This window comes from Saccostrea echinata, unplaced genomic scaffold (assembly GCF_033153115.1).
Source record: "Saccostrea echinata isolate AGI-Se365-2 ecotype Australia unplaced genomic scaffold, CSIRO_AGI_Sech_v1 ptg000012l, whole genome shotgun sequence".
Lineage (NCBI taxonomy): Eukaryota > Metazoa > Mollusca > Bivalvia > Ostreida > Ostreidae > Saccostrea > Saccostrea echinata.
The window spans coordinates 12,330,078-12,618,435 of NW_026889761.1; the positions used below are offsets into that span (position 1 = coordinate 12,330,078).

General features: G+C 32.8%; 19 protein-coding genes, 1 long non-coding RNA gene and 1 other non-coding gene across 24 annotated transcripts; 9 read left to right on the forward strand and 12 right to left on the reverse strand.

The window, feature by feature from the left end:
* Positions 1 to 5,358: 5,358 nt before the first annotated feature.
* LOC133185948 (uncharacterized) lies at positions 5,359 to 9,212 on the reverse strand. Its single transcript, XM_061321235.1, has 6 exons — positions 8,764 to 9,212; positions 8,570 to 8,602; positions 7,604 to 7,924; positions 7,012 to 7,353; positions 6,789 to 6,867; positions 5,359 to 6,123 (listed from the first exon to the last, which is right to left on the reverse strand). Exons 1-6 carry the CDS (start codon positions 8,825 to 8,827, stop codon positions 5,523 to 5,525), a joined length of 1,440 nt encoding a protein of 479 aa, XP_061177219.1. The 5' UTR covers positions 8,828 to 9,212; the 3' UTR covers positions 5,359 to 5,522.
* Positions 9,213 to 10,395: 1,183 nt separating this feature from the next.
* LOC133185949 (uncharacterized) lies at positions 10,396 to 11,484 on the reverse strand. The gene is made up of 3 exons (XM_061321236.1): positions 11,238 to 11,484; positions 10,962 to 11,072; positions 10,396 to 10,589 (listed from the first exon to the last, which is right to left on the reverse strand). Exons 1-3 carry the CDS (start codon positions 11,355 to 11,357, stop codon positions 10,458 to 10,460), a joined length of 363 nt encoding a protein of 120 aa, XP_061177220.1. The 5' UTR covers positions 11,358 to 11,484; the 3' UTR covers positions 10,396 to 10,457.
* Positions 11,485 to 16,547: 5,063 nt separating this feature from the next.
* Positions 16,548 to 18,101, reverse strand: LOC133185950 (cystatin-A-like). Its single transcript, XM_061321237.1, has 3 exons — positions 17,925 to 18,101; positions 17,261 to 17,365; positions 16,548 to 16,933 (listed from the first exon to the last, which is right to left on the reverse strand). The coding sequence occupies exons 1-3, from the start codon at positions 18,054 to 18,056 to the stop codon at positions 16,811 to 16,813; spliced, it is 360 nt and encodes a 119-aa protein (XP_061177221.1). The 5' UTR covers positions 18,057 to 18,101; the 3' UTR covers positions 16,548 to 16,810.
* A 33,030-nt stretch (positions 18,102 to 51,131) lies between these two features.
* On the reverse strand, positions 51,132 to 59,754 carry LOC133185010 (serine/threonine-protein phosphatase 6 regulatory ankyrin repeat subunit A-like). Its single transcript, XM_061320075.1, has 3 exons — positions 59,524 to 59,754; positions 57,614 to 57,724; positions 51,132 to 55,884 (listed from the first exon to the last, which is right to left on the reverse strand). Exons 1-3 carry the CDS (start codon positions 59,717 to 59,719, stop codon positions 52,505 to 52,507), a joined length of 3,687 nt encoding a protein of 1,228 aa, XP_061176059.1. The 5' UTR covers positions 59,720 to 59,754; the 3' UTR covers positions 51,132 to 52,504.
* An 8,275-nt stretch (positions 59,755 to 68,029) lies between these two features.
* On the forward strand, positions 68,030 to 72,675 carry LOC133185953 (uncharacterized). Its single transcript, XM_061321238.1, has 2 exons — positions 68,030 to 68,122; positions 71,632 to 72,675. Exons 1-2 carry the CDS (start codon positions 68,038 to 68,040, stop codon positions 72,387 to 72,389), a joined length of 843 nt encoding a protein of 280 aa, XP_061177222.1. The 5' UTR covers positions 68,030 to 68,037; the 3' UTR covers positions 72,390 to 72,675.
* Positions 72,676 to 76,929: 4,254 nt separating this feature from the next.
* LOC133185376 (uncharacterized) lies at positions 76,930 to 87,813 on the reverse strand. The gene is made up of 8 exons (XM_061320538.1): positions 87,487 to 87,813; positions 85,595 to 86,503; positions 82,545 to 82,648; positions 82,149 to 82,248; positions 81,948 to 82,051; positions 81,662 to 81,761; positions 81,317 to 81,419; positions 76,930 to 81,176 (listed from the first exon to the last, which is right to left on the reverse strand). The coding sequence occupies exons 2-8, from the start codon at positions 86,493 to 86,495 to the stop codon at positions 80,081 to 80,083; spliced, it is 2,508 nt and encodes an 835-aa protein (XP_061176522.1). The 5' UTR covers positions 86,496 to 86,503; positions 87,487 to 87,813; the 3' UTR covers positions 76,930 to 80,080.
* Positions 87,814 to 120,293: 32,480 nt separating this feature from the next.
* LOC133185954 (adrenodoxin-like) lies at positions 120,294 to 124,515 on the forward strand. Its single transcript, XM_061321239.1, has 4 exons — positions 120,294 to 120,457; positions 123,141 to 123,253; positions 123,776 to 123,908; positions 124,304 to 124,515. The coding sequence occupies exons 1-4, from the start codon at positions 120,294 to 120,296 to the stop codon at positions 124,398 to 124,400; spliced, it is 507 nt and encodes a 168-aa protein (XP_061177223.1). The 3' UTR covers positions 124,401 to 124,515.
* A 4,543-nt stretch (positions 124,516 to 129,058) lies between these two features.
* Positions 129,059 to 129,538, forward strand: LOC133185011 (P2X purinoceptor 7-like). The gene has a single exon (XM_061320076.1). The coding sequence runs from the start codon at positions 129,059 to 129,061 to the stop codon at positions 129,536 to 129,538; it is 480 nt and encodes a 159-aa protein (XP_061176060.1).
* A 410-nt stretch (positions 129,539 to 129,948) lies between these two features.
* Positions 129,949 to 132,973, reverse strand: LOC133185012 (uncharacterized). The gene is made up of 8 exons (XM_061320077.1): positions 132,969 to 132,973; positions 132,668 to 132,851; positions 131,946 to 132,131; positions 131,754 to 131,856; positions 130,906 to 131,121; positions 130,555 to 130,801; positions 130,384 to 130,461; positions 129,949 to 130,264 (listed from the first exon to the last, which is right to left on the reverse strand). The coding sequence occupies exons 1-8, from the start codon at positions 132,971 to 132,973 to the stop codon at positions 129,949 to 129,951; spliced, it is 1,335 nt and encodes a 444-aa protein (XP_061176061.1).
* A 4,129-nt stretch (positions 132,974 to 137,102) lies between these two features.
* LOC133185013 (uncharacterized) lies at positions 137,103 to 138,050 on the reverse strand. The gene has a single exon (XM_061320078.1). It carries the CDS (start codon positions 138,048 to 138,050, stop codon positions 137,103 to 137,105), a length of 948 nt encoding a protein of 315 aa, XP_061176062.1.
* Positions 138,051 to 138,063: 13 nt separating this feature from the next.
* Positions 138,064 to 142,674, reverse strand: LOC133185014 (uncharacterized). The gene has a single exon (XM_061320079.1). It carries the CDS (start codon positions 142,672 to 142,674, stop codon positions 138,064 to 138,066), a length of 4,611 nt encoding a protein of 1,536 aa, XP_061176063.1.
* Positions 142,675 to 145,617: 2,943 nt separating this feature from the next.
* LOC133185955 (betaine--homocysteine S-methyltransferase 1-like) lies at positions 145,618 to 152,988 on the forward strand. Its single transcript, XM_061321240.1, has 7 exons — positions 145,618 to 145,703; positions 148,591 to 148,781; positions 149,096 to 149,290; positions 149,937 to 150,048; positions 150,318 to 150,496; positions 151,211 to 151,292; positions 152,481 to 152,988. The coding sequence occupies exons 1-7, from the start codon at positions 145,691 to 145,693 to the stop codon at positions 152,768 to 152,770; spliced, it is 1,062 nt and encodes a 353-aa protein (XP_061177224.1). The 5' UTR covers positions 145,618 to 145,690; the 3' UTR covers positions 152,771 to 152,988.
* On the forward strand, positions 151,531 to 151,603 carry Trnai-gau (transfer RNA isoleucine (anticodon GAU)). Its single transcript has one exon. It is a non-coding gene; the product is annotated as a tRNA-Ile (tRNA).
* A 3,716-nt stretch (positions 152,989 to 156,704) lies between the features above and the next one.
* On the reverse strand, positions 156,705 to 168,350 carry LOC133185016 (uncharacterized). Its single transcript, XM_061320080.1, has 7 exons — positions 168,302 to 168,350; positions 163,289 to 163,309; positions 162,907 to 163,023; positions 162,552 to 162,800; positions 158,103 to 158,213; positions 157,522 to 157,728; positions 156,705 to 157,045 (listed from the first exon to the last, which is right to left on the reverse strand). Exons 1-7 carry the CDS (start codon positions 168,348 to 168,350, stop codon positions 156,852 to 156,854), a joined length of 948 nt encoding a protein of 315 aa, XP_061176064.1. The 3' UTR covers positions 156,705 to 156,851.
* Positions 168,351 to 174,217: 5,867 nt separating this feature from the next.
* LOC133185956 (betaine--homocysteine S-methyltransferase 1-like) lies at positions 174,218 to 185,557 on the reverse strand. Its single transcript, XM_061321242.1, has 7 exons — positions 185,497 to 185,557; positions 180,202 to 180,392; positions 179,664 to 179,858; positions 179,009 to 179,120; positions 177,337 to 177,515; positions 174,785 to 174,866; positions 174,218 to 174,675 (listed from the first exon to the last, which is right to left on the reverse strand). Exons 1-7 carry the CDS (start codon positions 185,507 to 185,509, stop codon positions 174,383 to 174,385), a joined length of 1,065 nt encoding a protein of 354 aa, XP_061177226.1. The 5' UTR covers positions 185,510 to 185,557; the 3' UTR covers positions 174,218 to 174,382.
* Positions 185,558 to 191,156: 5,599 nt separating this feature from the next.
* On the forward strand, positions 191,157 to 192,240 carry LOC133185017 (uncharacterized). Its single transcript, XM_061320081.1, has one exon. It carries the CDS (start codon positions 191,157 to 191,159, stop codon positions 192,141 to 192,143), a length of 987 nt encoding a protein of 328 aa, XP_061176065.1. The 3' UTR covers positions 192,144 to 192,240.
* Positions 192,241 to 195,749: 3,509 nt separating this feature from the next.
* LOC133185957 (15-hydroxyprostaglandin dehydrogenase [NAD(+)]-like) lies at positions 195,750 to 200,584 on the reverse strand. The gene is made up of 7 exons (XM_061321243.1): positions 200,472 to 200,584; positions 199,471 to 199,594; positions 199,213 to 199,319; positions 198,081 to 198,177; positions 196,904 to 196,980; positions 196,042 to 196,187; positions 195,750 to 195,949 (listed from the first exon to the last, which is right to left on the reverse strand). The coding sequence occupies exons 1-7, from the start codon at positions 200,565 to 200,567 to the stop codon at positions 195,841 to 195,843; spliced, it is 756 nt and encodes a 251-aa protein (XP_061177227.1). The 5' UTR covers positions 200,568 to 200,584; the 3' UTR covers positions 195,750 to 195,840.
* A 3,272-nt stretch (positions 200,585 to 203,856) lies between these two features.
* On the forward strand, positions 203,857 to 240,631 carry LOC133185377 (NAD-capped RNA hydrolase NUDT12-like). Of its 3 annotated transcripts, none has more exons than XM_061320540.1 (7): positions 203,857 to 203,975; positions 206,449 to 206,576; positions 206,786 to 206,888; positions 207,111 to 207,751; positions 208,995 to 209,138; positions 239,891 to 240,042; positions 240,437 to 240,631. In XM_061320540.1, exons 1-7 carry the CDS (start codon positions 203,914 to 203,916, stop codon positions 240,599 to 240,601), a joined length of 1,395 nt encoding a protein of 464 aa, XP_061176524.1. In that variant the 5' UTR covers positions 203,857 to 203,913; the 3' UTR covers positions 240,602 to 240,631. The 3 variants fall into 3 exon arrangements, with proteins under 3 accessions (XP_061176524.1, XP_061176523.1, XP_061176525.1); XM_061320539.1 differs by lacking the exons at positions 239,891 to 240,042; positions 240,437 to 240,631 and adding exons at positions 214,868 to 215,019; positions 215,427 to 215,691; XM_061320541.1 differs by lacking the exons at positions 239,891 to 240,042; positions 240,437 to 240,631 and adding exons at positions 214,868 to 215,019; positions 215,427 to 215,692 and having other exon boundaries at positions 203,863 to 203,975; positions 206,452 to 206,576.
* On the reverse strand, positions 221,537 to 222,996 carry LOC133185958 (RING finger protein 207-like). Its single transcript, XM_061321244.1, has one exon. It carries the CDS (start codon positions 222,973 to 222,975, stop codon positions 221,722 to 221,724), a length of 1,254 nt encoding a protein of 417 aa, XP_061177228.1. The 5' UTR covers positions 222,976 to 222,996; the 3' UTR covers positions 221,537 to 221,721.
* A 15,096-nt stretch (positions 240,632 to 255,727) lies between the features above and the next one.
* On the forward strand, positions 255,728 to 266,491 carry LOC133185018 (uncharacterized). Its single transcript, XM_061320082.1, has 6 exons — positions 255,728 to 255,765; positions 255,899 to 255,949; positions 260,993 to 261,136; positions 261,275 to 261,423; positions 261,517 to 261,652; positions 266,394 to 266,491. The coding sequence occupies exons 3-6, from the start codon at positions 261,061 to 261,063 to the stop codon at positions 266,489 to 266,491; spliced, it is 459 nt and encodes a 152-aa protein (XP_061176066.1). The 5' UTR covers positions 255,728 to 255,765; positions 255,899 to 255,949; positions 260,993 to 261,060.
* An 8,991-nt stretch (positions 266,492 to 275,482) lies between these two features.
* LOC133185959 (uncharacterized) lies at positions 275,483 to 278,466 on the forward strand. Of its 2 annotated transcripts, XR_009720982.1 has the most exons (4): positions 275,483 to 275,576; positions 277,241 to 277,427; positions 277,608 to 277,794; positions 278,091 to 278,466. It is a non-coding gene; the product is annotated as an uncharacterized LOC133185959 (long non-coding RNA). The 2 variants fall into 2 exon arrangements; XR_009720981.1 differs by lacking the exon at positions 275,483 to 275,576 and having other exon boundaries at positions 277,173 to 277,427.
* Positions 278,467 to 288,358: the final 9,892 nt, after the last annotated feature.

Below are 288,358 nucleotides of genomic sequence, written 5' to 3' on the forward strand. Positions count from 1 at the left end.
AGACTTTTCACCGAGGCTATTGTAATGAAGCGGGTTAACACTTTATGAAAAATATGCCAAATCTGACATCAGATCTTTTATCCTTTGAACCTTTTTAAATCGAAATAAAAGCTTGTAAGAATATTACAAACTGTCTAGTGAAGTCATCATTGCTTAAAGTTAAAGTAATGCAGATTGATTGCCATATTACATCTCCATGATGATGTACATACCTAGAATTTCAAAGAAATCTTAAAGTCTGTTAATGTTCAGGTATAATAACTCGTTTTACGACTATGAAGATTCCCAAAGAGCTAACACAAGATCGTGCAAAGATTGTTCAATGTAAATGTAGTGAACTTAAACATTACATTTAGAAATTATGTTATGACATAAAACAAAGTTTAAGAAGTCTGGGCATTGACACTTTATAGCTAATTTTCACATTGGATGAATATGCACAATAAAAGTGGACATTTGATATTATCGCAATGACACAGAGCTTTTATTATTTGTATTGTTTATTTAAAAAGAACAACATATTTTAGATCTTATTTAAAACTACATCAAATGTGTAAAATTCGTTTATCTTGTAAACTATTTACATAATAAATTTAATCTTTATATAGATATTTTATAAACTTTATTTAAATCAAGAAAATAATGAAAGACACTTACTTGTATATACATCCAGCATGTAATTCTAGGCACACACTCACTGATCGACTCTTTGTAAAGTGTCATTGAAATTAAAAATAAAACGATTGCATAAAATTACGACTGGTCATTTATCCGCCATTCAAGATAAAGAATAGTAAGGGGGTAAATTAAAAGACGTTCTATGAAAAAATCAGCTGACGTTAAATACCCGTAAAACAGATTATCCAATAATGATAAATAAAGTAGAAAACTTTTAAGCACATGGTCCTGACAACTTTCAATAATCGTTATGTCACAGTGAATTTTACATCGACCGTTTAATTAATTTCTACGGTAAAAATTATGATGGCTTAATGGATTTTCTATTTACACCGTATAGTCTCGACGCATATTTTGCATTGCATTAAGCACTTCTCATTGAAAGAAGTGCGAGTCCATTTAAGTTGAACGTCTGTGACCAACCATTGATCTTTTGTAATAGCGCCACGGGAATAATGTATCCATTAATACCTCAATCTGATATACTCGGCAGGTATTCTATATATATCCATCGTGTCTAAAGACTTATATATTGAGGGATCTTAAAAAGCATTTTATTTTCGACGGAATTCATTATTGGAAACATTGAGCGAGATTTGATTAGATGCGGGGGCTTATAAATAATTCAATGTAATGAAAAATGGTCGTTGATAAATTCTTTATAAACCTCATGTGCTCAGGAAAAAGGCAGAAAGTGAAATTGATTAGATATATGCTTACAGGTTAAAAAAAAAGACTTCATCTATACGTTTATCGGAAATATTCTCAATGTTATTCTAAGCAATGCAATCACCGGGCTGAATACACGCTAATGTGATAAATCATCTATAAATTCATAGTGCATTGTATAGTTTTTGCTCGGAGATAAATCCAGTAAACTTAATTTTTAACTGATATTAGAAGGTCTAGTTCAATTTCCTTAATATTAAAAGCTATAGTTATATACTTCTTTGAATATTTTTGGTATAATGTAATGTCTACATAAATCGTATATAAATCACCTTGTATTGTTACAGAAAAGAGAAGCTCGGGAGATTGCATGATTTTGTAGGCGAATGTTTAAGTGTATGTTTTTAATTAATTTACTATATTAATGCAACTACCACTGAAAAGAACTAGTTCGTTTTCCCATACAGAATCTCCAGAAACACTCGAATGGGGAATCTTGTAAAAAATTACGATAGCCATACGACATTTCTATGGCAACCTGATCGAGTTACCCTGCAACTTAAATCAAGTCTCCACACATGCACATGAATGCTACGGATAAGATAGTACGTATATAGAACAATGAAAATATGCACCAGTACATGACAAAACGAATGCTAATACAGGATTCTATGTCTCACAACATCATCTCTAACCAAACATATATATATATATATATATATATATATATATATATATATATATATATATATATATATATATATATATATATATATATATATATATATGACCATTAAAGTAAGTTTTCCTCTGTGAATGAGAAAATGGTCGCAGAATATTTGCAAAACCTTACCTGAGTCCCGACACTTCCGATGTTGTGTTACCTGAAGGAGATCACATATGACCTCGCCGTCCTCTAGTTGATAATATACCTATAGGTATTTAAACCATTTATCTCTCATTGTATGTGTCCGTACTTATTTTGTCCGCGCAAATAAAGTGTAAACAAAAATTCATGTTGTACAACAAAGATTAAGATCTCTGATACGATATAAAATGTAACGCGGATATGTTGAAAAACATGTTTGTTTTAGAAATGAAAATCGTGAGAATATACTTCAAAGACTTGGACATAAAAAGATTACAATGGTTTATGATGTTTGCATTCTACTCTATGATCTTCCAGAATTCTCAAACGACACCGCACACTTGTCGTTATACGTTAGGTCAACAGGTGACATCTACCTAACATAAATACGAGTAAAGAGGGGTAAAAATCTTTAATGATCCCTAGACGATTTCCCGTTTGTTGTTACAGCTCGTGAGTAAGCGACAAAGGAAAGCCCCTTGATAATAGAGGTGACGCTGAAAAGATTATGTTAAGGCAAATGAAAAGTAATGTTTTTAAAATTCTCGCACATTCAAACTGAATTTAATCATATCGCACAAAATTGCTTGATATAAATACGCTTCAATTTCAAAGCTTTTAATTTGCACAATTATGCATAAAATATGGAGATAACAAATAGTATTGAAACTCAAAAGTCCATTCAAACAATAGAGATCAGGAGCAGAGTAAACACGGACCTATAAAAACTTCAGAGGTGTGATCAGGTGGCATGGAGGAGTGAGCATCCCCAGCCGACCGATCATACCTGCCCTGTGCTCCTTGAGTTGTCATGCTCTGGGGGGAAAACCGGAAAATCCATAGACAATTCAATGTGTAAATAATGGCCTAACAATTAGTATGAAAAACGTCAGTCAGCATTTGACTTAATGATAGTTCGATACAATGACCTTGTTTGCTCAAACAATCTTACGTTAGTTCGAATGTTGATTGACGTGGTTAAGCCATTATTTTCATTATGAATTGTCTACGAATTTCTCCGTTTACCCAGTCATGATAAGGGGCACACAGCGGTCGACAGAGAATGCTTCCTCCTCTATGGCGCGCGATCCCATCTCTGATATTTTCAGAGATCTGTGTTTGCTCTGCTCACAATTTGTCTTGTTAAATTGGACCTTTGAGCATGATTACTGCTTGTTATCTTCACATTTCATTGAGAGCTTCTTGTTCTTATTTTCCGTTCTTTCTGTGGAGATGGATACTTGTGAAAAAAGTGGAAGAAGTTTGCTGCAAAGCGGTACAGAGCAATAAGCCGCGGAGCTCGTTTTCGTTTGGCCATCCATTTTCAGCATCTGCTCGCATATGCGCTTTTTGTCAGGTCAGCCTCGTTTTGATAACGAAATTTGGCACGTGCCTGAGTAAAGCCTATTTCAAAGCAATAATTATAGTCAAAAAAGTAAAAAAAAAAAAAAAAAAAAGCTATCAATTGCGGTAAAAGACTGTTATAAAATAACTTGACAAAACAATTGTAATCTAGTATATCAAAACTCAAAAGCTATTTAAATCGTTTATACATACATGTATGTACATGAACTTTGTTAATTATACCACTACCTGAAATCTTAACAGTTAAGTATCAAAAGCAGTTCCGAATTAGCCAATCTTCTTTTAGAAGAAATATGAATTACTATTTTCTCACGAAGATGATACACTGTATATTCATGCGCAATAGAAATATCTTTTTACAATTACTGACCAACTTTCTTAGCCACAATACCCATAAACATAAAATATACCAATCGATTGTAAAATAACAATAAATTGACCCTTTCGTCAGGCTCTGAGCCATTTAATGTTGATCAAGTGAATTAAAAGCAGTTCCATATTTTGGTTCCTGTACTGGCATATGAAAAAAAACCCTTATATACAAATCATTTTAAAAGTTCTTTTTAAATAATCGAAAGGAAATTCGAAGTGTTAAAATGCATTCAACATAATAATGCTATTTTACCATACAAAATTGATCATTGTTAAATTTTCAGTTGAAGAAACGTTCGTATAATGTGTCCAGCTGGCTTGCTTTTTATCCTACATTAAATAGATTTGCACTATATGCCTAATAATTAACGTATAGTGCATGTAATTTCGTCAGAATTGATGGGGCTATAGAGGTAAGTCGGCGAGTGACAGTTATTTTGCTAATAAAGGAATCGTCATATCATGTTTATCGAAACTCCATAGAATAAAACCGGTATGAAAATAACTAGAGAGGAAATGAAAATATCTATAATCAAATATGTGCAAATAATCATCATAGGAATTCGAATATTACATTTATGTAACACATATGAAATATGAAGATACCGATTAATAATCAAGCTCAAAAGTCCATTGAAACAATACAGATTGGAAGCAGAGCAAACAAGGACCTCTGAAAACATCAGAGGTAGGATCAGGTGCCATAGAGGATTAAGCATCCGCTGTCGACCGGTCAAAGCCGTCGTATGCCCCTTATCATGATTGGGTAGACAGAAAAATTTGTAGACAATTCAGTGTGAAAATAATTGCCTAGCAATTTGTATGAAAACATTTGACTTAACGGCAGATTGTATCTGTTAACAAGGTAATTGTGTCGACCATACGATTTGCAAAATATTTACTTTAAACGAGACTTTCATAAACTTATTCGACAATAGCTCTCCTCGTACTAGACATTGTTCGTAGAAGTTGCTCTTGCATATCGAATCAACTGGAATACATAAAATCCATACATATGCAATGATAATGGTACGTTGCTACATAAACAAGGGAAGCTGACGAAAGAAAAATTGTTGCAACAAACTAAGAGGGATTATGCTATCATGCTATTAGTCCAGTTCCATCCTCTGCTTTTTCTCCCTGTGTCTAATGTCTACCTTTCCCTCTTCCTTTCCCTCTACCCCCCCCCCCCCTTCCCACAATTACATGTTAATATATAATCATTACTATTTTGCTTAGGATATGTTTGTTTTAATAACATCATGATAAGTATTTCATTAACTTATTTTTACTAATAGATGCAAGATTGTGTTCTATTATTGCGTAGGCGAGATAAAAAATTAGCATATCACCATTTAGCATTGACTGTGTAAAATTAGTATAATAGTGAAAATTGTAAATGCGTATTTCATTGTTAAGGTTTAATTCACAAATTGATTTTAATTTACATGAGCAACATTCAACAAGCTACATTACACCAGTCTCTCTCTAGGTGGGCATGGTATACTTAGGTAATCAACATCACAAAGGCAAGCGTGCAGTGTTTCTTTTGGCATAAAGATTGGTGACACTAGATGCTAGCCAGAACATCAATGATAACATATCCAGTGTCGATAGGAAGTTGGGGATGTTCCTCTTGCAATTGCTTTTCGGAAGTCTGTGGAACCTGTTCAGACACTACACTATTTGCATGTGAATCATTTCCCTCTTTGGAATTACATGTAGTTTTGTCCTTATATTCAAGAAAATAATTTTGGTTTTCAGTATCCGTGACATACATTTTACTAATAAAATTCGAAATGTCACTTTCAGAAGATCCTCCCGAAGGTATATCCTTTGACCTTTCCACATTGCAATCTACTTCTCCCTCAACGAATCCAGCGTTATCTAATCCTTCTTTTCTCTGTTCTCGTTGTGTTTTTGCCTCATTTTCAACAATGGCTTGATCAATGCTGACTTCTCGGTAGTATTTCTCTGCCGCTTTGTGAACTGATTCAGTTGAACGTTTGTCGTTTTCCCCAAGTGTGGAGTAGACGCCACTGTCAGTCTTCTCGACATTGGTTTTCAAACTTGAGGGTTTTTTCGGAGAGGATACGTTTAGAGAAGGCTGATTAAAGGCCCAGCTTGTCGCCCTGGACTCGGCCGGTATATATGTGGATTTAAGGTACCGACTAAAATAGAAATATAAACCGTAAAAAAAAAACCGTAAAAATAAAAGTTAAGATTATATGCTTTAGAATGAGGTTAACTTCGCATTAATCGATCCTACAAATTAAGCAGCAATAAATATTTCACTGTACAATATTTAGTTGTAAGGATGACTCTGTAAAAAGCATAACAGAATTTGTTAATGAACGTTGCTAACATGAGTGTAATTAGGTACGATGTCTTAATTGAGCTGCGAGCAGAATTTTAACGTGTGACTTCTATAAAGTAATGCATTCAAAGAAAAAGATCTTTGCAGATCAAGTGCGATATAATGTTACAATTAAAAATAAAAGTGTCCCCAGAAAGCGATTATGTTTAGATATTGCTTGTAAACAATAATAAAAAGCTTGGATCAAGATTCAAAGCTCATCAGCTTCACCATTTTGACTTGTAAACATGTTTTCTTGAAACAGAAAACCTAAAGATGTATAATACACTCATCATTTTTGTTTGATGAGAAATAATTGTAGAAATGTACGTTTTTATTTTCCAAGCAAGTTGAACCGGTCATAAATTATGATATTATAGACAGCATGTCTGTTACAAGCTGTTACAAGCTTTTCAAATCTTGAAACAATTTCTTGCATATTTCCCCCTAAATATTTGACGAACAGGTATTTAGACTGACCTTCGTCTGACCTTAAGGATGATGACGGCGACGACAATGAGGACGAATATTATAATACTGAGAGGTGTGATTATCTCCCCTGCAAAAGAAGAAGAAAATCTATACATTTGCAGTAATATGCATCATTTTAAAAACAATATAACTCTTGAACTATAAAGATTGATAAATGTAATTATGCTGATGATTGAAATAAATATCCAATAGTTAGCTGTTACCCACATACACGGAAAGTGGGCCAGTTGCCTGTTTTCAATGTGCTGTGTTTCTGTTACGGTCGTCCCTGTATAATTGTACGATGTGGAAACCTCTTTGTCTTCCGATTTCGTAATTAAAGCTGTTCCGGTGAAGTTTATCGTATTTATTGTAAATCCATTGTGAATTCCAGTAGATGATAAATCATCTTCTGTTTGAGATGAAACTATATTGGTGGTGGTGGTTGTGGTGGTGGTGACTGCAGGGGGGTGTTCTGTTACTATTGTGGTTTGCACCGTGGTAGAAGGTAATGATGGATGATTGCAAACAACAATAATAGATCCGGGAATTCTCTCAAGTCCACTGACTTGATCTGTCAAATAAAAGAAAATGTAAACCATCGATTTACAATAATACAAAATACTTAGTAATTATATAATATATGACCTTTAATTAGTATTTCGCGTGTTCTCAATTTGTACCAAAATAAAATGCAATATGACCAAAACATTCATTTAAATTTCATTCATATTTATCTCAAAACGGAAGTTAATACACTGACATCTCATATCAAATCATCACTAACAATTAAGTACAATTTTATTTTCAATGTAACAACTTACAAGAGCGTAACAAGTAGCAATATTTTGAATCAAATGTTTCCCTTTCCCGAAATATCTGAACCGTGACGGAATCCCCCGGCGTTACAGTCAATGATTCCGCACCCTGCAGGCATCGGATTGTGGACGTAGTCCGATGATTTATCGTTATAACAGAACCACATCCGTAGTAACCCGGCGAAAAGACGTAATTAAATTCCAGACGATTTCCGGATGTAACGTATACGCTGCAGTCGCAAGAGGGCGCTCCAGAGGTTTCAAATGGAGAAAAGTCAAGCATTACCATTTCGCCAGAAGTATGTCCAGGTACACATATTTGCGAGACTGAAATATAAGAAAAAGAAGATAATTTTTTTTTATATAAATAACTTCACAGACACCCCTATCCAAATATTACGCTAGATTCTTTATGCATAGACCAACAATCACTATTTAATAAAAGAAGTTAGTATTATGTTTAATAGCATTGGTACGACTCGTCCCTCGTATAAGAATACTTAGTTTATATATAATTGGTTCAAATTAAAAAAAAAAAAAACACCGACGGAGGCAGACATGTGAAACTGCGCAACCACGACAAAATTCCTGCCATGAAATAATTGTGGTTTAGTTTCATTAGGAATGAAACGGAATTACTGAATTTTTTGTTGAATATTATACGAGCAATTTATTTTTAAGCACTATCAAGGTTTCTTTTTTCATATATATGTTGGAACACGATCCGCTTTCCTAAAAAATATTAATATTAAATTGGTAATCACTATGATCACAAGGAAAGGAAAAACTTTCCAGTTGACCTATACAAAATACGATTTTTTTCTCTAAATATTAATCTTAAGTCAGTCAAATGATCAGAAAAATGATTTCAAGGGTTTTTCTGTGTAAAGGTCAACAGATCTTTAATCGAATCCGATTTTTAAAAAAAATATAAAAGGAATAATTAACATTATGCATTAAAAATGTACTTACTATTCATGTAATTCGACGAACAGGATTTTTGTGCTAAAAAGAAGACGACAGTTATAAATGAACATTGCAGTGGAAAATAACTTGATTGTTCGATAATGGAATAAATGCATGAACGTTTAAAGAAAAAACTTCTTATATTCAAATACAAATGTTTTCGAAAAAAAAGTTATTTTACCTACGTAGATAAAACTTACCGGATCCTATATAAAATGATACAAATATATACAAAAATCCTACCACAGCAAAAACTTCCATCATTATCCGTGTTCAAGTAAATTCAGAGCCATGCAGGTAAGTGCGCGATACCTGCACGATCTCCGGAAAAGAAACATGTAATTAACAAAACAATCAAGGGACCACGACACGGACATTCTGTGAAGACAGAACGAGATCATCACTTTAACTATGTATTAACACGTCTCGTTATGGCTTCACGGGACAGTGCGATCTTCTATGATGGTCGTTTAATGTTCTTTATTGTTCAGGAAACACCCTTCCACATTACTCGTGGCGTGAGGCATGTCATTACAAAAAGAAAACAACATTATTGCGTATTGTTTGCGGTGCACATTATATAACGTAACATAGCAATATAAGGAATTGTTTGGAGTAACATGATTGTTCTAATGCACTTCAAATACCTATTTTTCTGAACGAATTAAAGTATGTTATGCAATTTGTCAAAATTACGTCTGGACGTTCACCGACAACTTGCTGCCAAATTAAAATTCTTCTGAAAAGGTACATCAATTAACATCAATGAACTTAAGCAAAAATGAAGTAAAATATCATACAATATCAATCCCCCTATAAAGCTCTCTGAATGAGTTAAATTAAGCTATTTTTTTCATAGATTCATATGAAACTGGGTTCATTGCTTACATCCTTTGAATATTATCTCCTTTATTTCTTATGAAATTCACGTCGTTTAAATCACAAGTTTACGTTGACGCCGATAAGCAAGACACCTGTGTAAATTTCTTGAGCAGTGGCTCTTCCATCAATGAAGCATACAATGAAGCATACAATGAAATGCATATCAATAATACAATATTTAACATACATAATCCTACTTTATATTATTATTTATACAGACAAAAATGTAAAAAAAAAAAAAAATAAAAAAAAAAAATAAAATGTCTTTCTTTGTTTGTTAGTAGGGAAATTAACGTTGCAGCTATTGCAGAAAAAATTACATTATCCGCTAACGCTGGTTGTGTATTTTTCTGCAACATTAATTAACTCGCATTCTAACAGCCAAAGAAAGCATTTTGTATACAGGGTGTTTCAGAAAACGTGCAACCATTTTGATTGATTACATTTTACTGGTGTTTCATCCAATACTATCTGCCAACATATCAAATTAAAAGGCTTAATTTCAAAATTTATTCTCATAAAAATAAAATTAATCTGGCAAATAGATAATGAGCTACGAAAGAAAAAAGAAAACTTCACTTATTTCACTTATTTACAAAATATGTTCTAAATGGCGTCATTTATGCTGAATGAATAAATCTATCTGATGCAAGGAAGTTCTCATGCATTACTAGTACAAAGAGTCTGTTTGTAATGAGTCTGGTCTCTTTCTTAAGTCATGTGTTTTTGGGGGGTTTGTTTTATAAACTGTGATTTTTAAATGTCCCCACAGATAAAAGTCAAGAGAGGTTTAAGCTAGATGAGTGTGGAGACCAAATGTTCTTGGATTTGAAATAGTTGAATCGACCTCCAAACATTTGTTCTAACCAGTCCAAGTTGTAAGATTCAAATCATATTTCAGCATCCGATATAACATGCTTAATGTAACTGTGAATTAAATGTAGGACACATTGTTTAGAAGAAAAATTTATTCATAACACGCGCAAAACAGACTTCCTTTCAACATTTGACATTACCAAGAACGGAAACTTTCTAGGGGAGATGTCTTTGTGTGTCCTACTTGAATTGCCTCCAGACGTGTAGGTGTGCCGGAGAAATGGCGATAGATCTCGACATGTATGTACCTTCCGTATCCTATTCTTATCTGCAATAATTTTAAATATTTTTCACAAATAATCACAATAATTTCAAGGTTAAACTGACAACTTCGTACACTATGATAATGTTATTTTCTTAAATAAAGAAGGAAACTATTTAATGTGTGTTCTTATATTTACTTACCGGGTAATTATACTATCAAAATACCCAGGTGCAACATGTATAGCAGGGTAATCTGTCTTTTCCCTATTTCATTCAATCTTATTGATAATATCACGAACGAACACGGAATGTAATAAACTATATCAACACCTGTGTTCATGCACATAAGTAGCGAAAAGTTGACTTAAAAAGGTAAAGCGAATATTTGTTGCAGTCCATGTAAAGCCTCTAGTAATAATCAGTATTTTTGACCTACCTTGACAAGATGAAAGGATCCAGTAGCAGCACGGGACCTAGAAAGAAGGGGAACAAACTCGTGGACCGGGATGCCGTTTGCCGAGAGTGTCTGTAGTATATCATTCTTCACCTAAAGCATTGGGAAAAATCACTAAATAAAACAGGACGGAAAAGGAACTTAACAAAACTTGACTCTCGTTTTTTTTTTTCTTTCGAAATGTTATAGGAAATCTAGCAAATTGCATGTTTACGGTCAAATATGCTGCCATATAAATAAGTTGCCAAAATACATTACCGAAAAAACTATTTGTCTAGTATATTCGTCAATAACTTGAGTCTCTGTCCATCCACCTGGAATTTGACCAACAGCACTGGCCAGTCCCAGTAAGAAAATTCCGAATGAAATCCAGCTCATGTTTTTTCTTGTCTTTCCTGGTGCACGATGGCAACGACGTTATATAGGCCCAAGTTTTGACAAAAGATTCCTTTTTACTGATTTCATTTAGTTTTCGAAAATGATGACAAAATTAACATATGTTGTTCAATTTCAAATGGACTACGTGATTTAATTCATTTTTGTTTCTGCCCTGTGGTCGCAGTGTTAAATGCGAAGTGAACATGCATACGTGTCAAACCATAATGCACTTGAAGATTGATGTTAATCACGAATAACAATATGCACACAGAGTTTTATTTCAACAAAATGTGCCGCCATTGTGCAGAGATATTTTAGAAAAATGTATAATTTGTACACACGTTTTGGGAATATTTTCATCTTTTTTTGTATTTATACAGACGCTGAATTTTAATGAGAATGACAAAAACTGTCTTAAAACGTTTCCATCGTAACGGCCATCTCATATATGCAAGAGCATGAACGCAGATTAAATCTACAAAAATACGTCATTTCTATTGTCATTTTTACACAACGCCTTCACAATACAACATTATAGCAAGACAGTTATAGGACAGAGTATACACTATTTACATATTTTCCGCGCAAAAAAGTTGGGTTAATGTTTCCAAATCCACTTTCTTAAGGTAAAAATTCAGATTGGACACTCAATGTGATCGTAAAGAGGTGCTCAGTATCAGATAGAGAACATTATTTAGTGTATATAATATATATGTATAATGTAAAACATGTATTTGACATCCTCACAACGTCAAGGGTCCTGAGTCAGCTCGTTCGTGGGACCCCTGACAAAATTTCATTCCGTTTTATTCAGGCTTGCTTCTCTTATTGAGATGGACCAATCAAATTGAAGTAGACAGATAATGTAAACAGAAGGGAATCAGTTGACAACTAAAATGCACGTGTTACGCATTGTTTATCATGAAAGTCTTGTGTGATTTGTTGAGAGATAAGATAAAAGATCAAGATTTGGTTTTCTTTTTTCGGAAAAAAGTCGCTGCATTCAGCCCATAGATATCGAATGAAATTTATGAGGGGTCCCAACGAGTGTTCCAGGTCCAGGTGGAAACGAGCTCGAGTTGATACAGAACACCTGAATTTGTGAGGATGGGTATTTGAGTCCTGCAACACTCCTGTTCTTTTAAAATAAAGTTACAAACTCAAGCTTTATAACTACATGTATCACAGTGGGGAAGTATTTTAAAGGAACATCGACAAGGTCAAATGGAAAGATAAGTTTTACATTTATTTGAATAAGAACGTGATGATAAAGCCTCTTAAGAATGTTACAAATTGAAATAAAATGTGGGTTTTTTTTTTGTCTTTTTACTTACTGCGTCCTTCAATTAGACATTTAGCTATATCGATGAAGACCACAGCACTTCATTCTCAATAAATTATGAAATGAGGAATATTTCATATCATTTTCGCATTACCTTCGGTTCATTTAAAAAATTTTTGACGATGGACCATTCAGATACTCTTTTTACTACTAATTCCAGGTAACCCTAGCTGAGCAGATAAAAAATATGCTGCGTCAGGTTCAACAATTTTTATTTGTTGAATCAGAATCTTGAACACTTATCAAATTAAATTGTTATCAACAATCAAAATTAACGCTACGAATATACTAAATTCCGAATTATGAATTCTTATCCGGAATAAGGGGAGGGGGGGGGGGCGTTTGGACTATAGAAGGAAAAATTTCCAATATTGGGGAATGGGGGTTGACTTTCCCCAGGGGAGACTTTACTATATAGAAGTGCATCCAGGAGGAATGTTTGCTATAGTATTATTGCAATTATTCCGAGAGGGAAGCTTTAATTACTATATAGTAAACTCTCCCCTGGGAAAAGATTTGCGGAATGTTTACAATACAGTACGGGTATCCCATTGGACTCGAAATAAAAGACACCTCGCAGTTTGACACATCTGCTTCGTACTTGGATATTTTACACAGAAATACATTGATGGCAAACTAACAACTAAACTTATAATAAATTTTATGACTTCAAATTTCTATCGTCAACTTCTCTCATTTGTGTAGCAATGTTATACCATTATCACATGCATGTGGGGCTTATGTCTCCCAAATGATTCGATACACAAACGCATTTCCTTCGTACAGACAATTTCTGAAACGAGACAACTTACTGACGAATAAGTTGAAGACACAGCAATATCTACAACCTCGTTTAAAGTCAACAATACGCAAATTCTATGGTCGATACATTGACCCTGTTTGCATACACAAACTGATATTGGGTCTACCCTAACAAAAGTTTACTATAGTTAACCATAGCTTTCCATAGTTATCTATTATAGTAAATACTTTTATTTACTATGAAACTTTTCTCTAGAACTTTTTTTTGAAGATTTAGAGCCTTAATATTTCTTAAATTATAATTATATCAATGATGTAAATTTTTGAAATAATATGCAAATATACAAGTAATGTTTTCTTTTAATATGAGGAAAATTGTTTATAGGGATTTAAAAGAATAAAATATAACGATCTGAAATTCATAGAAAAATACTTTGATTAACTACAGTAAAAACTTTGATATTATAGTAGACTATAGTTAACTATAGTTTACTATAGTATATTTTTGTTAGGGTAATGTTGGTTGACGTCTTCTGTACAGATTATTAGGCCATTATTTTCATATTTAATGGACTATTTTTTACATTTATCCGATCATGACAAAATACACATGGCGGTTGTGAAACGTCGACAGGAGATGCCTTCTACTGCATGACACCTGATCCCACCTCCGATATTTTCAGGGGTCTGTATTTCATCTACTAACAATTTGTATTGTTTTATTAGATTTTATTTTGCATGATTACTGTTTGTTATTTTCACATTTCATAATGATGTTATTACCAAGATAAACAGCATGCAAAACTAGATTACTACGATATTTTTAGACAAAAACGAATGTCTTCTCATTTTCAATAATACCCTGGTCATCACTACCATCAATACACGCCTTTGTTATAACTTTGACCTTTGTGAAATCTCCTTGATTCAAGCTGGCATTCCGTTTGGTCATCACCATCAACATACTGAAGTTTTAATTCATGCAAACCAAGGATTCAGAATTAAGACCTGAACATGATTTTTCAAATTAAATTTCATTGCCTAGTACCTGTTATCTTTGAGATATGAATCTGAATCAAGCTCACTTGTCTAGTGTAGCCCCTAGTATATATGAATACATACCAAGACTTACCATAATCGAACGACCAGGAGGTCTATATACAACAAACTTAAGTACTAAACTTGAGTTCCTCTTACTGACAAACAGACATGCAGTTACACAAATAAATGGACAAACAAACGATTATGTCTAAACCAATATAACTTACCATTAGGCGACATGGTGAAGTGAAGATGTGATTTAACTTCCACGAATTTGAAAAATTTAGTTGTGTTTGCTTATGATATATGAGAGCCTTAAACAAACAATAGAATAATTCAAATTTAAACTAGGGCGATAGAGAGGTTGAACTTTGATGCAATTTTTGCATACGCGGGAATAATTTATCGGTCACATACCGTTTTACGCAAAGAAAGTCAAGAAATTAAATGTGCGACCCCTTTATTATTGGACACCATCTTAAAATTGTTATGCCCCGGATTATCTAAAATGGCGATTCCATAACCCCTTGGGATACAAGCAGAATCATTTGCACAAAAAGACATTATATTGCATAATAAAAATGAATTTTTTCCACATAAAATAGTTTTAATTAATGTTTGTATGAAACATGGTTTTAGAGAAAAAAATGATTATGAAAAAAAATCAACCAAGCTGAAAACGAAAGGAGAAACTTTTTGTTTTGGTTTTTTGGTTACTCACTTTGATGCTTTTGTAATTGGACATATATAATTCCCATCCCAGTTGATGCCATCTGGATGAGAGTAGTCAAGTAAATTACTATAAAAATGATACGAAATTGGAAAGTACTTTGGAAAATTAACTAGAGAATAATGTTAATTGTCAATGAGTTCTTTACAAGTAAGCTTTCAATTCAACACGCGAAAGCTGCAATGATCTCATTTCAGAAACGATGGGTAAAATAAACCAATCATGTTGGTAGCATTAGTACTCCCCCCACTCCTTACTATATAATGTAATAAGTTTTGTTAATATTAAAACAATATCTTGAATGAGCTTATGAAGAATCGTTTTAAAAAATTAAAAAAAGATTTAATTAATCACATCATTTAAAAAAATAGAAGCTTGGTTGTTTTTGACAGTTGAGCTTGAAATAAATTATCTCACACTGCACTAAATTCTGGTATATGTATAAATTCAAAATATGTACATGTATTATTGTAGCTGCAATTGTAAGTGCATGCAAAGTGTTAAAATACGATTTTACCTCTGTAAGTCGAATGCTGACTGACGTTTTTTATTATAATAGTTAGGCTATCATTCAAACACTGAATTTTCTACGTATTTTTACGTTTGAAAGATCATGACAATGAGCACACGCGGGTGTGAACCGTCGACAGGGGATGCTAATACTAGTATTTGTATCAGTTACTGTGTAATGATTTGGTATTAGTCTATATTGTGTTTCTATCTCTTAAGTTACATTTTTAAAATAATAACAGTCATTGAAATTTGACTTATTTTAAAAGCACACATACTGTAACATAATGCCGATTATTCATATGTAGTAATATAATGAATTTTGTATGTGATTATTTTTTGTGTTTCTGTATGATAATTTTCGTATGTGATGTAAAAATTAATGAGTATTCCATCAACCTGAATTTTGTGATCTTCTGAACTGTATTGACACTTTCACTTGTGTTTCTAACCTTCAATTCAGTATTCTATTTAAGATGGAATTCAATACAATTAATTAGATTTTCAGGAGTTTCTTTTAAAGTGAATTTTAGATACTTTATATCACTAAATTTTCGCAACACCTTATTTTCGCGAGATACTCAATTACTCTTACTTAGCGAAACAAAATTTTCACGAATCGAGGTTATTGCTTTAAATAATTATTTATTCTAATATAATAAAATTTTCGCGAACACTCTATCTCACGTAATAACGCGAAAATAAAGTTCTAGCGAATAAAAAGTGATTTACAGTATTTAATTTTAACTGTTTTATATTTGTATTTTTATACCTGAAGAATAAAGAAAAAATCAAACACTTGACCTTCTTTAAGCAAACATGATATTTATTTCATTTTTAAATGTCTTTAATATTTAGATCAATTTGAGCCATGTCAAGATTTCTATGCCAATATATACAAAATTACCTGCAACTAGTTCTTTTTTCTTTCTTGTTTTGATTTTTCACATGTATTCAAGAGAATAGAGAAATAACACACATTTTTTATCTATAATTGGCAAGTGTTTCTTAAAATATTTTGCTTTGTCAAAGAGAGATTTTGTGACTCTGAATTCAATAACATTGGGACTAGATATAATTGATTGCATCCTCCGCAGTCTTTCCCAGTTCTAGACCAGTAAGAGAAACCTCGGTTTTCATAAAGTTGCTGTAAATTTTAACGTGGATGTAACTGTTAGCACCAATCTTGATCTGAAAGAATATAAAATTAACTAAAATGTATTATTACCTTTTTTCATTGGTCAGTCTACTCTAGATCTGCAAATTGTAAGTAAAGTAAAATGGATCCGTATAATACATATGTATTAAAAATATTATAGAAACATTTAGCAGGTCATTTATTAAGTAATTCAAAAAATCTTGATACATATATAAATATATTAAGGAAAGATGCTTTAGATCTTAAGTAACTGGTTATGTGTCGAACAACTCTGAAATACACTTTCTACAATGTAATAATTAAATCAATAAAATTAACAATAAGAAGACTTAAATTCCTCTGAGAAAATGAATGCCTACCTTGACAAAATAGTTGATTCCATTTACCAGCTGAGTTTTGTAGGAAATAGGCTCAAATATCGTCCCGTCATTGAGAGGAAGCTGTGCCACTATATCCCCTTTGACCTAGAAATTTAATAACGGAATCCTCAATACCGGTACATACTCGTCAAAAAGTGTAAACAAAATCAATCCACATTTTGTATTTTATTTTGTCAAGGTTTTGTAAAGTTGTGTAACAAGGAAGTCACTTTGTCACATTCAAGGATTTTTATATAAAAGCAACTTGTGCGGTCAGTATTGTCTGGATCTCCCCTTAGCTTGTTTTTGTTATCATTATATAGAATGATAATATTTGACTTATGTCATCTAATAAATGACAATATTCACACAATACATGTGTTATGTTATGTTTGGATGGTTGATCTGTATGATATGGAACTTTGTCAGATCAACAATATTTCATAAAAAAAGTTTTAAATAATTTTCGTCAATCTAATGCACATCACTCTTCCACTCTATTCATCATGGTATTAAACACAACAGAATGATTATTGATCTACACTGACACAACCCACAGGATTTGATAAACCATAATCAAAACATATTGACTATATGTAACCGGGAGTAAAGAAAAACTTATTTTAATAAGATGGTATAACAACTGTCGTAATTGAGTACTTACTCTGTCAACTAGATCCCTGATCTCTTGATCCACGGGTTGGGCATTTTGAGAAATACCCCCTACCCTACGGCCGCCTAGTGCCTCGGTAAACCCAAGTAAACACAAACAGAGTCCGAGTGTCAAGTACGCCATATTTGTCTTAATGTCCTGGTCGAATGAGAACAGCTGACAATTTATTTATATGCGCGTGGAGTATTACAAATGCACGTGATTCTTCATAACAAACTACGTCATCCACATAAAAAGCAATGCATCGTGAATAATAAAACAGTGGATGTTTTCATTGCGGCCACAGCTGTGTGCTGTTTGATAAGATGTTTACATTTGATTTACTGTAGGGATTTTGAAATAACCATGAATTAAAATACACCACACGTAGAATTTAACGGTGAAATGATTCTTTAAATTGATGACCACAATTAAGTAGATACTAATTAACTGGTTGGGACCAATTGACCAAATGGGATATAATTAATAACCCTTTTGGGATATAATATCCCAAATGGGATATAAATTTAGTGCAAAAAATGAAAAATTATTTGTCTGTAAGTATTGTAAATCCACATAGATATAAACTGAATTCAATAACTTTTAGCGAGCAAGTTTTTTTTTTATAACCCTACAGTTTGTGAGATTGATCCCCAGGGAATTTAGGATCAATCTCCTAAATAGTTGGGATATAGACAAACTTGTGAACCAAAAGTTATTACTCATTAGGTATTTTGGTGCATTTTTTAAATATTTATAGCTAAGTCAAGAGTCATAATTTTTTACACTGTAAATTTATATCCCATCCTGGACATAATATCCAAAATGGGCTATTATATATATCCCATTTTGGCGATTGGTTGCAGCCTGCTAAAGGGGATATATTTTACGTATTTTTGCAGACATACTATAACTAGTATGTTTGTGATCTTTTATGTTTTATTACCTGAGTTGAATGTTCAAGTGAGATTGTTTATTCCTTGGTCTTCTATTAATTTTTCACAGTATCGATTTTTTAAAGTCAAAATCACTTTATTAGCATCACTTAAGAAAATCTTGCTCACTTTGACTTATTATATCAAGACTTTACAGTGACACTGTCCATGACTTTGCATATATTTCGAAATTGAGAAAAAAATACTTGACATCGAAGTGTATATTTCCTTCTAAACCAAAGTGTAAATTATTCTTAAAAAATTAATATGCAGTTTGAGAGCTTTAGTCATGTATAGAAGTAAAATAATACATCGCTTAGAGACCCCCCCCCCCATATTTTATGCATTCACCTTTTCTTCGAATTAGGTATTCGATGTCACTTGACTTTTTATATTACCACTTATACGAGCCTGGTCTCGGATAGGTGAGTTTATTTCAGTAACCCTAGTAATATTTATCTATTCCGGATAAGTTACGTACATTCGGATAAATATAAATTTTCACCCTTAGTCACAAGCTATCATTCCGGATAATTTAATAGGTCCATTTGTATATAGTCTAATAATAAGTTCTTTTCTACCTCCTTTCTAGAAGAATCGATTAAACGGTAAGGTCATGGAAAATTTTTGGGAGTTAAATTGTGGCAATGTTTTAAATTTTTTAAATCAAATAAGTTTGATTTTTAGTATAACTATTGAGGTTTGTAGATTCAAAGCAAATTAGACGTATCGATGGCGAAGTTTGACTTTGGATTTGTCCTGATTGGATTTTTTCTAGGGATGTCAAAATATTTATTTTCCTTAGTCGATTATTCGATTCCATTATTCGAACAATAGTCGATTATTCGGAACATTCGGAACATTTTCTGAAAATAAAATTTTATTTCAGACTTTACTGGTACATGACGTATTTATAACTCAAAAACCCTTTTACTTGAATATGTTTAAAAAGTAACATAAGAATTAATGCAACGTAACGTTTGATAGCATGATTATATGAAATAAATATAGAAATCTAATTCTCCAAAATTTATGATTTCCCCATCAATCGAATTCATAAATTGGTCTGTACATGCAGAGTGCATGAGCATTCAAAAATTGCTTCTTCTTTTTTTAATTTTTTTTAAAGCTTATTATGAAATAAATTGGGGGGAGGGGGGAAGGTAATTTCCAAACGCCAGGTGGTTGTTAAATTATTAAACAGTTAATAACTACTTATTCATTAATTGATTGCTTTGGCTATCAGAATGTCCTAAATTATAAACCGTTTAAAAATGCAATTAAGTGAATTGTTTTAATAATTAGCGTCAAAACATGTCACAGCTATATGGTTTGTTCCTTGCATTTGAGCAATCTTAAAATAAAAGATAATTGGTACATCGTATAAAATCCAATTAATTGTTTTACAAACAAAGCCCAGTAAATATATTGATGGTTGATTTATTACAAAAACAACACAAGCAGTAACTGATAGATAATTCTAGCGGTAGTGAAGCATTTATAATTACTGTACTTTCTATACACACACAGAAAATCAAGTTTTTTGTAGAGGAAAATTATCTTATCAACTGTCTCCGAGGAAAGACGGTTTCTCAATTTTGTAATGAGAATTCCTTATCGTTATCACTCTTTAATTGCATTTTAAAATTATAATATTCGAATGTCGTTTCATTATTCGATCGTCGGTCCATTCGACTGACAGTCGAATAGTCGACTATTCGTTGACATCCCTAATTTTTTCGTAAATTGAATTGATTTTACGCGATATTGTAATTTGTGAGACTTTACAGGTAACAGGAATATATTAAGATCAGTTTGGGGGTCAAATGATTGTTTAATTTGAGTTATTATTTTTAGGAGCGAAATGTTAAACTTCGAGTCCATCATAGCTATAACGGGGGGGGGGGGGATAATTTCATAAAACACGGAATATTCTCAGAAGCTGGGCTTACTAGAAGGATTTTAGTTTGTTTTCTACATAGATTTATCGTGCTCGAAGGAGGTATATTGATTCGCATTTTACGAAATGTAATCGTCGTTAAATCGGAGAAAGCATTCACGAGAATTTGTGCACTTTCACTTTTTAAGTAATCAAAGTACTGTGTGTACTGAGAGGAGGTTTATTAAATTGTGTAAGTGTTATGCTCTATTCGCAGACTTGTATCATTTCATTTGTTTGTTAGTCTTTTGAAAAGGTTTGGAACAGTACTGTTTGTTATCTTTTCCTATTTTTTTTTTTTTTTAAGAAAACAAAAAGGTGTAAGGTTTTATGGTTGATATTGTATGAACTGATTTTCCTATTACATAATGGGATGGGAGTTAATTTGTATATTATGTTACACAACATATGGGAGCTCATTTGGTCCACATGGTCAATTTCTGCATAAAAATCCAACTAATGAAAGCAAAATCACAGTTTATTGAAATAGGATGTAAACATTTCTTATTAATTTTGCAAGCATTTGTCCCACAGTGAGCAGTCAAACTGCAGCAAAGCTGTGGAAAAGTATTCTTCATATGCATTAGAATAGGTAGGCAAATTTGCAGGGTTCAGGCACAAGCAAGGAGCAAATTATATTGGTACAAAAGGCAGTAAGTACATAAAAAACCTTAAGTAATTGATTGATAGTGATTACAGATGTATGTTACCATGATTATTTATTTTCAGGTACATTACCAAAAACAGGTCAACATTTTTAATTTTATTTTTTTAAGACAGCTTTATCAGTGAGTCAACAGCTGCAATGGGCACAACATTCCTTTCCATCAAAGCATGACCTTATCACTTCCCCAGTAATTCATTAGAATAGTAATTAAAGATTTGCAAAAAAGAAACAAGTACGAAATGTTGCAGTTGTGCTAATACTAGATATAAAAGTGGAATTGGCAAATGATATAGATCCTAATCCAGCTTCAATTAATCGCAGCTATTAGATTACATTCTAGGGAAAAGTATAATTTGGTTAAGCGAGTCTTTGTGTGAAGGGGGGGGGGGCATATTTCAAATAAACTGGTAATTTTTTAAAAAAGATGGTCAAAATCAAATTAGTTCCTCGTCTCCGCCGGATGACTGAGTTCTGATATTTAGTTAAGCTATTAGAGCACTGTGATAGGCAGATTAATAAAAGTGATTGGTCAGGAGTCTCACTAGGATAAGCAGCACCCAGTACTTGCTTCGTATGTTGCTTATCAGGCTATCTTTGAATGGATAGTCTGCTAATGTGTTCGACGAGACGGGGAAACAAAGCTTGTCAAATAATCAGTTAAATTATATATGAATCAATTATTATTATTATTTAAAGATTTAATAGGTTGATATGAAATTGCAATATTGAATTTACTAGTACATAAGAAAAGTCAAAACCAAGGAGTTAATAATGTCTTGTCAAAACAATATTGATCCATTTATTTAAGGTACACTGACATTCAATTTTAAGCTAATCTGGTAAGGGATATCCAAGATATGTCCAGAAGTATGCCTTATAAAGTATACCAGTTTTTTTCCACCTCACATACCCATGGACAAAGAGTTGCAACGTACTCAAGAATTTGTTATCTCGGATATTTTATTGTGTTTATCTATTTTATTGCGCACCTATGTCAGTGTCTAATGGGGATTTAAGCCTTGAGACTAATTTTATCATTCTGTTTAATTATTACCAAATACATGTATAATTGTATGTAATACACAATGGTCCACGATTATACCTAAATTTCCCAGAGATAAAACTACTTCCTTACAGATATTTTTTGAATATTCAGAACACTTAGTATCGCAATTACCTCGAATTGTATAGCTTACTGCGGCTGTTTTGCAATAAAGTCAAGAAACTTATAAATCTCCATTCATTTTCGGGGCATAACATGTTGTTTACATATATTGTTTACGCTAGTGACAATTGAATGATACGAACAATAAGTATGCCGAAGGTACAATGCAATGCCGATGGTTGCACTTCAGAAAGCAAGTCAAAGTATTCGGAATATTTAGACTTCCAAAATAACGTTTATCAGAAAGAAAATGATTAAACTTATTATTAGAATAGTCTACTTAGCGGGAAATATCCACAAAAAATTAACACAAGAGAGCTAGCATTTTAATTTCATAGCGTGGTGCAACGAACATTTAGCTAGGTATTTCACCAGGGCTTCTTTCTTATATATGTCCCTTAAAAATCTGCAGTGATCGATCTCATAGTGTAGTCAATAGCTATAGCACATTGTCCTCAGCTATTAATCAACGTTTCCTACCTTCAACGCAAAAGAGTTTCATTACGTTAAGTAATAGCGATATAAAGTATTCTTCCTTTTGTTTAAAATAGGTTAAACTACCCTTATGGCATGAGGTTATATAAAACTAAAATTAGTCGTACTTTAAAACACTTAATAGGTGATGATTAAATTAATAAGCCTTGGCAGTTATTTTTAATCAAAACAGTTTAACGATTCGAATGTAGTTGCAAGTACTTCCATGACCAGTCATAAAAGGTGTTTATCCTTTTTCAGGGAAACTTCGAGCAGGTTTAGTCAGTATTGGATACGGCATATCATGCCCATATGTTTTATTATTTGTAGAATACAAAATTTAAATCTCATTCACTACAATTGGGGAGCAACCGCTAAAGCACATTTGCCACCAACATGCAGGGGGGTTATTTTAGCTTTGAAACGCTGGCTATAAAATGTACATGTTTAGGCATCCATTAAGTAGTTGTTACAAGGCTCACATATTTTTACTTTCTTTCATTTCAATGATTTATTTATTTATTTATTTTTTTTTTTTTTTGAAATTTTACTATGGATTATAGTTGTTTGATAAATTGTGAAGAGGAAATATGATTTATGCAGCTGGAGAAATGGGAAGGGGGGGAGGGGTTAAGGACACAAATATTGTTTTTAAAAGTATTCTAAGTTGAGAGGTGACGTAAATATCTCGTTTTTGTTTAATTTGGGTCTGATACACTCCACACTTTTTAGTACAGCTATAACCAATACTTGCAAAGATAGTTTAAATTTTTATAAAAGCCATAAAAATGCGTAACAGGAGTAACAACCTAGTAGATAAGTAATACGATAAAATAAACCAACGGGACAGGGAATAGAGTGCAGGTATGGATCCACAATTTTAGATTAAACGGGGAGTTATTTTATTCTCACAAGTCCATAATTGCATTTCAACACATTTCTTAAAACAATTATAACGGAATATGTGAATGACCGTTGACGATTTAAATTCATATTTTGTTTTAATGCATTGAATAGTACTTGACTAATAAGTCACTTGTTTTATAAGTTGTATTGGTGAATGAGCAGGCCCTGGTCGACGGTGACCATTTGCGTTGAGGTACTGCCGCCGTCACCATGGTTCTTGGCACCCCCATTGGTGGCGGTTGCAGTTCCATTCTTACTCGTGGTAGACACGAGTATTCATGGCCCTTGCAAGTGGCGTATTCCGTCGCACCTCAACGCAACTGGAGGAGTGCAACACATATTCTTACGCTCATTCCATTGTTTATCCTATTGCACATGTAAATTGAAATTCAGAATTTGAATTTGTGCATTGGCTTGTAATTGACAAGCAGTTGACTTGATTGATATTGAATTGATTGATTGAACTTGATTTATAATTGAATTGGTGACGTTCATGCACTTGTGACCTACCCAGTGCATGATCCGCCCGATTTGGGTCGTCACATTTGTTGTATTGATTGTTGATTGTGGGGCAGCCCTGTGGTAGCCCCAGCAAATTGATCACCGCGGCCAGAAGCGCCAAATTAAACAAGCAAAATAATATCTGTTGTTTGTTTGATTAATAGGGAATCTGCAATAATACCACTTATACGAACCTGGTCTCGGATAGGTGAGTTTATTTCAGTAACCCTAGTAATATTTATCTATTCCGGATAAGTTATGTACATTCGGATAAATATAATTTTTCACCCTTAGTCACAAGCTATCATTCCGGATAATTTAGATCCATTTGTATATAGTCTAATAATAAGTTCTTTTCTACCTCCTTTCTAGAAGAATCGATTAAACGGTAAGGTCATGGAAAATTTTTGGGAGTTAGATTGTGGCAATGTTTTAAATTTTACCCACCCACCCTCCTCTTGTTTTTAGAACAAATACTGCTGCTTTTTTTTATGTCATTGTAGCTGAAGACTGCCTGCTTCGCCCAGCTTCCACAACAGCCTATATGTCGCGGTGGTGGATTATGTGTGTTCGGATATTATATGTACGTAGGGACGGCTTGCTTGGTCCAGCACCTACATCAGCCTTTGTGCCGATGGTGAATTTTGTGTGTTTGCTCATTCCATAAATACAGCCTGATTGGTCCAGCGTCCACATCAGCCTATGTCAAGGTGGTGAATTCTGTGTGTTTACGTATTCCGTGATGACTGCTTGCTTGATACAGCGTCCACTTCAACCGATGTCGCGGTGGTAATTCTGTGTGTTTGCGTATTCCGTCGCACCTCAACGCAACTGGAGGAGTGCAACACATATTCTTACGCTCATTCCATTGTTTATCCTATTGCACATGTAAATTGAAATTCAGGATTTGAATTTGTGCATTGGCTTGTAATTGACAAGCAGTTGACTTGATTGATATTGAATTGATTGATTGAATGATGATTGATTGATTGAACTTGATTGATTATTGATTTATTGATTGAACTTGATTTATAATTGAATTGGTGACGTTCATGCACTTGTGACCTACCCAGTGCATGATCCGCCCGATTTGGGTGTCGTCACATTTGTTGTATTGATTGTTGATAGTAGTATAAGGCGTCTAGATAGCTGGGTCAACTGAGTGCACTTTTTAGCCCTGAAGGGATGGCTGGGTCAACTGAGTGCACTTTTGGGGCCCCTGAAGGGATGGCTGGGTCAACTCAGTGCACCCCCGGGGTCAAGGTCAGAGATCTGGAAAAACCCGCACGCGCTCAGCACTTTCTGAGATATGAGATGTGAGATCTGGAAAAACCTGCACGTTCTCAGCACTCACCTGGAAAAACCCTATAAAATACTATGAATACATAAACTTGGCAGCGATTCAAATCACAGCTAACTATGCATTGTGACGTCATGTGTCATTCATACAGCCAGCCAGCTTCTCTCTCTATTTTCTGAAAACCGAAAAAAAACAATAACACAGAAAGTTTTTAAGATGATTTATTTAAAGTAAAAAATGTACATAATTACTTTTTCTTCTGGAGTTTCAGTGCCTGTTTCTTCTCCGTCTGGGTAGTAGTAGTTGTACTAGTAGGAAGTTTCCTCTTGTTGTTAACCTGAATTTTATCCTGGTGACTGGTCTTATGTTCCTGATGGCTGGTCTTGTTTTCTTGAGCCTTTTTCTCCAGTTTTTTCTACTTCTTTGACTAATTCCATACTGTCATCTGTGCACTGATTAACCCAATGTCCACACTTTCCACACTTGTAGCATAAGTTCCGTTTTTTTTTTCTGGGACAGTCCGGGGGCCCAATGTCCCAGCTCTTTACATACAAAACATGGATCTGTCTGTTTAGTTTTCTTGGCAGCTCCTGTGTCTTCTTTTTTCTGGTAGGAGCTTCCTCTCATTTTCTCTTCCATTCTACCGACTTTAACTTCTAATCTGGACAATCTCCCACGTATCAAACAAAATTCACTGGTGACTTCCTGTCTAAACACATGGAGGTTGTTCTCAATTCCGTCCAAAGTTGAAGTCAAAATGCCGAAATCTTCTTTGTTCATGGGTTCTTAGATGTTATACAGCCCCATTTCTAATCCTGGCAATGTGTAAACAAATCATCACAAATATCTATTTTTAGCCTTTGTGGAAAATATCTTCAGTGTGGCCCAGCCCTGTCCGTGTCTTTTACATCCAGACAGATTCCATGTATACAAACAACCAAATTTTAAGAGCTAATCTGATATTTTAAAAATGACTAGCATAAAGATTGCGCTAAGATAAATTCATAAATAATTCAATCTATGCTAAAACAGTTTAGCATGACGTCATGTGTATACAAGTGCTCAAGCGGTATGGATTTCAATACCAAAACTGATTTTCAACAGTTCTCCTTCGTGAAAGTTTTGAATCCGGTATCTGTGGTGATGCTATTTCACTGGATTATTTAATGGTATAGACACTGATCTCTGGTAAGTTTGACTTATTTTTGTTTTATACGTGACCTGATGTTTTCATTCATTTAATCCTTAGTCATTTACCTTTGTTTTGATTCTGAATGTGAGGAATGACATATATTTACACAGAAAACCCTATAAGGTCTATTTAGAGAAGCATAAATAAATGTAATTTCTTTTTTAAGTCCAAAATTCATAATATTGTCAACCTTTTCTATTTCTGCCATTTTCAGCAATCACATCATAATTTCATTTTCACTTTCATTTCTTGGTATTAGTAATAATCATTTTTCAGAAACTGTAATGCTATTTTGTGCACACTGTACAGACAGGTTGATAACATGTACATGTATCTCTTGCTAAGAAAATGTATTGCTTAAATGGAGCTACTCTGATCATAACGTGTTTAGAATTACTTTGTGAGTTATGTATTCTCAATAATGTTGTATATATAATCCCTATTATAATACATGTACTTTTCTCATCTGGAGTAATTAATATATAAGACATTCCAATATCATTTTTTTTTTTGCATTGTATTTAAACATTATGCCTTTTTTCATGCAGAATATCTAAGTAATACCAATAAAATGGTTTTATTTCTACAGTCATCAACAAAGAAGAATTTTTTTTTGTTCTTAACCAGCTAACCAATACTGTATGAATTAAGTTGAGCCTGGGCTACTCTTCCTTTGGAAATACTTAGGTAATACTTTCAGTTGAGTGTTATACTCAATTAAGGTTCAACCAACATAAACAATCAAACTTTGAAGGTAAATTATATCAAAATAAACATTTTTTTACTGTCTACATGTTTATATAATCAAATTGAATGAATTAATAATGAAAAGATAATTGATTATGTAAATTAATATTATAGTTGGTAAAGATAGCAACTTTTATCTCCAAAAGCTGATGAATTTCTGAATTTTCCATGTAATATTGACATTAAATTATATTACAGGGAAGAATACTGTAGTGAATGCAGATAAATCTTAATGACTGTTTTAACTATGGTTGAGCTGTAACCTTAAAGCTGATGTAAGATGATCTAATTGCATGGAATTAGAAAATGGTGGTGTTTCTGCTGCCAAGGATCTTCTTATGAGTGCATGGGGACTGCGGTGAACTTTCTTATGTTTTTAAATGTGTTAAAAGAACTAAAGAGCATGACATTTTTTTTTTCATAAAAGGTACCCTTTAGTAACATTTCTATGATTTTTTTTTTTTTTTTTTTTTGGTTCTTTTTCATCAATTATCTAGTAATTTATCCCTGTATTATGTCTCCTTACATCACTTAATTTGTATGCTCCTAAGATCTAAGATCTGTCAATATATTGTTTTCATCCTGTCTCTTTGGTTATTTGAACTAGTACCTTTGCCAAATCTTTTGAAGTAAACAACAAGGAGACTTCAGACCTGACACAAAGGATGACCAGAGTGTGCATCATAATCTTGACCAAAGGTCATTTAACAAGGTCAAAGTCACAGCAAATAGACCTATGAACTTTTTGTCAGAACACATAATTTTGTAATAAAAAAAAAACATTGGAAACTCACTATGGACACAAAGGTATATTACAATCAGTTTATGTGTTATGATGTAGGCCCAAGGTTATTTTTCACAAAGTCAAAGTCAAAACAAATGGCAGTGTGAAATTTTTTTCTTAGTCCATATCTTTGTTATAAACAAATATTAGAAGTTTACAAAGTTATATATTATGATCAGAGGGTGTGTCATGACACAAGGTCATTTTGACAAGGTCAATATCAAAATTTTCTCATTACTTCTCATTAATGTGGGCCATGCTCGGGACAATTATGTTTCTCAAACACACACACACACAATGTCATATGGACAACATCCTGTCAGATAAATTAACCCATTACAATGCGGTTACACAGGCATAATTCTCAAACACATCCTTGATATACATGTAGTTCTATTATTGAAAAAGATTTTCTTTTAATATAAAATCTGAATACTTTGAAAAATACAATAAAGCATGATATTCTTTGTGCAGTCAAGTTTTTAACTTAGAAAATATGTTAAGACATCACCTGTACAGTGTATTCATACATCAATCTGCTCTCCTTCCTATGGATTGTGGTTTACTGAATGATCAAAATCTCTGTAAATTTACTCATATGTGCCCCCCCCTCCTTTTTTTTTTTTTACCTTCATGTAGTCAGTGATTTAAAAAATCTACATGTAAAATATACATTGAATGCATTATACATGTAAGTAAATGACCAAGGTTTGAACACCCTGGATATTCTGACATATTAAATGGTAACAACAGTGATATTAAGAATGTAATAAGAGAAAAGTAAGAATTTACAAAGGATTAATCCTAAGTGATTTAGTTTTGTTTTGATTCTGAATGTGTGGTTTAGCATATATCTGCACAGAAAACCCTAGTATTTTAGAAAAGTTTAAGTCATTTTTATAAGTTTAAAATTCATAACATTATCAAAGGTATTATACTTCCATCTGATAATAAGAAACTATGTCATATTCTGTAGTAATTTTGCTGTCAAAAATAATCTATAGTTTGATTCTTACTTTTGTTTCTAAGTAATTAACTTGGCTTTTCAAAAAATGTAGGACTACATGCTTGTATTTTTTTTTTTTTTTTGCACACTGTACAGACAGGTATTTATCAAAATTGAATCTGCTGTTTAAATATTCACTCTAATATTTTTATGGTGATATAAGTAAAGTAATTGTACCTTTTAATTATCTATAGATAACACGAATGCTCGTACATGTACTTTTCTCATCTGGAGTAACTGTTAAAAACAAATATTTTCATGATTTTTTTTTTTTTGGCATTATATTTAAACATGCATTTTTCATGCAGTATTTTGTCACAATAACAAAATGGTTTTATTTCTACAGTCATCAACATAGAAGATATGTTTTGTTCCTAACCATCTGTAATCAATTCTTTACAAAGTTAAGCCTGGCTATACTCTTCCTTTGGAAATACACAATTAAGCAACATAGAAACAAACAAACTTGAAGGTAAAGTTTCAATGAGATACAATTGTAATTTTGTTTTTTTTTTAATACATGTTTTTATTTAAAAATTGATTGAATTGATAATTAAAAGATATGATTATGTAAATTAATTTCATAGTTGGTAAAGATAGCAAGTTTTATCTCCAAGTACTGATGAATTCTGAATTTTCCATTTAATATTGACATTATATTACAGGGAAAGAATACTGTAATGTGGGCCAACAGGATGAACTGTGAATAAATCTTAAGGACAGTCATGACTATGCCTAAAGGCTGTAACCTTAAAGCTGATGTAAGATGATCTGATTGCATGGAATTAGAAATTCCTGGTGTTTATACTGCCCAAAATCTAATGATTGCATCGGGACTGTTGTGGACCTTCTCCTGTTTAAATATGCTTTGGAGCATGACACTTTATTCATAAAAGGTACCTTCAATATCATTTCTATGATTTTTGTTCTTTCTATTGATAATCTAATAATTACTTCCAGTGTTATGTCTCCTTGCTTCACTTTATTTGTGTGTTCCCAAGATCTTAGATCTGGCCATATATTAATAATCTAGTAATTAATTCCAGTGTTATGTCTCCTTACATCACTTTTAATTTGTATGCTCCCAAGATCTTATATCTGTCCATATATTGTTTCAGCCTATCTCTTTGTTTGTCTGAACACAAATACCCTGGCCCAATCTTTTGAAGTAAACAACAAGGAGACTTTATATCTGACACAAAGGATGATCAGAGTGTGTATCACAATCTTGACCAAAAGTCATTTTAACAAGGTCAAAGTCACAGCAAATGGAAGTGGAAACTTTTTGTCAGAATACATAATTTTGTAAACAAACACTGGAAACTCACTCTCATAATGAGCCTTAATGTCTTCAAAGAGTTCAGTTTGGACTTCCTTCATTAATCCTTGTATCTTCTCCAGTGGTCCAATGGGCTAAAAATCCTGTGTCTTTAACAATTTTTTTTTCTGACAACTGTTTTCTCTTATTATCTATAAACTTGACTTCTTCTCTTGTAATAGGTCTTTCAGGGTAATCCAGGTAATCCTTACCCTCTTCTGGTAATAAATGTCTATATTCTTCATTGGCTTCTTCTGCAGTCAAGAGTCCTTCCATGTCACATCATTAGGATCACCCTTTTCTGGGCATAATTGGTTATATTCTTCACGAGAAATGATCTCAATAGTGCCATCTCTTTTTATTTTAATTGGTATAACTCTATCCACATCTTTCTCTCTAAGTACTCTCTTTCCAAACTGAATTTTACTCACTCCTTTACTCTTACTTTTTTTTTTTTTTTTTTACTGTTACCCATGGTTATGAAAAGTCAATAACTGATGTTACACCTTGTATTTATACCTTTTTTTTTTATCTATATTTAGAATTTTATTAAGCTTATATTGCATACAAATTTTTCAACAAAGACATTATATTTTTTCCAGTCAAGGAATCTCTATGGAGAACTTATTGAAATGGTGTATATCTACTCTCAGAATGGAGGAAGTCTAACAGATTAGTTGTTTAGGACACTTTGTCAAGGTCAAAGCATGGGGTTATTGAGATAACTACCTTTGACAATAATTTGTAACCTACAAACTTTACATCATTAGTACATAAGTGAAGAATGAATAGGAGATTTCTATAGATTTTCCTCCAGGGTAAAAGTCAGTTGCTGAGATAACTGATATGAGCCTTATAATGCGATAACTTAAACATTTTGTGATAACGTATGGACTTTATATCTACTATATTAGGTGGCAAATTCTTTGGAAAGAATTGAAATTTAAATCAAATGCACAATATTCAAGGATGTTTAAATGACTATTACCATGTAATACCTTGGAATTCTGTAAAAATCTTATTATCACTACATAGATAAAGACCGGTTGGAATAATATATGTTTTGAACTAAGGTCAAGGAAAAAAGGGTCAAGACTGTGGATATGACTATTATTCAAGTGGTGCAGTACAGCAGCTCTGGTAATTTACACACTTTCATTCATAAATGGATAGGTATGAGGAAGACTCCTATAGATTTTAAAATCTTCATTCAAAAGTAAAGAAAGTTTTTTTAAGTTAGAAAGATTCAATGGCAGCATATCATTTGCTTGTAATTTTTTTTTTTAAATCCTAGCATATACATATTCAGATGATAACTGTAGAATTTTTTCAATTCCTGGACTTTCGGTCCTGATATCTTCCTTTTTTCTGAGAATTTTAATGATTGTCTTTTAAACACCGTTGTTTGTATCATCAGCCTGATGAATTAATTTCTTTTCGGCATGTGAAAATGACATCATCCAAAGAAGTTCTTCATCTGCATGTTATATGTAGGAGAGAATTTTCATCACTGTGAAAGAAAAAGATTGTCTCGTCTAACATAATGCATTGATACACAAGAATATCTTTAAATTTCTAACAGGGTTCATTTTCGTTTATATGGAATGCTAAGTTCTATTGATTTTAATTTTTCTGAACAAAGACATACTAGTATAGTATTAAAAGTATGATGTGTCAGAATAGTATATGGAGTTCTGTATGACTTTATCATTTCTGTTTTAATCAAATTATGAGAGTTACATCTGTGTTACATTGTAATAATTCCGAAATAGGCACACACCAGAAATTCTTGAAAATCTCTCTACTGTTCAGCCAATATCTGAGTATATGGGTTTAACAGTACCTAAAAATTCCAAATGATTTTTTAAAAAGACAGAACATGCATTTACTTCTGTTTGAATGTTCGTTTACAGATATTCCAAAGGAAAACAAGCACAAAGAGATGATTTGTTATGTTCTATATGTGCTTCAGGTAAACATTTTTTTTTTTTTTAAAGTTTACCCTAACATTTATTTTTGCATAAATACATTTTTGGGGGGGAAATTTTTCATAACTTTGAAAAAGTAGTTATACTGTGTAATATGGTTTGCTTAAAATCTTGTAGACTTTAAAGTTGTACATGACGTGTTATGCATCTTACATATGTAACCATTTCATTACAGGGGTGTTCAGTATATAGTGTGGTTTTGTCTAAAATGTATATGCTTATGTAATCAAGAATAAAGGTCTGCGGGTAGCATATAGAATAGCTTTTGGGTATTTCTCAGCTATACTTTGACTCAATCCATGAGCTTTTACAGTCAAACAATTACATTGATGTACAATAGCTTCTACAGGAAAGTTTAATAAATCTCCTGGTATCTCCTGTAAACCCATGATTGGGAATATTCTTTTTTTAATGTCACACCTTTTTATATATATAACCTGAACAAAATAACAACAATAACAAAACTCTTAAAATTTAATTTCTATTTTCCAGTTTCTTGATCATTTCTCTCTTTCTTTCCAGGAAATCTCTCCAGGCACCAATTTCCCATCTTATCCAATCTCTGGACTGTAATTCTTTGTTTCTCTCCTCAGGTTTCAGAATTCCATATTCTTCATAGTTGCCACCTTGCCTGTAAAACATTCTTTCTAATTCTGGTGTACTGTGAGACATACAAAAATCTGCTTCCAAGTGAACTCTAGCCACATCTAGTCCTCCTACAGGTTTTTTCATTTGAATGAATCCCCTGATTTGATGCACTTTTCTTGTCCAGGGATGAATTTCTTTTTGTATGGTCAGGTACTGAAATTCATCTTCACTGCTCATAAACATGTCTATATCTTCTTCTTCTCTCACATCATGGATGACAAATGTCCAGTTAATAGCTACTGGATAATCTCTGTATGGGTTCTTTGGGTCATGGATCTCCTCATTTGGGGCCAAGTAAACATTACAGGGTTCTGCATCCTCCAGAGTTTTTAAGTCAATTCTTCTTTTGGGATGACTGGAATCATTTACCTCCATAGGCATCATCATTCTTTTGTCTAATAATGGTATTTTCTCCTCCTCCATATCTTTTGACTTTTTACTCAAGCTCATCATCAAACTGATTTTAATACACCTTACCCCTTTGTATTTATACCTTTTTTTTTTTTGTAAGTTTATTTTTAACTCTTTGTTACTATTTTTATATAGGAGCACCAGTTCAGATTCTTAAAACACCTAGGCAGCCGCAGTCTCTTGTGCACAAAAAAAAAATAATAACAATAATAATAATAATAATAATAATAATAATAAAATAAAAGTCCCTCATACACAGTCTTTGGCAGAAATTCAAGTATACTCATTGTGATGTTATCATCCCTTCATGTATTGAAATAACAACAAGTTTTTTTTTCCTAATTTTTTTTTTATTTTTAGAATAAACAAACAATAATAACAACAATATAATACAATATGAGAATAATCATTTTTTCTCAAAGTTTTTTTTTTTCAGAAACAATAATTTTTCACAAACAAAGTTAATTCTTTTTCTGGAGTTTCATGGATTTCTTGTTTGGCTCTCTGTTTTCCTTTTCTTCTTCATCACTTTGTTTGCAATTTTCTTTTGTTCTTTTTCTCCCAGGTTTGCATCCTCTTCTCTCTTCTTTCTTTTGAGGATATCCACCAATGTGTTTCCTTTTATTAATGAGAATTTTCTTTTCATTTTCCCTTTGGTTTGTTTTCTTTCTAATCTCCATTTTCTTTTCTAAATTTCCAATTTCATTCATCATGATTGCTCTAAACACACGAATCTCAGTAATCATGTCTTGTTTAAATTCATAGATTGTCTTTTGAACTATCTCCATGATAGTGTCCATTTGGTCTAAGACATCACATATCATATTTCTTTCCTGTACTCCAATACTATTCACTGTCTGTACTTCTTTAGTATTTTGCTCTGCCATTTTTTTTTTTTTTTTTTTTGGTCAAGTGATGATTGAATCTTGTAACTCTTAGTTTATATACCTTTTTGATCCATTCTATTTTTAGTCTCAACTATTTTTAGTCTTAACTTTTTTTTACTCTCAACTATTTTTTTTTTTAGCTCTTTGTTACTATTTTTAAAGAGCACTAGATCAGATTCTTAAAACAGCTGGCAGCACAAGTCTCCTGTGCAAAAAAGTCCCCTCATACACAGTCTTTGCCAGAGATTCAACTATTTTTTTTTTTTTATATATTCACATATCACACTACACATAATAAACAATGATTATTTTATTAACACATAATGATTTGTCTTAAGCATGGGTAACACGTCCAGTAAAGAAAAGGGTAAAATTCAATTTGGAAAGAGAGTTCTGAGAGAGGAAGATGTGGATAGAGGTATACCAATTCAAATACATGAGGATGGGACTATTGAGATCATTTCTCATGAGAAATATAATCAATTATGTCCAGAAAAGGGTGTTCTTAATGATGTGAGAGATTACATTGAAAGACCCTTGACTGCAGAAGAAGAAGCCAATGAAGAACATACCCATTTATTATCCAAAAAAGATTATCCTGAAAGACCTCTGACTGCAGAAGAAGCCAAGATGTGTCAAAAAAAAAAGAAGGTATTTTGAGGAAAAAAAAGAAAGAAAAGATTGACACAAGATTCTAAACCAAGAGAAGAATCATTGTAGAATCTGAATAAATAATTTAAATATCTTGAGAGGGAGTTGTTATCTATATAAAAAGGGTCATCAAAAAAAATAAATAAATCATTTTTTCAAACATGAGTCTGACAGAAGGATTAATCATGGAAATCAGAACTCACTTGTTGAAAGACATTAGAACTCATTATGAGAAAAAACATAAAGAAGATCCAGGCAATCATTATATTGCCAAATTTAAAAAGGAGAGATTTAGAAGAGCTGCTAATTGGATATTTAATTTAACTGTGGGCCATCAGGAAGATATAGATCAAATCATTAGAAGTGATTATCAATACCTGATCTTACAAAAAGAAATGCATCCAGAAACAGGAAAACTTCATCATGTGAGAGGATTCATTCAAATGAAACACTGGACCAATGAGAGAAACATGTACAAAATCATTCATGGGTTAACCTGTTTTGATATGTCTCACAGCACACCAGAATTAGAAAGAACATTTTATATGCAAGGTAGCAACTATGAAGAATATGGGACTTTAAAACCTGAAATGAGAAACAGAGAATTAATTCCAAGAGATTGTAGATTTACCTGAATAAAAAATAAATGTTTTACCTACTTCTTTTTTTTTTAACTGAGACACTACTGTGTACGTTTTGTTTACGTTATGCTGAGTCAGTCAATACACAAACCTTATATTATGACTTCATACTTGGCAGTGATTCACAGTCTAGGTTAAAAAAAAAAAACTACACACACAAGCTCAATGTGAAAACATTTATTTTTTATTCAGGTAAATCTACAATCTCTTGGAATTAATTCTCTGTTTCTCATTTCAGGTTTTAAAGTCCCATATTCTTCATAGTTGCTACCTTGCATATAAAATGTTCTTTCTAATTCTGGTGTGCTGTGAGACATATCAAAACAGGTTAACCCATGAATGATTTTGTACATGTTTCTCTCATTGGTCCAGTGTTTCATTTGAATGAATCCTCTCACATGATGAAGTTTTCCTGTTTCTGGATGCATTTCTTTTTGTAAGATCAGGTATTGATAATCACTTCTAATGATTTGATCTATATCTTCCTGATGGCCCCCAGTTAAATTAAATATCCAATTAGCAGCTCTTCTAAATCTCTCCTTTTTAAATTTGGCAATATAATGATTGCCTGGATCTTCTTTATGTTTTTTCTCATAATGAGTTCTAATGTCTTTCAACAAGTGAGTTCTGATTTCCATGATTAATCCTTCTGTCAGACTCATGTTTGAAAAAATGATTTATTTATTTTTTTTGATGACCCTTTTTATATAGATAACAACTCCCTCTCAAGATATTTAAATTATTTATTCAGATTCTACAATGATTCTTCTCTTGGTTTAGAATCTTGTGTCAATCTTTTCTTTCTTTTTTTTCCTCAAAATACCTTTTTTTTTTTGACACATCTTGGCTTCTTCTGCAGTCAGAGGTCTTTCAGGATAATCTTTTTTGGATAATAAATGGGTAAGTTCTTCATTGGCTTCTTCTTCTGCAGTCAAGGGCCTTTCAATGTAATCTCTCACATCATTAAGAACACCCTTTTCTGGACATAATTGATTATATTTCTCATGAGAAATGATCTCAATAGTCCCATCCTCATGTATTTGAATTGGTATACCTCTATCCACATCTTCCTCTCTCAGAACTCTCTTTCCAAATTGAATTTTACCCTTTTCTTTACTGGACGTGTTACCCATGCTTAAGACAAATCATTATGTGTTAATAAAATAATCATTGTTTATTATGTGTAGTGTGATATGTGAATATATAAAAAAAAATAGTTGAATCTCTGGCAAAGACTGTGTATGAGGGGACTTTTTTGCACAGGAGACTTGTGCTGCCAGCTGTTTTAAGAATCTGATCTAGTGCTCTTTAAAAATAGTAACAAAGAGCTAAAAAAAAAAAATAGTTGAGAGTAAAAAAAAGTTAAGACTAAAAATAGTTGAGACTAAAAATAGAATGGATCAAAAAGGTATATAAACTAAGAGTTACAAGATTCAATCATCACTTGACCAAAAAAAAAAAAAAAAAAAAAAATGGCAGAGCAAAATACTAAAGAAGTACAGACAGTGAATAGTATTGGAGTACAGGAAAGAAATATGATATGTGATGTCTTAGACCAAATGGACACTATCATGGAGATAGTTCAAAAGACAATCTATGAATTTAAACAAGACATGATTACTGAGATTCGTGTGTTTAGAGCAATCATGATGAATGAAATTGGAAATTTAGAAAAGAAAATGGAGATTAGAAAGAAAACAAACCAAAGGGAAAATGAAAAGAAAATTCTCATTAATAAAAGGAAACACATTGGTGGATATCCTCAAAAGAAAGAAGAGAGAAGAGGATGCAAACCTGGGAGAAAAAGAACAAAAGAAAATTGCAAACAAAGTGATGAAGAAGAAAAGGAAAACAGAGAGCCAAACAAGAAATCCATGAAACTCCAGAAAAAGAATTAACTTTGTTTGTGAAAAATTATTGTTTCTGAAAAAAAAAACTTTGAGAAAAAATGATTATTCTCATATTGTATTATATTGTTGTTATTATTGTTTGTTTATTCTAAAAATAAAAAAAAAATTAGGAAAAAAAAACTTGTTGTTATTTCAATACATGAAGGGATGATAACATCACAATGAGTATACTTGAATTTCTGCCAAAGACTGTGTATGAGGGACTTTTATTTTATTATTATTATTATTATTATTATTATTATTATTATTATTGTTATTATTTTTTTTTGTGCACAAGAGACTGCGGCTGCCTAGGTGTTTTAAGAATCTGAACTGGTGCTCCTATATAAAAATAGTAACAAAGAGTTAAAAATAAACTTACAAAAAAAAAAGGTATAAATACAAAGGGGTAAGGTGTATTAAAATCAGTTTGATGATGAGCTTGAGTAAAAAGTCAAAAGATATGGAGGAGGAGAAAATACCATTATTAGACAAAAGAATGATGATGCCTATGGAGGTAAATGATTCCAGTCATCCCAAAAGAAGAATTGACTTAAAAACTCTGGAGGATGCAGAACCCTGTAATGTTTACTTGGCCCCAAATGAGGAGATCCATGACCCAAAGAACCCATACAGAGATTATCCAGTAGCTATTAACTGGACATTTGTCATCCATGATGTGAGAGAAGAAGAAGATATAGACATGTTTATGAGCAGTGAAGATGAATTTCAGTACCTGATCATACAAAAAGAAATTCATCCCTGGACAAGAAAAGTGCATCAAATCAGGGGATTCATTCAAATGAAAAAACCTGTAGGAGGACTAGATGTGGCTAGAGTTCACTTGGAAGCAGATTTTTGTATGTCTCACAGTACACCAGAATTAGAAAGAATGTTTTACAGGCAAGGTGGCAACTATGAAGAATATGGAATTCTGAAACCTGAGGAGAGAAACAAAGAATTACAGTCCAGAGATTGGATAAGATGGGAAATTGGTGCCTGGAGAGATTTCCTGGAAAGAAAGAGAGAAATGATCAAGAAACTGGAAAATAGAAATTAAAATTTTAAGAGTTTTGTTATTGTTGTTATTTTGTTCAGGTTATATATATAAAAAGGTGTGACATTAAAAAAAAAATATTCCCAATCATGGGTTTACAGGAGATACCAGGAGATTTATTAAACTTTCCTGTAGAAGCTATTGTACATCAATGTAATTGTTTGACTGTAAAAGCTCATGGATTGAGTCAAAGTATAGCTGAGAAATACCCAAAAGCTATTCTATATGCTACCCGCAGACCTTTATTCTTGATTACATAAGCATATACATTTTAGACAAAACCACACTATATACTGAACACCCCTGTAATGAAATGGTTACATATGTAAGATGCATAACACGTCATGTACAACTTTAAAGTCTACAAGATTTTAAGCAAACCATATTACACAGTATAACTACTTTTTCAAAGTTATGAAAAATTTCCCCCCCAAAAATGTATTTATGCAAAAATAAATGTTAGGGTAAACTTTAAAAAAAAAAAAAATGTTTACCTGAAGCACATATAGAACATAACAAATCATCTCTTTGTGCTTGTTTTCCTTTGGAATATCTGTAAACGAACATTCAAACAGAAGTAAATGCATGTTCTGTCTTTTTAAAAAATCATTTGGAATTTTTAGGTACTGTTAAACCCATATACTCAGATATTGGCTGAACAGTAGAGAGATTTTCAAGAATTTCTGGTGTGTGCCTATTTCGGAATTATTACAATGTAACACAGATGTAACTCTCATAATTTGATTAAAACAGAAATGATAAAGTCATACAGAACTCCATATACTATTCTGACACATCATACTTTTAATACTATACTAGTATGTCTTTGTTCAGAAAAATTAAAATCAATAGAACTTAGCATTCCATATAAACGAAAATGAACCCTGTTAGAAATTTAAAGATATTTTTGTGTACCAATGCATTATGTTAGACGAGACAATCTTTTTCTTTCACAGTGATGAAAATTCTCTCCTACATATAACATGCAGATGAAGAACTTCTTTGGATGATGTCATTTTCACATGCCGAAAAGAAATTAATTCATCAGGCTGATGATACAAACAACGGTGTTTAAAAGACAATCATTAAAATTCTCAGAAAAAAGGAAGATATCAGGACCGAAAGTCCAGGAATTGAAAAAATTCTACAGTTATCATCTGAATATGTATATGCTAGGATTTAAAAAAAAAAATTACAAGCAAATGATATGCTGCCATTGAATCTTTCTAACTTAAAAAAACTTTCTTTACTTTTGAATGAAGATTTTAAAATCTATAGGAGTCTTCCTCATACCTATCCATTTATGAATGAAAGTGTGTAAATTACCAGAGCTGCTGTACTGCACCACTTGAATAATAGTCATATCCACAGTCTTGACCCTTTTTTCCTTGACCTTAGTTCAAAACATATATTATTCCAACCGATCTTTATCTATGTAGTGATAATAAGATTTTTACAGAATTCCAAGGTATTACATGGTAATAGTCATTTAAACATCCTTGAATATTGTGCATTTGATTTAAATTTCAATTCTTTCCAAAGAATTTGCCACCTAATATAGTAGATATAAAGTCCATACGTTATCACAAAATGTTTAAGTTATCGCATTATAAGGCTCATATCAGTTATCTCAGCAACTGACTTTTACCCTGGAGGAAAATCTATAGAAATCTCCTATTCATTCTTCACTTATGTACTAATGATGTAAAGTTTGTAGGTTACAAATTATTGTCAAAGGTAGTTATCTCAATAACCCCATGCTTTGACCTTGACAAAGTGTCCTAAACAACTAATCTGTTAGACTTCCTCCATTCTGAGAGTAGAGATACACCATTTCAATAAGTTCTCCATAGAGATTCCTTGACTGGAAAAAATATAATGTCTTTGTTGAAAAATTTGTATGCAATATAAGCTTAATAAAATTCTAAATATAGATAAAAAAAAAAGGTATAAATACAAGGTGTAACATCAGTTATTGACTTTTCATAACCATGGGTAACAGTAAAAAAAAAAAAAGTAAGAGTAAAGGAGTGAGTAAAATTCAGTTTGGAAAGAGAGTACTTAGAGAGAAAGATGTGGATAGAGTTATACCAATTAAAATAAAAAGAGATGGCACTATTGAGATCATTTCTCGTGAAGAATATAACCAATTATGCCCAGAAAAGGGTGATCCTAATGATGTGACATGGAAGGACTCTTGACTGCAGAAGAAGCCAATGAAGAATATAGACATTTATTACCAGAAGAGGGTAAGGATTACCTGGATTACCCTGAAAGACCTATTACAAGAGAAGAAGTCAAGTTTATAGATAATAAGAGAAAACAGTTGTCAGAAAAAAAAATTGTTAAAGACACAGGATTTTTAGCCCATTGGACCACTGGAGAAGATACAAGGATTAATGAAGGAAGTCCAAACTGAACTCTTTGAAGACATTAAGGCTCATTATGAGAGTGAGTTTCCAGTGTTTGTTTACAAAATTATGTATTCTGACAAAAAGTTTCCACTTCCATTTGCTGTGACTTTGACCTTGTTAAAATGACTTTTGGTCAAGATTGTGATACACACTCTGATCATCCTTTGTGTCAGATATAAAGTCTCCTTGTTGTTTACTTCAAAAGATTGGGCCAGGGTATTTGTGTTCAGACAAACAAAGAGATAGGCTGAAACAATATATGGACAGATATAAGATCTTGGGAGCATACAAATTAAAAGTGATGTAAGGAGACATAACACTGGAATTAATTACTAGATTATTAATATATGGCCAGATCTAAGATCTTGGGAACACACAAATAAAGTGAAGCAAGGAGACATAACACTGGAAGTAATTATTAGATTATCAATAGAAAGAACAAAAATCATAGAAATGATATTGAAGGTACCTTTTATGAATAAAGTGTCATGCTCCAAAGTATATTTAAACAGGAGAAGGTCCACAACAGTCCCGATGCAATCATTAGATTTTGGGCAGTATAAACACCAGGAATTTCTAATTCCATGCAATCAGATCATCTTACATCAGCTTTAAGGTTACAGCCTTTAGGCATAGTCATGACTGTCCTTAAGATTTATTCACAGTTCATCCTGTTGGCCCACATTACAGTATTCTTTCCCTGTAATATAATGTCAATATTAAATGGAAAATTCAGAATTCATCAGTACTTGGAGATAAAACTTGCTATCTTTACCAACTATGAAATTAATTTACATAATCATATCTTTTAATTATCAATTCAATCAATTTTTAAATAAAAACATGTATTAAAAAAAAACAAAATTACAATTGTATCTCATTGAAACTTTACCTTCAAGTTTGTTTGTTTCTATGTTGCTTAATTGTGTATTTCCAAAGGAAGAGTATAGCCAGGCTTAACTTTGTAAAGAATTGATTACAGATGGTTAGGAACAAAACATATCTTCTATGTTGATGACTGTAGAAATAAAACCATTTTGTTATTGTGACAAAATACTGCATGAAAAATGCATGTTTAAATATAATGCCAAAAAAAAAAATCATGAAAATATTTGTTTTTAACAGTTACTCCAGATGAGAAAAGTACATGTACGAGCATTCGTGTTATCTATAGATAATTAAAAGGTACAATTACTTTACTTATATCACCATAAAAATATTAGAGTGAATATTTAAACAGCAGATTCAATTTTGATAAATACCTGTCTGTACAGTGTGCAAAAAAAAAAAAAAAAATACAAGCATGTAGTCCTACATTTTTTGAAAAGCCAAGTTAATTACTTAGAAACAAAAGTAAGAATCAAACTATAGATTATTTTTGACAGCAAAATTACTGCAGAATATGACATAGTTTCTTATTATCAGATGGAAGTATAATACCTTTGATAATGTTATGAATTTTAAACTTATAAAAATGACTTAAACTTTTCTAAAATACTAGGGTTTTCTGTGCAGATATATGCTAAACCACACATTCAGAATCAAAACAAAACTAAATCACTTAGGATTAATCCTTTGTAAATTCTTACTTTTCTCTTATTACATTCTTAATATCACTGTTGTTACCATTTAATATGTCAGAATATCCAGGGTGTTCAAACCTTGGTCATTTACTTACATGTATAATGCATTCAATATATATTTTACATGTAGATTTTTTAAATCACTGACTACATGAAGGTAAAAAAAAAAAGGAGGGGGGGGGGCACATATGAGTAAATTTACAGAGATTTTGATCATTCAGTAAACCACAATCCATAGGAAGGAGAGCAGATTGATGTATGAATACACTGTACAGGTGATGTCTTAACATATTTTCTAAGTTAAAAACTTGACTGCACAAAGAATATCATGCTTTATTGTATTTTTCAAAGTATTCAGATTTTATATTAAAAGAAAATCTTTTTCAATAATAGAACTACATGTATATCAAGGATGTGTTTGAGAATTATGCCTGTGTAACCGCATTGTAATGGGTTAATTTATCTGACAGGATGTTGTCCATATGACATTGTGTGTGTGTGTGTTTGAGAAACATAATTGTCCCGAGCATGGCCCACATTAATGAGAAGTAATGAGAAAATTTTGATATTGACCTTGTCAAAATGACCTTGTGTCATGACACACCCTCTGATCATAATATATAACTTTGTAAACTTCTAATATTTGTTTATAACAAAGATATGGACTAAGAAAAAAATTTCACACTGCCATTTGTTTTGACTTTGACTTTGTGAAAAATAACCTTGGGCCTACATCATAACACATAAACTGATTGTAATATACCTTTGTGTCCATAGTGAGTTTCCAATGTTTTTTTTTTTATTACAAAATTATGTGTTCTGACAAAAAGTTCATAGGTCTATTTGCTGTGACTTTGACCTTGTTAAATGACCTTTGGTCAAGATTATGATGCACACTCTGGTCATCCTTTGTGTCAGGTCTGAAGTCTCCTTGTTGTTTACTTCAAAAGATTTGGCAAAGGTACTAGTTCAAATAACCAAAGAGACAGGATGAAAACAATATATTGACAGATCTTAGATCTTAGGAGCATACAAATTAAGTGATGTAAGGAGACATAATACAGGGATAAATTACTAGATAATTGATGAAAAAGAACAAAAAAAAAAAAAAAAAATCATAGAAATGTTACTAAAGGGTACCTTTTATGAAAAAAAAAATGTCATGCTCTTTAGTTCTTTTAACACATTTAAAAACATAAGAAAGTTCACCGCAGTCCCCATGCACTCATAAGAAGATCCTTGGCAGCAGAAACACCACCATTTTCTAATTCCATGCAATTAGATCATCTTACATCAGCTTTAAGGTTACAGCTCAACCATAGTTAAAACAGTCATTAAGATTTATCTGCATTCACTACAGTATTCTTCCCTGTAATATAATTTAATGTCAATATTACATGGAAAATTCAGAAATTCATCAGCTTTTGGAGATAAAAGTTGCTATCTTTACCAACTATAATATTAATTTACATAATCAATTATCTTTTCATTATTAATTCATTCAATTTGATTATATAAACATGTAGACAGTAAAAAAATGTTTATTTTGATATAATTTACCTTCAAAGTTTGATTGTTTATGTTGGTTGAACCTTAATTGAGTATAACACTCAACTGAAAGTATTACCTAAGCATTTCCAAAGGAAGAGTAGCCCAGGCTCAACTTAATTCATACAGTATTGGTTAGCTGGTTAAGAACAAAAAAAAATTCTTCTTTGTTGATGACTGTAGAAATAAAACCATTTTATTAGTATTACTTAGATATTCTGCATGAAAAAAGGCATAATGTTTAAATACAATGCAAAAAAAAAAAAATGATATTGGAATGTCTTATATATATTAATTACTCCAGATGAGAAAAGTACATGTATTATAATAGGGATTATATATACAACATTATTTAGAATACATAACTCACAAAGTAATTCTAAACACGTTATGATCAGAGTAGCTCCATTTAAGCAATACATTTTCTTTGCAAGAGATACATGTACATGTTATCAACCTGTCTGTACAGTGTGCACAAAATAGCATTACAGTTTCTGAAAAATGATTATTACTAATACCAAGAAATGAAAGTGAAAATGAAATTATGATGTGATTGCTGAAAATGGCAGAAATAGAAAAGGTTGACAATATTATGAATTTTGGACTTAAAAAAGAAATTACATTTATTTATGCTTCTCTAAATAGACCTTATAGGGTTTTCTGTGTAAATATATGTCATTCCTCACATTCAGAATCAAAACAAAGGTAAATGACTAAGGATTAAATGAATGAAAACATCAGGTCACGTATAAAACAAAAATAAGTCAAACTTACCAGAGATCAGTGTCTATACCATTAAATAATCCAGTGATATAGCATCACCACAGATACCGGATTCAAAACTTTCACGAAGGAGAACTGTTGAAAATCAGTTTTGGTATTGAAATCCATACCGCTTGAGCACTTGTATACACATGACGTCATGCTAAACTGTTTTAGCATAGATTGAATTATTTATGAATTTATCTTAGCGCAATCTTTATGCTAGTCATTTTTAAAATATCAGATTAGCTCTTAAAATTTGGTTGTTTGTATACATGGAATCTGTCTGGATGTAAAAGACACGGACAGGGCTGGGCCACACTGAAGATATTTTCCACAAAGGCTAAAAATAGATATTTGTGATGATTTGTTTACACATTGCCAGGATTAGAAATGGGGCTGTATAACATCTAAGAACCCATGAACAAAGAAGATTTCGGCATTTTGACTTCAACTTTGGACGGAATTGAGAATAACCTCCATGTGTTTAGACAGGAAGTCACCAGTGAATTTTGTTTGATACGTGGGAGATTGTCCAGATTAGAAGTTAAAGTCGGTAGAATGGAAGAGAAAATGAGAGGAAGCTCCTACCAGAAAAAAGAAGACACAGGAGCTGCCAAGAAAACTAAACAGACAGATCCATGTTTTGTATGTAAAGAGCTGGGACATTGGGCCCCCGGACTGTCCCAGAAAAAAAAAAACGGAACTTATGCTACAAGTGTGGAAAGTGTGGACATTGGGTTAATCAGTGCACAGATGACAGTATGGAATTAGTCAAAGAAGTAGAAAAAACTGGAGAAAAAGGCTCAAGAAAACAAGACCAGCCATCAGGAACATAAGACCAGTCACCAGGATAAAATTCAGGTTAACAACAAGAGGAAACTTCCTACTAGTACAACTACTACTACTACCCAGACGGAGAAGAAACAGGCACTGAAACTCCAGAAGAAAAAGTAATTATGTACATTTTTTACTTTAAATAAATCATCTTAAAAACTTTCTGTGTTATTGTTTTTTTCGGTTTTCAGAAAATAGAGAGAGAAGCTGGCTGGCTGTATGAATGACACATGACGTCACAATGCATAGTTAGCTGTGATTTGAATCGCTGCCAAGTTTATGTATTCATAGTATCTGGGTTTTTCCAGGTGAGTGCTGAGCACGTGCAGGTTTTTCCAGATCTCACATCTCACATCTCAGGAATTTCCAGATCTCAGAAAGTGCTGAGCGCGTGTGGGTTTTTCCAGATCTCTGACCTTGACCTCGGGGGTGCACTGAGTTGACCCCCATCCCCCCAGAGGCCCAAAAGTGCACTCAGTTGACCCCCCCATCCCCCCAGGGCCCAAAAGTGCACTCAGTTGACCCCCCTATCTAGACGCCTTATACTACTGTTGATTGTGGGGCAGCCCTGTGGTAGCCCCAGCAAATTGATCACCGCGGCCAGAAGCGCCAAATTAAACAAGCAAAATAATATCTGTTGTTTGTTTGATTAATAGGGAATCTGCAATAATATTTTTTTAAAACCAATATTTCTCTGTAAGTGCTTGAAAACGTCGGCATTAATGATAATCTTTTTTTAAGGAAAATAATTATGTAATAACTCTGAACCGATTTTATTTTTCTTACATCACTCAGTCAAAATATGCAAGATTATTGGCCATTACACTTAAAGTTCATTGACCCTCAGATAAGAGAAATAACTCACTAGGATGACTTTGGTTCCCTTATAACTTTGTCAAATGAAGCTAGGTCACTTCTGTCAAAGATTTTCTCCACAAGCTAGGTATTTGTAATTTCTATTTTAATCAAAAAATTAGATTTCTTTCTGAAAATCAATAATTACCAATATTAAAACAAAAAGTAAATTTGGAAACATAGGGATTCATTTGATGAGCCTTAATTCCACCACAGAAGAAACTACAAAGCAGTACCTTGTCTCAACATTCATTTGTGAAAAGCAAATACATGAACAAGAATCAGATCATACCAAATAATATAATAATTTTGCACTTGTCAAAGCTAAAAAGTAAATATCATAGATATTTTTGAGATAGATCTTAACATAGTGCAAAATACTGATGTAACATTGAATGTTAAAAAAAAAACAACCCAAAAAATATATATTTATTTTAACAAGCAAAATCTTTTTTTTTTTTTAGGATTCTCAGACTTCTTAATAAAATACTATAGAATCATTGAAGTCCTAACCTTATATTCATCAAGTTACTATAAGAACACGAGTAATGAATTGAAAATAAAATATAAAATAAGGCCATGAAATAATGATTAATTTAAAAAACCATCAAACTTTCGTAAAAATTATGATATAAACTGTGTAATTAAACACAAAGAAGATGGTCGAACAAGGTGAGCGCAATGCCTATAGTGCGAAAAACATGCAGGTGAAAAATTAAGTCTCAATTATGAAAAAATTTTCTTCGATATTTCATCTAAAATTAAAGTGTACTATATGTAAAATCTCCACAATTTGCAAAAAATCTCACAAAGATTGAAATTATTTGCCTATGAAATATACACGCACTGAAGAAAGCGAAAAAGATAATTATCTCGTATTTTGGATTTCCAACGTTTCGGCTTGACAATCACTGAAGAGACATAATTTGTCGAAATGCGCATCTGGTTCATCAAAATTGGTACCGTATATGATTTTAAAAAAAGACTCATAACATAATACAATTTTTTGATATGAGTGGGTCTTCGCCTCATATTTTTGAAAGTTTATCCTCAAAGTCTACGTAAAATATACATTTTTGATTAACAAAAACATAGAGCAAAGATCCACTATACCTTAAAAAATACACTTTTATGACAAAACATCCGCATCTTTCCGAGAAATACTTGAAGTCCATTTAGTCAAGGGTCATACCACGAACATGATTTAAATGCCACCATTCATCAAGAGCTGTGTAGCCTAATGGTTAACGTGTTAGAAATAAAAGATAAGAAAAAGCGTATTAGTCTAAAAGGAAAATGATACTTAGGATTTTTAGTGCAAGGGTTCGAACCCCCACGAATACCACATTGTTTTTTTAAATATCAGAATAATTTTTCTCGAGAAAATTTTCCTCAGAAAAATTTTATTATTTCATAAATTTAAATAATGAGAACTTTAAAAATTGATCATGATTTTTATATGTCTGAAGCTATAGGCATTCTGCACGCCTTATTCACCCATCTCCTTAGGGTAGAGTTTTTACATTTAATGTCATTCAGTACTAGACTCATGACAATTTCTCACTCGATAATTGATCGCCAGAACAGACCGAGGGAACTTCCGATTATTATGTATGCAACTTTTTTTCTCTTATTTTAAAGAAATAGGTCGTTGACGATGTTACTGTCAAAACAATGTAATTTTCTCTTGATATGATGAGAAACCATTGAAAACGTTAAGCTGCAAAGATTTTTAAATCCTGCGACTGCTTTTATGGAACAATATGTAAGTCAATGTTTTATTTTCAGTTAATACCTGTGGTGCAGTGGTTAGTTTGCTGCAGATTTGCGGAGCAAGGAGTTGATCCTTACGTCGCGGGTTTGAATCGTACTGCGGGACGTAAAGACCGGTCCTTCGGATGGGACTGTATAAACCGAGGTCCCGTGTCGCAGCAGGTGCTGGCACGAAAAAGATCCCTCACTTGTCAAAGGCCTTAAGTTCCGAGTACAGGTCTTAATTTGCAGCTCTCCAACGGCAAGTGATAGCGCCTCAGTCTCAATATGAGTGAAAAATTCTCTAAAGGGAGTTAAACAAACACTTAACCCCTACCTTATGAGATCTCTAGAACAAAAAAAAAAAGAACGATTATTAAGCTAACATCTATACTACAATATTAAAATAATAGACTCGAATTTTTGGCCTTTAATACCGATAAATCGGAAGAGTACCGTCTTTTATTTGATATATTTTAAACATCATTGGTACTTGAAGATTACCAATTTGTTTTTATTTTTTCTCAATTAAGCTTCGCTAATTAATAATCAACGAAAATTCTTCAAAAAATTCCGGAAATCATCTGGATTTTTTGGATTTTACAATCTTGCGCGTGCGCATTACATTCACGCTAAATCACGGTGTTCAAATCAATCTCCCTTGCAGAGTTGTCGTTCGTTTCTCTCTTATACACGAATGTATGAGCCGTTAGTCGAGAGTGTGTTCAAATCAGAGAAGACAAAAGTATATACTAAGTAGATATATATTTGTTATTGTATAATTTCTCTAATAAGAAATCATTAATGTATATGAACAGAATATATAGCAAATTTCCAATGAAAATTTACACGTATTTGTCATAGGCGTCGGAACCAGGGGGGGAGGGGGCTAGGGGGGCTTAGCCCCCCCCCCCCACTTTTTTTTGCAAAGATAGGCATAATATAGGCATTGAAAACTGGGGCTTACCTTTTTTCGTTGGTTTAGCCCCCCCCCCCACACACACACACACACTTTCGAATAGCCACCCCACTTTCAATTTGCTTCTGACGTCTATATGTTTGTATTATCGTAATCGTTTCTGAGTTTATATCCATACAAATGTGATATTGTGGCCAAGTGGGTAATCATTCGCCATCTCGGAGACACATTTATTATATGTTATTTATATCTCTGGCCATCTCAGCGGAGGCAAAAAGTTCATGATCGTAGGAGCAACATTAATGTAACTACCCGATTTATTTTATCCCTCCTTTCTTTTATGCTTTTTTGAGGGGAACTGAAGGGGGGGGTGTTACAACTCCAGTTAGAATCACATCTTAGTGAAGTAGGCATTCTTTTTCCGCCAAAACTTACAATAACTACTATATAAAAATTATAGACTCGAATTTTTGGCCTTTAATACCGATAAATCGGAAGAATACTGTCTTTTGTTTTATGTATTTTAAACATCATTGGTACTTGAAGATTACCAATTTGTTTTTATTTTTTCTCAATTAAGCTTCTATTTTTATTACTTTTTCTATGTACTAATTCAAGGATATTACATTAATTTTTATCAAAACAGACAGTCTTTTACAGATTATATACCTGTCTATTACCTGTGTATATATAAAGTATATGTATTAGCAGTGCTTAACTCTTTTATTGTTGAGGTCATATTTTGAAAAAGTTGAGACCTGCAGTGTTAAAATTGTTACAAAAATTTTTACACCTTTACTTTAATAACTGATTGTGTAAAAATACCAGCTTAGCACAATTTTCCATTTTCATTACTTTGCTTGATATGTATCAGCAGTGTGCTCAACTCTTTGCTGTTGTCATATTTTCAATGAACATCGATCCATAATTTCTTTTATTAAATTTGTTTGGAAAGGTGAAATTCATGTAAGCTCCGGCGTGATTCGAACTCAAGACTTGATTTATAGCTAACTGGTGGTCAAACCCATTCTGCGCTACGCCGTTACGCAACAATTTAAAAACAAAAACAAAACAAAACAAACACACACACAAAAAAACAGAATTATATTAACATTCATTGTTTATTTCAAAAATACCTTACAATATGAATGTGTCGATGTATCTATTTTGTAAATGTCCGATATGCACATGGATGCATTCATAACAATGTCAACCCGTGCACACACGGGTCAAAATCTAGCAATAATTATACAAAAATGTAGTCTTATTCAAACAGTCAAGAAAAGGATTCATTATTGGATTAAACGTTCTTTTTTCAGAATTTATCGATGTGTAAACTCATGCCTTTGTACTCACAAACTGAATAAAAGTGCGAAGCACTTTTATGTAAAGTTTGTGAGTACAAAGGCATGAGTTTACACATCGACAAATTCTGAAAAAAAAAGAACGTTTAATTCTTATAATTCCAATAACGAAGTTTTAAAATTATTTCTCTTTGAAGCCTCCATACAATCTGTTATTTCTGTACAGCGTAGGAATACTTTATGCCGCGATGTGGAAATGAATTGCAATCGAGATGAACGTCGATAAAGTTCAACTTTAATTGTCAAAACATTTATAAAATAAGCTTATAAAAACTCTTCGAATATTGTTTAAGTCAACAAATATCGTAAATACAAGTAGACTTCAAAAGAATTCGTCCTTGACCATGTTGACAATATAACGACAGACGCTCTGAAACGAAAGTAGCAGACCGACGACAACCTTGATTTGCTCTGGTTTGTTCAAAGACGGGACAGAATATAGGATGTAGAAAAATGAATTTGATGCTAATAAGGCAAGAGTCTAAGGTACGTAACGGTTTCTCTTTCCTATCACAGCGCCATCGAAAACTGAGCTGATTTGTTTTGTAGGCCTGTTAGGAACGTCGAGAATATGACTTCAGAGATTTAAAATTCACACTCGTGATCTGACAGTGACATAAACATAATATTCCCATCTGTCAGTCCTGTATTTCGTCAGTTTTGTTTTTATTTAATTTGAAGTTTCTGTAATTGTTTAGCTAAAACACAGAACAGAAGTAACGCTTTGTTTCATTTTTTTTTACAATAAAAGCCAGGCTGGGTCAAGAAAGTAGCTCTGATTGAGAATTTATCGATGTGTAAACTCTTTCTTGAATTTGTTCTCGTCCAATCAAAACACAGGAAATCAATAAATAAAATTAAGATTGGAATTATTTACATTTACATGAAGAGAAATGGTTACTTAAAGAGGCACTCTTGACGCAAAATTGGAAAATTGAAGAAAAAAAAGAGAGAGAGAATTTGTCATGGCCCATGCAAATTCTGTTCATTTAGAATAAGAACAATTTACATTATAGGGTCTATGAAATTACAGGTTTTAGAATCTAAAATCATCCACTTTATGAACAGTAATATAATTATTGTCTGGACCAAAATGAAAACAATGGAGTCATTCCTTCCTCCTCATTGCGCAGAAAACACGAACAAGTTATCATGGTCTCAAGTCCAAGGAAATAGAATGTAGGTAGACCGAGTAGTTTTTTAGAATCTCGAAAAAGATATCAGAACATATATGCTCCAATGCAGTGTTATTTTCGAGTTTTACGCTATGAATAGTCAAGTGACGTTGACATAGACGATAACAACGGTACGATAGATACAATCTTCTCTCCGGCACTTATATTTTGCACTGTTTGCTTCCTTTGCACTGCAGTTGAGCTTCTCAAAACTTCGCTTTGCTCATATGTTTAATATCTCTTTCGATTCATGACACAAATACCATAAAATGAAAGACTATGTCTCTTCAAGGACATCAGTATTATTAAGTCCAACCCCTTTTACCATGTCTAATGCAGAGACACCATATTTATCAGGAAGCTCGGGATCAGCACCTTTACTTAATAAATACTTGTAGATTTCCATGTGGCCATTTTTCGCAGCACAATGAATTGGTGTCCATTTCTTTTTATTTGAGACGTTAATATCGCTTCCATTTTCACATAATAATTTCACTATATCAGTGTGACCATTTGCAGCTGCCCAGTGGAGGGGTGTTTCCCCATATTTATCTTGCATATTGACGTCAGCTTTCTTACGAATTAGGCATTTTGCAACGTTTACATGGTTTCTTTTAGAAGCTCGAAACAAGGCAGATTGATTCTTTATGTTCCTGGAATTTACATCGGCCCCATTCTCCACAAGAAACTTTACAATTTCAAAAAAGCCACGTTTTGCTGCACAATATAGCGGTGTTTTACCACGGTCAGCCACTTGGTTAACAAACGCACTATAACTAACTAGACTTTTAACAATATTCAAGTACCCCCCTTGAGAAGCCCAGTATAAAGCTGTCTGCTGCAGCTCACAGGATATATTAACGTCTGCTTTGGCTTCTAACAATAAGCATACAACTTCAAAATGTCCTCGTTTTGCTGCCCAGTAAAGTGGCGACTCACTTTGTTTGTTGGAAAGGTTAACATCCGCTCCTTTCGCTAAAAGTAATTGAACAACTTGCACGTGATTCCTCTTTGATGCACGAAATAATGCAGATTTGGAGTTTGTAGTGCTTGTGTTAACAACGGCACCACTACTAATAAGATATTCCACCATTTTTGTATGTCCTCGCTTTGAAGCACAATATAACGGAGATTTATTATCTTTATCCTTCAGATTTACGTCGGCTCCTCTTTCTTTCAGACAGATGGCTATATCTAATCTGCCCTTCTGTGCTGCCCAGTATAGAGCAGTTTTCCCACCGTCAGTCTGACTGTTAACAAAAGCATTGTTTTCCAATAGCAACCTCACTATAGTTTGATGGCCTTTCTTAGATGCCCAGTACAAAGAAGAATACCCTTTTCTGTCAGTTTTATTCACATTAGCCAAGTTATCTATCAAAAATTTACATATTTCATAATATCCTCTTTTTGATGCTCTGTAAAGCGCTGTTCTGTTCTTTGTGGTTGGCTTATTTACGTCAGCTTTTTTTCCGACAAGCAGCTCAACTATTTCTAGATATCCCCGCTTAGCCGCGCAATATAGTGGAGACTTTTCCTTTTTGTCACTTTGATCACATTCTGCGCCACGGTCTAGTAAGTAACGTGCTATATCTAAATAGCCCTTTTGAGCAACCCAGTACAATGGAGACTTTCCATCTTCGTCAGTTTTGTTTACTTCAGCACGGCGTTCAACTAATAGCTTCACTATGTCTAAAGAACCTTGTTTTGCTGCATAATAGAGAGCAGTTTTCTTCTTTATATTGCCTGTGTTGACTTTTACATTGTTTTGTAGAAGAAACTCAACAGTTTCGACATTTGTGCTCATTACTGCAGCGATGAGTGGGGATTTTGACGACGTACAATTCAGAGAAGCGGCTTTGTCAATTAAATATTCAACGTCAGAAGAAACCCCGAATCGGCACGCCAAAACTAACGGTGTACTTTCGTTTTCGTCTTTCTTATTGACATCAACACCCCTTTCGACAAGTTTCTTAATTGCGCTAGAAAACCCCATATAGCAAGAAGCCGTTAGTGGGGTAAACTTTTTATGCATGTTTAAGCATTCTGTACCTTCATCTTCGATTTCAGTACAGGAGAAACAAGTATTATTGATGTTTTCAATATTAATGCTTTTAAGGATGATCTCAAAACATTTGAAGTCTTTACTGAAGATTGCAAGAAGCAACAATCTTATTTGCTCGACATTGTCCCTTGAAGGCTTATGTCCTATCCAATATTTGCTGTTTTCCGCTTTATTGTCTATCTCTTCAAAAAGACCCCCTTTCCCGTATCCAATCACCCAGCTCACGGCTTTAGCATTTCCTTCGTAAAAAATTTTGTCCTCGCTAACATTTTCTGTTCGATCTTCCAAAAGTTTCTCACGAAACCATTCATAATCATTACTTTTCAAAGACACATAATACTTTGCTTTTTTGGCGGATCTTTCGATTCGATAATCACGGCGATTTATATGCCGCGGGGAAAGAAACATTGTCTCAAAATCAGACAGTACCATGTCTTGAATAGAACTGCAAAACATTTCACAGAAAGATTTATCTTCCCAACAGTTATTTGTAAATACTTCTAGATATTTCATGTTTCTAATGTCAGCGAAAATTCTTTCCTTCAGACTCTCTCTTTTCACTGAAAAGCAAAGCTTCTCCTCAAGGTATAAATTCTCCAACCCATCATTTATCAAACATTTCTCTGCTATATAATTACACCCCATACCTTTAAGCAAGTCATTTGGGTGATCTTTTCCATAATGGAAAGCAAGCATTTCGAAGACATGATTATGCTTAAAGATAAAATCTTCCCCATGTCTAAGAAACCAAAGCCTTTCCTGGACCAGTCGTTCACATTCTTTACCAACATCTTTGATAGAAAACCCTTCTTTACAATATTCTTGGCATGAGTCCGATACGATTGTTAGTTTTTCCGGATTATTTTTTGGATCGTCAAAAGGATAAAAACAGGAGCCTTGTAAAACACAATATATAAGAAACAAATAGGAAACTGGTCTTTCTTCTCGCAAAGAATCAAGGTACTTGAGGAATATTTTTTTGTGATTTTCAAAGAATTCCAATGAATGAACTCGTAGTTCCTTGAAATCAGACAAAAGTGTACAAAGAAGGGGGAAAGACTGACTTTTGCAACATGCAAGTTTGTCTACATCTGCCACCTGGCAACGGTTGCATAAATGCTGAAGGAAACCAGTTTTCTCAGGAATGTTCAGGCTCATTGAAATATCAGAGAAATCTATAATTTTTGCAACGTGCGAAAAATTGAATTTCTGCATTTTCTCGTAGACTAGTGTTCTGCAGGTCATGATAAGTTTTGAATGTTTCGATTTAAGCAATATTTTGATATCTCTATAATTTTCTAAATCATACGTAAATGAGATATCAAAGCCAAACAGTCCAAACACATTGTCCAAAAGAAATACAACTTTTGAGTCAACACCCAAATCCAATCTTATATCTTTGAAAGTGGAAATTTCCCGTGTCACATAGTCATCTTTGCCCAGGTAAAAAGCAACGTGTTTCATTGTTGCCGTTTTTCCACACCCAGAATCACCAATGATTAGAACACAGTTATTCTTTTCCACGGCCGCTTTTACGGCCTCAAATTGTCTTGTTTCTTTATAAAAGAGCGAGTATCCTTTTGCAGGACTACAAACTAAAATAAAAAAAAAAGAGTCTGTATTTTGTTTCAGTTAAACAGTCATTCAAGATTATCTTCGAAGAAGTTGAAAATCGACCCACGTCATTTTTTCATCTGAAAAACATGCAATACAAATTGTAATGATCGCAAATCTGTCCTTCGAAATGTTTGGGAGGTGCCATATGTTCACAAAAAGGTATTCAGAAATAAACTTTCCTTCTTTCACTTAAAAAATGGATTGAGCTTGAAATACTTATAGTTTTGACGATGCATCTCTGTAACTGAACATTGCCCATGTATAATTTCTTTTTGCAATTTATATTCATTTTGTAAGGCATATAAAATGGATTATCAAATTAACTTTATTACTGTAATATACGAATTCATCATCGAACTCTTACGCCAATGTATGTAGCCGTCTGAAACACATTTGCCAGTGCGCAAACAAAACATAATATTTTCTTGCCAATTCCTGTGCCCCTAATTTTCAAAATACAATGTCTCTAAATCACTTGATATATTTTGGCAAAACACACACAAAAAAAATATAGATATGTACAATATTCTTATCAAGAAAAACAGAATATAGGACACTGGCAAAGTGGAAAAAACAATGGGGTATTTTTGGGGGATACAGAATGCAGCAAGTTTCGAAGGCTATAGATTCAGAATTTGCATAGAATTGTCTGAAAAAATGAATACTTCTTTAAACTTATTAATAAGATATAATCGATTCAAAGGCATGATCCTTTTGCACACAAGATATAGAAAAGATTTGGGTTTAAAGATAGACAATAACAGATATTAAATGTGATTACCACTTGTTGTCAATGAACATGTCGTTTCTGATGCAGTGCATGTTCCAGATTCCTTAATTTCAATGCGTTCATTGTCGGATTCGTCATGACCTTTAAAAAATGAAAATGAAAATTAAATCGTTGAGATGCATTTTAAATATAAGGAAAGGTTGGGAAAGTTAAATACCAAAAAAAGTTTTTCTTTTAAGACCTGAATCAACTGATTTTTTTAATTGAGGGCAAAAGTACATACACGTATCTTCGTTTGACTCCAAAAGGGACTTTCTTAAATGTTTGGATTCTAAAAATGTATAGAAAAAGCATTGCAAGGGAATGTTCAAACATAATGTCAACCCATAAATCAAATTCACTAAGTATTTACAGTTTTTAGTTTGAAACAAACCTTTATTTTTTCTAGAATTTTTGTTCTTTCGTCGATGGAAGAAAAATAACAACAGAAGAATTATGAGGATGAAACAGGTTATTCCGATCATAACACCGCCTACCCAGGCTGCATCTTGGCTTTTATTGCTGGTTGTAGGTAGTAGAGTTAAATTTGGTTGAACAGCCGAGAAATTTGATCTATACAAAATATGCATACTCTGAATTTGTGGAAGCTAAACTGTTATTACTATCGTTAATGTACATGTTCCTCAAAATTATAGATTGTATAAAATCCATAGGGTTTTTTTATATGAAGGCCGTGAGAGTTTTCCTTTGTTTTAATATGTAGGGTGTTTTAGTGAAACAATTATAAATACGTTTTATTTGGACACTTTCGTTCGGCAAAATAACACCTATCATCAATATTGATTTGCAGACACGCTGGATCTACAATACAAACAAATCTTTATTATTAATATCACAAAGATTAACAGTAAAGCGTTACATGTTCTGAATTCTAGAAATACTCTCTTTACCTCATCATTGACATGATTTTAACTTACGTGTATATATCAGATCACTGAAATAGGGCTTCTCTGGGCAGGCTTCAGCTTTAAACATGTTGCAATTGTACTGGTTTAGTGTTCCAGACCCGGCTAGTTCTATGCAGTTTCCTTTAACATAAGATTGATGATTAACTAAGTAGGTCATGACTTTCTCGGGCTATGGCCAATCCAGCCCCACATATGGGACTAACTTTGGAAACGCGTGATATGAAGAACTGCGAACGATAGCATTGTTCTCCCGCCTACCTCCAGGTCGATTTTCAAAAGCTAACATATTTTGATGATTTTTCATATTTATATAAATATTTATGTGAATTTTCATACAACATTACTTCTTTGGGAAAACAAAGAGAGGTAACTCTATAATTTGGGTAAAACTTGTGCTTTTCACAATAGAAATCAACGGAAAACGGAAAATATTTTTAAAACATCTTTCCCCCCCCGTGAAACAAAAATTCCTTTTTACACGTAATATGGACTGTCATTTTACAAATTCATACCAAAGCTTTTTGTGTTTCATGGGGGGGAACGTATGTTTACAGACAAAAAACTACAAAAATGCTTATTTTTTCACCAATTTCAAAGGGTTTTACAACTGAAATATTGTATTTTTTAAATAATATATGTTTAATTTTATATGTGTAAAACATAAGAAAAGATTTTAGGAACATTTATTCATATCCAAGAATATTTTAAAATGTGTTTATGCTTTAAAGCCCGATTTCAATGGAAAACATCGTCTACCCCCCTTATTTTAAGAGTTGGAATTAGGAATAATTAACTGTTTAACACTGGCATTAAAATTATCAGTCAATTACCATTGAACTGTTCTTTGCATTCAACAAAGATTTTACGGTCAAATTGTCATAAGTATTGAATTATATGGGTATAAAATGTAGGCGGGAATCGAAAGTTAGCGTGCGTAGTTCTTTGCAAATTGGTGTCTATTAACATGAAGTTCACATGTTTAATGTATGACTAACTTATTCCAACCCTTTTACCTGGACTATGGACCCAGATATCATGGATTTCACACATTTAGTAGAGTGCTTTGTGTTCACTATAATCATGCAAAAGGTTTTCCTGTTTTTTTTCCCAGAGTTTTGAAGATTTTTGAATTGAGATGATTTTCACCCTTATATAAAACCTCAAAAGAGGGAGGGGCATTTCATTCACAACTTTTGTTCCCTTTTATTATATTTATGCATTTTGGGTTTTGGCATGTATACGAAGAAGCTGAAATGTTTAAAAAATTTATGGAATTTATCATGCACAAAGACGGATGGGAACGGATAGTAATAGTTTAACAAAAATATAAAAATTCCTGAGAATGAATGTAAAATATGACATGACTGTCAACTGAGTCATATGACAATGTGTCCTTTCCCTTTCGATTCTTAAACACTTAAAAATATATCGATCGGTGAAAGGCTTAAGTCGGAGTGGAATCCGATTTTAGCGAAGAGGGGCAAAACGAGTGCTGAAGGTATGGCCGCCCCCCCCCCCCCCCCCCCCCCCCCATGCATCGCTTTGATAAGCGAGCAGTTCGAGAAACATCTGAGAAACTATCATACCCATGCCAATGTTTTCGGAATATTACCTCAATATCACTGCATATAATTCTGGGTTTTATTTTCCTGAATTTTGTGTGAACTACAACTAGAGCACATTTAGGAAAAACTTGATCAATCTGACACCCTTTCTCCAAATTAATAGAAAAGGGCTTCTCCGTTTTTCCATTCAATATACACTTGAAATGCCTACATGCGTATTGTCCAAAGTTTTACGTCACAGAAGGCAAAATGTATGGGTTGTATAGCTTTGCTAAAATAAGACCCATGCCATGGTTTACCAAGATTTGAATTCTATGATTCAGCAAAATAATAAGAGATTAGTACATGATTTACCTTTCTGAACCATAGGTCTAACTTCATCGTAGCAGAATTCCAACAGCACCGACTTTTGCTGATTGGGTACACATAGATAACGATTTCTGACGTCATCAAGACTACAGTTTCTCCGTCTAGCAGAGGAATTCCAATCTGTGGTATTTAAGGGACATGACGTCACTGGGAAAACGGGGTATCTGTATCTGGAATTCATTTTATTTTGTTGCTGTAGTCGGAATACTGCTTGGATTTAAATTTATACCTGTAAACATTGAAATGATGTTTCAAAATGTGAATCTGTGGAAGATATGATACTTTTATTACATGTTTACTCCTTTATGCAATGGATATAGCTCATAGAATATCGTTTTTATATCCACAGTTGTGACGTAACAATGGTTTTTGTGTGAATTTCATTAAGTCAAATATTGAGGATTTACAAATAAAAACAGTGTAAAACATGAAATTACTTTGTGTTAAATCATGTGACAAAAAGAATCTCCATTGTTTGGGGTTAGATATGATTTTTTTTATCCAACTCGTTGTGTGTTTCTATCCCCTCGGCAAGGCTCGGGGATAAAAACACACTACTCGTTGGATAAAAAAAATCATATCCAACCACAAATTATGGGAGATCCTTTATATATATATATATATATATATATATATATATATATATATATATATATATATATATATATATATATATATATTAAATAGACAAAAATGTATGTAATGATAACAAATTCAATGAACTATATGAATTATCTGTTAAAAATTCATTTTAATTACACGCACAGTCCAGCGTGAGTAATCAAAATAACGTTTGTTTGTTTTTTGTTTGGTTGTTAGTTTGGTTGTTTTGTTTTATCTTAACACCGATTCTTGCATGATAAATAAATGCTATATGGTATGTGTAGGAATTTTCTCCTTTTCTGGCAGATAAATCTGAAGTATTTCCATTTTTGAAAATAATTTTGCTAATTCTATAAAAGAAACATTCAATAAGTAGTTTTTGTTTAACATGAACTTAATGCATCGTCTGATTCTCAACGTTGCAGCCAGTTTAACGGAAAACTTATCAGAGTTACCTTTCTTTGATTAATCAATATGTCGTTAAACGAAAACGAAAGTAAATTTTTCATATACACTGTATATACGATAACGCTTGATTAATTAGAACATTTTAAAATCATTATGCTATTTTAGAAATATATAACTGTCTTGTTGGTTTAAGCCCCCCCCCCCCCCAAATCAAGAGGAAGCTTTGTAATTAAACAGAAATAAACAACACACAGTAGTGATCTTATCAAATGATATATACATTATAATCACTAACAAATAACATATTTTAGTTTACTTACGATGAAGTATCGTATAAGGGTATACATTGATCATGTATAATAACTCCAGACAACTAGACAATCCATTCGAAACTAAATAAAATAAAAATGGTTCTATGAATTAATTAAACCTCTGTACGCAATAGAGCGTTTAGAATGTTTCATATTTATAATAGCGTACCTGGGTAGCTTCCAACTTTATTTCACAACAAAATACATTTCCTCAATTTTCATGTTTTCACTTGATCAAAAAGGGCCAAAAATGGCCAAATTCAATACATCCGTCTCCATGGCAACCGAGTGCACGTGTGGAACTTCCGACACCATATTTGCTAGTTTTGTTCCAAGACACACCTGCGGTGCAAATTTCATCAAAATCCGAGACATGTCGTTTCCAAGTCTTATAATAAATTTGTTGGTGCTTACAGAGAATGCATGTTAACATCTGAAGCAGCGTATCCATCGTTCGTGCTTTGCTGTATCATGCCCACTTGGCAATTCGAACGACGTTTGATTTTACTTGATATTTTATCCAGAAAATGTGTTAAACGCAGCATCAGAGGTACATCAATAGTCTGCACCTTGAGAAGCATTATCCATGCAAGTTTGTTCAAAATTGAAACTAGGTAGGTGGACATCTTTTAAATTTAAAAGATGAAACATGAAGATAACGAACAGTATTCAATACTGAAATCCATTGAAATGATACAAATTTGGAGCAGAGCAAACACGGACCTCAGCATTTAGAGGTGGGATCAGGTGCCATGGAGCAGTGAGCATCCCCTGCCGACCGGTCACACCCGCCATGTGCTCCTTGTCATGATCGGGAAAAACACGGGAAAATCCGTAGACAAATCAGTGTATAAATAATGCACTTTGCTGAATGTCTGTTGACAGGTAAAAGTTAACAAACGTAAGTAACGAGAACAAATTATGGAATCTTTTTCTCCCTTTACTGAAAGTCTTCAAAACTGTCAGTACGTTATTACAGCATGAAACACTCACAAAACAGTATTACATAACACCTGATGTTATAATAGACACAGTATGTTTGTTTGTTTGTTGTTTAAGTCCCTCTAGAGAATTTTTCACTCATATGGAAACGCCACAACTTGCCGCTGAAGGGCTGGAAATTTATACTTGTACCTGGCACTCAGGGCCATTGAGCAGAGGCATATTTTTTTTGTACCAACACCTACTGCGATACGGAACCACAGCTTATACGGTCCGCAGTGGATTTGAACCCGAAAAAGTTAGGCCTTTGTTAGGTTTATGAATAACATTTGATGAAAAGTTAAAGTAAGAATTTGGAATAATTAATTTTTTACGCAAAAAAATAAGTACCACGATATAATGAGATACCAGTATATATATATATATATATATATATATATATATATATATATATATATATATATATATATATATATATATATATATATATATATATATATATATATATATATATACGTGTAGCCTAATGCAAAGTGGGGAGATTCTACAATCCTCGCATGCAAAAAGATACCACGTGGCGATGCAAAAGTACTAACTATTACAATACATGAAGTGTCAATTTTTTGTATGTATTATTATTACATATATTTACATGTACTATATATTTAAAGAAAATGTTGCAATGTGACTTTATATACATAATATTTTAAATGGCTTGTCTAGCTAGTTCACATACAGCAAAAAGCACTTTTCACAGTTTAGAACCCACAACGACTTATTTTCATTATTTAGGCCTAAATGAGCAAAATTGATACAGTGTGTTTGTATCATATTCATCATATTCTCTCTTTCTGTAACATAATTCAAACAATCAAAAAGTGTGTGTTTTTCATCTTCAGTAACATTCATTGAGCATTAAGTACAAAGTCTTTGATCTCTAGGAATGCCCAAATAACGACCTCTTTCTATTTGTAAATTGTGAGAAGATGTACGCAACCTACATATTGCTTTCCTTTGTTCAAATGGTAGGCAAAGTAAATATTTTTTCAAGTCCAAAATTTGTTTTGATCTTAACATAAGTATCCAGTTTACCTTCTTGTGACAATCTTATTAAATTCCACTCATTCATGTAATATGCAAATAATTTTTTTTTTTTTTTTTTTTTTTTTTTTTTTTTGCATTTATTCTTGAAAGTTTGCAATTTGTTAGAAAAAGTATCCTTATTAAAATTTAATATTTCTGCAATTTTACTAAATGTTCCATACCAGGATGTTATACTGTTACTCCAGTAAATCTTACTTTGAGAGTATGCTGCTCTCAATAATGGAAATGACATGTCTGGACATTCTAATTTATGGACATAATTCAAAATACTTTTAATAATATCAAAATGAAGAGGCAGTCCTCCGAGCTCAGATAATGAGAAGTTTGCACTTTTTCTATGCAATCCTAATATATTCTTACAAAATTTTATGTGTAGATTCTCACACTTTAACCTATTATAAATGTCATACACCGAGAGTTTGCAGGTTTTAAGGAAAATACTAGGTCGATTGATGTTCCCCCATATTTCACATCCATAAAGCAAAATGGGTTTTATTGTATGATCAAATACATGAAGGGATGTTTTAACACTGGGTTTCAAAGACAAAAAAATCATTTTGTAGTTTATAAAATGCTTTCAAAGATTTTTTTCAAAGATGAGCATATGAGAAGGTTCCAGAGGCACTAAAGAGTACCCCCAAATATCTATAAGAAGACACAGATTCTAAAATCTGATCAAATAGCTTAAATTCTTTGTATATATATATATATATATATATATATATATATATATATATATATATATATATATATATATATATATATATATATATATATATATATATATATAAATAGACAAAAATGTATGTAATGATAACAAATTTATATGTTTTACACATAGGTACTCCTCGGCTTAATTGTTTAAAAAATAGGAAATAAATTCGTTATCCAGGGTGTACGGGTATTTACCCCAGGTTGTATTCCATACACCCTCGATTGAACCTGGATAACTAATAATATTATATCGGGGAGAAACGATTTTACAAACTACAAACAACTGAATATAATTTTATTTCGTTTGTATTCTAGCCTCTAATTGGTTAATATCCAAAAGGGAACACAAATTATATCTGTATAACCTGGTTTAGTATGGGGACACAAACCCTGACAACCAGCTGAATCATCTGTATCCATACAATCCTCTCATTTCCAGTCCTCGGGATTCATGGAAAATTCCAGATTTAATAAATGTACCTTTAACTTCAAACATGAACTTACCACATGTAAACAAACAACAAGTCTGCTGGCTTATGTATCAGTTTTTACCTCTCCTCGCTTCCCATCACTTCCGTTACTACGGTTGTATTATTGAGCGGCAAATTTGAACTAATAAAAAGCAACGAAATTTTACACCCATAGTTATTTAATGATTTTAAAATTAAATTATAAGGAATAACTCTAATTCTTGGCCAAATTATTCGAGTATAACCTGGTTTGGGTCAGTTTACGCTTTATAATCCGCCTGACCCAAACCAGGTTATACTCGAATAATTTGGCCAAGAATTAGATTTATTCCTAAAATAATGACACTGACCAGGTATGGATGATACCTGGTTAGTAAATTTCATACCTGGCTAGGCGAAGCTGAGCCAGATATGAAATTTACTAACCAGGTATCATCTTGTACCTGTTCACTACAAGTCCTTGTTACTAATAATACATGTACATGTAGCTACGATAACGTAGGTAGAAATAGTCTGTGGACTTCACCTGAATTAGTGAATATGGCTCAAGATTGATCATAATCTAGCAAGTGCTTACGTTAGATCCAATACATAAGTATTTAGAAATTGAATATTTAAGTACTAATATTTACTGTTAATAAACAAAACAAAAAAAAAAAAAAAAAAAAAAAAAAGAATTTACTTACCCTTTGAGTTTCTCTCTTGAGAAAAGCCCTCCTAGGCTTCTTTGGGGAGCTAGTAACGGGAGTTGTGAGATGGGCTCGCCGTTTCCCCAATTCCGATGAGGCTCAGTCTGCTACTTTTGTTTGAACTGTTGGAATGGCATCCTTATTGAGGTCTCTTCTGGCTACCTTAACCCCCATTGATTCCAAGATTTTGTACTTTGCGGGATACGCATCCTCAGTAAGATGTATAGAGCACAATGTCGACGTCTTCGAGGGGCCTATTCGGTTCTTTCTGTACTGCTGTACAAACTTCGTCCACTTCCGCAAAATCGCAGGACTGTCGAATGGAAAATAATGAAGACCGATTCCCTCCGTCTTGGTGTTGCTACAGCCTCCAGCAACACATCATCTACCTCTGGAAGAAGATTGAAAATCCAGTCAAAGCGCCCCCTAAGAAGCCCGTCCCGGTCAAAGCGTCCCGTGATTTTGGTGAAAGAGCCCCTTGATTTTGGTGAAAGAGCTCCCTGATTTTGGTCAAAGTGCCCCCTGATTTGGTCAAAGAGCCCCCTTATATAATTTAACAGTAAAATGATGTTACAAAACCGCCCCCAAATATTGGTCAAAGCGCCACTTGATTTTGGTCAAAGCACCCCCCTGATAATTTTTATAGAAAAATTTCATTTCGAAACCGTCCCCAAGCAATGTGCCCCCTTCTGATTTTGGTCAAAGCGCCCCTTAGATATTTTTATAGAATGTTCGTTTGCAATTTAAAAAAAACAAAATAATAAAAAAAAAAATTAAAAAAAAAAAAAACCTAAATTTTTATTTAATTTCATTTTATTTCCCTTTACTAATTTATGCTATTTATTTCATATCCCCAAAAATACATTTCATACTTTAAGTTTTAGTTGATTTTTGTTTGTTCAGCGTGTCCCAGGAAATGTTTCATAGATTAAGTTTGAATAATCTTAAAGAAAACATTAAAGAAAACATTTCCAAAGAAATGAGAATGTTCGCCGGTATCATTTAATTATCCCCCCCCCCCAAAAAAAATGATACCGATGCCGTTGCTCAGCTCTTGCCACGCGGAGGACTAAGTGTGAAATGGTCGTACACAAATGTAAAATTTGAAAATTAGAAGTTTATTACACTGAATAAAACCCTAAAAAGACTTACAGTGTATCAAGATAATATTATTTAATAAATTGATATCCTTTTTTCTCTTTTTTGATGCATATATTAAGAGAAAATGAAAATGGAGAGTAAACTTGATCTGATTACTTTTTACACTACCGAACAGAAATTTACTATTGTTAGCTATAGTACATATTCTAATACTATGATTTACTATGTATCTTCATATGCAAAGATGCATGGGGAACTGAAACTTTTCAGACTCGCATACAGATGTTGCACATAGTTGCATTTAAGTAATGTTCCTTCCAGGATTTTACATTTAAATTTCTCCTGTTTTCAATTTATCTAATTTTAAAAAATTACGCTACTTGTATAAATATTGGTCAAAGCGCCCCACGATATATTTTTAAAGGGGGGAAGACGATAAGAAACCGTTTCTAATTATTTATCAATTTGTCAAAATATCACTATCGGTTTCGTTAAAGAATATTCTCCATGGGGGGCTTTGACCAAGAATTAGGGAGCGCTTTGACCAAAAGCAGGGGCGCTTTGACCATTACTTGGGGACGGTATTTTAACATCAATTTCCTGTAAAATTCTATAACGGGTGCTTTGACCAAAACCAGGGGGCACTTTGACCAAAATAATGAGACGCTTTGACCGGGACAGTTTTCTTAGGAGGCGCTTTGACTGGCTCCCCTCTGGAATCTACTAGGCGATCAGCGATCTGCGACATCCTCAGTCACGGGAAATAGTTATACACAAAAAATCACAAGAAATATGTCCTGAAAACAAATTATAAGCAAAACAATAAACTAATACTACAGTCAATAGACAACGAAAGTTACGAAAGTCACTACAAACTAAAATAAAGCTCTCAAAATGTCCCCGAAAATTCACAATTTCCTTTATTTTCAAAATGGCCGGTCCATGTAGTGACGTCACACTGAAACAGGGGCTAAAACCGTGCTATTCAGAAAATCGCTCATCAGGTAGTTGGATTTTCCCCAAATAACTCCGTTAATCGTGCGCCGATTTCGATGCGTTCTTTATTTATTTATTTATTTATTTATTTATTTTTTGGTTTATTTTTTTTTTTAATTTCGCTTTAATCGTTAAAATATAAAAGAATTGCAATCCGTTTCCATTACCCTTAAAAATATATCTAAAATTCATGATTTTAGTGTATGGGAAATATTGGAGGTTTGTGGCATGGTGCATGTACATTTCCATGCATACCAAGTAGTAACGAATGATCCATCTAGTACCTTACCCTCAAAATTTCAGACCCCGGGACAGGGGACTTCGATGTCTCCGAACCCGATGTTTATTCGTATAGTATTATATACAATGTAGTAGGCCTAAAAACTGGAGGGCTATATATCGGAAACTAGAGATGGTACCATCACCATTTTTTTCAGAGAAGTGGTATCTGACCACTAATACCCTACCCTCAAAATTTCAGACCCCATGACTTATGTTAGAATTTTGAATTGCGAACTGCATTCTGAAATGCAGTTCACTTTTGAATTGCGAACTGCGTTCCAAAATCTGATTGCCGTGATGGTAGATGCATGTCGCCGACGACAATATGTACCGTCACAGGGGTGTCCCGTTTACAAGCACCTGTGATCCCAGCATATATACATCATGGCCTTATGGTTATTAAGACAATAAATTCGATAGTCTTTCAACAGCGCGCATTTCATTATATTCTATCTTGTACGGGCGAAAGGTATTCTGGAGATTTAGTTCAGAGGCAGTCCGCCATGCACGTTGGGGGTCATTTTCAGTCCTGAACCAATCTCTCGGTTGTAAACTCGTGACAGAGTTGGTTTGGACCACGACCGAAACTTTTACTTTGAAAAAAAAAAGATAGTGTTCAAAACAGGCGAATCGACGTTTCCCGAAATATTTTAAGCTTAAAACAAAAGTCTAAACAGATCTTAGATAAAAAAGGTTATAAAATTTAATTTTTCAATAAATAGAATGTATTGTTTTAAAAGAAAAAAAAGGGGGAAATATAAGACAGAGAAACACAGAGTTTTATCTAATATTACTCGTGATAAGGACTGTGACGCATTCAACTATGACGTCAAGGCTATTCTCCGTGCAATTTCTATTACGTCACAACAATGCAAAACAATGGAAAATAATTGTCTACAATCTATTCAAAAACTTCGATGCTTTAAAGTCTTTTATGACATTGGATTTCTCCCCTATAAAATAAGTAAGTATATTTCCGTCGAAGTTTGGTTTGTTTGATATACATGTACATGTGTGTATATACAGATATACCACAATATTTAGGTTAATTCGAGAATTCATTACACATGTACGAACACATCTAAAGGACATCATGTTTATATTTATTTTGATGATATGGAAAAAAAATAACTTTAAATAATATATTATTAATTAAATTAATGGATAAAATAAGAATGTACATGTGTTTTTGATAAAGGTAATGCGCAGCGCCGTTGAAAAGCCAAATAAAATTATTCATTTATTTGAATGTATTAGATATTCCTTCGAAAGATTTGAAAACAGTGGATTGATTTTCAGATTTTTGGTTGAGCAAGCTAGTTCATCGTTCCTATTTGTGAATTACATGTAGATGTTTGTTCGGATGAATTAGGTAATAATTCTAAGAATATTTTAAGATGTTAATTTGCTCGGACAGTTTAGTTCTTCGTTCGGGGCAAATTAAATACCCGGTAAAAGTAGAAGAAATTACATGTAATATTAATGGGAGGTCAACATAACCGCTACATTGCGAAAAATTTAAACTCATTACCGCTTCATTTTCTCAAATTTTTGGGCGATCATTACCGCTGCATTTTATCGAAAGGACTAATGCCGAAAACAACTCATTATACCGCTACATACCGAATCGACCATGCAATGGCACGGAATATGAGTTCCATTCAATATAATTCACTCAAAATGTAGTGAAGTACAATTTGGATCTGAATTCGGAACGACTTTACCGGTCCCCAGAAAAACGCGCTAAAATATAGTGTCGCCGTAGGCGACTTCAATATATATATGGGATCGCGTGAGCGATCGAAAAAAATGAAAAATATGGAGTTTTAAGCCTTTTGGACCCCAAATTCGAATTCTACAGTTAAAAGTTTAGTTTTAAACTTTGTTTTTAAACGAAGTTTTTAACCTCGTTCTCTGAAAAAATGTAATAAATATTGTTTATTCAGTGAATAGGAGACAAAACATAAATGTGAACTAAGCGCGTGCGGCGCATGCTTAGTGCCGTTTGTTTTGTACTTAGCCATTTTTTTTATGTAAACAAACCAACGAGATGTTGTTGAAGCTGAATTTAGATCTTGCAAAAAATACAGACGCAACTGAATTTCTTAATTAATTTAAAAGAACAAGACACTAACCCTAATCTTTCGGATGGTATGCGAGGACTAACCCATATCTCCCAGGCGGATGCTAGACCATGCTAGACTAACCCATGTGCAAGGACTAACCCTAATCTCTCGGATGGATGCGAGACTAACCCTAATCAGTCGAAAACTAATGCAAGGACTAACCCTAATCTTTCAGGTGGGTGCAAGACTAACCCTAACCAGTCGAAAAATGTGCAAAACCAACCCTAATCAGTTGGGTGACGTAAATCTTACGTCATAGTGCAATGAGCGCGCGGATCTTGTGGATCTGGGGACCAGTAAAGTAAAGTCTACCCCTGAATACGTTTTATTTCCATTAGTGAAATCTTCAAAATTAGAGGCGCGTTTGGTCGTCTGACAAGGACAGCATTGGGTTGCGGATAATACAAAACATGCCAATCTCAATCCAATTTTTAATGTCAAATGTATTTGTCATTCCAATTAAAGAACAGAAGAACTAAAAGACATAAGTAAGAGAGCGAGAACCTTAAATTTATCATCCATTAATAAAAAATACGACATTTCCGAGGCATGTGTATTGTATTTAGATGTACCATACGATAAATAGATACATACGATCAACAATAGAAATAAATTGATATCGTTGTCATTCCTACTCTTGATGTATATAAAGTCCACAACAATAAAATATTTCATTTGCATTTTCTTAGGATTTGTTCATCGACATTCAACATATTGTTTACCTGTTTACGTTACGTTTGTCCCTGAAATCCCGCGAGATTTGTACATTTTCCGACTTTTTCACAAAAGAGCGCACTAAGAAGTATAACTCTTCCATAGTGGAAATAGAACGTATTCTAATCAAAACGAGTATAAGTGTAAGGCCTGCATGTGTGTTTTATCTATGGACAGTGCCTGATTTTAAACCTTTTAAAATGTTTTATGTCTATTGAACCGGTCGAGACCACTAGATTTTCTGACTTCAGCATAAATTTGCATGTTTAATTAACTATCTGTTTACTTCACCGACTGTTGAATGAGTCGCAATGCATTGTGGGCTACTACATGTATCAATACGAACTCAGGTGTATTGAAAATAGAGAGGATATTTAATTTTCCCCTAGAAACTCATTTTAATATTAATGAAAGAAATATTGAAAATGATGTATTATCTTTCATTTCTATGCTCACATTTACAATTTTTTCTTTATGGAGCATTAATATCAACTTTTAATACAAAGGCGTAATCTATATTGTTCAAAGAGACGTAGAACCTAGTGCCATTGTGTCGATAAAGCAGTGTGTGTGTTTTTCACGTAATATACGCGTGTACATAGTTTTTAGACAGCCGTATAATGTGCGCAATTATTATTTGAACTCCTCAATATCATAAAAATGTTTTATGTAAATTCAAAAGTCAAAGCGGTTGTACGGTATTTGAAGCAACTATTAATCATCTAAAACAACTCCAATATTAAATGTGAGCATGAAACAGTGTCTTTGGAATATAATCTTTCAAGTTCAGACTTATAAAGTAGAAAAAGAAACTGTACAGTTTTTCTGGTGACCAAGTAAATATTATGCAGTAGATCGACAAAAACCACATGTCGCTGTTGAATTGTAAACACGTACATGTAGTAGCCCGTCATGCTTTGCGGTTCATTCAATTGATTGGGGAATGGGTTCGACGAAAACATAGTCACATGTTGAAAAGTGCCTTCCATAAAAGGTAGTGTACCCGACCTGTTGAAATAAAGTAGTTTTTAAATTAAAAAAAATGGAAAAAAAAAAACCCATCCTGCTCAAAGTTCTACTTTCACCCCCCCCCCCCCCCCCCGTGGTGAGGAGGGGAAACAGGTCTTATGCATGTATATGTTGTACTGTACACGCATAAGACGCTGGCTAACGAAAGAGGCAATGTAGCGGTAATGTATACTTTTAATGTAGCTGTAATGTATCCTTTTTTTGTAGCGGTAATGTGCATGTAGAGGTAATGAAAATTTTGAAAATGTAGCGGTAATGATACGCACCCATATTAAAGTAGCAAAGCTCTCTTTTGATCTCAGTCTCACTTTTACAAAAAGAATTTATGTAGAAAAGTACTACTGAAGTCAAAGATGAGGTCAGCAAAGTTTTATTGCCCTGGGCCATGCTTTTTGATTACATCGATTGCATTCCCTTGACAAAATGAAATTATTATTTGCAGTGTAGTATAAAAAATTGACCAAATATTTACTTCAGCTTATATACAGTTCTGTTAATTTATTGCAAATTGACCGACGAATTAAATCAATACATTAATAATTAATGCCCAAAATGGATAAATTATTTTTTGTAATATGACGGCGTATATTGAAATCATTAACAGGCGAAGACCAGAATAAATTGCTCCAACAAAGGCCGGAAGTTACATCAGTAGTCAGGCATCAGAAAAGGCATCCAATCGGATTCAATGTAAACCTGTTTAACCTACAAAATGCTCAGAACAAACCAATAAACGAAAGTCTGTTACCAAGCTCACGTGTATCAAAGACACCGGAAGAAAAATGCGCGATTGAGCTATCAGAAGACCATAGGAAAGAAGAGGACCGAAAGTTTGAATGGAGGGTTTATCTGGCCTCATTGCAATTCACAGAAGATATTCATCCGCCCCAGACATTATCACATAATCCTAATTTAATCAGGCGCCCAAGGATTCACATCTCTCCGCCATTAAAAGAAACAGACCTTCTATTCAACAACTTTACAAAGCAGCTGATCCTTAGACAAATGATTTTTCCTACCATTAAAGATCAGTATATTTTTTACATGAAGAATTTTCCTCTTTTGCTTGAAAGAAAAACTGATGAAGATATAAAAACTAAATCGCGAAAAAGAACACCATCTCCCAAACCCGTGACAGGGCCAGAATTAAAGCGCGGAATTCAGCTGAAATGTCGTCTGCTAGATCTTCAGCGAGATGTCAATGAATTAGAGAGAGAGGAGCCAGATATCGTTTTTGAAACGGAACTCCGGGACAACGTGTTCGATCCTACAACCTGGGACTGGAATAAAATTGTATGGCCCTTCTACATCCCTAAGCCATCCCGAGAGACTAGGAGGCGGAGATTGATTTCCCCCATATAGAACAAAACATTTGTTTTATTTAATAATTTGAAACTCAAGGAAAATCTTAACTAATAGTCATCATTTAATTCTACTGCCCACATTATCATAAAACACCGAATTAGTAGTGCTATGAAAGTACTATGAATTCTTTAATTTAAAGAATTCAAAACAAAGTTCCTGTATTTTACCAGTACAAATATCATCGATCCTATGAATAAATAAACTGTTTTTTTTTTTAAAGATGTGAGCTAAATGCAAATGTGCCCCCATTAATGTGAGAACTGCAATTAAAACATTAGTATGACATCATCTTTTGTTCTTTTAAAACTTTCTATTTCTTGAAAGGCCCAAGACAGGTCCAATAAGTTACCTGTGACCGTCCAAAAAGTGAAAAAAATCTATCTATTATTAAAAATAATGGACAGTATTTAGTAACTTATTGGATGGCTACAGGTAAGTTTTTGGACTAAGAAAACACAATAAAAACACGCATATTTAAAGCAATGAATCCAGCATGTTTCACAGTGTAATGAAATATATGTTCCAAGTCACAGAAACAAAACCTGAAACTTTGTAATTGTTCCAATAAATAATGAAATGAAATGATGAATTCCAAATCAAAATGAATTTCGAAACTTAAATTTGAAGGAAATATCTCCGAATTTCATTGGAATATAACTTGCACGAACACACTCAGGGATATCACATCGATCTCTTTTTTAATGCCTTCCTGGCAAGAATCAGTCGCTCCTCCTTCTTTCTCACTTAGACTCTGAATAATTTTGCTTACTTTCTGCAGGAGCACATCGATTGTTTCTTCTATTACAAGAAAGCAAGGGTGTTTGTTCAATAGTCTTTGCTCGATTCGTTTCTGACTTCAGGAATAAAAAAGGTAATAATTTTGTTGATTTCTTAATCACCTGACATCATGATGTCCTTAAGCATGGAAACATTAATTTTGGGTACTGTGTAACATCCTTTCTGTCAGTTAAAGAATACAGTCACTGCCAATTTACATTTCTCCGATTTCTGCGATAAGCCTCTTCCAAATCATCTACATATTGTTGATTTAATTATAGGGAAATCGTTCCATTTGTTATTCTGCATCCTTGAATAGTCTTGACCAAATGTTAAGAAATATTTGAAAAAAAGTGCACTTTGAGTTCAAAGTTCATTATCTTGTCAATCTTAAGCTCAAAATTCCAAAATATCACTTGGGAATGACATCTGTATTATTACTAGATTTCTCATCAAATCTGCAACTGCTTTGCTTTCTCTTTCAGAAGAAGACATGCTTTCAACATTCACAATCACAAGAAAATGGTGTTCGAATCTCAAGCCTTGTGATTAAATATTCTTTATTCAGTTATTTAAAAATAGCCCTTACCTGTAACTGTTCACTAAGTTAACAATAAAAAAAAATGTAAATTTCTTTTGATTGTAAACAACCTTTACCTGAGACAGTCCAATAAGTAGACAATGCTTACTTAATACAATAGATGAGAAACAATTCTAAGAGGGTACATTATGAATACAGTAGAGTAAATATTTTAGGTAGGTTATAGGCCTCAAACTGTCCATTCTGTGAGAAGAAAGAACTATTGTCGGGCCTAACGGCCCTCCAACAGTTCTTTCTTCTCACAAAATGGACAGTTTTTGGACTATAACCTTTATATATATCCTTCAAACTTATAATAAGAATTTTCTTTGTTTTTTATTCAATACAGGTACGAAATAAATAATTTATTACCTTGATTTTAAGATGTACTGTAGAGAAACACATTTTAACGAGACAACGACCAAAAGATATTTAGTCTATAGTCGGTATGACCGACTAGTCAAGTACTCAAATACTCGACATCCCTAATATTGATAGAAGAAATCAAGGAGGTTGACAGGTCTAATGTTAAATTTTATATAATGTAAAATATATCATTTGCCCCTCTAGTGTTGTATTTGCTATTGAGATGCAAGTGGTCAGGAAAAGGTGTACATGTTAATTTCATGGTAGTATCGAAAAGGCTGAAATGAGACGAAATTTAAAAACTGACGGTAAGATGGTAAGGAAAAATACTACTGTTAAGAAAATACATGCATATACAACTCCAGCTCTTTGCTATTGACTCGAATGTAAACTCTTTTTTAAAATAAAGATTTTCTTTTTTTAAAAATCCAAATAGTCAATGAAAGTTGTTATATGGAGTGCTGATTTCAAATTCAAATGATGTCATTTTCTAAAAACAAAGTTGAATTTAGAAACAGCAGACCCTTTTATTTTACAGTTCTGTTGATATGCAACATTAGGAACATCATCCAACAATTCTTCCAGAAAAATATAGTTACGTCTAACACGCAGCACATAACGGACCATTAGTGGTATCAACGTTTTTAGCTCACCTGAGCTGAAAGCTCAAGTGAGCTTTTCTGATCACATTTTGTCTGTAGTCCGTCTGTCTAGCTGTCTGTCTGTCTGTAAACTTTTCACATTTTCGACTTCCTCTCCAGAACCTCTGGGCCAATTTCAACCAAACTTGCCACAAAGCATCGTTGGATAAAGGGGATTCAAGTTTGTTCAAATGAAAGGCCACGCCCCTCATTCAAGGGGAGATGATTCAGAAATAGTGAAAATTTGGTGGCATATTTTAAAAATCTTCTTCTCAAGAACCACTGGCCCAAAAAAGTTGAAACTTATAGGAAACCTTTGTTATATAGTGTAAATTCAAGTTTGTTGACCCCTGGGAGTAGGGTGGGGCCACAATGGGGGATCAAAGTTTTCGATAGGAATATATAGGAAAAACTTTAAAAATCTTCTGAGGAAGAGAAGCAAAGCCATGATTTGTCATATAAATATGTAAGCATCATCAGGTATTGTAGATTCAAGTTTGTTCAAATCATGACCCCTGGGGGTAGGGTGGTGTCACAATGGAGGATCAAAGTTTTACATAGAAATATATGGAAAATTATTTTTATAAATCTTCTTCTCAAGAACAACAAAACCTTATTTAGTCAAATTGATATGTAAGCATCCTCAGGTAATGTAGATTCAAATTTGTTCAAATCATGACCCCTGGGGATAGGGTGGGGCCACAAGGGGTATCAAAGTTTTACATAGGAATATATAGGAAACACTTTAAAAATCCTCTTCTGAAGAACAGCAAAGCCATGTTTAGTCATATTGATATGGAAGCATTCTTAGGTATTGTAGATTCAAGTTTGTTCAAATCATGACCCCCGGGGATAGGGTGGGATGACAATGGGGGATCAAAGTTTTACATAGGAATATAAAGGAAAAACTCTTTGTCTCAAGAACAGCAAAACTATGTTATTCATATTGATATGGAAGCATCCAAGTATTGTAGATTAAAATTTGTTCAGATGATTACCCCTGGAGGAAGTGAAGGGCCACAGTTGGGTATCAACTTTTTACAAAGGAATATAGGAAAAAATCTTTAAAAATCTTCTTCTCAAGAACAGCGAAGCCATTTGTTATATTGATATGGAAGCATCCTCAGGTAGTTTAAAACTCAAGTCCCCCCATATAAACTTTTCAATACTGAATTGATTTGTACTTTTTCATAGCCATCGTGCTCAGGTGAGCGATGTGGCCCATGGGCCTCTTGTTTTGCATTCACTATGCAGTATATATGAAGTTTTGGATTGCATCTGAAGCATGCAGCGTATCCATCATTCGTGCTTTGATCAACGTAGTTTTGCCTACGTGAAACAAACCCACCCAGCTATTTGACCGACGTTTGTTTTTACTTGATATTTTATCCAGAAAATGTTTTAAACGCAGCATCAGAAGTACCGTCAATAGCCTGCACCTTGAGTGGGAAATTTATTCAAAATTGAAACTAGGTACACAGTGGCCATCTTTTAAATTTGAAAGATATAAAAATCAAACCATGTTTTATGCCTGTCTGTTAGCCTTTCTTGATATAAACGTTTCGAAAAGGAAAGATAGATATAAAAGTTACATTTAGTTTTTTTTTTCTTCCATCAAATCAAAGAATGGTTCTTTTCTTAAGATGTTTTCCCAAGAAATACTTGTTTTGATATAAAAGCTTGTATTGAATCTATCACTCTATACGTAATGTTGAAAATTACTCTTTCTCTCTCTCTTGTGAAATTGATGGTATATACTGTGTATTTACATTGCACACGACAGACACAGGTGCAGCTCATGTTGCACGAGATTCTGCTTTATTAGAATTACTATTTTTTTCTAATGGTTGTGCATGTTGAAAATTAAATCCGAGCCTGCCTTAGGAGATGTGTCAAAGAAAAGTCTTGGTGTTCTTGTATTATTTCTATATCCAGCAGAAAGGTGTATCTAAACACAGCGACAAAGTACATAAATTTGAACATTTGGAAATTTTACACCTTATCAATGTTCTGTAACATATCGAAAGTACATTATAATGTCAAGTAGTCGTGGCAGAATTCCAGTATTTTTCTTAAGCTAGTAAATATAAGATGAACTACATACCTATTGAATTTACTATAGAGTTTAAACATCTTACACAAATATATTAAAACTCACTTTTTATACCTTCATGTCTGAATTTTATTGAAACTTTGAAAATACTAAGAAACAAGGAAGATAATTCAATGACAAAACCAAATGTGTACGATAAATCAGTTGACAGTAATAAAACACATTTATTATAACATAACAAGAAAAGTCCAAAGAATTGTGGTCCCCCACTTTCTGTGCCTATAGCTATGTGGTTGGGATGCAAATATTTATGGCAAATTGTAGCTGTCTTAATTTTGTGTCATTCAAATGTCTAGATCAAGTTAAAAATGATTCACCTTTCCGTAAGGTATTGTCATAGACAATGTATATGTAAAATATGAAAACCCTATCTTCTCTCATTCAAAAGCTATTACCACTGTAAAAAAAGAAAGAAAAAGAAAGAAAAAAAAGATTTAAGGTTAAGCTTAAAGGTCAAGGTCAAGAGGTAAAAAACCAGAGTACATTCGGAAAGTACTTGAAACAGGTAATGCACATTTCAAATATAAATACCTTATATTTTCTCATTCAAAAGTTATCAACATTGTTAATTTTTTTTAAAATTAGGTCAAAATTTCAAGGTCATGGGATTAAAAATCATAGTACATTTGAAAATGCCTTGTCACAGGTAATGCACATGTCAAATATGAATACCTCATCTTTTCTCCTGCAACATATAGCAGCAATTCTTTTTTTAAATTTGGTCACACTTCAAGGTCAAGGTTAAAGAGTCAAATATCAGCATATTTGAAAACATCTTGTCACAGGTAATGTACTTCTTAAATATGAATGCTGTATCTTCTTTCATTTAGAAGCCATAACCAATATTCATATTTTTGAAAAGTGGGTCAAACTTCAGGGTCAAGGTCAAGGGATAAAAAATCAAAGTATGTTTAGAAAGGTCTTTTCAGTAATGTACATTAGAAATATAAAAGCCTTATCTTTTCTCATTCAAAAGTTATGACGAAGGTAAAAGTAATGTTAAAATTTTTAAAAAGGTGATCGAACTTTAATGTTTTTGTGACAGGCAGACTGACAGACGGACAGACAGCTAGACGCACAGACTGACAGACGAATGAGATTTATTATACCCTCGCTTTTGCGAAAGAGGGGAACAAGAATTCTATTGTAAATCTTTAAATATTCAATAAAAATCTTTAATGTGCATGAAGATGAAGGACATTGCACAGTATATGTTAGCAATATTAATAATTACAGCAGTATTGTAACAAACAAATACGCTAATTATGGAAACACTTTAATTATGTTATGCATTCAGATTACAATACTGCTTATTAGCAATAAATTAAGGGTGATATCACAATCCATTATATAACACTCAAACAATTGAAAAATAAATTACATATATACTTACTACACTGATTATAAAGGATTTTGACTTAATTACGGAAAGATTAAAACAACGAAAAAGTGACACAACATTGGTCAACATCAACAAAATATTTGAAAAAGAGTAAGGAATATGACAAATAGATGCTAGAATATATAAAAATATTTCTCTAATAAAACATCCTTTATTCTTTTGAATTTTTATGATAAATTTGTTGTTATAATCGTTACCAAGTTGATACACTAACAGATATATGCATACAAACAATTCACATAATTAATCCCCAGATTCCTCGTTAAGGTTGAAAAAGGTACAATATCAATATATGTCAATATACTTTATTTTTTTTTGGGGGGGGGGGTAAGAGGAAAATCTTGGATCTTGAAAAGGAGCACATGGCGTTTGTGACCTGTCGACAGGGGATACATGCTCACCCATGCCAACTGATCCAAAATTTGATATTTTCAGAGGTTTGTTATGGCTCCGCTTATAATATGTATTTTTTAATTGGACTTTCGAGAATGATTACCGTTCGTTATCTTGGTAACCAAGACAGAAATATATCAACTGAAATGTTCCTATTAAGGATAAATAAAAAATACAGTGTATATACTTCTTAGTACGCTTAAGTACACTCATGTCATTATTTTTAATGATTTCATAACCCACTGCGTTTAAATAAAAACTTAGTGGCCCAAATTAAAACATGTCACCTGCGCTATTTCAGATTTGATAAATGCTGTATTGTAGTAGCCCGAGGAATTTGTACCGAAACTGGACTAAAACTTTAACCGAAGTAAACTTCAAGATCAGAAATCTAAATTGTCCTTTAGCTCTAAAGTTGTTCAAACAAAAAATTAAAAAATTAAGCATAAAATTGCACGGTTGCTGGAATACAGGTAGTATGGATTAAAGAATAATTACATCCAAAATATAAAACAAAGATTATTCAGAAGATCTTTTAAAAATAAAGCACTTTTTAAATATCAAGGCATATAATTAGGATTCATAGAGGCGGATTTATATCTGATATTATGTACGCAAATATCGAAGTCAAGGCCACTATGTCATTAATAATTGTATGGTCAAAAATGAAGGTCATATGGTCGATAAGATAGTCTTTAAAAAAAGGTCCTGCCACAAACGACATACAAAAAGCAAAATGATTAATTGAAAAAGTTAGAGCAAGTGTTACTTTCAAGGCCATTAGGTAAGTAACTATAGCAGTTTTACAAAATTATAAAAATTAAATGTTCTTAAATGAATAAATGCAAAAATAAAAACAACACCTTTTTGCAATTTAAGAGATATAGAATGTTAAAATCAGAAAGATTTATTGCTATGATATATAAATTTCTTTGTTTTGCAGGAAAACAAAAATCCGATACAACCGTAAAATGTCTAACATCTTCTGTATATGAATGAAAATGTGATGAATATACAAACAAAACAGTAAAGTTATATTATGCTTGATTTTTACGAATACATATAATAAAAATAAAAATGGCGAGTAACAATTCATGAGGCTTTGGTAACTAGCTCCTTGAGATGACGATTTGATGAACCTTTCTTTGCTGGAAAGAACAGTTGAAAAAGTGTCTTCAAAGCAAATAGATTACTACTTGTCCATCCGATAATAAAGTCACTTCCAGCTGTCGAAGACTTAATTCCTATAAGTATTTACTTATTTGAAAGTTCACTATATCGGATACAGAGGTATGTAGGACATTCGTTCTTCTTGTAAAAAAAAAATCACAAAAAGGTCCGAAATCCTTTGTAAACATTCAAAACTTTATAGATTAGGTTTCATCACAACTTCCATTTAAAAAAGTCATTATAATGTCATTTACCAAAACGATATTCATTCAAGATATCATACAACTTGGGCAGATCTTGCCCTGTGAAGTCATCATCAGATTCAAACATGAGATCTTCCACGGGATCAACTGCTGTCTTTTTCAATTTTTCACCAGGTCTTGAAACAGTCTTCGTCTTTTTAGACATCGGACTAGCCTTGTTTTCTTTGTATGAACTACCTTCAGTTATTTTTTCTGGTTTTCCTGTTAGTTTTGAATGTGGTCGCATCTTGTATTTCTTTTTAAGTCTTTCAAATGGATTTGGAATGACTGGATTGCTTTTTTCCTTGTTTGAATACTGTTCATTACTTTTTCTAACATGTGAACTACTCTTTCTTGGTTTTTGTGGCTTTCTTGCGGAATTAGAATAAGATTGTAGAGTTGTCTTCGCTTTCAAAGATTCATTTGGTTCCAAGATCAGTTGATCCTCATCTTTGATTAGTTTCCCTAAGGTCATTTTTTCTGGATTTTGCATAAAACGTGAAAACAGTGCATGTTGTAGCAATTGAATTGGAATTCTCGGAATGTTATTCTCTTGAAAATCAACTTTCCCTTTATACTTATTGATTTCTTTAACCTTCGAGGTATTAAGTGGTTTGCTATGCTTTAATCCCAAATGATGTATACTTGGCAAACTAAGGACGGTTTCAAAATTCTGAATGATTGGTTTGGTCACTATATCATTATGTTTTGTTGTGGTCTCTAGATCGTCTATATTAGGTTTTTCAGTTGTATTTGTTTGCGTGTCACTTTTTAAGTCGTCAGACATTGTTGTATAACCTTCAGTTGAACTAACTATTGGGATTGCTGTTGTGTAAGTGATTACGGAATCCTTCATCGTTGGTAGTTCTGCTAAAGTTGTCGTCTCGTTGTCGTCGTCTATTTCTTCTGAAGTATCTAACGCTTCAGGTCTTATTATGTCTGTCTCATTCACTATTTCAAAAATAACATTGTCAGGATCTGATATATCAGCAATTAGGGTTTTATTTTGCTTATAATCATCGTCAGCATTATTCGGGTTGAAGTAAAATCTTGGAATGCTTGAAGGCCAACATTCACCATCATATACCTTTATTACTCCCCTGACAAAATTAGAAAACAAAATTAATTCACCATTAAAAGTTCATAGTTCTTGTTTTTCTGAATTAAATAATGACCTAACTCTTTCATATTTGATACTTCGTTTGACTGAGTAAATCAAACATGCTTGAGCAATACTTACGAGTGACAGTTCAGTGTACAGTTGTTAATGTATGTTCTTGTAAACATATCAGCATCAGTACCACAAACCGGTTCCCAATCCACTGGGCAATCACAACCAATGTCTAAATACATAAATATAAATATATAAATGAATTCAAATTTGCAGAAAAAACTAAGGAAGTGAATATGCAATGCTATATCCTTTATTTAAGATACTATATTCTTTATAAATCACGAAAAATCCCAAATTTTGGATACAACTTGTAATTTAAAAATCAGTATACAAATATAATTCTGCTTAAAGATGTAAACAAAATGAACTCATTCTAAACTTGTATTAGTTTTTTTTATTTTATTTCTTTACCTTTACAGACATAAAACTGGGGACACGTGGACCTGTTTTTGTCTGGACAATCTTCATTGGGGACACTAAAACACTGTTCTGTTGAGTTACAAGGATTGTTCTGAAAAGGAGAAAAAAATCAAGCAAGCCTCAAAATACCACTCTATTGGTATATGACTTTATCTAGTTTTCCAATAAAAAATTAATATAATGTATTGAGAAAAGCGTCTCGTGTCATTTTTGAATAGTTTTCGTAGAATTAAAATTCAAAGAAAAACAACTTGAATCACTAGAGAAGTGGACCTACTGCACAAGGATCCGGTGCACAATCGCATCTCGGACAGGTGCCTTGTAGGAAACCAAATGGACAATGGACAGAATTAGAACAGGGTTTATCACACTCCACTAGAGCTGAAATACAGAAAACCAAGAAGTAATAAATACAAAGTCCACAAAAATGTGACAAATATTTTATATTGAAGATTTTATAAAGCTTTGTTTGCGTTACCTTCACAAACATTTAATTGTGGACACTTGGTTATGTTTTTATCGGTACATTCTTCTGAGGGTACACGGACACATTTTTCAGTTAAGGAGCAAGGGTTGTCCTGAAATCAGAATGACACTATGCGTCAAAAAACGTAATTAAAAAGTAAACCAATTGAAATGTCTAATTAAGCGATTTTATACTTAAATACTAAAAAAATTATAAACAAATTATATTAAATGTAACAAATTTATGCTTTTTTGACAGAAATATACATTTACTAGAAAATTCTGGCCAGGAAAGCCAAGATTCCAGCTTTGTTTGTTAATAGCAAAAAAATGATAGCAAAAAAATAATGTACATATACATGTACATCTAAATATCGTAGTAAAGACTTCACTAGATTGGAGGACTTACTGTACAAGGATCCGGGGCACACTCACACCTTGGACAGACCCCCTGTAGAAAACCAAAAGGGCAATGGACATAATTAGAACAGGGCTTATCACACTCCACTGAAGCTGAAATATATAAAAAAAAAATCTAGAGCTTAAATGTGAGTTGACTCGTATTACTTTCAGAGATACAGAGATATATCTTTTTATTACCCATAACTGAGTAAGTGCAAATGTTTTCTTACAAGATTTTTTTATCTATGCAATAAAAGATTAAATTAGATATAAAGAAATGTGTTTTTTCCCCACCAGAAAACCTCTCTTAATTAACAATAATTACAAAGTAATTCAAACAATACAAAAAATAATAAAATGTGTCTATATAATACCCTTGAATTAAAATACATGCAAAAATATATTACTTGTAGTATTATAAAAGTGTCAGTGTTTTGTCCAAAATTATAAATGTAGATTTTTTTGCAAGCAACGCATTAAATACCAGTTGAACACAAGCGAACTACACGTCTATTAATAAGGATGTACTTTTCATGGAGTTTGTCATTATTTCAACATTTCAATATTTCAATCAGAATTCAACCTCTGTTCCTTACATAACTAACATGCATAAATTAATTAAACAGTAAGTATTTTCTATGCATGTTTTAGTTATTTTATCAATCAATTAATTAAATTATTTTCTTATTTATATTTTGGAAAGAGGAGATTATATCTTTAATATACTTAATTGCATTTTCCGGAAAACTCAAGAATATTCCGATTTCAAGAGAATAATCATAGATTATAAAAGTATGAAGAGTCTACTTTAAAGAAATGTCGAAACTGAAAAGAGGGTGATTAGTGATTAAGTAGTCAAATAAAGTCAGCTTACCTCTTCCCCATTATTTATCGTTTTATCAACTATTCATTAAAATACATCAGGTTATTATGAATTTTTTTAATCAAAGATATCTATCAATTGCATTAAAATACCAATTGTATGCAAAGCAACGATGAAATCAAAAAGGATAAATAGTCCCCATTTCTACATAAACAATGTTGGTGTTAAAAGGCATTATTTTCACAGACAAGAGGGGTAGCAAGAGGTTTGGAAAGAACAACATATGATTTTTTTTAATTTAAGGGATGGCTACCCTCAAGTGTTACGGGTGTATGGGGGATAAAAAAAAATGGTTGTTGTTTTTACAGCAAACTATTATACACTGGACTATAATAAAGTAAGTGGGATATGTTAATCATGTTAACTGACGAAGAATTCCATAAATTATACTTTACTTAAGGTTTCCATATCTCAAAAAATAAAACGTACACACACAAAATTGGCTTTCTGTCATGTATGCACTTCTTTATTTTAATCGTAGGAAAGTGTAACAAAGTATGTTAATCATTTTATTTTGCTCCATTATATAATTATGCGTCCAAAAATTCTGAATGGTTGACATTACGAAATAAAAAACGAGATTCAACTTTTTTTCGAGGGAGAATCTTGAATGGTTAACTGATCAAATATTTTTTAAAGACATTGAAGAATATCTTCAAGAACATAGCTTATTTACAGAGACAAGTACTAGTGTGACAAAATTTAAGACAATAAACAAATTGATGGATTTAAATGTTTACTACACTCATGGACACTACCATCAAGCCAATCTTTCCATCAGTGACTCTAGCAGTCTCTTTAATATTTGTATCATACATAATCTCATTAATTTCTGTATCATACAGGCATTAAGTTTAATAACTGTATCATATAGGCATAACGTTTAATATCTGTATCATACAGACATTAAGTTTAATATCTATATCATAAGTTTAATATCTATATCATATAGACATTAGGATTAATATCTGTATCATATAGACATTAAGTCTAAGATCTGTATCATATAGACATTAAGTTTAATATCTGTATCATATAGCATTAGGTTTAATGTCTGTATCGAATAGACATTAGGTTTGATATCTGTATCATATAAACATTAAGTTTAAAATCTGTATCATATAGACATTAGGTTTAATATCTGTATCATATAGACATTAGGTTAAATACATGTATCTGTATCATATAGACATTAAGTTTAATATCTGTATCATACAGACATTAGGTTTAATATCTATATCATATAGACATTAGGTTTAATATCTGTATCATATAGACATTAAGTTTAATATATGTATCATATAGACATTAAGTTTAATATATGTATCATATAGACATTAATTACACACGTATTCTACTACCGTCTCTTTTCACTTACATGTTGCAACACTGCTCAATTTATGCAAAGACGTATTAAGTATGAATGTACATTTGAGTAAGTATACACTTTTCAAGAGCTGTTATTTTTATTTGCTTTGTCTTTATATGTATCAATTTTAGTAATATATATGCTTAAACTATATTTATTACCGCATCTAACTCTATATACAATACAAGTATTCACAAAATACTAATTTAAAACACGAAAATGGAGAAAATATTAAAAACATATTTATCTTTTAGATAGTATAAATTTTATCAAATCAGCTAAAAACCGCAAACATCGCTTAAAGCAATTAAATTGGAAAAATAACATGATTGACCTGAAATGATAATGAAAAACAGTTACAGGTTTGGGAGTTTACAGTTTATTGACGCTTTGATGATTGATATCATGTAATAGTTGAAAATAGGACGTGTGAAAATGCCATAAACTGTAACCAGGTTTGACATTTATTTCATTGAACTAATATTTGAAATGAGCATTGATTCCATCATTACATGAAGATTTAATGTAATAAGAACAACATTCAATTATACTTTTAAAAGTTATAAAGTGCTTCACGAGATTTTAGTGAAATATATTGCTTAATTTTTTTTCCTGTCTGTTTTACTAGGGCTTTTTAAAAGAATACCCATATATATGATTGTTATAACTTAAGTGTCCAAAATTTTTTTCTAGCTAACTAGATGTGCAATCAACATGCAAAACAATTTGCAGCATTTATTTTTCCTGAATTAGTAATAAACTATAGCATTATATCTTGTAGAAACATCGACGAAAAACATCTTACCGTTGTTCAAATAAGTAATATCATCAATTTCATCGGTATCGGCTGCTTTAAGATCATCACTGGTATCAATTTTTCTTGAAATGTTTATAAAGTTACCACGAAAACTTTGAATTACTTCGGGAATTAAAGGCTGTATCTCAAAGTCTTCTAATAACGCACGAAATCCTATAGGATCCTTAAAACGTTCTATTAAAGCTCTACTTCCATGGTCAGCAGTTGGTTGAATTTGATTTTTGAAAAAAGTCCGTGCTTGCTTTTCTGTGTTATCCATAGATTCTATTTCTAAACTGTGCTCTTTAGAAATCTGTCGAGGATTTCCAGAATGGTGTTGACTGTGCACAATTCCAGCTTTCTGAAGATGTTCCTGCCCTTTTCGAATAGTAGACGATTTCAGATCCTGATGAAAATTGCTTTGTCCTCGATGAATAATTGGAGATTCAACACTACGATGAAGATGAGAAGTGGCACGTTCTGAGTGAGTGCTGGGCGAGTGGGAACTTTGATGAGAGTTAATATTTTGATGTGGATTGCGATGTTCTGGATGAATATTCGACGTTTCAGGTTTAAGTCTAGAACGATCACTACCTGCTCTCATTCTGTTCAAAATGTTAATGATTTCTGTAACAGGGACAGGAGTAACCGGCGGTGGCTGTGGATTTGAAAACAGATGAAATGGAAGTGGTTGTTCAAAGAAATGGCTCTGGATAGAATGTGGAATCGAAAGACTGCCTCTTCCTCTGTCTAGAATGTTTTCAATATCACTGAAAGGTATACCAAGAGGAAATGATGGAGCCATAGGCACAGGATTGACGTGTCGTACTCCTGGCACACTGTGACCGGGGGGAGAAGCTGGTCCATGAAGGGAGGAAAATAGTGTGAACAAATTCAGAAAGTGGTTCATCGTCAACACTACAACAGTTAAGTAAATGATAACTGCTAATTATGGTTGCTTCAATAAGCTGGAGATCAGTAAGGTTGATTGATTAGACTATATAAGTATTGAATATTTATGAATAACCTCATTGAGTAGAATTTATTAAGATACAAGTGTGATGGTAAATACTAAATCATAAAAGAGGCATATGTGAAACCTGCTTGAAATCAAATTATAAAAGAGGCATATGTGAAACCTGTATGTTTTTTGTCCAATTCATTCAATATTTCAGCATTGATTCGTCAGAATATAATTAATTTTTTTAAAATTAATAATAACGCATACTAAATCGTTCGTAAATTGACATAACATATTTTTCTTTAAGAAAAAACATTATTTAATTCTGATTGATGAAAGAGAAGAAATGGACAAGAAAGTCAAAACAAGTTTCAGCCTCTTTTTGTAGTATTGACCTGCTCCTACAAGTTTCAGCCTCCTTTTTTTAGTATTGACCTGCTCCTACAAGTTTCAGCCTCTTTTTTTGTAGCATTGACCTGTTCCTACCGCATAATGAAGGTAATTTTGTTCAAAGTGCCTTATGAATCATTTGATGGAAGGTTTACGCTGACATTTGTAATGTCTATGATTAATCAGCCTCTTTAATCTGTCTAATATGAAATTTAATTAGAACATTTCCCCTGTAGAGCAAAGAAATACCATATAAACAAAAACTGAATCTATGATGTTCTACAAACATTACCCCTCTGATTTTTTTAATCCCATTTACAAATTATTGTAGTACAAAACGATATATGTTATGTATTTATTTTTGGAATTCATTATAAAAAATATGATAGAATACTAATAACTGATAATAGACGTTTTATATTACTTTTCGTCCCTGAATGTTGATAGTACGTTATATATGAGGGCAATATTTTTGGCACAAGTTCAGATATTGATATATTATCAGAGTTTAAAATATAGTGATCGTAGTTTGTTCCAAAATTAAAAATACCTGTTGTCCTGGATTAGGTGGCTAGCAAACCACGATCCTGCTCTGCTATCATGTTACACAATCCTATGGCGCCTTGACGAAGTCGATTGTTTAATTCCCAACACTGTCACCGTTGCGTAAAACGTTATATTCCTCTGTATAATGAGTTAAAAACTTATTTGCTGAAAAGAGTCATAACACTTCGTTGCTAATCCATAATACAGGATATGTCCTCTATTTCTTCTATATGGAATACGGCCATTTGTCTTGGTGCTGCATTAACAGTCTGAGTAAGAAAAATTGCTTCATTAAAAGCATTTCCTGGCCAGTTTCTGAAACAATGTCATGCCCTCTGCTTTCTAACTAAGTTATGTTTACCGCGACACGCTAATTTATGTTTTTTACATAATAAATGAATGCATGCGTTTCTCATAAAGACACTTCGTACCTAACTCTTAATTACTTTGTAACAAAGTTTTCTTGTAATCTCCAGTAGACGTCATATATCCTGAGCATTTTCATTCGGTATATAATATCCACGTCGTTATGAATTACGCTTCGCAATCATGACATTTTGATCAAGTTTAAAACATTTGTACTTAAACTTTATAATAATTTTTATGTATATGACAACTGTTGCCAAGGTATTTCTTATTTTAAAATAAACTTCAAAATTCGCATACCACAGCTCAGCTAGTTAATTTTCATTCAATTTTTTCAAACACAGCAGCATTTAACAGGGTAGAAGAAATAGAAGGACACAGACGAAATTGTATATATGGATTGGTATATATATTTTTGAACTTTTTTTTTGTTGTAAATGATGCATATATCAAATTTCCAAAATATCAAGAGATTGTAGAGTTTCTATGTTGTTCAATTTTTTTCCGGTTTGCCATCACCCTTGTAGATCTGTTGTTTTTTTTAATCACTTTATAGCACATTATTGACAAAAAAAACTTCAAATAAAAAATTAAACTCTATGGGGCTTAACATATTCATTTTACATATATAATAATAGATTTAGTTGTTACCACAGCTCAGCTAGTTAATTTTCATTCAATTTTTTCAAACACAGCAGCATTTAACAGGGTAGAAGAAATAGAAGGACACAGACGAAATTGTATATATGGATTGGTATATATATTTTTGAACTTTTTTTTTGTTGTAAATGATGCATATATCAAATTTCCAAAATATCAAGAGATTGTAGAGTTTCTATGTTGTTCAATTTTTTTCCGGTTTGCCATCACCCTTGTAGATCTGTTGTTTTTTTTAATCACTTTATAGCACATTATTGACAAAAAAAACTTCAAATAAAAAATTAAACTCTATGGGGCTTAACATATTCATTTTACATATATAATAATAGATTTAGTTGTTATTCTTATGATTTAAGATTTTTGAAAAAAAAAAAGTTTGTTTACATCATGTGTTTTTAATATAAATGGATAAATTTTACTTTTTTGTAACCTCTAATAATGTTATCACTGCATTTCTGAAGTTCATTTCCTCAACAAAGAATTTTCAGTTATACTTCGCTACGCGTAACGACTTCCGAATTAGACAGTAACAACAAAAAAAGTCATATAGGAGACAATGATTAGAATTTCGAATTTTAATTTGAATGATAATAAATATCTGAGAATTTTACCTAACTGGAAGTTTAAATTAAATTTCCACTAAAGGAAAAATTCCCAAATACAAATGAAGACAAAAGTAAATGAAAAACACTATGCTAATAAACTTCACTTAAATGCTACATGAATTGTTAGATGAACCTTCAATTAAGAAGGACTTGACTAAGTATACTCTAAGGCCAGTTTGCACTAAACCAAATTATAAAATGGCACCACCTACCAATAAGAACAAATACTCCTCAAGAGCTTTTGATGGAGGAGTATGAGTTCGAACATGAAAATAAGATACCGTAAGATTAAAAGGGAGTTCAAGGATTAATTTAAAATCTAGAGAAAATTATAAATGACCAAAATTAAAAATGACCAAACCTTCAAGGAGAGCCAAGGGCTAAGTAAGAATATATTAATTAAGCTCTTCTTTGTCATTGAATAACCATTGTGTTTTCGTACTGTTTTCGCATTTAATAGACCTGTTTGTATTCTAAAACTTGTAAGGTGTATTCTATGCATTTGTAGAAAATATGAATTCTACTGCCAGTCATAGAGAATTGAATTCTTCCAATATTTTTTTGGGAGTTGGAGAGGGGCTGATTAAATTTGCATAAAGACAAAGATTTTCATTTCAGCAAACTTTACATTATCAAAGGTAATAAAGAGACAACTCTGTGAACAAGTAAAAGAACTGTATTCATTAAAAAATGTCTTTACTTTGAAATGTGTTTTAGAAGGAGCGGAGATTAATTTATTCGGTCACATATGCAAAAAATAGTCACATCTACTTTATTACATAGAATAAACATCAAAGAATTAAAACAATTATGTAATTGTACAATGTTTTTAATAGAATTGTTTTGTGAAGTATATTTTTTGGGAATTGAAATGTTTTTAGATTAAATAAAAACAAGTCTATTTACTTACTTATTTCAACAGCAAATTATGATAATTGTATGGTTGAAATATTATGTATGAATACAATACTTCGGTTGTTCCTATCTCTGACCGAATTGCTCTTTATCTGGCGAATGAGTAATACTACTGTTAACAAAATATTGCGACATTAACTGCTTAAAAGCTATAATACCTGCTGCTTTAACGTGCATCATAACATGTAAATAATTATACGATACTTCAAGTTGACATGAAAAAGTAGACAGAACATTACAAAACAGTTTAAGAAATAGAAATAGAATGTCTCCGTTTTGACCTAAATTAAAGTTTGCTTTACCTTTTCCACTAATGGGATTTGTTATATATATGGATGTTAATTGTGGCACTGTAACCTTTATTAGAGCTAAAGACTCCAGAATTTGCTTTTTCTTTAAAAAAAAATGATGAATTAGCATACAGCTGTTATCATTCTGTCGTGTGAAACAACACTTTTCTTTAAATTTATAATTAAGATTAAAACAAGTTTTTCTACGAATATGAACACCTTTGCCTCCTTAGACGACGAAAATCTTCTCAAAATGCCTAATTTTATGTTAGAATTAAGTCAATGTAAGCTACATTTGCAGAGGAATATTAATGAATGATGGTAGGAATAATAGTTCAAAAGACCCACTTCTTTGATTTTTCTTAAACTTTAACATTATATAAGTGCATCAGTGTTCATGAATATTAAGACCTGGAATTGACATATAACGCACAAAAAATGAAGGAATATAAATCTTTGGATTATGGCGGGTTTCATTTATGATATCACAGTTATGTGAACGAAGAAAATATTTCAACAAATAAAGCTACGAACCAAATCAATTCTATAATACTTATACTTTATTCCAGCCATAAAAAATCTGAAAATAATTTGACATGCAAGATTTTATATTATTCTAATAAACCTGATTCTACAACATAAAGTACAATAGCAACCAATACACAGAGAGTTTTCTGGACATTTATTTAATGCAAATTATGGTAGAAACTTTAAACATATCAGAATTAAGGATACCGAGACATTATTAGCAGAAAGCTAATGTATTTGTGGAAAGATAGATAAAATAATTTGCTTGATGCTGAAACATGGAAAGAAGTGTATGACGTGAAGGACGAAAAGGACGAAGTATATCAAACTTCACAGGAAATGTCATTCCCCGGAAGTTGCGTCATGTAAATATATGATCCATTAATATCACTACAAAACATTGGTAGTGAAGACAAATATGATATCAACAATGATTAAATGCTTACTTTAGATTTTTTTTAAATGAATTAATAATCATGCAATTGAACAAGAAAATCTCAGCTATAGTAAAATTATGTAAATAATATTCGATAAATCGATTACTTTTTAGCCTTAATCATCTTAGATCAGAGGAGATTATGCTTAAGTAAAATTTATGTCATTTGAATGTTGTTAACTAAAAGTAGCACCAAAGCGTATGGCGTCATTTTCTCACATTAGAATTTTTTAAATGAAAAATGCAAAAATAGAAATAACGAACAGTGATTCATATAAAATTTCTTTAGAACAGTACAAATAAGTGAACATGGTATAAAACACGGACCACTGGAAACTCCAGAAGTTGGAACAGGTGCCTAGAATGAGTAAGCATCTCCAGCTCACCCGCCGTGAACCTTATGTATTGGTAAGTTAGAGGGCGTAATCAGTCGTCAAATTTAGTATAAAACAACGGTCTAACAATTGATATGAAATGTGTCAGTCAAAATACGATCTAATGATAGATTGTATTTGCAAATAAAGTCATAATAACAATCAAAGCATTTATGAAATGCTTAATTTCAACAAGGTTGTTGAAATACCTGTGAAATAAATTTATTGGTCAGTAGCCTACCTTGGTTTAACTCTTTACAACTTACTGAACTATGACACAACATACACTTAATGTTCACGTCATAGAAATATGACGTTACCTTTTCACCAAAAGCACTTTATAGCGAAGTACAAGTTTCTCTTCAAATTAAGCGTAAATAATTATGACGTAATATTTTGATAAGATTATAACTTTTCTTATTTTATGAGATTTTAGCAAGTATAAAAAAAGAAGGGAATTGGTAATAAATTGACGATTCAATTTACTCTTGAAAGTGTGTGAAAAATGCGTGATTGCGGGGAAACGGTGTATGCGTGATTTTGCGTTAGACATAGGAAATGGTTTATGCGTTAAAATCCGTGACTGCGCGGAAGGGGGTTAAAAATTGATCGTACTCAGAACATGCTTTTGCGTATCGAATAAGTAGGGAGACATAAATACATATGCGAAAAGAAAAGTTGACGATAGAAAAACTGATATCATCTCATTTGTCATTGTTTAGTCGTTAATTGGTCCTTATCGTCTATGCTCGGTAAATTATCAAATTATTAGATAGATGTAGCAGACTCCGTGGTATCTTCCCTTACTTATGCAGCAATATACCTTTATCACTTGCATACGGGGTATATATCTCTCAGTTGATTCGATACGCAAGAGCATGCTCTACGTATGTACAATTTCTAAAACGAGGTAAATTATTGACAAATAAGTTGATGAAACAAGAATATCAGCTGTTTCGTTTAAAGTCATCATTTCGTAAGTTCTATTGTCGATACACTGACCTTGTCAGCAAATACAATTTATCATTGAGTCAAATGCTGACTGACGTTTTTCACACTGTTAGGCCATTATTTACACACTGAATTGTCGACGGATTTTTCCGTTATTTCCCGATCATGACAAGGAGCACACGGCGGGTGTGACCGGTCGGCAGGGGATGCTCACTCCTCCATGGCACCTGATCCCACCTCTGATGTTTGGAGGTCCGTGTTTGCTCTGCTCCTATTTTGTATTGTATAATGTACTTTTGAGCTTGAATACTGTTCGTTATCTCCATATATTTCATTTCAAACCCAGAGGGACATTTTATGGGTCGACATATGAACGGAAGTAATTATTGTTTGTTGATAAAACGTCGTCGATATATCTAAATGTCGAATAGAAGCCACAACGAGAGTTTTCTACTTCTAGTTTAGAAGTTTTTGAATAAATTCTTCTTCATGGTAAAATAAAAAAAAGGTCGGATAATAAAGAATCACAACTAGAATCGCAATTCCAACAGTTTTGGAGGACCTGGTCTCAAAAGATTATATAGATGTCGTAAATGAGGAAGTCCAGCATTTTTTGATATTAACTTTCAGAGTAGATGTGTTCAGAATCCGAATGATTTTTATCAGAGTAATTTTGTAGATGACAAATCATAACATGAGAATTTCCTAGTTCCATTTTTTTGAAGAAACAATTATCCATATATTAAAACATTGCTGTGACGTCACGCCTTTGTTTTTGCAGTCTAAAAATTTACCTGTAGCCGTCCGACAATAATAATTAACAGTCCAATAATATACACGTATTATCGGACAGCAGTGATAACAAAATCGGATAGTAGTTAAAAAAACAACTAGAGTGAAATCAAGGTTTCATATGTCCAGAAACCAAAAAAAAAGTTAGGGAGAAAAAATTCAGGGAAAGCAAACACGAGATAATGTTAAAAATAGCAAATCCAAGAAGAAGAAACTGGAGTTTTAACCTTCCTCAAAAGTAACACCTTCCATTCGTTTTTTTTGTTTTTTTGTTTTTTTTTTTTTTGTTTTTTTTTTGTTTTTTGTTTTTTGCAAAGCGTTTTCGATACAGCACTGTGAATAAGCCAATTTAAATCCATTTCTGATAAAGAATCAGTCTGCGAATCTCTTCTTTTAACGAGATTTGTTCGCCAATGACCGCACTTTTAAAACGGCCGAAGATTTTCATTATATCATCCAATCAAAATTTTAGATAAAAATCCGCATTTTTACTTTAAATGAATTTTGAAGATATCATCCAACACTGTATCAATGTCAAACGCACTTAATAGAAAAAAAATATTCCGAATCGTAAAAAAAAAATCCTTCATCACCTGACCACTGTCCATAGTTCCTGCTAAGCCAGACGACTGTCATTGAATGAATGAATGAAACAAAAGAGTTCACTCACTGGTTTTCCTGTCTAAAGAAAAAAACTTTCTCTTTTCTTTTGTCTACTTATTAGATGGTTTCATGTAGAAAACTATTGATGCCTGAACTCCTATTGTGTAATTATCGGACTCCTCCAGGTAACTTTTGGACATTTAAAGAGCAATGTTTTAAGCAAGATATATGCCTCATACAATTCCATATGTAAAATTATCAGACTGTCTTCGGCCCTAACGGGCCTCAAACAGTCTGATAATTTTACATATAGAACAGTATTCGGCATACATCCATTACTTATATATCAAATAGCCTGAACTTTATTTTAGAATACGTTAACAATAAGATATAAGTTAACAAAGAGCAAGGGCCACTTAGGGCCTTTTTGGCCCTGTAAATTTCTGAAAAATTAAAACTGCATAGTTTTAAGCGACAAGGCAATAAATATCACTTGAACACTTGGTGACTGAGTTTCTACTAAAAATGACGTAATTTTCTTGATAGTCAATGCATTATGACGTCATGAATTGCATCATTATCCACATATCCTGAATATTTCTTCAAAAATGGCCAAAATATGATGCTATTTTTCAATATTTCGTATACAGCACAACCTCCGATCCAAAATGTGCAAATATATTACGAAAGAACTGCTTATTAAGATTATAAAATATATTTTAATTTTTGGATCGAGGGGTGTGCTCATATTCTAATTCTTTGTTGAAGGTTCTCAAATTCACCTGTTTTCTGCAAAATTCAAGAACATTGCAATTTCACACAACCTGTTTTCGAGTACCTGGACTCTTTATAGGAAACCTTTAGATACAAACTGAAAGCGCCAAGTCTCTACTTTATATTGATGTTGAGAAAGGGACATAGTGTGTTACTGGATAAATTGGTTTATCTACAGGGCCATTTTATGCATAAAGTGAACCTAGCTCTTTGAAAGGTTTCTTTCTTGTATCCATGGCAAAATCACAATCAGACATTGGGTTATCTAATGGTTATACTACATGTGTTTCAGACATTTATATAAAAACTAATGAAATTACCTTCTATATCGAATAAGTCATGTACTATGTGGAACCCTTTATTTTTCAATGAGTAAGTTTTTGAAAATGATAAGTACACAGCTTAAAAGTAAACAAGTTCACATATTCTGTGTTATCGTAATTAATTGAGATGCCGTTCTAAAATTTACACAATAATCACATGTGTCATTATTAACCACAATCAGAAATGTAGAAATAACTGTCATCTACAGGAATGTTTGTCTGTCTCGAAGATTTCAAGTTCAAGTCCATTAAAAACGAATAAATCACAACAAAGGTGAGAACTTGTAAAGATTTTATTTATCAATTATGATATGGTACGGATTTTTTCCATATTTCTTTTGTTGTTGTTGGTTTTTGTTTTGTTTTTCAGTATAATAAAACCATTCCCTCTGTCTTATAGAACTGGTTATAGTATTTGCATGCTAGGAAAATAAAGGAAGTCATTGTTTGAACACGAAAAATGACAACATTTAGACTTTAATCCAATGTTGTAATTAGTTCATTGAATTTATCTGATTTATGTTTTGATGGATATTGTAGGTAAAGATTCCAAATATTAATGTTTTGAACTAGGAAATCTCAGAAAACTTCGTCAAAATTGTCAAAATTTGCCTTTCATTTCCTTAAGAATATATATCTAGAACAAAGGCATCTTTGTGACTACTCAATTATACTTCAACCTTACATAATGACCTCTTTCAGAGATTTTGCTGTATTTTTAAAATCAAGAACAAAATAAATTGAAACTGTAATCGGGTTTTAAATGGGCTTGGATACAAATTGGTGCAAACAAAAGGAGACAGTAAAGAATAATATTCCTAGCAATTTTTCAGCCATAAAGTAAAAACCCTACAGATGTTGAGGAAATAGAAAAAAAAAAATCCCCGAGTGCATCGGGCAAAACTGTAACACCTGTAAATATAAATCGAATATGATGTCCTAACGGAATGTCGTAAATCAGTATGTCGTAATCGTGACCCTGCCTCAACACACCAAAAGGAAGTATCCAAAAAAATCACGTCCGTTAAGCTAAAATAGAAACTTAAAGAAGTACATGAGATCGTTTGTCAATCCCGAGAGGAATGAATATTGCTTCTATTTTTATCGTACAACTGTATTTTAAATCAGTTATTAAATGAAAACTGGCCCTATCACACTTACAAGCGATTTCGACTCCTTTTAATTTGCACAGTCAAAAATATGAAATAACCGTGTCTAATAAATTTGCCCACTGGCGACAATGGCAAAAGGGGCGAAAATCAAAATGGGCGAATTTTTCCCTATTTGTTGTGGCCAATGCTTTGAACTTGAACATCTCTCTTTTATCTGTCTATATAATTTATATCCCATGGGTACCAATTGCGCCCCCTTATTAGCAGACCTATCTTTGTATTCATATGAAGCAGAATTTATTCAAAAACTTCTACATGAGAAGAAAACACTTGCCAAGGCCTTCAACTCTACATTTCGTTATATCGACGACGGATTATCAATTATCAATTACCAATAGTTACTTCATTCATATGTCGATTCGATATATCCCAGTGAGCTTGAAATAAAAGATACCACAGATTCTGACACATCTGTTTCATATTTAGATATTTTAGAAGAAAAAGACGTTAATGGTAACCTAACAACAAAGCTTTATGATAAACGTGATGACTTCAACTTTTCAATCGTCAACTTCCCTTACTTATGTAGCAATATACCCTTATCACCTGCATATGGGGTTTATGTCTCTCAGTTGAACAATTTCTAAAACGAGGCAAATTATTGAGAAACAAGTTGATGAAACAAGGATATCAACAGTCTCGTTTGAAGTCATCATTTCGCAAGTTTTACGGTCGATACAATGACCTTGTCAGCACATACAACCTATCATTAAGTCAAATGCTGACCGATGTTTTTCATGCTAATTGTTAGGTCATTACTTATACACTGAATTGTCTATGGATTTTTTTTTTCGATTATGATTTTTTTCGATTATGAAAAGGAGCACACGGCGGGTGTGACCGGTCGGCAGGGGATACTCACTCCTCCATGGCACCTGATCCCACCTCTAAATTTTGAGGTCCGTGTTTGCTTTGCTCCAAATTTGTATCGTTTCATTGGACTTTCGAGACTGAATACTGTTCGTTATCTTCATATTTCATATATATATTAAAGTTTAGATATCACCCTTATATTATAAATTAAGACGTTGAAAGTTTTGTTTGTTGTTTAACCTCCCTATCGAGAAATTTTCACTCATATGGAGACGCCACCACTTGCCGGTGGAGAGCTGCAAATTTGACCTATACTCGGCACTTAGGGCCATTGAGCAGTGAGGGATATTTTTCGTGCCAACACCTCCTATGACACGGAACCTCGGTTTATATGGTCTCATCCAAATGACCGCTCTCCACGTCCCACAGTGGGATTCGAACCTGGGACATAAGGATCAACTCCTTACTTTACGACTCTAGAGCAAGCGCTCTCACCACTGCGCCACGCGGGCGACGACATTCAAACTAAGTGATTTCCTAAATTCCTCTGCTGATGCATGTTTTGATTGACTGATTGATTGTATGTTGTTTTAAGTCCTATTTGAGAATTTTTCATTCATATAGAGACGTCACTATATACCGTTGAAAGGCTTCAAATTTAGACCTTTACTCGACACTCAGGGCCGTTGGGCAGTAAGGGATCTTTACCGTGCCAACGCCTGCCGTGACACGGGACCTCGGTTTTTATGCACGTTTTGAAGTGAACTTCCTGAAAATCTTACTTCTCAATAATAAATATACTTACCTTTAAGAAAATTTACAGAAAAAAATCATCTGACATTACAACGTACCGCCTCCATGGCTCTGTGGCATAGAGTACACCTCCTCTGAGAAAAGTTGAATCACATTCCAATGAAAAAAAGGGACTCAAGGAACTGTTTCATCATTTTTTTAATAGGTAAAACGTAAAAAAAAAAACGAGATCCCTCCTCGTCATAACAGTGCTGAAAGAGATGTCTTACATTGGTGTAATGTAAATCTAAATTTGGCACTTCCCTTGGCTCAACAAAAGTCCCTTTCAAACGGTAACTATATAGAATCCTAATTCGCATTCCCCTCTTCAATTGACTTTGATCCTTAATACTGATTCAAAAAGATATAGCTATTTATAAATGATCAATACCAGCAACATTTACATGAACTTGTGATCTAAAACCCAGGTCCTAAGTCAAACTCTTACCGTTACTCAGCTTCAAGTGTGTTATCCAACCATGACAACACTTTCACATGACGTTAAGAGTGTTTGTTGCTAGTCTGGGGGTCGTAACATAAAGCTTGCTAAGTTTTTGACTTAAGTAGGGTCATAAGTATGACTTAGGCACAATGGGGTCGTAACATAAGGGGTACTTAAGTCTAAGACCATGCTTAAGTAGGACTTAAGTATAGTTTTAAACTTAAGACCGTAACTAGAAACGTGCTAAGATTTGACATTCTTAGCAAAAGTTAGGCGGCCGGTAGAGGTGACTTAAATATGTCTTAACTTTCTTAAACATATATTTAGAACTATTTAAGGTTAGCTTACTATGTTTAAACATTCCTCTGTTCATATTATACATTAAAAAATAATTTTCTCTATCTAATATACTGGTTTATAAGAGTGTAAGTTTTTCGTCGGGGGGAGGAAGTATTCATCACTTATTCCAATGTCACTCTCTAAATGACATACCATGTAAATGCAAAATATTATTTTTGGGATACGTTTGAAATATTAGTGTGACCTAGGTTATAAACACTAATCATTATAAGTAAATTGTGTACAGTAATCATGGATTTGTTTGTTCACTGTGAAAAAATGAGATGAAATGATTTTAAAAATTGTAGGTGAATTAAAGGGTGATGATTAGAAAACTTATTAAGATTTTCCGTAAATTAGATTGAACGTAGAACGCAACAAGCGAGGATTCAGACAGGATTCACTACCGTTAAGGTAAGAAAGAGAGAGAAAGAGAGGGAGAGAGAGAGAGTTGTTGATACATGTAAGTTGGAGATATACAAAAAATTGTTTTCTGAAAACAATTCTTTTACAACCTTCATTAAATGCGTATATCAAAAAACGTCTGCAGTCTCTGCTTGCTGATAAGGGAGGGGAAAAAATCAAAATCTCCCTATTTTTTTTTTATTTTTTTTTCATTAAGAGTTTCAATTTCAAGTACATTGACGTTCGGTTATCGTGTCAAGTCTGCGAGAATGACAATTTGAAAGCAAGTGAACAATTGTCAAACGAAAGAATGACAACAAACAGTAAACTGAAAACATTGCAGTCTCGAGTGATAAACAATATTCACGCAATTACAATGAACCGTTAGTGCCACTTTGTAACTGTGAAATATTTGTTTTCAAATATTCAGAATTATTTAAACAGAATTAACTGTAATTAAATACGAAATCTAATCTAACCTAGCTAAAACCGATAGGTAAGGACGTCAACTTTAATATACATGTGATTAAAAACGTAACTAAATCATTTTTACAAATACATATATAAATAAATTGAAAAACTTTGATGATTCATAAAAAATATTTTGAACATAAGTTTGACTTATCTAAGACCTAGCTAAGTCCGTTTTATGTTACGGTTTAAGACATACTTAAGTAGTACTTAGGCAGGTCTTAAGATTGCACAGAAAACATACTTATGACCCTACTTAAGTCAAAAACTTAGCAAACTTTATGTTACGACCCCAATCTTAGGACCTGCCTAAGTACTACTTAAGTATGTCTTAAACCATAACATAAAACGAACTAAGCGAGGTCTTAGCTAAGTCAACCTTATGTTCACAATATTTCTTATGAATCACGCTAGTTTTTCAATTTATTTACTTGTATTGATAAAAAAAATATTCAGTTATGTTTTAATTGTATACAAAATCGACGTCCTTTCTACAATTCTAGTTAGGTAACATTTATTTAGATTTTGTATTAAAATTATAATTCTGTTAAAAATAATTCTTAATATTTCACAAAGTGGCAAGGGTTCAATGTAAATGCATGAGTTTTGTTAATCACTCGAGACTGCGATGTTTTCAGTTCACCTTTTGTTGTAATTCTTTTGTTTTGACAAATGTTCACTCGCTTTGTCATTTTTGCAGACATGGCAGGATAACGGAACGTCTATCTACTTGAAATTAAAATTCTAATAATAAAGTAAAAAACAATAGGGACATTTTGAATTCTCCCCCCCCCCCCAATGTATCAGCCAATATCGGCAAGCAAAGACTGTAGACGTTATATGATGTACATGTACTTATTTAAATTTAATCAAGGATCGAAAAGAATTGTTTTGAGGAGATAATTTTTTGTATGTCTCCAGCTTATCAACAGTTCTCTCTCTCTCTCGGACGGTAGTGAGCAACCGTCTGAATCCGCGCTTGTCGAGTTATACATTGAATCTTATTTACAGACACTTTTTATTAGGTTCCTAGTCATCATCCTGTAACTCACGGACAATTTTTCTGACTCTTAGTCTATTTCACCTCACATGTTCACAGTGAAAATAAAATTCATGATTAGTGTGTACAATTTACTTAAGTATAATGATTAGTGTTTATAACCTAGGTCCCACTAGTATTTCAAAAGTATCCCAAAAATAAAATTTTGCATCTACATGTATGCCATGTTGAGTGTGATATTGGAATCGGTAATCGATAAAACTTACCCCTTACTTACATATATATATATATATATATATATATATATATATATATATATATATATATATATATATATATATACAGCACAAAGTAATTCACTTTTATAAGGATACCCACTTATGCCCCAGCCCGGGGTTGAACTATCGACCTACAGAACAGCGCGCTAGACCGCTTCTAGGAAAGTAAAAAAAAAAACTTGCTTTCGATGCCGATGGAATTCTAGCGGCGCCACCCTACAAAACACGATCATTGAGAATGGAATGAGATACAGTTATTTGGACATTAGTTTTTATTAGAGGGTCATTAAAGATACACATTGTAATGAAATTAATTTTATTTATAAAGCGATTTTTACAACAACACTTAAACTAACATAACTACCCTGAGTGAAGAAATATTAACATAGATAGAACAAAGAAATTCACTTTTATAACTCAGGATACCCTCTTCCGCCTCAGTCCGTGGTTGAACTACGGAATCTGTCTCCTAGCAGCACAGGAACAGATATGATGACTGATCCTGAAGAGGTTGAACTTCATGGCATAAAAACATCTTATATAAGTATACCTAGAATAATTTATTTCGGTGTGTTACAAATTATAAAATCCTGAATCATAATGTATATATCATTAATATTTTTTTTATTTCAGTCACCGTGATTTTTCAAAAAAGCAAATTTACAAATTCATGTGATTTAAAGTTACTAAATTAAACTGTTGATTGGAATTTTTCACGAACTTTATTACTTCATATTCAAACTTTTTATGTGTTAGTTTGTTTAAAAAGAACTTGTCTCTTTGTTATGCCTATGGGAGAAAGAAATAAATTGTTTGATATTTAGAGCAACTCCACCCACTCTGAATCGTCTTCGCAAAGGTGCACAGTTTGAATACATTATACACAGAACGTGTAAATGTATAAACTTTCAAATGCCAGAAGGTGACAGCTTCGATAGACAAGTCAGCAAATTTATTCCAGAAAGTAGTAAATTATTCCTTTGCAAAAATAACGACCGTATAGGAAACGGATAATAACTTTCATGAAGGAAATATTTATGTTGTGGTTGGTTGAATTGATGTTTCACTCATCAATTCAATGTAACCTAGTGATCTTGCATTAGAAATTCAATGAGTAGTTGTTTGTTCGTGTCGATGCAAATGAAATTTTTTGAACAATCTTATCCCTAGTTTACAAAATTCTTCCTCGTCGGTCTCAACTACCATGATATAAACATGCAAAATATTTGGGATATTGTTTTACTCCTTTTGGGCTTCAAATTCCACTGATGTTACCTACGCCATCAATTCTTATCACATATTGCTGAATCACAAAAACTAATGGAATAGCAGTCGAACGTCAAAACATAATAAATTTGATAGTGAAATATTAAATCTTTTTAAATAATGGGAGATAAAATATCACAAATTATCGACATTAATGGTTAAAACATGGAATTCAACCATTCTATTCTTGTAGAAAGGACATCTGTTTCTTGCATAATGTTGATATTTTTATAAGCACTATTGTATTTTAAAACTTTACGATGCGCACTATTTCGTTAAAATGCTAATTTATCTTTAAAAATATCAAAGTGTTGGCATTGAAAATGTTTACAAAATTTGTAATTCAAACTGACTTCGTTTTTTCATCATTGTGTATGACCAATTAAATTCAAATTCAACTTTCAAAATGTAATTAAAACTTCATAATACAATGCGGTATTTCTTATTTAACTATGAATTCAAATCCCCTCGAACCAATATTTTTTTGCTCAAACCACGACCCCAGAAAATAATTTATTTTACAATATTAATATTCTGTGTAATACTTCAATCATAAATTGATTTAATCTTTTCGTTAACTCTTCATAAACCTTACTAAATAAGAAATAAGTTTAATAATCCTACTTTGTAAATGATTAAATACCTTTACTAATTACGTGCATTACTGTAATGTTTCAATTAAAAACAACAGCAAAAAAAGAATAAGCTACATGTACGTGTACAATGAAGTTGAAGACATTTTTTCTATACGTTACTTTATATGTAGAAATAAAAGAAGTCAACAATGTATTTAACAAGATTTTGTATTAGAATTTTCAAGAATGTCAACAACAACAACAACAACAAAAAATACGGTTACTTTTCAACGTGATCATTCAATTCGAAGGATTTGTATTAATAATTTCCCAAGAAAATCATACAAACCCACGTAATATATAGAGAGAAGATTTTTTTCAGTGATTAAAACCAACAACAAAAGAAATAGGAAGCATTGAAACAAACAAGGAAATTCGCATTAATCATAACCAATACCTACATGTATGTTAAATAGATTATTTATGTCAATTTGGTAGTATCATCAGAAAGACCCTAGATGGTAACATTTTTTATGCAAAAAGAAAAACATTTAATATTTTGAAAACAGAAGCAGTTATCACATGATTGGCAACAGTATTTTTTTTTATTTTTAAGGTCAAGGAAAAAGATAATGACCTTGACCTGACCTTGCTCTCTGAAATAAAACGGTCAAATTTAATCTAATTGATACCATCACTTTGTGATGATGTCTTCTTGAATCTATGAAAATTTCATTAGTCTTTAAATACAAGAAATATAAGAAGAATCCTTCCTTAAATTCCATACATTACCAATCAAATTTTAGATGAGTTTAAACCCAGATATTGAGAATAAAGAAAGCTGGCTCTATTTCTTCGTGTATTTAAGAAAGCTATGATTTTTTTTTTCAAACGGACGGTCATCAATTGATGTGTTCTAAATTCCTTCATTATAAAGATGTGAAAGTATGCCTGGGTTTGATGCATGGTATACTTATGGATATCAAGACACCGCGCACCTTATAAAACAAATTTTATGCAATCAAAACTGCACGAATATTTTGGAAAAGAATGAGTAATTAAGAGAGCGTAGAACAGAAATAAAAGGTTCAGGTAATATAAAATACACTAGACATTAAAGTCGTCCAACTAGCACTAGTTTTACCGACATATTCCCTGATTTCTTGTTCTTTTTTGACAATAGAATGATACAAATTTCAAAATAATAGAACTGTAACAAAGCATTTCAGTAATGTCATACATACGTTTTCCTCTACACGGCGAGTTTGGTGGTCACTTTTTCTGTAAGCAAACTTATCTGTACACTTTTTGATGTTAGGTTCGGTATCGTGAATTTCATTCACTCTTCTTCCAAAGAAGTAATATATATGTAAAAAGCTAGACTTTTAGATATGAAATAGATGAACGTATGTACCTTTGCCTCTGACGCAAACATAATTTTTCTATAACGACACTAGTTTGTCTGATTAATAGTGATATTTTGCCTTTAGATATTTGCGGATTTTACAAACATTTATCAATTTTAGGGAGCATTAAGACCCGAATATGGAAAGTAGACCTTTTGAGCATTACTTTTTCCTCTCTCTCTCTCTCTCTCTCTCTCTCTCTCTCTCTCTCCACACCCTGATATATATATATATATATATATATATATATATATATATATATATAATATATATATATATATATATATATATATATATATATATAAAATTTCAGCACGTTTTAATTTTTAAACGAATTTTAAAAAGTTTTTTTGTACATTTCTCAAATATCAGAGATACTTTAGAAGGTATAAATTGCAAAAAAATATTTTTGTTGCTGTTTGGGTCACTTTGTCAATGCTATGTCAGACATGTGTCAAAACTTTTATTATTAATCTATGCACATCACTTTGACAATTATTGATATGTAATTATTCATGTGCATGTGATTAAATAAAGTTTTCATTGCACAAAACTATGTAGATCATTAAATTATAGTGTTAACGATAAATGAAACAAAGACTCCAAAGTGGTTTGTTGGGCCAAAGTTAGCTTTTCTGATCAGAGTGCATCCATTCTTAGTCGTCTGTTGTCTGCAATCTTAACAAATATAATTACTTTACTCTTCAGAGACTTTGGACCAATTTCAACATTCTGTATAAGGATCCTTGAAAGAGTTTTAATGCTCAAAAGTGAAAAGTTCATTTGATGCTTTTAAAAACATGTCAATGAAGGAAAAAGCTTTCTTATTGGCTGCAGATTCGGGAATGGTCAAATAATAGCCGTCAGAGTTGGGAATAGGTCATAGTAGGGGGTAAATTTTCACATATGAAAAGAAGGAAAACCTTTCGAGTGAAACAAGATTATGGACTGTAACAAAACTATGCAAGCATTCATAAGTATTCAAAATTCAAAATTTAAATATTCAAAAGTGTTCAAATCGTGGCCCAGACGGCTTTATCCTGGACCACAAGAGTGTAAAGTCACCTCAGTTAGAAGTTAATAGGAACGATTCTTTAAAAACTTTATTAAAAAAAACTATAATTTCTTATATTGTTCAACGAGTTTAATATATGTAAGTCTTGGTTCTTTGAGATAGAGAATATCGACAATGGAAATGGCAAGTATTCAGGCTCAATACTGTAAAAACTATACCTAAGGTATATATCAACTACATGTATCTGGTTTTAAGTAAACAATCCGCAAATAAATAACGTTGATACGATGATCTTAAGTGCAAATACAATCTGTCGTTAATGTATGTCAATCATAACATGATTTATATCAAGGATTTTTTGAGAAGTATATTTTAAATAACTACTCATAGCATGACTCAAGATCGCAAAGAAAATTGGGGGTCAGTGAGCATCTTACTTAGCTAGTTACGATTACCTTGACCTTTTTGCACTTAAATTGTAACTTTTATGTTAATACCTTTAACCATTATCATATTTTACCAAATGTAATCATGGCCAAAAAATAGTCTTATTTTATGTAAAATAGTTTGAATAATATTTTTTATTGAAAAAATCCTGCAAATTAATGCGCAATAAATTATTTGTGATCTTTTTGCACTAAAAGAGTATAATATTTGGGGTATTAAAAATGTAAATAGGCAAAAAAAATTTTCTTTTGTGACTTTAGAGCGAATCGTTGAAAGTATCGTTAATTTAAGATAAAGAAAGAAAAACTTTGGGCCGGTGATGTAAATTTTGATATATTGGTCAAAATATGCGATTGTCATGCGAAAACAATGTAAATTTTATCGTGACTTCTTAAATTATCTTCATTTGGGGTGGGATGTGTGTGTGTGTGGGGGGGGGGGGGGGGGGGGGAGTCTGTTGCGTTAATGTGTAAAATTTGTTTTAGAAAATATTAATTGAAACCTATATTTAATATTCTTAGCATTCTCAGAGAAAAAAATACATTGGGCTAAAGTTTCAAGATATTAAGTCAACCAAATATGTAGATTTGAAGAATTTTCTTCTAAATATCCTTCCACCATAAAAAATAGTCCTCCATAAATCTTGTTTCTTTACAATTTTGTGAGCATTTTTTAAATTGAATATTGTGTAATTTGCATTATTTAATTCAAATATGGTAAAAAATTGAATTGTAATGAATAATTTCAAAGTTAGAGGTTCTGACCGACCTTTTCTCAAAGGCTGACGAGTGACATACCATAGTCGAATTTTGACTGATGTCTTTCATACAAATTGTTAGACCATTATTTTCACACTGAGTTGTGTGCAGATTTTTCCGTTTTCCCGATCATGATAAGGATCATACGTCGGGTGTGTCCGATCGACAAGCGGTTGTTACGCTTCCATGGCATCTGATCCCAGCTCTGCTTTCAGAGATCCGTCTTGGCTCTGCCCACAATTTGTATTGTTTAAGTGGACTTTTAAATATGATTACTATTCGTTATCATCAAGTTCATGTATCACCATGCTAGGAATTTTACTTGTCTATATATTTATTAACTTATGCAGCAATATACCCTTATCACCTGCATATGGGGTGTATATCTCTCAGTTGATTCGATACGCAAGAGCATGCTCTACGTATGAACAATTTCTAAAACGAGGTAAGTTGTTGACAAACAAGTTGATGAAACAAGAATCTCAATAGTCTCGTTTAAAGTCATCATTTCGTAAATTCTATGGTTGATACAATGAGCGTGTCAGCAAATATTATCTATCATTAAGTCATATGCTGACTGACGTTTTTCATACTAATTGTATGGCCATTGTTTACAAACTGAATTGTCGATGGATTTTTCCGTTGTTTCCCAATCATGACAAGGAGCACGCGGCGTGTGTGACTGGTCGGATGCAGGAGATGCTCACTCCTCCATGATACCTGATCCCACCTCTGATGTTTTTGGAGGTCCTTGTTTGCTCTGCTCCCGATTTGTATTGTTTTTATGAAATTTGAGCTCTAATACTGTTCGTTATCTCCATATTTCTTTGTTAAACCATGTTTTCCAAATCCCCTTTGTTTGACTTAATATACAAAAGTAAGAAATGAATTATTCAAATTTATTATTTGTGTCATCGAATAGGATTTTTGGTAATTCAGCCATTCTAAAGGTATGAGGCTTGATCTGTCTGCAAACTATGTTTTTTTAAGTTTATCTTTTATATTACCAAAATCAAATTCATTACTATTATCACTGACATTAAATAGTGTTAAAGTTTCCATTGGTGGGATTATTATATTTTTACTTTGTTTTGGTGTGTGTGTGTTGGTGTGTGTGTGTGTTGTTGTTTTAATTCGTAATTCAGTAAAGAATACGAATCGTGAACAGGGTAAAACATGGATCTCTGGAAACACCAGAGGTGGGATCAGGTGCATAGTAGTAGAAAACATCCCCTGGCAACTGGTCAAACCCGCAGTAAGCCTTCTATATTCACTAGATAATCAGAGTAGTCAAAATGGCAAAAAATCAAGAGGGACATACAGCCTTTGTAACATATTAAGGTTAAGAACATGATAAAGACCAAATTAATTATTTTTTGACAATTTGAAACTTGAAAATTTGACAACTTGAAAAAATAGGCTTTTACTGGTTTCGTAACATTAATTTAATATTAATGCCATGTACATTCTTACTCCTGTTTCCTCCCCTGATTGAAAAAGTAAGTGAGATTAAAGAAACGTGGCCGCTAGTGAAACATGGAATCGTAAGACAATGTTTTACATGCGAGAGATATCTCCGAGACTCGCTGTTAGCTTGATTCTGATGTGAACATTTGTAACAGAAAGTCCATCCTTAATATGTTGCATTTATATAAAAATGACATCATCACGATTAATTATAGTAACAAACGTGTTTTTGACGATTTTCAAATGAAAAATGCAGCCAATTATAGTTGATTAATTACTCTTCCTAAAATATACATGGGTGAATTATAGTCCAATTCATCTGTAGTTGCAATTTAATATTAATAACCACACATTTATATATTTTAATTTAGCAGCTTAGATAAGGTTATTTCATCATAAAAATCTTCAAGATCTTGTCCGTGTTATAATTATCATACTATTAAATGAAAAGTATGTCAATAAAAAAGGTACCTACTGATATTTGTGGTTGTATCTTATAATTAAGCCACCTGTATTATATCATATAGATATAAATTTAAAATTTCTGTTTTTTAAAATAATCAGTTTCTCATCGTCAAATTATTTTCTTTTTGTTATAGAGATATTTTTCATCAATGTCTACAAAAAATTTATACTTTATTTTCTAGCAGCTCGTGTTATGTTGTTTAGATTTTAGAAAAGGGTGTACCTTCAACTTGACCGGCACCTGGCCAGTTCTCTTTTCGTAGCAATTTTTCTTTATCTAACTGGATTGACGAAATTTTGATTGATTGGCTGTTGTTTTACGTCTCGTTCGAGAATTTTTCACTCATATAGAGACGTCACCATATATCGGTGCAGGGCTACAGATTTAGACTTTTACTCGGCACTTAGAGCCTTTGAGCAGTGAGGGGTCTTTATCGTGCCAACGCCTACCGTGACATGGGTCCTCGGTTTATGTGGTCTCATCCGAAAGACTCGCAACTTTCACTTTAATGTGCCGAGCGCTTGGCGAAGGAAACATCTTCATATAAAGTATCATTCTAGGTGGATCATGTGACTGGCAAAAAGGTATCACCAGTAAATAGTTAAATACATGTTTAAATAGCAGTAATAAAGGCAGAAAATACACCAAACACAAGCGACCTTTCAAATGTCCTAGAATTTCAGATGTAACGAACTTCTAATCACTTATCTATTTTCATATATGCATTTTTACGGAAAGATGTTTCCTAGACACATGTATATAAATTATCATTTTTGCACCTCTTAACGCTTTAAAAAGATAAGGGATTACAGGTCCTAGCTAGATATAGTACATGAGAACACAAAGACTTTGTTAAAAGAAGTACAGAGTACTACCTTATAATTATGTGACATCTACTAGTACGATTATATCCTTTCTTTTTTGTATTTTTTTGTCTTTAATTGCCACTGCTGCGGTGTGTCTTACTAAATATTTTAAGACCACATATTTAGAAATTATAATTTTTAACAGATAACATAAATTGTGGCCGCTCGTTAACCATTCTGAGAGTAGAAATATGATTGCCGCAATGATCATGTAGTTTAAGATAATTGTATGATACGAGCCAGGGCCATATAAAGTAGACGGAGGTCGCTTCTAAATCTTCAGTTTCACAACATATCAGGATTTAAAAACTTAAATATGTACATTTTAAATTTAATTAAGTACAATTTACTCTGTGACTATTACATTAACAGAACCAATTTAAAGAAGTACATGCACTTACTACAAAACTATTAAGGTTTGAAATAAATTCTATTTGTGGTGGATTTTCATGTTGCAATATAGCTTAAAATTTACAAACGTTTCATTAAATTCATAACTTTTATATTACAACTGATTAGATTTATTGTCATACATGTACTTCTCTGTTGCAGCAATAAATAATGTGAAATATGTAATTTTTTTTAAATTGCGACGGAGTCTGTTGATTTTTCAATTGAGTCTGTTGATTTTATTTTAATCTGTTTGTTTTGTATTTTAGTAGGTTTTTTAAATTAATTGTTCGTTTTGCATTAACGTCTTTTATACCCTTTCCGTCGCTCATACAGTTCTGTATTGTGTTATCAATGAGGATGTTTAGTATATACTTTGTCATTAGGCTTTCAAACAATTACATGATCCCCCTGAAATCCTCTAGCTTCATGAAATAATTATAAATGTCTGACAAAAAAGTCTCTTTTTGTATAATTTGTTTAAAATTTCAGATCTATTTTAGCATAACAAACGACATCCTGTCTTCTTAAAAGAAATATAAACTAAATTTTGAGAACATGACACACATACTTCGTCACTGTCTTGGTCTTCCGTAATATTATTGTGTCATATGTAGCAATTCTCTTCTCCTGTTTCCGTTTAAAAGGTAAAGTTCAAATTAATGAGATAATTAAACTTTCCATTTATCAATTTATACCGGTTTCCCTGGAAAGACTATGTATGCAGCTATACAATTAAGCTCTAAAAAGTGAAATGCAATTTGGAAAAAGAACTAACTCATGATCATCACACACAGAGAGAGAGAGAGAGAGAGAGAGAGAGAGAGAGATTTGGAAAAAAAAAACATATCACGATATTCTGTGTCTATGACCTAGGATGACTTAGGATGACCTCAGAATAAATTATTAAAACGATAAAGGAGTTGTTGACATCTTCGTTCTATGATATAAGTGATGAGTAATCGATGACGATGTACATTGACGTATGTTTTTGTGATACCTGAAATTGGATCCTATCTTAAAAAATAAGATGACGGAGACCTTAAATATCTTATACTTTGGAGTAGTAGCACAATATATCAATACATTTTAATTAAAAAAAATAATTTTAAAAATGTAGCAGCACAATATAAAACATTTAAACATAATTGTTACTCGTATACGTAAAAAGTAGGCATTTTCATTCGCTTATTACAAAGTCATAACATAACATACATAAAAGAGAATGAAATATAAAATTATCGTATTAAAAAAATCGTACAAATGAATAAGAAACAGTCCAAAAATACGTAGACCTGACATATTTAGTTGAAATATTAACATCCTAAATTTAATTAAACTGGGCAATTTATTTATGATAAAAAATGATTGTTTGTTTTAGATTTTGACAGCGGTTCACTTCTGCGCCAGCTCCCGAAATGTCAGTAAAAAGAACATAATTTCTTTAAATATCTGACTTAATGTTTCTATGTAAAAATGTCACTTTTTCTATTTAATGTTGCTCATTTATCAAACTCTTTTCTTGTGTCAAAAAGGCCTGTAAAGTGTGGAGCTATCCTTGGCACATAAATATCGCCTCTGACATGTTGGAACAATTAACTACGTATGTCAGACATATAGCACTCTTTCATTTAAAGAGGCAACTTAAAGTATATTGCATACATGCATGTCAAGCAAGGAAAAAAAGGGTGTAATATTACATAAAAGCAATAATATCTCCTCCTTGTAAATTAGATTTACATATATGACTTAAAATTGACCATTTATTTTTAGTCTCTATTTTTTTTTTTTTTTTTTTTTACTTTTTTAGAAAGTTTGCTAATCTATTCTTTAAATATATTGCTACTTTCCCACCCACATCTGAGAAATATTGTTAATTCTCTGCTTATATTTTAGAAAATTGTTTCTTTTCTACTTATATTTTGGAAATGCATGTACTGCTATACTTTTGCTTATATTTTGGAATATCGCTACTTTTTTTACTGGAATTCAAGATCTTAGATTTTAAATGTGGGTTTTAGGTCTCTCAATGTTTGATCAAATATAACTCATTCAGTATCTCATTTTATGAAATTAAAGACATTTTTCATTAGAATTAATATTAGTAACACGTAATACTGATAAAGGATATTACTGTTTTGTTTGTGGTACCGTAAGCAAACACTCAAGGGTGTCTTCATTCACAACAATCCTCTTCGATGATGAATTTATAACTTTTTTTTAATTTAGAATGTGACCGAATTAAGGATGTACAATACGTGAGATGGCGGTTTTATGATTTCTTTCATTGCCATCTACAGTTTAGTATAATCAGAATTGGCAATAAATAAATAAATAAATAAATAAATAAATAATATTTAACAATTAAAAAAAACTCGAATACGTACAATGCACTCACTATAATGAAAAAAAAATCTTCATCTAAAAAAATTTAAAAGAAAAAACAAAACTCAAGTATGAACATTGCGTTCACTATAATCCAAAAAAAACTTAAAAGAATTGAATTACGACCTTTCTTATACCAGGATACAATAATGATATAGAAGACAGGTAAAATTGACCTATCAATAAAAAAAGAGTAGATGTGGCACTTTCAAACGGCAATTAATGACAAGTTAGATAAGTCATAATTTAATGAACATTTGAGCAATTTAATTTGGCATTTTTAATGAGGATTTCGTTTTATATTTTTGATGACTAATTAACTTTTTAATGAAAGCAAGGAGTATTTCTGTGAATAGATGTCAGAGAGTAAAAACAGCAAAACAAACAATTCCAAACGATATATTTAAGAGATAAACAAATAAAATTTAAGAGCATAATAAGTTTTAAAAATAGTAATAAGCACTGCTTTGTTGAATATGTTCATTTTGAAAGAAAATAAATAAAACGTGATCCCTGGTATAGAATTCCTACACTTCATACTTAAAGTAATGTATTAAGTTTTGTATTTTATTCTTTATGCATCCCTTATCTATCTATTACTTTGTATTTATCATCTATGTGTTTTTGTAATCTCTATGTACTAAATGTAAAATGGAGGATGAGATTCAAATAAATGAGTGAATGAACGATTTAAATGTAATTTATTTTTAGCAATATTACGCTAATTATGTGGCAAATATTTTTGTGGATTCAATAAAGTATTTAAACATGTTAAAATGCATACTTTAAACTGAACATTTAGCTCTAAAAGTGAGCACTAAAGGCCTACTGAATCTGTTATTTGACGCACCTATTACCACTTTCAATTCTTTGACGTATACCTATCACTGCTTTCAACTCTCTGACGTACCTATCACCGCTTTCAACTTTTTGATGCATTTATCAACGATTTCAACTCTTTGACACACTTTCAAAGCGAAAAATGTATATTTCTACATCAAGTTTTACTTGTACGTAGAATGTTTGAGTAGGAAACCTAAGCATTTTTTCTTCAAGTATAAAAGATATCATCAGATGGTGTAAAATTAACAGAAAACCTGTACATACAGTTCTGGGAAACAACACTGCTAACAGCAAAAATTACGCATTAGTTCCCCACGATAAATTAAAGTCCAGGCTTTTTGACATCATTGGCAGCTGCTTTTTTCGATAAAAATGGAATTTGTAAATTTTCTTACCTTGTCATTGGTCATTTGCGATATTATTTTGTTAAAAAAACATTCTGATTTTAAACAGAAATACTCTGAATTAAGAATTGCGCCCCGTTAATAGCAGACCTATTATTGTATTCATCTGCAGAATTTATTCAAAATCTTATACATGAGAAGAAGAAAACACTTGCTGTGGCCTTCAGTTCGACATTTAGATATATCGAAGATGTATTAACAATAATTACTTCCATTTATATGTCGACCCGATATATCCTGGTGAACTTGAAAAAAAAAAAAAGATACCACAGACTCTGACACATCTGTTTCATATTTGGATATTTTACTAGATAAAGACTTTAATGGTAACCAAACAACCAAGCTTTATGATAAATGTAATTCAACTTTAAAATTGTTAACTTCCCTTACTTATGTAGCAATATACCCTTATCACCTACATAAGGGGTTTATGTCGCTCCGTTGATTCGATACGCAAGAGCATGCTCTACGTATGAACAATTTCTAAAATGAGCCAAGCTATTGACAAACAAGTCGATGAAACAAGGATATCAACAGTGTCGTTTGAAGTCATCATTTCGCAGTTTTATGGTGGATAAAATGTCCTTGTCAGCAAATACAAGCTATTATTAAGTCAAATGCTGACTGGCGTTTTTCAAACTAATTGTTAGACCATTTTACATGCTGAATTGTCTACGGATTTTCCCGTTTTTTCCCGATCAGGACCAGGTGTGACCGGTCGGCAGGGATGCTCAATCCTCCATGGCACCTGATCCAACCTCTGATGTTTTAGAGATACGTGTTTGTTCTGGTCCTGATTTGTATTGACACCTTGTCGTTGTCTTGACATTTGCTTTACTTTACAAGTCTTACTTCTTGTTGTCTTGACATTTGCTTTGCTTTATAAGTTTGACTCCTTGTTGTTGTTTTGACATTTGCCTTACTTTACAAGCCTGACTCCTTGCCGTTGTCTTGACAATTGCTTTATTTTACAAGTTTGCCTCCTTGCTATTGTCTTGACATTTGCTTTGTTTTAAAGTTTGACTCCTTGTCGTCGTCTTAAAAATTACTTTAGTTTACAAGTTTGACTCCTTGCCGTTGTCTTGACATGCTTTAATTTATAAGACTGACTCCTTGTCGTCGACTTCCCATTTGCTTTACAAGCATTACTTCTTGTTGTCTTAACATCAGCTACTCTTTGCATTATTGAATTCTTGTTAATGTTTTCCATCGCTTTGCATTCATCATCAGATTAACATCTCTGTTGGAAGCAGACCGTTTTTCTTGTGATCAGCTGAAGGTGATCACATTGTTTAGTTGTGTTTTGTTTTAAATTTTCTATGATATGACAAACTTTGCTCAGGAATAACAGTTCAAAAGGGGGACCTAGAAGTCGTGCATGAGTGATCCAAGTTTGGACTATTCTTTTGTCCTAAGATCAGACATCTATATTCTTCGTCTTCAAGTTAATCTTACCTTAATTGCTGACAGGATTAATGTCCTTTTCGAAGCACATTGCCATCTTCAAAGTTCTTATTAACCTTTATTATTATTATACCATACTATGAAAATCACAATTTTTATTTTCGTAATATTCTCATTTTTTATTTCACACATGTTTTCCATTAGCATTATACAAGAAATGAACATGTAAAGATTTCCAAGAGTGAACAAGCTCAAAATTACATATAAATCAATCTGGTCCCAGGAAACACCACAGGTTGGATCAGATGCCAAAGAAAAGAAAGCATCCTCTGTCAGCTTGCCACACTGATTGCCTTTTGTCTTGATCAGGTTGATGGAGTAATCTATAAACGAATCAAGTTGAAAATAATGGCCTAACAATTTGCATGAAATAAATGCAATCAATTGCGCTTTACATACTCTTAAACATTCGACCCTATGCGTATGACAAATTGTATTTGCAAACAGGATCTTTATAACAACCTCTAAATCTGCGAAATGTTTACTTAAAGTGAGATTGTTAGGACTCCTGTAACATTTACTTATTTGTCAGTAGCTGTCTTAGTTTAGAAATTGAAAGTTCGCAGAACTTGCTGTTAAATATCGAATCATTTTAGAGCCAAAAACATGATATGCTGGTGAAAATGATATATTACTATATAAAATATATAGGGAAGATGAAGATACAAAAAGTTAAAGTCATCATGTTTATCTTAAAGTTTATATGCTAGTTTGCTATCAATGTATTTCGCTTGTAAAACGTCCTAATATTAAAGAGGTGTGTCGTTAAGAGAGTATGCACTTTTTCTTACTTTAAGTTGATTTTTTTTAATAGTTTAAAATGTAAAGCTGCAGGTTTAGCACAACAAATGATATCGATAAAAGATACAAATTAATATCACATACCGGTATTTTTTCCATAGTTTCCAATATAGTTTAGAAACTGACTGCTGCAACTTTTACAACTTCTGCAATTTTAAATACCAAAAAATTATCCCCTTAAAGCTTACGGACAACTTTTGAATATAAAATAAAAGATACCCATAACTTTTTCGCAAGGCATATATTTAAAAAGTTTTTTTTTTCATTTATAAAATAGACAACAATTAAGATCGACTAATGAGTAATAAATATTATCATAATAAACACTATTTCAACAGCATTCTTATCTGCAGCAGCACCAACTTTGAAAACAGAAACATGATAAACAAATAAAAGACAAATGATTATTTGGCGTGTATATATTCGCCAATACCTAAATGATAACTCATGTAAACAGCTAGTTCAGTCTGTTGTAATAAGCCATCTGAATTGCGCCATTAGCTTGCCGAAATGTACCGTCAAACGATTACAGTTATTACAGAATCAAGCAGTAAAACTAGTACTGACGTTAAAATCAGCTGACGGTTCTACAGAAGCTCTTAAAACTCTACATTAGCTACCTGTTATTTATAGGACTAAATTCTTAATAGCATGCATGTCTTGTTTTTAAGTGTCTTAACGGCAGTCCCATGTATTTATAAGAAATGCTGAGCATTAGAACTTCATCGTACAACATTTGTTCCATTGACAAATTGGCACTCTCGCCGTCCCAGCTGTAAAACGCAAAACATTTGTCTCTCGAGAGATCTTTTTGCCATTTCACGGCCTATCGTGTCGTGCCTTCCAATATAAGAACAATCAGCGATCGTAATGTTTTTAAGAAACATTTAAGGTCAAGATTTAGAAAATGAGTTTAGACTTTAATCGTGGTGCTAGGTCCATTATGACGTCATAATCAATTTCAACTTTCTTTTTCCCGTACTTTACGGCTCTAATAGATTTATGTAGAAAATAAAGTATTTTCATGGAATTCAATTTGAAATCATGTGAAAAGTAATCCCGATACCTATATTCAATTTAATATTATTTTAAAGAAGAAGCCAAGAACATACAAATTGTCGTTTTCTGAGAGACTGTAGGCAATCTGGATACATTTCCTTTGTCTGATATGGAAAAAACTCCCGTATTCATGACTGGTTTTCTTAATTTTTTCATCGAAAATGACAGTTTAAAATATGATTTTTCGTCTTGTTTATATACAAATTATGCCCCGAAACACCTTATTTGACCAAGCTAAAGTTATAAAGCATCATTAAAGGAATTGATTTCTCAGATTTGAGAAATCTGTAGGCACCTTTCATTTACTAGATCTTGACCTTAAAAGCATTTTATTACAAAAGTGCATTCACTTTTCACGTTTTAATTATAGATTAACTATTTAATTTTGTTTTAGTTACAGTGAAAATAGTTTTTATGTTTATTTTATTTAGCTGTTTAACTTTTGCTTAGGTCATTTTAATTTTAATGTATGTACACTCCATTGATTGCATTTTACCTGTAAAATTTTGCTCTTTAAAAATGTTTTTAATATAATAATAAATAAATAAGAAGAAGAAATGAAAGAAAAATGATGTATCTGACGTATGTATACCTCACTTGTCCAAGCACCTTGGATTTCTCATTTGAAGCGCAGTGACAAGGTCTTTGTTCAATGGAAGATAATCACGGCTGAATAATGTTACTTTCTGAAAGGGAAACTAAAAGTAAAGATTATTTCTCTTTAATTGTGAATTTATAGGACAGAAACAAAGAGGACTGTGATTTCTAGACAAAATAAGACACCTTAAACTAAAAGCAAAATAAAAACAAAGCAAAAAGAGTGTCAGTTAATGACATTTTTTTTACACCTAAGTAAGTGAAAATACAAAACTGAAAACATCAGCCATGTTATAAATTTTATATTAACACTCACCAAGGAGGCTATGGGAACGTACGCATGTGCTCCCCTCTCCCTTTTTTTGTCACCAGATTATAAATGCAAACTATTCGTTTACATCTGCAGATCAATTAAATATAAAATTAGACTTCTTTTGTACAAAAACAATCTTTTTGATCTCTGATAGAATTTCTAGATTTATACCCAGTTAGCTTATAATTACATTTCATAATACACTAAGACACTTAAGACTCTTTACCTTAACACGTAGTAACTTTTCAATTATACATGTACAAGCCTATCAGAGAATAGAAACGGTGTATATTTCAAATCTTTCAACGTTGTACTGCAACCGATGTAAATCAAGTTTTTTGGGGGTGGGGATGAGGTGGGGGGTATTAATGGGAATTATTTGATGATTATGAAATATAGAGATAACGAAAAGTATTTAAGCTCAAAGTCCATTAAAACAATACAGATGGGGAGCAGGGCAAACACAAACCTCCAAAAACATCGGAGGTGGGATCAGGTGCCATGGAGGAGTGAGCATACCCTACCCATCGGTCACACCCACAGTGTGCTCCTGACATGATCGGGAAATAACTTAAAAATCCGTCGACGATTCAGTGTGTAAATAATGGCCTAACAATTTGAATGAAAAACGTCAGTCAGCATAAGACTTATATGTAGTTTTTATTTGCTGACAAGGTCATTGTATCGACCATAGAACTTCCTAAACGATGACTTTAAACGAGACTGTTGATATTCTTGTTTCATCAACTTGTTTGTCAATAACTTACCTCGTTTTAGAAATTGTTCATACGTAGAGCATGCTCTTGCGTATCGAATCAACTGAGAGATATACATTCCATATGCAAGTGTTAAAGGCATATTGCTGCATAAGTAAGGGAAATTGACGATTGAAAAGTTAAATTCATCACGTTTATCATAAAGCTTTGTTGTTAGATTACCATTAACGTCTTTTTCTAGAAAAATATCCAAATATGAAACAGATGTGTCAGACTTTGTGGTATCTTTTATTTCTTTCAAGCTCACTGGGATATATCTTGTCGACATATGAATGGAAATGACTATTGTTAATTGATAATACGTCGTCGATATATCTAAATGTCGAGTTGAAGGCCACAGCAAGAGATATCTTTTCCTCATTTATAAGATTTTGAATAAATTCTGCTTCATATGAATACAAAAATAGGTCTGCTAACAACTGGGCGCAATTGGTACCCATGCATGGGAATTCCAACAGATTGTTGGAAGACCTGGTCACTAAAAACCACTTAGATATTGTCAATCAGAAACTCAAGCATCTTTTTAATATCAACTTCAGAGCACTTGTGTTTACAATCAGAATGTTTTTAAGAAATAATTTTGCAAATGACCAATGGCAAGGTAAATAAATATACGAGTTCCATTTTTATTGAAAAAGCAGTTGTTAATGATGTCAAAAATCCTGGACTTTAATTTATCGTGGGGAACGATATTAATATATTGATATTATTTATTAATTTTTGTGATACGGGTATAGGTCTATAGGCCAATTGCTTCTGATCCGAGGTGGGGCTAATTTAATTTGGCTAGATAGTGAAATTAATTACGTCACATCTTTGAAAAGTTTTTCATTTACTCAGTCACATAGCATCGTTTTTGAAAGGGAGGAGCCAGAACATAATTCACAATCTTCCTGAAAAACATTCAAACAAGCAAAAAAAAAGGGGGGGTTCGGGTGGGTTCCAGATCCCCCTCCCCATCTTGCCACGTGCCTGTAACTCATAGACATCATTCAGTCTTATTGTATTTTGAATAAATACAAAATTTATTCATATTAGTTTTTTTTTTTATTTACTGCCACCAAAAAAATACTGTATGAGTAATATGACACATCTCACAGGCTAATTGTATATTTGCATTGTTAAAAACACTTAGCACTCTAGTCTACCAAAATTGTACAAAGTCATACGACCGCCGGGTCCAGAGTCCAGACCGCAGAATAGGGCTTAAAGGTCGTCACAAGGTCTCTAGAAAGGGCCTAGGATTGTGGTGGAGGGCTGGGACGAGTATCCTGAAGTCAGAAATTTTTGTATGTAAGTAGGTCAGTATCATTTTTGATGGGTTTTGCATTACTCGCATTCCGCAAGTCATCTTTTTTTAATGATAAATAAGGAAATCCAAGCAAAATAAGTTTATACAGGAATAAAAATTATGATGGATTAATTTGTTTCAAAAATAATTTTGGAATTTTTTAAAAGGGGCGTACTGGCACCCCATCTCTCCTTTTCGACAGTCCTGTGATTGGTCGTGTATCAAGTTGACACTACATTAGATGGTCATCTTCAAATATTCTTTTTCTGTACTAATGTTCTTCTGTCAGTTGAACTGTTGCAGGCAAGTAGTATCGGAGGGGGGGGGGGCTGCATACTTTTTTTTTTTTCAAATTTAGCTTAGTTAATGTTGGAAATCTTAATTGAAAGGCTGGTTCTCCCACCCACTTATCCACACATACATACACTTTATTTGTTGTAGTATAGTCAAGTCAGGCGTCAGGGTAATGCGGTAATGTATCAATAAAATTTGAGTGTGAAAGAAGTGTGAATCCCCCCTCCCCACAGAAATAGGAATTTCGAGTTTGGATAATTTCCCTTTTTTCTTTATCTTTTTCTTGTCTTTTTTTTTCAGGTATAAGTTGCCCCCACCCCACCCCTCTTTCCTCACTTTCAAAAACGATACATGTACATGTATTACGTGTCTGAAATGATAAAAAGAACTTGTCAACCATAAACTAGATGAAATCTACATGTACATGTAGCAAAGAAAATCTTTGCGCCGAGAATAAGCTTTAAATGCTTTCTTGCTTTTAAAAAGGCTATTAACCAATAATACTTTCCAGTCACTGCAATCTGTAATATTCTCGGTACTCAAGCTGTTGGCTTTCTATTTCAATCGGGATCGACATTCAGTGGTCGAATTGAAGAAACATGGCAGCGAAAAATGTCACACGCTTCGTATTACCCAGATTTGCATCCTTTTTCCAGCGATTTAATGCCACAACTGTTCCATTGATATTGCGACGGAGAGCTCTCTATAAACCTGAGCACTTTGGAATGTTTTCTACATCTCCCAAACCATTAGCAAATGAAACGTAAGTAGCCCTTTGAAAATTCAGGTATCCTTCAGATATAAATTACATAAGAATGTTATATTGTTTTGCATGGATGACCACTGAATGATCAATTAAAGTTTATTCACTAAAATTTGTTATAAAAAAAACTTCACGACTCTTGATAAAGATTTTTTGTCTTTTGGAAATTTAAACACTATTTTAAGGGTATTTATTTCGAATTTTCTCTAAAACTGCATTTTGGTTTTTATTGAAATTGAACCTTTAATTAAAAAAAGATGTGTTACTACCAGTCTCAATCAATTCCCTTTAACTTTGACTCTAATATTTCTCCAAAAACATAAAGAGTTCATTTTATCTGAGGTCTGCAAGCAGATACTGCCTCAAACAAACCAACCTATTTATGGTCGTTTTTCATGTTCCTTCCAAACATAAAAAGGAAAAATTCGACATTCCATGTTGACATTCAAACCTCTCTTAACTGGTCATAGTATGATAAGTTCTAGGTTAGAATTGTCTGCCCCTTACCCATGACAAATGCTATCAGTTTATGCGAAAGACAATGGACCATCGGACCTGACCAATGTACAGTGCCTCATGTCTGATGTATCAATTTTTTGCACCGGACCGAAATGTCCAATGTCTCAGTGTTCGGTTTTGATTTTTACTATTTTGACAGAGAGTCCTAAAACATTTTTTTTTTGTTTTTTAAATATTGCACAATTCAAAGTATGTAAATGAGGGTGATTAAAGCCACATGGACTGTAAAATTTCCTTGGTTCTGCATTTTCCTATGTTTCACTTCCATACATTAGGTTTATCGCCTAATAAAATTTGGTCCTCTGTGTTCTCAATAACATAGAACCGAATATTCTATTTGACCCCAAAAAACTTACGCACTGACTGCTATCATTAAACTTAGTCTGTAAAAATATCATTTAACTGATGGAACATTCTATAAACTGCCTCTGATAGCCTTAGTTAGTAAGTAATTATGTGGGACAACTGCACTTTACCTGGTTGCACTGATAAAGTGCAGTCTAGTCATTCATGATATCACATTATACCTGTGTTTCCATGGCAGTTCTCAAAATACATGTAATTATCATGATTATTATGCAATTAAATGTAGCATTTCTTTTGCTCCAATAAGTTTGCCCCAAAAATGTGAGTATAATTTTATAGTCCCTATTCAATTTGAACAAAAATTTCATTAAATTTTCAGTTTGCAGCTGATTTTGAATATGTCCAATGTCCATATGAATTGTCACTGAAGATGCTGAAAGTTAAAAGAATATTATGACATACCTCAATTTTCATGTAATTTAGTAGGGTGACAATAAGCTTCATTGATCGGGACGGGGATACAATAGTAGCCAAAACTAAACCTGGTACATCCTTTCTGGATGTCGCCATTGACAGTGACGTGGAGCTGGAAGGTATAGCCATATGTGCTTTTGGGGAATGTCAGCTGAATCATATGGTTTGGTCAAAAATTGATAAAGTTGTTTACAGTTTTATGGTTTTCCCCTCTTGTATTACATGAGAGATTAAGAAAATTGTATATGAAAAGAGACTGTACATTTTGTGTAGGAAAAAACGTAAATGCTTTTGATTTATTGTGGCAGGGGTCTTCTTGAGTGATTTTGAAGTAGATATTGTGAAGAAAAGTATCTTATTTTCCCAGTTTTTGATAGAAAAATACAAGGTTCCATATCATGAATTGGGCAAAATTGACAACGAAATTCAAGATACCTGAGGGTTTGAGATATCAAAGACCAGTTTTGAATAATAATTGACACTTGTAATATAATTGTTATTCTACTGTTCATAAATGTTATGATATGAGTATATTTGTGAGTATTACTACATTGTATGACAAGGATTTTTATTTCAGTGATCGTTCATTCTTTAATATACAATAAAGATTGTATTAAAATATATATCACTTACTCAGTTGATAACAACATATAAATAAGCATAACATTGTCAGTTTTCACTATCATTTAGGGCTGGGATGATATATTGAGATATCGATAATATCAATTCAATGTGAGGATGATACACATATCGATACATAATTATGTTGAAATATCGAAATATCGCAAAAAATTCTGACTTATGTTTTTGTTTGTTTACATAACATTTTGGGTTAAATATGAAATACATAATAATTAATACCACTAAGATATATGATTTTGTTTTACAACAGATATACAACTTCTTTGAATAAATTATTCTTATTTGTAAAGAATTGTTTCTTTCATTTCAATACAAAAAATATTTTATAACCAATTCAACATATCTTGATACATATTATCGTGGCTAAAATATCGTGATACATATCGATATAGAAAAAGTTGTATCGTCCAAGCCCTACTATAGTCAGTGTTTGTTTCATACTCAGATGCGAGGCACACTGTATAAATGATATTAGAGAAAAAGTTCCTTTTAATATTGAACAAATGTATAAACTATAGGATTTACTTTTTGAATTATATTTACACGTGATAAATTTTCCAGGCTTGCTGGGTACCAAAATTTTATGAATTATACATATATTTACTACGTACAATATAGATTATTATTAAAAAAATATTTTTTGAATGGTGTTTTGTATGAGGTCTTATCATTTCATTGTATTTAATACTGCAGAATCTTATAACTATTTGAATAGCTTTTTATTTAGCCAATTCTATTCCAGAGTCACTGTCCACTTTGTAATGCCCGACGGCAGCAAGGTTTCAGCGAACTCCAAAGTGGGCGAAAATCTTCTGGATATCATTGTAGACAATGATATAGATATTGATGGATTTGGTTAGTTGTTCATTACCCCGTTTTAAATTTTATGAGAACTTATTTACAAAGCATAATGACTTCATGGGAAAAAATTACTCCTATTTAATAAATATTTGTTTTATAGGGTTTTTTAAGAACTTTTTTCAGACTTATTCAGACTGAATATACTATAGATGTCATTTAAAGTTACTCTTTTCTTTTTATATATGGTACCTAGTAATATCATTTAGAAGGTTATGTTTGCGTTGTATCATATATTAAAAAAAAAATTCATCATATATGACAAAGATACTGACATATGTCTGCAATGAATGGCATTTTTTCCTTTCATATACAATCTGTTTTGTCTACCATGTGAACTTTCAACTTTCATTAAAAAAATGAAAAATTTAAACATGAAATCATATAACTTTTCTGTCTCAAAAAAAGATAGTGACTTCAGCTGACATTTTCCCAAGCTGTTCATTTTTATGATATTGCTGTGATAAATCTTGAAATCCTCTGTTTGTAAATGACATTTGTATTATTGATTTGTGGCAGGTGCTTGTGAGGGAACCCTGGCCTGCTCCACATGTCATCTCATCTTCTCTAAAGAGGATTATGATCGGATTCCAGACAAACCCACAGACGAGGAATTAGACATGTTGGACCTCGCATATGGCCTTACTGATACGTGGGTATTTAAACAGTTGGAGGCCATAACTGATCCATAAGAAAACTGCTATTTTTTTCTAACCCTAAACTTTCAAAAAGAATAATTTGTCAAGAAGTTTAATTTCAATTTAATTATCGTCCATTCTTTCTCTCTCTCACACAGCTGTAACAAAATGGTTGTTGGATAACCTCAATGTTTATATATTTGATTCATCAGAAACAGTAATGGAACTTGGATTGGTGTTTTGGTCTTTAGGCCTCTTTGGATTAGTTCACATAAGTTATTAAATCTGGCTAAAAGTTTACCTGTAAGAAGAACTGTTATTGGTCCTTTAAGATATGATGACAAGTTCTGATAGGAATTCAACAAAATCATTGCAAAGGTTATGATGAATTTTTCTTTCATTTTTACAGATCTAGATTAGGTTGCCAAGTCATTGTGACAAAAGATATGGATGGACTTGAGGTCAAGGTTCCTGCTGGTGTAGCAGATGCCCGAGATCCATCATGACCATAGCTGTCCTGTAGGATATTAAAAACAAACCATAGAAAAGACAATATGAGTATTTAAACTAGATTCAACATCACCTTATATAATCTTAATAAAGACTTGTACGTGATACTAACTCTCATTGGTGATTTTGTTTATCAATTCTCAGATGACCAAATGTATTTACGTTAAGGCTCAAGTTTTTAATTGCACCTTGTAATGGAATGAATCATATACAACGAATGGTATTTTAAAATAAGAGACAATGACAAAGCTACCTGATATTTTATCTCAAATAAAAAAAAATGTATAATATTTCTCTGATACATGTATATGTCTATCATTAATGTCATATGTGATAATATTGTATGTTTATATTAATTGTATACATGGAAATGTGATTAAAACTAAATTGTAATGCAACTGTATACATGTAAATGTGATTAAAACTACATGTAAATTGTAATGCAACTGTCAAGTCACATGTGTTCTAACTGGCTAATGTGTTTATGTTTCAGGCATGTAAATAAGATCATTTTTGATTGCACATGCCAGCGGTACTGTAAATAAGTATGGTGACAGGGTTTTATACATGTATATGGGAAAATATGTTTTAATTAAATTATTATTTTAAGAATAGGAGGGTCATGGTTAGTAAAATTAAGGTGCAATCATCCTCAGGAAATCCAGGTACAATTTTGTTCAATCATGGCCCCCAGGGAGTAGGGTGGGGCCACAACAGAGGATAAAAAAAAATCCTGAGTATATATAGGGAAAATGTTTGAAAATCTTTCTTTCAAGAAAGGAGGGCAAGGATTACTATTATATAAATATGCAAGCATTCATAGGTAGTGCAGATTTAAGTATGTGTGAATAATGCAAAGAGCCCCCCCCCCCCCCCCCCCCGGGATCACAGTCGGGGATCAGTATCTTAAAAATTAGCAGGACCACTCTAAATTGCATTCTTTTGAAAACATGAAGTTATGTAGATTCAATTTTTTCTTCAAAGAAGAGGTCCTGGGGTTAAAGTAAGGCTAAAATCAGGGAGATGTTTTTATCTAGAGCATGTTTACTTCTTTTGCAGAACAGGAGGATTAGTCATAATGATACCTAATATTCAACGGGATATATTGATTCAAATTACCGGTGGGTTAAACCATGACCCTTTGGGGATAGGTTGGGACCATCAAATGGGGTTAAAAATGTCATGTGACTATTGATATATTTCTTAAAAATATGATGAACAGATAGGCCATGGGGAGTCATGTGAGCGTTGTAGCCCATGGGCCTCTTGTTTTTAATGTGTAGCTTACTCTGAAGCCTAAGATCACCAAACCTTGTCAGTTGATGAATTCTGCGGCCACACATATGTTGACCTAAAAGAAGTTCTGAATTATTGTAATTTATTTGAAATTTCATGGTCATATATATAGAAAAAACTGTCTTAGATATACCGATATTTTAATTTTGCCTTCATTCATAAAGTTTTGTCAGTTTATTTTATAAAGCTTGGAATAGAGGTTTGTGCAACCTAAAAAACAGGTTAAGATAGATACCTGGTATTGTAATTTTCTGCTTTGCCCAGTATAATGGTGTATGATAACCATCTAGCACACATTGAGATCTAGAACTGCTACAGCACCTTGGAACATATAGACACTTCGATTTTTGGTCTAATTCTACAATTATTGACAAGAGCGTTTCTATGCCTCTTGGTTCTTGCTTCAAACCAGGTCAAAACTTCAAGAGAATTTCCATCTTATAAAAAAATTTAAAAAACTATTCTAGGTTATAAACATGGTAATAAAATACATGTACATGTTAATTGATAGAAAAATGACCATCTTTAATAATTCTGTATGTATACTGTGTTTTGAATACCACGCCTCCAAAAGTTTTGACCCAGTTTCAATGAAACGTGGTACAGAAGTAGACTATATATATGAAAATACGTTATTCTCTACATCAGCGCCTAATCTAGATGAATGGTGTCCCCATGGTTACCTTGTACTAAAATATAACAGTGTGTGAAATTCTTTCAAATTACTATACCCCTGCAGTTTTGAATTAATTCCATTAAACTTTTATAAATAGCAATTGTAGAAATACATCAAATACACTATTCTCTGTTTTATTTTTCTATGATCATTTTTACCATGGTTACCAAAATTGGAATAATCCATGAAAATCTTTCCAAATGCTACTACTTATTTTTTTTAATATCGATCCTATTTTAAAACAATTTGATAACAGGATACCGAGTTTATAGTCATGATGATTGTAATTGGACAAGTTGACATAAGATCTGACATGTTGACGTAAATATCGGACAAGATTACATAAACAGCTGACAAGTCGAAATAAGCCGCCATAAATTTTGAGAAAATTTAACCCATGATACAAAATCGCCCTATGTTTACAGTTAGTAAGCTGTAAATAACAAAAGATGCAGGAAGAAGTAGGGAATAAAGGGGTCCAGTAGATCATCATTCTTGTAGTTTATCTTCAATTTGTATTTTTTATTATACGAAAATTTATAAGGCGCTAAACATAATTCTAGAATTACTCTAAAGCGCTGTAAAATATAGATATAATAAACAATGAATAAATTAATTAAACTCACTTATAATATGTTTAAAATTATAAAGTGGCAGTAAATATACATACATGCAATTTATGTTGAAAAATAATAGATGCTGTGAAATTAAGAAAGTGATGTTACAAGTAAGGTTGTCATGGACAACCGTGGCCTCAAATATGAAAATAAGTTGAATCGTGTAGTTGATCAAAAACGTACATTTGTATTCTGGATGATCTCCGACCTATTTTTATTATTCTGGAAAAATGAAAATTTTGAAAACTGAATTCATAATAAATAGATACAGATAAATCACGTTAAACAAACTCTGTAGTTGGAGTCAATATTCAACAGGGTCGATTTTCAACGTTGAAAAATGAATCCAGGTCAATTTTCAACCCGGGTCAATATTCTACGTTAAAGCTATCGCGCAAGAATATAAAGCGTTATGCGTATTACATGCGATACGGTGTCGGCACTATTTCTCTTCTCTACTAATATCTCAATTCCATATATAAGACGTTTGGTCATCGTCACGGGCTGATGCACACTGACCTAAAAGGCCTAGTGTATACATTGATAGGTATGTCAAACCTGTACTGTCTGTGGGGATTTCTATTTCATTCAAGTAATACAAAATGTAACACTAATCGTAAATCAGAAATGAATAAAAATAATAATTAGTAAAAAAAATAAATAAAATCAGGATTGAGTAAATAATGTTTTGACACACACTAATAACTTACACGTTATTACAATCGAACTGCAGTGAGAGACACACATCGAACACTACGAAAGTGGACAATTTGTGGAGACAGTACAAGTTTGATGGATCCAACGGTAAGTAGAAATAAGCATAAAAACGATCAGAATAAAGTATCCAAATTCTTTTACGAAATACATCCAGAACACATTCACGCCCTTCCGACATGCTGACAAGTCACTTGACAATCCAGTTTTGCTAAAAATAGATAACATAATTTCCATTTTCGTGCGCATGCCTCTCAATGGGATCGGTTATTATTGACCATTTTCCTGATGATTGCATTTTATCTTTGAAAAAAAGTAATAATATATAAAAGCAGGATTCACCGCATTGTAAGGTGTGGTTTTAAATGTTACTTATGTAGTTGTAATCGATTTTTACCAAGATCCTGTTAGCTACAGATTTGAAGAAAAATTGAGTAAAAAAAAATATTGGAGGTTATATAAAAATATTTGTAGGCCTCCTTTTTTCCTAACTAATATGAAAAAGGACAAAACACATATGTACACGTATATTGAAGTTGTATTTTTCTTGATCAAAATAAAGCTTTTCTTCATTAAAAAAAAATTAGATAGTACAAACATCAAAAAGTTTCCAACAAATATGTACAACTTGTACTGTTATTACACATGTAAAATATTTCTTCCATATATGTACGAAAATAACGCCATACAAAATCCATAATAACTAATGTTTGACAGAAACCTACAACACAAAACATGTACATACCGTTTTTCTTCATACAAAAAAAAAAAAACAAAAAAACAAAAACAAAAAAAAACACCCAATAATTTAAATGGTAATTATAAATGCATGACCTGATATATACGTGTATTTAAGAGAAATAAGTTTTTACAAAATAAGCTGTTTGATACTCTCTCTCTCTCTCTCTCTCTGTCTCTCTCTCTCTCTCTCTTCCAGGCTTATTGATAATGTATTTTATCTGCTTTCATAGATAAATTGTTGTGCATGCCAAAATAGAGGGCAGTGCAAAAGTTGTGTATGCAGGAGAAGGGGCTGCACAAACTGTAGAAATGCTAACTGCCAATTCAGGGAAGCAGAAGGAAATCCACAACAATCCAGGTTTCACCCATATGCCAACAATAGCAGAAGGAATTCAAGAGGAGGAGATGGTGTCCCTTCTCTTAATCAAATGCTGGAAGATAGAGCTAGACCTGAAAATAACAGAGACCAGGGTCAGGCAGTTAGTTTGCAGGTACACCAAAATTATACAAGAATCAACGGACACAGAACTAAATTCCACACTTTATGCATCTGTGTCTTTATTATTTTAAACATGAAAATTGTTCATTATTGCTGAACGCCATTACCTCCATGCCAGAGGCGGAGTTGCGTGCAAGAGTATCAGTTGCGGCGACACTGCTTCCTGACGTACTGGCCCCATACCTCTTGGAAACAAGTGGATTTTGTTCGGGTAACTTCAGTGTTGCCTCATGGTGTTGTTGTGGGAGGTGTACCGTTTTCTCTGACCCACGGATGAACATCTGCTGTGGTCATCCCCACTGCATCACCACGAGGCCAGAATTTCGCAACCTATGTCTCAGACATGATGTTATTGAGATTGCGAACATTCTGAACTGGAGTTTCCGAACAAATCTTGATCCTAGTTTCAGAGCCAGTACGTTCAGGAACCAGGCATACCGCAATTTTGTACTCTGGCAGCATGGGCGGTTAGGAGCAGGAAGGCGAGTTGTAGTACCATCCTGTGTCTGTCGTCAGATACGACTTCGATTTCCTGAAGTCAATCCTGTGGACTATAAGGGCTATGAGTCTTTATACTCTGATTCAGATTAAAAGAGAAATGTTACTTACCACAAGGTTTTCTTTTTTTTTCTGCTGTTTAAAAGTTCCTTAGATGACGGTGTAGTTTCTCCAGAGAGATTAGTAGCGATTTGATCCAATGTTTTTGCTTGTAAACTTTTCGTATATGCTTCTCTTCGGGCGCCATATGTTTGTCTCAAACAACTTGCAATGAGATCTAAAAAAATTGTACTGAATAATTTAGTTATATCTTTACAGTGATAGATTTTTACCCCCCCCCCCCCAAAAAAAAGGAGGGGGAAGAATAAATACAACCTGTATGTATAAACAAATTCAGAAAGAATACGGCATGTTTATAAGGCAATGCATACTTTATTAATTTCATTACCCCCCCCCCCCCCACCCCCTAGTTTTTAACATAACATATGAAAAAAATATCTTATTTACGTACCAGGAATATAAGTATAACATTTAGCTACTCGTCTATCATAAGCAACCCACTGCTTCGTTTTACGAGAAAATTGTACGACAGGGACACTGGTTCCATCCTTTGCTTGCTGAATCTCTCTGTCCAGATGGTGATTATAGTCGATGACAGCAAGTTGGTTCCTGATGACGTAGGAGTCAAATCCAAATGACACTTGTTTTGGACAGTAGTGCAGGAGAGTGTGGGAATAGAAATTTTCAATTGCCCACGTTTGTCTACAGGTAGTGTAATAATTGAAGTTTCCAGTAAACTCCTTATTTACGACGATTTTTCTATATATAGAAATAAAAAAAAATTCATGATTTCTAATGATCTGTACTGTAATTGTTTGTATAGATAGTAAAAAGAGCGTACGTCTGTTCACTAACTTCAATAAATAATAAATACGTACCGAAATTCTGTGTAAGTAGATGAATTCTTAGAAAGCCACTTTTCCATACTTGTATTTGTGTCTTTAGCATGATTACATCTATAAGTTTACAATTAAATAGATAAAATCGCAATTTTTTTTAAAACAGTTCAAAATAGTTTCATTGGATATGTTTTCATAATGCATGGTTACCTGCCACCAGACCATTCATGCTCGTTTGTAACATGGTGCAGTATTTTAAACCATTTTTTAACCAGTTTTTGGGCATCCCCACCGCACGAACTACAGCAATACCAGAAGTGGTTTACAGTAGGGCGGATCCATGGTAATAGACTGCGATGGGCAGCTTTCTTTGCAGCATCCCCCAACATATATGCAAGCTTCTTAGCTTTATGCCAAATATCCAAACTGTGGCGAATGTGTTTAAACCTATCCGATTCTAAAATGACAATCAAATTTTATTGGAACGTGTATATACTTTTATCTGATTATGAATAGATAATATATACCAGATAATTCCAGTAAAGTATTATAAATTATTACTTAGCAAAGCAATGATCGTTCTGCTGGCATCAGAAACGATTTCCCAAATCACCAATGGATAATGGTATATAACCTTCTCCAGTCCCCTCTCAACCAACAACTTTTCCATTTTTGGACTGTATCTCTGTACTTCCCTGGAGTCTGCAACATCTAAGTGCACAATCAACCGACTTTCGCAGTCCATAAACACTGAAGTTGCTTTGTTAGCGGAAAATCCTGCAAGACAATTCACGGCTTTTACTGCTGTCATGACAGACATATCCTCATGCGCGGATCTAGAGGGGGGGGGGGGTCCGGACCCCCTGGAATTTGCAGAGTTATTAAATTTATATACTAAACCAAGTAAAAAGTGACCTTGGACCCCACTTAGAAAACGCAGACCCCCCTCGAAAACGCGGACCTGTGTCAAGTTGGTACGAAAAGTCAAATGTAAGAAGTCAACCACTAACACCCCCCCACCCCCCACCTCAAGAAATATAGGTTTTTCACGTTTGGGCGGCGAGTTTACATTTTTTTTTTTTTTTTTTTTTTGCTTGTCAACAAATTTCTGGGTTGGATTTTTTTTGACTGGGGTGGAATCCCCCCCCCCCCTGGAAAAAATTCCTGGATCCGCGCATGATCCTAGTAGTACCAGTAGGTGGGTGGGGACTGTTCCCTTCATTTTTCTTTCATTTCTCTATTGTCAAAATTTTTCAGTTTTTTCTCAAATACCCCCCCCTTTCTATTTGAAAAAGCTGTAACATACTTGTATAAAAAAATCACTATTTTTTTAAATAACAGATTACTGTTTATTCAGTATATCTAAAACCTGACATTCATTTAGCTATTAGAGTAAATATCTCCTGTACCTGGTGAGTCATATCGGACGTCAACTGCTAGGCTCAATGGCTTGCTTGCTAATTTTTTATGCACATTAGTCAGATGTTTTTCAAAAAAACTGTTTATTGCCTCCTGCAAAGAGAGTAATATCTAGTTTGTCTACTTTGAATTTCCTTTTTAATTGCAAATATTATTGATTGAAAATTTAAAAAAAAAATTACCTTATACAGAAGTTGATGATGGTAAAATGCACGGGAACACCCTGTTACTAAGTTTATAAACTTCGCTCCGGTGGCAAACTTACTCCAAGACGCGCCAGATAACAGTACCATCAATTGTATTAGCAGCGCCACCAGACTCTTCCCACCATAAAAAGGGGTCGAAATCCATTTGTTCTTGTGGGAATTCTATTTTTCAAAAATGTATAAAATCAACTTTCATCCAAAATTATTACAAAATCATTGAGATGATCAGATAAGTGTAAGTTTATACCCCACCCCTTTTCCTGTCTTGTATATTCGTGTAATAAAAGAATTTCTTCAATTTACTTTCCTCCACCTAATGCTATTTTTATGAACCCTTCTGTTCTACTTTTGTTTATCCTTTGTAAAATAGACCAGGATTGTTTTTTTAAAGTGTACATGTATTTTTTTTTATAATCATCTTATACATTTTAAATTCTTTTATAATATGTACGGATCTCAAATTGGTCAATGCAAAACGTAGTTATGTCTAATAATCAATTTACTTTTTAAAAAATTCATTCTATTGCATTTTATTTTCATTTTTTTTTTCTTTTTTTACAGAATAAGGTTAGTCAGTGAACTATTTCGTTTCTAATTGATGTCAGACACCTCTCGTATATAAATGTTTTGATCAATGGAAATATCACACAAAGATGATTGGAAACCTGGATTTGTTTTTTTCTTTTTTGTATACATACAACGCAGAGGTACTGGTATTTTATACCAGCAGCAATCTTCTCCCCTTCTTGTATGGTAGAATTATCAATGCGCTCTCCACACTCTGAACACGTTGATCTTTCTATAAGGTAGAGAATTTCCCTTTCGCCGACGATAAACCTCCTGTCCTTTACAAGATGGATTTCCTCGTCTTGCTCGTTTCTCCTTCAAACATAAATGAGTAATGTAGCGTATATAAATATAGATAAAGATTTTATAAGCGCTTTTGATTATGTGGCGCAGAGAGAGAGAGAGAGGGGGCTCATACTCGTGCCATATAGCTTCATCTGCGTCGTTTTCTCCCTCTGTATCTACATCTTCTGGATCCATGGTCTCGTTTGCATCATCGTCACCAAATATTTCTCGTAGTAATTTTTCCACTGTACTTTCACATTCCTACGTATACATGCATATTTTTATTGAGAATAATAGAGTTATTAACGATGAAAGAATATAATTTGAGAGATATTGAACCTTTATTTCCTTAAAAAATGACTACATGCATACATATGAATATTTTTATTTCACACAAATTCTTTATAAGGCATAAAGTGCATGGATTGTTCCAAAAAGTATTTAATCCATTTTCCCGCTTCATATAATAATGATAGTACAGAAGCTACTTTTTTTGTAGAAATTGATTTTTTAAAAAAATCATAGTACATGAAAAGGGCGAAGAAATGATTATAATATAGATGAATTCATACACTGTAATCAATCAGATGCAGGATGATTTTTGTTTGTTTGTTTCTTTTGTTTTTTTTTCTACACACAATGACTACAAAGTTATATCATTTTACATCTTTTCAAAGTGGTTCAGGGTTGGTGGCCTTCTTTTTTTTTTTTTAAATGAAATTGAAACTCTGACAGAGATCCTTTTTCAGAGGGCAGACCATAAAAAAAATAATAAAAATAAAAAAATAAAAATTATCACCTCTGTATCTGAAGTCTCTTCCTCAGATTCCATCATGTTCACAGAAACCTTTATAAATAAAAGTGATTGAAATTCTACACAAATTCAGGTGTCCAAGCTTATGCTTTATTTCGACATCTGATTTTTGTACGTTTAAATTGTACGCTTTTATATATATATATATATATATATATATATATATATATAAGTGAAATTTCCTCAAATATACCGGCTTACATTTTGCCTATTAACCCCATTGAAAAATGAAAGAAAGGCAAGAATTCATCTGAAAACATGCACCCTCACATTCATGTAATATATATAAATCTGCCCCCCCCCCCCCCCCCCCCGGGAGTTCTGCAGAATATCATACAGACTAGTTAAAATGTGTAGAACATAAAAGACAGAGACCATTTTCTCTTTGTTTTAAATACTTCTTGCAAAACCTTTAAATAATTAGCAGGAGGATGTATTTGAATTATTGAATATATTCATTGAATAAAAAAAATAATAACCGATCCTTTTGAGAGGCATGCGCACGAAAATGGAAATAATTATGTTATCTATTTTTAGCAAAACTGGATTGTCAAGTGACTTGTCAACATGTCGGAAGGGCGTGAATGTGCTCTGGATGTATTTCGTAAAAGAATTTGGATACTTTATTCTAATCGTTTTTATGCTTATTTCTACTTACCGTTGGATCCACCAAACTTGTACTGTCTCCACAAATTGTCCACTTTCGTAGTGTTCGATGTGTGTCTCTCACTGCAGTTCGATTGTAATAACGTGTAAGTTATTAGTGTGTGTCAAAACATTATTTACTCAATCCTGATTTTATTTATTTTTTTACTAATTATTATTTTTACTCATTTCTGATTTACGATTAGTGTTACATTTTGTATTACTTGAATGAAATAGAAATCCCCATAGACAGTACAGGTTTGACATACCTATCAATGTATACACTAGGCCTTTTAGGTCAGTGTGCATCAGCCCGTGACGATGACCAAACGTCTTATATATGGAATTGAGATATTAGTAGAGAAGAGAAATAGTGCCGACACCGTATCGCATGTAATACGCATAACGCTTTATATTCTTGCGCGATAGCTTTAACACCGGTTCAAGTTTCTGGCAAAGTCTATTCTATATATTAAATGTACTAAACTTTATGCATGATACTTTTAGGAATGCTTTCTAGTTAAGATTTATATTTTTCTGATTACTTAATTATAAATCTTACAATGGTAAGCTTATGTAACTAATTATCTTATTGTCACATTAAAATCTACACGTTCCTAATCGAACACGCAAGCAATTTATATTTACCTGTGGGGAGCCTCCATTTTTACCGGGTTTATGTTACCCTGTTTTATACCTCAAATCACCGGACCTTTAAAATATTTGTAAGCCCGTGCTTGAGTTTGGACACGGCAGTCCTGGGAGAAGGACGTTTTCAAAACTTCTCAAGATCTGTTTGATTTATCTTATACACATGGCAGACCACTGAGGGTTTTACTTGTTTAGAATTTAGTTGTATGGTCCTGCTTCTCTGAGGTAAGCCTTATTTGTGTTTGTTTTTAATATTTTATAAAGTTGTAAACATCTCAAAACACCCAGATACGGAATTTCTAAAATATGCAACTTTAAGCTATTCTATTTGATATTTTTAAGTTCTGTTATTTATAGTTACTCGAAAATGTTTGAGTCTTAATTGTACGGTGGATTGTTTGTGTCTTTATTTGTCGGTTCTACGTTCTGTAATAACTATTGTATAGTAAAGCATTTATTGCGTTGTACATATTGTACTCACGGAGTAAGTTGTATGTCTATATTATTCTGTGTATGATATTTTAACAGGTCTCATTCCTGTATAGTAGTGTAGAGATGGCGGCCGGTACCAGTCACATCTCATAGTCTTGAACGCAAGACGGACGTGTAACCTCCTCGGCACTGGAGAGGGGGAAGTGTAAACCTTTCTCGGCACTGGAGAGGGGTGTCTGAGCCTCATTAGCGGCAAGAGACTGTAGTGTAGCCTAAACACCGTGTGGAACAAAACCATAGACGTAGTAGACATTCTAGGGACACGGACGACCACACACCAAACCAGTTTATTATGTTGTATAATATTATTATGCCCCGCCATGAATATGGCTGGGGCATATAGTGTTTGTCATGTCCGTCTTCCGTCCTTCCGTCCTTCTGTCCTTCCGTCCTTCCGTCTGTCCTTCCATCACACTTTGCGTTTAGCTCTGTTCAAAGCTCAGTTTCAAAGATACCATTCAAGATATTTTTATCAAACTTCATATGCTGATAGATATTGATGAGAGCTATGCAACTGCATCAACATTTTTTGACCTTGACCTTTCCTTTGACCTTGACCTCACTTTTCTTAAATTAGTGTTTAGCTCAGTTTTAAAGATACCATTCAAGGTAGTGTAATCAAACTTCATATGTTGATGCATACTGATGTAAGCTATTCAACTGCAACAACATTTTTGACCTTGACCTTTCTTTTGACCTTGACCTCACTTTTCTTAAATTAGTGTTTAGCTCAGTTTTAAAGATACCATTCAAGATAATGTAATCAAACTTCATTTGTTGATACATACTGATGTAAGCTATTCAACTGCATCAACGTTTTTTGACCTTGACCTTTCTTTTGACCTTGACCTCACTTTTCTTAAATTAGTGTTTAGCTCAGTTTTAAAGATACCATTCAAGATAATGTAATCAAACTTCATTTGTTGATACATACTGATGTAAGCTATTCAACTGCATCAACGTTTTTTGACCTTGACCTTTCTTTTGACCTTGACCTCACTTTTCTTAAATTAGTGTTTAGCTCAGTTTTAATGAAAGCATTCAAGATATTTTTAACAAACTTCATATGCTGATACATAATGATGAGAGCTATTCAACTGCATCAATATTTTTTACCTTGACCTTTCCTTTGACCTTGACCTCACTTTTCTGAAATAAGTTTTAGCTCAGTTTTAAAGATACCATTCAAGATAGTGTTATCAAACTTCATATGCTGATACATACTGATGAGAGCTATTCAACTGCATCAACATTTTTTGACCTTGTGTGGCAAATCACAATCACACGGAAATCTTCTTTATCATTTATTATGGCGATTAAAGGCAAATAACAAATCCACAGGGGTTAACAATCACAATACCACATTGGCTAAGATATTCAGAATGTTTTCTGATATATACTTAATCTTTGTTTCAATCTAATCTCAATCTTTTTCTCAATCTGAACTATGATCACAAAAATTGTCACTTATATACTATGAGGGAAACATCTAGAAATAGAAAGTTCTGTAAAATTCTAGGTCATCATATTCTCACATATTCTAGAGAATTCTTGATTATTCATTCAAGTAATATGTAGAACATTCTAGATTTCACATAATTAAATCAATTCATTAAATTTCTATAAATGTTCTTGAAATTGCGACTGTTCGCAACACTCCCAAGGCCAAGGAAAGTCTGTCATGAATTTAATTGTTCTTTAATCAGTTTTGTGGCTTTTTCAGCAGCCTGTCTCTTTGCTCTAGGCAACGGAGGAATATCACTGACTGTTGGTTTTTCCTTATTTGCATCACTGTCACCATGATCTGAGTTATCGTTACATTCTATAGGATAGAGTAAATTTAAAGGTCGGTTTAATGTCCTTTTGTTGGGTAACATTACTTTTCCCGATCTGAACTGACCATCTTGACTTACTGTCAAATCGCAAATTTTTCCGATCTTCCAACTTCCTCTAGGTAGATCTTCTTTGATAAGAACAACATCACCAATTTTTACTGGTCTATTGTGTTGAATTCGTTTTCCTTTTAATTTATAAGATGTTCTTTCTCTTAGACTTAGAAGATATTCATCTCTCCATGTCTTCCAGAATGTATCTAAAAGTCGTTGACCTTTCTTCCAAATTGCCAACAAAGTGTTCACAGAGCTTGCATGGGGTACATAGTCTGGATCCATGGGATCAAAATTTTCACTATCTTGAAGTCCTATTTTGGGGTTCAAAGTGAGGAAATGTGCTGGAGTTAAGGTGATGTTTGAATTAATATCATCTCCAATGTAGACTAAGGGTCTAGTATTCACAACGGCTTCAGCTTCTGCAAGCATAGTTCTCATCTGCTCATTTGTTAAACAGAGTTTTCCCATAGTTTTTCTTAAGCATCGTTTGACAACACCAACCAGACGTTCATAAAATCCTCCCATCCATGGTGCCAGTTCCACAATAAATTGCCACTGAATCTCTTCATTTGCAACATAACTTTGGACATCTTTATCAGAAGTGACTTTTTCCCAACCTTTTTCCAACACCAGGCTTGCAAGTTTGAATTGAGCACCGTTATCAGAGATGATTTGTTTTGGCTTGCCAAAACGTGCAATAAATCTTCTAAGTCCTAGTAAAAACTGTTCTGTGGACATGTCCTGCATGAGTTCAAGATGTATAGCCCTTACTACCAAGCAGGTAAATAGACACACCCATACCTTTTTTACTGCCAGTTTCTGTTTTAATGAAGATTGGTCCAAAGTAATCCACTCCGGTGTATGTAAATGGTGCTGATTCACTTACACGTTTCTTTGGTAGTGGAGGCATTAGCGGCATCTTGTAAGGACCACCCTCAAACCGCTTACAGACTGTGCATTTCTGTATTATTCTTCTTACTTCTGATCTTCCCTGTGGAATCCAGTATTCTTGACGAACCAATGATAACGTTTGGGAAACTCCGACATGAAATGATTTTTTATGGATGTAATCAATAATTAGCCCTGTCACATGGTTCTTTCTTGGAAGAAGTATGGGAGTTCTTGCTCCTTCTGACAGCTGAGCATCTTCGAGTCTTCCAATACATCTGATAATTCCTTCCTGATCTAATACCAGTCCTAGTTGACTAACTAAATTGTTTCTCCTATTTTCTTTGAGCGCGATTTTGATATCACTATAATTCTGAGTTTGAATATTCTTTATCACAAGAATTCTGGCATTCTGTAGTTCTGAGGAAGTTAGATGGTTCGCATGCATCTGAATTTTCTTCGATCTTTTGATAAACCTTAGAATCCATGCTAAAACTCGAATAAGACGTAAAAATGATGAAAATCTGTGGTAGTCAATAATGCTTGGATATCCAGTTGAGTCGGAATCTGAATTGTTTTTACTTCCGTTAGGACTCTCCCCAGCCATCAGTTTAGCTTCATAAAGTATCTTTGGAGTCTTGCATTCTGATTCTATGGCATTTTGAACTTCTTTACAGGTTTGTTGACTGTTCCATGAAGGCCAGTCATCTCTCTTTTTAATCAACCATTCTGGACCATTCCACCATTGTTCCAATTCTTGAAGAGTTGTAACTGTTGTTCCTCTGCTTGCAATATCAGCTGGATTATCTTTTGTAGATACATATTGAAAATTGATATCTTTGTTGTTTCTGATTTCTTTTACTCTGTTTTCCACAAAAGTAGTTAGAGGTTTCTTCATTCTAATCCAATGCAATACACACTGGGAATCAGTCCAAAGGATCTTTTCTGTGATAGTTAACTTAAGTTGCTGTTCAACAAAGTGTACACATCTGACTCCAATGACAACAGCTAACAGTTCCAATCTAGGTAGTGTTATTTTCTTAAGTGGCACTAATCGAGTTTTTGAAAACAGCAGGTTGACTGAAGTTCTTTCATTGTTGCTCTGGTGTAAATAAACCGAACAGGCGTACGCTTTCGTTGATGCATCACAAAAGCACATTAAATTGTATGTCACCGTACCAGAAAGTCCAATAAAACGAGGAATATGAGAAATGGGAATATTATCCAGATCTGAGGATATATTTTCCCATTGTTGTATGTCTTCTTTGGTCAGTTCTTCATCCCACTCTTTCTTTTGGTTCCATAATGTTTGTAGAAACAACTTTGTTCTCAAAGTAACTGGGGTGAAGAATCCAAGTGGATCAAAAACAGAAGCAATTCTTTGAAGGACTTTCCTCTTTGTGATAGGTGGAATCTGAGTTTCATCCTTTGGACTGTTTATAAATATGGAGTCCTCAGAAAGTTTCCAAGATAAACCAAGAATTTTTATGGTTTCTCTGTTAGCTTGATCAGCTGGAGGAATACACTTACTAAATTCTTTGGAGTTAGATGCCCATTCTCGTAAATTCATTGACATGACACTGAAGATTTCTTTAGCATCTGTGTATAGTTTCCTAGCCTCTGAGACGGACTCTACACCAGTGATAACATTATCTACATAGATATTACCTTTTATGTTTTCAGCTGTTGCAGTGTTGTAGTTTCCAAGATGGTAATCTAAAGTTGCAGCCAACAGAAAAGGGCTTGATATAACTCCAAATGGAACTCTCGTAAATCTATACACTTGAATATTGTTCTCTGTTGTTGGAGTGTCAATATTCTTTAACCAAAAGAATCTTGTCACATCTCTGTCTTTTCCTTGTAATTCAATCTGCAGAAATGCCTTTTCTATGTCAGCAATAATTGCAATCTTTTTCATTCTAAATCTCAACAACAGTCCACACAAATCATTTAGCATCACTGGTCCTCTGTAAAGACATTCATTAAGGCTGTTATACTCTGGTTTTAACTTTGCTGATGCATCATAAACGATCCGCATTTTTGTGGTAGGTTTTGTTGGATCAATAACAGCATGATGGGGTATGTAGTGTTTGACACTATTCTTTACTTCACTGTTTTTTGTCACTTTCTCAATGATGCCTTGCTTGCACTGCTCCTGAATTATTTCATCATATTTGTGAAGTAGCTTTGGGTTCTTTTTAAGTTTTTGAATTAAAGATCTCAACCTTCCAAAAGCAAGTTCTCTGTTCTCTGGGAGTTCAGGTTGCTCATCTTTCCATGGCCAAGTGACTTGGTATCTGCCATTGACTAGTTTTATTGTATCAGTAAAGTTTTTCAAAGCCTTGTCATCATCTGATGAGTGAGGCTGGTCTTTGATTCCAATCGTTTCCAAGTTCCAATACTCATCCAATGATGGCTTCAAGGGCAAACATTGATCGACGGAGGAATGTAGGCAATATTCTGTTGTTAAGTTATTTCCATTTACAATCAGCATTTCATGTAAATGATCTCTGGACGCCTCAAAATTTTCTTGTGTTCTTCCAGTGAGAATCCATCCTACCTTTGATGATAGTAAGTAAAGTCCAGGGTTAACTTCAATTTTCTCTGATGATACTAAATCAAGATAATAGTCATTTCCAATAAGGATGTCTATGGTTGAATTTTCTGTAGTTTTTGGTAGAGTATCAGCAAATTGTAAATGTTTCCATTGGTGCTGCATCTTTTCAGTGATGTTAGGTGGCAACGGTCTTCTATGTATTGATCCAGTTATTTGAGGCACAACATTTGCGTCAATTCTCATGTAGTGCCCATCCTTTAGTTTAATTCTTAAAGATACATTTGGAGTTTTTACCATCTTCGGTTTCGTTGATCCAAAGGTGATGAGTGATATTTCTTCTGTTCTTTTCCTCTGCAAATTCAACCTTGAAGCTAATTCCTCAGTAACATATGTTCTTTGAGACCCAGAGTCCATCAGAATTCTAATAGTTTCAACTCTCCTTCCATTCAGATCTGATGCATCAATTCTTGCAGTTTGCATTAGCACCATACTACCTGAGGACAATAGACTGTTTTCTGGTATATTGTTAACTGGTTCAGAATCAAGAATCTCTGCTTCAACAAAGTGTGAGGTTTCTCTCAAAAGCTGTATCTTCTTATTGCAGAGACTTCGGTGATGTTTCTTTGTCTGATGGCAATGGACACATGGTTTGTCTACTTTGCAGTCTATGCTCAGATGGCCTGGTTTAAGACAAATGTAACATCTTCCTTTGATCTTCTGTTTTCTTTCATCAATTGTCCTGAATTCTTTGCATTCATCACTCCAATGATTTCGTTCACAGAAGATACAAATGGGATGTTTTCTTTCATATTTATTTCTTCTTTGTGATTCTTGAAATGATGTTGTTAATGCTTCTGCAGATGTATGTTTTCTTTCATTTACATATGACATTCCAGGTAATGAAGTTTTTCTTGCATGTTGTTTCTCATGAGAGTCTAGATTGTCCATATCTGTAGACTCTCTGGCTACTATGTAATTATCAAGAAATATTCTCAGCTTTTGCACAGTCCACTTTTCTTTCTTTCCTTTCTGTATTTCTAATTGTAATCTGGCTTCCTTTGGTAACTTTGTTATTATCATGGAAACAAAGACATCTTGATTTACATCCTGTTCCAAGGCTTCTAGACTACGCATATGGTTTTCTAGTTCATCCAGTAATCTACGGAGACTGGAAGTGTTATTGAGTGCAGGCTTAATGTTGATGAGGTCCATGTAATGTTTGTTTATTACAGACTGCACATCTCCGAATCGTTCCTTCAATATTGAGAGAGCTACATCATAATTTTCATGGGAGAGCATAAGGCCGGAAATAGCAGATTGTGCCGTTCCTTCCATTTTACTTTTCAAGTAGTTGAACTTCTCAATGTTGGAAAGCCTCGAGTTCTTGTGCACTGAAGCTTCAAAGGAGTCCCAGAATTCTTTCCATTTTAATTTATCTCCATTAAATGAAGGTAGTTCAAACTTTGGAAGTTTAACTACTGGAGTTTCTTTCTCTTTGTAAATCTTCTCTTTCCTGTGCAATTCCTGAATTTGGAGTTCTTTGAAATGCAAAAGTTGTTCCTGCATTCGTGTCTGCAGATCTATCATGTGGTCTATTCTTGGGTCATTTGATGCTTCCGTCTTCAAATATGGAATGTCCATTTGCTCCAGTCTTTTTTCTTGTAGTAGAAGTTCTTCAGAGTGCTCTGTAACTTCAGAGAGCAATTCAAACAGCATCTCACTATCTTCAGTAAATTTTTCAATTTCAGACTCGTTGTCGACTTTGCCCTCTAAGGCAATGGAAAGTTCTTTCATCGTTTCCTCGAGTTTTGCACCAAAGTCCTTTAACCGCCTCAAGGAAGATTGAACCTGCCTTAACTTGGTTGTCAAATCCTCTTCTTCAGCTTCTGATGAAAGAAATGCCTTACTTTTAACCATTTCTTTGATAAGTAAATTCTTGTACCTTGTACAAAGTCCTTTCAAGTATGAGGTTGACATCTTCTTCTTTTCCGTGATAATTTCTTAATTTCAGGTTCCAACTCCCGGGTTCCGGCACCAAACAATGTGGCAAATCACAATCACACGGAAATCTTCTTTATCATTTATTATGGCGATTAAAGGCAAATAACAAATCCACAGGGGTTAACAATCACAATACCACATTGGCTAAGATATTCAGAATGTTTTCTGATATATACTTAATCTTTGTTTCAATCTAATCTCAATCTTTTTCTCAATCTGAACTATGATCACAAAAATTGTCACTTATATACTATGAGGGAAACATCTAGAAATAGAAAGTTCTGTAAAATTCTAGGTCATCATATTCTCACATATTCTAGAGAATTCTTGATTATTCATTCAAGTAATATGTAGAACATTCTAGATTTCACATAATTAAATCAATTCATTAAATTTCTATAAATGTTCTTGAAATTGCGACTGTTCGCAACACCTTGACCTTTCCTTTGACCTTGACCTCACTTTTCTTAAATCAGTGTCAAACTTCATATGCTGATACATACTGATGAGAACTATTCAACTGCATCAATATTTTTTGACCTTGACCTTTCTTTTGACCTTGACCTCACTTTTCTTAAATTAGTGTTTAGCTCAGTTTTAAAGAAACCATTCACAATATTTTTATCAAACTTCATATGCTAATACATACTGATGTAACCTTTTCAACTGCATCAACATTTTTTGACCTTGACCTTTCCTTTGACCTTGACCTCACTTTTCTTAAATTAGTGTCAAACGTCATATGCTGATACATACTGATGTAAGCTATTCAACTGCATCAATATTTTTTCACCTAGACCTTTCCTTTGACCTTGACCTCACTTTTCTCAATTTGTGTTAAAATGTTGCATTACTAATATACCCTCGGCGGGGCATTCATGTCCTATGGACATATTTCTGGTTTTCTAGCATATTTCTAGTTTTGTTAATTAAAATGTATAGTTAAAATGTAGAAAAGATTTTCTGTTATTTATTTATTATGGGGAGTTTGGATCACTATTCTCTACGCAAGGTCATTATTTGACACTTATTGAATATTTATGAATCTGAAATGAGAATTTGCCTCATAGACTGCATTCATGGAGGCTAGTTTTTGAAATCTCTTTATTGAACATTTATATGAATTATACTATGGTGAGAACAAAATCATGTGAAGTTACTGATCTATTACAAAACTCTTACAATTTTAATCGAAAATTAAAGTTTTTGTTCTGGTAAATGATGGTCAATCTGGACTGTATCTCAAACGCATTAGATGCTTTATTTTTTAATTGCCTACATGTACATCTACAATAAGTTCTGAATGTCTGTGTCAATAGAAGATTCAGTGATAAATGTTATCTAGATTTGTCACTCTGTGTACGTTATCTCCTTGAGGACTTATTTAACTAGGGTGAAATCTTTCACTAAGAAGATTACTATAGTACTTTGTTTTTGTGAGCTCAATATCCCACTCTTCATGACTCTTAATATTTCGTAGCGAACATTACTTGTGATTACGTATAATTGACCAGACTTAGAAAAAGCGCCCCCTACGGGCCTGTTGACATGTTTTCATAACACAGAATTTTGTAAAAAGATCATTCTTCAGGCGGCGTTTAATATTTTCTGATAGATTATTCCTGTAATTCAATTGTTTGTAAAAGTATATAGGAATGGATTTAAAAAAAAAAAAACAAAACAAAAAACAAAAAAACTCGTATCCATAATGTACTGCGCCTCATGCAAGGCTGTATTTATTGCATTGTATAATGAACATCCTATGTGCATGTATTTCCCTTAAATATACCAGTAGTTTTCAGGTTTTATTCTAATAATCTATGTGTAGCTGCAACAGTTATTTGAATGGTCGAAATTAGAAATCATGATCGTGTCACAAATGTTCCACTGTATATAACTGGGCCGTAGAACGCGGGGGAGATGGGCGCCCCCACCCCATTTTTTCTGAGTATTGTACTTTGCTGTAGGAAATTTTCCTTTATTTTCTCTCTCTCTCTCCCCCCCCCCCCCCCGTTCTTTATTGTTTTAAGGTCGAGCACTGGCAAGTTCCAGGATTTGAACAGTAAATGAAGTTTTTTTTTTTTTTTTTTGGCTTGTCAGACTTTTTAAGAAGTTGCCCCCCCCCCCTCCACTTTGGAAACCGTTGCTATGGGCCTGTATAGATAGTTCTAAAGTTCATTTTAATACTTCATGCATACATGACAAAGTCCCTCATCGCAGATTTCGTTTCACCCTCAATATTCAAACACACTATTCATAAGTAAGCTACTTCAGTGTCTTTGGCGGCCATGTCAGGAGATATTGTTATAAGTAAAGCACAGATACAACGAACACGATGATAATGAATTAAAGCTTACAGTGAAGTGATTTTCATTCCCTGCATTTACAAAATCAAGTCATATAGACACATACTGGATTTAGCCTATAAGGATTGAAATTTTTTACGAATTCAAAACTTTTCGTCCCTGGTCGCTGTAAGTGTATTTTACTGTAAATTAAATTAATTGACATATTTTGTTATCGAAAAACACGCCAATACAGGTATTGAATAACTATGATTTTATTTAATGTGCTATACATTTTCATCACATCTGTTGTGCATACAAGGCTGACGCGTCCTTCTAGATTCTAAGTACTAATTATATATAATGTACACATTTTAACCCATTTCTAGATGCAGGTTACAAACAAAAAACAAATAAGATACGTACATCATCTATCAGAAATCTTATATATCTTATATAGAAAGCGTTATCAGATTGCTGCATTATGTCCCCAATAGTGACCCCCGGGTTTGCACAACAATAAACTTATGATAACACCTCCTTTCCATACGAACCAGTTTTTAACGTGCAATACTAGAGAGGTCCACTCGCAATTTCACAACTGACAAGCTACACTAGTGCTCCTGTTATTCACAGATTCTGTGACCATGGCAAAACAAGGTGAGATTTTGCAGCAGGAATTATCTGCATTCTTTGTTACCTAGTTTCTTTGAGTGCCGTCTCATTAGGGGGTGTTTGTTTAGATGTTTTTGTGATAACGTGAAAAGCGGTCATTACTCCATTGTTTGTTTACAGTTTTTACGTTGTATTTTTTTAAAAGGTAATGAAGATTCTTCTCTCTCCCTCTCTCCGAGGTGAATTTATTTTGCTTAATATTTTAAGGCACCTATATAATGAAAATCAGAAAATGTACGCATGCATTGTCGAGATATCTACGAACATGGACTTTTCTTTTCCATCCACTAACTTCGATTACCAATATGCTGGTATTTCATTCATCAGAAAACTTAAATGCAATGCATTCATTACCTTATGTCTATAAACAACAAGTACAAAATCATTTGGGCACGTTTATAAAACCCAGTAAATGTAAATATCAAAAGATTTGTTATATTTTGTATTACAGAAGCTTCTGTTGAATATATCGTGCGGTCGATAGAAATCATATGCTGCTTAGAGTACGGAAGCCCAATATTGCAAACCCAGTTATCAGAAAAGATTTTTTAAAAATTAACCCAAATCCATTCTTACTTTTAAAAAAATTAAAGTAAACGGTGTTGAATGAATTATTAATATTTTCGAAATGATTTCGAAAAATCTGTAAACTGACCTTTATAACTTTTCGTATAGAGCATGTGATGAGTAGTGTCCTCTACAAATATTTAGAATTTTTCAATTTAAATTTGTATATGACAAAATTGTCATATCCAAATTTAAATTGAACAATTAAATTCTAAATTTTTGTAGAGGACAGTAGTATGTACCAGAGATTCTGTACGTAAGTAAGCTAGGGTACAGTCTAAAAAAATCTATTTCTTTTTTTACTATTTCTATTTTATTTTACCCGTTGCTATTTCAAATCCAGATTCAATGTCACATGACAATGATTTAAAATCATTCATTGGAAGACATTTCATTCTTTCTCTGTTATTCATTTATTGATGTATAAATATTCATGTCTAATATCATTCACCCCCCCCCCTCCCGATTCTACTTTATTCTTATTTATGTACTCAACCTATTTATCTGCATGGTATTTTATCTCTTCTCTGAAATGATGAACTATATCTTATACTATGAAAAGCAGGGTACCTGTTATCAGGACCGAGGAAACAAACCTGGATGCAAATTGTAAACACGATCAACAGCATAGAAAATATAGTCAATGGGACCTTTAAATCCACCCTCGAAATAACTCATGTTATCTCTACAGACCGACTCAAGTGGTTTAACACTATATAAAGATATACTTTGAACTTCAACCCATGTAATAAATCAATATGAACTTCGACTCAGACCTGTTATAATTTGATACTTTGTATTAAGAAAATTTTCGATAAAGAATATATATGTACATGTATAAGAATGTTTCCAACAATGGCGTCTTTTGGGGAACTTAAGGCTGAAGCTTATAAAAAATCGTATTCCGGAGAGAAACAATAAAACGAAAGTTACAGAGTACTCACAATTTCAAACGAATCCATTGTTTTATCGCCAAAAAATATTGATAATTGCAAAACTATTTATGTCTTGTTCTGATCTAAGAACCCCCCCCCCCCCAAAAAAAAGAGAAAAAAGAAAAGAAAGAAAAAAAAAAGGAAAAACGCAAGTTTTTGTCAAATCAAGATTAATTTGTACAGAAATTTTAACGAGAGGGAATAAAATAACATGCCTGATACAGAAAAAAAGTAAGTTTTGATTTACAACAAAGATTATTTGAGCAAATTTTGAGTTGAGAGTACCCTGCGCAAAGAACAATGATTAAGCAATCCACAACATTATTATTCTTTCTGTTGCACGTTACACATTGTAAAACATATCCACTCAAAAACAAAACATTGTATGAACATTGTTTGTATTTTATATTTTGGAAGCCAACAAAACAGGATTATACAGCGTGGTTACTAATGCATTGCACTTTTAAACATATTGGTTCATTTTTTCCAGTAATAAATACTTTTTTTGTGGATTATTGTAAATCAAAGTGGGATAACACTTGTTTCGATTAAAGATTTAACAGATACAGCATTGTGTTGCTCCAATGTAGGCCATTTACATTATTTCTTTAACTGAATGCTTTACATTATGTCATTAACTAAATGCCCTATGAAAATGTCTGGAAAAAAACTGGATCTTTCGCAACATTTCAATGTACTTTTAACTGAAAAAAGAAAAAAAAATATAATATTGAATGTAGGATAATAAAGAAACTCTAAAGCAAAAGTAACATTACTTACCAAATTTTACACTATTGAAATAAATGTATAGAACAATTTATGTATTCCATTTATTTGACGATGGTCGTTAGTTTTACCAGAGATGCATTGCGATCCGTAATTCATTGATAATCCATGCATTCTGGCTCCGTAATACATGAAATGTAGAGATAAGGAACGGTATTCAAGCCCAAAGTCCATTTAAACAATAGAAATCGGGAGCAGAGCAAAGACGGACCTCCAAAAACATCAGAGATGGGATCAGGTGCCATGGAGGAGTGAGAATCCCCTGTCGAACTGTCACACCCGCCGTGTGCTCCTTGTCATCATCGTGAAAAACAGAAAAATCCATAGACAATTCTGTGTGTAATTAATGGCCAAACAATTGTGTTGATAAAGCAACAGTGACGTCCGGTATATGGCATATGAAAAAAGCATCTGCATTTAATTAATACTAAATATACATATATAATAAATCTTCACATCGCATTCAGTTACTGACATTGTGTTTCTATTCTACATACTGGTACATGAAAATGTAATGTAACAATCTCGTTGAAATTGTTTTATTCATATTGTACGTAAAGATTTTTTATTGTCTTTCTTGTAAGGATTGGTAGAACGTTTAAAGAATGGTGAAAAAATCCTAATAGCGGAAGGATATATGTGGGAGTTGGAGAGAAGAGGATATCTGACCGCTGGAGGATTTATTCCAGAAGTAGTTCTTGACAACCCTGAAATAGTGCGTGCCCTTCACCAAGAATTCGTCCACGCTGGCACTGATGTTATAGAAGCATTTACGGTAAGTACGTAATGTAAATATTACTAATAAAACTGTGCAGAGAGTCATTTATAGTATTTCCCCTCGTTGATCATTACCGTTCCTCTTGCGCAACATCTTTTCCAGATTTTATCTATCTAAAGTTTCATTTGTTATTTTCAATTTATCGGAAAGGATATCGAAATAGTGAAAGCTTTGTTAGAGGTTCTCCCCCCCCCCCCCCCCAAATCATATTGCATTTGTAATTAAATCTTTTACAAGTCAGTCAAAACAAAATGCCATCAACAAATTTGCAGGGTGTTTCATATAAAGTACTTTGTTTTAATATTTTGTAGTACTATGGACATCGTGAAAAACTGCGTCTGATTGGTCGAGAAGATGACCTCGAGAAGTTAAACAGAGAGGCACTGCAGATAGCAAAGGAAGTAGCGTCAGACAATGGTAAACTACTGGCTGGAGGTATCTGTAACACTGGGGTGTACAATCCAGAGGACGAGGCCACATTTGCCACTGTCACCTCAATGTTCAAAGTAAGATTCCATTGGTAGGTTATGTTTAAAGTAAGATTTCATTGGTAGGTTATGTTCAAAGTAAGAATCCATTGGTAGTGTAGGTTATGTTCAAAGTAAGAATCCATTGGTAGGTTAGGTTCAAAGTAAAATATCATTGGTAGTTTCTGTTCAAAGTACATGTAAGATTTCATTAATAGGTAATATTCAAAGTAAGATTCCATTGGTAAGTTATGTTCAAAGTAAGATTCCATTGGTAGGTTATGTTCAAAGTAAAATATCATCGGTAGGTTATGTTCAAAGTATGTGAAATCTTCGAGTTTCATTTTTATTAAAGAAGCCTTTGTCTACGATATCAAAAGTCTATACTCTAGATATCCTAGTCTATACTTTATCGCGGGGAAAAATGTACAATGAGATGTTGAAAAATCATACATGTTTTGATTTTGGCAATACATGTATTTTATAATTTTCAAATTTTCTAAGAGTTTTTCTAAGTTTTTTTTAGAATCAATTTTTTTAAACATCACTTTTTAAATACTGGTATGTTGTTGCATAGTACTGCCAGAGTTTCTCCTTCACTATCGCCATTATTATCGCGAGGAGTAAAGAAAAAGGCTTGATAAATAATTAAAACAAATGTTAAATGAGAATTTATTTTGTCCAGGAGCAAATAGAGTGGGCAGTAGAGTATGGTGTAGACTTTATAATAGGTGAAACCTTCAATGATTTGGGGGAAGCCATGCTTGCTTTAAAGGCCATTCAGAACTATGGGAAAGGTGAGGGTTTTACCATGTAATATTGATCTTAACAAAGTATTGGTTAGATAATTCATTTACATTATATAATCAGGAATAAAAACTGAATGCAAGTTATGAACGAAGTCTAAATGTTTCCTATAATGCACCTTTACTTCCTTTGAAGAATCTTTATGTACATGTAAAAAGTCTAGTAGGAAAGGGTTAATGATTATATATTTTTTTGTTTTATAAGTATCTTTCCAAACATTCCACGGTTCACTTCAAGATATAACTGATATTATATGTAGGAGTTCCTGCGGTTATTACACTGACTGCGTACTTCCCCGATACCACGACAGATGACGTTCCTATTCCGGAGGCGTGCCGCCGTCTGGAGGAAGCGGGGGCCGCGGTGGTGGGTCTGAACTGTGGGAGGGGCCCTAGCACCATGATACCACTCGTCAAGGAGATCAAAAAAGTTTGCAAGGTAATAGGAAATAAATTCATAGCTGTAAAGAGTTTCCTTGCATTCTGAAGTTCAATTAGTGAATATAAATGACTTGAAAACAGAAATTAAATAGTTTCATAGCTGTAAATAGTTTTTTACGTTCTGAAGTTCAATTATTGAATATAAACCATTATGGATGCCTTCCTCTGTAAAGGAGATTGCTGTTTATTTTACAAAGTGATAGTGACATGGGTTACTTGGATATATTTCATTTCATGTCAAGATTCACTAACCAAATGTCAAATGACATATCATAAATGCGATAAACAGTTTCATCTCAGATAGTGAGGAACAAAGCCAGTACACGTGAAACAAACCGTCTAATGCAATTCTAGTCACCAGTCACTCAGGTGACCTATTGCTATCTGGGGGGTTTTCGCCGTCATGTATAGTCTGTCGTACGTTAATATTTGATGATTTTCAGCTTCTTCTCTGGAACCACTACAGTTATATCAAATAATTTTGATATGTTGCTTAAATCGAATAAAAGAATAATACTGGGTTGTTGATGAATATAACCAGACTAATCATTATGTTCCCTAATCGTCCTATTCCTCTGTTTTAACAACATATCTTCATCTAAATGTATTTTGTTTTATTGTATAATTATCAAATTGCCATTCCATAGATCCTTTACAGGATTGTATTATACACAGGTGACCGTTAAGGCCCTCGGGCCTCTTGTCTTTCCAGGGACCTGTAGCTATGTTACCTGTGACTTTCCGCTGTAGAGATAACTGTCGCACATTCCAGTCCCTCAAAGATCCAGAAACTGGTATATTTATCCTCATAATGTGTTCGTATATAAGTTAAATGAGCTTAGCCAGCTTCAATAATGGTTAAATATTATTTTGAGAGAGAGGGAGGGAGAGACAGACAGAAAGAGAGAGTCCGATTGCTTTGGTGTGATATTATGTAAGTTTGTCTTTCGCGGAAGTAAATTTATCGTTACATTTCGCACGTGTGAGTCACTGATATACAAATGTGGCGTTCAGACAGGTTCAATCGCCAGTGGCCAGATAGCTCAGTTGGTAGAGCACCTGACTGATAATTCAGGGGGCCTGAGTTCGAATCCCGGTCTGGTCCGTCACATTTTTCTCCTCTCCTGTTACATTTGGTGCCTGCCATGCCCTGGAAGTGACAGTTGAAAGACCTGCCAGGGAAGACCCTGGGTTGGTGTCTTCGGGGGCCGAAGACCTTAAGAGAGGGAGGAATGTGGCGGTCAGACAGGTTTGATCGCCGATGGTGAGATACTCAGTTGGTAGAGCAACTGACTGGAGATTCAGGGGGCCCGGGTTCGAATCCCGGTCTGGTCCGTCGCATTTTTCTCCTCTCCTGTTACATTTGGTGCCGAGCCATGCCCTGGAAGTGAAAGGTGAAAGATCTGCAAAGGAAGAGCTTGGGTTGGTGTCTTCGGGGGCCGAAAAACCTTTAAGGAGGGAGGATTGTGGCGGTCAGACAGGTTCGATCTCCGGTGGCCAGATAGCTCAGTTGGTAGAACACCTGACTGGAGATTCAGAGGCCCGGGTTCGAATCCCGGTCTGGTTCGTAGCATTTATCTCCTCTCCTGTTACACAAACATATAAAGTTCAAAAGGTGATATACAGAATCTCAATCCCAGATTTCCTACTCCCAAATGCTGGTTTTTGACAACTGTCAAATTTTTAAAATTATTCTTTCTGATTATATGTAAACAGTTCATATCAACAGACTTTTCGTCTGCGGAGACTGTTAGTTTGAAAATATAACCGATTTCAAACCAATGTATGCCAACTTGCAAAATGAATTGTCAAGCTATTGGCATTCTGTTCTCCTATAAAATGTGACATCAGTTGGATCTTAAATGTTTTACAGAACAGACAAAACAAATCACTTCAAGAAATATTGATGGAATGTTAAAATGTTAAAATACTAGTAAATTAAAAATGTCAGTAGTATATACTTGTTTATGATTCTATTCCAGGAAAACCATTATATCCATTTGAACTTGAGGCAGCCAGATGCAGTAGATCAGACATAAGGTCCTGGGCGGAGGAGGCCAAAGAAGCTGGGGTGGAGTACGTAGGTCTCTGTTGTGGGAACGCCTCGTTTTACTTCCGGGAACTCGCAGAGGCTTATGGGAGAAAACCACCAACTTCTAAATATGCCCCTAATTTGAATCTTAGCCATATCTTCGGTAAGCCAAGTAAGGATGATAGGTTCAAACGTTCCACGAAAATCAGGGAATTCATGATTGGTAAGGAGAACGCTTGAGGTGGGAAATTGCAAAGAATGTGCTGCGGATTTATCTTTCTTTGTTTCCGTTCAGATTGATACATGGATTGGAAGTGATGTTATTTACCTCTATAATATAGTTTGGTAAGCTTTGTGGTGACAACGAAATATGAGACACTATAATCATAGAGCAATTAGAATGACATTTGTCTTATAAAGATATATTCTAGTCTTATGAGAATAAAAAATAAAATTACGATATTTTTTGTTTTATAACATTACACAATATATTATGGATGTCCGAAAGAGAGAGTCTACGACATTTTTAGCTCACCTCAACGAAGTTACGGGAGCTTATGTAATACCCTCGGCGTCGACGTCCCAGGTTAAGGTTTTTGGAGCAGTTTTTTTTTCAAGTACTTCTATGGCCTATATTAGTCAGAGATGCATGGAGGATGCTTCTAGTGTGTTTCATTGTACCAGTCAAGGTTTTAGATGCTGTAATTTCAGCTAAAGAATGACCAGGTTTTAGATGCTGCAATTTCAGCTAAAGAATGACCAGGTTAATGTTTTTGGAGCAGGTTAAAGTTTTTGGAGCAGGTCTCATTTCCAAGTAACTATAAGCCCTATATTGACCAAACTTGCATGGATGATACATCTAAGGATGCACACTACTGAACTTGCTTCGGATGCTGGATCTGACCACCATTTTCCGGATGAGTGACTAAGGGTTTTGGAGCAGATCTCATTTCCAAGTAACTATTAGCCCTATATTGACCAAACTTGCATGGATGATACATCTAAGGATGCACACTACTGAACTTGCTTCGGATGCTGGATCTGACCTCCATTTTCCGGATGAGTGACTAGGTTAAGGTTTTTGGAGCAGATGTCATTTCCAAGTATCTATAAACCCTATATTGACCAAACTTGCATGGATGATACATCTAAGGATGTACACTACTGGACTTGCTTCGGATGCTGGATCTGACCTATATTTTCTGGATGAGTAACCAGGTTTAAGTTTTTGGAGCAGATCTCATTTCCAATTAACTATAAGCCAATTTGACTAAACTTGCATGGATGATACATCTAAGGATGCACACTACTTGACTTGCTTCGGATGCTGGATCTGACCTTTATTTTCTGGATGAGTGACCAGGTTAAAGTTTTTGGAGCAGATCTCATTTCCAAGTAACTATAAACCCTATTTTGACCAAACTTGCATGGATGATACATCTAAGGATTCACACTACTGGACTTGCTTCTGATGCTGGATCTGACCTACATTTTCTGGATGAGTAACCAGATTAAAGTTTTTGGAGCAGATCTCATTTCCAAGTAACTTTAAGGCCTATCTGAACCAAACTTGCATGGATGATGCATCAAGGGACGAACAATCTCAAAACTTGCTTCGGATGCTGGATTTGACTTACATTTTCTGGATGAGTGACTAGTTTTAAGTTTTCAGATAAGTCTATTCCCAAGTAACTGCAAGCCCTATCAGACCAAAATTGCATAAATGTTGCATCTAGGGATGCACACTCCTAGATTATTAGTTTAGTGTGGGACTTTGCCTTACTTAAAGACAACATTCGTTGAGGTGAGCTCTGTAATCTCTGATTACCTATGTTTCCCATTACCGCTATATTTTTCAACATTTCCACACAGTGAATTTTGTATTTGTTTTTTCTTTGTTGCTTGTTTTTTATTTATTTATTTATTTTTATTTATTTTTTATATTTTGTTCTTTGTTTTTTTTTTCGGGGGGGGGGGGGGGGGGGGGGGGTCTGTAACATGTTGGAGAAACCAAAGCGAGCATTTTATAGGCTATTGTGAAGTCACAATGGTGATAATATGCTTCTGGAATTGATAAAGTTACTTATGTTACGCTGTGTTATATTTCTCAGTGATTCGTGCAGTAATAACATACAGATAGTTATAAGAATTTAAATAGTGTAATGGGAGAAAAAGGTTCCATTGAAATATGGAGATAACGAACAGTATCCAAGCTCAATGTCCATTAAAACAATACAAATCGGAAGCAGAGGAAACACGAATCTCCAAAAACATCAGAGGTGGGATCAGGTGCCATGGAGGAGTGAGCACCCCCTCCCCACCGGTCACAACCACCGTGTGCTCATTGTCATGATCGAGAAATAACGGAAAATCCGTCGACAATTCAGTGGGTAAATAATAGCCTAACAATTAGTTTGAAAAACGTCAGTCAGCATATAATTTAATGATAGATTGTAATTGCTGACAAGGTCATTGTATCGACCACAGAACTTACAAAATGATGACCTTAAACGAGACTGTTGATATTCTTGTTTCATCAACTTGCATGTTTGTCAATTACTTACCTCGTTTTTAGAAATTGTTTGCTCTTGCGTATCGAATCAGCTGAGAGACCTACAACCCATATGCAGGTGATAAGGGTATATTGCTGCATAAGGAAGGGAAGTTAACGATTGAAAAGTTAAAGTCCTCACATTTATCATAAAGTTTTGTTGTTAGATTACTATTAAAGTCTTTTTCTAGTAAAATATCTAAATATGAAACAGATGTGTCAGCCACTGTGGTATCTCTTATTCCAAGTTCACTGGGATATATCGTGTCGACATATGAATGGAAATAACTGTTGTTAATTGATAATACCTCGTCGATATAACTAAATATCGAGTTGAAGGCCACAGCAAGAGATTTCTTTTTCTCATGTATAAGATTTTGAATAAATTCTGCTTCTTATGAATGCAAAAATAGGTCTGGTAACATTAGGACGCAATTGGTACCCATGGTAATTCCAACAGATTGTTGGAAGACTTGGTCTTCAAAGAACACATAGATATTGTCAGATACTCAAGCATCTTTTTAATATAACTTCAGAGTAGTTGTGTGTAAATAGGAATGTTTTTAACAAAATAATTTTGCAAATGACCAATGACAAGGCAAGTAAATTTACGAGTTCCATTTTTATTGAAAAAAGCAACTGTCAATGATATCAAAAAAGCCTGAACTTTAATTTATTGTGGGGAATGGTTGTATACAGAATTAGTTTCGATGTTATTGATTTTGTTATTTTTTTGTTATTTCAATTTTTAAAGAAATTCCTTGGAATTTTTAAGTATCCACATCTGATTTACACCACTTCTCGAATATATTGTTGCATAGAACTCCTGAAGTTTCTCCTTCACTGCTGTTAATATTTAAGAGAGGAGTAAAGAAAGAAGCTTGGTAGAACATTACTGGAACCCGCTATGTATCTTTGTTTGAAAGGATTTTATGAAGTTTCGGAATCCAATATAAATATGGTAATTCAAATTCATTTTGGTTGTTGGGAATATGAAAGATATTCAAAACTGACATATGATTTTGAAGAATTTCCTCCTTAAAAAGGGAGCAATGGGTAGAAGTGAGTGTGCTCGTTAATTACAGGTTTTTCTCCAAGTTGCAAAATTGTCAACAGACACTCTGCAAGCCCCGAGTCTATTAAAAAGATAAAGGAACTCTTGTTGGAGAAAAACCAGTACACGAAGTCACACAACTTATGGAACATATATAGTCCTAGGGCTTCGTTACTGCTAGCCCCGAGTCTATTGACAGTAAAAAAGATAAAGGAGCTCTTGTTGGAGAAAAACCAGTACACTAAGTCACACATCTTATGGAACAAATATAGGCCTAGGGCTTCGTTACTGACGCAAGTGTTCATGGAAAGAAATACGTTCACTAAGTGTATTGAAACATTTGGATAACATAACTTTTAGAGACTGTAATTTGGTCAAGACTGTCATTTAGCCAAGGAATATTATTGTTTCCTCTTAATAACAGCCAAGAGAGGTTGCTGGAAATCAATAACCATAAAGCAAAAATACATTCGCAAACTGATTTAAAAGAAACACTTCATTCACTGTATTTTTATTATTGACATAAAAACATGCATTTTGGTAAAAAGCAAAACAGAAATATAGACCAACAACATTCATAAGAATATAGACATTAGAGACAAAAATAAAAAGAAAAATTGGGAATTCAATGAACATTTTTGATAATAAATAACTTAAAAAGAAAATGTTAAATATTAACAGGCATTCCAACTGGAGATATTGTAGCCAATTGTGATCTACGTCGCTGTGCAGTTGCTACATGGCACATCTATTGTTTCAACACTAGCTCCGGAACAAATCGGAGTTCCACCGAAGTTACTTTCTTTATGTTGACATTCCCGAGTGCGCTTTTTATAACAATCCCGGAATGGTCCCACCCAGTTTACTGTGCATGCTGACCAAGAAGACCAATTTTTAAATTCACCTTCCACTGAAATACATTGTAGTTACATTTGCAAAATGTAAAATAGATGTTCAACATGATATCATTTTTATGATAAGAAAAGTTTTGATACTTGCAGTTAAAATGATTTAAATTATACATATTTTGAACCTATTTTTACACTTGAAGAATGAAAAAAAATGTTACTTATCAGGTATTATATCGTAGGATTGACCACTTAGAAATGTATAAAAAAAAACTGTTGCAAAACTTAGAAAGAAAACAACGTAAATGTTTATCTTTTCTTCAACAAGTGCATTAATGGTCATAAAGCCTTAAAATAAAGATGTTCACAAAATAAACATAAACTCCACATCTTCAACCACAAACTTCGTTAACGACCCAAAGCAGAAAGTATAAATTAAAAATTAAATCTTTAAAAAGATGGCATGTATTTGCTCTGTTGAATAGATAAAATATTCATTAAAAATGATAAAGGAAGGTAACTAAAACGTTATACCCACCATCATTATCATTCACTTCAACTGCGACGTGTTTATAGTAGCGTTGTACAGGCTCACAGGTTGAGAGTCTTTTAATGACTAGAATGTATTTGGTAGGAACCTCCACTTTTCTATCATCCCTAGGAAAGATCTGCAAGGTCTTATTACCTCCCTCATTTTCATTAAATACTACTTTCAAAGGATCCAACTGCCATCGTTTGTTAAAATCTGAAATTATATATATATATTTAGAGAGAGAGAGAGAGGTATCTTGTATTTTTCCTTGGGTGGGGGAGGGAGAATCCTTTAGATTATATATAGAGATAGGTAGAGGTATATAGCTTTTAAGGGAGCTCCTACTTTTAAGGCAGGATTGTGGAGAGGTGGGCGACTGACTAAGGGTAAAAGCCACTAAATAACACCTGTTCCAAAAAACTCACTTTTAACCATTTCTATTAACCTCTATTTAGATAATCTTTTGATACTTTAGAATAATCATTGATGTTTATTATGATGCCAACAATTGAATTTCTTAAAATTACAGAAAGGGTTCATGACTGAGATAATCTGAAAGTACCTTTATATATTTTAAATTGTCTTACTCTGATCTAGAACGTCTGTAAATGTGTATTCGGTTTGAGGCATATTTGGAGGATGAACTACTGTGACTTGAAGAGGATCCAACGAACCCTCTATAATCTTGACTGGTGTCCCTGAAACAAAAATGACTTTTGTTAGCAATAACAGATATAATTTCAGAATCGTCGCTGGGATCTTAAAAGAGCATTTTCAGATGTGTTTGACATAAAGTACTATGTTTGATAAATACAGAGGCGGGTAAAATTATGGGTGAAAAAAAAATACGAAATTATGGAAAATATAGGGGAACCGTAAGTGGATTTTCCTTTTGGTTCATCATATAATTTTTTTTTTTTTATAGAAAGTCGTCGATATTTTTCTCGTTTTTTGTTAAGATAAAATTTAAACTGAAAATTGAAAAGTTTATGTTGATTATAATTTGTACTATTCAAGGTTTCTCAATTATCAATTTTATTTTCTATCAATTGTAATACGTTTCATTTGTTATAAAATAAGTAATCGTATGACAAAGGAACTTATGATATCTACACAAGACAAACGTTATGATATGTAGCTTTGATTTTTTTTTTTACGAGTATAGATAGGGGAAAATATTAGGCACATATATTTATTTTTTTTTTACTTCTTATCCAAAGATCTGATTAATCTGATAATTACAATACAGTATTTAAAACCTCAAATCTTATGAGGAAAGGGAAAATTAATTAACATATTGCTTTTGCTACTACTTCAGATATACATAGAATCAAATCAATATGTAAGGATGAAAAGAACACTGTTTACAGAAAATGTTATGATATCAGTAGAATTTCAAAAGGGTTTAATGCGTCACAGTGTTCTTTCAATAATAATGAGATGTCAGGTTTGTGATCAAAAGAGATAACTGAAGAATGAATATTCATTAATTATTAATGGAGATGCTTGTGTAATGCATAAAATATGGAGATAAAGAACAGTAACCAAACTCAAAAGTCCATTAAAACAATATAAATCGGGAGAAGAGTAAACACTTGACATTTAAAAACATCAGAGGTGGGGTGAGGTGCCATGGAGGAGTGAGCATCCCTTGTAGACCGGTCACACCTGCTTGTGCTCAATGTCACGATCGGGCAAACGGAAAAATCTGTAGACAATTCAGTGTTCAAATAATGGCCTAAAACCAGCAAAAAAAGATCAGTCAGCATACGACTTAATGATAGATTGTATTTGCTGGCAAGGTCATCGTATCGACCATAGATCCTGCGAAATGATGACTTTAAACGAGACTGCTGATATCCTTGTTTCATCCATTTGTTTGCCAATAGCTTGCATCGTTTTAGAAATTGTTTGTACGTAGAACATGCTTTTGCGTATCGAATCAACTGGGAGACATAAACCCTATTTCCAGGTGATAAGGGTACATTGCTACATAAGTAAGGGAAACTGAGGATAGAAAAGTTGAAGTCACCACATTTATCATGAAGTTTTGTTATTCGGTTACCATTAACATCTTATACTAGAAAAGTATCCAAATATGAATCAGATGTGCCAGACTTTGTGGTATCTTTTATTTCAAGTTCACTGGGATACAGCGAGTCGACATATGAACGGAAATAACTATTGTTAATTGATAATACGTCGTCGATATATTTGAGGGCCACAGCGAGCGTCTTCTTCTCATGTATAAGTTTCTGAATAAGTTCTGCTTCATTTGAATACAAAAAAGACTTGCTAATAACGGGACGCAATTGAAACCCATGGAAATTTCAACAAATTTTTGGAAGACCTAATCTCCAAAAAATATATAGATATTTATTTTCAATCAGAAACTCAAGCATCTTTTAATATCTACATCAGAGTATTTGTGTGTAAATCAGAATGTTTTTTTAACAAAATATTTTTGCAAATGACCAATGACAAGGTAAGTAAATTTATGAGTACCATTTTTAATTGAAAAAATAACCCAGCTGACTATGATGTCAAAAAGCCTGGATTTTAATTTATCGCGGGGAATGGTTGTATAAAATGCTGAAAATTCGTACGTTTTGATGTTATTGATTTTGGTAAAACTTTGTGATTACCACATCTGATTTACACCACTTTTCGAATATATTGTTGCACAGTACTCCTGAAGTAACTCCTCCAGTGCTGTTAATATTTTAGTGATGAGTAAAGAAAGGGGCTTGATAAAACATTTACTGGAACCTGCTATGTATCGATGCATGATTCGAAATTATAATGAGGTTTGTTTTTCCTTCAAGAGAATCTTTTTATACATACATTAATATCTACAGATTTTGAATATATATATATATATATATATATATATATATATATATATATATATATATATATATATATATATATATATATATATATATATATATATATATATCCAAAATTGAAATAAAGTCTCAGTAATCGGATTACAATATTAAACAAATATAAAAAGAAAACACAAGAATTCTCCGTAAAGCTTTAGCGCTTTCATTAAAAATCTTCAGAAGCTTTTCATTACAAAAATGTATACAACGGTAACATAGTAACAATGATTATGGCGTTAAACTAAGCGGAACGTTTAATGTCTATATTGTGACGTCATAGATAAAATACTGCAATGATGATGAAAAAGTTCGGGAAAATCATAGGTAGTTTATAAGAGACTATTAAGTTTTGGCTTTAGAATACAAATAAAATGTTTTTCTTTTTCCCGTCTCTGGATATCACTGGCACATCTGAGTTTATAAAAAGGGAAAATGTTAAATCGTTTTTTTCCACAAGTTTCCAGGTGTGCACTTAACTGGATTTGGAAGGACGGAGAAACTATACCCTTTGTTCACACGTACAATCCGAGAAATAAAAACATCAATTCAATTGTTTATGAATTAAATAGCTTACTTAGAGAGGATGAACAAACGAAAACTACATACAAAAACTGTCGTTTTATCAGCAGTAAACGTCAGCCTAAAAACCTTAAGAGAATACTTTGTTCCTCCCAATTCGCTGACCATAATTATACAGTGTCAAAGTGTACGGACCCTCGCTGCGGCACATGTGACTACATTACAGAAGGGACGAGTTATAGTTTTAACGGGCGTGAATTTAAAGTTAATGCCAACATGTCATGTGATACGAAAGATGTCATATACGCCATCATATGTCCTGGATGCAAAGAATATTATATTGGTGAAACTGGCAACAGTCTCCGTGCCCGTGTACGTGTACATAAGCAACACATCAGTACACCTGAATATAGACAAATCCAGTTAAGTGCACACCTGGAAACTTGTGGAAAAAAACGATTTAACATTTTCCCTTTTTATAAACTCAGATGTGCCAGTGATATCCAGAGACGGGAAAAAGAAAAACATTTTATTTGTATTCTAAAGCCAAAACTTAATAGTCTCTTATAAACTACCTATGATTTTCCCGAACTTTTTCATCATCATTGCAGTATTTTATCTATGACGTCACAATATAGACATTAAACGTTCCGCTTAGTTTAACGTCATAATCATTGTTACTATGTTACCGTTGTATACATTTTTGTAATGAAAAGCTTCTGAAGATTTTTAATGAAAGCGCTAAAGCTTTACGGAGAATTCTTGTGTTTTCTTTTTATATTTGTTTAATATATATATATATATATATATATATATATATATATATATATATATATATATATATATATATATATATATAAAATAGGGAATCAAATTCTTTATAGCAGACATAGTTAATTCAGGGTCTATTTGAAAAAAAAAATCATGAAAATAAGGTTTTAAGTGTCTTCATTTACTAATTATGAATGAATGAAGTCTAACAATTCAAAAATTCGAAACAGAAGGTATCCTGTTGAAAATTTCCTATCTTTTTCGGAGACAATCATTAAGCCTAGATTTTCAGTGGGAAAAACCTTTTCAAGAAATGTTATTAATTGCAATTGCATTAAGATGTCTAAAGGATTTAAGCACAAAATAACCATTCTAAATCAATAAGAATATCTTTCCCTGAAACAGCGCCTTAAGTAATCAAGACTATATTTTTAGTTGTATAAAACGTTAATATTTTTCAACGTAATGCGCTTGTGAATAAGCAAGTGATGTAAACTCGTATTCATGATGCTATTTTAGGGTAAGCTCAAAAAATTATATATAAACATATTAAAGAAGAAAAAAACAAAGGCATAAACTATTCAGTATTTAAATATCATCCCATTTCAATTAAAACATGATGTGCTGCAGCAATACAAAGTTCTAAGTGATATCCTTGTTTGCTAAATCGGTCCAAAGTGAAGAATTTGCTTCATTTACGTACAATATCCATACATATCCTATAACGGATCTAAAATTTGTTTCCTTGACAAAAACGATTTTTAGATGAAATTTTTTTTAATAGGTCTTTACGTTTCTTCAATCTTTTGGATCGAAGAAGACTGTTACTTCAATCAATAAATATAAACATAAACTTACTGTCATTGTCGACAAAAGTGAATCGGAGAGATTTCAGAGATTTAACGGCATTCGTTTTGTCGTAAACATCCACCCGTATGACGAATAATGGATCCACCACATCGTTATCTTCGGCTTTCAAAGAAAAGCCTTTCGGGATACGAGTTAATGTCACAGGAAAAGCTGCACCTGCTGCTTCATGAAATATGAAATAAATACTGTGTTTAACACTTTTATCACGTAAATGATAAATATTTATGCTTACCAATTCTGTTTCTTTTTCAAGCCTATATATGTAATTGTATAAAATCCACAAAATGATTATTTCAATTCAGGTCTGATATTCACTTCACTTTTGTGATAAAGCTTCACGAACCTCTACATTTAGACGGGCACTCACGTGACAAGCGATAGTCGAACTCCTTTGTCTCGTCGACAGTTACATTAATAGATCTACCTCCCTCCACAACAAAATCAGAGAGGTACTCAAAAGCTAGGAAAAGAAATTGATTCATTAAATGTCTATCATTTATTATAGAGTTGAACAAGTATAGCAGGCTAGCCTTTAAATATAACTATTATTACGTTTTTAAAAATATTTCATTTTGCATTCTATTTCTGGATAATAAGACAATTTTACAACTGAAATGATAAATAAAAACATCTTTGGTTTATAAATGAATAATTATATGTATTTAAAAATCCAAGCATGTTAATTACTTATTTTTGCTATAAATTTCAACTTCATAATTACTCACACAAGGATTGCACCTGAGTTCCTACAGGTAAAAAAATACAATTAATTTTTTTTGGTACAACATTTATGTGATTTATCTACCATGCTTTAAGATATAATTGTTCTAAAAAGACATAAGATCTCTGATTGCTTTCTTGCGAGTGAGCCAAACCGTTCTCCAAAGTGGTACTAAACACATATATGTCAGTTCTCTTTGTTTAACACATGCAAACGTAATGGTTTCGTCTATTCTTGTCAATTCTTGTAAAAATGAAATAAAACCACATCTGTACTTACCAGCAAACAAAAAAGTCGAAATCATAAATAAAGAAAACATCATCTCCTTCTTGGATCGCCAACTGAATACAAGCAAATTTAGTTAAGATATAAAAGAACCAAGTGATAATCTTTAAGCAACGAGCACTTGGACGAATTAATATATACATCACACATATTATCATGGAGCATATTTAAAAAAATAATACAATATTATTGAGTCGATCATTAGTAAATAAATTTTATGATTGAAGAAAGTTTGTAAAAATCACCTTGTAGAACTAGCTGGATTGTTTCATTCTGTAGAATCATGATTTTGATTTCATTTAAAGTGCAGTTGATTGAGATCAGACACACAGACAGATTACATGTTTGTACTTTTGCTGTAAACCACATATGGAATTCCTTACTTAGCTCATTTTCTAAACATATTTGATGTATAATTTGACAAAAAATAAATGTCAAATCAAGTGAAATATTTCAGAATTAAGCTACTCTTACTTTGCACTAACGAAGGGTTTCAAGTTCATTAAAACATTATTACCTGTTTTTGGCTTTAGTCTTCAGTTCTCATATACCTTCATGTTTCAAGTCTTTAAGAATTACGCCAACTGCATCGCACAGTTTCAAGAAAGTTGGCATTTTACTTTTCGCCAATATAGGGACGTTTTGAATTTTGAGAGATAACAATAATTATACTGTAAAGATATTATAAAACCTTCCTTTAATTTATAAAAATACATTGATATTTCCGCTGCTTTTTTCTGCATAATATGTTAACGAACAGATTAATATTTTTCAGAAATCAAAACAGGCTATATTGATGGTTGACTAGGTATTTTTTAATTTCATTTTGACGTATTTTTTTTAATTATTATTTTTAGTTAGAGGAAGTGCATTTTTAAATCCATTCTACACAATTGGAATTAACATGAATACATTTCCTACTAGTACTTTTTTTTCAATTTAAGAGAAGTTAGATTTTTCATGTTAACATTTGGCATATACATTGTACTATGGAATCATTTTATTTAGTTGGGATCAATGTTCCTTGAGTAACCAAAATATTTCTGGGTTTTTGGGACATATGAGGGTTTTCTTGTAAAATCGTGGACAAATGTTTATTTATCAAGTGTAGTTAAGTACATCTTAATATTTTTGATAAATTACAGCAAAAATAAGGATTTTATTATTTTTGAATGTGTTCAGGGTATGGTGTGGCGCACGACCAAAAATCAGGAAAAATCATGGTTTCGGTTCAGTTATATGGAGATTAAGTAATGACGCTTTAAAAAATATCACTACCACTCTAGTGGAATTGGTATTTATTTAAGCTGAAGATTTTTGATGGCGTCCCCGGATAGAACAAAACATACAGATAATCAGCTACAGGCAATAATGAAAGACGCTACCACAGAAGACCGTCATTAAAAGATTACCTATTTAGTTTGATGAAATGAAATGTATGGAGATAACGAACAGTATCCAAGCGGGATCAGGTGCCATGGAGGAGTGAGCATCCCCTGCCGACCGCTCGTATCCGCCGTGTGCTCTTTGTCACCGAGAAATAACGGAAAAATCCGTCGACAATTCAGTGTGTAAATAATGGCCTAACAATTATTAAAAAAAAAAATAACGTCAGTCAGCATTTGACTTAATGATAAATTGTATTTGTTGACAAGGTCATTATATGGACCATAGAACTTACGAAATGATGACTTTAAATGAGACTGGTGATATTCTTGTTTCATCAACTTGTTTGTCAATAACCTACCTCGTTTTCGAAATTGTTCATACGTAGAGCATGCTCTTGCGTATCGAATCAACTGAGAGATATAAACCCCGTATGCAGGTGATGAAGGTATATTGCAGCATAAGTAAGGGAAGTTGACGATTAAAAAGTTAAACTCATCACGTTTATCATAAAGCTTGGTTGTTAGATTACCATTAACGTCTTTTTCTTGTAAAATATCCAAATATGAAACAGATGTGTCAGACTCTGTGGTATGAAAGTGAGAGTACTAAATTAAGTCTTCAGAAGGTCCCATGCGTGTGCGAGATTGGTCCTTCGACTGTTTATGGAGGGATAAAGGGTAACTTAAGTGTGTGCATCAGTGATATCCCCCGAAATTTAAGTCGGCGTAAATCCAGTTTTTTTTTTTCCAAAGCAAAGATGCAACGTGACGTTGCTTAAGACACTGACTTAATCAACCGTTCGCCGTAAGGCAATACCACACATAACAAAAAATCTAGTATTTTAAGCATATAACTCTAAAAAATTTGCTATGTATATTGACGAAAAATGTACTAAAGAGAAAGGATAATTTTAGAAACCGGTGTTAATTATTTTTTTACTCCTAGACAACTTGTCCACGTTTTTACCGGACAACGTACCTCGTAATTTCGTGGGTAACTCGAAAGAACAGATTGAAGGAATCCATTCATTTATTACTAAAAAGTTATTATTGTAAGGATGTTAAAGGTGACCTACGAATTCCTCAAACATAAAGACCCCAGTAAACAATGTTGATTCCACAAAATTTATTGTTCATGTTTCAATCAAACTTTTCCTTATAAAGAAAAAAATGTTAAATAAGAAACGGTGTTTAACATTTAAACATGTTTCCAAAAGGTTGCTCAGAAGGTATGGTCCCTACATTGAATATCACGCATGAAAGTCGGGTATGGAGTTACTACTGCACAACTGCTCATGAATATAAAGTTATAAATAAATAATTTCACTATATTATTATTTTAGCCTGTTAAAGATGTTTCAACTTAAACATTTTTACTTCTCAATGTTAGTAATAATTAAAATCGTACATTTGTTGGTTTAGAGATGAAAAAATATACCACTGTGAATTGTTTCAATTAGATGATTCGGTTCTGGTAATCTTTGTAATCATCATGAAACAAATGAAGAGTGAAAATAGAACTAAATTTAAATCTGATTCTATGAAGATTCAACTTTTGTGTAGAAAATTAAGAATGTGTGTTTATTTTTAATCATTTCCAAAAAGAAGTTCAGTTTTAAGACTTACCTTTGCAGCGAAAAATGCATGTATATTCGATTTTATTTTCGTCAAATATTTATATCCCCAAAAGCCAATAATCAAATGGTTCATTTACTTATTGAAACCTGATGCAAGATTTGATCAGATAGATAATTAAACGTTTCGACACTTTTTTTGTTATCGAACATATTACAAATGTCCTGTGAGTAATAAAATGGTCAATATTACACTATTCTGAAAACCTGAAATGTACTTTTAACAGAAAAAGTTTCAATTATTGTATATTTGAGTATATAAATTTGCTGTCTTTTTCACTTTTATTAAGAAAATGTGTTACCATAATCAATTCAAATTACATAAGATTTTTTTCATCTTTTTATATTGAGTCTTAGAAATCGAGAGAGAGAAAGAGAGAGAGGGAGGTGGGTTGATATTTCTGTTGAGTTCGTTCACGAATTAAAAATAAGCAACTTCAAATTGCGTGCGGTTTATTTTAAAAGTTGCTAAATGTTAGGAAATTGAGAAAATTGAGAAATGATTTCCACATGGTAAATTACTTATGTTAACATAAACTAGCATAGAAAGATTTAAGTTTTAAATAAAAAAAAAAATTGTATCTCACAACTTTAACAAATCCAATCATATTGAAAGGTTTTTGCTGTATGATTTAGGAAAAGTAGGAAAAGTGCTTCAAAAATATTACGCTGCAGGAAATTTCTTTTACTTTTGTCTGTTTATTTTTTTTATTATTTTTTTTTTTCTGATTTAGCCTTGTCAGAAAAAGAGGTCTTTTCTTTTACTTTACTCTTCAAAAGCTAGAGTAAGAATATATTTTTAATTTAATTACTGATATTTCTCTTTAAAAACTGATTGACACGTATTTAGAACACTAAAGTGATCTGAACTGGCCTATCACATATCAAAAAGATCTAGACAATCCTTCCTTTCAAAACTGTTTAAGGATCTTCCTACTCAATTTCATTTTTTCTAGTAGTGATTTGGTGTCATCTGACTTTATTTCCGGTTTATCACGTGACCAACACCCGGATGTTTCTGTGCCTTTGAAGTCCAAGTTTAATAAAATTTTACTGGTTAGTTACTGTAGGGGAGAGAACGTAACAGGGACACTTTCATTTACATATACTTTTTATTTATTGTTTCAGTAACTTGTCAACAAGAAGAGAGTGAGAGGACTATGACGAGTCGAACTAGTTTTCGAACACTGATTGTTGACGGTGCAAAAAAGTCTTTAGGTGGATTTTGCATAATAGTTTAATTTAGAGTACAAGATTATGTAAACTTACCATTTATAAATAGCAGGGTTCCATTATGTTCCTGTTGTGGGAGGCTTTATAAGGCAGGCTTATGTCATTTTTAACAAGTGCATTAAGGAGCAAAACCATTATATTTGTCATTGAATGCTTGTTTTGTGGAAACAATGTACGAGTTAGGCTGAAAATGAATGATGAATACGTATTATCTTGTAGTTTACGAAAAATTAGGTTACTGGTCACAAATGCTGTCAGAACTCTTCTGCAAACAATGGAACACGCATTTTAATATTAATAAAATATGCCAGTGGTCAAAACTGCACTATCTTAAATTAACCAATAAATTATATATTCCGGATTCATTTTGTTTGGGTCAATGTTCGTGAGGCAACCAATATTCATCGGGACTTGATTTCGTGGGTAACTTGTTCAAAGAGAAGATTCAATCAGTCAATACATTGACAAACAATTTGCCCCACAAAGTATATATGAACAAACCAACCACGAACAATGATCTTTCCATAGCAATGGGTATTTTTCTATTGATTATATTACAGTTATGGTAGGCATGTTAGGAAACTCATGGTTTCGAGTTGAAAATGAATTTCTACTTGAATATGGTTCCCATTATATTGTTAAGGATACTTAATGTTTCTCTTGAGTTTTCTATCAGATGTGATTTTATCAACATGATTAAAATTGTGATGATGTATTTGTTGGCTACATTTTTTATGTCTGCTCAAAATATGTTCATATATTTCTGTCAATGTTTAAATTATCATCTGCTTAGGCAAATATAAAAAGCTTACTCTATAACATTCTTAATTTGTCAAGTTTCAATGACATGTTTCAGCATGGGGAAAGATGTAAAATTTACTAATCAATATTCATCTCTTTGCAATTCATTTTAAAAATATCACATTGATTTTGTCATGAAATTTGACAGACGATTACAACAGTGATTGCAAGGTTCTTCCTTCCTCTTTATACAGAAGTTCGTCGCAAACCACGAGATTCATATCCACTTACTCCTTACAAACAGTACTAGCTAAAATAATATGATTTGCTCCGATAGTCCAATGAGTCAAATATTAAGTGCAACGTAACAATGGATTAATGTTTACACTACTAGTAGTGATATATGAATCTTTTCTGTCCATCTATATGCTTTGAAATCATGAGAAAATGACATTGTAAATACTACAAATGAGAGAGAGAGAGAGAATAATTAAATATCAAATTATTTTTTTTCGTCCCTCATCATTGATTGAAGTTTAGTGACGAGGTATATACATTGGACAGGATACAGTTTTTGATGGAAAAAGATATACATCATTGTATGAACCGTTCTACCCACTCGTAAGATTTATGTTTTGATAAATTGACATAAAGATAATATTGTGAAATTTAAATCTATTTCTGGTTTATCAGAAGTGACCAACATTTCTGTACTATTGAAAATCAGTATGAAAAAGTTAATAGGCACTTTCTACAGTGCCACGTGTTGTCAAGTGTACTAAAGTGAAAAAAAGAATTTTATATTAACAAAAGAGTTTTCTCAAATTTGGTTTGAAACATCATTCTTTACCTTTCAGAAATCTACCATTTATTTAGAGGCCCTTTTATCTACAGTGATATATAAAACATCAGCTAACAGTAGGCAATTTAAAAAAAAAACCTTCTTTTGACTGAACATCTTGCAAAATAAATGTGTTAACAATTTTAGAACCTGCCGAAACATTCAAGCTTACAATCTCTATCCATGATAGAAGCCCCTGCGGTTCATGCTGCAAAACGTAAGTCAATGTATTGAATACGCTGTACAGAAATACAAGAAGTAAAACAATGGTTTATTTTTTATTTTTATTTATTAATTTGAACAGTATGCGCTTAAAGTTTTGGGGAAATGAATCCATATCTACTGAAAATGCAGTTTTGATGATAGACCAGTATGACAATTCTTGTTGGATTCAAAATTCTTATACATTTTAATTCTGTTTGAATACCGTCTCCACTTCTTGCAGGATTAAGGTAGTACAAAAAAACACACATGAAATCTGTTTTATCTCATTTCTTGTAAGAACACTAGAAAAAAAATATATCACTTTAATGTCAATAATTAACGATCTTTGTAAGAAAATAATAAGTTGCGACATGTTTTTCGCCATATTTTCCAAAAAAATAGAGAATCTTATATACTGGACATTCGAGAGCCTTTATTTTAGAATGTGTTTATGCCATCTACATGCAATATGACAGTCTGTTATTAAATGTAAAGTAAATTTTGATCCATTTTTAGTGGAGACCTCATATTTGGACATATTTATAAGGAGTCTCCATTCTTTCTAAACAATAAAGGTCAACGTCATATTTAGAGGTCAAAGGTCAAATATTGTGACATTTTCTACTGATTCTTTCAATTTTTTTTGCATTGAATATTTTTTTAAATCGCCAAAATATCTGAAACTGCCGGTTCAATGTTCCTCATTTTGACACATTTTAATCTAGGTTCTATTTTAATAATTCTGTTGATTTTTTTCGTAAAAACTGAATCATACATTTTGACTTAAGGGGATGAAGGACACATGGTCACATGACTTTGTTAAACTACGTCATAGTCTCCAATTATATAAGTGCAAAACGTGTAAAGCATCAGTTCTTGTATAAATTTTTGACATTTTTTTTTCTTTAATTACCATCTTATATTAAAAAAAATAAAAAGTTTAACATTCTTGTAAACATTAACAAATTATGAAAAAAGATTGATCCACTCCTCTGTTTCTTTAAACTGCGCGTCAAACAAGTCGGTGACGTCATACACGATCTGCTAGTACAGCAAGATCATACTCGGTGAATACAAGGGCGGTATTATGTAAAAACAACAGGTCATAATCAGTATATGATGAAATATTTTGAGAAACTGGGAACACAAAAATTATTTTTGCATGGCTGATGACTGAAATCTTATGTAGGTATGTCTTATTTGGCTTATTTAGCTTACGTGTGACGTCATAGTTGGTTTTTCCCGTACTCGAGAAATGTAAACATGACAAGTGTTTGTCCTGCTTATGTCGTCTTTAACGATGTCCTGTGCAATATTAAAGTCAGCTTCACCATTCGAAATTTTTACAGTTAATCAATAATTTGAAGGACTTGCATTTCAACGTAAATTTAAAAATATTGAATGATAGGATTTTTTGTAAATTACGTTTTTGTTGTTTAAGTTGTCTTAAAAAGTTCGTAATTTTCCCTATCCAGATGCAGTGTTATAGAAGAAACTTGCCTTTTCCAATTTTAAACCCAATTTATACTCTGAAATATTTTAAAAGATACATGTTCACTTAATATTTTTTATATATGCTTTAAAAATCCAATTATGGACAGAGTAATGAGCCCGGAAACATGGAGAATTAAAACTCCACTAAGATACTGTAGGGCATCATATTTGTCAATCAATATCTCTAAAATAAGGTCAGAAACCTAAAGATATAACTGCTTTAAGATTTGTGGAACTTAATTAGAAATATGCAAAATATGAAAAAAATTGAATGACAAGTATTTTTTCAGCTAAAGGTTCTTCTTCCCCTTAAGAGAACTTAAAGTGTAGCATACTTACATGTGAATTTTCAATTCTGGGCTATGTATCTTTATTTTTTTTTTTATCACATTTTACTCAAATATACTAGTATCAATATAATTTTACTGAAATTAAGTTACATAAAGGTAGTATTTACAAAAAGCATATCTCAAATTTGCAATAGATCAATCGGTAATTTAAAAAAAAAATGCATATTCTAAAGTGCAATGTCTGATTTCACAATCTTTTTAAAAGGGACTGATAGACCATATTTCAAACTAAGTTGGCAAAAATTGTCCGGTTGGATTTCTTTCAAATTACATAAAAAGAGAGATTTCGTATCCTGGAACAAAATTTCAAAGTTTCAAAAAAATTGAATTTTAGGAAAAATTTTGTCCTATCTATTGTGTTCTACCTTTAGAAGCATTGAAAATGAAAATGAAAATATCTTTTTAAATCAGATTCTACATAATAGACCAACAATTGAAAGTTGTTTTTCTTTTTCAAATATATCACAGTATTCTCAATAATAATTAAAGAAAACACAACCAAATAAACTTATACTAGAATTGAATAAGATCTAAGATTTCATAGAAACACACAATTTTATCTTTATTATATGTGTATTTAATTAAGGTATTTAAATCCAGAGTCAGATTTAAAAAATAATGTACGGCAACTACAGTAGAATAGTCAAGGGTCTTAATATTTTGTAATTAATTCTAATTAGTGAAGAAACAGGTGTGAAATTTAAAATTAGACATTCATAATATCCTCGTAAAATGTATATTACACATGTATGTCACAAAATTATCAAATTAATTAACAATGTTTGTGGTAATAGGTTCAGGGTTTATTCAATGTTTCAATTAATTTAAACAAATTTTAATTGCATTAATCTTTGGTGTCGGGACAAGGAAATGAAAATGTGCATGAATCTAGATTTCATTTTATGTCTTTTTCTTTCTTTCCTTTTTTATTATTTGTATTTTACTATTCAATAAAGGACTAACTACCAGGAAAAATTACCTAATTCTCTATTTTGTCAATAAAAGAGAAAAAAAAAACTATAATATATAAACATATAAAATGCATTACAATTGCCTTTTACTTATTATACAGTTAATCTCCATTTTCTGTGTCAGTAAACAGTGGTTTACTCATATGGCAAATTTTAAGAAAGGTGACAACATTTATCAAAATTCAAAACGATAATCGACCCAGTCACCAAGACTCGTGCACTAACATGCATTTGTCTGCATTTCTAGAAACTGCCTTATCAAACATATAGGCTACCAATGTTCTCTGTGAAATGTACAGGGGCACCCACTGATGAATCGTTTTGACAACCTGATTCATTAAATATGTCAGAAATTAGTTAATTATGTTTATAGTACATGTGACATCTAATGTCTAGGACTGTGCTTTTCACTTAATTGTATGACATGAAAATAATCCATGTAATTGGAATTCAATTAAAACCAAGTGTACTTTTAAGATATTTATGTCATAAATCATTACAACTACACTGTAACTTCAAAAGTAAATATTTACAAATTCTTAAGTACCATGCTTGGTTTGATATTACTTGTCTTGATAAATAATTTCAGAAATAATTGCCCGATTTTTTTCGACAAAAGAATTACAGAAAATGATAGAACCGTTAAAGAAAAAATACGAATGTTTTTACAACGACAAAATGATAGATAGATTATTGTATAATTTTCATTAGGGCAAAAAGTGCACGTCAATAATTAAATTATTTTTTACTAAACAAAATTTCTCGATGAAGCAAAAAGAAATATTGTATCTCATCTCGGTGGATAAAACAAATGCTGACCTTAAAGAAGGGTGTATCCATTTCCAAAAGTTAAAACTTGTAATTACATTGTAATTATCATTTCTAAGAGGATTCGAAATTAAAAAAAATAGATAAAAATACAAGTTACATGTATGTTTTGGCTCTATCCCTTTTTATTGAGAAACAGCCATAGTCAATTCCAATCAAGCGTTCCGTGGTGATGGATAGTGCACAATTTTCCATTGTGCCATTTTGTAAATTTTGAATTTATCGGGTGGCAGTGCAAATTGAAAATTTTGTATTACTGCCACCCTGTAAAAAAAAAAATTGCAATATGACCAAGAACAACTAGAAACATGTAATAACTGTTTTAGATTATATATATATATATATATATATATATATATATATATATATATATATATATATATATATATATATATATATATATATATATATATATATATATATATACGAGGGTCCTAAACAAAGCGTTTATGCGCAAACTAAGCTGAAGCTCTCAGCAAATGTTTATTTGTCCTATTTGAGTATTTTTTAATTTTTTAATGAAATATAGAGAAAAGGAAGTTATTAAACTTGAATATGCTCGGGGTATGGTCCTATGGTACCTATGAAATAACTAAGGGTTGAGGTAAAAATTATCATATTTTAAAGTCCCTATTTATTATTAATAATATTATTAATGGAAAATGTATTAATTAGTGTAAATTTTAGAACGCAGTATTGATTATTTTTCACTCTAGACAACGTGTCCACCATTTTACCGGACAGCCCTCGTATATATATATATATATAGAGAGAGAGAGAGAGAGAGAGAGAGAGAGAGAGAGAGAGGTTAGCATTTTACGCAATAAAATCGTCTAACTTTGTAAATGTTTAATGTTCCCAAATACGTCCAGCAAGTATTAAAGCAAATCAACTTATGTGGATGTCCCTACTCAAATACTTGACTGTAAAGCATATCTTTCAATCAAATGGAATTTAATTTGGATAATTATTTCAAATACAAGCATGTATGCTCTTTATAGTATATATTGATTCCGTTTAAATGAAAACGAAAATTTATTATACGGAATGAAATACTGGGTAAGTTGTATATACACGTTTCTAATATGGGCTAAAACTGAGAACAGAATTCATGCTTTCAATTTGGAGATTACTGAACCATATAGTCCGTGCCATACATATAAAGACGCGTTTTCTTGGCCATGACATTAATTTTGTCTGAATTGGACGTCTGGATATACGATTTTGACATGTCCATGGAGTACTTGCTGGCGGGGGGTCGTCTTCCCAGCGTCTCGGCCAGATCCCTCATGTAGGCTGCAGTATTTCCACAACACAATCCAAGGTATTGAACACCTATTTCCTGGGCTTCTTTTGCAAATTCTATAACATCCTTGGCCCCACACCTTGCGCTTTCCAGATTCCTTGGATACAAATAATCACCTGTAAAAAAGGCAAAACTTGTATATCCATAGATAACAGAAAAAATCATAGGAAAAAGAAAGCAAGACAGATGAAGTTGATGGATGAAACTGTTTTTAAAGGCTTTTACCTGATTCTTTATCCTTGATAGAATAAAATGTTCGACAATCATCCCGACATTGAAATGGTACAGGTAAGGCAGCGATTGGACCCTAAAATTTCCATTAATAATTAATTTAAATGCAAAAGGGATTGATCTTACACGGAGGTACTACCGGGCTTTCTGGTAAAGCTTTTATAGAAATTTTCTAAAATGTAGACAAATTAAGAAGCAAAGGACAGTCTCCATTATTTACTTATGTATGGCTATTTGTTGTTAGACTTTATTTTCTAATAAAAAGAAATCAGAAAAAATTGCTCATTTTTTCTTTATAACAATATCAAATAAAAACGAGAAAAAATGAAATAATTCTTGAGGGTGAAGGCCTTTTCTTTGGACTGAAATTTGATAGACCAAGAGAAGCATACTATCAATTCCGAACTCCTCCAGATAAATTATTACATTATATAGAATTTAAATCACATTCTAAGTGTAGTTTGTAATAAGTATTAATAAAACAATGAAATAGCATTATGTACATTATAAAGAGTCATATCTGCATTAAATTTACATTATAAAACTTTTTATCTACAAAAAAAATCCTTCACAACCTCTTTCTATTTCTTTGCAATTGTTGTGGGAGACAAGAGTAGTTTTAATATATCCTGTGTGAATATATTTGTTTTCAGGATGAAAAAGATAAGTCATAATTTTTATATCTACATGTATATTTTTAATGCACATTCACTGAAAAAAAAATCACAATTTCTTCCAAATGGCAATATCAGGGTATTACTCATAAAATAAATCAGTCTGATTAAAATCAGATCTTTGTTACGCTCCGAAACTATGATGGTCGCCAATCTTTGAACAAAATCTTGGAGCGTAACAAAGGTATGATTTTAGTCAGATTGAAACAAAAAATCTGCTCCGTTTTAACTCTTATCTAATTCTACACAAAGGTATACGGTTGTCTTAGAAAAACACGTACATTTTCAATCTTTGTTTCACTAATAATACAAAGAAAAAAATTGGCATACAACATAAGCTAAACCTTTTTGAATTTCGCAGAGAAATTTTAATTTAATTTGTCTCTAAATAACATTTTTCTCTAAATTGAAAAAAATCTTTAAAAATAGTAGCCGGTGCTGCAACACTGACGACATCAAAATGTAGCTCGTGGCGTTTGTAATTTTGTTCAGGAATTGTGTGTCTTTAAAAGTTCTTTTTGAAGCACAAATAGGACATTGCATTTGTTTTTCGGTTAGTTATCAAATTACCTCCCTCAAAAATTCTAGAGTCATCAAAAGTTCGCGGAATTAATTATTTCAATTGACAATTTCCCAACTCCGATCAGAATTCCAACTTCACGTATGACGTCTAGCTCATGGCGTTTCAGTTTGTCTTCATTTTAGTTGGTCTATCAAACGCCTCTTCAAATGGATAACCTGTGCAGCCATCCTTGAACCTAACTTGCCAGGTACATGTATAAACCAGTGTCCGAGATACGTGTTTGTGTTGTTCCATCCTTGCCATCTCTTTTCCCGTCTGGACAGGAGTCATACTGTACTGAATGACAATTTCGTAATATCGCCCGACGTCACCATTTTTTGTGAGAATATCAGAAACAGAAAGCGTTTGTGCATATAATGTCATATATCTCTTATTTTTGATGTCAAATTAATGAATTTTCACACATTAAAGCTAAAGATCATAGAGTTTTATGGGTGTAAATTTTATCACTTTATACCCATGTATTTCCTTATGATCTGGTAATAAAAGAAACCTCGCTGATAATGTCATTTTTAAAAAGTTAAAAAAGAGGTTTGCCGAACCGACGATATTTAATGTCCTTTAAATGCTGTTTCCAAATGTATATGACATAACAAACTTTTTATATATTTGTCAAAATGATATGAACATTTCATTTTCCCAACGATGTGCCAAAAAAAGAATAATTTAGTTTGGTTGTTTATGAGTATATATTTTCTGGGACAACTCTTAATTCTACATTCGTATAATTAGACTTGCTGTCTGAATCCATTTCTCATGATACAAAAATATGAAGAAAATTTGGAAATGAGTGCCTGTTGAATCTTACTGTAAAAATAAATTCAATATCTAGTCATGTTGTGTATGTCAACAATTAGAAAACTATCTATCAATTTTTCTGTGATTTTGTCTTTTGATTTAGCATTGTTTTTGGCGATTTAACAAAAATTATTCATTTATTAAAACATAAGTCGGTTGGTTGATTGATTGTTTGGTTTACATCCCTTTAAGAATTTTTTTCATTCATGCTGGAATGCCACCAGTTGCCGACGGAAGGCTGCAGATCTTGGCAGTTACGGGCATTGAGCAATGAAGGATCTTTTCCGTACCAGCATCTACTTTGACACTAACCTCGGTATCCGAAGGACCAGTCTCTACGTTACGCATCGGGATTCGAAGCCGCGACGTAAGGTTAAACTCCCTATACTTACGGACTCTAGAACACTGCACCACGCGGGCGATCAAACACACATGATATCTTAATAATCATTTTCATTTGCTATCTAAATTCATAAGTAAAAGATGATAACCTTGCATGTTTTTCTGATTTCTTTGAGCAGTGGAATCATCGTCTTGGGACCCCGAGCACAATTAAGACCGACAACTGCTGCCCCAGCCTCCTCCAATCGACGACAAGCTTCTGGTATCGGAACGCCATCTACCGTTTCGTCGGGACAATATGAAGCAAATGTAATGACGGCTGGGACTCCTTGAAAATTTCGGTTCATAAATATTTTCAATTGTATACTACGATGACCGACAGCGGCCGCCACTTTTGATTCTGAATATTGTCATTTTGTACAGCTTTTTTGTCAATTTTCGTTGACAAATTACAACTAAACTGGTAATGTTATATGTCCATATACAGTTTTTACACTGACAATTTACACTGGAGAAAATCATTAAAATTCTTTCTTGTGATATGAAATGAAGATACATAAAACAGGTTACTTGAAGGTGATAAGCTTAAGGTTCTAGCAGAACAGCAAGGTCGGGGTGATTACAGATTAGTATTGTCTTCTAGATATACTTTCTCGAGAGACTGTAGTAATTAATTCATAAAATTCCATGTTAGTGTACCTGCTGGTCACATCATAGGTAACCAGGATGAAATTTTCCAGGTCTATCAGAAATTTGATTTTGTTCATAATCGGACGTGTCTTTGATGTATGAATTTTGTTTTTTAAACAATGCGCATGAGGAAATGATCACATTAGTTACATGTCCCTATATTTTCATTCCCGTGCCACATTGAAAAATAATTGGCCGACCAGGTGGAAGTCTTGAGAGGTTGCGTTGGACTTTAAAAGTGTTTCAAGCATTTAGTTATTAATTTTATGTATTTAGAGAGCAAATACAGACTCCCACATTTAAGGTTGTCATTTTATTCTTGCTTAAAAACGGGTATATTTCCGTATCTAAAGTTTTGTTTTTGATACATTCCATAAACTTTTGATTGGATGCTCACATGTAAAGCTACTAAATCCTATTTTTCTACCTCTACATAATAGGTAGAATCGAGTTGTCTCATACAATCTGATGATCGAGATATATCCATTATATTCATGTATATCCATTACAACAAACGTATTACTTTTATTCGCCTTTTTAATTACAATCCCAAGAATATCGTTTAAATGATACAGCAAGGTGACAGAATGACGATTTACGTCTAGTCTAGGATTAACTGGGTTACGATATCTCAGACTAATTGAGGGTGAAAATCATTAAAATGCTCCTTATCTCTTTCAAGCCACCTGTTTTATGTATCTTAATTTCATATCACACGAAAGAATTTTAATGTTTTTCGCTGGTGTAAATTGTCAGTGTAAAAAGTGTACATGTACATATAGCATTCCCAGTTTAGTTGTAATATGTCAACGAAAATTGACAAAAACGCTGTACAAAATGACAATATTCTTAATCAGAAAGTGGCGGCCGCTATCGGCCATCGTAGTATACAATAGGAGTCAACTTCAAAACTGAATTTTAAATAATTTTCTCGCAGAAGGGGAAAAAATTATACAAAATATTTTTTAAAACTTTTGTAGCTAATTATCCATTTAATAATACCTCTTTTTCATCAAGTGGACAAAATTACAGCTCAAACAAAGATCACTGCAATATAATCAGGTAAAAAAAACTGAACCATTAGGAAATGAATTTTTTTTTTTCAAATTGACAGATGAGATCGATCTTTACCTTTTCCGTACTTTTGAATGCATTCTAATGCTAACAAGGCTTCACTAACAATGTCAAATGTCTCTCCAGTGATATAGTCTACTCCCGCCTCGACAGCCCACTCTACCATTTCCTAGAAACGATGACAGCGCATTAAACATTTAGGACAGTTTACTGCACTTTTGATAGAATAAAGAAGGTTGCATAATCATTGAGAGGAGTCTACTTGGTTTATATTGTGCCAGTCATTTTTCTTGGTCACATAATATTGTGCAAACATTCAATTCTTCAAGGACAATTTTCATGGATTGCTTAATATCCAATTTTCTTGGACAAACATCTCATTTTGATAGGAAAAGCTTGAATATTAGTATTCGTAGAGGTTTAAGTTGAAGAGGAAATGGAAACCCACGAAATTCCATATAATGTAGTTTATGCTATTATATACTGCAAACCAACTTTTATTCGCGTGTGAGAAATATCCGCGAATTTCGCGACCTACCTTAACTTGTGAATATTATTCGCCTCGAACTATTTATTTTGCTTTATATTTGTAAAGAATGTTTCCTCAGTCGCAAAAAATGATCGTTGCGGATTGATTTCTAACTGAAAAATCGCGAATAAAAGATGACGCAAATAATAGTTGGTTACCAGTATCACTGAGAATGCAAGAAACCTTAAACATTTGCCGACACTTCTCTACAGCAACAGGATCATTTTCGTCATAGACCCTTGTGTGACATATCCCCCCTGCCAACAGAGCACCTGTTTCTTCTGCCACTTCTTTAGCAATTCGAAGAGCCTGACGATTCAACTTCTCTACATAGTCTTCTTTATTAATTGACTTCAGTCTCTCTCGATGAGCACAGTACTAGATAAAAGAGATATCTTTTTATTAATTAAAATGAAATAAAGTATCTTAAACATTAAGAGGAGTTGAATATTTATATCTCTAGAAGACAGATTTTGTAATTTTTCTGATAAGAAAAATTGGTATTTATTCATTGAAAAATGAATTAAAGTTTTATTGTGCCCTTCCGATCTTTTAATGATGGATCTAAAAAAAATTGAAGTACCCATATTTTTTATTTAAACATATGAGATGAATGATCCACAATTATTATATAGAAAGATATCATACATATATGATTGATTATATACATATACGACTGATGGTCCCATTTATAGCATAAAAACATTTATTATAAACGCACAGTAAATGCTAAAACTACGTCACTCCCAGCATGAACAAATTCATGATGCATTGCTTTTACAAGATCGGGATGTTCCATTACTACTTCCGGAGCATTGTGTCCACGGTTCAGATAGCCACGTCTGTCAAATTCCCACATATATCCCTCCGCTACTAAGATTGTTTCCCCCGCTGTCAAACGCTGCAGAAACCCTAGATGAAATATATGGAGATAACGAACAGTATTCAAGCTCAAAAGGCCATTATACAATTCAAAATAGAAGCAGAGCAAACACGGACCTCCAAACATCAGAGGTGGGATCAGGTGCCATGGAGGAGTGAGCATCCCCTGCCGACCGGTTACATCCGCCGTGTGCTCCTTGTCATGATCGGGAAATAACGGAAAAATCCGTCGACAATTCAGTGTGTAAATAATGGCCTAACAATTAGTATGAAAAACGTCAGTCAGCATTTGACTCAATGATAAACTGTATTTGCTGACAAGGTCATTGTATCGACCATAGAACTTACGAAATGATGACTTTAAACGAGACAGCTGATATTCTTGTTTCATCAACTTATTTGTCAATAATTTACCTCGTTTTAGAAATTGTACAAACGTAGAGCATGCTCTTGCGTATCGAATCAACTGAGAGATATATACCCCGTATGCAGGTGATGAAGGTATATTGCTGCATAAGTAAGGGAAGTTGACGATTGAAAAGTTAAAGTCATCACGTTTATCATAAAGCTTGGTTGTTAGATTACCATTAACGTCTTTTTCAAGTAAAATATCCAAATATGAAACAGATGTGTCAGACTCTGTGGTATCTTTTATCTCAAGTTCACCAGGATATATCGTATCGACATAAGAATGAAAATAGCCATTGTTGATTGACAGTACGTCGTCGATCTATCTAAATGTCGAGTTGAACGCCACAGCAAGTGTTTTCTTCTTTTCACGTACAAGATTTTGGACAAATTCTGCTTCATATGAATAACGGGGCGCAATCGGTACCCATCGGAATTCCAATAGATTGTTGGAAGACCTGGTCTCCAAAAACCACATAGATATTGTCAATCAGAAACTCAAGCATCTTTTTAATGTCAACTTCAGAGTACTTATGTGTACAATCAGAATGTTTTTTAACAAAATAATTTTGCAAATGACCAATGACAAGGTAAGTATATTTACGAGTTCCATTTTTATTGAAAAAGCAGCTGTCAATGATATCAAAAAGCCTGGACTTTAATTTATCGTGGGGAATGGTTGTGTATAAAGTTGAAAAGTCGTAAGTTTTTAAGCTGTTGATTTTGGTAAAATCTTGTGATTTCAAATTTTCCAAAAGTTCCTTGGAATTTTTAAGTATCCACATCTGATTTACACCACTTCTCGAATATATTGTTGCACAGTACTCTTGAAGTTTCTCCTTCACCACTGTTAATATCTTAGTGAGGAGTAAACATAGAGGCTTGGTTGAACATTTACTGGAACCCGCTATGTATCTTTGTTTGTAAGGATTTTTATGAAGTTTCGAAATCCAATATAAATATGGTAATTCGAATCCATTTTGGTTGTTTGGAATATTAAAAATATTCAGAACTGATATGATTTTGAAGAATTTCTTCCTTAGAAAGGGAACTATGAGTATAAGTTGGATTACCACTTGCAGAATTAAATCCAAGTTCCTCTAAAATACATTTAATATAATGAGCCTTACAAACAAAGACAATGTTGTTACCTGCTTTGTCAGCAGGGACCAGTACGTACTGATCATGTAATCTATCTAATTCTTTTTTCACTTCTTGATTATTGAATACAGAAGGATAGATGGTTTTCACATTGCCTCTCAATTTTTTAATGCGCGATTTTAACATACATCTGATACATTTAATCCATTCTGACAAAGTGTCAAGGTCTTCTTTTTCATGTCTGGCCCATCGCCTGGCGTAGTCCTCTACAGAATCCATGATATTTATGAAATTCTTACGCCAGTTGAAGGATCTGGGTTCCCTAAATTTAGGACCTTTTAAAATTAGTGATCTAAGGTCCTCATTATTAACTATATTTACGTCACCAGTAATTAGAAAAGAATTACATTATTAATTTTGTTCTTACAAATGTGGGGTCCCTTATGTACTTTTAAGCAATATAATGTACATATGAAAAATTATCCTGTTGTTTACTTCATAAACTGAAGATAAATAAGTAGGCTTAGCATATTTGAAAATTAGCAATGTAACTAATATTTATTGTGAAATTTTTCTAAATCTGAATTGCAATAGGAAATTTAAACATCTGTACATGTATGAAGAAGCCCTTGTGCCCTTTCTACTAGAAACGCTAGCTACTAGCGAGCAGTATAAGTTCTCTATATACTGTCTGCAAGCACTTCCCCCGCTGAGGGAAGCTTCGTCCCAAAGCATAATATGAGTCCTATCTGGAGCCTCTTTAGTAAAGGTCACCTTTGCATCCACGGATATTAAGTCCTTAAATTGTCATAAAGTCTGAGCCCGAGAGTTTTCTGAAGCACGTCTCAGAACACCAAGGTTACTACTCCGCCGCCAATGTCGTAACATAAAATGGTTACCCATATGGATTCAGGGACCATACAGGCTCAACGAATCTTAACTTGCCTAATAAAACAGAGGGACCGCATCACTAGACAAGCTAGCTTCCTAGCAAAGCAGTATAAATTCCATATAGGAAAAAAATGAGAGTAAAGCATGTCAACATGCAAGATAATTATGTTGACATGCAAGCTATCAATCTTTTTAGAAAATGTGATCTTAAATTGGATAAAGAGCCATAGCTGCCTCCCCGACGACATGGCCGACTCAAGAATTTAAAAGGAAATCACCTGCTTCTATTTATAGATATACCTTTTCAATTCAAGATCAAACTATGTAATATGGTTTGAGGACGAGTATTATATTTTCATAGTTGCAAGTATGTCAAATGACATTCATTTAATTTGTTCAATACTCTAATTCTGAGACAAAAGATTTAGAAAATCAATAAAAATAAAACAAGTAGCTATGAATTTACAAACTTTAAAGCTATATATGGCGTATCTGAGCTAAAAAAAATAAAATAAAATAAAAATACGAGATTGAGTGAAGATAAACCTGAATATGTTTTTTACTTTCAAATAAAAATTCTCATCGATTTTGAACTTGAATAACCTAATGTTTCCATAGTTAAATTGATTTTAAACTTTGTCTGTTAATTAAATGCGGAGTCGTTAAATAAATCGGATATTGTATTAAATTTCTAATACCTGTGAAACGTGATTGATTTTAGTTGTGTAATTTACAGGAAAGTCCTATCTTTATATAAAGTAATAAAACAAATAGAAAGATCTTTTTAATTTTAGCTAAATACGCCATATATGACTTTAATAAAATAGTTTAGGACTGTCTTTTCCCGAGATACTTTCAAAGTGTAATGTGTATATTATAACTTCCTGAAATTATGCATATTATAAAACGTAAAAAAGAAAAACGTAGAAAAGATATACAAAGAAAAAAATTTAAAAAGCATAAATGGAAAAATGTGGGGCTCGAACTCGCAATCACCATATTTACATTCCAGCAATCATACCACTGCGCCAACGAAGTCAATGATGTCAAATGGATAAATTTAAGACAGATTGCTAAATCTTACGATTATTTGAGAAGAAAATTTGAATATATATTTTCATCATTTTCAATATGAAGACCACCTTTAACCAAAATTATCTAAATGTAATGAAGTGCAGTCATATCCAAATAAAATTATTCAAAAGTTGTTTTTCTGGTTAAGGGTGGTCTTTGGCAACAGTTTGTCATCTTTAGGTGGATACCTCAATATTTACTATACACTCCATACAAACTGGATAAATTTTATATTTATCATATGAAGGAACTATCAATATTGAAATATCATTATTGTGTGGTTTGGTTTTACGTATGTATAAACTACTATTGTATGACAAAATTTTGGATAAACAATGAATTTAAGAAATCACTAGTAGAGTAGGCGAAAATACCCATCAAATGCGCTATGGCTCTTTATTTACTAACGCCAGTATCTATAACATCATACATAAAAGATGCAACATAGTTATTTTAATATACATCTTATCTATGTCAACATGCGAGATAATTACGTCGATATGCGACATATTTATGTCGACATCTGAGTTAATTAAGTCGACAGGCAAAATACATATGGTGACATGCGACATTTTAGTCAACATGCAACATGATTATGCTAACATGCGACTTATTTATGTCAACATGCGAGATAATTAGGCCGATATGCGACTATTATGTCAACATGCAAGAAATTATGTGGACATACGACTTATTTACATCAACATGAAAGATAGATACGACTTATTTTTGTCAACTAGCGAGATAATTATGTCGACGGGTGCATGACTTTACCTCGCATGTTGATATGAATTAATCGCACGTCAACATAACTATCTCGCATGTTGATATCATTAATTCACATGTCAACATAATTATTTGGTATGGTGACATAAATAAGGCATGTTGACATAAGTCACATGTATACATAATTGTATCACATCATGTTGACATAAATAAGTCGTATGTCATAAATACGTTGCATTTTGGACGTATGATGTCAAGTTACGGCGTAAGTAGATTTACCCATATAACAATCAGATTCTTTAAAAAAGATTGATAACTTGCATGTCAAGATAATTTATATGAAGAGGAATAATTGTAAATTATGTGAATTGAATATGGATGAAAAGAAATATGGAGAAAACGAACAGTATTCAAACTAAGAGTCTATCCAAACAATACAAATCGAGAGCAGAGCAATTATGAAAATGTCACCAGGCACATTGTTCATTCTTCGAAGCCAGTAATTGTTGTTAAAAAATATCTTAACAAGCACGCACTCTATTCTATGTTGTAGATGTTACATGTAGCTAGTTGTCTGTGAATGTGGAAATACTTTTCTTGTATTTAACTTATTTAGGATTAATTCGGATACAACTAACATACAGGTGGAGGTGAGTTGCATATATCAATAAAGTAATTATTTTTACCTTGACACATTTTAATTCGATCTTGCAACTAAGAGTAAAATTTGGGCACAACTTATCATAATTTGCAGATACGGTATCTATCCAGCAGTTCTTTTTTCTGTTTACATAAATAAGATATAATAATTATATATTAAAAAATAAAAAATGAATGTTTGCAACCTATTTAAAAACTTGTGTGACTGCATAAAAAGATTTATATTAGTATCATTTGTTTACACAATGCATGGCAAAAAAAATAGGCAACATACCTTTTTTGTCCATGGCCAGTCTTCTTGCAACCCTGACGCTGACCTAGATATGAGCTGGAGTGTTATCTATAAATGCGCACATACTCCTCATGACCAGCTACCTATAACGGATCCCCACGGACATATTTTGGTGTCTAAGAGTTAATATATTCCAACAGAGGATGTAGTGATAATGCTGTGATTTAAAATTGTTCCGATATGATGTAAATTATAAATATATGAGTTCAATATCAGGGACACTACTAACAGTTATTAAAAATGCATTCATATGAATTCAATAGAGAAGTTTAATTTACGTTTACATGTTTTTTAATACACATCCACATCTTGTCTTATTTTACCAAAATATCAGAATCGATGATTGTCATACAAATGCATAAGATTAGCAATAAATATACAAAATTTAAAATATATGAACAAATTCTATACATTTCTATATAGCTTAACACTTTAAATTGAATAAACAAAAGAATGCTGTTTTTTTTTTTTTTAATTTTTGATAGTTGAGCATAACACAAATACCCTGCTGAACTCCAGAGCTGGAAATGTTATTCAGTGGAGTAATTTGACTGGGTAGATTAATCCACCTTTCAAACAGAATTAAAAACGTTGTCAAGACTCTACGTTTTGTTTGATTTCTTGCTGTTTTCTTTGTAAAGTTTTCCCCGTTTAATCAGAGTAAGGTAGATCTATGGAGGAAAAAATTGTCAGCTTAATTTTCATGAAATCGTATAATTTCACAATATGAGGAGGGAAGTTTAATTGAAACTCCTTTAATTTTTACTTTAATGATTTGAACTTAATATTAAGCATTACCATTGCGATTTGAACAGAAAATAAATTTTATCATAAATGAAATCTTTTTTGACTTTGAAGAATCCGTGCATTTAATCTTACATGAGTTTAGCCTAATAATGTTACGTATGAAATACAAATATCTGATAATTTAAGAAAAGCCTTTACTTGGGAAAAAAAAAACCTTATTTAAATTTTCTACACAATAACATGAGAAAGAAGATTTTTTCAATAAAACTGAAAAAAAAATGATAATGCATACCTTATTTTCCCTTCTTTTGTCTTATTGTGAAATCATTAATTTTCGTTGGGGTTTAATTTTCGCTGTTTTCGTTCTATGAAGAGACTAATGAATTTATGTACTCCACGAAATGTTAAAATTTCAAATGTATAACGACTCAACATGTTGTCAACCACGAAATCCAATCCTCATGACTTTTTTCCTCAAATCCATTTTACCCCATTTGACTCCATATTTGGAACTTTGACAATTTGACATCACGCACGAAGATATGTGATTTTACAGTATATTCCGTCTTAAAACATTAATATCATTTTGATTACCCTTGCCTAGAAGTGACTCTTCAGCAACTTAAGTCTTATACTTTGTCAGTTTTAAAGAGAAAGGATGCGACTGTGTCAATTAGGAAATTTCAGATTATCTGATATTTATTAGAAAACTTCATATAATATTTCTCTTTGAAACATAGACTTTGGATGAAATTTTGTGACAAACCCTTTAACATCTGGCATTCATTTCTTTTTATTGCCCAGTCTTAACATCTTATTCTACTAATCTCCACTGATAGATTTAACACCTGAATGATTCTTTAAAAAAATTAAATATATACATCCAATAGCTTGAACTTTGATTTCTATGAGTTTGTTAAGTCACTCTATAGTAAATGATATGTTTGACAATAGCTTCCTACCTCAAGTATATACCTGCATTATAGTTCTCAGCATGATGTCATTGATAACTTACTTCGGTGATTTATTCAATACCACGTCCATTTCTTCTGACATAACAGCTCTGTAAACAACATGTACCACCATTATAGTCAGTCCTATTAGGTTTCCTGAATAGAGAAAAATGTTTTCATAACTGTGTAACATCATAAAATAATTTATAAATGTGAGCATATCAGAATAGATCTTTAACACAAAGATTTTAGCCTGATATGAGCTGCATAAGCAGCAAGAGAACAAGAGAAAATATGTATATAAAAGGAAAAAGTATCAAGACAGAAAGACGGACATGATGATTCCTAATGGTTATACAACTTTGAAATGTAAATGCAGCTTACAAGAGGTTTGTAATGAAGAAAAGGGAGAAAGTCATGACTTTGAATTACCTGTTCACTTATGAGCTTGAATGCTGTTCATATTTCCATATTTCATGAACAATATGTTATGGTTCCAACAGACAAGGTTTGTAACAATACCGTCTTCATTTGTAAGGTTTATCATTACAACTGTATTTTACATGAACTTTGTTTTAAAACTATAATCTGGAAATCCAACTTGTACTAATAGTTTCTAATGATAAAATTCTTCAAAATCACATTTCACATTCCAGTCAACCAAGGTGAGTTAAATCTTTCCTACCTATACTGTATTTCTCACCTTCATAAAAATCATTACAAACAAAGATACATTGCCGGGTCCATCAAATGTTCTACCAAGCACCTATCTTTACTCCTCACAAAAATACTAAATGTTGTAAAGCAGAAATTTCAGACGTACTGTGTTACAGCATATTTGAAAAGTTGTATAAATCAAATGTAGATTCTCAAAAAACTCGAAAGAACTTTAAAGTCACATTTATTTCTCAAAAGTCAGAAATATCAAAAGTATTACTTTTCTACATTTTATTTTACCATTCGTCACGATAAATTAAAAATTAAGCTCTTTGATATCATAGACAACTGCTTCTTCAATAAACATCAAACTCGAAAATTTTCATATTTTCTTACTGGTCATCTATAAAAATACTTTGTTAAAAATCATCGTGATTCTACACAAAGTACTCTGAAGTTGATATGAAAAGGTTGCTGGAGTTCCTCATTGACAATATCTATGATGTCTTTGGGGACCAGGTCTTCCAACAATTTTAATGGCCACTAATATGAACCTTTATTAACCTATCTGTTTTTTATATTCCTATGAAACAGAATCTATTTAAAAACTGAAAACATGAAAATACGAAAGCATTACTGTGACCTTCAACTCGACATTCACATATTAATATATCGACGACGTTTTTTAATTAACAATTGTTACTTCCATTCATATGCCGAATGACACATGTATATCCCAGTGAACTCGAAATAAAAGACACCACAGAGTCTGCCACAGCCACATTTGTTTCATATTTGAATAATTTCCGTCGTGACTATAGACGATAGACCAAGAGTCAACTAAGAACTTACTAGTAACTGTATGACAAACGAGATGACTTCAGCTTTTCCATCGTCAAATTTCCTCTATCACCTACACATTGTGTTTATGTCTCCCAACTGAATCGAAACTTACAGCATGGTCTGCGTTCGATCAATTTTAAACCAAGGCAGTCTTCTGACAAATAAGTTAATGGTACAAGGATTTCAAGAATCTCGTTTAAAGTCAGCATTTCGTAAATTCTATGGTCGCTCTTATGACTTTGTTAGCAAATTTTACCCGTCACTGGGTTGTATTTTGACTGATGTATTTCACATTATTGTTAGGCCTTTGTTTTTATACTAAATTTGACTACGGATTGTTCCTGTCTACCGGCTCACGGCGGGTGTGACCAATCGACAACGGATGCTTACTCTTCCTAAGTACCTGATTCTACTTCTGGAATTAACAGTGGTCAATGTTTTATGCCCTGTTCCCAGACTTGAACGTTTCAGTTTTTATGAGATTGATCACTGTTCGGTACTTCAACCGGGGATGCTTGCTGCCCAGTACTGAACGAAAACAGAAACTTTTATTAGAAAAAAGATCGGTTGTAGAAATGAAAACTTTATAAAAACTAAGCGCTGTGTTTTTACTCGTCTACATTGAACAAAATATGCATGTCGTTCCAGTACAGTTAAAGTGAAACATCGTGAGCTATAAATAACTGCAGAATTTCCAATTGTTTAAATTTAGAAGAATGGATTTCCAAACTGAAAAAATGGCTAGCATCCTAACGCAGTGTTACGTACATGTAGATCTAGATTTCGATGGCACTCTACATGCTCTAGGATTTTGGAGAATTATGATTCAGTCTGGCCTTCTATTTTTTGTTGAGAAATTTCATTCTTAATCAGTGACTAGCACACGGGACTTATAAGTAACGGTGAGTTGTCGTTCTTTGCAAACAAAGACCAATCTAATATATTTTTTGCTTGCAACCAGTACCCTAGGTAAGTTATAAGAAAAAGAGACTTGCTACAGCTGTATTATGATAGTATAATAGTATAATATAGTAAACTAGTTATCTATAGAACAAAAACAGTTCTTTATCTTGATATATTTATTATTATGATATTTTATTCTGACAGTTTTGTGGGAAAGAAATAAGCAAAAATAATACATAAAAAATACATATCATTGAAGATTTATCGGAAAATAATATCCGTATGTACCAGTAATATTTCCTTCAAATTTTGTATCGGAAACTGGAATAAATACAATTCAAAATTCGATTGCCATTTTTACAAAAAACATTCCCTATGGAAAGATTTACTGTGGAAATGTATTTGTACGCATTTCTTGATTTATATGATCGTATAAAAAGGTTGAGGCCACTAGCCCAGATAAAAGATAATATCCCGTTTGGGTTTTAATACCCGAAATGGAATAAAAATTTACAGGTCATCAAATAAAATAGAATGTATTTATTTAGCTTGAAATATTGTCAATCTACAAAAATATACATTGAATCCAAACGCTACTGGCAAGCAAATTTTTCTGTATCATTCTGTTAATTAAGCACATTTACTCCATTAAAAATCCAATATTCCTTGAATTTTTATTTGAAATTGGAGGATTGGAGATGAATACTCGTTTGCTAACAGTTGTTGCATTCAGTGTATATTTATACGGATTTACATTATTTCTGATTTACATTATAACTGGGAGACATATACAGGTGATAACGGTATATTGCTACAAGTGAAGGAAGTTGACAATAGAAAAGTTGAAATCATCACATTTATCATAAAGTTTTGTTGTTAGGTTACCATTAAGGTCTTTTTCTAGTAAAATATCCAAATATGAAACAGATGTGTCAGACTCTGTGGTGTCTTTTATTTCAAGTTCACTGGGATATATATAGTCATATCAATTGAAGTAAAAATTGCTGATTGATAATACATCATCCATATATCTAAATGTCGAGTTGAAAGCTACAGCAAGCGTTTTCTTCTTCTCATGTAGAAGTTTCTGAATAAATTCTGCACCATCTGAAAACAAAAATTGGTCTACAAAAAATGGGGCGCAATTGGTACACATGGGAATTACAACAGATTGTTGGAAGACCTATTTTCCGAACTCTGCAAAGATATTGTCGATCGGAAACTCAAGCATTTTTTTAATATCAATTTCAGAGTACTTGTGTGTACAATCAAAATATTTTTAGCAAAATAACTTTGCAAATGACAAATGACAAGGTTAGTATATTTACGAGGTTCATTTTTATTGAAAAAGCATCTGTCTATGATGTCAAAAAGCCTGTACATTGTACTTTAATTTACCGTGGGGAGTGGTTGTATAAAGTATAGAAAAGCCGTACGTTTGATGTTAATGATTTTGGTAAAATTTTGTGATCTAATGAAAAAAACAATTAATTATGATTCTTAATGTCTATTTTTCTTATGTCATAGTTATTTACAGGCATGGATGTGACGTCATTAGAATTCCTGGATCCCTCCGGACTCAGCGATATTGAGACAAACTTGAAGGAAAGAATACAGAAAAATGAAAATTTGTTGGAAAGAAAAAGCAAACATCCGAAGAGGTCAATTAATATATTTTCAGAACTTGAGGAATTCAGGCCCTCTGTGTTTGAGAGGGAAATGGAGAATTTGAAACCGTGTATTGAAGAAACATCGAAATATTTAGCTGACATTGACAGAAAACAAGCAGATTTACGACGAAAATTTAATTCAACACATCACCTTGTTAAGAAACAGGAAGTGAGAAAGAAAAAGAAACTTTCCCTAGATGAAGAAACATCTGTAAGCTATCCTATTGAACTTATTGAGAAAGAAGAAGCAGTACGAGTCTGTTTGGGTAAATGTCTTCGACAGATCCAAATTGAACGTGTTGATGATATCAATCCTGGTGATCATTTAGTGTATCAACGCCCAGGATATCAACATCATGCTATTGTTGTGAATATAAAGAAAGTTGACGACATAACTGCTGATATTACTGTGATTCACAAAAGTGGCGATGGTTTGGACGTGGTCCAAGGATTAATTAGATACGTATTGACGATTGGACAAAGTAGTCCTAAAGGACGACTAAAAGAAGAAACCTTTGAAAGTGTTAATGTCACAAAGTCTTGTCTGTTTATTGTTAAGTACAAAACCAATCCTTATTCCCCTGATCAAATCATTAAGAGAGCACGTGAGCAATTGGACAAATCGAAATCTTCGGAATACAATTTAGCCAATAACAATTGTGAACACATTGTTACTTGGTGTGTTACTGGGGAGTGGTATAGTGACCAGATAAACAGTTTATGGATCAATGTTATGAATAAGTTCAAGCCTTTCTGTGAAGACACCGCTTCCCTTGAAAAGGTAGAAGATATGAGGCGATGTGAGCTTATTTGTGACGAATGTTATCTCAAATGTAAAACAAAGAAAACAGATTAAACATTTCAATCGTCTCATTTGCTTTAATAAATATATTAGTGTAAAGTGTGTAAATTGTTCTCTATATCAAATCTAAGAATAAAAATAGAGTGAAATATTTAGGAATGAAAACCACTATTGCAGTGCACATACAGTATAAGCGCAGTTAGCCATTAAGTTCAGTTACGTTGATGACATGTGAGATGTGATTCGTTATAATAATTAGAATTCTACGCAGATATAAATATTGGCCATGAAATTTAAATCTAAGACACAAAGTTATTTTTTGTGAAGTATTCAAGAATTCATTTGAGATTTGATAAATTCTAAAACTTTTTATGTGATAAAACACTCCACAGCGCATTTAGGTTCGATTTTAAAATGTGAATTTCAAATAGTAAAAAAAAATCAATATTCAAACATCTGAAATATTGTATCACTTAAATAAATTTTAGATTATTCCCTATGTTTCCGGAGATGGGTTTAATTACAGAATATATAAGAAATGGTATCAGAATCATCAGTAGTTTGAGTACTTGTTGTAATACTGTTTTAGCCATACGTTTGCCTTCGGAAAATTCCTAAGAACATAAACCTGTATATATCAGTCTCAGTAACTTATATTACTATTTCTGATTCTTCAAAGTTTTCTTTAATATATGATTCAATTCAATAAAGTTTCTTTTTTTTTTTTGGTCTAGACAGTCATTAAAAATGCTAAAATTAAGATATATTATTTATGTCCCAAAGTTCATATTTATGTTGTTCAAAATAATCATTAAAAGTCTTTCAAAGATAACATACCCCCCTCCCCCGTATGTTTTGTGTTGAAATGGCCTCATAATTAAACTATGTTGGATGCTGTATTTTGCCCTGTTCATGTTTCTCGTTGTTTACAGTATTCATGAATTTGATAACAGTTCATAAGCTTCAACTTTTTCATACAAACCATGGTATTAGTAGCATACAACATTCTAACAAACTTTTTAAAGTTAAATCCAATTAAGTATTTTTGAGCATTTTATGCATACAACATTCTATCAAACTCTTCAAAGTTAAAGCCAATTAAGTATTTTCAAGCATTTTATGCATATAGTTACAGAAAGTCAAGTATTTACTTTAATTGTATCATTTTATTTAAAGGTACTCCTGAATCTGTGTTTTGAGTTACAATATGTATGCAGTATGTTCTCTGACGTCGAACAAAACGTAAAATGCAAGCGTAATGTTGGCCTGCTAATCTAAGACACCAGCAAATATGTCCATATGCTCTTTTAGATAAAGTAACTTGAAAGTTTTTATCATTTATTTTTCACCGGAATACCAACAAAAGTGTCCTTTGTACGTGTAAATATAAAGTAGACATATATGTACCGATAAAGTACATATAGAATATGAAATAAACAGTAATATTTAAAGCCTTACAGATAGCTCTTACAAGGACATTTTTTCAATAAAAATGCTTCATGTGATTGCTTAAGTTTCTCTACTAATTAGTGTAAATTGATGATAGATTTACCAATCCCAATAATCTCCATTTACTTATCTGATAACTGTTGATTATATTAACAAAATGATTTATGAATGAATACATTTTCTGTGTTTGAGTATCCACTTACTTGTGTTTGTCCGTTCTAAAGATTAGGCAGTGTCAGGAATTCCTGAAAACAGTGTTGTTACAATTTTTCTAGAGCTTTCCTTTCTAACAACAATAAAGATGATATGGTTTAAGTAGAAGAAACTTCTAATTCAAAGAAAAAAACTAACAGGTGTACTTTCAGAGAATGGGCAATTTGTGGACTTTCTCTTTCACAGAGATGCGTATTTCATGGTATTTTAGCAGTTAAACAAAACAGTGAAATATGTAAGCAAAGTCGAGTTGTCGATCTTTGCAAGGAGCTAGTATTTACTGTTTTGCAAATTTACAAAGAAAAATCTTGTATTCTTAGTTATGGGAAAATAAAACGTCTGTCTCACTTTTTTTTCATATATAATTATATTGAGAAAACGTTTTGAACATTTGAATTGGATGTTATTTCTTTAATCGTGTTTTCAAAGAAATGAAATATATGCATAAAAATATGAAATAATTTGAATACGTTAATTTACTTCAGGTACCTTATGTAGAAGATTAGCATGGTCTGTTCGTTGATGTATTATGGAAATAATTTTATCCTCTATCATTACTTTATCCATATTGACCATTTTGGTTCTTGCACAGACCTAATGAAAGTACATACGTTAAAAAACAAATTTGGACGTTAAGTTACAGTGCATGGTGGCCAGCTATAGAGCGAACGAATGACCTCCTCAGGTGCTGAAAGGTGGTGGTTTTTTAAAGTCAATATGTGCTTAAGATTTTTTATTTTGTATAAGTAACATATTGTGCATCTTATTTAAGAACATTTCTGGTGTATTTCCAATAACAGTTTTACTGTCGATGGACCATGAGAGAGTGTTAAGTGAGCAAAGATATAGGCATAATGATAACTACTTCTTGAGAATCAGTGATTTACTTAGGATATATTAACAAACCATTGAACGTATTTGATATTACTTGAAAAAGTACAATTGCTCAGAAAACAGATTATGTGTCTCATTCATCTTGTTTTTTATGTGTAGTTTAAAAAAACGATTTCGTCCAACCACACTTTGTAGAAATGAAATATGTCTTTAAAAGTGGTGTGACAGTTGAGAATAAATCTTTTCCAAATTATTTATACGTTTCTTAAGTCAAATGTCTTTTATCTTTAGTGTACCAACATAATCATTCTATTATTGTTGATATAAAGAAATTGGCGACATAACTGCTGATTTTACTGTGATCCACAAAGTGGCAATGAGTTGGACGTGTTGTATGGAGTAATGAGATTTGTATTAACGATTTGACAAAGTAATCCAAAAGGACGACTCAAAGAAGAAACATTTGAAAGTGCTAATGCTAAAAAGTCTTGTCTGTTTATTGTTAAGGTCAGACGACACGTTCCTAAAAAATATATAATTTTTTCCTAAGAATTTGCCATTTACGTTTAACTACTTAAACAAGTTTCCTCACCAAAAATTGAGGTACCTTGCATGTACTAGGCATCTGAGCAAGATACTTGAGGGTGATATTTCTTATATATAATCCTTATGGATAATCATTTGAATTGCCAATGTCACAATTTTTAGTGTACTTTTTTTAAACATATTGAAAACAATTAAAAAATCACAAGAGAATGACAAATATGAATAATTCTTTATATAATACCAAGGTATACAAAATACATATTTGAGGAACGTGTCGTCTGACCTTAAGTACAAAACTAATCCTTATTCCCCTGATCAAATCATTCGGAGAACACGTGATCAATGGACAAATTGAAATCTTTGGAATATAATTTAACTAATAACAAATGTGAACACATTGTTACTTGGTGTATTACTTGGTGTGTGACCAGATAAACAGTTTATGGATCAATCTTATGAATAAGTTCAAGCCTTTTGTGAATACACTGCCTTTCTTGAAAAGGTAGAAGATATGAAGCGATATGAATTGATGTGTAATGAATATTGTTCTAATTATAAAATAGGAAAAAGAAACTAACGTTTAACATTTGTTGTTTATTTGTATATAAAGTTAAAAAAAAAAAATAATGGTAGTAGATAATTGGAGTAAGAAAACATGACAGGACATTTCCAATTGAATCAACAAGCAGCAGTTAAATAAAGGCGGGTCTCAAGGCTTCTCAGGTAAATACTCTGTTCCTTTAGAAGTAACTGTTAAGATTCCTCCATTTTTCTGATCTGTTAAAAGCTTTATCACACCATCAACAACAGTTTTCACTCTACAAAAAAGAGAGTTATTTTTAAATGTGAGTGTAATAGTCAAATAAATGCATGCAAGTCGAAATTATATATATATAAGTATGATACATACTTTAACACGCCATATTGCTCCAACATTTTCTGGGCTAATGTAGCGTCTAAAACTTTATCTTCCAGATTCTGAATAATGGCTGTATCGGTAAATCCTGGACAAATACAGCATAAAACAATTCCTTGGCCCTCGGTCTTCGGCGATTTCTGTTTGGAAAAAAGTGTGCATATTAGATTTAGAGGTGATAACTTTGCTTTCTGATGTCTAAATAATATGACCTTTACAATGACATCTGAATTGACGGTGTCCTTGTTTGTAAGATTGTCATGAACATTCTAGTTCCTCTTCAGTTGTATTTGTGTTAGGAATGTATGAAATCAAAGGGGTTTTCTCTATCTGACTTGCTTGGAAATGGTCCAGGATCGAAATATAGTGAGCAGTACATGTATCACTTATACATGCAGTCGCCCGCGTGGCGCAGTGGTTAGAGCGTCTGCTCTAGAGTCGCGGAGTAAGGAGTTGATCCTTACGTCGCGGGTTCGAATCCCACTGTGGGACATGGAGACCGGTCCTTCGGATGAGACCGTATAAACCGAGGTCCCGTTTATACGAAAAAGATCCCTCACTACTCAGTGGCCGTAAGTGCCGAGTATAGGACAAAATTTTCAGCTCTCCACCGGCAAGTGGTGGCGTCTCCATATGAGTGAAAAATTCTCGAGAGGGACGTTAAACAACATACAAACAAACAAACTAATACATGCATATTGTTCGCTTATTGGGACTTTCTTTGTCATGATACGAGGTTGCTCTAAGAAGTTAAATCAAAAGAAATATTTTCTTTAATTCTTTATAATATTTCATAATTATATTTTTTCCCAAATAAACATTTCATACAATATGAGGCTAATATATTAATACTCACTGCTAATGTCTTTGTGTAGGCTATAATACCACTTTTTGTCGCGCAGTAAACTGGCATAAACGGTACTGATAAAAGTCCTATATATGTAACAAAAATAAGAAAATTACACATAGATTTTTACGTTCTTCTGATTTTCTTGTTTTTCTCGGCTTTTAAGACAACAAGTAACAGGGCTGTAAATTTTATGGATAAGTTCAGTAATAAATAGGTTTTTCAGATTTCTTCACAAGAGTCAATCAGTGGCCCATAAATGTGACTATATGTAGCAAGACTGCACAATATTCGATAGGGCTTAATTGATGTACAAATATAAAAAAAAAATTGAAACAGTTCAAGGGCCTTATAGAACAATTAAGAATTTTTTTTATACTTGTACAGTCTTCTCAAGACTTTCCATATTCATGGGTAAAGGAATTCATTACACGTGCCTTCAATTTAATAAATCCACATATTCCCTTCTTAAATTAATTTTCAGATTATAGAAAAAATAAAATACATTGTAATATATGAAGAGTTTGTGCCTACTCTTATTAAACTGTAGTGAATGTTTAAAATAAACTTGCAACTACCATTAAATGACACAAGGCGAAGGACTGTGAGTCATGTCACCTAGAACTCATCGAACGTCAAGTGACGTACATCAACATTTTACCTCTTACCAGATTTTACAGTATAAGTCATTCTTTACTTATATTTAAGTCACTTACTACTTATGATTTTACAGTATAAACCATTTCTTACTTAAGTTTAAATCACTTATTACTTATGATTTTACCATATAAGCCATTTCTTTCTTATGTTTGAGTCCACTTATTACTTAGGATTTTACAGTATAAGCCATTTCTTACTTATGTTTGAGTCCACTTATTACTTAGAATTTTACTGTGTAAAGTCATTTCTTACTTATGTTTAAGTCCACTTATTACTTATGATTTTACCGTATAAGTCATTTCTTACCTATGTTTAAGTCACTTATTACTTATGATTTTACCATATAAGCGATTTCTTATTTATGTTTAAGTCACTTATTACATGTACGTATAATTTTACAGTGTAAGTCATTTCTTACTTATGTTTGACTCACTTATTACTTATGATTTTACTACAGATTTTACTGTATACAGCTAAGTCTCTTATTTGTTATTTTACAGTGTACTGAGAACATTATTTAACACACCTGCCACTGAGCTGACGTTGACGATAATCCCACCATTACCACCATTATCCTTACGCATATACTCAACCACTATCCCACAAGAAATAATAACAGAAGTCTGAAAGACAATAGCAAGATATCAGTTCGTTTTTATGGTTTAGATATTAAGGCTCGTTTGATTTTTATAGTATATGGTTGTTGTTTGAATATAAAACAAAATAAAAACAAATACTGTTTTAATAAAATTAAGCGGTTTAAACAGGATATTTGTGTTATGAGTAAACTAATATTCCAGCAGGCATTTCAAGGTTGAATCAGCTTTGCTCTTCAACGTAGAATCAACGCTGAATTTTGGTTGGATGTGAAATTTGAGGCAATGCTGAGACCTCAACGTTGTTTCAACGTCAAATATAAACGTTCAATAAACGTTGAAAATGGGTTGAACTTAGATTGATTTATAGTTGAATTCTGGTTGCAAATGAAATTGGGGCAATGTTGAACTTTCAACGTTGTTTCAACTTTGAAACGATAGCAAACATTCAACGTTATAAATATGTTGAATTTTAAACGTTGATTCAACGTTAAAATATCAACGAACATTCAACGTTTACACATATGTTGCATCTTCAACGTTATTTCAACGTTGTAAAAACATTGATGTCTCAACTTGGAAACCACGACGCTAAAACAACGTTGAACTATAGTTGCTCACCGTTGCAACTTATATTCCACCTACTTTCAAACTTCGAAACAACGTTACGTGCCAGCTAGGATTTTTTTCCACTATATATTTTACTTTGTATGAGGGAAAATTGAAATCACAGTGGTCGCCTGTCTGTCTGTACGTCTTTAGAAAAATTATGTTGAGGGCTTCTGGTCACTTTTTGCTTTATCATGAGGGATATTTAACCTGCAAACTTGCACCTGTTGCTTATATCTGTAGATACTTGATAAGATGTACGGTTTGATTGTAACCCTGTGAGGGCTATCAGTCATGTTTGAACAAGATGTAGGAGGATATACATTTAGTCTGAATTATTTTCTTTCTGCTATATGCTCATGAAATACCTGAATTCTAAGGTTATTGACATTATTTCTTTGGCAGTTACACACCTTTGTTGGCAGTTACACACCTTCTTTAGAGTACACTTACCAGATTCACATTGACGGATAATTCAGGGTTGAACTCGTTGACAATCCCAGCATTGTTAATGAAAATATCTATACGGCCTAAGGACTCTACACACAGCTCGACTGCATCTACAGAAAAGAAGTACATAAGAGACCTGTATATTTGAATTAAAATTAAAGTTGCCGAAGGATATGAAAATATACGCACTTTGTCATTTATTGTGGATCACCGATTTTAACGGTCTGGTTATATTTTGTGATGAAAAAAAACCCCACTTACTCTTTATATCCTGTTTCCTCGTCACATCACAAACGAAAAAGAAAATCGTGTTCTCTCCATATTGCTGCAAAAGTTCATCTCGTGTCTTCTCTCCTGTTGTTTTATTTATATCCAAAATACACACCTTTATTAATGAAAAAAAAAACGTTTATATTAAAACCATGCCTTATCCTGCAGTGGCAGTCGGCTGAATCTATAATATCCGTGCACAAAATGAGTTTCAATTCAATAATATATTATTAAGAGATATTTAGTATTCAAAGATAAGAAATAAAATGTGAAGTTGTCTCCAAGTTTTAAGCACTGAAAGTGGCTATTACCTATGTGATTTACATTCAAAAGAGGATATATATATGCACTTTATTCTGTTCTTGAAATCAGATAGAAGTTTTACAGATAACATGCAGTTAACAGATAACACTTCACCATTTGTGCTTCTCTCTCTCTCTCTCTCTCTCTCTCTCTCTCTCTCTCTCAAATACCCCTTTGCAAAACAGTTATTTTAACTATACTTCCAATTTCCGTTTAATCTTAACTCATAATTAGAATACGGTAAATTTCATTTTAAGCATTGTGTATTTTCGACATACTTGTATAATAAAAAAATTCAAACTTATTCCGTAATTAGGTCCATTAAATATAGAGTCATTCGGTAGTTTCCGAGTATATCTAAACAATGTAACGGAATTTAACACTTTGTTATATGTGAATTACATGAATGAAGGAAATAACTTGCATTTAGCTTATGAATCAGTTTCTTGTTACAAAGGAAAATATTTTGACACATTTAGGTGCGTAACTTTACTGAAAAAGAACCATTATACAGGTGTGTATATGTACAGATTAGATGTAAGTATTTTATTGCAAATTTATGTTGGCATCACAAGTCAAGACATAATATTCTTAACCTGAAGTTGAGGAAATATTTATTTTTATCCAATCATGACATAAAATCTTCGAGTTTGAAGACTTGTTTAAGGATAAAACTGGAAAGACAGTACCTTATGATGTTGTTCCAGCAGTTCCTCGGCCAGTGCTCTCCCTATCCCCTGGGCCCCTCCCGTGATCACCGCGCACTTGCTGATTTCCATCTGCATGCGGAACACAACTGGGGGTATTTGACGTCACCTCGAGTGTTTTTTCTGGATTAAACGTCCGGTGTCCCCACTTATTTCCGCTGTTTGTTTAATCGTGGCTTTTTTTTTATTTGACTGTCTTCAAAATATTTATAGATAGATTTTTCTTAAAAAAAAAAATTAAAGCAAATCCCAATTCTAAGAATAGAAAATATTTCTTTTTAATCAAGTAACTAAATGAACCTACCTGTCACTCAAATACCCGGTACGTTATCACTCAGTTGTGAAAGTTGTATGAATTCTTATCGCTTCAAAAATTCCTTCAATTTTTTCCTGTTAAATACATGTATATAACTTTGAGTGATGTTTATGTAGATGCATGGTTTGCGTCACTTAGGACTTTAAATCATCACGTATTCTCTAATATATAGCTAGCGAGATATGCATGTAAGAGTGAAAACTCTCTTTTAAGAAAAATCCAGTTATTCCTTTTTATGTCTACGTAGTTCAAATGCATGACCATTTTTTAAATATGTGTGAGAGAGAGAGAGAGAGAGTATTAACAAGGTATGTGACACGTTAAGTATTGGTGTAAAATGTTTGCGCGATTTTCAAAATTGAATTAAAAATGGATTAAGAAAAAAAAACATAAAAATGTAAACTCTATTATAGTTTTATGAAATTTTGTATTCTTTGATGTTTTATCGTATTATTTCAACTCCAGTCGCTCGCTTACATAAGAATGTACTGATATTTGTAAAACACCACCGCACTTGTCCTATAAAGTTAATTTACTATGTTTATCTGCTGGATAACAATCAAGAACTGACATACGGTTCATTATAGATACAGGGGTGGTATTCAAGAATTTGTGGAGGGTCGTAATGCAATGCATCAAAGATGTGTTACATAAATCTTGTATGGGGAGTAAACATTTTAAGAAATGTGACACGTGCAAAAATGACAGTAGGAACAGTATATATATATATATTTATTACATTTTCAACAGTGAAATACTGTGATTTATTTATTCAGTGGCGGATTTAAGGGGGGGGGGGGCACCCGGCGCCCCCCCCCCCTAAAATTGTCAAAGTTAGCATAAATCATAGTTTCGTCGAGAAAATGTAAAAATGTCCACTCGGTAGACCTCATTTTTACCCTACAAAATCTCAAGAATCCAGGAGCTTCCGGGGGCTTCGCCCCCAGACCCCCTGCCTACTTTTGGCGCCCCCTCTAACTTCAATTCCTGGATCCGCTCCTGTTATTGAATAAAAGTGATATTCTCTCACAGTGTGAAAGGATACCAAAGTGATATTCTCTCACAGTGTGAAAGGATATCAAAGTAAATAAAAAATAATTTCTGGCCTGTAATAAGATAGTAAGAGATATAGTAACTAAACCATCTTGATAGAGCTAAAACTGCCAATTTCTTCCCAAATCACTAAAATACATGTTATAATGCTTTCAATGCTATGACGTCTCAACCGCTCAACTATGACGTCACAGCGTTTGACACTGTGTTAAGAAAAGACAGAGGCAAATGGAAAATCGAAGAAAACGTATATAAACAGAAAATTCAATGTTTGTAGTTGGATATGGAATTTAAATTCACTCGTGAGACAGGATTTTTTTTAGTATTTTCACTCGTGCTTCGCACTCGTGAAAATATTAAAAAAAAAAAAATCCTGTCCCACTCGTGAAATAAATTTCATATCCAACCACAAAACATTGAATATCCTCTATATATACGGCGTACACTACAGGCACGTAGATTCAAAAGGGGTAGGGAGACAGGGACTGTCCTCTACTATTTTATCGAGAATAATCATGCTTTTGCTATTAATTTAATTGAAAGACTGGTCCCCTCTTTTTTGATGTAGTATGGTCAAACCCCCTGAAGTGCATCCCAATTTTTTTTTCTCGGAAAGAGATCGTTGGAACCAAACTGAAAACTGACCCCCCCCCCACACACACACACACACACCACAGAATGGGTTTTCTTTCTGGTTAGTTTACCTTTCTCCTTTCTATATATCCAAATGATAACATGTTGAAGGAAAATTATTGTGAAGTATTTTGTAATCCTGTCAATGCAGTTCATTTTAGAAGGCTATGTGAATTTTTACATGAATGTTTTGAATTGCATGCGTTCTAAAATGTAATAACATAGGCGTAGTCACGGGGGGGGGGGGCAGCGGGGGCACTAGCTTTCAGATGGGGGGGGCAAGAGTATGTCTGTGCCCCCCCCCCCACTTAATGTAGAACAAAATCACATCTATGTTGAAATTATAGTAAACCTCATTTTAGGGCAAATTTATTTTATTTCCAGCAACAACTGAGTAAGCATTTCTCTTGATGTAATATATATATATATATATATATATATATATATATATATATATATATATATATATATATATATATATATATATATATATATATATATATATATATATATATAAAGAGAGAGAGAGAGAGAGAGAATACTATAGAAAACATAGCTACTATATATCATTGTGCCCCCTCAATAATAATGTCTGATGACCTTTTTTTTTTTTTTTTTTTTTTTTTGCTTTTCAAGGAATTTTGGTAATTGATAGTTCCCCCCAACTGGAAATATATGGTTGTGCCCCCACTCAAAGTGAAATTGCTTCTTACAGGCCTGTTAATTTCTTTATCAGCTGTTTATATTACACGTTTTAGATCTTTCTTGGATTTGAGCCCCCCACCCCCACTTTTAAGTTTGTGACTACGCCTCTGAATAATACATATATTTGATATATTGATCAATTCATCTCTTTTAATATTATACTGTTTGTCAAATGATTATGTATACACTTAAAGATTTAAACATAAATGACTTCACTAATATGTACTGATATAACTGCTTAAGTAATCTTATAACACATTGACACATTGTGTGTGTGTGTGTGTGTGTATATATATATATATATATATATATATATATATATATATATATATATATATATATATATATATATATATATATATATATATATATATATATATATATATATATATATATATATATATATATATATAGCATACGAGATATCATCTCTTTTTTGGCTCTTTTAATACTTTGTTGATTTTCTTGAAGTCACCTGCCATTTGATGTCACATTTATCAGTTTATGATTGTTTTTTAACAGTGATTCGAGATATAAATCAAATGGGTAGATCCATATCAATTTTGTTATCTATCTTTAGGTCAACGAAAGATTTTTTAAAGATCTTTCGGAGAAATTGGACTATTATCATACAGGTTTTGTTTTTAGTGTGCTATAACTTCGTTCCGGTGGTATTTAACCAACGAAAGAATGGACTTTGGATGCTCAAAACACTAAATGGTCGCACGTTTATGTAAAGCTTTGTGTGCTTTACATAAACATAGAAGCATCCTTCACAGGTATTTAATTCTCCTAAATTTAAGTTGAGAGAGTTTAGGGAATTCATAGCGTGGAACGGATGTGAACCATTCTTATTTACTAAATAAAAAATGTACTCTTCTCAAAAGGGTAACGGGATGTTTCGCACCTAAGCATGGTTCGCGCTGCGATGTTTCGCACCGATTCGGTTTCGCGCTAAGATGGTTCGCCCCACATTGTTGTACAAATATGTGCTAGCCTACTGAAGTTCGTTCAGCAAAATTTTAGATTTTAAACATGTTATATGGTGTAAATTTTGATATTTTTTGAAACATTTTTTTTAATTCAAGAAGATTATATTTGTAGCAGAGACATAATTATTTATGTCTGTGTTTGAAGTATACATAGCATATAATTATGTATTATTTTAACACCATGCTAATTATAATACCGCCATCTAATTAAGTAATTATTGCTGGTTTGACTACCAACACGTCAATTAATAAATTCTCACCTTTCGATCTACAACTAATTACAATTAAATCCTTATGGAATATTTGATGAACACGATCCGTAATCTTTGGCAGTGCATACATGTATTATTAAGTCATGCATTTGAACACACAACATCTATATATGTATATCTTATAACTGATAAACAATTTTTTAAAATGGATAAAAATGTCATGGAATATTTAAAATAAATCGTGAGATGTTTCGCACCTAAATCAGCGCGAATCATCAAGGCGCGAACCATCTCAGTGCGAAACAGAATTGGCGCGAAACATCCCGGATTCCTGAAAAGCTACCACGCACACAGATTTTTATTGCTAAATAATCAAAAGCTAGCTACCACGCACACAGATTTTTATTGCTAAATAATTATTATTTAGCAATAAAAATCTGTGTGCGTGGTAGCTTTTGAGAAGAGTACTTTTTTTAATTTTGTTATATCTTTACTTAAAGATAGGTATCATATAATACATATTTAGAAACCAGAAAGAAATGTATATGTTTAAAAGTAACTATTTTGTCTGGCCATAGGCTAATATTTTGTCAAATTAGTGTGCCCCTCCCTTTGGTTAGCGGGTTGGTTCGCCCAAATTTATTGATTGCTCTGGGTGGTTTTGCTGCGAGTGGTTTCGCCCCGATTATACCTGTGTGCATTTTGGCAGTTTGTTTTGACAAATCTTCAATGTTTTATGGTTTTTGCGTGTGTGCTATGGGAAACGTTTTCATTGTCTCTAAAGCGATCTACACAGTACACCTATTTGATTACGATTTTAATAAAGTAAATCTACTTATGTCAAACTTCAAGAAAAAGATGGAGATTGTTGGAATAAAATTGAAATGATTAAACAAACTTATATATTTTACATATTTTAACACAGATGAATTTAGTTGGGTTTTTTTCCCTTGTTTGTGATATTTTTTAAAGAAAAGTTCATATTATCTGATAAAATCGTAAATAATTATTTAGTATTGATTGACATCTCATAATTAAATTTAATTAAAGTGCTCAATAATTATGTTAATCTAAACACTTAGTGATCAAATGACTTTTGCTTAAATGAACATGAAGTACACTGTATGAATGCAGAAAACCACTCAGGGCAAACAGGGAAATGGTGCGAAACCACTCAGTGCGAACAGGTAATAGGGGCGAAACCACCTTGATTCTCCCTTTGACACACATACAATTTTTTGCACAGACTGTTAAGCACTGTTAAAAGAAGAATAATTGTTCATTCAGCGATTTTTTTCTGCCCACTGGGAAAGGGTCCGGTACCGGTTCAATCGGGAAAAAAAGCATCGAAGTAGAACATAGGAGAATTTTCTGTCATTTAAACAAATGATCAGAAACTTATTTAGCATTTATTCCAACCTCATTACCTATTACTCCCGTGTTTTAAAGAATAAACAATAAGTATTAATTTTGTTTTTCATATCAATTTCCCTTTTTTCACATTTTCCATGTTTTCCTGCTTTCAATTTGTCAAAACGTAAGACACTACGCTGTCTACACCACAGTTCCCGCCATATTACGACATCTCTACTTTCGATTTAAGCAGAAGTGAAACAATTATAGTCAACGTGTACAATGCTTCATTTAAAAAGAAATACGATGTCATCGTAGTCTGTTGCTTGACAGTTGAATTGGGAATTTTTAGTCTCAAAATTGGGAAAAATTAACATTTTTTGGCATTGGGAATGGTACCGTTTATCGGTACCAGTTATATAAGGAAAAACGCTGTCATTAAATTTGAGTTATGTATATGGGTCCCAGTTTTCATACACACAACTTTAATTTACAGAAGAGACTATTTATACCGTTAAATAAAAAGTGTGACAATAATTTTTTAAATTATAAATAAAAGATGTATTTTGTCAAAATAGTGGAAAGTGAATAAGTATTAATATTGTTTTGTATTTGATCATTCATAAATTAGTCTTGTAAATGTTTTTCACTTCATCGTTATTGTTGAATGTAATAAAATAAGAGAAAATAATTAGCAGATTGACCAGTATTGTTAGTATGAGCAGTAAAACTGGACCAGATGATACCAGAAAACCATTTGTAGACAAGTATTTTGAGTGTGCTGAAAATGGAAACACAGAAGAACTTTCTTTTCTCCTCAATGGTATGTACTAGTTGAAAATGTAAGACAAAAGAGGTTCATTCTACAAATGGTTTATTACTGTGTATCTTAATTTTTATGCTTTGTCAAGTTGTTTGTGATTTTTTGTGGAATTTTGTTAATACTTGTAGAATGTAGATATCTAAATTTACAAATACATGTACACTGACTGAGATTTATAAAATGCTGGATCTTTCAATGCTTTGATTCAGGTACAGTTAATGTTGATCAGAAGAATGATAAAGGTTGGACAGCATTAATGTTTGCAGCCAGACACGGACAGACAGATATTATTAAAAAACTGCTAGAAAAAGGGTAAGAGTTGTAGTGTATTATTTTCCTGAGACCATAGTTATTTACAAAGCTTAAGATTTGCTATGACTGTCAATCTAGAAATCATTGGATGCACCCCACTTCAATTTCTAAATTATAGCTATTTCATAAGAACATAACTGATTGGGGGGGGGGGGGGGGGAGGTATATTTAAAGAAACATCCATGCTTCAGAATTCAAAATGATGAAATTAATGGATTCTAGGTGTGATACAAATATTGTCAACAAAACTGGGCAGACGGCACAAGACATTGCACTCTTTTGGGACCAAGACATGGCAGCTAGATTAATAGAGTCTCACACAAAGGAGGAAAACCCAGACCAGCAACTCAGGAACTTCTTTTCCCTGAACCTTCTGGACAGAGCTTCAGAGAAAAGAAAAGACAAAGACTGGATACAGTCAAAGCTCAATGATGAGACTTCACAGTTTTTATTATTGTCAGATCTTAAACCCTTTGTTGTACCCATTAAAGATAAGTCTTCCAAATGGCGATACAGACTAAGCTGGGTTGACCACATCCAAATTTCTTCTCACTTAGCTTCAGATCCTGTGATAATTTTCTTGGGTGTAGATAGATCATCTTCTCAGGCTTTATTTGCTGTTGATGTCTCAGGAATGGATGAAAGTAAATTCACAGCCTTGCAGTCTGAGAGTTCATTCTTGGTGCCATTTCCCGGAAGTCTTCAGATGGAGCCTTCTGATGCCGGTATCTTTGCTGAGGCTCGGTCCATGATGGACTGGTTGGATCGTTACAAGTTCTGTGCCACGTGTGGATCCCAGACAGATATTACAGAGGGAGGTCACAAGAGAGTTTGTAGGAACAAAGACTGCAAGTCTAACAAAGGTACGTGTAGGTTAACTGAATGTTACACACACTTATAGGAATATTATATTTTATACATTATAATTGTAGGAATAAATTTTATATTAAAATTTATACATTATCATTGTATTAAATTCAATTGTACTCTTATTATGAAACTTACATGCTTTGAAGGTTTGATTTTGACAACCTTTAGTTTCATTGCATGTTTTATATTAATAAATATGCAGGGTACTCATATATGCAATTGAACTTCAGTATCTTGAACACTGATATCTTGAATACCATGGATATGTTAAAGTAAATTGGAAGCCCCAATCTCATTTTTAATTCACTTGAGCTGAAGGCTCAAGTGAGCTTTTCTGATCTAAATTCGTCAGTTGTCTGTCATCATCATCGGTGTCCATATTGTCGTTGTTAACTTTTCACATTTTCATCTTCTTCTCCAGAACCACTGGGCTAATTTCAACCAAACTTGGCACAGAGTATCCTTGGGTTAAGGGGATTTAAATTTCTCCAACCCTCTTCCAAGGGGAGATAATTAAGAAATAGTGAAAATTAGGTGGGATCATTTAAAAATCTTCTCAAGAACCACTGATCCAGAAAAGATGAAACTTATTTGAAAACTTTCTGAGGTAGTGTAAATTCAAGTTTGTTCAAATGATGACCCCTAAGGGTAAGGTTGGGCCACTCTGGGTGATCTAAGTTTTACAAGAATACATAGGGAAAGTCATTAAAATTCTTCTTCTCAAGATTAGCAAAGCCATGATTAGTCATACTTACATGAAAGCATCCTCAGGTAGTGTAGATTCAAGTTTGTTCAAATCATGACCCCAGGGGGAAGTGTGGGCCATGATGGGCGATCAAAGTTTTACATAGGAAAACATAGTAAAAATCTTTTAAAGGCTTCTTCTTAAGAACAGCAAAGCTATGATTAGTCATATTTATATGGAAGAATACTCAGGTAGTGTAGATATTGGGATTCAAATCATGACAAAGGGGTAGGGTGGAAGGTATGGTAGGACCACAATATATTATCATAATTTTACATTGGAATATATAGGGGAAAAATTTGCTGATAAAGAACAGAAGAGCCATTAGTAACTCAGGTGATCAATGTGGCCCATGGGCCTCTTGTCTTTATGTAATCTTGAATCATTATATGTCTCCAAGTTTTTTCTTTGCCCCATAGACTTTGAGATATTGAAGTTTGACTATAGTTCATTTATTTTAATATGATTTTGTGTCTTTCAAATAATTTTAGGGGTCCACAATACTGCTTACCCTAGAACAGATCCATCAGTCATCATGCTTGTGATATCAGCTGATGGAAAGAGGTGCCTTCTGGGAAGAAAGAAACAGTTTCCTCCCAAAATGTGGTCCTGTCTGGCAGGCTTCATGGAGCCAGGTGTTGTATAATTCACTTTACTGTCACTTCAACAATCATTTGACTGCCGTCATGAGAAAAGGGCCCTTATCTTTTGACGTCACAATGCGCAGAAAACGACGTCAAAGTCGCGATATTGAAAACACGGAAATGATTTTTTTGTCGACTGCGTTTTGTGTACACGTGTAGAGAGAATATGATAAAATTAGATTTCCAGGTGTAACAAAATATCAAATTATAAGAAATTTAAAGTGGAAATTTTTAATAAATAACATTTTGCTATTAAGTACAAGTATTTATTCATGTTTCTGTGTATATATTTGATATTACATAACCCCACAATTATTGAAGAATTGAACACATTGTCGGGTGAAGTGCTTAATTAATTGCGATGTCCATATGGCATGCAATGCTACACATATATTTGGGGTTTTTTTTTTGTTTTTTGTTTTGTTTTGTTTTTTTTTTTTTGAGCATTTAATAAATGCTGTTATTTAACCTATACATGAATGTATTAATTAGTCCTAATGCTTAAATGTAGTTTACGCACATTTATATTTTTCAGAGAGAGAAAGAGAGAGTTCAATGCACATATACACCTTGTGTTAAAAAGTGCTTCTTTATTAAAAAAAAAATATCTTGTTAAAATACGTTATTACATATTTTAATTTTATTCAATAGTTCATCATATCGATAAGCACATGTATAGACAAGTTCAGGCGTGGGGCGTCGTTTCCAAAGTGGGTGGGTTAGGGGAGGGATATAAATGACAGGAATAAAAAGTCTCCAAATAAGGACACACATTCAAAGTTCAAACTAAAAAATTAAAAGAGAATCCCACTTTGTGTAAAGGTATAGATACTTTTATATAGGAGATCATCGTCGGACACCCACGGGTGATCTCGTCTTTTGAGTAAAAGACGAGATCACGCGTGGGTATCCGACCATGATGGGAGATATGAACCTATTACAACAATTGAAGGGAGAATTGTGTGTGTGTAAGTCATTTGATAAAAAAAATTTTCCGTATCTTAAATGAAAAGCGAGAAAATATTCTCAGGTAAAAAAAAAAAAGTTGGGAGAAGAGGGGAGGGGGGGGGGGGGGCAGTTCTTCTTTCCTCTTCGATTCTACTGCTTAATGGTTTAAGAAAAGTGTTGTGCGCCCATGCATGTCTCCGGGAAAAAAATTAAATTTCTATATTGCGCATAATGTAAAACTATTACATGTGCATATAGTATGAAAACTTAAACTTTAAGTTTTCATACTATATGAGTTAAACTAAAATGTTTTTAAGCACTTTTTTGTTTCTTTTTTCACAGTATTTTCGTATCCATTGTACTTGTAAGAAAGTCCAAATTGAAGACTAGTGAACGGTGCAATTTCATGATCCTGGAAAGTAATTAAGCAATTTGCAAAAATGCTGATGAATTTCAGAATTGTCTCTATTTTGTACAATTCGGTCCGATGAAAGTCAGCATGAAATTGAGCTTGAATTTTGTTAAAAATTAAATACAGTTAATGTGGACCCCCCCCCCCCCCCCCCCCGAACTCCAAGAGCATAACTCAAAGTTGAAGAAAATAACAATTAAACATTTACATTGATGACAGTATTAATATTCTTGAAAATATGTTTGAAACAAAAGAAACAATAGATCTAGGCTGTCAAGAAATTATTTACTTCCAATAAATGGCGATATGACGACATCTTTTGATAGAAAAAAAGTACTAGTAGCAAATATAAAAAAAGTCAAAATCATCAAACAACTTAACATCAATCGTCAGCCCAACAAAGACAATCAAGAAATCTGCATTATGGAAAAGATAAAAAATGAGAGCACCAGTGATGATTTAACAGAAAATAGAAAGAAAATTCAAATACAACTTTGTAGCTGCTAATCTGTAGTTCGATGATCTGCATGAGGAAATCGGAATGGACAACCAGAGATTTACAGTGCCGCCCACTGAAAAAAAGTATATTTATTGCGTACAAAACAGTGCACTGTTTCAAGATTGATTTATTTCTCTGTATATATTTAAGCTGCCAGCTCAAAACTTTACAAACCCTGAATTCCTAACCTGCATTATACATGCTTTTAGTGCATGGTCATCTGGGAAACATGAGGACTTATTCAGCCAGGAAAATCATATTCCCCGAAGGCTCTGCCCGAGGGGGATATGAATTTTATTGGTTAGATACATGTTAACTTTATATTTCCCTCATGTTCATGAAATGAATTGTTTGCGATATTATAGCGAAAAAGCCAAGTCTTTAAAAGTAAATACAAACTTTCAAATTTGGCACCGCTTTCAAATTCACTTTCAGTTTTAAAAAAGTCAATTGTCTTCCACGCCCCCTTTTTTTCTAAGCATCCTTAGTTAAAAGAAGATCGCTAATTTCGTCACTGTTTTGTTGATGAACCTTTTAAACTATTATCAATTTCGTAGCTCTCGGGATTTTTTTTTTTTTTTTTTTTTTTTTTTTTTTTTGATTTGTTTTGCTCAACGAACATTTGCGAAAAAAAAAACGCACGAGGTTTTCAAATTCAGTGATTGCATATGACGAAAAGCAAAACGACGACAGAGAAATATGAAGTTTTATGACCCTGTCAAGTGACTGTCTATAGGACCAATCAGATAACACTTTGTATGTAGAACTTTATCTATACACTTCTTCTAACAACTTTGATAATCTTGAAATATGTAAGGAAGAGTTTTTATTAATAAATGACTTAAAATAAAAAGATTAAAAACACACGCAAACCTTTCAGCTGTAAGTGGTTAAAACATGACACGTGACTGTCGGCTAGATTTCTCTGTCCGGCAATAATATCTAGTAATATGATAACACAATAACACATTGCCAAATCAATTCGACATTATTTAGAATCATTTATTACAGAAACCAGTTCCTTAATGGGTTTTTTTTTTGTTTTTAATTTGTTTTCTGTGTTTGTTTGTTTGGTTTTTTAATTACGTCAAGGAGGGGGAAACGTGTGAATTTAAACTGTAACAAATTAAGACAGAAAAAATGAAAAAAAGGAAGTAATTTGACAAAAACTATCAATTTTATACACGAGAAAACTTTCATAAGACAATCCTTAGAATCATTATGCCCCTCTTTTTCCTGTTTATACTCCATAACTAAGGCAGGCGCTGAAGCAGGATTGTTTGAACACTGAAAACATACTTATTTTTCTCAGCGTAAGAAAATGCGCTTGGGAATAGAAAACAATATTTATAATATATGGTTTTTACGTACTATGGAATATACTATTTTGGAACAATTTTATACATTATAGCGTGAGAATATTTGTTCCCTTCGGATTTATCGGTGACACAGAGAATACATGAGGTTTTATTTTGCTGGGAGCACCCCCCCCCCCTTTCTCCGGGACATCTGTGTGTGTGTGTGTGTGTGTTTTTTTTTTAATAACGTATTCTTTTAATTGAGCTAGAATATCAAATATTAAAAAAAAAAATTTCTAGTGTGGAATTGTACAGTACATGTATTTTATTTTCTAATGAATATGATCCGTTTCTAGATCCTGTCTAGACACTCCCCTTTTTTCGAAATTACTGGATCTGCCTCTAGAATTGCACACATGTAAGAACAGAAGCAACTTCAGGGTATACAATGTATATTGACAATCTAGGAGCTTGAAAACAGACATCAAAATTTGTCTAGAATTTATATGTTTTATTAAGGTTATGTAAATAATGGAAGCTGAATTTGACGCACGCGACGTCATTACGTCCTCAATGAATAACGTCAACATTCTTTTGAAGCGCCTTACTAAAATGACCATAAAATAGTGAAAAAATGAGCTATTTAAAAAAGAAGTATATATTTGCATTCAGGAAGAGTTGCTCTATCAAAATTTACAAAAAAGTCATTTTGTGAAATTTTGACCTTAAGGGCCCCTTTCTCATGACGGCAGTCATTTATGTATATTTACATTCCACATGTATTTTGCTTATAAAGTAGAGATGGCAACGAATATTCGAACATTTGAATAATCATTCGATCAGTTGATATTCGAATATGAATTTAAGATTTGAATATTCGGTGTTTTTCAGATTTCATAAAATGAAGTAATGCGATTAATAAATTTTGATTAGAACAGTGCTGGAATTATCCCTGTATAATTTACTAGCGATCAATTTCGATCGCCTGATTTCTTTCACTACTTTCTTATCTTATAGATTTACTAAATTACATGTATTTTGTTTTGAGTAAGGTGTTAAAGAATTCTACATTAATGCTTTATGTATAATACAAAACGTACTTTCATAGTTTTTATAATTAAATACGATCGGATCTAGAATCGAGAACAACAAAATGAAAACCTTCTTAGAATATCTAAAAGACGTGAAGATTATCCTTTTCAAAACAAAATTGATCATTCAAATGAATGTCCAGTAGAATTAGACTGTAATTAATATTGTAAAGTGCTCAATTTCAGAATAAATGATTATATGTTGGGTTGTACATAATCCTGAATTTTATATTCATTATCAGGAAATTAGTTACTAGTAATTACCTAGGAAAATTGTCTATGGAAGTACACTGTATTTGTTTACATTGTATCAAAGATTATAATCATATCTCTTATTAGGCAGATAATTGTAATTTATTACACGTATTGAAATCTGGGCAGTATACCGTTACGAATATCTTGACTTTGGTAAGACGACTGGTTGGAGCTACTATAAATACACATATTTCATTTGTTAAAATTATACTTTTCTACATTTAAATGAATTATTTATTTCAAACATTGACAAATATCAAATGGAATTTCTTATTATACAACTACAAAAGTCTTCATACAATTTTACTTCCAATATAAGTATACCTACGCTAAACCTTTCATGAAAGTAGGATGATGCATATTTAAAATAAAATAGATTTTATTTATTTTATCGAATATTCGAATATATTCGAATACTTTCATTGAATATTGGAATATGAATTATTGACAAAATTGACATCCCTATTATAAAGTGTATGGAAAGTTACAGCATTCAAAACACCACAACACAGACAGGAAGGTCAAAAGTTTAAGTATGATTTTTATTTTGATGTCACAAACATTGAACCCCATGCAAGCGAAATTAAAAATTTCACACGAACATTGAACGTAGCTGTTGCAATGGCTTTTCCATTAATTATAACTTACCTGAAGGATAATACAGGGATTTTGGAATATAAATCACATCTACAGACAAGACACGGAGTTATAAAATGTTAAATATAAGCATTGAATTATTATTTTTTCAAAGATGTAGTTTCAAAATTCCAATGATGTGTGCAAACAAATTTTCATAATGTGCTAACGCTTGATACTCAATTTGTTTTCACACACCATGGCAGTTATGAGACTACATCTTTCAAAAAATAATAATTCAATGCTTAAATGTTTTGTTGTGATACATGTATGTGTGTCGTATTATATTGTTGATGAGATGTGAAAACCAGTAATGTAGCTCAACAAAAATGAATATGTCAGAAGCATAATGCAATAATGTTAGAATCTAGCATAATTATGATTTGGAGAAAAAAAGGAAAAAACTAAATTATTCTACCCTTTCAACACCAATTGTTCATATTCCATAATAGTTTGGAATTTATATATATAACTGTATATGGCAATCTTTATATGCCTCTAAGTTTCTTTTCATGAGATTCCCTTTTCTATGTTCTAAGATTAGGTAATTGAGGATGCCTTAAATTTTGTTTTTTAATCAGGTGAGACCATAGAAGACACAGTTAGACGTGAAGTTGAGGAAGAGAGTGGTGTAAAAGTAGGTCGTGTCGACTACCACTCCAGTCAACCATGGCCTTTCCCTGCTTCATTGATGTTAGGAACCATAGCATATGCTAAAACGGAGGATATAAAAGTTGGTATCATCATGTGAGAATGCAAAAAAAAAAATACGGCGGTTGAATTGTGAGATTTCTGGTGTACAAATTGTAGTTGAAACTTTTTATTTCTATTGTATCAATACTATAGTCACTGGTATAAACTTTTCAAGACGTCCACCAATACTGTAAGTTTTTTACTTTTGGGATGTGATGTCAAGATGTTTTATTTACAGTCTCAAATATTGATATCTTGAATACCATGGATATGTCAAAATGAAATGGAAGTTCCAACCATGTGTTTTTTATTGGGAGGGGGGGGGGGGGGGCATTTAATTCTCTGTGTCTCCAGGTTTTTTTCTCAGTCCAGTCAAGTTTGAGATAAGAATTTTTGACTGTACTACTTGTGAGATGGTTTGAAAAAAATCTGACCTTCATACTTTAGGTAGATGAAGATGAAATGGAGGATGCTCAATGGTTTAGGAGACCAGAAGTTGTTCAGATGTTGACACATCAGCACCCTCACGGATTGTATGTCCCCCCAGAGCAGGCAATAGCCCACCAAATTATTAAATCCTGGGTCAGAAACACTGCCAGCTCTAATCTTTAGTGGACCCTTTAGGATTTTTTTCACATTTATAATCCTAATCCATAAACAGAATCATATTCAGATGGACATACATGTACCTCATATTTATACATGTATATAATTGAATGATGTTTTTTATTTTAAAAAAAATTATTTTAATTTTTTTCATGATTTTTAATATGAACCAAACTCATTAAAAAAGTTTATAAATGATAAACTTTGTTTTGATATAAAGATAAAGGAATAATAAGTATTGATTTTTACTGTAATGCAATTCACATGCTTACACTGTGCAAGTCAAAAAGACTCTCAGGATGGTGCATTTAAAGTCATTTTGTGGAAAATATTAATAATTGTATTCAAATGAATTGTAAATACATGGCTAGTAGTAACAGACATGCTAATTTCAGGTATAGCTATGCATTATTTAGCATTAGGGGGTTCCTTGTCAACCTCCTGGCTCTGTAGTACTGTCTACACACCATCAGATGGAGAGCCAGCCTGCTTACATGTTACTGTTGCGTTTTGTGTCCTTAGACAAAGTTCTCACTGCTGAATGGTGTAATTTTACTACAGTCTGGTCCAGTGGAAGTATATAACTTTTACAGATGACCAAGGGGAATTGTGAATTATAATTTGTTATTAATGTTTGGCTTGAGAAAATTTAAGCACATGGTCTGATTCAACATTGAACATAGCTTTTAAAATGAAGTACAGTACTGTAAGAAATGAAATACATACTATATATATAATAGCATTACTTAGTATATGATATGAAATGATATGTGAGAATTGCAGATACAATCTAAATTAGATATATATACAGCATAAAGATTGGTTTGATTATGAAAATAAAGCAAGACAGAGATTAGCCGTTTTTAACTGAGTTGAATAATGCACAACCATTTCCTTGTTATATGATTAATTTTAATTACTAACAAAATATTTACCAAGTCTTAATATCAAGTTTTTAAAAATTTTATTCTGTTTGAAATCTCTATATTTTGTGTAATATTTTTACACTATCAAGGCTCCACCCTGACTCTCAAATGCAAGACTTGCATAATTTAAATCTACATGTACAATGTATACTACATCAAAATACTTGCAAATTACATGTAATATGTAATATTAACAAATCTTCCTAGAAACAGATTTGATAAATTTTTACTCATATTGTGGCTCAACATGGCCTTTAAAATATACAACTTTGAATTTGACTAATTGTTGCCTAGCTGCTCTAAAGAGGAAGATTTGAAGAAATAAAATGCCCATTAACTTGGATATCTTCTTCTGTCCCAACCCTAGCCTTGGGAGCCCTAATTTGAACAAAACTGAATTATTATTTTACATTACAGGGAGATGTCCTTAATGACTTTTTTGCATAGTAATTAAAATGATGTGCTTTCTTTTTAATTTGACCTATCATGAGACTACTATTTTGAATATCTGTCCTCATTTTTCAAATAGAATCGTTTGCATCTTCTATGTGACCATATCTTGTATTTTTTTTTAACACAAAAATGCTTACTTAAATTTACCTTATATAATTCTTTAAAACCTTTCATTTAACATTTTAGCGGATTTGTATTCAAAATTTCAATCAAATATGGAGGTTATATTTACAGTACTTTCTTTCGTTTGTAAGGGATTTATTGTACAGAGAGGCGTGGCAGTCTCGTCGCGCAAGCGACATTACGTCACAGGCCTTGTAAGTGTACATGGTGTTCAAACAAAGCAGAAAGTACGACGGAGATGGTTGCATTCATAGGCACTCCCCAGCTTAATTGTTAAAAAAAAAAATAAATCTACTATACTATAAACATAGTACAGTAGATATATACATGTATATTTTTAACAATTAAGCTGGGGGGTGCCTATGGTTGCATTGAAAAATCAAGCGATGTTAAACGAGTGAGCAATTGTATTTGATAGATTAATTTAAGCAGTATGAGTATTTCAAAAACCATAATATACACAGGCACAATACTGGAAACTTTGATCCGCCCGCACTTTGATCCGCCAGGCCCGTAGGAAGCAATTTCAGTTTCAAGGGAGGGGGGGGGGGCACAGCCATACATTTTCAGTTGAGGGGGCACTATCAACTACCAAAAATTCCTTGACAAGCCAAAAAAAAAAAAAAAAAAAGGTCATTAGGCATTTTCATTGAGGGGGCACAAGCATATAGTATCTATTTTCTATAGTACTCTATATGTAGGCAAAATTATTTGGGGGGGGGGGGGGCACCCCCCACCCCGGTTCCTACGGCCATGCCCGCTACATTACTGTTACTAGGAATACGCTTGCTTGTCCTGACAAAATCAGTCAAGTACGAATGTAGTGTGAAATAGTCCAAATACATGTATAAACGAACATGTGTCCGTTTGCATGTAACTCAAGGAACCCGGAAAACAGGTGCTATTAATCATGGCCGTAGGAACCGGGGGGGGGGGGGGGGGGCACGGGGGGCCGTGCCCCCCCCCCCAAGAATTTTGCCGATATATAGAATACTATAGAACACATAGCTACTATATGCTTGTGCCCCCTCAATAAAAACGTCTGATGACCCCTTTTTTTTTTTTTTTTTTTTTTTTTTGCTTGTCAAGGAATTTTGGTAGTTGATAGTGCCCCCTCAACTGAAAATGTATGGTTGTGCCCCCTCAAAGTGAAATTGCTTCTTACGGGCCTGAATTAAGGGAATCATCGAACTGCGCGTGTTTTCAATATAGTCAGATTTCAATTATCTGTTTTAATTTGAATATATGTATTTCATGAAATTCTATGTATTTTTCAAATTTTCGTTTAAAACAGTCAACTAATGAGTTTACATTATTCCTCTTGAAAATGGTTTTTTACGTAATAACTATGCATTTACAGATTGAAGGGTTGTTGTTGACTTTTGTGAGGTTTCTTCTGTTACCTCTGAATAGGTTGTATATTCTTACTGAAATTGAAGAAAAAATGTTCAGAAAGTGTATTGAGTACTTTTGGAAGTTATTGTATAGTACATTGGAAGTTATTGTAAGGCTAAGCTCCGCCCCCTATAAGTTATAGTACGTTGGAATTCAGCCAAAGGTTTTCTATTTGATTAAAAGTGTGGATAACATCAAAATAACAAGAGGCCCAAGGGCCACATCGCTCACCTGAGCACTGTGGCTAGGAAAAAAGGAAAAATCAGTTTAGTATTGAAAAGCTTAAATGCATAAGTGGTCCCAACCTACCCTAAAAATGGAGTGGGGGGTGGGGGGGGGGGGTGGGGGGGGGTGGTCGTCATGATTTGAACAAACTTGAATCTACACTATCTGAGGATGCTTCCGTATAAATATGACAAACCGTGGCTTTGCTGTTCTTGAGATTTTTAAAGATTTTTCCTATATATTCCTATGTAAAACTTTGATCGTCCATTGTGGCCCCACCCTACCCCCAGGGGTCATAATTTTAACAAACTTGAATCTACACCACCTGAGGATGCTTCCACATAAATATGACCAATCATAGCTTTGCTGTTCTTGAGAAGAAGATTTTTGAAGATTTTTCCTATGTACACCTATGTTAAACATTGATCGTCCAATGTGGCCCCACCCTACCCCTGGGGGTCATGATTTGAACAAACTTGAATCTACACCACCTAAGGATGCTTCCACATAAATATGACTAATCATAGCTTTTCTGTTCTTGAGAAGAAGACTTTTGAAGATTTTTCCTATATATTCCTATGTAAAACTTTGATCGTCCAATGTGGCCCCACCCTACCCCCGGGGGTCATGATTTGTACAAACTTGAATCTACACCACCTGAGGATGCTTCCACATAAATATGACCAATCATAGCTTTTCTGTTCTTGAGAAGAAGATTTTTGAAGATTTTTCCTATATATTCCTATGTAAAACTTTGATCGTCCAATGTGGCCCCACCCTACCCCCGGGGGTCATGATTTGTACAAACTTGAATCTACACCACCTGAGGATGCTTTCAAATAAATATGACCAATCATAGCTTTGCTGTTCTTGAGAAGAAGATTTTTAAAGATTTTTCCTATATATTCCTATGTAAAACTTTGATCGTCCATTGTGGCCCCACCCTATCCCCGGGGGTCATGATTTGAACAAACTTGAATCTACACTACCTGACAATAATTCCACATGAGTTTCATCTTTCCTGACCCACTGGTTCTTGAGAAGAAGATTTTTCAATAATGCCATTAATTTTTTGCTATTTCGTAATTATCTCCCCTTGGAGGAGGGCGTGGCCCTTCATTTGAACAAACTTGAAACCCCTTCACCCAAGGATACTTTGTGCCAAGTTTGATTGAAATTGGCCCAGTAGTTCTGGAGAAGAAGATGAAAATGTGAAAAGTTTACGACAACAACGACGCCGACGACGCCAACGCCGACGACAGACAACGGACAAATTTTGATCAGAAAAGCTCACTTGAGCCTTCAGCTCAGGTGAGCTAAAAAGTACCGCACCATGACACAAGATATCTTTTTTAATGCAAAATTAGTTTTTCATCTTTCAGTGAAATTTGCAGTGAATTATAAAAGAATATTTCTTTCCGAAATACTTCACAAGTACATGCAGTGAAATATTTATTGAAATTTAAAGACAATTGGTAATTTTCATTTATTAGTGATATTTTATTGTTTTTAATACTAGTAAAATTATATCAAAATCACCTGAACTGAAAAGAAAATTGTGTTAAAATAATGTGCTATTTTAAAAGTGAGGATATTACATGTGATTTGGTTAAAAATGTTCGGTTTTCCTTTCGCTAGAATATCGTTATTTCATTTTAATTATCCCAAGTGAACTTTGAACTGCATAGATTCAAATGGAAACACGCCTGTTCTTTAATTGTATTGACCAAAGAACTACCCATCACTTAAAACATGGACCTTGTTTTCCTATTACAGTACAAATCAGTAGGTATTTGAAAATTATTGATACATGTACTTGAAATGCCATGCCATAATGACGTCATAAATACTGCCTCTAAAATTAACGATCAAACAAGACAGAAAAATTCATGAACATGATGCCACAGTTAAATGTGGGTGCTTTCAGTACCCCAAATGTTAACAGGGCAAGTAGGTAGGCATGGTGTCATATTCCACTGAATATTATCTCCTTTATTTCTTGTGAAAAGCAGGGTCGTTTATCAATACTTTAATGCCGTTGAGCAAGCCACCTGTATAGATTTCTTGAGCAGTGGTCACCCACTGGCAGATATTGGGGGGAGGGGGGGGGGGGGCTTTTGTGACCAAAAATATACACAGATCAAAAAATCATATTTGTGTGTTGGATATTGCGTTAAAGCAATATGAGCTGCAACTTTAATGTCGGAAATTTTTGTGGCAAAATTGTAATTAACTATTTCAATGATAGAAGAAACGAAAGCAAACTTCTATTGTTCTTATTTGCGATGGAAGAACTATTAATAAGGTTTGATTGAAGCAAAATTACATTATTGTCATCCTGTACAACCTTGATTTCTTATATAATACTATACATTCCATTCTACAGAAATCTTTCTTCTGAAAAAAATTGCATACTTTATTTTAGCGTAATTGATCATAAAGGTTTGAATTACATACAGATTTATTATAACATCACATTTTAACGGCAAAATAAAATTGTCAAAAGTGCAACTCGTATTTCTTTAATTTTACATAAATTATAGCTAAAGTTAATCGAAAAACTGTTCCATAAAACACCCCAAACCTAAGAGCTTCCGGGAGTTTCGCCCCCCCCCCCCGGGCCCCCACCCAAGAGCCCGAACTGGTTGCCCTTCCTTTTTCAGGAATCCTGGAACCGCCACTGGTGGGTGATTTTTTATAACATAAATATAAACAATAAAATGAAAGAAAATAAAATGAAGAAAAAATGACATAATCCGCTTATGCGCGGGGTTTTGTACTTTTCTGCAACAGCTGCATGCAACATGAATTCCCATACTAACAACCAAAGAAAATATATTATTGTTTTAATAACACATTCTGAGAGGATATGGGGAATCATTCCTTCATCTGATGAAACTGAAAGTATATACTCTCTGCCCATTTAGATGTAATTTACATTAAAATAGGTCATATAAAAACACAAATTTTTTCATGAAAATAACTCAGAGTTCATTTAAAGTCATTTTAAGAAATCATTTCATTTTCTTTCTCCGTAGTTTTTGTTTCGTGGCCAATTGATTTTGATACTTCATCATCCTAACTCTCACTCTCACTCTAGGTTTTCTGTCAAAACTCACAAGGTCCATACATGGATTATCAATAACTGTGGAAGAATTGGCATTACTTCTGGTAAAATATATATCCCCAAACTTTGAACAATTATTAATCGTCATGATATCACTGTTGATTGAGGACGTTAAACCTATCCATTCTAGATTTTCAGTGGCATTTGCTGTCTTAAAAGTACCGTATTTGTTTTGAATATTTTGGAATTCTCTAATCTTCATAACGTTGTCTTCACTGTCCAATACACCATCAATGGTTTTCGTGCAATGGTTAAGAAATTTAATACTGTTGTTTAATGACTCCGTTTTCCTTTGCAATTCTTCTTTATATGTTTTAGTCTTGGTGGACAAATGGTCAAGAAAATCCTCTTTTAGCTTCCGTAAATGACTTTCCATATTTTTATGTAATGTTTCCACTTTTCCAGTAATTTCCTCTGCATTATCATTTATTTCTGAAATATTTCTCTCATAGGTATTTTTAGTCTCAGATAACTGAAGTTTTAAATCCTTGATACCTGTTAACAGACTTTCGAAGTGACCATTGCTTTGAAGTCTGTCAGCGGTTTGTTTGATTGTGTCAATCTCTTCACAAGATCTATGTTTCATAAAAATACAGTGAGTACAACACAAAACGTCATGGTCTCTACAATACATTTTTACTTTTTTACCTGAATGCATTTGACATTTATCTGATTCTGATGACAATAAATGAAAAAGTTTTAGTTCACCTAGTGGTACAAGCTTATGCTTTTTTGTAAGTAAAATCCGATGATGATATTTAGAACAAATTCTGCAAAGATTTTCCCGGCATTCTAAGCAAAACTCGACTGCATCTTCTTCTTCGTTTTCTCTCTTACAGGCATCGCACAACCTTGGATATACTGTATTTTCACAACTCTTTAACATGTTTAATGGAAATCTAATGGCCCACTTACTTAAATCTTCTGATGGCTCAACAGCAGGTATAAAATCGCGACATAACGGACAATGAAATCCCAGAGGTTTCACTTCTTTCCTTTCACACAAGGACAAAATGTGCTTCGATAGGCAGTCATGACAGAATGAGTGGTAACAGGGAAGGTACCGCGGTGTTTTAAAATTTTCAAAACAAATAGGACACTTGAAAGAATCTAAAAATTCATATTCTACTGACGATGCCATAGCCTTCACAAATACTCAGCAGATGTAAACTGAATGGTTATGGTACTTTGATTTGGCGTCGTTTCCGGTAACAAAGTTCAATAAACTTTTTTAATAAAAGCGAAAAGCGCATGCGCAAGCGCTTCTATTCAGCAGTTTTCATATACAGTCAATCAACGACCCCTATCGGCATGATGAATTTCTAAACATAGCATCTCAAATATTCCGGATTTTCTAAAAATAGCACCGCTGAAGTAGCGCAGTGCTATCAGGGACCTATGATCATGATAGGTCCCTGGTGCTATCATCCGTTTAACTTTACGAAGGATATAGCGGTGAAGACCAGTGAAGTTGCTCGCACATCTTTTAACAATGTTAAACATTGTCGCAATATCGGGAATGCTGTTGTAAACGAAATATTTTTAAAATAAACGACAACACAGGTTTAAAGGTTCAGCAGGTTACATTATCCAATAAATGAATAAACATTTCTATTTTTCCAACTATCTGCAGCTGCAAAATCAATGTACAAAACCTCAGTAATGTATACAATACTCTCGTGTTCATATAAAAATACAAAACACTAAAACATAAAATAGTCTCTCACAAATTAAGTATGGCTCCGTGTAAAAATCATGCAGAGGGTGATACATGGGTGGTTTCAGAATTTTTTCAAACTGTGCATGTTGGTAGAGTATGCTAAGATACTACAAAAAATAAAATGATTTTTTATCAATTCTGTGTCTGGTTGCCATGACAACAGTTAAACTGTTTTCGGTAAAACGTGACTGAAATTTCCTCTAAAAATAGGCAAAAATATCAATTATATTTCAGATGAAATTAAAAGAAAATCAGACAATAAATGAGTGGTAACAGGGAAGATACCGCGGTGTTTTAAAATTTTCAAAACAAATAGGACACTTGAAAGAATCTAAAAATTCATATTCTACTGACGATGCCATAGCCTTCACAAATACTCAGCACATGTAAACTGAATGGTTATGGTACTTTGATTTGGCGTCGTTTCCGGTAACAAAGTTCAATAAACTTTTTTAATAAAAGCGAAAAGCGCATGCGCAAGCGCTTCTATTCAGCAGTTTTCATATACAGTCAATCAACGACCCCTATCGGCATGATGAATTTCTAAACATAACATCTCAAATATTCCGGATTTTCTAAAAATAGCACCGCTGAAGTAGCGCAGTGCTATCAGGGACCTATGATCATGATAGGTCCCTGGTGCTATCATCCGTTTAACTTTACGAAGGATATAGCGGTGAAGACCAGTGAAGTTGCTCGCACATCTTTTAACAATGTTAAACATTGTCGCAATATCGGGAATGCTGTTGTAAACGAAATATTTTTAAAATAAACGACAACACAGGTTTAAAGGTTCAGCAGGTTACATTATCCAATAAATGAATAAACATTTCTATTTTTCCAACTATCTGCAGCTGCAAAATCAATGTACAAAACCTCAGTAATGTATACAATACTCTCGTGTTCATATAAAAATACAAAACACTAAAACATAAAATAGTCTCTCACAAATTAAGTATGGCTCCGTGTAAAAATCATGCAGAGGGTGATACATGAGTGGTTTCAGAATTTTTTCAAACTGTGCATGTTGGTAGAGTATGCTAAGATACTACAAAAAATAAAATGATTTTTTATCAATTCTGTGTCTGGTTGCCATGACAACAGTTAAACTGTTTTCGGTAAAACGTGACTGAAATTTCCTCTAAAAATAGGCAAAAATATCAATTATATTTCAGATGAAATTAAAAGAAAATCAGACAATAAATCACATTAATGTTTATTTCTCAATATTTACATTTCCAAATATTTTTTTTTAAGATTCTTTCCAAATTAGAATGCTGTTCATTTTCTCATGAACTACCATGGATCAGCATGAATATAGATCTCCATTGTTACGTCATAATACCGTGCTTGACGTCAAAACGTGCAAACTGTTTTGCTTCAAAAATGACAGTTGAATGGTGAAATTTGTGGTAACTCATCAGAAAAATAATGTAAATATAAGAAATGAATTCAATTTTTGAAGATTCATGAGGACATGAACTACGACGCTTCACGCCGGCATATTTCATGAAGCGCGTTTTTCTCATTAAAATACAGTCGCCCGCGTGGCGCAGTGGTTAGAGCGTCTGCTCTAGAGTCGCGGAGTAAGGAGTTGATCCTTACGTCGCGGGTTCGAATCCCACTGTGGGGCGGGGAAACCTGTTCTTCGGATGAGACCGTATAAACCGAGGTCCCGTGTCGCAGTAGGTGCTGGCACGAAAAAGATCCCTCACTGCTCAATGGCCGTAAGTGCCGAGTATAGGACAAAATTTGCAGCTCTCCACCGGCAAGTGGTGGCGTCTCCATATGAGTGAAAAATTCTCGAGAGGGACGTTAAACAACATACAAACAAACAAACAAACATTAAAATAAAGCCCAGATAGTAACTTTTCATAATTAATCAAAATATTTCCATGTCCAGTAAAATGTTCTAATTTTTAGCTGAAAAAGGGAGATTATCCATATTGACAAAAACAGCAAAATATCAATTTTATTAAGGATTTTCAGCTATCAAAAAATTAAAAAAAAAACCAACAGCCAAACCAAAAGGCCATGCTAGTTTCATAGACACCATACCCTATATCAAATAAATAATAAAAACATTTTTGTGCAAATGATTATTATTTTCCCAAAATGATTGATGAGTGCATCAAAAAATGACAATTTCACTTTTTTGTCACAGTCCAATGTATGCCATATATGTATGCATGTAAAAGGAAATTGACATTTCAACATAATTTCTTTACATTTCCAAACTCAAATACAACACAATTATTTACTTATCTTAATTAATCTAAATGTTTTCATGACCAGTAAGATGTTCCAATTTTAAGCTGGAAAGGGAGATAATCCATATTAACAAAAACAGTAAAATATCAATTTTTTGAGGATTTTTAGCTATCAAAAAATTATAAAAAAAAAAAAAAAAAAAAAAATCAAAAGCCAAACCAAAAGGTCATGCTTATTTCATAGACACCATACCCTATAGCAAATAAAATTATAATAAAAACATTTTTGTGCAAATGATTATTAATTTCATAAAACGATTGACGAGTTTCATACAAAAAATGGCAAATTTCCTTTTTTTTTTTTTTTTGTTACAGTACAATATATATGCCCTATACACATACCATGCATATATTTAAGGAATGTTTTTAAGTTTTGTGTGAGTTATTGGTGTGTATATCACACAGACTTGTCACGTAGGCATATTTCATGAAGAGCGCTAGCGCTTCATGAAAAATATGCCTATGTGCAAGTCTGTGTGATTTACACACCAATAATTCACACTAAACTTTAAAACATTCCTTATATTTACATTTTACAAATTTAAAAGCACCAATAATATACTCAATATTTGAATTTCTGGCTGCCCTATATCGGCATATTTTTATTAACGTCTCTGTAGCCTCATTGTGACGTCATTTTAGCGCGAGTTTCACCGTGTATATTTCTACGCGTGAGTATACACAAAAATGACTTTCAAATTAATTTCACAGTTGGCATAGCATTTAAACACAGCAAATGTAAATATATGCATGTAAAAATAGATTGACATTTCAAAACAATTTCTCAATTTTCCAATTTGAAATACAACACAATTTTACTTTTCATTAAATTAATCAAAATATTTTCATGACCAGTAAATTTAATTTCTTTTCGTTAGCATAAGTGAATTATTTTATATGTAGAGTGTTCGATATGTTTTCTCTTAAGCGTATGAATTAGATATGCGCTTTAATATGTGAGTAAAGTGTCTTGGGTATTTAAACAGTTGTTTGCCGATTCTATTCATTCGAGTTCATATTCAGCTATGAAATACAATGTTCGAAGAAAATCAGCACGAGCAAATAACAACAGAGAGAAATAACGACAGTAGAACGGATAAAGAAAATGACATTTCTATTTCTATAGAAGAGGCCTTATCCTTGTTCACAGGCAGACTCAAAAATGCATTAAACGACGAACAGGCTCACATGAGACAGGAGCTTGAGGACAGAGTTTCAGAAATTCGCAGGAGCTTTATTCTTAACAAAACGGAAGACAAAAATACTTTCAAATATACTGGTTGCAAGACTCAGTTTGATTTCAATCAAAACAGAATTGCTGAATTGGATTTGGTAGACGAATACTTGAAGTTTTGGAGAATTGAAGACGCAAAAGAAGTTATCAAGTCAGCCAGAGACAAATTGACAGAGAGGAATACGCACGTGCGTATTGCGGACAAGTATGGTTGGGATACATTGGACGAGTATTTGGGCGATAATTTGGTGGATGGTCCTGACGAGGCAAATAAACTTAGGAAAGCAGAGTCCAGGGCAGTCAAGCGTAGAAAGGAGAAAGCTGACAAAAAGCCATACGATAGAAACGGGGGCGCAATTATGCGGAACGATCTTTTTCGTCTCAACAATCCAGAAACTAAGCAGACAGCATTTCTCTCAGTACACAACAAGAAACTTTATTCGCCCGTGGTCAGCACCGACACAAGTTACCACATCTAGATTCCCCTTCGCTAAACCCACAGTCTGTTTCTATTGCTTCGAGGAGGGACACGTGTCAACCCAGTGCCCTCTTAAGATTCCAGGAAGAGTGTCAGTTCCAACGGCCACAATTACCAGTGACAGAAAAGAAAAGAAATCAAAGTAAAGAAATAAATGAAATGGTGAGCATTTTTTTCTGACATATGTAAATGTAAAGCTGAAGTTAAGGGCAGTGTTCGAAATGTTAAAGGTAGATTAAGAGAACATGTATATTTTTGGAAAAATGTTCTTAGAGCTAGCGATACAGTGTGCAATATTGTTTTTTTTCTGGATATATTGTACCTTTTTATCAGTATCCTGAAGCTAAATTGTGCAGCAACAACAACTCAACTCAGCAAAGCAGCATTCTGGTTTTGTAAGTAACAGTAATGATGAATAATTGTTGAACAAGAGCATGGTTATAAAGGTTAATGAAGTTCCGCATGTGGTACTGAGTAAATCCTCTGACGGTTTCGGTAAACACTAAAGGTAAAGAACGCCTTATTTTGGATTTAAGGCATGTAAATCAGTATGTTATAAATTATAAATTCAAACTTGAAGGTGTTAAAGAGGCCTTAGACTTTGTGCAAAAAGACGGTTTTATGTTTAAATTTGATCTGTCATCAGGTTACCATCACATTGATTTACATCCTTCAATGTACAAATATTTTGGTTTTTCTTGGAAAGGCTATTTTTATGTATTTACTTCTTTACCATTCGGCTTTTCCTCAGAGCCATTTATTTTTACTAAAGTTCTGAGGAATTTAGTCAGATTTTGGAGAGAACGAAGTATTTACATTATTGTTTATTTGGATGATGGATTTAGTTTTTCAGATAGTTATGCAAATTGCGAGTATTCAGCTGCGAAAGTATATGACACACTGATTAAAGCTGGTTTTGTTATTAATACAGAGAAGTCTGATTGGAATCCACTAAAATCCTTGGTGTGGCTTGGATTTATGTGGAACATGCACGAAGGTTCATTGGTTTGAACATATTTTATTGTATAAATAATATACAAATGGTTTGAACACAAGTTCTAACAACTTACGAGGTTCTCACCATAAATGGCTACAACTGTCAAGGTCTATATATAGAAAAAAAATATTGATATACAAACATGTTTGTTTTAAACATACATTAATTACATGATAAATATCTAACTAACTAGAGTTTTAGTGTAAGGCTGTTATAATTAATTGAATCTGCCAGAATCTCTTATAAATTTTTGTACAGATTGAAAATATATTTATTGATTTCAACATTTTGTGACTCATCTCCCCACAGAAGAAGGTGACAATAATATTCAATTTAATGTTTGGTTTAATAAGACACAGTAGGTTTCTAAATAGTTCCTCTCTAGCATGTTGATATTTATTACATACAAAAAAGAAATGATATGGGTCTTCTGGTGTACCACATGAACAATTAGGACTCTCAATAATGTTTCTTCTATAAAGATAATAATCTAAAATACAGTTATGTCGTAATTTAGTATGTATGATACTAAGTCGTCTGTTACCATAACAGAAATAAGGAGGTGGGTCTGCTGGTTTTTTATGTATTTTGTTTTTGAAACTACTAAAAGTTGAGCTGTTTCTTTTGGTAATACTAAAACTATTCCATTGGATTACTGTATCAGGAACAAAAGATTTCTTAAATATTTCGAGTCTGCATCTAGGAATAGTGTAGTCATCTCGATTACATGTGTTGTAATTTGATTCAACACTCCTTATTGAGGGAAAAATACTTTTTAAATTATCAGGTACCAAACTGTGATGTACTTTAAACATGGCATTTAGTTTTCCTACTTTACGCCTCTCTGCGAGAGGTTCCCATCCTGTTTCTAAATATAATGCATCTCTTGAGGCTATAATGGGTAACCAATTATTCTCGCAGCATAAAGCTGCACCTTTTCTAATTTTTCAACATCTTGTAGAGAGCATCCATCCCAAACTACAGAACAATATTCAAGCAGTGGTCTAATAAAAGTTATGTACATTTTAGATAGTGTGTTTCTACCAATGTTCTATTTTAGCTTTTTAGGAGGCCTAATCTTTGGTAAGCCTGTTTAACTATATTGTCTATATGTTCAGAACAACTGAGATTTTGGCTCAATAGTAGTCCTAGATGTTTATGAGAGTTTATGTATTCTAATTAACATCGTTGAAATTGTAGTTTAGGAAGATAATAATTAGATCTTAATGTAAAAAATAATGCTTTTGTTTTGGATGGGTTGAATTTCATAAGCCATTTGGAAGACCACCTATCAAGAATTTCTAAATCGTGATTCAAGATATATTCAATAGTTGCAACATTATATGAGGAACATTGCAACGAGTTGTCATCTGCAAACAATCTACATAATGAAATCATGTTTTCTGACACATCATTCACATAAATCAAAAAAAGTAAAGGACCAAGAACTGATCCTTGTGGTACACCAGCATTAATGTTTCTACTAGATGAAAAAATATCTTTATACATAACTTTCTGCCTTCTATTACATAAGTAACTCTCAAGCCAGGTAAGAATGTTACCACAAAAACCGTACGTCTTTAATTTAAAAAGTAAACCTTTATGCCACACTCTGTCGAACGCTTTGGACAGATCGCAAAATACCATGCAACAAAATTTTCCTTCATCGATATTCTTAACAATGCTGTGATAAGTTTCAAGTAATTGGTAAACAGTTGAGTGACCTGGCAAAAAACCTGCTTGAAATTTGTAAAATAAGTTATTTTGATGAAAGTAATTGTACACATGTTTAAATATAATTCTTTCCATAATTTTACTATAAAGCAACTCAACAATGATACCGGTCTGTAATTAGTTGCTACAGAAGGATCATCTTTTTTAAACAATGGTAATACATGAGCGAGTTTCCATTTATCTGGGAATACATTTTCTGCCAGCGACTTATTAAACAACAAACATAGCGGTTTAGAAACAGAATACATAGTAGATTTTAACGTTTTGTGGCTTATTGCATCAGGACCTATTGCTTTATTAACAGGAAGTATTGATATTATATCAATAATTTCTTGCTCAGTAATTAATATATATCACTCAGTGTATCATTGCATAAGTAATACAGTTCAGGTAATTGGTTTTGTGAGTCATCCACATTAGATATATAGAAGAAAAATACTTATTTATCTTCATCTGAGAAAGCTTTGTTTTCATCTCCGCTGTCAGAAATGTATTGTATAGGTGGGATATCTTTATTTGATTTTACATGAAAAGCATCTCTCAGCAGCTTCCAGTATAATTTAGTATTGTTAACACTCGCATCAGACAACTGAAGGTCAATATTGTCATAATAATTCGATAACGCGTATTTTTTCATGTTGTTAACTTGATTTCTGAGTTTTCGATATTTAGCCCTATCAGCTTCATTTTTCGTTTTTCTTGCTATTTTATGTAGTCTGTTGCGTATTATTATATGTTTTCTAAGAACCGAGTCAAACCACGGTTTGTCCTTAGGACGAATAGTGACCGACTTTTCTGGAACACATTTTCTTACAGACGATAAGAAATGAGTAGTAAAGTTTTCCGTAGCAGTGTCGACATCTTGCAATTGGACGTTGTTTATTAAATTGTCCCAATCGCAGTCGTTAATTAAGGAATTAAGTTTCTCAAGATCCGCTTCTTTATACAGCCATACATTGCGCTTGTACGCATGATTAATTTTGTAGTTCAAGGTAAGACACACATAAGTTGCTCTATGGTCGCTAAGATTCACGCTTACATTTAAAGTTCCCGACTCTGTTACGTCTACGCTTTGTGTAGTAAATATTGGGTCAATAAAGTGTTCGAGAGGAATTCGTGATTCTCGTTGGCTCGCTGATTCTGTTGATAAGATTACAATTGGATATTATATCATATATGATATGTGTGTGAGGAGTGCTTAGAAGATCAACATTTATATCGCCAACAATTATGATTTTGTCAGAAAGCTCACCTATTTTGTCTAAAGACCACGAAAAGTTTCTCCAAAAAGTGGAATCTGCGTGCGGAGGACGGTAGACACAACATAAGAAAAGTTGAGAGGTAGGATTATCAATTTCTAACAAGATAGCTTCAATATTGACAGGTTCAACATCTTTTCGTCTGTGAGCTCGAATATTGTTACTTGACAATGTGTAAATAAAGACTCCGCCTCCGAAAGAGTTTCGATCTTTGCGAAAAATACAATTAAAACCGTCTAAATAAATATCACTATTCAAAATGTCGTCGAGATGCGTTTCAGTGAAGCACACAATATCAAATTCATTTACTATGGCTTTAAGTGGGTCAATTTTGTTCCTGAGACTTCGAATATTTAGGTGTAAAATGTCAAGGACACTGTCATAAATAGGGCCTGGATTTGTTTCTATATCACCAGATATTAACAAAATAAAAGCAAAAAATTGCATGAAAAAAGTTATGTGTATAGACAGAATGTTACCAACATAAAAACTTTTCAAAAGACATTTTCGAGTCACTTGATGGAATAAGTTCAAAATATCACGCAGTGTAAGAAAAACAAAGATTGACGAGCAAGTTACACACCTACACACAAAGTAAAAAGTTCCTATTGCTGCGCGATATTGCTCTATGCTGTTACCCATTGTCTATAATGTCACGTCTAAGGACATTGTATTTGCCGCAAAACGGAAAATTATGTAAAAAATGTACACGATATGCATAAGGTCTAAGAGTTGAGTTTGTTTGTTTGTAATAAATGTGTTGACAGTTGTAGATATATAAAACTGTGGATGTGTTAAAAGCAAAAAATTTGAAACAAATAAACAGCATTTCACATACAAACAGAAAAAATATGAACAAAAACAAAAGAAAATCTACAATACAAATTTGATTGGGAAGCGACTCATCTACAAGTGAGTTCCCAAACAATACATGACAATATATCAGGATATAAGACAACGTAATGACATGCAACATTCAAAACTGATATAATTATGTACAAGGGTCCGCAATAAGTGAATACTTTAAATTAACTGGGATTGATATAGTTATATCTGTGAATTGCCCACTATATCTATAATTGCACTGATGAAATGTTTAATTTTGTGATACAACGGGTTGATGGTTGATACATATCTAGGAATTGGCTGTATCGGCGGCTCTTGTGCTGTCCACCGGTTCGTCTTTATTATTTTTTACAACGTCGGAGAACGAGTTACGTTTGGTTTGATCACTGATAGCTGGTTCGCTTGTTTCGTCCGTGTCTGTTTCACAGTCACTGTTCACTTGTTCGTTAGTGTTAAGTGCGTCTAGGTCATCTTGTGACTGAATAGTCAATTTTGCCGTCTGTAGTCCAGCATCCCTTTATTATCTGGTTTCGCAGCGCCTGTCTAGCTTTGGCATATAGGATTGCACGCCGCTGAGTAAGGGCTTCATTGATATAATTTTGTAACCATTGTCTTGATTTGTTTTGAACCCTTTAAGGTTGGATTTGTTTTTGTAAATTGTAGCTTTGTCATTATACCGCACAAACCGAACTATGATTCGGTTGATAGTTCCTTGAGAATACAATTTTTTATTTCGGGTTTGTCCAGTATAATGCTTGTGGCCTGTTTAAGTAGTTCTTTGTTACCAGATAGATTGTCTAAAAGGTTACTGAGCTCAACCAGGTCTTGTGAAAGATCAGAATCTGAATTTGAACTAGGTCTGAATCTTTTCGATGACTTAGGTTTATGTGATGACTCTTGAGTAGAGAACAGGATAGAAGAGGAAGGATCAGAATGAATATTTGATGATTTGTTACCTCTATTGCCTCTGTTTGAGCTTTTATTTGTTGAATAGCCTCTTCCACCCATCATTAATTTTCATACGATACACACAGATTTAACATAGAATCGCACAGTCACAAATTGATTTGGGTTTGCTAACAAAACACAAGTAAACACAAGTAAACTCGTTTGTATTTGTAAGCGATGATGCCGTTTGTACTTGTAGTGAACTGTACTCAACGGTGACCGTTGACCATTTCAACAACATTTAGGCTTTAAAATACCAGTTTTAGCATCTGTGTCTTGACTTTTCTGATCATATACAGTTACAAGATACATTTGTTACCTGTGACACTGATTCACTATGTGATCCATGATTTTCCTTTTGAAAAATTCACATATTTTACGGACCGACAAAAACTGTCGCCTACACCATGTCGTCACGTGACCAAGGTTCATTAGAATTACAAAAATTCAAAGTAGATGATCTTATTGTTTTAATAGATCAAATTGTAGATAATAATTTTTTCACATCGCAAGAGATTTAGCAAAAATTACAGGAAAAATTGTGTCATTTTTTGAAAGTTTGAGTTCTGTGTGTAGGTTCATAACGCGGCAAATGCATTTAGTTATTTATTTCAGAAAGTCTTGGGACGCAGTTTTCATAATGAACAAAGAAGCAACTGTAGAAATGAATTTTTGGAAAATAAATTGTAAACATTTACCTTTTAAGAAAATTTTCAATAATTATGTTTTGCCAGAAAAACTGCTTTATACAGATGCAAGTGACCATGCAGGAGCAGGATACTGTGTGGAAATTCTGGGGAAAATTGTACACAAGAGATGGTCAGAAGAGGAAGCACAAAAGAGTTCCACCTGGAGAGAATTAAAAGCAATTGAAATGACTTTAGAAGCTTTTAAGGTAGAACTTGTAGGTAAAAATGTTAAACTACATACAGACAATCAAAATGCTGCGAGAATTATTGAGGTTGGAAGCATGAAATCAGAATTACATGTTCTTGCATTTTCTATATTTCTATATTTAAGATTTGTACGTTGTTCAGAATATCATTAGAAGTTTGTTGGATACCAAGAAAATGTGATTGCGAATTTTTTCAGCAAAATGTACGATGCAGATGATTGTTTAATAAAAGGTGGGGTCCTTTTACTTGCGATTTGTTTGCAAATTCCTTCAATTTCAAGGTAAAGAAGTTTTATTCAAAATTTGCGGACAGTATGTCTGCTGGAGTTGATACTTTTACATTTGATTGACAATAACTGGATTGTTCCTCCGGTTAGATTTGTTTCCAAAGTAATAGCTCACTTGATTGCATGTAAAGCTAGAGGGGTGTTGGTTGTACCTAAATGGACGTCATCTCCCTTTTGGTTATGTATAGTAAATACAGATGGAACATATATAAATTTTTTGTTAAAGAGTATATAGAATTTGAAAATCCTTCAAGATTTTTTGTCAGAGGTTCACAGCGGAATAGTGTTTTTCGTGAAAGAAAGGTTGTTTTCAATGTGATTGTAATGAGAATAGATGCCAGTGGGAGATAAAGTAGAATCATTTACAGTGAGAATTCAAGTTTAAAAGTGACTGCTAATTAAGAGCTTATATACTATATACTATATGTTAAAGCCGTTTGGCATCTAGGTGAGTTTTTATATAATATTGTATATGTTTGACACATCTACGTGTGTTATATATACTATGTTTTACACGGCTATGTGTGTTATAAATACTACGTTTGACATGACTATGTGTGTTATATATACTACATACACATCTACGTGTGTTATACATACTATACGTTCAAATGACACATCTACGTGTGTTATTAGTCCCCTACCGGTGAAACCGGAGGGGACTATAGGTTTCCTCTGAGTCTGTCCGTCCGTCTGTCTGTCTGTCTGTCTGTTTGCCCACTTGGTTTCCGCACTTTTCTTCTAAATGCTTGCAGATATTGAGCTGATTTTTGGTATGTGAGTGTATCTTGATGAGTTATAGATTAAGTTTGCATTTTGTTCCGCTTCATTGATTTTTGACTGAATTATGGCATTTTCAATTTTTAACGGGAACCAGATTACACTTGCCGGTAGGGGACTAGTATTGCTAATGCAATACTCTCAGAATGCTTGTTTATACTATGTTTGACACATCTACGTGTGTTTATGATATTGTGAGTCCATCTACTGTGTACAATGTATTTATCTGTATTTGATGATTTAGAAAGTCTCTGAGAATTTAATCATTTCGAAGTTCATTATTTTTGTTGTTTTTTTTCAGGAGTTATCTTCATCCACTTCTCAATGGACCAATTTAGAGAAGATTAAGGTCGACTTTCCCGTGTTAGCTCCTTTAGTAAGCGAAGTTAAGAACATAGTACGGGCAAGTAAATCTGAAAATACCAACAAACAGTACGATTTTTATTTCAAGAAATTTACAGATTGGTGTTACTGCTATAAATTTTCTGCTCTTCCTGCGATGTTTGTACAGTTGTTTTGTACCTTTCATTTTTAGTACAGAAAAATGTTTCAGTGTTCGTTTTGAATTTAAATTTTTTCAGTATTTCTTGGAAACCTAATTTTCATTTAACGAAGAATCCATGCGAGGAAAAATTTGCTGTGTTTACCTTTGAGGGTGCAAGGAGAATTTTATCAAAACCAGTTAAAAAGAAAGAACCAATTACGGCTTAAATTATGCAAAAAATGTATGATTACTTTGGTACATTTTCTGATTCGTTTAAGTTAAGAAATTACTGTATGTTTAGTTTGGCTTTTGCAGGTTTTTTGAGATTTAATGAATTGGTAAACATAAGATTTTCAGACATCAAATTTTGTGCTTTACATGACAATACATGTAGAAATTTTTATTCCAAAAAGTAAGACAGACATTTTCAGGAAAGGAAACAAGTTGTATATAGCAAGAACTAATAATGATACTTGTCCCGTCGTTTGTCTTGCAAGATACATTCGGGTAGCTAAGATAAGCAGAAAAGAAGAATTTCTGTTCAGAGCATTGCAATCTAAGCTTGATTCAAATTGCCTGAGTACGTGTAACAAACCAATTTCTTATTCCAGAGTACGAGAATTGTTTAGGTCTGTTTTAGATACAATTGGTTTAGAAAAAGAAAAGTTTGGGTTGCATTCCTTGAGAAGTGGAAGCAACTTCTGCAGCTAACAACTCGGTGTCAGACAGATTATTTAAACTTCATGGACGGTGGAGATCTGAAAATGCAAAAGACGGTTTTGTACAAGATGATGTTAAGTCTAGGTTGTCTGTTTCTTTCAATTTAGGAATTTAATACAAACGCTTTGTGGTTCGAGTTGAGTATATAACTCATAACTAATAAATGTTTTGTTTATTTTGAATTTGTTCTTTTTCAATTATGGTTCAGAAAAGAAATGTTTTATTTGCGGATGAGCAGAGTGAAGGAGAAAATGATTTAATTTCTTTTCGTTAGCATAAGTGAACTATTTTATGTGTAGAGTGTTCGATATGTTTTCTCTTAAGCGTATGAATTAGATATGAGCTTTAATAATTATGTGAGTAAAGTGTCTTGGGTATTTAAACAGTTGTTTGCTGATTCTATTCATTCGAGTTCATACTCAGCTATTAAATACAATGTTCGAAGAAAATCAGCACGAGCAAACTGAATTATTTAACTGTTATTTTGATATTACATTTTCTATCGTTGTAGAATGTTAAGTTTTCACGAAGATGATAAGTACCGTCCTTGATCTACGATTTATATTTTCAAAGGATGATATTAATTTCAGAATTGTATATTATAAGTAAAATTAATGGATATCTTAAGAATTGTCCATTAAATCTTAAATATAGATTAAGATTTCTCCATCGGAATCTGCTGCGGAAGTCTTTATACATGTATATAAAATCTAAAATTGTACATTATAGAACGGAAAAAAAAACAGAGAAATATTTTGTGTAGAGCTGAGTATATAACTCATAAAAGCTGAGTATATAACTCATAACTAATAAATGTTTTGTTTATTTTGAATTTGGTCTTTTTCAATTAAGGTTCAGAAAAGAAATGTTTTATTTGCGGATGAACAGAGTGAAGGAGAAAATAAATGTTCTTATTTTAAGCTGAAAAGGGAGATAATCCATATTTACAAAAACAGTATTAAATCCAATTTTTGAGGTTTTTTACAGCCTTTAACTTTTTTTTTAAATCCAACAGCCAAATCAAAAGGTCATGCTTGTTTCATACACACCATACCCTATGGGTATGATATATAGGGTATTATACAAGAATTGAAATTGCATCTATTCATTAATTTATTTATCTATTTATTTATTTATTTATTTATTTTTTATTTATTTATTTATTTTTTTTTTTTTTTTTTTTTTTGGTTTTGGTTTTTTTTTTTTTTTTTTTTGGTTTTTGGTTTTTGGTTTAATATATTGATCCAACAACCATCGAGGGACAATATTTACTTCCTTCTTTAGGATCAGTGAATGCATACACCTAGGAAAGCTAAACCATTGTAATGTCCTCAAAAACAGAAATAATTGTATAATATACAACTTGAGTTTTATTTTTATGATAATATGAAAATCATTTTATGTTTCCCTCTTGGTTACGCCTTTCAATATACACCAAAAGAATTTTGACCGAATTTTTAGTGCATGCAATTACATGTATTAATTAAATGAATGATATTTTTTTTACACATCATTACCAAGTCATCTGCTTGTTTTGCATTCAATTGTACCAGTTTATCCCACATCAAAATTATTAATTACCGGTACATGTATCAAAATCATTTATTGATAGATGTAAACAAAATTTTAATAGTTTACATCTTTGTAAGATAAGCAATAATACTGAACAGAATATCACTAATCTCTGATGCTCCTCTTTTGTAGTAACTTACTATCCTTTGTTTATTTATGAGTCTCTTCTAGTGAAATATAAAACTGTAATCTAAAAGTGCTTAAGAGCCATGGGTGATGAGAGTCCATGTCTGATTATCTTTATCCAAAGTACCAGCATTGAATCCATTCTTTGAACTCTAATCTTTGTTATTCCTAAAATAATAGTTACATATATTTATCATTTACCACTTAAGAACTCATTGTTCTACGTTGATTTAAAGGTATTAAAGGGTTTTTTGAATTTATAAATTACTTTACATGGAATCTCAAGTTTATGTAATGCAGTAATTTCATGTAAAATCTCAAATGGTTGCATGTGCATGGCATATAGTCCCCCACCTTTGGAGTCATTAGTTGGTGATGTGCAATGATGTTTTTCTTGCTGTCTTAAAAATACTGTCAGCTTTTCCTTCATAACCATGATGCAAGCCATCTTGCGCATCTGTGAAAATGATATAGGGTTTTATTTCAAAAGTATATAATTCAAATTACTAATTTATGAAATATCTTTACTATATTTTCTATCATTTATGTCTCAGGTTTTAACCACATTACAATTTAAACGTAACCAGTTATGAATTCTGTAATCTTTCTACTGATTAAATTAAAACTGCAAAATCAAATACTCTCACAGTACCTGTTATAAAACACTTTTGGGTCTTCCCTTTTCATTCTATCTCTTCAGTCAAACAAGTTCTTGATCATTCTGAAGAGCAACAAGGAATATTTTTCATCTAGATTTATATGCAATGTGACGAACGTACATAGAGAGAAAGAGAAGGAGAGAATAGGTATAAAGAATCTAAATATACCTATTTAACAACCCTAAATTAAATTTACCTAGTGATTACAAAGCACAGTACACTGTTTTCCAAATACACTAGCCTGATTAAAGATATTGTTGGGCCAGTAAAATGTATGTCAGGAATAGCTTGACAAGACTAATAGAATTTTCAGTGACATATCTTTTACAAATTATACCATCAGTAATGTTAAAAAATGTGCATAAACAGCCTTGTATGAAAAATTATATATTTATTAAATAAATCAAACTTTATCTGTTGTTTTTATATCTTGGTTGATTTTTTTTTCTGTCCATACTTGATTTTGTGATTTAGTTATCATTTCTGATTAGTGCCATGTTGATGGGTAGAGCAAACAAGAGGCCCATTGGCCACAATGCTCACCTGAGTCAATATCTTCATCAGCAGATTTTTCTAATATATTTTCGTATGTAAAACTTTGATCCCCATTGTGGTCCTACCCTATCCCAGGGGTTCGTGATTTCAACAGATTTGATTCTACACTACTTTAAGATTCTTCAATATATACATGTATCTGTATGACTAATCATGGTTTTACTGTTCTTAAAAAGAATTATCGCTATCTAGTGGAAACTTTGATAATAATGTAGCTCAATAAAAATGAATACGTCAGAAGCATAATGCAATAATGTTTTAAAATTTTATTTGTTTTGAATCTAGCTTAAATATGATTTACAAAAAAAGTTCTAAAAAAATTATTATTCTACCCTTTAAACACCAATTATTCATATTTTGTAACAGTTTTGGCATTTCTATAATTGTAGTTGCCAATCTTTATATGTCTGTATGTTTCTTTTCAAGAGATTCCCTTTTCTATGTGCAAGATTAGGTAATTGAGGATGCCTTAAAATGTTGTTACTTAATCAGGTGAGACAATAGAAGACACGGTTAGACGTGAGGTTGAGGAAGAGAGTGGTGTAAAAGTAGGTCGTGTCGACTACCACTCCAGTCAACCGTGGCCTTTCCCTGCTTCATTGATGTTAGGAACTATAGCATATGCTAAAACAGAGGATATAAAGGTTGGTATCATCATGTGACAGTGCAAAAGAAAATATGGGGGTTGAATTGTGAGATTTCTGGTGTACAAATTGTAGTTGAAATTTTTTATTTCTATTGTATCAATACTATAGTCACTGGTATTCACTTTTTAAGACGTCCACCAATAAGTTTTTTACTCTTGGGATGTGATGTCAAGATGTTTTAACTACAGTCTCAAATATTGATATCTTGAATACCATGGATATGTCAAAATGAAATGGAAGTTTCAACCATGTGTTTTTTATTTGGGGGGGGGGGCAGTTTTAACCTTTGTGTCTCCAGGTTTTTTTCTCAGTCCAGTCAAGTTTGAGATAAGAATTTTTGATTGTGCTACTTGTGAGATGTTTTGAAAAAAATCTTACCTTTATGATGTAGATAGATGAAGATGAAATGGAGGATGCTCGATGGTTTAGGAGACCAGAGGTTGTCCAGATGTTGACACATCAACAACCTCACGGATTGTATGTCCCCCCAGAGCAGGCTATAGCACACCAGATTATTAAATCCTGGGTCAGAAACACTGCCAACTCTAATCTTTAGTGAATCTGTTAGAAATTTTTTCCACATTTATAATCCTAATCCATAAACAGAATCATATTCAGATGGACATACATGTACCTCATATTTATACATAATTGAATGGTGTTTTTTTATTTTAATTTTTTTTGTTTTATTTTCATTTTTTTACCCTGTGATTTTTAATGTGAACCAAACTCATTAAAAAGTTTTAGAAATATGATAAATTTTGTTTTGATATAAAGATAAAGGAATAATAAAAAGCTGCACTGTCACACAATACATATACTTACAGTACACAAGTAAAAAAAAACAACTCAGGGTGGTGCATTTATTGACATTTTGTGGGAAATATTTATGATTGTATGTATATGAGTTGTAAATACATGGCTAGTACATGTAGCAACAGACGTTATGCTAATTTCAGGTATAACAATGCATTCTCTAGCATGAGAGGTTCCTTGCCAACCCCATGGCTTTGTAGTGTAACAACAGTTACTGTAGTCATAAACTATCTACACAACAACAGACTGAGAGTCAGCCTGGATACTATAACTGTTGCATTCTGTGTCCCAAACTAAAAATTAATTATTATTCTTCCTGTCAGATTCTCTCTATATAGTCAATACCCAACTATTTTCGCATAGTGTTCTAAGGATTTATGTAGCGTAAGCACACCGCCAAAATATTACACAGCTTCTTTTTCTGAAGACAATCCGACAGCGCCTGACCTGGATTTGAACCCGGGCCCCCTGAATCTCCAATCAGGTACTTTACCAACTGAGCTATCTGGCCAAAGGCGATCGAACCCGTCTGACCGCCACATTTTAAAATTCTCTCCCATTACATTTGGTGCCGTACCAATGCCCTGGACGTGACAGGTGAAAGACCTGCAAGGGAAGAGCGTGTGTTGATGTCTTTGGAGAGGGAATGTGGCGGTCAGACGGGTTCGATCGCCGGTGGCCAGATACCTCAGTTGGTAGAGCACCTGATTGGAGATTCAGGGGTCTCGGGTTTGAATCCCGGTTTGGTCCGTCGCATTTTCTTCTCTAACGTTAAATAATGTATATAAAGGTACTAGTAGTTTCATATATTTGGCATATTTTTTTCATGTAACTCTTCCCTCTTTAATCAACTTAAATTCTTGAGACTATCTGTACATAATACCTAACTGCATAAAACATTCAAAAAATATTATGACGTATACATGTAGCATAAGGTGATGTCACAATAAGGGTTTAACAAGTTAATCACCATAAGGGGTGATAAACGATATTGACATTCAACAGGTTTGCTTATTAAGTGTGAGAAAAGCTACGGCATTCAAAACACCATAACACGGACAGGGGGTCAAAAGGTTATTCAAAACACCATAATACGGACAGGGGCTCAAAAGGTTAAAGTATGCATTTTATTTTGACGTCACGAACGTTGAACGCCGTGGAAGTGCAACGTCATAAGCGAAAATCAAAATCAAACACCTTTGCAATCAAGGCAAGGAGTTAAAAAATGTAAATATAAGCATTGAATCATTATTTTTAGCTCACCTGAGCTGAAAGCTCAAGTGAGCTTTTCTGATCACCTGTTGTCCGTCGTCCGTCTGTCTAGCTGTCTGTCTGTCCGTTCGTCTGTAAACTTTTCACATTTTCAACTTCTTCTCACGAACCACTGAGCCAATTTTAATCAAAGTTTGTACAGAGCATCCTTGGGTGAAGGGGAGTTTAAATTGTTAAAATGAAGGGCCAATCAAGAAAAGACAGAAATAGGGTGGGGTCGTCAAAAAATCTTCTTCTCAAGAACCACTGGGCCAGAAAAGCTGAAACTTACGTGGAAGCATCCTGGGGTAGTGTAGATTCTAAATTGTTCAAATTATGGCCCGGGGGTAGGATGGGGCCACAATAGGGAATCAAAGTTTTACATTGAAATATATAGGCAAAATCTTTGAAAATCTTCTCCTCAAAAACCACTGGGCCAGAAAAGCTGAAACTTATGTGGAAGCATCCTGGGATTGTGTAGATTCTAAATTGTTGAAATCACGGCCCCCGGGGGTAGGGAGGGGCCACAATGGGGTATCAAAGTTTTACATTGAAATATATAGAAATTTCTTTAAACATCTTCTTCTAAAGAACCACTGGGCCAGAAAAGCTGAAATATATGTGGAAGCATCCTAGGGTAGTATAAATTTAAATTGTTGAAATCATAGCCCCCGGGGTTAGGGTGGGGCCATACTAAGTATTAAAAAGGGGGGATCTGGTGAAGAACAACAGGGCCAAAGCAATGCAGGTGAGCGTTGTGGCCCATGGGCCTCTTGTTTTTAAAATATAGTCTCTTAATTGCAACGATGTTTGCAAACAAATTTTCATAACGCACTAACGCGCTATTACTCAATTTGTTGGCACACGCCGTTGCAATTATGAGACTATATCTTAAAAAAAATAATGATTTAATGCTTTAAGAAGTTTGTTCCTTAGCTTTTGAGCAGATTTTTGTCTTGACTTCTATTTAAAAAATCTGCATAATATTTTAGTTCTTACAATAAATTTGGATTCTACAGTGCTAATTAAACGATATTCAATTTAAACCCCATGATTAAATTCCATAAAGAAAGCATTAAGTTACGAACGATATTTTGTGGCTGAAGGTTTTTTTTTTTTTTTTTTTTTTTTTTTTTTTTTTTTTTTTTTTTTTTTTTGAAAAAAAAAGATCAATTTTTCTCTTTCGAAGTATTTACAGTATTGCTAAGTTTGGATTCCTATTTTTACATGCATCCTGCACATAGAGTTATTTTGTGCAGTGAAATGTTTTATGCTGGTCCAAAATTACATATTAAATTAACTGTCATGAATTCTATCATCATATTTGATAAATATAGCAAATAATTGTGTCAGTCCTTGGAAAAATAGCTCAATTTAAGCTTAAATTTAACACTATTTTAGTAATATCTAAAAACTAGCATCACAGACCCCCACTTTTAATTTTCTTTTCTGAATATATATGATAATTTTAACCATTCTGCTTAAATTCAGAAAAATGTCATTACTTTCAAAAGATTTTATTGCTTGTTAAATTTCAAATGTCAGAAAAATGACATTTTCTGAGTGCAAAAACAAATTTTAACGTGACTATTCAAGGTGAAAAAAACTGTGTTTGTTCACATAATTTATTTTGATAAAAATATTGGAGGAAAACTTTGAAAATTGATTTGATTTGATTTGAACATATTTTATTGTAATGATACGTACAAAAGGATTGGATACAAGTTCTTTCAACTCAATAAATCCTCTCCCTATTATACAAACAATGAATACAACATGATTGTCATAATAAATAAATTGAGATAATTTACGAAAATTTATGTTGTACATGCAAAATATATAAAAATCATAAAGACACATACTCTGAGTAATCTACCAGAGCTCTAATGTTACATATACACTGATTACAATGTTTATTGAACAAGAAGCTTTCATATTTGCTAAAACATTTAAAATTTTCATTCTGCATATACTTATTGAAATCAAAGACACTGTTTTGAATTAGAATCTATCAGATTCTCGAATAAATTTCTGGACACTACAGAAAATTTGAATATTTGCATCGGTAGATCAGACAAAGATTCGTTTCCACACAATAAAAAATGAGTGTCTATTATATTTTGCTGGTTAAGTTGAAGAATAGTGTTTATTAAGTCATTTCTTGGACGTTCATATTTCTTGCATACAAAGAAAAAATGATAAATGTCTTCAGTTTGGCCGCAAGTGCATTTGGGGGAAGAAATTATATTTCTCCGATACAAGTCGCTATTTAAGATACAATTATGTCTTAATTTAGTGTGAATTATATTCCAAAAACGTTTTCCATATATATGAAAAATAAGAAGGAGGTTTAGAGGGTGGTGTACAAATACTTTTCTTAAATTGATTGATGGACTTTAATTCCCTCACTCCCAGATTGAGAGAATTCCAGTTGTTAATTACGTCTGGGACAAAGGATTTTTTAAAGATTTCAAGTCTACATTTCGGAATTGTGTAGTTTTCTGTATTAAGAGTATTATATGATGAAATGTTCCCTCGAGTATTTGGAAAAATCAGGGACAGTGTTATTATGTATTTTAGACATTGTAGTTAATTTAGCTTTCTTCCTTCTCTCTATAAGAGATTCCCATGCCGTTTCTGAATAGAGCTATTCACTAGAAACAAAATTAGGGAGACCTGTAATGATTCGTGCGGTAGTAAGCTGAACTTTTTCTATATTTTAATATCATATTGTGTACATTCATCCCAGACAACGGATGCATATTCGAGGTGAGGCCTAACAAAAGCTATGTACATTTTAGAAAGTGTGTTATGTCCAAGAGTGAATTTGAGTTTTTTCAAAAGACCAAGTTTTTTTATATGCAGTATTTACTATGCTATTAATACATTCAGACCAACTTAAGTCTTGTGAAAAAAAGGAGTCCAAGATGTTTATGCGTGGATACACACTCTACTTGACATTGTTGAAAATATAATTTTGGAAGCTCAATTTTTTTTAAGTGTAAAGAATATAGCTTTATTTTTGAAGGATTAAATTTTAGTAACCATTTTTTAGACCATTCATCTAAAACTTCTAGATCGTGATTAATATTATATTCTATAATAGCAGCATTTGAAGAAGTACTTTGTATATAGAATTGTCATCTGCAAATAATCTACAAAGTGATAACATGTTTTCTGAAACATCATTTATGTAAATAAGAAATTACAAAGGGCCAAGGATTGAGCCTTGGGGTACCCCGACATTAATAGTCTTGCTAGAAGACAAAGTATCTTTGTACATAGCTTTTTGAGTTCGATTGTTCAGTTAACTTTGAAACCATTCAAAAAAATTGCCAAAATTCCATACGTTTGTAGTTTAAAAAGAAGACCCTTGTGCCATACTCTATCGAAAGCCTTTGATAAATCACAAAATATCATACAACATGATTTTCCCTCATCAATACTTTAGCAATACTGTGATATGTTTCTAGCAATTGATAAACGGTTGAGTGACCAGGTAGAAAAAATGCCTGGTATTTGTAGAATAAATCATTTGTGTGAAAATAATTATACACATGCTTAGAAATTATTCTTTCCATAATTTTACTTATGCAACTCGGTAATGATACGTCAGTAAAGACGACCCGTCTTTAACATCAAACTATAGTTTGATGTTAAAGACGGGTCGTCTTTTTTGAAAAGAGGCAGTACATGAGCTAGTTTCCAGTGGTATGGGAAAACTTTTTCTTTTAGAGACCTGTTAAATAGGTTACATAATGGTTTTGAAATAGTCGGGATTGTTGCTTTCAAGATTTTATGACTTACGCAATCTGGTCCTTTGTTTACCGGAAGTATGGATATTATATCAGTTATTTCCTGTTCTTGAATCACAATATCACTTAGCCTATCATTACATAATGAATATTTTTTCGGTAATTCATTGCCATTGTCGTCTATATTAGAAATAGACGAGAAATAGTTGTTCAGTATTTCAACCTTTTCTAGATCAGAAAATACTGTTGCATCATTTCCACTTTCGGATATACAGTGAATGGGCGGTATATCTGATGAAAGTTTAGTGCCTAAAGCTTCTTTCATTAGCTTTCAGTATAATTTGTTGTTATTTTTATTTGAATCGTTGATTTGTATATCAATATTGTCATAGTAATCTGACAGCGCATGCTTTTTCATATTGTTAACTTTGTTCCTAATTTTACGTTAGTTAGCCCAGTCAGAGTCATTTTTAGTTTTCAACGCTTTATTTCGCAATCTATTTCGTATTCTAATAAATTTTCTTAGTAGGGAATCAAACCGAGGTTTGTCTTTAGGTCTTATAGTAATTGTTTGTTCAGGTATGCATTCACGAACATATGACAAATATTTTGAAGAAAAAAGCTCAGTAGCGGAATTTATGTTTTCTGCATTACAGATTAGCTCATCCCAATCACAAGATTCAATTAAATTATTTAATTTTTCAATGTCTGCATTTTTATACTGCCATATTTTACGTTTATATGCACGATTAAGATTGTAGTTTTGTGAAATTGATATGTAGGTTGCTTTGTGATCACTTATAAAAGAGTCTATATATAGAACACCTGAATCGTTTGCTTCAATGTTTTGTGTTGTTAAAATGGGGTCAATAAGTGTTCGCGTGGTATTCGTGACTCTCTTGGTTCATGGATTCTATGTGTGAGGTTATTGTTGTTGATGATGTCGTGTGTATGGTGTGAAGGAGGAATGTTTAAAAAATCTGTGTTTATGTCACCAACAAGTATTATTCGATTGGATAATTCGACTGCTTTATCTATGGACCAGGAAAAAATTCTCCAGAAAACATTTTCAATGTGTGGTGGGCGGTACAGCACAGAAGATAGTTAGAGGTAGGGTTGTCTATTTCAATCCATATATATACATTCAATATTTGTAGGTTCTAAATCTACCCGACGACGGGCAGAAATAGCATTTGATAGATAAATCATCACACCGCCCCCAAATGAATTCCTGTCTTTGCGAATAATACAGTTAAATCCTTCGATTTGAAGATCATCATTTAATATACTATTGTCTAAATGAGTTTCATTGAAACAGGCGATATCAAAATCATGAATAATTGTATTTAAATAATCTATCTTGTTTCTTATGCTTCTAATGTTTAAGGGAGAAATGTCGAGGACACTCTCATGAGTGGGACCAGGATTATTAATGTAGCCATTAGTAGGGTTGTCATTCCAGCTCTTTAGGTTGCTCTTGTTGTTGTAAACAAGGGCCTTGTCGCTGTATTATACAAATCTGACAATAATGTCCCTTGGCCTGTCTTGACGAGGAGGTCCAAGACGATGGGAAGTACTGATAGCATTGACATTTAATGAAATTTGTCCTTCATTTAAAATACATTTGTTGATGGTGTTAAGTATTACATTGTTGGTGTTTCGGGAACTCCAGTGAACTTTAAGCATGTTTTTCTGCAGTATTGCTCAAGATCGTCAACTCTATTCTCTAGTTCCGATACCCGATCTTTGAGATCCCTAACTTCATTAGCCAGTCTGTCTATAATGCTGTTCTTGAGAGCTGGTTTATTTAAGATGATGTTTGTTGCTTGATGTAGTAGGCCATCGTCATTAGAGATGTTGTCAAGAATGTCACTAAGATCCGAAAGATCATGAGACATGTTTTGAGAAATATTGAAAAATTCATTTATGTGTTAGACGTAATTACATTGCAAAAAGGTCATTAAATGCTTCGTAGCGCCAAAAGAAGCGCATTGATCCCCATTTTTTTGTTTTGATATTTAAGGTCAAGATTTAAACTAATTTTTGGTGCTAGATCCATTATGACGTCATAATTTCAACTTTCTTTTTCCCATACTTTACGGCTGCAATAGAATTATGTGCAAATTAAAGTATTTTCATGGAATTCAATTTGAAATTATGTGAAAAGTAATCCCGATACCTATATTCAATTTAATATTATTTTTGAAAAGAGGCCAAGAACGTACAAATTACCGTTTTCTGAGAGATTGTAGGCAATCTGGATACTTTTTTTCGTCTGATATGGGAAAAAAAACTCCTGTATTCATGACTAGTTTTCTTAGTTTTCATTGAAAATGACAGTTAAAGAATATGATTTTTCGTCTTGTTTACCTACAAATTATGCCCCGATACATCTTATTTGACCAAACTAAAGATGTAAAGCATCATTAAAGGAATTTATTTCTCAAATCTAAGAAATCTTTAGGCACCGTTCATTTACTAGATCTGGACCTAAATTAAGCTTTGTGTATAGATTCTAAAAATATACTTGATAAAAAATTCTCAATACTTTTGATAACAGGATCCAACCTCCTTATGTGGAAATGGAAAAAAATATTCTTAAGTGGAAATGGAAAAAAAAATATTCAAACAAATTTTGTAGTTATTTTTATTACAGTTTACACATCAATACACAAACTGAGTCCAGGGAATATAGAAAGCGCTTGATCGTATAAAGCTTAGTAAAGGAATAAATAAAATTTATCAATGAGATTATACCTCTGCACACGGGGATTTATTTAAGCTGTCGTATTCATAAAACAGTCCTCATAATAATAACCATAGTGTTGTGCTTTGCATGTATATGTACTATGCCTAAATAGTAGTTAGGGTTTGACACGTAGTGCCCTCGCCCCCGGCTCGTGCACCAAGTGTCAAAATCTGACTACTATTTAGGCATAGTACATGTACATGCAAAGCACAGGACTATTATTATATAAGTATCATCTTGAAAGATCCCTTTGCTGGAAGGTGTAATTTACTACAGTGGAAGTACATAATTAACATTAATTTACAGAGGACCAGGAGCATTGTAGATTATACAGTTATTTAATGTCTGATCAATCAATAGACCAGAATATTTTCTCCAAGGTGCTGGGAACAGCTCTATGTGTTCTATTGCCATAGGCCAACGGTCGAGTGAAAATTTCATATTTTTGAAGATCTGTTAAAATTCAATATATTGACCTTTAGATTTAGACTGTATATAGTAACTTTTGCGTGACTAAGTTATAGTCACGGCTGATGCTGATAAAATATGTTAGGAGTACAGCAGATAAAATGTAATGATGCCAAAAAAATATGTATGACAATTAAGTTAAGAAAGGAATTTTGAAAGTGTATAACAATAACCGATATACTATTAAAAAGTTTAAAATGAGCAGCATTAATGAAAGTCAAATATCTGTGGATACTCAGTTATTTCAGGAGTGCAAGATTTGATGTTTTGCTCTACAACTTGGAAAAATTAAAAGCATTGTGATATTCTTAGTGATTAAGATACTTGGTAATCTCTCTCTCTCTCTCTCTCTCTCTCTCTCTCTCTCTCTCTCTCTCTCTGACTTTTCCCGAATCTCAGGAGCAACATTTTTAAAAAATAAATATGTTCTTTAATAGCATGAACTCTGCTTGCCTACTGATTATTTACCTTGAAAATGCATATAATTAGGAGGGCAGTAGGTAACGATTCTTATTAATGTGTCCCACTTGAAACTTTCTTTCGCAGTACAGCGTCAATTGAAAACAGTTTTATATTAAAGGATATTTATAGTTTGCTAAGAGAGCAGAATTTCATGTCCTTTTAAGGCGAAATTTAATGCATTATGCTTTATACTTCCTTTTAGAGTTTGTATTTATATTCTATTGGCTAGAAGACAAATATAATTCAAATTTACTTCGTTGCGAACTAAAATGTCTATTGACATTAGCAAGTTAATAACTCCTCGTCTATGTAAGTATCAGTGAAAGGGAACAGTCAGGCATCCTTATTCACTTGAAACAATACCGTATAAGCAGAATTTTTAGCGAGGATTCTATTTTGGCGTGATATGCCAGGATGCCATGATCACTAAAATTGAAAAATATCGATAACGATTCATTCCGTATTGGTTGTAAAAGGTATCTTTCTTGTTATTATTAAATCGCTAAAATCGTTTCTGGCTAAAAAAATATACAAATTTTTAAGGATAAATCACACTAAATTTGCGTCTAAAAATTCAACTTATACGGGACAGAAGTACCTTATTATTACTTTCGATATACCTCTACGGATTTTTCCCTATAAAGAATCAAATCGTTTAATGTCAATAATTCGTGTGTTGGTCAAGTGAGTTAATCCCTGTTCCTGAATCTGTATTGGTATAATAAAACAGTTAAAAAGCATATCATTGAGGGATGATTCTCCGAAGAGGAACCGGAATCTTGCTAACCCCTCAGTGATATAATTTTACTATATAATACATGGGATATTTTTCAAACCGAATGTAAGTACCGTTTTAAAGCATTATTTTATAGTCCATACTTGATTTAATTTTTAAAATTCAAAACAAACACGATAATTTACAAAATACACACTTCGTACAAACAGGCTACACAGCCCAGTCCGACTTTGCGCTTGGTTAATTACAGCGTCATGAATAGGGATATCCTATTTTCATCAAATAACAGTAGTTTTCCACTTCTTGTAGTGTCATTAAATTGTACACACCGTTAAAAAATAGTACATACCAATTTCAAATTAAAAAAAAAAAACATATTCCAATAATTTCCAATTGTTTGAATAAATATTTTGTCTCTGACGTCGTTTCAACCATATTTTGAGGGGTTATCTAAAAGTTCGTGAACTAGCGCCATAAAATTTTTTGACCATTTAATGAGTATAATCTTTTCTATCTGTAAACTAAACTATAAATCATAAGTTTTACTTTGTAGTGAATTGTAAATATTTTGTAAGCAATGGTTTATCCAGGCGGCGCAACCTCGAACATGCCGAATTCTTTTTTTCACCTTAGTGTAACTGAGAAAAACTCTTCTAATATGAGCATTTGTCATCCAAAAATACCATTGATTCAATCATGTGATATGACACAATTTTTTCCGTAAAAGTTGCAATTTTTACATCATTCTGTACATTCTATGAAATATTATCGTAATTTTTATATTGAATGTCCAAACAATAAAGGGGTTAAAATGACGTCGAAAGGGGGTAGGATGTCATTTTACAACATTCTTTAAAGTTTCAGCCCCTGGAAGACCTGGCATGGACTCCCTGTTCATTTGATAAGAAGTCATCATATATTATAAGACAATTACAGTCCCTGAAACGTTCTACTTTCCCACATGAACGGTGAGCGAACGCTGAACGAACGGTGAACGAACGCTGAACGAACGCAGAGCGAACGGTGAGTGAACGATGTGTGAACGCTGAACGCAACTTGGTGAACGATGTGTGAACGGTGAACGGTGAGCGAACGCAGAACGCGAACGGAGCGCAAACGCGAACGCAAAGTGAACGGTGAACGAACAATGAACGCAAGATGAACGATATATTCGGAATGCTTCTGATCTTTTCCTTGCATTGAAACTATTTTATTGTATTATAATGTCAGGTGCAAAAAAAAAAAAAAAATAATAATAATAAATAAGTAAACAAATAAATGAATGAATAATTAAGTCAATAAAATAAATTCTCCAAAATTGTCCTCAGAAAGACGATGCATGCACATTAAATTTTTAATCACACGATTTTTATCGCATTAAAACATTGCAATTGTTGCCGAACGCTGAAGTATAAAAGATATTGTTTTTAGTTGGAAAATAAAAATGTTTATTTTTAGTTGATAACAAATCAGAGAAATCTTATGATTTATAGAATGAATTAAAATGGTTGTAACTTATATTCATATATATATATATCTCCGTGTCAAGGCCATTTCGTGTAAAGTAATGAAAAAAAAATTAATTACATTTATACGCTCGTATTTTAAATATTTAAAACAATAACATATTATGTGTCATTTCTATTTTTCATTATGATTTATTGAGCAGACGTCTACATGCATCTCTAGATGGCCGTGATTATACTCGGACAAGATCATGATGATGCAAAGATACATATTCATATTATTTGTTATAAATTCAATTTTCAAAACTTGATATTTAAGTAATATGGTGTTATAGTTTTTATTAAACAGACAAATGAGAGAGAGAGAGAGAGAGAGAGAGAGAGAGAGAGAGAGAGAGAGAGAGAGTAATATTCAGTTTTAACCCCCCCCCCCCCCCCCCGCCTTTCAGGCTTCACCAAATGTTTGTACCTATATCAAACAAAAACTCGGAAATTTTTTTCTAAATATATCAGACAGTGAAAGTAGCTTTTTTTTTAATCAACAAATCATATCCATTTGTTTGACAGTCATACTCGTTTTTTATTTTCCTGCTTCAAGTTCAAACGAAGTCCACGTGCTTGTCCTGTCAATCAAAATCATTCGACACTGTGCAGGTGTGAAAGTTTCGTCACATCGAAGACGAAGTGCGAGTATTTCCAACAAGTTATAACATTTATTTTTATCATTTCTAGATTTGATTCCAACATTTGAATAATAAATTAGTAAAATACATTAGGCATTAACACTTGAATGTGAAACATACTCTCTGCCAATTTCAAATACTACGCCGACACTTGTACATTTTGATCTACTATTGTTTTGTGACTTTTTTAGATGCATGTTTGTTTTGAGACTGAATTTTTTTTTCTAAAAAAGACCGTAGTTTTTTTTTAAAACGTTAATTAAAACAGTCTGGAAATATGGTACTATCTAAGTCACCGATTTAGGGGGAAAGGGGGGGGGGGTATTAATCATATCGATTAGCAAACATATAAAGTTACGGTGAAGAAAGTTTTTTTTTCTCTATAACTATAGACTTCACATATTACAGTAGAGAAATTCTGTAGTGCATTACATTTTAAATAAATATTTCCTTTAACCACACTATCAATTTAATTCGTTCTAAAGATAATAAATTAACAGGATATCCGCAGTACTATGTATAACTCTCAGAACTAGTACTAGTTCTATTATATTTTCCGTAGTAATTGAAAAAAAAAAACGTATTAGAAATAAATATTTTCGTAATTTTGCTGCGTAATTATTTGACTTGAATAATTATATCTCCATAAACGATTTTTCGTCTTTAACAAAACAACAAAATGTTGCAGTGCTTGAAGTATTTGCACATTGCCCTTAGTTAAATTTAATATTTCACATCGTTCTACATAGGTACAGAATGTGCTTGTAACAACATTTATTTTCCAGAGTAATTTAATAAATAACCTAACAGCTAAGTTAAAATAATAAGAAAATATTTCGTAGACATTTTTCCTCATGAAATAATGATTCTTCAAACACGATATGTTAGTTAATAAATTAAAAAAAAACTGTAACTCCTTAACTACAAAAAGATAAGTCCTTTCACTTCGGAGTTCCGAATGGCAATGAAAACTGAACGATAGGTGAACGCTGAACGCAAGGTGAACGCAAAGTGAACGGAACGAAGAGCGAACGCTGAACGCTTTGTGAACGGTGAACGCGAGCGCACGGTGAACGGTGAACGCAAAACTGTGAACGGAGAGCGAACGGTGAACGCACGGTGAACGAACGGTGAACGCACGCTGAACGAACGGTGAACGAACGGTGAGCGAACGGAAAAATGGGAAAGTAGAACGCTTCAGGGACTGTATTTGATTAACCTATGGCATAAAGAAAATAGCAGCAAAATAAAGAAAATATAAGAAGAGATCACTATCTCAACATTGTAAATAACATTGATCAGAGGAAAAGTATAAACATTTTTGCACATTATTTAAATACATGTAATTAAATATTAAAAAGGAAACAAGAATATTAACAGCCTCTTTTGAAGTCATCATTTCGCAAATTCTATCGTCGAAACAATGACATTCTCAACAAATACAATATGTCATTAAATCGAATGTTGACTGAGGTTTTTCATACAAATTATAACACTGTATAAGCCATTATTTTCACACTAAATTGTCTACGAATTTTTCCGTTTGCTCGATAATGACAAGGAGCAGACGGCGGGTGTGACCGGTCGATAGGGGATGCTCACTCCTCCAGGCACCTGATCCTAGCTCGGATGATTTTAGATTCCGTGTTTGCTTTGCTTCAAATTTGTATTGTTTCAATGAAATTTTGAGTTTGATAACTATTCGTACTGTTCATATTTCATGCAAGACATCCCCCTAAATTAAGAAGAGTGTGCTCTCAATGTTCAATATGCAGGTGGATGAAAATGAATATCATGTTTTGCTTATTTGTCCAAAAAATACAACAATGAAAGGTTACAAGGAACGGATTTTGTAGTAGTACATGTTAAAACATGTATCTTTACATTTAAATGTTCTTTTATATTTCAAAAATAAATTTCGAAAACATGCATATACATGATAATCCATGTACATGGGATCAAAATTTTATTGATTGGTGAGGACATAATTTCGTGGGTGAATCGTGCATACAGAGCTAGGATCAATGAACCGATACGTTGACTAATTATTGTTCACAAGGATGTGAATTCGTGGGTGAGGGTGACCCACGAAATCCACGAACATCATCCCCCCCCCCCCCAACAATGATGATTCCACACTATAACGTGTACATGTATGTAATGAGTGGAGGCGCTTCTTTGCATTTATTTAATAAAAATACAAACGTCCATGCTGTTGATCGGTTTGTAGAACTATAAATTTTAGGGGTTTTTTTCTTTGTGAGCAAGTTTTCCCCTACATTTGAAATGAGATAAAATCATTGTTTAAACAGATTTTATTTTTCTTTAGGCAAGAATCATAAATGGATGCTCGAATGAAGTTTTTGTTGTTTGTTTCATGGTTTATAACGGTCAGAACCAAAGGTAGGAGAAATTTTTCAAAGCAATTTATTTGCTTAAGTTTTCAGCTGTAAAGTTATATGATGAATGAGAACAATTCAATGCTTGCTTTTAGATAAAGGATTTCTGAAGGTCTCTAGATCTAAACGTAATTTGTAATACTTTTCAAACATTAGTGACCATATTTGTAATATTAGCTCACCTGATCCAGAGGCTTATCTGTTGGAAGTCTATCCATCGTCCAGTCTTGTTTTCCGTGTGTCTGTAAACGTTTTGCATTTTCACCTTCTTTTCGACAACCACTTGGCTAATTTCATCCATACTCAAAACAGAGTATCCTTGCGTGTAGAAAATTAAAATTTGTTCAAAGGAAGGGCAAAGACCCTTCCAAAGGGAGATAATAAAGAATACTTCATTGCGTCAGCTAAACTCATTCACCAGGGGATACGTACTCCTCTATGGTATCTGATCCCACATTTGATCTTTTTAAAAGTTTGCTCTGTTCACAATTTGTACTGTTACAATGTACTTTTGAGCTTGATTATTGTTCCTTACTTTCACTTTTCATTACAGTGAGGCTTATATCGGGAATCTGTTGTCATACATGTTTGATTTGTGTATATGGGGAAAAATCTTTAAAACTTTCTTCAAAACAGCAAGGCCACATTAAGTTATGTTGATATTCAGAATTCTCATGAAGTATAATTAATTCAAGTTTGGTAAAGTCATGACCCCCCTTGGCTAGTGTTGGGCCATAATAAGGGGTGAAATTTTTCATGGAAATATAGGCAAAAAAGTCTGAGTCAGTCTTTTATCATCTGCTGTCTTGATCCCGGAAAATTTATAAATATGAATTTAAAAAAGGGATAAAGAATCAATAGTAAGGAGCAAAATGAGACTTTATATATTTCAGAATATGCTGTAGAGGTAGAACAAGTAATCAGAAGAGAAGAGCGTAAGTAATAGCTCAAAAGGTTTCTCAAGTCTTTTTTTGTAATATATTTAGTACGACCATTACTGGAATAAGCAATCTTTAGATAGATAATTCATTTTCTTTGTTAATAATATGTATTGATATCCTATTGCAGCATTTTTCAATAGGACAAACTATCGAGAAAGATGTAAAGAGCGAATTGATGGTGAGTGTAGATCCTTTGAGGTGCATTAAATAAATCTTTGTCAATATGTAAATTTTTACAGAAACCCTACAGTGCAAAACAGTGAATAAAAATAAATAAATGAACTAATAAATAATAAATAAATAAATTTGAATTATATAACAAAACCAGGAATCAAATCCAGAAATCAACAATTTGATAATGTACATTATTATACTTCTGTTAAAATGTTTCCTATATAAAGTTAAGAAGGTAAAATAACTATCTTTTATAGTCTGAAAATTTCCACGCATAGCAAAGCTATACCCCGGGGTATAGTTTTTGTTATTACCTAACCTACTTCATAAATTGTAATTAGGCATTTTGAACTGTTTCCTCATTCATTTAATGTTTTTTGCACATCATGAAACAGTCAAAACTGTTTACCTGGTCACAGAATGAACTGTTGCATGACTGAACTGATCCATTATGACGTCATAATTAATTTCCCATACTTTACAGCTATAATATTGATTTATGTATAAATTGAAGCATTTTCATGGCAATAAATTTGAAATTATCATTTAAAGAGTAATCACGATACCCATATAAATATATATTCAATTTAATATCATTTGAAAGAAGAGGACAAGAACACCTTTCTGAGGGTAATTTTGGGGAAAAAATGTAGACCCTTTCACTCTCTATAGATCTTTGCCTTTTAAAATGTCTGACTCAGTGTGCTACATTCAAACATTCAAGTAATCTTATGTTTCTTATTAAACAATACATGTATACATCAATATTTATTAGGGCATGATAACACTAAGAAATAATGCATACTTTTGTCTATGTGTCTATATCAGTACTTTAAGAAATTATATAGTAGGTTAGGTAATAAAACATTTATTTCATGACAACTCGGGAAACAGTCAAACTGTTGTCCCTCGATAATGGGAAGACCTGGGAAACTGTTGCCCTCGGCCTTCGGCCTCGGGCAACAGTTTCCCAGGTCTTCCCCATTACCTCGGGACAACAGTTTGACTGTTCCCCTCGTAGTCATGAAATAAGTGTATACTATTCACCCCTCGGAAAATTTTCATGCAATTTTTGCCGCCAATTTTGATTTCCTATAATCAGTCTATAGACTGAGCTGATGATGTCATCCTGACTTCAGTAGCATTGTGACGTCATCAAGATTTCAGCTCATTCAGCAGTGCTATCTTATTCAAAATACCTGCTCAAAACTATATTAATTATTCTTTTCATGTTTTGCCTATGAAACTGTAGTATTAGGTAATACAAACCGTCTGAAATTATTATATACATCAGTATAATAAAACGCTTATCCACTGGCTGTGAGTGGGATAGCTCTTTCATCAAACCCTTGACAGGAACTTTTCCCCTCGGGCAAGCCCTCGGGGAATAGTTCCTGTCGCGGGTTTGATAAAAGAGCTATCCCACTCACAAACAGTGGATAAGTGTATATTATTTCTTTATTCGTATATAAAATTACAAGAAAATCCTGGCTTCTTGTAATTGCTAAGTGGCCAAGGTAAATTGAAATTAATGTATAGAAAAACCTTTAAGTGATACGGTCCTAAACTTTAATTTGTGTACATTTCAATGGAGAAAAATACTTCTCACAGAATGTGTTTGTTCTTCTTAGACAATGATATCATGATAATTCTGATACAAAACCTCGCGACTCTTTTGAGAAAAATAAAAATCTTTAAGGTCAAGATATAGTAAACGAAAGGTGCCTACAGATTTCTCAAATTTGAGAAATAAATTCTTTTAATGATGCTTTATAACTTTAGCTTGGTCAGATAAGGTGTTTCGGGGCATAATTTGTAGGTAAACAAGACGAAAAATCATATTTTAAACTCATTTTCAATGAAATTAAGAAAACCAGTCATAAATACGGAAGTTTTTTCCATATCAGACTATGGAAATGTATCCAGATTGCCTACAGTCTCTCAGAAAACGGTAAGTTTTATGTTCTTGGCCTCCTCTTTAAAGTAATATTAAATTGAATATAGGTATCGACTTTTCTATGATTTCTTTTTAGGTCACCTGAGTTTACCCAGGTGCCCTATTGCTATCTGTTTTCGTCCGTCGTAGTGCGTCGTGCGTTAACATTTGAACATTTTCAGCTTCTTCTCTGAAACCGCTCAACCAATTTCAACCAATTTGGCATAAAGCATCTATGGGTAAAGGGAAACAAAAATTGTGAATTTCATGGTCCCTTCCCCCCTGGGGCCTGAGGGATGGGACCAAAACCACTAAAATTAATGCAATCTTTAAAACTCTTCTTCTTTACTCCTGGACATCAAGCAGTCAAACGGTTGGCATAATTGTAAGAAGCATTAAGCCTTTTACCAAAATTGTGAAATTTATGGCCCCAGGGTCAGGGGTTCTTGTGCTAGGGTAGGGCTCTGTTGAATATATTGGGAAAATGCATTATTTCTTTAAAAAAAAAAATATATATATATATATATATATATATATATATATATATATATATATATATATATATATATATATATATATATATATATATATATATATATATATATATATATATATATATATATATCTATCAGGGATGGGGTAATTGAAAAAAGTAATTGTAATTGACTGTAATTAATTACATTTTTTGAAGTAATTGGAAGTAATTTGTAATTGAACATTTTTTCAATTACTTGTAATTGTAATTTAATTAATTACACTGAAAAAATACCATGTAATTTCAATTACTTTTTCAATTACATTCAATTACTTTATATATTTAAATACACATTCATGATATAATGTTACCTCTACCTCCCCATTTTACATGTACTGTTTTTTTAATTGTAAAACATATCCTCAATCCATCAATTAAGCAAAATCTTAAGTTATACTGTTAATGTTTACAAACAAATAATTAAATGATTGGCTTGATAAATAATAATCTAGTTTCTTTCTAATCATTATGTAAATTTGGAATTTTTTGATTTATGTTTATAAATCTGAATTTTGAACCACCCTTCTTAGGTCTATTCAGCTATGAAACACACATTAAATTTCAATTTTTGTTGTTTGATCAATAATAAAGAAAAAGAAGGTGTGTGTCATTAATTAAGTTCTCTCTTAAACTTGTTGGGAAGAGATAATCGCCCTCCAGATCACAGCTGTAAATTGCAATCAAAACAAATCAACTCCTCTAAAGAGATATTCATTCCATGATTTAGAAGACAAAGCCATAGAGATAATTATTTCAATTTAAAATGCTTCGCTAGCTTTAGAAGAGGAAAAAAACCCTTTCAATTTGATAATTATTTTAACATCTAGTAAACAGATTTTTATGAATGAATTTTCTATCTGTACAGGCATTATTTATGAAGTAAAATTGTTCAACATAAATAGCAATTTAGGATGTTCAGGTTACCTTCAAAGGAAATATTCAGTTTGAGGCGTTACAGTTGCCACTCATTTTACTCTATTGAAATTCCCACTTTTAATCAAATATCAAAAGCCACGCAATTTGTGTACATGTAGGTTTTGTTTGGTGGAAACTGCATTAAACTGATCTCGGATATTACTTAAGAGATTCTTTAATGTTTTGTAAATAAATCATATAAATTTAACCACAATGATATACAATACCTATAGCATATTATTTCTTGTACTGTTTGTGCAGAGGCTGGCTTATATACAAATAAATGATGTTCTGTATATTCATTGAAAAGGATTATAAAAATTTTCAGAAAAATTAAAAATTTGATTTGTAATTTAATTAATTACTTTTGCAAAGTAATCGTAATTTAATTAATTACATGTCTAAGCAAGCCTGTAATTTAATTGTAATTTAATTGAAGAAAAACTCAAAGTAATTGTAATTTAATTAATTACTTTTTAAAGTAATTGACCCCATCCCTGATATATATATATATATATATATATATATATATATATATATATATATATATATATATATATATATATATATATATATATATATATATATATATATATATATATATATATATATATATATATATATATATATATATATATTACAACAGTAACCTGACCCGAAGGGCCTTATCAAGTCGAGGCGCAGATCATCAGATCAAAGAAGACACGAAACGTCGACTCAACGAGACGTGATACGGCTCTTCGGATCAGCTTACTGTTCTAATGATTTGTTTATTATATATCCCTCTATATAGTTAGCAAAATATAATAAAAGAAAACTTTTGAAATCAATTATACAACTTATATCCATTCAAAAAAACATTTTTCAAGGGACTCTGATACGCAAGGAAAAAAAGCGTCATGTATATTTTGTACTACGTCATCAGTTTCAGAGAATGGTGATATGGATTCAGAAAACCACAGTGTGGTGATCCGGAAAATCGAATCACACCGTCATATGATTACGTGAAATCAACAGTAAAAATCAATGATACACAATCGGGTATATAATAAAGGTATATATAATATGGAAAGTTGACGCAAAAAAGTTAAAGTCACCACGTTTATCATAATCAATGAAAGGTATTGTCATGTTTTGAAAAAATGAAATGACTGTGAAGTCCTCTCAAAACACTATTCAATCAATATTTCAGTTACTAGTATTTTAGATAAAATTTTGTTCATTTTATACAGTAAACAGTGCTGTGTTTTAGTTTTATTTTAATGAACAAAGTAGTGATTATAAGAAATCACTAAGATCAATTAAACCTGGTTTATAGGTAGACAAAAGCAAGGCTCACATTTGCTTATAATTGTTGATTCTACAGCTTTTTAGAAAAGAAATTTTAAAAATAGTTCAATGTGCTATTCCTCCTACAGTTTTAATTTGATATCAACAAAACTTATTTCGAGTATAGAAAAAATAAGCCCACAAAATTCTGTAAATGCAAACCTATTTTTAAAAAAACGAGAAATTTAAGACAAGGTACTACTTTTAAGACCAAACCAGTAAAGCTAAAGTGTCATTCAGAATTTTCTGGCAAGAGGACTCTGGTTCTAAAGCCTTTATTATAAGAGCCAATCAGTAGAACTACGGTTTCACCAGAGACTTCTGCTTTGTAGATTACACTGGAAAAAGGACGTTGTGTGGCGGCTACTTCCTGAACCCAAAATGTGTTTGTTCTTTCTACATGTACGAATTACAAATATGGGACGTGTGCGATCTTTCGGATCCCAACAAGAATGGTAGCTTGGAACACGTGTCAGGTACATTTTATATGTTCCTACTCCTCAGGTATTTGAAGAAAAATATGTATTAATAATTTGAATACTGAGTTAGTCAAAAGAGTTAGTGCAAGTCTTCAAAGGATTCAAATCTATGGTAAATATTTTTTTTCTTTCCAGTGGACTTCTGTTTAGAATACAGCTTTACAAAAAACGGACCCTGTCAAAACAATGGCACATTAATTCCCTCTTCAAATTTGGCAAAGGATGACGCAAGGTGTAAATGTAAAGAAAACTATACAGGAGAATTTTGCGATATGTATAACGGGGTAAGTTTAATAATTATTTAAGTTCCTGATTAAACTGAAAATGATATTTAAAATGAAGTAATGAATATAAGCAAAATGCAATTTTTCATTTAGAAAATTAAATGTCAAGATACCAACCCAGGTGTGCACTCACCTCAAAGCTGTGATGTAAAGGGATTCAATGGTCGATATTGTTTGCTAAAAGTGAATGGAGTCAGTTTTTGGTGTGATTCGGAGTCCCCTGTTTCAGGTATAGGTTCGAAAAATAAATTGAATCTAATAATTATTGAAATTAGATAATGATATTGAATATTATGTAATATCAAAATTCAACTGAACAATTACTTAGGGAGTCATGGTCTACTTTGTTGAGTATTCAAGGGCATTTTCGACAGTTTGAAACATGGGATATTTTGCATAACGGACGAAACCCTTAATGTAATATAATAAAATTGTTTTTTTTTAATGTAATGTAAGTAAAGATGTCTTTTCTAAGCCTCCTTCTGTATGTAAAGTCAGAGTGACAAATAGTTATCTTACACCAATCACCGAATACATACATGTATGTTATTTGACAAAAAGGGTCGCGCAAAATTTATTATGAAATAGCCCCTCCATTCTGTGTTTGGTGGAGGTATAACTTCTCACTGGTGTCCAGCATTAGGTTGATGATTGAGGAGGGAGAACACAGGCTTTTACTTTAATAATTTTGTACTACATACATATATACATGTACATTTTAAGCCCAACGATATGGTGAAAGTTTGCATACCCCATCTTAAATGATTTCCTATTTTCTATACTTTGAGTAGTTCGTTTATTGGTTGGTAAATGCTACTTTATGTGTGTGTTAAATATCATAGTAATGAAAAATGTAAAAATAATAATAATAATAATAATAATAATAATTATGACAATTTCACTCATCTATGTATTTCTCTCTAGTGAAATCACCAAACGAATTAAAGCTTTCAGTGTCCAGTTTACGGCAGAAATTTTGATAAAAATGAATACTAACAAGTTGCTGTCCTTTAAAAAAGGACTGCAATACGTGGACCATATGCATATGTTTCTAACCGAAATCCAAAGAAAATTTCTAGATTTATTGAATATACATGTAGGTGTAATTAAATTTAATTATCTTTTTACTTGTATTTTGAGATTTTCATCGTTATGTAAGTCTAATTGCTAAATGAAATATGTGGAGATAACGAACAGTATTCGAGCTCAAAAGTCCATTAAACAATTAAAAAATAGGAGCGGAGCAAACACGGACCTCCAAAACATCGGAGGTGGGATAAGGTGCCATGGAGGAGTGAGCATCCCCTGCCGACCGGTCACACCCAACATGTGCTCCCTGTCATGTTCGGGAAAAAAAGCAAAAATCCGTCGACAACTCAGTGTGTAAATAATGGCCTAACAATCAGTACGAAAAAAAAGTCAAATTAAGCTGTAATAATAAAAAAATATGAAATGTTGATACAGGTATCTATCACAACTGTAATGAAGCCTTTAAATTTAACAACAGAATAAAAATAGGTATCGTAATAGTTGGATTATAACTCCATTGGCGGATCCAAAAAGGGGGGTTTCAGGAGAGAGAGAGAGAGATTGTGTGTGTGTGTGTGTTTTCTGTAATATAGATATTATCATGTCTAATAAGTACTTCAATCTCTGCCCTTTGTGCTCGCTAGATAGAGTTTCTATTATTGCTTTCCTCCGTGTACCTTCACAATCCCGGCCCCTGATCTCGGGCCCAACCACACGTAACATGAAAGATTTCACTATGATATCATCAGAAGATTCTGGCGAATGTAAGCTATGCCATTTCTGGACCATCTTCAAGCTGAAGAAGCTAACTTTTAGAAGTATACATAAAAAGTCATTAAAGGGAGTATGCATAAGAGAATATTTATTTCCTTATATTATTAGGATATTTTAATCAATGAAGAGAAAGGTTCAAAATGTCACAGAAGTATGCAGGGGATGGGGACTCACTTTTTCCCTAAAAAAAAAAACAATCTTTTGTTGTAGTTTCAATATTTGTTTTGATTTGCATTGGAAGCTACGGACGCCGGTAGGTGCCAGGTATAAAAATAGTTTATCTGGCGGCCGCTACATAAATGACTGGCGGCCGCCAAATAATTAACTGGTGGCCGCCAGTTATTAATGTGGCGGCCGCCAAATAAAATATTTTTTTCTACCTGGCACCAACTGGCTTCCGTAGGAAGCCTCTCCGCACTTATTCTGCGGGAAGGTCAAAACACGGAAAATCAAACAATCACAAGAAATCATCAAAGTACTGAAAGTACTGGGAAGCGCTAAGCAATGTTTGAAATTCATCAGAATTATTTTGAATTTAAATTGCCTGTTGTATTGGAAGAAGTATTATGTTGACAGTGCGACCGCGCTGGGGCGAGCACAGTTCTTCGATACGTACATATTCACTTTAAAATAAACCGCCTTTTCAAACCGCAAGGGGAAACATTTGAAGGTTCGAGATTCTCCGTTTCTTTAAAAAAAAAAAAACAATATATAAAAATTAAATAACAGATGTTTAGTCCAAACAGTAAGGTATTTCTCAAATCTAATAAAAAAAAAAGAAAGAAACGAAAAAAAAGAACATGTAAAAATATTTTCGTTCTCCGTCGCCTTATAGGAGACTATAAGAGGTAGCTTTGCTTTGTTTGTTTGTTTGTTTGTTTGTTTGTATGTTGTTTAACGTCCCTCTCGAGAATTTTTCACTCATATGGAGACGCCACCACTTGCCAGTGGAGAGCTGCAAATTTTGTCCTATACTCGGCTCTTACGGCCATTGAGCAGTGAGGGATCTTTTTCGTGCCAGCACCTACTGCGACACGGGACCTCGGTTTATAAGGTCTCATCCGAAGAACCGGTCTCCACGTCCCACAGTGGGATTCGAACCCACGACGTAAGGATCAACTCCTTACTCCGCGACTCTAGAGCAGAAGCTCTAACCACTGCGCCACGCGGGCGACGAGGTAGGTTTGCGTATAAATCGCAATTCATTGGAGGGGGGGAGGGTTGACTATATATGTAGCTATAAATTTGCTGGAAAATGTATATTTTTAAATAATTTTGAACACTTGAAAATGTCGCTGATATTCCTCTCATTAATGTGCAATACTGATAGCTAAAATGTTCTGGTGATAATTTTTAATAATTCATTCCGTGTTTACGAGTGTTTCAAATTGAAGATTGGCTGTTTGTGATTGTGAATTAATTTTAGAAAGTGCTCCTAAAAAATAAAAATGTTAATTTTTATTGCGTCGATAAAATATTTCCTTATTGATAACATATTTATTCAAGTTATGAATTAAAGATCTCAAAAATATCGAATACTAGTATTCTCACTTAATTGTTTTAGTATTCCTCTTTTTTTCATATTCATGAGCGATTTTTAAACTTACGAATCTATAGAAAGGATTTTGCAAGAAATACATTAATGGAGTGTGTAAGATATTTACACAATCGCTACGAGCGTCCGGTATTTATTAGTGATAAATAAGACATAGACTATATATTTCATTTTGTTTTGAATATGCTACAGCTGTGCATTATACATTTTTAACACTTCACATTCATCGCGCTGTGCAGCATATCGGCATCGTCATGTGAAAAAAATCTATTCAATGAGCACCCGTAGCGTTTACGTCATTTTGTCAGAGATGATTGGTAAATATACATTTTGATTATAAGGATATTATATTTGTCTTCTTCGTTTGATGATAACACATTCAGAGCTATCCTTTACATCTGATTTTCATATACATGTACATGATTTATGTATTTGCATCAAAAATAAGTCTTTTCTGTTGATCTACAATATATGTATCTGATTTGTAAATTTTACTTTTTTAAAATTAAAAAAAATTATTCTTTTCTTCTTCGGAATAAAAATATGTCATTAAAACCCCAAAAGTAATTTAATTTTTGACTCTTGTTGAAATACTTAAAATGCTTCAATATTTTTTTTTTTTACGGATATTTGATACTTTACACCAATCTTTACTTGTTTATGTATGAAATTAACTACCGCGCAAAACATGTTGAGAGGGAAAAATATCCACAGCACTGGTGTTTTAGATAAAAAGGAATACTAGTACTGAAAATGATTGACCCGTAATTTTCTGCTATTTCCATTATAAATAATTCAACAGCCCAAGAAAAAAAGACATTATATTAATCTCAAGTATGAATAAATCTTTATGAAGGTATGCAACATTGTTTTATTCTGTTTATATGTAGTCCTCATTAAGTCGCTTAGCAGTCAATTCGGCAACACACGCACATCTTAAGCTAAACTATTTCTTTCTAGGTTCCTAACACAAGTATGCTTAACATTTCATCAGCGCTATTCCTGTCCATTGCAAAGAATGTTTAATTAAGGTTTTTGCATATCCGCCAGATCTTGCGCACTGCACACACACAATTTTAAAGCACAATATTTGTCATGAATATTTCCGAGAAATTAGTTTTCCTATCTAAATGGATTCGTTGAAAACACAGCCACCACGTTCCCTACATGTACGTACAGCCGCAAACTGCCTTTCTTTGCGAATTATTTACATCGTATTTTTTTACCCATATTACAAGTATAGAATACAACACAAGTAAAAACAGTTCATGAATGCATTCCAGTCTGTTACTAATTGATACCAAGATGAGAAAATCAACTTCATTGATAGCTCTCTGCATGGTGCAAGGGTGATAATAGGAAGACTTGTTTTTAGTTATATTGTCTGAAATAAGGATCTAGAAGAAGAAATAGTAGTTAATATGAATATAAATTATATAGAACGTACATATGTAGCTACATTGTAAATCAATTTTATGCGAAATTTTCTACTAAATAACTTAATTCCAGTTTGAGTTTTAAATACTTAGTAAAATCCCATTTGAGTTTTAAAAATATGTACTTATTTAATCTTTACATTATATGTACATGACATATAAATAACCGTTTTTAGGTATTTGCGCCATAGATGCAGCAGTTGTTAGCTACATGGTACACAAGATTTTAAATGAACTACAATGTATGGAGATAAGAACCGCCCCTGTCTACTAACAGTGGATTTTCGTACAATGTACATGCATACTCTTTACCTTACTAATTGACTCCTATTATCAGAATTTCACGTAACGCATTATTACACTAAAATAGCCGAAAGAGCGTCGGGGATTTCCAGTTGCATATTTTTAGAAAACCCAGTGGAGTTATCCAACTTGCTTAGTGGCGCTGGATCGCGAACGGAAGTAGATTTAAGATGACAGAAAGCGCTTTGCGCTGCGCTTAGCGCTTAAAAATGTACCGAAAAGTTAGAGGAAGCCCCCCTCCCCCCCCCCCACTCCCCCACCCAAATAGGATTTTACAGAGTAGTTCACAGGTTGCTATTTTTATTTATTTAATTATTATTTTTAAGCGCAAAGCGCTTAATTACTGTTAACCTGAATCTACTTACGTTCGCGATCCAGCGCCACTAAGCAAGTTAGATAACTCCACTGGGTTTTCTAAAAATATGCAACTTGAAATCCCCGACTCTCTTTTGGCTATTTTAATGTAATACTGATTATACGTGCAGTTCTAATAATAGGAGTCAATTAGTAAGGTAAAGATATGCATTCATATTGTACAAAAACTAACTGTTAGTAGATAAGGACGGTTCTTGTCATGTTTATCTCTATACACTGTAGTTTATGGCACGCCGATTGCACCAAAATTATTTTCTGCACAACGATCATGATTTTATACACAAGGTTAATGAAAAATATATACGAGTAAAATAAAAATGCACGTATAGGTAAAAATTGCACACAGTTTGAAAGATTTTTACACAAACATAACGAAAAATACACGAATCCGAATTTATTTTACACGATTAAGGTGTATAAAATGCACAAACGTAAAATCAAAAACTGCACGAGCAGAGGAAACTAAGAATTACACAAACAGTTTTACTGCGCACACAGCTGCGCATATCATTATTATGCACATAGAATATTCATTGTGTTCTTTGTTTTCTGTACTCTTTATCTCTTCATGAATGCTGGATGTAATGGAGAGAAAATGGCGTTGACCATGATATGCATGTTTGTTTGCTTCTTTATTTCTTTGCTAAAATTCGATCCGATTTCTAGCTAATGCCAATCGAACGAATGAAGTGTTTTCTTGTGAACTGTGTGAAAAAAATTAAAAGTTGCTCGGAGATATCATATTTTTCTTACATTGACCGAGATCCTAGCCAAAATATGGAGGTATTATATGATGCCGGACATAAATTGTGGCAAGAAAGAAATGTGTTATAAGCGGGGAAAAAAAGTACCATTGCATATGATGCACTCGACTCCGAACTAAAAGTAATACACAACAAACTCTAAATTCCTAACGATAAACAGATCTTGCTTTAAAAAAATTGATAGAAATATTTAGTTACTTTTTAAATATACGCTCTATGGCCTTTTAAAATTCTCTAACTGATAGATACAACTTTAACGGAAAGTACTTGTATAAAATAAAATTAACACATGCATACTAAAACGATTAATACAGTGGATTCTTCATGAAAATGATGGCAGAATTATTTCTGATTATAATTTATTTTGGTACTTCTCATTTATACTAATTATGAATTCATTTGGGCAGATTTTTTTCATTTAGGAATAGGAAATTATTCAGTTGGCTGGATATATTTTTTATTTTCAAAAAGATTAAAAAGTGGGGATTACCTGACCTTAGATATACACAGTATGTTTTTAAAGTCAAACATAAAAAATATTTTATTTCTAATTATACATGTATCTTTACTTATAAAATATGAGGATATCAATTTTGGTTGGATATCTGTAGCCTACACTGTTATGAATTCCTTCCATGATATCGCATATTTTCAGTCATAAACTACTCAATAAAAGACAAGACATTCCTAAGGGTAAGCGTTACCCTCATTCGTAAATGCGATTACTTGATAAATGTTTTCACTTTAAATAAATAGGACCAAAGGGAAAACATATATACTCTATGTGCTTTAGTACCTGCGGTTTTTGTGATTTGTTACTTAAAAAATTTGTCCAAATGAAATAACAAAACTCTCCTCAAATGATCCTGGTACCGGTAAAACATATCATCAGTGGCGGATCTGGTTCGTGGGTTGATTGAGTCGCAACATCTGAATCTATGTATTTATTAAAGTTTCAAATCATTGGACCATAATGACACATCAGAAATTTTAAAACATAGCGAATTACTAAATATATCTACGTACAATGTTACAAATAAGAAAATGGCAATGGGTATTATAATAAATAGAAAGAACATAGAATGTGTTTTATCGCTCTTAAATAATGCAAGTAAATCATGTTCTTTATGGAGCTCAAATATTTTCCAAGATAACAATTTCTCTTTACATTTCGAATTCGTATGCATAAAATTTTAATTATTTTCCGAACAATAAGTTTTTGTAATAACACTTTTTTTACCCAAATCTATATATAGTCATTATAGAAAGAACATGACTGTATAATTATAAAATGAAAATAATCTTCAATAACATTCAAGGAACATTTGATACAAGATCCACTTTTTAAAAAGACTATTCATGTGCATATCTAACGTTTTTGAAAATTCAGATTATGAGTTAAAAAGCCTAATCTATACAATTTGTATTTTGTACGTATACATGTACAAGTAATTAAAAAGTTTGCTTTATAGCAATATTGTACATGTGTATCAATGGCATCATCCAGGTCTTGTTTTACTTCGAGCATGACTACGAATAAATATAAGAAAACATATGATGAATATAAACCTCAAGAAATCTTGTTTTATTACCGTGTGCAAATTTATTATTGTCAAAATCTGCGTTGAAAATAAATATGCATGTGTAGCCAAGTCCCAGCTAATTAAGTTCATCTTGTATGTCTTCTTGAATTTGGTCTTACAATATCGTTACATGCAGTTCAGTTGAATTGCAATCCTGATTTAGATAAACTATTTTATGTACCCTTAAATTATTAGAAAATATTTCAGGCACGTAGCATCAGGAGGGGTCTGCCCCCACCCTTTTTCCAAACATAACCTACTTCTATTGTATATTTCCACTGAAAAGCTGGTTGCTCCCTCCCTTTGTCGTAGGATAGTTTAAATCAAAGTAAGTTGGTATTATAATGTGTTTCGAAAAGAAAGTGGAAGGTAGAACACTCCTCCCCCACGAAATGGGATTTTCGAGTTTGGACACTTTTCCCTATTTTTTTTTGCTTGTCAAGGTTTATTCAGGTAGGTTGTCAAAAAAAATCTGACTGCCCCCCCCCCCCCCCGCTTTCAAAAACAATACTACGTGCCTGTATTTTATAATTTTAAATTTTCTTAACTCCTTTATATGCATTTTAACTATTCAAAATAGACTACTGCCGATACATTAAAAACAACATTAATTCAACTTTAATTCACATAAGTAAAACGACTGTACATTTTTTTCTACATTTTCATGGAGTTTTTATGAAATCACCACACGTTGCACAAAAGTTAAGACTACACGTACTACATGTACTTTGTTACATACATATATCAAAAAGTGAGATATGCGTTTCAATATTAAAATTTAAGGTGCACAATTATTTGCCCGATTTTCTTTACTGTTGACTTCCAAAAAGTTTTCGGTCAAATTCCACATCCCAGATGATCGCAACATTGCTTCAAAATTTTTGTATGAATTGCTAGTAATATAATCTTTAATCAAAAGGTATTATTGGTGTGTCAAGTAGCTATAAATCGATTAGCGTACAGGTGTCTTTCGTTCCAGAACCAGCAGGGAGGGATCTCTGTATGAAAAGGTCACGCATGCACATCCTTGATTATTACCTAAAGTACACACAGTGGGTGGTGGAGGAGAAGAGTTTGATTTGTTGTTAACTCTCCTGTATTATATCACATTTTTTATTTATTTTTATTTAGGCCTATATGTCATTGTTTAAAACTTTCAAAAGAAATTGCTATAAAGAGGAATGACATACTTTAAAAAATCCAACAATTAAACACACAACTGGCAATACACATCCCCCTTTTTTACGTTGTCTATACAATTATTCTGTGTAGAATGTTTTTTTTTTTTTCGGGGTTGTTCATTTACTACAAGTTTAAGATTGTGTGCCTGTCAATTTATCTACATGTATAATATACGTTGTACATATTCTGGAGAGTCTAGCGGAATTTTAAAAGAATCTTTTTTTAAAAAAAGATTACTAACACGTTACTCCTCCTTTTGTAATTATAGTATGTTTCAAGCATCCAAGCCACATTGAACTGTTCTCTAATGAATATTAATGAAATCTGCGCAATGAGGATGCGTAGCATATTATGTCGATGTTGTATTCTCACTCGTGCAGTTTTCGTTTTTCGTTACGTTTGTGTAATTTCCTCACTATATCATGTAAATATTTTGTTGAATGTGCAGTTTTTCTATAGTTTGCGTAAATTTCAATAGCTTCGTGTATATTTTCCTAACTTTGTGTAAGTTTTTACTTACTCGTGTAATTTTTGTTTTACGTCGTGCAGAAAATAATTTTGAAGCAATCGGCGTGCCATAGTAGTTCATTTAAAATCGTGTCGGCACTCATCACTTGTGTACCATGTAACTAACAATTGCTGTATGTAATACGTGAAGAAAAAAAAATTTAAAAAAGAATTTAAGAAAATCACTCCCCCCCCCCCCCCCAGAAATGCAAATAAAAAGTATTTATCTTCCTACGAATGTTTTAAAATCATTAATTTGTGTGTGCTTTTTTCTCTTTTTTTTCAACAACGGAATAGTGATATAACACCTGCAATCGTAACTTCTCGGCAAAAACAACGTGTTTTCCCGAGGTCTGAGAAGATACGATTGACAAACTCATCGCACGTGTACGCACAGGTGTATGTATGCACTGTTTGCCAGTGACGCAAGACTGGTAACAGTAAGTGCTACGGACATGAAGAACTACATGTATTCACCAGTTTCATAACAAGTGTAGATTTTTTTTTCTTAGAAATCATCTGAGCACAGTGAAAACTCGAGTATATTAAAAGTCGAATATCAAGGATACGGGGTCTTTATAACCTTACAACGACCGTCAGTGCATACATAGACGAGTACATTGTTACTCTGAAAGGTGGCACAGGTTAACCTTTCGTAAACATTTTCAAAAATGATCTGCCTACTTTGAGTAATACATTTAGTACTTTCAAAGCAAAATTGCTAAATTTATTTTATCCCCGATTGGCCTACATAGTACAGTTTTGTCATTTTAAAAAATCGGGGCTGTTTCGATATTTGTAACCCACAACGGCAGGGACTTGACATCTGTTCCGGATTTATACGGAAGATTCTATCATTGGAAAGATAGATGGTACACGTGTAGCAATGTGTAGTACGCAATTTTTTTTCGGAGACTTCTCCCCTCCCCTACATTGAAAAACGTTGCTACAGGCCCTATCAAGCTATATTTGGATAGCTGCATATCAAATTATTTTGCGAGCCTTGATGCACAAAATGAATACCTAGTCGTTGAATTAAGTTTTTAATTTAAGTTGTTAAGCTATCTATATAAGTTCTTCGGTAGAGTCTATTACTTAACCAGTCAAGCAGTTCGGGAAAATTAATTCCCCTCTCCAATCACATAATTTAGAGTCATACCGGAATTTGTTTTTCCGAACTGCCTGACTGGTTAAGTAATAGACTCTTCCGTTACTTCATATTTTTAAAATACTTGTACCATATCATAGAGTGTTTAGTTTGTATATAAAGATATATGTATAAAAGAGAACTTCAGATCTTGGATACGCCAATGAATATATAAATACGATTTGAAGATTTTAAGCGAGGTTTGCCAATGATTGGCATAATCTAATATCGAAAATGGTGAATTATTCTACGGGCAAGTTGTCTAAGAGGCGAACTCTCTACCCTAGCATTCTTGCGCATGTGTAGCCTGACGTAAGCCCATGGCATACCGATTAACCTCGCTCATATATTTTCTGCGTGCTGAGGTCCACGCAATGAGTCTCCTGTTTATAATGTCAGAGTGACAAAACGTGTTATCATACACCAAGCATGAAATTGTACCTAACAAAATCGAATACACACACGTATGCACTTTCGCAAAAGGGTCGGTATTTTAAAGCGCAATTGTTATTGTTAAATACCCATTACAAACGAGGCCCCACCATTCAGTGATGACCGGAAAAGAGATGGGAAAGAGAAATTTATGCATTCATTTAGATTCATTAGACACTAACTCATTTTAAGCTCAGTTGATTCATATATTGTAACGAGCATAACTGACTGTACCCAGCTCAACTGCATTTCTGAATTTTGGAGCAATCGGATTTTAACAATACTCTTTATTGCACCAAGATAGACAAGCTGAACAGAGTTAAAATTTTGAGATGTTTCTGATCGTTCGGATCCAAACAGAAATGTAAGTTTGGAATACGTGACATGTTTGTTATATATGTATTCCTTATCATTCGATGAAGAAAATTAATATCTTAAATTAGTGAAAAGATGTGCAAGACGATATTTAGTATTTTTTTCCCCTTTCTAGTTAACTTCTGTGTATTTCAGCTACACGAAGTACGGACCTTGCCTAAACAATGGCCTATTAAATTCTTCATCAGATTTAAATAAGAATGCAACATACACCTGTGAGAAAAAAAAACTATAAACTAAAAAGAAAAACTATAAAGGTGGTTCTGTGATGAATACTATGGAGTAATTCTATTTACAAAGAATGTTCCTGAATAAGCAGAAAATCACTTTTTAAAAGACTTAGTTCAAACACATTCAAAGGAAAGTAGCTCAATATATTAAATTTCATTTAGAAAATTAAATGCCAAGACACTAACCACTTGTGTCCTCACCTCCAAGGGATTCAATGACCAATTTTGTTTGCTAAATGCATAGGGAGTCAGGTTTTGGAGTGATGCAGAGTCCCCCGTACCAAGTATAAGTTCGGAAAATAAATTTAAGAACTATGTATATTTATGTAATACCAAAATTTAGCTAAACTGAATGTATTGAATCAGCACGACACTGAAGTTTATAATTTGTTTGATAATTTCTCAAAATAGCATACATGAATGAGTGAAAGAGTTCCTTGATGTAAAGTACAAAACCGGTAATTATTAGCATAAATAACGGATCTAGAGTTTAAAAAAGAAGCCAAGATGCAAACACATAGCGCATACCATATACCAGCCAATAATATCACAAATTACATACATGTATAAAACTAGGAAATCATCACATAAGACAAACTCCCACCAATTTGTTGGAGGTAATATACATTACTTCCGTTCAATAAAAAATAAAATGGTAATTTTTTTTAAATAACTGACATGAAAAAAAAACGTTACATGTAATTCCAAGCAGAATCAATGGCCTCCGTTTCGCTCTCTAACAAACAGACCGATTTAAAAAAAAAAAAAACTGTCTGCCCGAACATCCTGCTTTTCATAGAACTCATTTGCAGAGACAAAGAGAATCAAAATGGAACATCAGACATTTTTAAAGCAATTTTTTTCTTTATCAAAATTGTTCGTGTGTATTATAACGTGGTAGATTTATAAAACAGTATCACATGTTGAGACACCATTCGAAAGCCACTTCCGCTAGCCTGTAAGGCCAATTACCAGAAATCCACCATCTTTTGTCTATTAAAATTTATGGATAAAGACCGAGAGTAATAGAGAAAGGGTCAACTCGCCATAAATCCATCTAATGTCATTGAATGTTACTTCATTCTTTCCGAAATTTTAAGTTTACTTGCCTCATGTGCTGAAATGAGCCTCTCTAGCCGAGGTATGTACTACCAACTAAACTGTATTCCTTTAAACATGACGTAGAATTTTCATATGTTCAAATTTTTATCTTTAATGCAATCCATTTAATTTTATTGACAATAAGTATTTCTGGTTGTTGTTTTCTTCTTTTTTATTGTAGCAATCGAATTTTCCTCAATATCAAGATGCAGAAATGTTCTAAGACAATAACAAAATTCAAATGCATTTAATAAATTTGTTAGTTTGCAAAAATACCTACCAAAGGTGTATCAATCAAAATTTTGAAACCGATCTATTCTCCAGTAGCCAAATTTCTTCAAATCACAATTTATTTAGCTGTCTTGTGAAAAGCTAGCTTTCTGGATCTCAAAAGAATCTAATGTCCGTCATTATGTGGGCTGAATTGTAACAGTTGAAGATCAATCCTTCGACAAAAAATGTTGAAAGTTTTAACTACTCCTGACTGAGAAAAATGGTAAAATGCAGCAGAAATTGGATTCAGCTGAATGGGGTCAGGTTTTGAAGCAGCATGTTTATAATCAAGCATATAGACAGTCTTAAGATTAAAACTCTCGAGCTCAAAAAAATTACTATCATCACAATATTTTTTTCTGAAAAGCAATAATCCGCATTTTAGTGACCTGATCAATTCTTATCGACTGTCAATAATGTGTATGTATTTCAAGTATGGAAAATGATTCTCGCTGCTCTTCTGTATAATTTATTTTGTCTTTTGCAAACCTTTTCTTTGCACCACTCCAAACTGTAGAAGATCATATATAGAACACTTTAAGGCATGAATGAACATGAAAGATAGTATCCAACGTAAAACGTTTTCTTCAACTAATTATTTCTTGCATAAAGCATTTTCATGTGTTAGGCATCTAAGGCTTTATTTCGAGAACTTCTAGGAATTTAGCACACGGCTCATTTTCTGAAACTGTATTACCAATTTAATTAATTACTTCTACATTTTCATACCCATAAGCATATTGTTTTATATTGTTACATGTATTTTTTGATTCATAACAAGCTTGTTTTTGATATCTATACCTTTGTGTTGCATGTAATTTTTCCTCAATTAAATCACATTTACGCAATATCTTAAGTTTTCTAAAGTTTTCAATTTCAATCATTTTCACTTATTTCTAATTCAAAACACGACAATTTTCATATTTATGTTGTGATATAAGAGACCAAATCCATCCGTATTTCTAAATTACATAGTAAATGACGTAGTTAACAAGTCTAAGTTCAGAGCATTCTTTTTAAATGTTATAATTTCAGAAATGAAAACTTGTTGAACTGCCGAAATTTCACCCGATGTTAAGCAGCGCAGGTAAAGGTTAAAGTAAATCAATTTTGGGATATTTCTGTATTTCATCCTTTCTTTGATGTAGCAAGAAAAGGAAATTTCTTCTTTTCAAAACGTAAAATCTCAACATTTAAGAATAAATGTTTAAATTGTACAGCAGAAATTCTTTTTAAGTAGTGGCACTTGAAAGATTCTTAGGGTTTTGTAGCTTCATTGAGCCAAAGGCTTACGTGGGCTTTTCTGACCGAAGTTAATTTACCCATTGTCTGTCTGTCTGTCTAATAACTTTAAACTATTTTCATTTTAGGTCACCTGAGTCACTCAGGTGAGCTATTGCTATCTGTGTTTGTCCGTCGTCGTCCGTCGTCTGTTAACATTTGAACATTTTCAGTTTCTTCTCTGAGACCGCTGAACCAATTTCAGCTGTTTTTAGCATATGGCATCTATGGATTAAGGGGTACAAAGTTTGTGAATTTGATCTTCGCTCCTGGGGCCTGAAGAGTGGAGCTAAAGCCATCAAAATTGATGAAATCTTTAAAATTTTTCTTCTTTTTTATATTACTAGACATCGAACAGTTAAAATATTGGCATGGTTGTAATAGGCATTGAGTCCTTTTACCAAAATTGTTAAATTCATGGCCCCTGGTTCAGGAGTTCTGGAGTTAGGGTGGGGCTTTATTGATCATTCAGTGAAAAAGGCATATATTCTTAAAATGCCTTCTTCTCTCCCCAGTATATTTAGCAAACAAAAAATAGCATGGTTATATTGAGCAAGGTTGTCTCTTCGGAAATTTTGGCTTCTCAGTAGATTTTATCACGTACCAATCAGGTTCGTTTCTCAATGAACTTTTTAACCTTGTTATTTTTTACTTATATTTACATTTCAGACGAATATTCGAATAGAGACATTACACGTTTTTGTAACACACAGTGACCTAGAACTGAAAGTTATTTGGTCACGAAAGTTCGCCTAGCTCCAACATTTGAATATTTCGCCGTGTGATTATGGCGCGCTATGCCTCTGACCTAAGTTCATACAGAACTGAGCATTATCTCTTCAATAAGTTCATATAAGGAAAATACCTACAAATGTTAATATATTAAAATGATACAAAAAAACATTATCTTCGTACATTATATACTCTTCGCAAGCCAAGAGAGGCCAATGTGTGATGGAATGTGTAGGGTTTAACACATGTTCTCCAGCACTACTGAATTGTTTCGTCCGCATGATGACAGTGACAGAAGGGAATGTATAAGTACTAGCAAGTAAATTATAATTTATTACAGAGTATTATACTAACATTTTTCATCCCTGATTATCATATTTGCTTTCTTTGGGGCAACAGATCTCACCATCAGTTATTTTGTTTTATTCTTCTGTGGATCCTTTACAGTGTTGTATTATACTCAGGTGATGTGTAAGTCCCATGTGCCTTGTTTTTACTTCTGGGTCATTTGAAACAAGCTTAACGCAGAGTTTCTTTGTTTTGGCAATTAAAGTTTACTCAATTAAAGAGTCATGTCTCTTTAAAAAAAACAATAAAAATCAAAAAACAAAACAAAGAATCGCTTCTCCCCACATCGTCTGGATTTATGTTTTTCAAATTATGAACATTTGGTTCATAAAGTTGAGAAAATCGATCAAATTTCACTATACACGATATATATGGGAAACTCTTCTGTAGGGAGCAAGGCGATATTAGTTATACTGGTACTGGGAATCCCCTTGTAGTGTGGATACACGTTTGGTTAGGTCATGAGTTCTTGGGACTAGAGAAGGCCACAATACGGTTTCAAAATTCTAAAGGGATGACAATGGGAAACAAATCCTTGAATTATCTTCTTGGAAATGAAAGGTGCATGGTGACTGAGGTGAGCCTTATGACGCTTGAACCTTTTGATTGAAAAATGAAAATGTTGAAACAACAAACCTGTGTAAGAATGTTTAGTTTTTTTTACCATATACGTTTAATGTCGTCAGCGTTACAATGAAGAAATACATGTTAATTACATTACATTTGTTGTGTTGTTTAAATATATTGTTTCTTTCAGCTGCAAAACCTCATAGAAGAAGAACTGAGTGAACACGAGACTATCCCTAGAAGAATTCATCCACAAGATCCACTCAGATGTTTATAAAGATACATATGAATAACACCATTCTCTTTAAATCACATATTTGATTGTGACACGTTTATAATCGCTCAGAATAAGACCAACTCTGCATTTGGATTCATCGGTAATACATGTTTTGTGTACCTATTGATGATTTTCCTTGTTATTTTTTAATTTTACGATTAATTGTATAAGGGGGATTACCAGCATTCCATCATATGGAATTTTTTTTCATTCCTTACTGTTTATCATTTGTCATTTTAACTTTTTAAGACATGAAAAGATGTTTCAAAAATTCTGTTTATCAAGCTCTTTAATTCTTATTGTTTAAATTCTTTGTAAAGCGAGAGAACCTTTCCTTAGTCTACATATTCATGTAAGTAGATCTATAATATGAATTATGCAAAAAATTATTTTCAGAGATGCGAGGAATCTGTGGATTTCCTATGTTCCAAACAAGTCCAGGACCGTGTTTTGTAGGAGGCGTAGTCCATTAGAAACTTTTTTTGGTTTTAGCAAATTTAAGACTACCAAGTAATGCCAGTAGAGGAAAGAAAATGGTTGCAGATATCAAGGAAACTCGAGTTTAATCTTAAAGACTCAAATTGCCAGTATTTTGAAGAGGACGGTTATAATTAGGGAATATCAAGCTCATTAACCCTAACGCAACATGACTAAAATACAATTTATCTTTATATATGCATATTCTATTAGCTGTCAATATTTACGTATAATAGTTTTTCCTTTTGGTTGGTTTGAAGTAGAAAATTAATATATAACTTAATTTTGCACTCTGAAACACATGTCAATTTAATAAATAATTTAACTTTTACTTGTAGACTAGTGTACATTGTACATACTGTGTACTGAACTACGACTTCAATACCCCCTTTTTAGACAAAAGCTGTTTAGATTCATTTAGATAGGTCAGAAGCCATTCTATCATTATTTTGTTTTCTAGAAAGTCACTTAAATTGAGCATTTGAATTTGAAATTTGTCTTATTAAAATATTTACAAAGACCTCATTGAAGTTATACCTGGTCTTGTTTTTCCCTTATAAGTCAATGACATGTACTTTTTAAGTACCATATTAAACATAAGTATTATTCTTTGAAATGAACTAATTTAGTATTTCTAACGTTTGATTACGGTCTTTTGCGCTGTTCCATACAGGTTAAAGTTATAACAATTCAAGAAGTCATCATGAGTGGACATAACGATTAGTAATCAAGCCCAAAATTCCATTGAAACAATACAAAAACTCTCAAAAATTGATACTCTCATAGTATTGGAAGTAACATTTGGCAGTTTCTTATTTTGGTTATAGTTATAGACTGTTTATTGTCTTATTTGCTATACTGTAAAGGTGGAATAAATTGCAACGGTTTTATTTTGATCAAAGAATTTTTCGCAAAAATTAATTCGTCGTGAATTTTGTTGACATATCAATGTAGCATTTACTTATTTATTACATTTTCAAAAGCGAAATACTGTAATTTATTTATTGAATAAAAGTGATATTCCGACACAGATTGAAAGTGATATTTTGTAACAGTGTGAAAGAATATCAGAAATATGGTAAAACCCTCAATTTTCCTTCTCTACACGAAGATTGTTGTAAGAAATACTCCCTGTTATAAAAAAGAGAGAGTAAATAAACCATCCTGAAGAGACCGAAATTGTAAATGCAAAAGTTTCTCCAAATACTTGCTTCTTAAGGACGCTTCCTGTCCCACTGGCGAAATAAGTTCTATATCCAACAATAAAATACTGAAAATCCTTTATCTATACACTTTAAAATGTGAAATTTCTTATTCTCAAGGTAAAGAGCTCCATATGTAGGTCCCAATCCATATACTAAGAACAAACTTGTCAAATTTTCAAATTTGAAATAAATTAAAAAAATCAAAAACTTTTCACCAAGTGTTTGGAACTGAATAATACACAAACTTCCATCTACATGTGTTCAGGCCTGGACACAGTTTGAACTTAATATTTTTTCAAAGAAAATGGGCGTATTTGTGTGTGATCTACAAGAATCATGTGTATGAAACATTCATAGTTAAAATGTCCACGATTTGGTCGGCTGACCACATCTGGACAGGCTTTACAAAGTTACGCACATAGGAAAATGTTTTAGTCTGAAATAACATGTTTAATTTTAATATCTTAATAATCAAATTATAACACAATAATGCTCATCGTCGGAACCCACGGGTTTTCTCTCCGTTACACTACATGTTGAATGTAGTGTAACGGAGAGAAAACCCGTGGGTTCCGACGATAAGTAAATAAATGCTTCACATAAATAATTAACACCTACAAGATAATTCGGGTATACATGTAGTTAAATGCAATTACAAGTACATGTGTATATTAAAGTATCAGTAGGTTGGAAGAATTACTTTCGCTCTCGATGCAACAGAACCAGATTTTATCATCGCTACACATAAAAAATGGATTTTAAAACGACAATGAAGCACCGCATTGACGCATTGGAGTTTTCTTTGAAAAAAATTGATTTTATGGTGTCTGGGTCTTCTGTCCATTTTTTTTTTAAAAATGATTAATTGTTTCTTTGAATTAGAATGCATACAAATAACGTTTGAAAATCAGAGAGATAACCCAGAGATAGAACATTTTTAGAAAAACGCGTTAAAAAAAGTGACATTTTGTACCAAATGAATCATCTCGCCTTTTTTCAAGTTTGGGAAATCAAAACATATTTCCCTTTCCTATTTCACAGGAACCCTGTGAATTTTTTCAAGAATGCTAAAAATTTCATGTGACAGAACAATGAAATTTTAACTTTTCAAGTGCGCCCAAATTCCTGCCGAATGCCAATCAAAAGTGCCTTTGTTCTTTTCTGTATAATATCATAACTTATATGCTGCTATAGCATTTCAGACTAAAATAAAATAAAAAAAATTATTTTATCTGGAAATTATTGAAACTACGAATTTCGGGACTTGTTTGACACATTCTTGCACTTTCACAAAGTAAACTTTATCCTTAATACTTAAGAAAAGTAGAAATTTTGTTGTTTTCTCATGAAAAATATTAAAACCATAATCTAGAAAATTCAGATAGCAAAACCAACTCACCAGTATTATCAGTCCGTGCTCAGTGATGCATGCAGAGTTTAACAAATTAAACACCTGGTGAAACGTAAACTGTTTTTGGAAACAGGGCAAGCGCTCTGTTATTGGTAATGTTTAACTTTCACCGTGTGTGTTCAATTTGTTAAATTGTTAATTAATTAACGAATTAAATCAAATTAATTGAACCGCGAATTAATTTTTAAATTTGATAAATATATAAGGAAAATTGCTTTAAAACCTCTTCAAAAAGCTGCATGGGAGTTAGCTTTATTACTATGCAAACATCTTCATAAAAGGAAGAATCCATTTTGTCCAAATCACGTCCCCAGAGCTAGGGAAGAACCAGGAAAAAGGATTGAAGTTTTACATGCGTGGGTCCAGGAAATTTTCACTGGGGGGATCCAAACCCACTTAAGAACAGATAATACGAACAAAGCTTTTTTCAAAAATCTTGTAAATTACAACTTAATTCATGTTTATATAAGTAAAATAAATAAGTTTAACCGCATAGATTTTTTAATTTCATTTGGGATCAGGTGCCATGGAGGAGTGGAAATCCCCTGCCGACCGGTCACACCCGCCTTGTGCACCCTGTCATGATCGGGAAAAACGGAAAAATCCGTAGACAATTCAGTGTGTAAATAAATTAAATGGCCTAACAATTAGTACGAAAAACGTCAGTCAGCATGTGACATAATGATAGATTTTATTTATCACAATTGTATCGACCATAGAATTTGCGAAATGGTGACTTTAGCCGAGACTGTTGATATTCTTGTTTCATAAACTTGTTTGTCAATAGGTTGCCTCGTTTTAGAAATTATTATTCCATAGAGCATGCTCTTACGTAATGTATCAACCGAGAGGCATAAACCCCATATCCAGATGATAAGGTATATTGCTACATAAGTAAGGGAAGGTGACGATTGAAAAGTTGAAGTCATCACGTTTATCATAAAGCTTGATTATTAGGTTATCATTAACGTCTTTTTTAGGTCACCTGAGTCACTCAGGTGACCTATTGCTATCCGTTCTCGTCCGTCGGCGTGCGTCGTGCGTCGTGTGTTAACATTTGAACATTTTTAGCTTCTTCTCTGAAACCGCTTAACCAATTTCAACCAAATTTGGCATATAGCATCTATGGGTGAAGGGGAACAAAAATTGTGAATTTCATGGTCCCTGCCCCCCTGGGGCCTGAGGGGTGGGGCTAAAACCACCAAAAATAATGCAATCTTTAAAAATCTTCTTCTTTACTCCAGGACATCAAGCAGTCAAACTGTTGACATTATTGTAACAAGCATTGAGCCCTCTACCAAAATTGTGAAATTCATGGCCCCAGGGTCAGGGGTTCTGGCCCCAGGGTGGGGCTATATAGATCATATAGTGAAAGTGCATTATTTCTTTGAAAATCTTCTTCTCTGCTCCTGAGTATTAAATAAAGTAACTAAGTACATAGTTATGAAGAGCAAGAGTGCCTCTTCCAAAATTGTGAAATTCATGGCCCCAGGGTCAGGGGTTCTGGTGTTAGGATGGGGCTCTATTGATTATATAGTGAAAATGCATTAATTCTTTGAAAATCTTCTTCTGTGCTCCTGGGTATTAAATAAAGTAACTAAGTACATAGTTATGATGAGCAAGAATGCCTCTTCCGAAATTGTGAAATTCATGGCCTCAGGGTCAGGGGTTCTGGCCCCAGGGTTGGGCTATATAGATCATATAGTGAAAGTGCATTATTTCTTTGAAAATCTTCTTCTCTGCTCCTGGGTATTATTTAAACAAACTAAGTGCATTGTTTTGATGCATTAGCATCAAAAATTCTGAATTTCATGGCCCCAGGGCCAGGGGTTCTGGTGTTAGGGCGGGGCTCTATTGATTATATAGTGAAAATGCATTGATTCTTTGAAAATCTTCTTCTGTGCTACTGGATATTATCTAAACAAACTAAGTGCATGATTATTATAGGCAAGGATGCCTCTTCCAAAATTTTTAAATATATGGCCTCAGTTTTTGGGGTTCTTGAGGAAGGGGGGGGGGGCTCTATTGATTATATAGTGAAAAAGCATTAATTCTATTAATTAATCGGTAATTAATCCTTTCTGCTCCTTAGCGTTGAGCTGATAAATAAATTGCTTAGCTATGATGAAAATGGGAGTTTCGAACAGAATTTTTAAATCTTGTGGTCCTAGGGTCAGGGGTTCTGGTATAAGGGGGGGGGGGGGCTTTTGATAATATAGTGGAAAAGTGTTAATACTTCGAAGTCCATAGTTATGATGATGAGGGTAACTCTTCCAAATTTGTAAATTTCTTGACCCTTGGTCTTGGGTTCTGGTGTTAGGGTAAGGCTTTGTTGAATCTGTAATGAAAATGCATTGTACCTGTGAAATTCTTCTCTGCTTCTGGGCATATCGGAAGAAAACTGAGTAAAAGTTTAAATGATATAAGTAAGCGTATTTTTACCAGATTTTTTAACATCTGGACCATTTGTCTAAGCATTCTAGTCCTGGGCAGGGCTCTATTAATTTGTATTCTACTGAGAGAAGTTATTCCCCTTTTCCGTTCACCTTTGATAGTTAATCACTGTAAATAATGTATTTGAAAGGTTAATAGAATAAGATAATTATGCAAGAATGTTTATCATATAATTCAAAAAGTATTTTCTTAGTTTTAATAATCAGGTAGACCTGTAAGTAATAGATAAATAAAAATGAGACAAAAATAACTTATCTTATTAAAAGTTCTTCAAAGACCATAAGAGAGGTCAATGCTAGAGGTCTTAATATGGGTTTAAAAATAGTACAGAAGCACTAATAGTTTGTTAATAGTCTGCATGGTGATAGTGTTAAGTGGGGAAAAGATTAGAACTTAAGTTATGAGTTGATACTGAATACTAGACTAATTATTTTGTTGATCCTGATCTTCCTACTTTTCTTGCTTTAGGGCAACAAAGCTTCATCTATCAGTGTATTTAACTTCTAAATTGTTGTATTATACTCAGGTGACCGTTAAGGCCCTTGGGCCTCTTGTCTAGTAAAATATCTAAATATGAAACGATGTGTCAGACTCTATGGTTAATTTTATTTCAAACTCACTGGGATATATCGAGTCGACATATGAATGGAATTAAGTATTGTTAATTGATAATACGTCGTCGATATATCTAAATGTCGAGTTGAAGGTCACAAGTGTTTTCTTCTCCTTATGTATAAGATTTTGAAGGTCTGATTCTCATAACCAACTTATACTGTATGAGGGGTTTCGTTCCGTACCCCTTCTAGATCCTCTAGTGGTTATCCAGGAAGTCCTTACGACAGACCTCATAATAAAAGTTACGAAAAGAAAGACTCTTACTACAGAACTGGCCGTGGTTGAACTAGGTACATCTTGACTTAAGGTTCATTAATTCTCTGATAAGAGAGATGACTTTCAGTGGCATAAATGACTATTATTCCTGTATAAAATTGTCGAGTTAAAAGGTCTCTTCTATTAAATTTTGCACAGCTGAAATTGTATGCATTTTAATTATAAACTAGAAGTACTCTGTGCAATGAGCTCAAAAAATAATACCCCTGCTACCATATGAGTATAATGGCAAAGTCCATGTTTAGCTATGGGAAATCCCAATTATGTTTCCGTTCAAAATGTTCACAATGGCACTATATAATGAAAATTCTGGGAAAGTCTTCTTAAATTTCATTCAGTAGTATACATGTAGATGGAGTTGCGGATATGAGATGGGTACCCCAATATTATAGAAAGAAAACTACTGTCAATATTTCATACTGGAAACCCAAATATGTGGCTCATAAAAATGTAAAATATGAGGTACACAATGACAGTCATTAAGATTCTGGGAAAGGCTTCATAAATTTTATTCAGTGATATAGTAAATGTTGCGGATGATAGATGGGTAAAACCCCCTCTCCCCCCAATGTTATAGAAAGAATGGCAAAATCTATGTTTTGCCATGGGAAACCCTAAAGAGCGTAAAATCGTTCGAACTGGGAGCCGTGTACTGTATAGGGGATTAATTTCACGGGTTGTAATTTTCACGTTTTTCTCTCCTCGGACACGATCGCGGTTTGTTGAATTCGCGGAATCAGTGTATAACAAAAGTTCACTCCCTTGTCTTTATCCGTGTAATCCATAGCTAGTATAGCAAGAACGAAATTTATCGGCGTTATGTATTCACTTCACGAACAGGGTAGGTTTATATAAAATTATTAGATTTAGTAGTTAATTGATTATTAATAAAAACAAGTGCCATTATTAAAATTTTTTGACTATAAACGTCAAATGACTTTCCTATATGCTTTTACGGTGAGTGCATGTGTACACATCTTTCCGAAGGTATACACATCGCATCGAGAGAAAAAAAAAACACTGGACGCTAATAAATGTTTTAATGTAGGTGGACATAATAATATCCTTCCAGCAAGTTCGAAAGTTATTCGAATGATATTCTTTTAACCAAAATTTCCATAAAAACTAATACGCATAATGCTAATGCAGGTAACAATTACAAGTGGTAACGTTATCCACGAATAATCAAAACCCATGACCCATGTGTTTTGATTGATGAAACGTATCTATCAAAACAGCTTTTTAACGATAAATACAGGTTATAAGCTGCTTATTTGAATTAAAGTATAGCGTGATAATTAAGATAATTGGATAACAAGTACTACTCGTAATTACTGAATGACCATGTATTGAACGTACATGTTTATATAACTATCATAGTCTATTCTCAAATTTCCAAATAAAACATTAAGGTTTAAATATTTAAAACTTATTCACCGTTTCTTGAATTCACGGATTTATTAACACCGTGAATATAGCGAATATTAACACCGCGAGTTATTTTCCCCCTATACAGTATTGAGTTCAGGTCAAATTAGAGTTAGGACAGTTTGATAATGATATATGTAGAGATGGAGTTAATTAATTAATAGATTGGAGCTAATGTTTTAGAAAATCATCTATTGAAGCTAAGATTCGTATATAATAAGTGTGAAATTTTCAGAAGCCGGGAGTGCTTTACTAGGATTTAGACAGTACTTATGCTACATAGGCGTAGTCACAGGGGGGCGGGGGGGGGGGGGCATCGGATTTATACCAACAACTGGCTATGTATATGGAAATCAGAAAGTTATAATTGCTCGGTCACCTCCGTGACATATTTATAAATACAAATACCGCTAATTTGATTGCTACAATAAAGCTTTGAACTGGACAAGACATTAAACCTACAGAACTGCATGAAAACATGATTAAATATTTTTGAACTTATGGCGAAACTTATTGTCCTATATGGCTGTAAGAAATTAAGTCATTAAGGCATTTAAAAGAAAGACAGAGGTTTGTATAATATTCTGACTGGGGAGGTTGAAAACTAAAATATTTGAAAAAAAATTGGAAAACATGTTTAGGATGTTGGAAAGATAAGTAACGATTTTGTGATGATTTCAGAATTTTGTAGATATCCCATCTTTTGCTTAATAGTACACTTTCAAAGACTTGAATACGATGTATGTCAAAAATCATCTCTGTTACAGACTTCCTAAAAGAATATGAATGAGACATCATACAATATGCATTTACTGCTAGTTAGGGAGATGTGAAGATTTATTCAGCCAAGAAAACTTTTAAAGCCCGAGGGGAATATTATTTTTCTCGGCTGAACAAATCTTCATATCTTCGAACATCCATGCAATAAATTGTTTATTATACCAAATCGAGCCAAAATTTAAAGAATAAACTAACATTTCAAAATCGCTGCCTCTCTCAAATTCACTTTGAATTACAAATTTATTAAACACGATGAAACGGAGTGAATCCTTTGATGAGCTTGAGGAACATTTCAACCTTGAAGGTCACAAATGAGGCACATGACAGAAGTAGTTATTGACCATCATTCAAAATGCACAGAGGAAAAGCAGAGATAAGTCCTGGATCCACAGACTGAATGTATTCCGCCCTAATAGTATGAACAACTTGTATGACCTCAATAACACGCTAAAATTCATAGAAATGAGCTATACATAGTTAACAATTGATAAACTAGGTTTATCAGTTGTAACGTATAGTTTAGTTTTCAGTTTTTAGATTGATCAGTAATTTATCTTTTAAAGTATGAGCAATTTTCAAACAGTTATCAAGATATGCCTTTCAGTTGTACAACGCTAAAATGTAATTTATCTATCAGTCATATTATTTGTGTGGCTTATCAATTTTATTGCATTCCAAGGATGACAATCAAAGCTGGTTTAAACTTGAGCATTTAGAACCCTCTTGACACTGCACACTACATAATTTTGATTCTGTGGTATTCATTATGCAGTAAGATTAATATGTCCATTGAACTAAAGTTAAATAATTTGAAATATACAGGTTCTCACTAGGATTTTGCCAGCTTGAGTCCCAGGACTCTCGATTTCTGAGAAGGTTAAGCCTCAGTTAAATTTGATGCGTCTAGGACGCAGATTCTCGTGTTAATGAGAACTCTATTAAGGTCAAGATCTAGTAAATAAAAGGAGCCTACAGATTTTTCAAATTTGAGAAATAAATTCCTTTAATGAAGCTTTATATGTATAGCTTGGTCGAATAAGGTGTTTCGGGGCATGATTTGTAGGTAAACAAGACGAAAAATCATATCATAAACTGTCATTTTCATTGAAAAATTAAGAAAATCAGTCATGAATATGGAAGTTTTTTCCATATCAGACAAATTAAATGTATCCAGATTGCCTACAGTCTCTCAGAAAACGGCAATTTTGTATGTTCTTAGCCTCTTCTTTAAAATAATATTAAATTGAATATAGTTTTCGGGATTACTTTTCACATGATTTCAAATTGAATTCCAGGAAAATACTTTATTTTCTACATAATTCTATTACAGCCGTAAAGTACGGGAAAAAAGAAAGTTTAATTTGATTATGACGTCATAATGGATCTAGCATAAAAATGCAGTCTAAAATCATTTACTAGATCTTGACCTTAAGTATAGAATATATTACTTAATTTTGAAACAATTCAATCATTCGTAGCATTTTGATTGGCCATGATAAATCGATTGAAAACTTTATCTAATGTTTTGAAGTTCGAAATTTACTTGAACGTTGTACTCATCTTACAGAATATAAGAGAAAAACAAGTATATTTTCCTGTCTTCTTTGCTCTTTTGAAAATCTGTTGTGAAGTGTAATTAACCATTAAGTCCTTATATGATTATTGATGGGAAATTTTCCCATAATGGAAGAATTTAACAAATGTAATCACGTACCAGCCGTTCAATTTCAAGAGGTCAGAATATTATACGGAAACTTATGATAAGCATTCTTACAATGATAAAAGGATCCACCCATTTCTGTGCGAAAACTTTAAATTTTATAGAATGCTAATTATAAATCCCGAGCACAATACTGTTACTCCAAATTGTCTACCCAAAAGCAATGAAACGGTATGTCGTAAATCAAACGTAATGCTAGTATCTTTCACCGTATTTACAAGAATGGTGATACTCTGTGATTGACTTAAGGTTTAATTACTCTCTGGCACTGGACTTCTTATCTGTAGAAACAGTTAAT

What these genes read in the sequence shown, in the direction of transcription:
- LOC133185377 (XM_061320540.1), top strand. Translation starts at nt 203,914, where the DNA reads ATGGTCGCACGTTTATGTAAAGCTTTGTGTGCTTTACATAAACATAGA. An exon ending in AAAAAACTGCTAGAAAAAGG is followed by an intron (nt 206,889 to 207,110) that starts GTAAGAGTTGTA and finishes AATGGATTCTAG; the next exon opens with GTGTGATACAAATATTGTCA. An exon ending in AGACTGCAAGTCTAACAAAG is followed by an intron (nt 207,752 to 208,994) that starts GTACGTGTAGGT and finishes AAATAATTTTAG; the next exon opens with GGGTCCACAATACTGCTTAC.
- LOC133185956 (XM_061321242.1), bottom strand. An exon ending in CATTCAAAAGTACGGAAAAG is followed by an intron (nt 177,516 to 179,008) that starts GTAAAGATCGAT and finishes GAAATTTTCAAG; the next exon opens with GAGTCCCAGCCGTCATTACA. An exon ending in AAATCAGAAAAACATGCAAG is followed by an intron (nt 174,867 to 177,336) that starts GTTATCATCTTT and finishes TGGAAATTTTAG; the next exon opens with GGTCCAATCGCTGCCTTACC.
- LOC133185948 (XM_061321235.1), bottom strand. Translation starts at nt 8,827, where the DNA reads ATGATGGAAGTTTTTGCTGTGGTAGGATTTTTGTATATATTTGTATCA. An exon ending in ATCATTTTATATAGGATCCG is followed by an intron (nt 8,603 to 8,763) that starts GTAAGTTTTATC and finishes TCTTCTTTTTAG; the next exon opens with CACAAAAATCCTGTTCGTCG. An exon ending in ATCCTTAAGGTCAGACGAAG is followed by an intron (nt 6,124 to 6,788) that starts GTCAGTCTAAAT and finishes TTTCTATTTTAG; the next exon opens with TCGGTACCTTAAATCCACAT.
- LOC133185957 (XM_061321243.1), bottom strand. Translation starts at nt 200,567, where the DNA reads ATGCAGATGGAAATCAGCAAGTGCGCGGTGATCACGGGAGGGGCCCAG. An exon ending in TGCTGGAACAACATCATAAG is followed by an intron (nt 199,595 to 200,471) that starts GTACTGTCTTTC and finishes TCATTAATAAAG; the next exon opens with GTGTGTATTTTGGATATAAA. An exon ending in GAGCAATATGGCGTGTTAAA is followed by an intron (nt 195,950 to 196,041) that starts GTATGTATCATA and finishes TCTTTTTTGTAG; the next exon opens with AGTGAAAACTGTTGTTGATG.
- LOC133185011 (XM_061320076.1), top strand. Translation starts at nt 129,059, where the DNA reads ATGCCAGAGGCGGAGTTGCGTGCAAGAGTATCAGTTGCGGCGACACTG.
- LOC133185958 (XM_061321244.1), bottom strand. Translation starts at nt 222,975, where the DNA reads ATGGCATCGTCAGTAGAATATGAATTTTTAGATTCTTTCAAGTGTCCT.
- LOC133185955 (XM_061321240.1), top strand. An exon ending in ATGTTATAGAAGCATTTACG is followed by an intron (nt 148,782 to 149,095) that starts GTAAGTACGTAA and finishes AATATTTTGTAG; the next exon opens with TACTATGGACATCGTGAAAA. An exon ending in CCTCAAAGATCCAGAAACTG is followed by an intron (nt 151,293 to 152,480) that starts GTATATTTATCC and finishes ATTCTATTCCAG; the next exon opens with GAAAACCATTATATCCATTT.
- LOC133185954 (XM_061321239.1), top strand. Translation starts at nt 120,294, where the DNA reads ATGGCAGCGAAAAATGTCACACGCTTCGTATTACCCAGATTTGCATCC. An exon ending in TATAGATATTGATGGATTTG is followed by an intron (nt 123,254 to 123,775) that starts GTTAGTTGTTCA and finishes GATTTGTGGCAG; the next exon opens with GTGCTTGTGAGGGAACCCTG. An exon ending in GCATATGGCCTTACTGATAC is followed by an intron (nt 123,909 to 124,303) that starts GTGGGTATTTAA and finishes TCATTTTTACAG; the next exon opens with ATCTAGATTAGGTTGCCAAG.
- LOC133185018 (XM_061320082.1), top strand. Translation starts at nt 261,061, where the DNA reads ATGTACGAATTACAAATATGGGACGTGTGCGATCTTTCGGATCCCAAC. An exon ending in TTTGCGATATGTATAACGGG is followed by an intron (nt 261,424 to 261,516) that starts GTAAGTTTAATA and finishes TTTTTCATTTAG; the next exon opens with AAAATTAAATGTCAAGATAC. An exon ending in TTCGGAGTCCCCTGTTTCAG is followed by an intron (nt 261,653 to 266,393) that starts GTATAGGTTCGA and finishes AACCGTTTTTAG; the next exon opens with GTATTTGCGCCATAGATGCA.
- LOC133185012 (XM_061320077.1), bottom strand. An exon ending in ATCATCAACTTCTGTATAAG is followed by an intron (nt 131,857 to 131,945) that starts GTAATTTTTTTT and finishes CTCTCTTTGCAG; the next exon opens with GAGGCAATAAACAGTTTTTT. An exon ending in CATGAATGGTCTGGTGGCAG is followed by an intron (nt 130,462 to 130,554) that starts GTAACCATGCAT and finishes GTAAACTTATAG; the next exon opens with ATGTAATCATGCTAAAGACA.
- LOC133185376 (XM_061320538.1), bottom strand. Translation starts at nt 86,495, where the DNA reads ATGAACCACTTTCTGAATTTGTTCACACTATTTTCCTCCCTTCATGGA. An exon ending in TATTACTTATTTGAACAACG is followed by an intron (nt 82,649 to 85,594) that starts GTAAGATGTTTT and finishes TATATATTTCAG; the next exon opens with CTTCAGTGGAGTGTGATAAG. An exon ending in GTGCACCGGATCCTTGTGCA is followed by an intron (nt 81,762 to 81,947) that starts GTAGGTCCACTT and finishes TCTCCTTTTCAG; the next exon opens with AACAATCCTTGTAACTCAAC.
- LOC133185014 (XM_061320079.1), bottom strand. Translation starts at nt 142,674, where the DNA reads ATGGTTAAAAGTAAGGCATTTCTTTCATCAGAAGCTGAAGAAGAGGAT.
- LOC133185949 (XM_061321236.1), bottom strand. Translation starts at nt 11,357, where the DNA reads ATGAGCTGGATTTCATTCGGAATTTTCTTACTGGGACTGGCCAGTGCT. An exon ending in CTAGACAAATAGTTTTTTCG is followed by an intron (nt 11,073 to 11,237) that starts GTAATGTATTTT and finishes CCAATGCTTTAG; the next exon opens with GTGAAGAATGATATACTACA. An exon ending in GATCCTTTCATCTTGTCAAG is followed by an intron (nt 10,590 to 10,961) that starts GTAGGTCAAAAA and finishes AAATTATTGCAG; the next exon opens with ATAAGAATAGGATACGGAAG.
- LOC133185950 (XM_061321237.1), bottom strand. Translation starts at nt 18,056, where the DNA reads ATGGCGTACTTGACACTCGGACTCTGTTTGTGTTTACTTGGGTTTACC. An exon ending in TCAGGGATCTAGTTGACAGA is followed by an intron (nt 17,366 to 17,924) that starts GTAAGTACTCAA and finishes TTAAATTTCTAG; the next exon opens with GTCAAAGGGGATATAGTGGC. An exon ending in GAATCAACTATTTTGTCAAG is followed by an intron (nt 16,934 to 17,260) that starts GTAGGCATTCAT and finishes ATATTCTTTCAG; the next exon opens with ATCAAGATTGGTGCTAACAG.
- LOC133185953 (XM_061321238.1), top strand. Translation starts at nt 68,038, where the DNA reads ATGGAAAATAATTGTCTACAATCTATTCAAAAACTTCGATGCTTTAAA. An exon ending in ATTTCTCCCCTATAAAATAA is followed by an intron (nt 68,123 to 71,631) that starts GTAAGTATATTT and finishes AATCATTAACAG; the next exon opens with GCGAAGACCAGAATAAATTG.
- LOC133185013 (XM_061320078.1), bottom strand. Translation starts at nt 138,050, where the DNA reads ATGTCCACAGAACAGTTTTTACTAGGACTTAGAAGATTTATTGCACGT.
- LOC133185010 (XM_061320075.1), bottom strand. Translation starts at nt 59,719, where the DNA reads ATGAATTCCAGATACAGATACCCCGTTTTCCCAGTGACGTCATGTCCC. An exon ending in TAGACCTATGGTTCAGAAAG is followed by an intron (nt 57,725 to 59,523) that starts GTAAATCATGTA and finishes CTTATGTTAAAG; the next exon opens with GAAACTGCATAGAACTAGCC. An exon ending in CAGTGATCTGATATATACAC is followed by an intron (nt 55,885 to 57,613) that starts GTAAGTTAAAAT and finishes TTTTTATTTTAG; the next exon opens with TTTGTAGTCCTGCAAAAGGA.
- LOC133185017 (XM_061320081.1), top strand. Translation starts at nt 191,157, where the DNA reads ATGGATGTGACGTCATTAGAATTCCTGGATCCCTCCGGACTCAGCGAT.
- LOC133185016 (XM_061320080.1), bottom strand. Translation starts at nt 168,350, where the DNA reads ATGGAAAGATCATTGTTCGTGGTTGGTTTGTTCATATATACTTTGTGG. An exon ending in GTTCATATATACTTTGTGGG is followed by an intron (nt 163,310 to 168,301) that starts GCAAATTGTTTG and finishes TTTTACCTGTAG; the next exon opens with GAACTCAGGTGCAATCCTTG. An exon ending in CACTTTTGTCGACAATGACA is followed by an intron (nt 158,214 to 162,551) that starts GTAAGTTTATGT and finishes TTTTTGTTTCAG; the next exon opens with GGACACCAGTCAAGATTATA.